Source organism: Anas acuta, chromosome 5 (genome assembly GCF_963932015.1).
Source record: "Anas acuta chromosome 5, bAnaAcu1.1, whole genome shotgun sequence".
Taxonomy (NCBI): Eukaryota; Metazoa; Chordata; class Aves; order Anseriformes; family Anatidae; genus Anas; species Anas acuta.
This window is the reverse complement of record NC_088983.1, coordinates 1,166,649-1,451,611: the sequence shown is the minus strand read 5'-3', so window position 1 is coordinate 1,451,611 and position 284,963 is coordinate 1,166,649. Positions and strand designations below refer to the sequence as shown.

Genomic DNA, 284,963 nt, shown 5'->3' with positions numbered 1-284,963 from the left:
GGACACAGTCCTGGGCTTCTGTCCAGGGGACTGGACGAGATCATCTCGAGAAGCTCCCTCCAGCCTTAATGATTCTGTGATAAAGGAATTAGAAAATAGCCACAAACTCTGATAGCTAATAACGGTGTGTGCCTTTGTCACATATGTGCATGTCTACCAGCATGTATGGACTCTGACATATCTATACAGGATCATAAGAGGGAGGCAAGCATCCTTATCCCTGTACTTATGTTACCTGGATGCCAAGTTCACACAAGATTATTTGTGCCTCTAATTCCTTTTGTACTCACTTCCCAAAATAAAGCCTGCCTGCCAAACTTCAGTTTCCTGCTGACACAAAGCGTGGCAGGACAGGCAGTGCCTCCAGGAAAAAGCCAGATGAGAGCTGTGCCCCTGAGGGTGTCTCTGCAGCACAACCCCTCCAAAATAAAACCTGCTGCAGGTTATGCCCTCCTTGCTCAGGCTGTGCTGCACATCAAACTCTCCTTCGACACATCAGAGGAGGTCTCCCTGTGCTGATCGTACGGCCAGCTCTGTGTTTGTGCCTCGAGTCTTCATTCAGCCACTGACACACGACCTCAAGTGCTCTGTGCAGAGCAGATCGGGCACGCTGTGTGATTATTAACTAGCTACGGCAAGGAAGGCACCCATATCAAACCCAGACTGAATTTAATGATGTTAACAGGCATCTTTAGCTTTCATAATCACTCAAAGAGCTTCTGCCGAATTTTTTTGATCTCAGTTTTTTTGCTCACATTTCAGCAGTATTTTAGAGAGCCTGTAATGTCTGAGAAGCTTCGTGTTCCGAAAAGGGAAGGAATCACAAGACTAATATTACTATTTATTACTTTTTTCAACTCAGTCAAACTTAAATTACATGCACAAAACTTCGGGATGATATAAGGCACATAAACGCCCGTATTTAGTATTTTGATTAGTCACAGAGGAAAGCAAATCATGAGCTTGTCTATAGAAGTTGCCAAGCTGCTGACAAAGTCCTTCAGAAATAACGCTGAAAAATAATGAAGTCTAGTTTATGAATGAAGTTTGTGTCAAGGTAGGACAGCATCCCTTCAGCATGATAAACAGCGCTTTGATGAAAGTTTCATAAATTGTTTAATTTTTCTCTTTTATCTTCTCTCCCCCTCCCCTCTCCCAAGCCTTCAGAGCAGCCCCCGCGGAGGAACAGCTGGGTCGGGAGGTGGGAGCAGCCTCCTGCAGATCACAGGCGGAGGTTTTCACCGCTCTCTTGGAGGAAAGACACCTCGGTTAGAGGGAAGGGAAGGAAAGACACCTCAGTTACGGGTATCAGATAGAAGCAGAGGAGCAGCCAGCCCAGGCCCTCTCACAGGTATGCTCCTAGAGACAAAAGGCAGCTGAAATACAGTCAGCCCCATGGCTCAAGAAGCTGCTTGGGAAGGGAAGTTCACAGTCACTCCTCCTCACTGCCCAGTGCTGGTCTTCATCCCACGTCCCCCTTTCCTGCAGGAACTCAGCTTCAGGCCCATCCCTCTGCCCTATGCCACAGGCCCACCTTCAGCACCTCCTTTTCTCTTCCCATTTTCTGGAAATGCGGGGCCTTGCCTTCACTTTTCGGGCAGAGCCCACCAGGCTCAGCGCTGCAGGGGCAGCTCTCAGGCTGATTCCTCTCGCAGCAAGCCAGCAGGTGATATCAGAATGACACGCAGCGATCACCGGCTTTTATTCAGAGAATGACTGAATTGCTGTAATCTCCAGGTTCTCCCTTATCGTGCAGGTTCAGCCCCTGCCTGCTCCGTGCAGGTGCTGCCTTTGTTCAAATCTGCATTCAGACAGCACGCACAGGAGCGTGCCCCTCACCTCTGCATCTGGTGACGTATTTCTCCGGCAGGCTGGCAGCAGCTCCAGCAGCCCTCCTTGCAGCGAAGGGGAACCACCCAGAGGATCTCTGCGTTCCCGGAGCAATGCTGGATGTTTGTCTTTGTTGTGTCTCGTACCGTGCTGGAACACTGCTGGGTGCACAGCCAATAAATAAATCAGCAGATCCGGACAGAGAAGCCAGATGAAGGCTGCAGAGAAAGGTCCCTGATTTGCACGTTGAGTCTGTTCATTGATCATCCGCGGTAAATCCTGGCTGCAGACAGTAGGAAATACAGGGACTGCTTCCTTGGACGTACCTCTTGGTTTCACTGTTTGCTTCAAAGCCTTCAGGCACGGCCAGCCCGCGGGAAGGCAGGGCAGGGGCTGTCAGCGCGGGCACTGAGCCTTGCAAAGAGCCACCGCAGCAAGACGCAGAGCCCCGTTTGAACCAGGAGAGCAGGAGATGTGTGAGCCCTCCCCCTTCCCACCACAGGCTCCCACTTCCTCTTCCCAGCTAAAGCTAAGGAGGAAAAAATGCACTTTAAGAGAAGGGCTCCTTTGAAATGGGGCTGAACACGGTCACAGGGGGATGAAGACGAAGCCTTGTGAAAATTTCACAGGGGTTAGAGCTGAACTGCACTACAGGCAGCAGGGCGAAAAGGTGCCAAGGCTTTTTGGGGAATTTTTCTTCCCACTATTTTTGTGGTAACGGGGAGAGGGGAGAGACAGCAGAGATAACCAGAAATACCCTGACTGAAACGGGAAAACACAAACGTGCACAACAATCGTACCACCTCTGCTTCCCAAGTTCCAATCCTCATCAGCCGGGCGTTATTCTCTTTAAATGGTCCTTGAATGCCATCTCAGCAGGCACTGCAAGGATATCACAGCTCACTCTTTTTTTTTTTTTTTCCTAAATGTTCTCCAGATGCATTCTGGTCTTTAAAACTATCACCGAGCAAAATGTGCTATTGAGAAAAATGTGCTCGGGACCTGGGCAGGGGCAGAGCCAGCACCGGCCGGGGTGGGAGGGGAGAGGTGGGATGGGGCTGGAGCTGCTGCTCTTCCCTTCCCCTGACAGATTACTCTCATTTGAAAGCTTATTAGAGCAAAACTCATTTGTACTGATGATCCTTTCCAGGAGCTACAGCAGTGTGCTGAGCAGTCCTTTACATAGAGAAGGAGCTGTGCTGAAGATGCTTTTTTGGTTCACATTTGTTTCTTTTCCTAATGGCTAAATGCTGCCAGCTTGAGCAGAGTCACCTCCTTCCCTGAGTACCCCGGTAACCCTGAAGAGTTTCAGGATGGCCGATGTTTCTGAAACACGATCAGAGAGTGTAAGTTCCTGCTCAGTCATATACGGACTGCCAGACCCGCCTGGTTTTTGCCCCGTCCTGATCCCGTGTGAGAGGCTGGGGAGCCAGCACCCGGCAAACTGCAGGCTGGTGCCTGGCTGGGAACGCAGCAAGGTTTCCGTGTTAACATCGCCGTGTTACCTGCTGCCGTGGGGGCAGGAGGCTGTGGTGGCTTCTATAAAACCGCTATTTTGCTATTCATTGGGAGTATAAATAAATGATGCACAGCTGTGTTTCTGTGCTCTTTTTTTTTTTTTTTTTTTTTACTAATTTGGACTTCAAAAGTTGAAAAATTAAAAAGTTCTACACATAAATTTAACTGGATATTTAATCCTCTTTGCAAGCTTGTGTATAGGTTTCATACCTTCAGGCTGTGGCACATAATTAACGTGCCCCACTTCCATCATGGCTTTCTCTTAGAAAAGATTCTGGAAGTTATCAGAAAACACCTTCTCTAATTTTGGTATGCAAAATTCTAATTACAGTATGAATTTTTTATTTCTTAATTCTTTACCGCTTTTGTTCGCCCTCTGGGTACTGAAATATAATTAATTCTGCTTTACTTTTTCTAATAGATTTATGTGTATTATCATATATATTAAATTTTCAGTTCTGTAACTTTTTTCATTTTTATTGCTTCCCACACTGATGGTGTTCACTTCATTAAAAACATGTAATCCCTGAGCTGCGATCAAGACATAATTGCTCATTTTTGTATTATAATAACACGCATGTTCTTCATATTTTATTAGTGAAACTCCCCGTTATGCTTGTACGACTTGGAGTCACCTTCCCGACTGCACGTGGATCCCAAGCCAGGCCCTTACAGCTCTGCCGTGCGCTGTGCCTCATCTGTTAGAGACTTGATCTTGGAAATTGTATTATTCATATCACTGTTAGTTTTATTTCAGTCTTTTCTAAGCACTTAAAAAACAGGAAAAAAATACTGTACAGGTAGAGAACAAAGCCAAAATTATTTTAGCAGTTCACCTAAAGCTGTAGGGTGTGTTGGTACTAAGGGGGGACAAAGGATGCTGTAGATGTTGCTTTTCTCTTAGCCATCTCTTTGGGATGCTAGCAAACATTACGAAGTGGATGGTAGCACCAGCGAGCACGTCTTATCTGTCCCTGCTGCAGAGCCATCATCTGTGCACTAAACAATGAAACCAAATATTGCGTGCAGCCCTGGCTCAATTCAAATCGTTAAGGTATTTGCCTCACCTTGACACAAATGCTGTTCAGGCAGCCTCACAGCTTGCTAAAACACGGCCACAATTCAGAAAATTAAAATGCTTCCTCATATGAAGCTAATCACCTGTATTAACATTACCCACGGTGAATTTCGGTGTTGTGTTAGAAATACCAGGTTCCTGCCCGGCCTTTTAATACCCTGTTTCTTGCTCTGATGTACAACAGAAACTGTTGTTAGCAATTACCTCCTGCTTGTAGCAAGCTGTCAGAAATAACAGGGAAAAAAGCTGGAATAGTCACTGCAAATCCACTGGCAAGATGTCAGCTCCTGTTTATAATCTCAGATCAAACCAGAGGTGCGCCTGCTGACGGAAACAACAAAGCCTGGCAGAGACCCTGGAGAGGGAAACCCACCCGACCTGGCCCTTACTGCTTGCTGCTTCTGGGCACGGCATGACAAAGTATAAAGGTGAAAAATGGCCACGAATGCAGGACGCTGTACAAAAGATGAGTGCTTGTCACCCAGCCCCGTGGTGACAGGAGCTGGTGACAGGCTGCACCTCTGGCATGAACAGGGAGTTGCCTCCTAACCAAAATTTACAAATTTACACACGTATACTTGTATTTATGTAATACCTACACAGAATTTCCACTCCGTTAGAAGCAGTGCCAGTGGGTGGAAGCAGCCTCTGCCCCCAGACAGGGCATCGGGCGCCTCCCTCAGACAGGGGCTGCCGTCGGGCAGAGATGCTGTGTGAAACACAAAGTTATCATGAATCCAACTGCTAAAATAATAAATAATCATTATGAATCCTACACTGCTTATAAATCCTAACTGCTAAGGCCAAGAGGAGAGTCTCCTTATACCTGACTCCAAAACAGATAGGTAGGAACTTGACTTATTCTTCCTCCAGATAGGAACAAGGACCAGAAATCGAAAATCCGTCTGCCTTTCCCGTAGATGATTACAACAGCTTTGGCTTTGCCTGACGTTTTGACCTGCACAGATATTAAGAAAGCTGAACAAACACAAGGATGGCTCTACCCTCTTCAGAGGATAACTTCCTCTCCTACCACCCACAACGTCACATCCAAACATCTCACGGGATCCTCTGCACTATGGAAATCAGCCATTACGCTGAATTTATAAACATCAGCAAAATAAATAGGCCCAGAAAACGAAAAGTATTATTGACGTGACCCTGCAGCTTTACAGAATTACACGTGATTTTGGAAAAGGCTGTGGACTGCTTAATCACATGGCAAAAAAGCGCCATTCAACATCACCTTTACTTTCTTTCAAAAAATAAACAACAAAAAAGGCAAAAAACAGCCCAAGCATGCAAAATATTGGGTTAATCTCTCATTTCAGCTGAAACCTTACTACCTTTGCTTAAGAGGGAGAAAAAGAAAAAAAGAAAAAAGAAAAAAAAAGCCACTGACAGCCTCCTGGATGATATTAAAATGGTCCTGCGGTCAGATAGAGAAAATCTCACTGCGGGGGCTGATTGCCGCTAGGTCCCTCTCCCTGGCGCGGTGTCAAGACCTCTCTCCAAGTCCAAATGCCAGCCCCAACAGTGTCACGGCTCATTGCAGCCTCTTGGGAAACGACAGTGGAGGCAGCCGCCCTCCTGGCCCCAGTTTTAACTTGTCTTTCTTCCCAGCTCACCAAATGAAGACACCCCTTGAGCAGAAGAAATTAGGGAAAAGAAGAACTTTTGCACTGAATAATTGCATCACCACATTATTCCAGCTGGCAGCTGCTCTGCGAGGACACTGCTGGATCCAGGTGTGCAAACCTCTAGTTTGTCAGTGGAGGTTGCAGTATAACTCTTCATTTTTTAAGTTGTTTCTGTTTCTCTCTCTCTTGCTCTCTCTCAGACTACAAGATGCTACACCAAGTGCTGAATGTTCGTCTGCATAGGCAAGCCAACTCGGTCAGCACCGTGTCAGAGACAAGCAGTGGTGAATTCCCTCTGCAAAAGGCACGCAGCAGCAGCAGCAGCAGCAGCAGCAGCGTGTCCTGAGCCAGCAGTGCCACCCATAACACCAACCACACGTGCTGGGGGGATTCGAGGAGATCACACTACTTTATTTAAACTCAGAAATTCTAATCTGTCTTCCTACAAGGCACAGATAAACGCTGATGTCCTGTTAAAACAATATCGATAGTTCAGTTGTTTGCTCTAGAAAATCCCTGAAATCACAAAGTCCATTGTACAAACCCACAACCAGCAAACCAGAGGCAAAACCAGGAGAGTTTTCTTGGCTCCCCTCCAGCTGCAGGAGCCCGTGTTTGGTGGTGCTGCTGAGGGACCCAAAGAGACAGCACAATGCTGTGCCTCACACCCCACACGATTTCTGAACCCAGCAGGACATGTGAAGTGATTCCTCACCTCTGCTTTGCTCCTTTCGAGGAACAAACCGTGCTGAGCACGCGCTGCAGAGGGGCTGCTGCCCACCCCACAGCCCATCGCTGAACAAACTGACCTTCGAACGTAGGCAGCCTAATGGATCGGCCCAGACCCAAGATGAAATATGACAAATATCAGGCTCCTATGTCCCCAACTGAAAACATAAACAAACTAACCCATTAAAATAGAGAATGAAGCCAGACTGGAACAAGGCATTGGGGTTCCTGGGGAATCTGGCACTACCTGAGCCACAGAAGAGGCATTAAATAGGATTCCCGTTGGGAATAGATGGCAATTCTGGTGGAAAACATAAACAGAAAGATGGTTTTCAACATAGTTTGAAAAGAACTTCTGAAGACTTTTCTGTAGGCGACAGAAGATGTGCCTACAGGTGCAGGGGGCAGCACCGCTGCCAAGCCCTGGACAGAGAGCTCCCAGTGGGGGGACAGGGGCTGGGCCCCCAGCAGCAGTGAGCCCTCCTGCCCCCACACAGCCCTCCTGCCCCCACACAGCCCTCCTGCCCCCAAATCCAGTGATGATCTGTGATTTATTCAAATATTAATTTCTCAGAAGACTTGTGAGCCTGTGGTTGCCCTGTTAACTCACTGCTGTGCAGATACAAAGCAGAAAATACGGTTTGCAACTGCAAAGATGCCTCAGGCCCTTGCGTGACATTAGCCCTGCAGATTTTGGTATCTGGCTTCCCAATAACGCGTGGTCCGGGAGTGAACGGAGCTGCAAAATCAAACTGCCTGCAGAGGGGAAGAGAGGGAAACCTCGCTGGAGACTGAGCTCTGGAAACACGGGAGGCATTGGGACATCACAACTCGCCTTGCTTCATGCATGGGGCACAGAAGCACGAGGTAGGGAGGTGGCACACGCTGATGCTTCAGCTTGCAGCAGCCAAGCAGCAGGCAGCTTGCTGGCCTGAGGCACGAGGCAGGGTCTCTCGGTCCTTCTGCACCTCTCCTGCCATCCTGACAGGCTGCAAGTATCTTCTGGGGAGGCACTTTCTAAAAACACGCCACAACAGAAACGTTAATGCATCCAGTAAGATAAACTGTCTGGGCAGCAAGAGCAGAGCGCACAGACCCATGCCAAGCACACAGGCATGGAGCAGAAGAGGAGCAGAACAGTTTGTCCAACTCCACACGGAGCTGGGCTCCCAGGACGCTGGAAGTGCTGCTTCTTGCTTGTTATGTTTATCCCTACGGTCATCTGCAGTGAAATGCTCAGCAATGCTTTCACAGGCACTAACAAGCACTAGGCAAGGAGCTGAAGCTGCACGCTCCTCCAGATCTCCTTCTCCACACCCTGCTGCCTGTCACCCACCTCCAGGAGCACGGGGACATCCTCAGGTCACACCTTCCTACAGACACAGAGCTGTGCTCTCCCAGGCAAGGAGAGATCGATTCGCAAGTGGGACTTCTCCTCTCATCTTCAACCCGGCTGTCCCAAAAGCAAGAGCCTCAGTCCTCATTTCAGCCTGACGGTGACTGCCAAAGCCACGTGCCAAACCCCACATTTCCGTGATGCAGAGGATGGCAGAGGGAAAAGCATTTTCTGTCTTCCCACCTCAGTGAGAGGCGGCGGGGTTGCACCGTCCTGACACCGCTTTAAAACACACTGAGCCTCCCCTTTGCAGCCTCAGCCGGTTGTTTTGGTTGTAGTTCTCAGAAAATTGTGTTCGAAACATTTTGCCTGCAGTACTCTGCTGGCAGATTGATGGTTGTAGCTGTGGCCAACACAGGGCTGTGCTCTCAATAACACTCTGGAGGCAGGTAGCCCTCCGGCTGCCAGCAGCGTCCCTGCTGATACACCGAGGACCAAGAGAGCTATTTCACACACGAAGTGATGCCGGGATCAGGCACGGCAGAGGCTGGAGATATTTACTGTGTGAAAGACAAATCCACGGCGCCTGCAGAACTCTGAAGCAGCAAACTCTGAGTCCTTGAACACCCGAACTGAGCAGGCCACCAGCACGTGAGGTTACTGCAGGAACCAAGGCTTTCTGAGAGATCATCCCTACCCAGAAAGGCTAATGAAAAGCTAAGGATAATTGATAAAAGCTAAGGATAATTGTAATTAACTGCTTAACATTCCAAATATAATTTGGGGGTTAAATGGTCTTACGACTGCAAAAGCAGTGTGCAGGTCCACGTGTCCCTCAGTCACACAGAGAATCCGAATAAAATCCCAACACAAATGTAACTTGTATGTATTCCCTCTGGGCCTGCTTTTAATCTCTTGCTAGATTCAGTGATTTAAGGCTGGCATCACTGTTTTAGAAAGCCTTACGGTGCTAGCAGCACCCTTGCCTGTCTTCACTCGTGTGAACTTCACCGAATAGTGTCTGACCAGGCTGAGCTCCTCCTCTCCGAGCTTTTATTCATTCATGCACTTTACCCATACCAGTATTGCTATTAGCAGTTTCTGAGTAATTTTATATCTATTTTGAAGTGTTATTGCCCAGCATAAGATGCTTTAGGGCAAGATTTGTATACCTAGGCATAGCACCTAGCTATTGCCTCCTGGAAAATCTCAGATTTGCCAAATTGCAGGTCTCAGGGGACAGGAAAAAAATGCTTGCCCTTCAGTCCAGCTGCATGATGTGCTGTCCGAGCCCCTTGCCCAGCGAGCCCCTTGCCCAGCGAGCACTGGGCACAGGGCGAGGGGAGGAGCAGCCGCCTGCAGAGCTGCTTCTGTGTGCCAGGAGTCGTGCAAACTCACAGAAACATCTACAGATTAAATCGGGGGTTTACATGATGGGATTTAATTCTGGCCGTTTATTTCTGTTTATCCTTGCTTGCATTAATTTGATTTAATTCTTGCTCCTCTGAGCTTGAATTTGTCTGTGCCACTAATGCACCTCTGATGTGGTTCTGAGCAGGTCCCGGACGATGCCATAACCCAGTCGAACTGAAAACACTCACACGAGTACCCAAACTCCTCCGGACCCACTGTAAGCAGCCCAGAAACCTAATGAACTTGTGAAAAACTCAGCATAGGTAATTGGTTAATTAACACGCTGTGCGTTTCACACTGCGTGGCAGGATGCTGGCCACAGCAAACACGGCGCTGAGCTCCCGAAATTAATGGAGTTAGCAGGGAGCGATCTATAACGTCTGACTGACAGAGCCAGCTACACCTTATTTATTAACAGGATCTATACTGAAGCGGGGGCCGGCGTGCTGATGGAGAGCTTCATTAAAAAATAGTGTCAGTCTTACATTATCTAAATTACACTTAGATCCATACTTAATTGCATTGGATTAGCCCAAACAGGAGTCCCCTCTCAGGAAGTAATGAGCTTCACACCTGACACCGAAAGAGATGGGGATGGATTCCGGAGTGCTCTGACTCTTAATCAGGCAATTATATTTTCTTCTTGCTCCAAAATTAATTGAAAAAAGAAAACAGCTACAACATTAAGACACTTTTACGATAAAAACAGATTGGTGACCACGTGTAAAAGCAGAGTGAGCCATACAAATAGCTTCCTGAGCCCGGCACAGACGGGTCCCAGACAATTCCTCTTCCCAGAGTGATAAGCAGAGGGCTCCCCTCCAGCAGTGTGGGTCAGCTACGGATGCCTGAGACACATCAGACACACCTGAACTGTTTTTACAAGGCGAGCCAGAAAACCTGGAAAAAATAGAAGTTTTTCCTTGTATTTATTCCAAGAAAAAAACAGTCTTTCAGCCACCGCTGAGTCACCTTGACCGCACAAAGCCAGGCAGGCGCAGGATGGGGGCACCTCTGGTGTCAAGCTGTGGGGTCAGAGCCCGTCACCCCCAGCACATCCTGGGGCACAGAGGGGTTTGAGCGGGGTGCTAACAGCCCTGTCCTCTCTGCACGGGCTCTCACCCTGCAGCAGAAGCATCAGCCAATGGGTAAGCAAGTACCACCTATTTCCAGCCTCCTTGCAGACTTTCTCGCAGGTTGCAGGAACACCCAGGTGAAACCTCAGCTTCCTGGAGGCTTGGTGCCTGGTGAAGGAACCGCTTTGAAGAGCTCCAGCCAAGGGAGGCTTCGCACCACACCTCACAAGTGCCATCCCACCCTTTCTGAGGCTGTTCTGCTGCTCACCCGAAACACAACCCTCTTTTTGGCCAGCACACCCACCCTCTATGTACTTAGTGCTTCCACCAGACCACCACAGCTGCATCCTGACAAAGCTTTCCCCACTCAGGAATTCGTGAAACAAGTCTGAGATGGAAAGCAAAGCACAGCGAAGCTCCTCTGCATCTCCTCACGGGTCAAATGTGTCAGTGCATCTGCCCCTCCAGCATGTCTGTGAATCCCCGACTGAGCCAGGGGATCATAGAAGCTTTATTTTTATTTTGTTAAGACCAAACAGGGTTTTTTTGCTCAATGAAAGACAGGCAAACCCATTGAGAAGACGATATACACCCTGCATCTGCTGATTCATTCCGTATGTGCGCTCATTAATGGCTTCTTAAATCTGCAGAGGCACAGCAAGGTGAATGTGGCACAGAAGTAATTTTTCCCCCAGTTTAATGCCCTCATCTAGCGTGACACCAGAGCCCCATTGATCTCTGCAATCACTGGCAGAAAGCTCAGCAAAGGATAGCCCTCCTCTTTACTTAAATTACACCAAGTGCTTTAATTAAGAAGCATTGTGAGAGCCTTACTGCCTGCTCGCTCTGCGCCGCACAGGATGGTGTGGGGGTAACGGGGCCTCTCCTGGCTCAGGGCTGCACGAAGCAGAGCCAAAACCACGGCACGCTCCCCTTGAGGGGCTGGGCACCTTACCTGGGCTTACACGTGGTATGAAAACGGGGTGAGAACAACAAAACTGGGAAGTCCAAACCAAGTCCCCTGCCTGCAGCCTCCTTGCCAGCAGCACTGCCCCAGGCTCAGCGAGTATCTGGAAGCCCTCATTCACACCCACAAAGTGACAGAAACAAGAAGAAAAGAGAAATGGGAGGTTCTGAGGCATGGAGCTCTCTGGAGCTGGCAGGAACAGCACGCAGTGAGCAGCTGCCTTTCACACCAGGGCACTCCTCAAGTTCTGTCCTGAAACAGCAGCCAGCCGGGCTGTGAGTGACAAAACGCGCCGGGACGGCACTGAATCATACAGGCATCAAAAGAGGACACGAAATCCAGCCCGGTCTGTACCAGAGGTGGGCTCCATGGGGCAGTAGACATGCCAGTGTCTGAGCATGGTTCTTTAGGGCTCTGTTGTTGCTGTTGGTTGTTTTAGGCAGGCTCGTGTGGACTGGCACTGTGTGAGAAGTGGTCAGGTTGCTGGTAGGCAGCTCACAGGATTTAATGACATTGGGATGCTTTGAAGAGCGATATATCCAGGAATTGCTGGTTAAAAGAGAAGAATGATTTACACACACACAAAAGCAATTAAAAATCCTATCCAGGGGTACTCTGAACAGGGCAAGCCACTTTTGGGAAACACCTGGAGCTGCCTCCTGAGCTCCTGGAGCACCCCATGGTTATCACAACCACCCAGCTCCATGGACACCGCTACTGCCCAGCCCTAGTGCAGCCCTGCGGCAGCTCCGAGCCATGCCCTTTAGGCACTCACACAGCACGGATACGGAGCAGGCACAGCCAAAGCAGCACCCGAGCACGAGCTGGGCAGCCTAAAGCACGGCGTGGGTGTCCACAGCCCTGTCAAGAAAGACCACCCAAGGTCTTGCTCTCTAAGGTTTCGGCCACTGCAGCACCAGAGGAACACAGCAACACCCAAAATCCGACGTCTCGGTTGGGAGCAGAGGGCAGCAGCCCCGGCACACAGCGATGGGCACACAGGACCAGCCGAGCCACAGCACTCACCTTCTTCCTCACTCACCTTCTTCCTCACCAGGGCAGTGTGGAGAAGGAGGACGTTACGTTTCCTTCATGGGAAGAGAAGGATCGCAAAGGCCCCGCAGCCAAACACTGCCACCAGGGCACGGCAAAGCCTCGGTGTCCTGCCACGGCACGCAGCACCGAGCTCAGGGCTGCAGGGAAGAGTAAGCCCAGAGACTTGGGGTTTTTCTAATTCTGGACAGAAGAGGGGGTTTGTCCCTTCCTTCCTGGTGCACTCTGTGTGTGCTCGTGCTCTACAGAGCCCAAGGACTTGCACTACAACCTGTCGGGTGCTTTATTTGCCATCTCAGACACCGCTGCGTGGCAGGGGCTGGCAAACACTTCCCTCTGCAAAATGTAGAGCCAGCGGTGCAAAACAGAAATATTCATAGGAACTTTTCTCTGAGTGACAGGCAGAGCTTTGTCTGAAAGATTTGTGTGAATAATAGCAGTTTTGAGTTACATTAATTAAAGGAAACGAGATTGGTTCCCACTTTCAGGTGTGCTGAAACACATGGACAAAACATCCCAACAGCTCCTACTGAAGGAAAACCAGTGGCATGCAAAGGCATCTTACAGACACAGGGCATTGTCATGGTCCCTGACTGACTCATCTTCTAACACAGCCTCTTGAGATGGGTCTCACAAGGGGAACAACCCCACATCTCCACGCTTTGCTCTGGGGACAGCGCTGGCAGGGACTGGCAGCACAGCACTGGGCCCCGCTCCCACGGCAATGTGCAGAGAGCAGCAGCACAGGGAGGCGAGGGGAGCGCGGCGAGGGGGCGGCAGGAGCAGCCCTGCAGGGAGAGGGAAGCTCTGGAGTGCTCCACAAGTCAGGCACACGTCCTGAAAGGCTGCCATAAACCATAAATCTGCAGAGATGCAACGGAAAAGATGACCTATTAGTAAACCTCTCAAATACAGACAGCCTCCCACGAGACAGGGTTGTACGTTACTCACAGAAATAACCCTGACAGCACAAAGATTTGTAGAGCATTTCAATTGCCCTGAGATAATTAAGAATTTGTTCAGTGAAGAAAACTAGAAACCTAAAAATCACAGCGGCTGAACAAATTATTCCAAAATCTGCCTCATTTATTTCATGGTGATGTAGATTTGCAGAAAATTAACATAAGATGCAACTTCAGTAGCTTGTGTTAAGCTGAGAAATGCAATAAACCTGAGAACAGTACCGTGCATCTCCTAGAGCATCTTTTCAAAGGAGACCACAGCACCTCACTTCTGCAGCAAGCCGGCCTTGAATGAACCTTTGCCTGATTTTTGGAACACCTCATGAAAAACTACCTGCTCAGTTCACTGAAATTACAGCACAGCTTTGGTAGTAATTGTACTTGGTGTGTATTCAGGCTTCAGTTTTCATTTCCAGTCTCTCTGACTGGGGACAGGATGGACTACCTTTAATATCACCAAAAGCCTCCTGGTTAAAACGTGGCTTCGGATGACAAGCTCACCCCTCGTAAAGCAGACCCACAAACAGCAGAAGCACATAATGGTTTTCAACTAAATCTAACCCCCTTTTATTAGTACAGCTAAAGTTTACTATTCCCAGACCAGAAAGGGAAACAGCCAGCCCAACACACCTCTAAAGGCTGAGATGTGTAATGGAGCACACGGCTCCGTTACCTACCGGGGGATGGATACGGTGCCAAACAGGAGCGAACAGTAAAAGTGCCGCCGTGGAGAGGAGGTGTGAGCTGAAAGCTAAATGTGGGAGGACAGAAAGCATAAGCAGTTTAGATTTATTTCTTTAATGCACACCACTGAGTTCTTTATCTGCTTCAGTCCTAAACCTCCAACGACTTGCCTGACAGAGTATTACATACAGCCCTCGCTCCTGGTGAAAGAAAAATAACTGCACTGCAACAGGCAGTCACATAACCGGGAATGGAAAGGAACAAAAGTTGTTTAAATCAGGTGGAATTAGCCCACTTGATCACATATCAAGTTGATTGATTACTGATTCCTCTTAGCCCCGTGCCTGTACTAATGTATTCCTTACATTACAAAACTCCCCTCCAAATCCAACAATCCTTTGCCAGGGGATGTCTGACGAGGGCTCAGTCATGCTGAGCAGTCCTGCTGCTGCCTTCCTGAGAGCTCATGCTGCTGGCAGTGGTACCTCCAACGCCTCAGTTCCACACCACTCCTCCTTTCAGCCACACCAGGACTGACGTCTGGCTTCATGCAATTTGTATGGACTGCATGACGGTCCCACAGATCTCTGCTTTATAAATATCTTCCAAGAAAGCAGAGCGTGTACATTTTTTGCTGGAGGTGGTTGTTTTCTTTAACAGAGGAAGCTGATATTTCAGCTTTCTACAACAGCACAGCCTTACCTGTCTGGCGTACGTGCAGCAGATCGTCGAAGGCAATCTGATGTTGTTTCCAGCCACCTCCACCCCGCAGATGGGAGAGGAAGGGAATTAAATTCATATAGCAGCTCAAAATAAAAACAAGCCAAATGTGGGGCATGCCCCTCAGGAACAGCCCAGAGAAGAGCACTGTCATCTTCACACTTGGTGCTTTTCTTTTTTTCTGTATGATTATTTTTTTTCAAAGTAACATTTTCAAACACCCTGTAAACGAGGACAACCTATAAAATTGTTGTGGCATTAAATCAGTAGTACCATGGCTTCTTAGGCTAGGAGACCTAAATAAAGGTGTTTCTGACTTGAAGTAAACTAAGTTTACTTACATGCAATAGTGCTCATTCAGACACTGTCTTGGAATCACACAAAGCGCCCGTCACCTCTGCTGCTGTCCAGGGCAGGGCAAGACAGGAGGACTCCCAGCCCTCCCACAACAGACTCAGGGAACAGCCAAGGTGGGAAGGGACCTCTGAAATCACCCAGTCCAGCCCCCCTGCCCAGCAGGATCACCCAGAGCACCTTGCACAGGATGGCACCCAGGCGGGGTTTGGATATCTCCAGGGAAGGGGACTGCACAGCCTCTCTGGGCAGCCTGTCCCAGTGCTCCATCACCTCCCAGTACAGAAGTGCCCCTCATACTGAGCTGGAACCTCCTGGGCTTCTCTTTGTTGCCTCTCATCCTGTTACTGGGCACAACCGAAAAGAAACCGGCTCCATCCTCTGGACACCCTCCCAGCAGGAAGGGCTGGCTGGCCACGGGGCCATGACGGAGACCCCATTTATTGCCCCTGGCTGGGCTGTGAGGCTGGGAGGTGAGCGATGTGGGGGCACGGGGGGGTCGATGCCGCCACTGCCTGGGTGCAGGCGGCCTGCACCGCTTCGTGCAGCCGTGCCCAGCAGGCCGGGCGTCAGGCTGCCAGAGCTGCCTGAAACAAAAGGTCCCAGCCCCTGATCCTGTGAGCCCCCGGGACCTCTGCCCACGTGTTGCATGAGGATGTCACCCCACCGGGCCCACACAGAGCCTGCAGCTCCCTTGGCCCCAGGACGAGGCCCTGCACTGAGGCTCAGTGCCTCGGCTGTCTCACCGAATTGCTCACAGGCTGTAGGTGAACCTGCTAATTGCCTTGGCCCTGTTCCCACCTGTACACGAGGCGATGTTTCTGCTCCTCAGCAGGCCCTGCAAACCCGAAGTGCCCAGCTCAGAGAAGCAGGCTGCAGGAGGAGAGCACCGGCACCCAGCTGACAGCTGGGGGGAAACAGGCAAACACGAGGTGTCTGTGCTGCTGTTTAAAGCTCCTACAGCAAGGGTGGCTTTGTCATGCCCCCCTCCTAAGGGAACAGACAGGTCTGGCTTAGGGTTACCGTGGTGTTTCCTTCAAAGAAGTAAACACAGCTTGGGGCTGCTTGCTCCACAAGGTGCAAGGGGTCTTCACCCCCATGCAGTCCCCTCCTCGGAGATGTGCTGAGGGTAGTGGGAGGCAAGCTAGGAGAAAGAAACAACTTTGGTGCTTACCAGCGTGTCCCTTCACTGCACCTTACGTGCCCCAATTAAAGTCCAAAATAACACAGAGTTAACTGCCCTGCACAGTACCCAGTAAATTGGGCAACGAGACCCTGTGCTCGTTGGCCAAGGGCTTGGCACAAAACCGTCCCTCACACTGAAGCTTGTGTCGTAGGGCACGGATTGGCAGATATCCCTGGTTAGGCCTTGAATAAATTATTGTGAACTCACCTGCAACAGAAGCATTGCTGTACCGCAGAGGTATAATGCAGCCCAATAACACTCGTTTTCTGCGTGAGTTTTTACGTGGGCACTTCAGCATTGCTGACAGCTCTAAGGCTACATCTGCTACACAAACATGAACAGAGCTGTAAGGTCGAAGCAATGATGTCTGCACGATGTCACTGGTAAAACGACTATTTGTATTGTGTCCAGGTCTTTCAGCTAGAGACTACTCACAGGAGAGGAACAACCAGAGGTTTGCTCCCTGATGGCTGCAGCGCAACAAGCTGGGTGCTGCAGGAACCCAGCAGCACAATAAGGCAGAGGCAGAACCCAGACAAGGCTGCTGGGGTCCCTGCAAAGTAGGGAGGGTGGGGGTAAAGCTCCCTGCTACACCGCATCTCCTTCCAACACCTCTTCCCAAGGGTTCTGATAAACCCTCGGACAATGCAAACAAGGAGCAGGAGGAGGTAACGCTCCTCAAGTGAAATCCCTGCTGGAAAAAAATCGCAGTGCAAAATGGCTGTCGGGGAGACACTTGAGTTTCTTTATTTAATGTAAGTAAATAATTTAATGAATAAATCTAGTTTCACAAAGAAGAATTCCCCGGGGTTCTCAGGCATCAATTAAACACTACAAAGAATCCAAATGACCAATTGAGTTCCTGAAGCAAGTGAATCCCTGGGAAATTCAACACCTCCTGAAAAGAGCCCTTAGCAACTAGCACTTGATATTGGAGAAACTGAAATTAGACATCAAAATTCATAGCAAGTTCCTAAATGAAGCTGAGGTCAGCTCCTTAACTAATTTACTCGTTAACATTCATCCGTCAGGCCCGGTCTGGAGAGCTGAGGCTGCACTCCAGGCCTCTCCCATCCAATTCTGCTGCAGCTTGAGGTGGTTCCCACAGCTGTAGGCAGCTATCAGGAAAGGTGACATGCCTGGATATATCTATCCTCAGTAAGAGCTCTGGGAGAGCCTTCAGGATGTTTTACTAATTCATTAATGGAAAATAAATAAATAAATAAAGTTTTCATTGCAGCCCCTCTGAGGCCCCCTCACAAGTTGGTGGTGGTGCGGGGCAGAGCTGCACGCGGCCAGCATCCTGCCGCCGATAACCAAAGGTGAAGTGCTGCCAGGTATGAAAACGATGAAAGCTAATTTCAGCCCTGTATTTTCAGTATAACAATATAACCTCGGAGCAGTATTCAGAAGTGGAGCAAAAGCTGCAGCCCCTGCTTTTCTGCAGCTCCAGCACGAAGCACGCTGCCTGCAGACAGCTCTTCCCACCCTACACACCAGGCCTCGAACGCAACACGCCGCCTGCCAGCACACACAGCTGGTTGTGCAAATTCCCCTCGTGTCACTGGGTGCTGGGTGTTCATCACCCCGCCGTGGGATCGTGTCACAGCCCCATGTGCCCTGAATTTTCTAAAATTTGTGGCCATTCCCGGACAGCAGCTGGGCAGGAGGTGAAGGCAGACGCGGAGCCGCAGCGCTCGCAGCCAGGGCCGAGCAGAGACCCCGCTGTTCTGCGCTGTTCTCCTCCAATGGGAGGGTTTGTTGCCAGCCATTTTCCAGGATTTAATCTCTTCTTTTTGCTTCCCAGGTTAGACTAGAAACTAATTAATGCTGAACAAAATGGTGAAAGCTATCCCGAGTTTCGCCCTGGTGCCAAAGGACTCAATACAAAGACTAAACCAAGGTGGCTCCGGCTCCCTCGCCTCGCCTCACCTCGAAAGGGCAGGATGGAAGGGAATTAATTATTAATTCCACCTCCTCCTGTTTCCAGCACTTCAGGAGGTTATTCCCAGCACGGGAGCACTCGGTTTTAAATCCACTTCCAAAAAATCTTCAGCTGTCAAATTCCTCAAAAAGACGTGTTAAGAGGGAAAACTTCCCAGGAAAGCAAGTGAAAGCTTTGCAGCGAAGAGACAGAATATATTTATTTTTCAATAATAAAGCCCTAAAACAGTGACAAAGCCACAAGGGTCAGAAGAAAGTTAGCGTTCTCCATTAAAAAGAGCAACGTCCCTTTGAAGTCTCTGCAGATGCAGCCAGGCAGGCGGGCCTCTTGCCAGGCAATTCTATGCAATGAATTTTTAAACCCGTCACTGAGCTCCCAGACAGAAGCAACAAGTAACCTTTTGGATGTACAATGATTTTAAAGCAAAATGCCAAATCCACATGTATTAATATTAACTCGCATCGCAGATCAAACAAGGCTGTACAAGAGCACTAACTGCACGGCTGCTGCTGCAGGTGCTCAAAGGAAGAAAAGAAAAGAAAAGAAAAGAAAAGAAAAGAGAGGTACTCGCAGGGTAAGATACGAGGATGCTGGTTTCCCCAGCAGAAATTATTTCCCTTCATTTAAAGCGTTTCCTACCAGCAGCAGACTCATGAATTAACGTGTTGGTGTATGCCTGCCCTTCAGTTCATCAGCCAAAGGAACCTTGTGCCCAGTCACCTCTGGAGCCTGAGCAGCTCATTAATGTATCACCTGCATAGGACTGAATTTACCTGCTCCTGAAGTGGGAGCTCTTCCATTGTACTCCACTCATTATGGGGAACTCACAGCTCCCCCTGCTCCTCAGGACACCTCTGGGCAGAGACAGCACAAGAACGAGCTCTGTATCACACGGGGGTGAAATTAAAAAAATAACCTGGTCAAAGGCAAGTCCCAGTGGGTTCAATCAGCTTGGGGACTGAGACCTAGCACAAGACCTTGTGCCCCTTCAGTCCTTTTAAATTAAGGACTACTGTGGGACACAGCAGGGTCCCAGTAGGACGCTGAACACCTGAAGGAAGAGAAGGGGGATCAGCCTTCGGGATGGAGACATCAGGGCCAGAGGAGAAGGCAGCACCATGCCAGGAGGATGCCTGCAAGACCCAGTGCAGGAGACGAAGCAGTAGATGAGAACTGACCTGGCTGCAGCTCCAGGAGCCCTCTTCCCACACTCACACCATGGTGTTGTGGCTCACAGCCTCCATCACACCGTGGTGGGACAGTCCTGGTGCCCGCAGCTGACACGTCCAATATTTGCACGTGAAAAGCTGGCAAATGCACAAAGATCTAGCCTGCCCGTGTAAGTGACTTCAATAAGTAATGTACTGTAAGAGAGAAATCCAACAGACTGCGCTGTTTAATTTATGAACCTTGTTTCCACCGGGAGCGGATATGAAGCCAATCCCTGCTTGATTCCTTTTGTCTGTCCTTATCAGCCCAGCAGCACGCGGGGCAGCGTGAGGAGGTGCCACCAATTGGTAGCACCAGCACCAGCTACCAATTGGTGGTCACCTATATTTTTTCCCAAACTATTTTTTTTCCTGAAATTAACTGTTTAATCCTCCCAGGCTTGTACCGGACAGCCTGCCCTGGGCATCGCCCCAGAAGCAGTCCCTGGGAGGAAGCGAGGTGAGACATTTCTCATGAAAACACGATGTCAGGCAAATGGGGGGGAAAGGATGGAGGTCTGAGTGAGGCCAGTGATGTGGGGCAGTGGGACGATGGATGGCTGCGGACAGGTCAGGCTGCAGGTACCAGGCAGGGCACGTCCCCACCACAGCCCCAGGCCCTCCCTGCAGCCTGAGCAGAGCACAGCACGCCGGTCCTGGCGCCAATGAAGTCTGCAGGAGCCTGGCCACAGACTTTACCTTACACAGTCCTGATTTTTCCTGCTTTTTCCAATTTACCTGGCCCTGAGGAGCAGCTCTGAGGCCCTGCTCGCAGCATGCCTGGGCTGAGGGCAGGGCCAGGGTGCAGAGCTGCGCTGCTGTGTGGTGCCCATGCCCATGTCTATGCCCATGCCATGACCATGCAAAGCCAAGGAGATGAGGAAGGCACGGTGCCGAAGGTGTTCTTAAAAATCCTCCTGCAGCCTAAGCAGGGCTTGCTGGATTTCCTTCTGTGAAATCACTGTCCAGTGTGTTTGCTCTCTTACCTGGTCACAACGCACAACATGAATGTGTAATAACAGCAATAGCTATTTCTACTTGTCTTACCGCAGCAGATGCCTATTTATTAGGATAGAAACTCTCAAATCATCTTCTAAAGGTTAAAACTAGCAAAATAACAATCGCTTGAAGTTGCTGGTACCTTCTATAATCTCCTCTCTTCGCTTCAAAAGAAGCCTTCTCCCTTTATGTCAGTTAAGCTCCCCGCGTTTCCAGCTAGCACAAAGCCCTTAACACCGACTCCTTTACAAGCAAGACTCACCAGTAAGCGGGCATTAATACATCACCTTGTACATGAAGCAAAATCAATCTTCTTTTAAAAATTGGCAGGCAAACAAGACCAAATGGCACAGAGCTGAGCATCACACAGAAAGGCAGGGCCTGCACCTGAACCATCAGGAATTGAAGCTGCCTTTCAAACCCCGGCTTCACCACAAAGCTCCGCGAGCAACCACGCGCTCCCCAGTCCTGTCCTGCGGTACCTCCTCTGCTGCTCCAAAACACGAGCGGTGAACGGGAGATGCTGCACACGAGGTGAAGTTGCAGAGCAATGTGGAAATGGAGCAAACCGTCACACCTCATTTTGCAGCACTTGACTACCTCCAAATCCCACTGTTGTACAACAAAATCGCTCGTTTAAGCTCCGGGATGAGCTTAGCAGAGAGGATGCTCTGTTTGCACTCCCCGACTCCTCTGGGAGCATGGGTTACCTTCAAAAATTCCCCTCGTTACCCAGGAAGGCTGGGTGGCTAATTACCCCGCACCTCATGCTGCATGATGTGGATGCAGTAAGTGTGCAGGAGTGTGCCAGGACCTGCTCACGGCTCTCCTGCACACCCAGCCCACTGGGAGCTGAAACATGCGGCACTCCGGATGAAATTCTTTTTCAGAAATGAAGGAAACCACTGGAGGAAGAGGCGTCAGAGCTACCAGGGAGCACTGGCTGCATTAAACGGGACTTGTAGCTTTCTGACAGACTCTGCATTTGATAAAATCTTGTTGGCCAGTAAAAGACCTGTCTTAATAACTTTAAAAAAAAAAAAAAAAAAAAAACACTCCTGAAACGTGTGGTATAACTTTGTACAACAAATAATGAGCAATGTTTGCTTGGGACTTACTCCCAGTTCTATTTTTCTTTTCCTCTGAAAGCATTTGCCAGGTGGAGGAATACAAAAAGAGGGAAGGTGAAAAGGTTTGCCCAGCATGACTCTATTCCTGGTTTGGGATTGTATGCTTGGAAGTAAAGCCATCTCAGGCTACATCAGAAATTATCTGCTCCAGCAATGCACTTGTGGTTTTTTTTTTAAGAAGTTCCCAATATCACAAAGAAACCTACAACTTTACTCTGCTTTCCCCTGGGTCGGCTTTTCCCTGTTGCCTGTCTCCCCTCCCACTCTGCCGCCTGCCCTCCCGCAGGTCATGGGTCGGACACCCCTGAACCGAGGCCAGCAGCAGGCAGCAGCTGTGCCAGGCTGCAGAGGTCATGCAGGGAGCTGGAAACATGTGCTTTGTGTTTATAAAACCATGCAGAGCATTTCACAATTCATCGCTATTTAATATTGCTAATTCATGACTCATGCCATCACTTACTTTTATTGCCCTGTGTGTTGCCACGGTGGTGGCAGGCCCGGCGGATGGATGGACACGAGGGGACAGTGAGGGATGGGGCTGTGAGATCGGGGGCACTCCGACAGGCACGCAAAGAAAGCAGGTTTGCTGGAGTCAAGAAGCCGTGTCAGAGAAGCCAAACTTCAAGACAATCAAGATGAAGCTAATGAGGGTGTCCCCACTGCCAAGAACAGCCCCAAAGGATAGGGCTGTGGCTGTGAGCAGGGTGGCTGAGATCACCCCGTGCTCAGCAGCCGGCATCAAGGAGCCACAGCACTGGGGCACTGGGAGAGGCAGGCGGTGCAGGCTGTGTGCTCAGGACACATTCGGTCCAGCTCACGGCATCCCCGGGGAATGGGCTGGCAGGCTCAGAGCTCCAGCTCCAGCTCCAGCAGTGAAGGTCAGTCCTTGAAGGAGCGTTACCTCCAAGCAACGATATCAAAAAGAGCACAGAGCAGCATGAGATCACTCTGCTGGCTTGAGACAGCTCTGCAGCAGGCACGTTCCTGGCAAGGGGCTTGTCACAGGGCCTTACAGCATGATCTCCCCGACCTGCAAATGGTGTTGTGAAAGTCACCCTAGGGACTCTGCAAGGGGCCCTGAGGGAGTTGAGCTGGAGAGGGCTGCAGGATAGGAAAGGAGACAGGAACCCGGTCAGACAAATGGCTGATCCAAGGCTGAACAGGATTTACATAAAAAGAATTTAAGAAACATTTTCTATTTGATCATCAAGAAATGCTCCCAGGCCCTCACACGCCACCACCACCATCTCCCCTTGGAGCTGGGTCTGCCTGAGTGAGGCTGCCACGGCTCCGAGCCACCAGGATGGGTGGCACTCACCTTTAGCCACCGAGAGCACAGGGTAACTCCCAGCAGGGATGCCTTTAAAGGCTGCTGGAGGTCAGCACAAGCCTCTTCAGTCACAGGTATTTTCTCCCTCAGTAGCCCCCACACCCGATCCATGGGGCTGTCTGCGGGAGACAGCCAGTGCTGCTTTCAGTGGCTGGCTTCTTCATACTGGGAGGACAGAATTTGGCATTGCCAGGAGCAACATCACCTACGTGGTGCTGCTTCTGGTGGCCCATAAAGCGTAGGGGCTGCTGCTCCAGCATGGGCTGGGCTGCAGATGCCATTTATGCTCTGTGCTTAAGTAGGAGCAGCCACCAATGTTGCCAGGGGACAGAGGAGGTTCAAGAGGTTCACGAAAATGGGACATGTATCATGCGCTTGGTTAGAAATCCACTTTTTTATCCTGATCTGTTACCTGCTGGCCACCCGCTCACTCTCAAAGCAGAGCACTGCAGACCGTCCATTCGGCTCACACCCAGGAGCACCCCCAAAATTCAAGTATCGACGCCAAAGCCATGTTACTTGCTCCCCCTCTCGACAACCTGGGACATCCCCGACATGCAGATCAGGTGGGGAAGTTTCAGACTCCTGGTACTTTATTTCCTAAAGTTCAAGGAAAGATCTTCAGAGTTTTTTTCTCATCCATCTGTAATCATAACTTGAATTTTAACTTATACAACTCAATGAAACTATTGAGACATGCAATTATTATGAAATCTAGGTTCTCTTATTCCTCTTTCAAGCTCTCATTAATTTATGGATATTCAGAAGTTTCGGATATAACAGGGAGGCATTTGTCATGGGTTTCTTTTAAGTGCAAGATCAAAACAAACCAAGAAATCTTTAGGTTACAAAAACACCGCACAAGATGGACAGAATCTGGAGTAAGAGAGCCCATCATCACTTCCCGGCCTAAAAGAAGAAGAAACAGCAAGTGATTGGCAGCAAACTACAGTCAACAGAGAAAAAAAAATCGTCATACATTATGATTCATTTTTTCCTTTGTTGACTCCAGTTTCCTGTCAATCACATCCAGCTTTTCTTTATTTGGGGTAGGGAGAAAGGTTGCTGTCTCCTTCTTCGCGAGCAAGCTGTCTGTTTTCCTGCGTGCACTTTCTACCCGAGGTATTTAAATGTTCTCATCTTGTACTTAACAGAAATATATAATAAACCTCCCAATTACCTTCTACCCTTTTAAATGTCAAACCAATCAAAAGGTTGAAAGGGGAAAATTAAGGCCTATTTTCAGAAGAGCACACTCACTAATGTATTGCTGACCTTCAAGGGCAGAGTAAGGTAACGCAGCCCCCGCTCAGTACGTAGCCTGGCTCCAGCCCACAGGACGGATTCAGAAATGCGGGGTGCACTGCCAAAACTGATCTCGGAAAATGTAATCAGATTTACTCTAGGTATCCTCCTAAAAACGGGGTATCTGCTGGGTTCTGCTTTCAGTACTCTCTCTGTCACTGATTAGCTGCAAGGCAATTTTGACTGTGAGAGGCAACGGGTGAACAGAAGCCAGGCTCGTGATTAGAAGAGCTGCTGGTGATGTTTATAAAGACAGCGGCATTTGGAAATCATCTTTTCCTGGTTTGTGACAGGGCCCAAACCCTGACGGCTGTGCTGGAGCAGCCCTGAGCTCAGGGGGCACTGCTGGGGTCTCCCATGGGGGGCTGAGCCTTGCACCATGTGGGGGTACCGGAGCACCTCTCTGGTTAACTGATCACCAGGGTACAAAACGCTCACCAAACTCTTAAATTTTGGCACTCCAATCTGCTGAGAGCAGGGTCCATAATAGATGAATACGGGAACTTTGGTCATTTTGCCTCCAGGCTGGGGGAAGCTTGAGATTTACCTTTTTTTCAGCTGGATTTTTTCAGCTGGATTTCCTCGTTATGCTGAGCAAGGCACACCGGTAGCTTGCTCCTGGTCTGGTAAGAGGGGGATCAGAACCTTCCAGTAATTAACTTTTTAAAGCCTATTTATGCACGTTAGAAAAAGAGAGTAAAAGTAGCTATGGGAAAGCAAACTGCTCAGTGGACACGCTCCCAGCTAAAGCCAAACCAAAGCCAGGGCCTGAGTGTTAACGCACAAATTATTAATCTGTCAGCTCTGTGCAAGAAGCCATCACTCCAAACATGTGCGTGTGCTTTGGCTGTAAGAATCAGCAGTGAATTTTCCCTGCGTGGTGGCTCAGCAGCCTGCAGCCTCCCACGACGCCCCAGCACACACAGCCCCTGGTAGGAGCCTGGTGCCAGCACAGCCTCCCCCTGCCTCCCAGGGACCTCCTGGCCCAGGGACGCGCTGATATTTCAGGACGACAGAGCAGGATCCTGCTCCGGTGGGCCAGAGGGTGCTAGGTACAGCCTGAAATCTGGGGTTCCTGTAAGCTTCTGCCACATTATTCCCCTCCCCACGTGGCACTGAGTACTGGAGATGAATACACTGGTGAGACCTGTGACAGAACCCCATCACCATCACCCAGAACATCTTACAAAAGCCAGCCTGTTCACAGTATACCTCGCATCCATTCCCCACCTTCAGGAGTGCCCTATTAACTCTTGTATTTGCCCTTTTTAACTCTTCAAGCCCAAATCATGTGTTTTCTAATTCATCTTCCATTCGAGCCTGTTTTCCTCAGATACGAACATGCATTAACCCTAAATGTTCATATGCTAAATGTTGTAATTGTTGCTAAGTACAGCATCACTGAGGACACATTAATTCTGGCACCATAAGAGCTGTGTTTACGTGGCTTTTATGGACACACAGAACATAAATGTCACCACAGGGCACTGTGCACACCATCAGGGAGCTCGGACGGAGATAGGAGAGCACAGGTGGCACCTCTGCGTGGGTGATGCCGGCTCTGATGCTGCAACCCTGAGATTTGTGATGCTGTGGCAGCTCCCAGCTCCCTGCCTTGGAGGCTGTGCTGCTCTTCCCAGCGTTTGCTGCTGCCGTTGGAACACATTCGTCCTTCTTCTGGAGACTGGGGATGGATGTTTGGATTTACACGTTCCCAGATTAATCTGAATGTGGAATTTGGATCCAAACTCTCAAACCTAACCTCTAGAGAAACCCTCTCTGCACCGCTCTGAACTTTGATTTCAAGTCCTTTAAAACAACCGAAGTTGAAGCACGGAGGCAGAGCCTGTTCGCACCGCGATGGGTGCAGAAAGGTTAATTGCTGGGGAGAAAAACAAGCTGTCAGAGCCGACTGCAGGAGCCAACGTGGCAGGAAAAGAGAGTGGACAGCAAGAGAGCTCTGTTACACCAGGCTGTGCTGCCACTTAGGATTAGAAGTGTCAATATTGGCATTAGACAAAACCACCTCATTATCCGGGCTTTCAGTTACCTCCCTCCGACCGCTGACAGGTGAGAGCCCTCACCTCGGGATCACAGCCAGGCTGCTCCGAGATCTGCCCCTTGGGCTGGGAGAGGGGCCAAAGCCCTCAGTCCTGTCTTTCTCTCTTGTCTGCTGGGCAGAAGGGCTCTGCTGATGCTGCCTGGTACCGCACAGCCACAGCTGAAGCGAAGATAAAAGCCGAGAGGGCTCCCTGTGTGAATGAACCTCCTGCAGACCACAAGGCGATGAACTTCTCCCAGAACATGATGAAACTGAAACTGAAGAATGAACTCTTTGAATGGCCCATCCCTCACAGCTAGTCAGCTCCTGCAGGATTAAACTCAGGCAGTTGTTTCCTCAGAGTGGCAATTTTAGTTTTACAACGAAAAGGCAGCCTCACTGACTCCTTGCTGGGGCTTTTGTGTGTGATTATGAGCACCTGAGGCAGGGAAGGACATTACCCACCTGGAAGACAAGCACTGTGCTACCCCAGAAGGGCTGTGAGCTCCCTGCAGCCTGGTGAGCACATTTTCTCCACCTTCCTATGGGACTTACAGGTGCCAGCAGCCACAGAGATGATCATGCAGCCCAGTAAATTTACACAAACGTAAAGAGATTGTGTTTTCTTTGCTGCCCTGGCTCCTAGAATTTATTAATATGGCACTAGATGTCCCCAAGAATAGCGCCTGCCAAGTCTGCTCCTACTCTCTAAAACTGCGCTATAAATCACGCACCAGGAGCGCATCCTGAATGCTGATGACTGGAAGATGTGGCAATGATGAGAGTTTCCAGGTAGAATAACGTATTTTTCTCCCTCAGTCCAGGCAGAAGTGTTCGCACACCCCACAGCCGCTGCTCTGCCCGAGCCGCAATACCTTCATAGGAGCAATCCCCAGCTGAGCGCTGTGTTGTTAGCACAATTAACGAAGGGATGGTTCATTGGCTTACAGCCCAAGGTCTAACGGTGTGGTAACAAGGAGGGCCTCGCTTAAGGCCGTTTCTTCCATTAGAGCACAATAAAACTATGATTAGTTCTGTATTCAGATTAATAGAGGAAAATCATGTCCAGTTGCTGGAAACCTTCAGTGCCGTGGTACCCGTGGTTTGTTTGCTGCCGCTGCAGCATTCCTTAAACGGGGCTGTTGTCTGCAATTTAGCCTCTCAGGTCACAATGTAGTTAATTAATCCTGACCCTGGGGAAGCGTTTGGGCTGGGAGCAGACACTAATTGGGGCACCCACCAGCTCTCCCAGCACAGCCTGTGCGGGCCCATCAGGTCCCAGCACCGCAGGCTCCTTCCCGGGGCCATGGGCACCGCTGCTGGAAGCAGCCAGAGACCAGGGCTGCACTGAGAGATCACCTGTGTTACTGGGAGCGCTCTGCCCATCAGTGCTGGGCAGGAAACAGTGGAAAAGCCGCTTGAGGAAAGATTATCCCTCTTTGATGTGTGCCGTCTGATGATATGGCTGGGAAAAATGTAACGCATTTCTGGGAATGAAGGCAGAGTGAGGGAGCGCGTGCCAGGAGAAGTACAATACTGGGACTCGTGTGGGTATAAATTAGTCATGAGTTAATTTAGACTGTGAATGATGAGAAAGCCCCCAGGCCCTGCAGGAAGGGAGCTGGGAGACAGGTGGGCAGGCCCACGCTCACAGCTCCGCAGCAGGGCAGCGGGAATGCCAGGGAGAGAAATGCAAGCTTGGGTCTCAGGTCCTAAGGAGCCCAACACATTTAGGTAAAGGCTGTAAGGTGCCTGAATGGTTATGTCTGTGTTCGGTGTGTTAATCTGATGCTTCAGGGCTTCTACATGCTGCCAAGTGAGGAGTTCATGGGTGTGAGGGACACCAGCACAGGGACAGGCAGGGCCCCAAGCAGGGCCTGGTGCTGGGCACCGCGCAGCGGGAGGGCGAGTACGCCGCAGCCTCGCCAGGCCTCCACAGCATCCATTTCAAACACTTGCTTTGTTTTGTTTTTTTTCAGTGATGCTGTTAGTGTTGGAGCACTCTCAGTGCACAAAACATGAAGAAAAGCCACAAGCCTGCAAAGCAGCGGCTGTGCCCTGTGCTGGGTGCTGCCCCAGCCCCAGCAGGCCGCAGCAGGCCGGGCCCTGGTGGTCAGAGGACCACGAGTGCCACCTGCAGCACAGCCCTCAGCCAGGCAGGGCGAGAGGCAAGGAAAATGCACCCAAAGGCCCGGGTCTTGCCTGGGGTCTGCTTTTCTCTGTGGCGGCTGGGAAGCTCCTCTGCAGCGGCTGTGTCACCTGTGGGAATGAGAACCCAGCAGCACATTGTCTCAGTCCGAGTGAACTGAACAGAAAAACCATCGCCCAAAGTCACGCCAGCTACCCTGGTAAACCAGCGCCTGTCAGGATTCGGTTCAGAGACTGATGTCTCAAAGCTTAACGAGGTTGCCCCCCACCAGCGTTGGAAGCCTCTCAGTGTCTGTGAGTGCATGAGAGGATCCTGGCACCAGTTCCAGTCCAGGAACCCCAGGCTGACAGCAGAGGAGCCTCCATACACAAATACACCGGCCCGGGAAGGGCTCTGGTGCTCACCTGGCCACGCTGCAGCCCAGGACACCCTGATGAAGCACCAGAAAGGGTGGCACAAACTGCTAAGGTCCCCCCAACACTGACCCCAAGGAACTGCGTGCCATAGCCCACCTGCATGGGTGTTCCCTTCCACTGGCATTTCCAAGCCCCGGGTGCTTACTGCAGCACACAAATACACGAAGCTCTGCTACAGGCTGCAGGTGGTTTCTGTGCCTGCAGAACAGCGCTGTGCCGTGCAGCATGGGCTGGCGAGGCGGCCCTAAACCTGTGTCCCCTGCCTCCTGTGAGAGGGGACGGGTCTGTGCCTTCTAGGGACATTCAGAAATGTCTTGGGGTGAGACACAGAGGTCACAGCTGCATATGAAAAGCAGTGCCATGGCCAAGGGACACGCAGCAGGCTGTGGTGGAGGTCCTGCCAGTGTGCCACAGCCCCTCCTGCAGCCCTGCTCTGTGGGAAGACACGAGAAATAATTCTGAGACAATAGACATCCTCCGAAGAGGAGCGTTGTGATGAACCACCATCTGGCAGTGAGTAAAGCAGTTTTCTGAAACCATTTCCAACAGCTCAATTTGAACACACAATAACTGGGGACTCCCAGAGGGGAGGCTGCAAGGTACCTTGGGTAGGAGGCATTACTGCCACTGCAGAATGGAAATGTCAGGTAATTAAACCCTCTACTGCTTAACAAAGAGAGGTACGTGAAGAACCAGCTGCTTGGAGGTAAAGCCAGAAGTGTTCAAATCACACAAGGCAGATATTTTTAACAAGCAGGATGATCAGAATAAACTCTCAGTGGAAAGGTGATTTCTCTGTCTCATGACTTCTTCCAACCACGTCTGGGTGTCTTTCAGGAAGGTGCTTTCCCAACAAAGTTATCAGGCTCCATGAAGGGAGCAAATTCAATTGTCTGTGATTGTGGGGAGATCACATTAAATAACCTAATTTTCCCCTGACTACGGAATATACCGGCCTGGAAACTGTATTAGCTGCAATACAATACGAAGGCAACTTTCAAGTACTTCTAGCTAATAGTAAAAAAGAAGAAAAAACAACAGTTTGTACACTGCAGCTCACCCCAGCAGCCCTTGCAGACATTTGGTGTTACAAAGCTCTCTCTCCTGATCTCGCGGAGCCAGCTTGTGTGTTCTCAGGGACCAAGGAGCTCCCAAGAAGCAGGATCCTGGCACACCAAGAAATCTCCTTGGCACCATGCGTCCTCCCTCTGCCGAGCCCGAAGAGGGAGCGCCCAGCCCAGCCTCTGCACGGCTTCTGCAGCCCCAGACACTGCAGCACCCGCGGCTGCACAGCGCCCGGCCACTCCTCGCGGGGAGGCTGATTCCCAGGAAAGGATTTCAGCGTTGTTACTATTGCATTTTACTGCTTTTTAATGACCCATTAACCACAATAACAACGATACAGAAACATTTACTAAAGAGTTTGTGAACTATTTCATCATTTCCTGGGGCATGCAGCTCTTCACCTGCAGACTGCTTCTCTTTCAGGCTTTGCCTAGGTGTGTGGCAGCGCTCCAACCGCTCTGTGTCACCCCCATAACCCTGAGATTTCCAGCACTTAAAATAAACTCTCCTGACCCAGCAGCTCTGCAACAGCCAAACATCTTTTAAATGGTGGTTCTGGAGGCTGCTTTGCTTCAGTCTCACATTTGTCAGGCTGAAGCAGAACAGCAGTGAGATCCCCTCTCAAGTCCTGGTGAGACCCTGGTCCCTGGCAGTCAGCTCTGTCACCTGGGCGAGGTACAGGTCTTCCAATTTTTGTTCAGGTAGCACGACTGTCTTGGTATTTCTGGTTCACCGCTGCACTGGGTGCTGCGGGCAGCCTGAAGAGCACCTTCTGCTGGTGGGCACGGAAGGCATCGACCGGAGAAGGTCCCGGGGCAGGGGGGATGGCACGGAGATGCCATCGGTCGGGCCATGTCAGGGCAGGACAGGCTCCTGGAACTGGGTTTCCTGAGTGCAGGTACTGGGGAGAAGCTCCTGGCAAGGATGCGGGTGCTGCTGCGTGTGCCTTCCCTGTGGGACAAGGAGCTGCTGGGGGGACACCAACGGGAAAGGCAGAGGGGTCACAGCACACGTCTTAGTTATAAACGCCTCAACACCCAGAAACATGCCGTAAAACACAGGAGAAGGTTGGGGTTTGCTAAAGGACCACTCTTGGCTGTTTAAGCCACTTTTATTTAAATCCATAAATTACCATTTTCACAGAAAAAAATTAATTTCAGAGAAAGCAAAGCTTATTTTAATGGCAGATCCTAAAATCTTTTCAAATCTCTAAAGCAATATTTATCTGGTTGGAATAATAAAATGATAATTACTTAACTTCTGCCATTCCTGGAATTAAAATTTTGTTACGTTTGTCTTCTGAATCAAGTAATTGATCCTCGTATGAATTAGAATTACACCCGCTCACAAAGCCACAGACTAATTGAATAGCTAACCAAGTGTTCAACAAACTTCACACCTTTATATTGTACCTGTTAAAATTACTTAATTAGATTTTGTTCTTTGCTTAAATAGCTGTAAGTGGAGACCGCCTGGTTTCACTTCTCATTTCGCTTTATTCTCCAAACACATTAGCACAGCTCCATTTATCAGATTTCTCTACCCGTGTTCCCTCAGAGGCTGCCTGCAGCAGCAGGAAGGGGTTTGGAGGCGCTTCTGGGCGCGTAGCAGTGAGCTGTGCTGCAGCCACGCAGCCTGCAGAGGCCGGGCCCTGCACACCCGGCTCAGCAAAACACTTCGAGGACTGCACAGCCCCTGCTCCAGCTGCTGGGGTAAAGGCAGAGTGCTGCTGCATCCCAGCGCTGCACGTCTGCACCCTCGAGAGCTGCAGTGCTTTTATTTCCTTGGGCTCTTTCAAGCCTCCTGTCACAGCTGCAGCTTGGATACCCTTGCTCTATTTTATGCAGCTTTCAGCCCCTTATCGTACAATATTCCCCTCTCATGTGCTCTTCAGCCTGGCCAGGGCAGGAGCAGTCCCCGGAGCAGGGACGGCCGGGGCTGGGGCTCGCTCTCCACGCCTCTAGTTATTGCAATGAGTTACCACCCCTCCTCTTTTGCTTTTGTCGCTCAGCCACAGCGTAACTGCAGCAATCACCTCTTTGGTGAGACGATTATAAATCTGCTTCCCCCGTTGCAGCGTGCAGGCGCTGCTCACGGTAGGTGTAAATATTTTACGCCGTGTACTCAAGTTGGTGCACACAGCAGCGATTTTTCAAAAAAAAAAACACTCTGGACACTTTATGGATATTTCTATCCAAAGACTAAGCAGGATTTGGTCACACTGCGAAGCGCATGCCAGGAAAATACACATTTTAATTAAGCTTTAAGAAATAGTCAAGTACACTTTTAAAGTAGTTTTGGAAACTTGACGTGTATTGATGGCTTTAGCCTTTCCACAAGCCCATTGTGCAAACAACCTGCACGCAGGATAATTAATTTTGCATCTCCCAAGCCCAGTGGGTATGGAAAGGGCTGCTTCAGGGGGCGCGTTGGGCACTGCCGGTGTTCAGGGGGCAGGCACTGGGCAGCAGCAGGCAGGAGCAGCTCACAGCAGCATTTAGCACAGCCTGGGATGTGCAGATGCAGCACAGGGCAGCTTGCTGCTGCCTCTCCCTTAGCAGAGGGGGGGTTCAGGGGGGTGCTGCAGGAGGGCAGCAAAGCCCCGTGTCCCGGCTGCTCGGCTGCGCAGGAGCGTGCACGAAAGCTGAGCCCAGCGAAGATGTGGGTTTGGAGGGAATAAATTCAATAAATTCTCAGTAGCTGTGTGGATCTGCTCACGCACGGGTATTTTAGTGCTCTAAGTTCATGTTTAGCGTAATCCTCTGAATCCATATTTCAACCTTTTATCTCCTTACTTTCTCATGCCTCCTTTGCTGTTTATTTTTTCAGGGATTTCGCAAAGGCGCTCAGCCGTGGTCATTACAAAACCTTGTGCTGGGCTCCTCCAAGCTTTGTAACAGCGTCAGCAGAGCTGAATGCCACATTTAGGACAACCCATTGCCCTGGGTAAGGATGCAGGTTGGGCACATCCTGTCCCCTCACCAAGCCCAGCCCTTACTCCCCCTCTGGCACAAAGCAAAGCTTGTTCTATGGGACCAGTAAATTCACTGGTTGCCCAGACAAAGGCTAACAGTAGCCAACATTTTACTAATAATTTTGGACATTGTCAGCCATATTTCAATAAACTTTTCCCTTTCTTTCAATGCAGGCAAGAAAAAATGTTCTGTACTAACCGTGCAACTCATTTTGGAAAAAAAAAATATAATACAGTCTGCTCTGCCAGCTGAGCAGTCCTCAAGCCCAATCTGATCCCATCAGTGGGGCTGCCCTGCTCTCTGCCCTGCTGCCAGGCTTGATCTTTTGTTTCTCATAGAAAAAGGAACGTCTCGATTACCAGTAAACTCACCCTGGCTGTAAACTGACACAACTTTGAAGAACTCCAGCTGTTTGGAGCTGCTGCCTGGGTGCTGCCCCCCAGGAAGTTCAAGAGCAAACCCTGCTGCTCAGCCCAGGTTGGGTGTGGGGGACACTAAGAGCTGTGCCCAGGGATCACGTCCTGGCAGCCAGGGGTGAGGTGCCAGCAGTGGGGAAGTGAGAACCCCACGCTCCTCCAGCACCAGTTGGTCCTGCAATCCTAAATTACCATCAACCTCAATCCTAAATTACCATCAGCCTCAGCAGAGGGGATTGCCAGAGCTGCCACACACCAGCGCTGCAGAGCACCTCCTCCTGGCATGGGAGCACGCAGGCAGTTTCCCAGCTGAAGGCAGAAGAACAATTAGCTCCAGAAGCTTCCTGTTCCCGGGCAGAAGCAGCCTTGGCTTCTCTCACAGCAACGCAGACAAGCAGCTGTACACACAGCAGCTCGTGGTGGTGACAGCAGCAGTCACTAACACAACCTGGGAACACCTGGTCAGAGCCTGCGAGCACCTGAGAGATGAACCAGGTCACGGGGACAGAGAAGCAGAGCCAACGAGCACATCAATTTTCTGATTTTATAACCTCGCCTCAAAGCCCACTAAGCTGATGTCTTCTTCCACTGATTTGCAGCGATTCTTTTTTAAATCACTGCTGGAAACAACATATTTTTGCGAGGTATGATTGTACATCCCAGGTGCCTAAACACAAGCCTCCATAGCATAGGCTTCCTCCTAATATGAGCAATAAAAGAAGTTATGTACAATAAAACAAGACCACTTGGTGCTACCTGTGGTTGCTATTATCCAATGTATTTGCAAATAAAACACTGCCATCAGCTCGGGAATCCATTACTTGGTAACATCCTAGCAGCTTCCCCACACTTCAGAACAACCCCTTTGCGAAAGTCATGAAGAATTCCATTATCCTATAAACCACAGAAAATAACCGTGGATATTCCCAGTGCCTGGATTTGCAGCCCAGGGCTGGGGAACTGCCCGTGCCTCTCTGCTCCTGCAGCCCCAGCCCCAGCAGAAGGGATTAGCCCTGACAATGCACGTAGCATTTTGAAATACAAGTTTCCCAAAAAGCCACACAAAAGGGGCAATAAATCACGCCACCAATTTGTTAGAAGCCTGCTTTACACTCCAGTGCACTGGGTGGATTATTTTTAGAGAAAGCTAAGAGTCAAGACCTGCAACCACTTACAACTTTTTATTGGCTAAACCAATGACCTGCCAACATTAAGCACAAGGTATTTAACAGCATTAACCACCCCATTATCCATTTCTGCACTTATCATGCTCTCTCGTATATAGAATTTTACTGTGCTTTTGCTTCCAGCTCCATTAAATGCAGGTGGAAGCAGTCCTTCAGAAGATGGAAAGTACTGGGCTGCTAAGGACAGAGGCAAAGAGGAACTCAGATTATATTTAACTCACTTCCAAATGTGTCATTTAAACAGCCAAGAACAATATTTTCCAGCCACGATATGCCCATCATTTTAATTTGGGGTTCATTTAAGCTACATGTACATTCCCAAGCTTTCCTTCACACAAACGCGCTGCCGAGCCGGCGCTGCAAGGCCATTAGAGCAGGGCCTTGCTGTAATTTACCGGAGCGATAATTAAACTCAATCTCACAGCATTAACTTGCTCTCCGTGATGCGAACTAAATCCTGAAAATAGAATTTCTCTTTAACAAAATGATTGCAAAAAGCTTGAAAAGGGCTTTACCAGCAAAGCTGGCGTGCCTTTGTCCTCACCCCTCGGACAGCAGCGAGGGGCTCAGGCTCCCCAGCTCCAAAGGACAGGCTGGGGAGCACCCCTGGACTTCTCCCAGATCTGCCCGGAGCTCGGCAGGGCTCACCCCACAGGTACACACGGCATTCATCTCCCTTTGGCACCCAGGGGAAGCTGCCTCTGGAAAGCAGAGCCGGAAAAGGACCTCGGCGTCAGCAATGCCCCGCTCACTGCCTCGTGGGGAACTCCTTCAACAAAAGCACAGCTCCAATTCCAGAGAGATCCCACAAATTTTTGGAAGGACCGGGTGGATGTTGTCACACCGAAGCATTTTCTGATGTCGTGTGCTGCCAACAGCAGATGCACGCATGGCTCGGATAGGTGTCGGAGGCTGCGGGCATCAATCACCACTTCCACCAATGTGCCGGTGGCTTTTATTGAAACGAAGCCTTTGATCGCATTGAAACTTTTCTCCTTATGTGGATCATTTTTTAATTAAATTTAAAATAAGGTAATTGCCCATTTCAGTTGTTAGGATTCTCTGGGGAACACTTACAATTATAACCATGATTATCTAACCTGGGGATCGCCAGATGCAGTGTTCCAGATTGATCCACAATAGGGAACATTAACAAACCAAAATCCAAGGAGAGATTAGTACTCCTTTGCCAATTTAACATCTTAAAATGACTATTTAGAAACTTTTAAAGGGGTAATGAGACATGTGTATTCTGGCTGGTGAAATAAAAACTCGTGGAAACTGTTAGATGGGAGGAGAAAGAAATCCGGCAGAAGCACAGGGACCAGACCCAGCCCGTGGGCAGACCGGATACGAGAGCGCCGCTTTCTGGCTCTCATCTCCAAAAATCTCCGACCAGACACCAGCAGCTGGGTCTTTCTGCATGCCCAGACCATCCAAACCCCGCGTTATCAGGGTGTTGCCCAGGAGAACAACCGGCTCTGCCCCTGCTCCTCTCTCTGACCTGCTTCCCAGAGAGGCACGCCACGAGCTGGCTCAGCTTCATTCCTTGCTATCGGCTGAGATGTCGCACATGCAATCAATCCATGGCACCAGCACTGATGGCACGGAATATTCCAAAAGCAGGACGAACAGTGCCAACACTGAGAGCAACTCCTTAAAAATCAGCAGCACACGTGGCCCCATTTCTCTGCTGAGTCTTGAACACAGCACCGTCAGGCACCTCGCCCTGCTGCGGGGTCAGATCAAAGCACAAAGAGCTGGACACAGCACAAGGCATTAGACAGCACCAGAAACAGAGGATTGTTACAACTAATTACTGGTGTTTATCTTGCAAACAGGAGCACCTTTGCTTTACATACACTTTGTGTATGTACAGAGTGCCTCGGCTGATGTGTGAGTGCCTTTACCTACAGAGCAGGACAGCTGCGCCGCACAGCTCCAAACACACGGGTGTTTAACAGCAGCCCCACTGAAATCTGTGATGCTTCCTGGGGATGTTAAATGACATGTTTGTGGCTGTGCCTTTGGAGCCCAGGCACACGCACTTTACACCACCTAAGAGTTGTATTAACGTGGAGATCGTAGCACTGGGGGATATTACGATTTTATTGTGTCTAACATATGGAAAACATTTTATTATAGGAGACACAGCATAATCATTATAATTGAATACTATCAAATGAAAATTCCCAGATGTGTCTGAAAACTGCACCACTGTAATTACAAGCAGAAGCCAAGAGCACTGAAAATAAGAGGCTGGCAACAATTTGGTTTGCTCCATTTTGTTCGCTTTGCAACTGGGGCAACATTGCCTCAGCAAGGTAAGGGCTCACTGAAAAGGCAGTTCAGTGCTCTGCCAAGGGAGCAGAAAATGCTTTACAGAAGGAGGAATTTGATTTTTTATACTCTGGATATGCAAGACAACAAGTAGCCCATCAAAACCTTGCTCTTGGAACAAAACTTTACTCCGACAGAGGCCTTAATTCCCCTGCAAGGAGCTTACAGGCTCCTCGATCTTTGCTCTGCTCATTCCATCAAAACTCTACAAAAATGAGCTGTGGCAGGTTTGGATCAAAGGCCTATTCTAATAGTAATTTTGTGAAATTATTATGCAGTCCCACATGGCCCCGCAGCAGCTCCTCTCCCTCCTGGGTTCACCAGCAGCAGGGCTGGTACAGCAGTGAGCAAAAAAATAGGGGAATCAGGGGAAATGCAGCTGCGTGAGTGCTCCATGTGAGAGCCAGCAGCCCAGGTCAAGGGAACAGCAAGCTAAGAGGCCCTCAGGCAGCAGCAGTGGCCGCGGCTGCAGTGGGGTGAGGCCAGGGAGGAGCAGAGCTCCCAGGGCACAGACACTGGGAGGGAGGAGGCAGCTGCCCAGACCACACAGCAGCCACCTGAAGCTGCCCGTTTCCTCCGCTCCAGAGGGGTGGCACTCACGGCAGAACAGGACTCCAGGATCCCAAAAGTGGGAGATTCAGGAGTGACCCCACAGTCCTGGGAGCTGGCAGGCAGGAGAGCAGCGGCCGGCGGTGCCCCACTGCCTGGCTGCTGGGACCGGGGGAGCCACGCTAGGCTCCTAAGCATCAGTGGCGATCCGACCTGCATTTCGGTTGTGATGCTCCTATTGCTGCTTGCAGAAAACATGATCAGCTAATTGCAGGAGAGAAGTGCCATTCAGCCTGGCTGCTGCACCTGAAGTTAAAAAAATGACCACTGGAAAGACAAAACATTGGCAGGCACCCAATCTTTATTCTGCACTTCTGTCTCTTCATCTATTTAAAAAAAAAACTGCTTCTTAATGGAACCACGTTGTTGTGTTTGAGGAGTATCACACATCCTGATGAACGGCGACTTATCCATGGCGAGGGGACGCTCCCCAGTGTGACCCTGGAAGAGGAAGGGGATGCCACCGAGTCCCTCGGGAAATGAACAGCAACAAGGTCGGACCCTAGAAGGTCTCAGAACACTGCCAAGGCTGAGCCACTGCCAGAACAACTTCAACATCAGTTTTAAAGAACACAGAAACGCTTTAAAAATAAATAAATAAATAAACTCACAGCAAAATCATCAAGACCTGGAGGGAAACAGGGAGCCTGATTAAAGATCTCTTCTTCATCTCCAACAGCTCTGTGAGCTTGCACAGAGCAGCAGCGATGTGAAGCAGAGCTTCTTCCACCCCTCCCAGCAGAGCAGGCCAGCTCATTACCAAAGAAGAAAGTTCCCCGGCAGCTGGTGAGGGTGCACAGCCACGTTCACCCCTGCTGCGTGCAGTGCTGCACGGACACGGACAAATCACAGCGAGAACCCCACCAGGACGGCACTGCTCCGAACTGCTGTGGGATCCGGCACAGCCGCCAGAAACGCACCCACAGAGCTCCAGAAGCCACACAGCAGTGCCATGGAGCTCGGAGCAGAGCTGTGTGCTGGCACAAGGAGCATTGCCACGAGTTGGGAGTTAATTTGCAGCTTGCTACTCACCGTATCTTCCTTGTAGCCGGCTGTACAAGGAGGCACACTTGGCTTTGGTGTGCCACCCCTGAGGAAGAACGCACTGCTGTGGTTCTGTGCTCAGCCCAACACACAGAAAACTGCCTTTTACACAGCTAAAAAAAAAACAAACTGACTTTTACTCAGCTAAAATAAAAAGCTGGAGGCTCACACGTTGAGCTCCACTGCTGTGACTAACGCTCAAATGCCCGCTTGTCTCAGCGGGAGGTGCCCTGGGGGATGTTTGTCCAAGGGACGAGCTTGGCAGGGGGCTGACTGCTTGCCTGGCTGCCCTCTGGCTGCGAGCACGGCTCAAGGAGGCAGAGGGGTGGCCGTGGGGCTGCTCGGGGCTCCGGGAGCACACCATGTGCAGGGAGACACACCTGCAAGGGGGCAGTAGGTCCAAAGCCGAGGTGCAGCTCTCCAGAAGGCCTCCGAGGAACCCCAAGCCAGTAATGCTCGACCAAAGTAACGCCACAGCTGTATTTTATTTTGGGGGTGGAAGGAAAATCTGCAAACTTAAAAGGAAAGAAAAAGAAAAAGGTTCCGAATGACAACAGCAGAAGCGCTGATGATCTGCCACGAACTGTAAAACATGGGATGGTTGGAGTTAATTTATTCCTTCTTCTACCTCTAACCTGCAGGGAAATTACAGCCTCCGACTATCTGAACTACCACAAATAAATTACACGTTTATTTTAATTCCTTTGAAATTTCCCTCTGACAAATTGTATAGGCATAAATAATCTCGGAAGTGTTTCAGGAAGATAAACAGCCATGTTTTAATAATCGTAATTCACAAACCGAGCTTGACACTTGGGTTTAAATGGAAATGCAGCATCACTCTGCCCCAGGAGGGAAGGCTGGGACACGAGAGCATCGTGCTGATCCTCCCCCAGGCGTGCTGGGCTCAGACAGGTGCCGGGTGTGCAGCACGTCCCCTGAGATGCCTGCACACAACTTACAGGAGAAGTCCCCACATGAGGATCCCCAGGCAGTGCTCCCTCATGCCCATGCCTTGGCAGCTGAGCTCATGGGGAAGAACAGCACGGGGCGGACTGCACCACCTCGTGTCAGAGGCAGCTTGCCAAAAACTAACTCACCAACACGGCTGGAGCGACTCAAGGCACCTCTTGGGAAATGCCACCCCTCCCAGGAACCAGGAACAAGGAACCAGGACCAGGAACAAGGCTCCCAAAACAAGACCACCCTAGCAAACAAGGGACTGAGTGCCTCAAACTCCAGTCCTGCACCCAGGTGGCTGTCCCGGCTGGGTACGTGCCGTCTGCTGCCCGGAGAGAGGAGCTGCAAAGCGATCTGCTCGGTCCTGCCTCCCCCCTGTCCCTCACAAAGCCCTCTCCCAGTTACATACGGGGAGGAAGACCAGAACAGATCTCACCACTGCAGACACGCACAAGCCACGCACCAGGGGCAGTGAGAGCAGGCTGTGGGCAGAGGCACCCGCCCCCTGCCCTACCGAGGCACTGCAGGAGCTGCAAGAGCCACGCAGCCCTACAAGGCCGGGGGCTGACGTTTGTTCCTGGCAGAAATCAGGAGTTTTTAGCATCACTTCTCTCTTGCCTTGGTTTCGTGGCACAGCCAAAAGTTCTCTATCTATCTCCAAACTCCTTCTCAACCGTTCTGTGATTCCTAAGAGCTGAAATCAACCTGATGTTGAGCAAGGAGTAATTACACAGGGTGCCAAAAATCAGGCCTCACCTTCCCAAAAAAAATAAAAGAGAAAAAACAACCACCAGAACCATTCACCTTTCGCTGGCAATGAAGTCAATTTACCCAAAGGTCTGATTTTTACCGGCAGTTTCTAACCCTAAGACAGGCGGTGTTACATAACTCAGCTGCCTTTTCTTTCTGCTTTCTAAGCCATCAAGTGACAGGAGGGGAGATGAAAACAGCAGAAAAGAAAAAACTCCACCAAGGCCATAATGGTCCATTAAGCAAAATTTTAAACCAACTTGTCCTCGGCTCTCCATTGCTGAAACGCGATCCTGCTCCTTCCCTTCAGGCTGTTATTAACACTTTTATAATAAGTAACTAAAATAAAACTCGAGTGAATAAATACGCCCAAGGCGTGTTGCTATTTCTGCGATTAGAGAAAAACTGCCACGGCGAAGCCAAAAGCATTTGGGGATGATACTGAGGGGAACGCTCCCCAGAACCGCGGCGCTCCCCAGGCTCTTGGCACTGCCCCGAGGGTCGGGCTCTGCTCTCCCCCCCTGCAGCAGGGCGCCGTGTCCTGCCCCATGGGGACGTGTGCTAGGGAGGGGGCCTCCAGTCTGTCACATCCCGTCTTGGCAGGGATATTTAATAATTGCCACACTGTTTAAAAAGAAATCAGGAGGCGTTTCTAACCCTCAGAAGACGAGTACTGCTCAGGCGGGGAGAGGTCCCGAGGGGTGGCAGCCCAGCAGCCCCACTGAGCTGCCCCGGGACATCAAACACCCATAAACACCACTCCATAAACACCCCCCCGATAAACCCCATCCCTAAGGGGTCGGCTCCAGTCCTTTCTCCTCTTTCTGTCTCTGGGGAGCCACACGAGGACAGCGAGGACAGCGCAGCTCTGACTCGGTGCCATGATGAGCATGGGACCTCGCACAGCACCACCAGCCCCTGGGCTGCAGGAGCTCTGTGTGGCACACAGCCCAGACGAGCTGGGGCAGCCTGAAACTACCTGGGGCAACCAGGCCGAGAACTCAAAGGAATCACAGCTGGAGGAGAGTTTTGGAGAAGAAAAAGTCCGCACCCTGCCGTAAGGGTGCAGGCTGCAGGCTGACTGCCTCAGGGACCGGGGCCACCCCAAGGAGGATCCCAAACACATCCCTGCAGCTGTAAAACATCCCCTGCCTCCAGCTGCCTGCCTCTGCTTTGACAGCAGTAAAACAGCGGGGTACTGCCCGTCCTTTGGCACTGCCCTGTCACCTGTGAGTAACAACACCTGATCTTCCACCAGGAAATTTGACCGCCTTGTCCCAAACTCTTCCAGAAGCAGACACAGTCCAGTTGTGGTCACTGTGTGTGCCGTGGGTTTGTGCTTCTTTCTGTTTTCACAGCAGCCGAGTCTTCACATTCCCAACATCTGTTGGTGATGGACTCTGATTGCCTCAGTGGTAATTTGCGTTGTTCTTGCATTTTATGGGCTTTGCATAAATTTCCTTACAGCAAAATGCTGCCTGGGACATTAAAGGGCTGCTCCTTCTCTTTTTTTTTTTCAGATTCAGATCTTGAGTTCTTAGGTTTTGTCTTCTTCCTTTGCCCTTAGCAAATTAAACGCATTTCCAATTTCGACAGTAATTTCTCTACAGAGAAGAAAATAATTGATCAGGAGGCCGTTTGCAACGCATCTCAGGGAGGGTGCAATCTGAATGGGAATAGCCATGCGCGTGGAAGCAGAGCTGCACAAGTTTCCTGGCCATAACTTCGGAATAACTGACCCCGGGGCAGCTCGGGTGCGGGTCGGGGCAAGGCAGTGCCCGTGCCGGGTGCCCCGTGGGTGGGTCAGAGTTGGAAAGCTCTGCAGGCTGCAAGCTGCCCCACCTGGCAGCGAGGCTGCGAGCTGCCCCCAGCACCCCAAAAACCCCCAGGAGCCCAGGCTGTCTGTACCGCAAATTAGATAAATCCACGGGAGAAAAATCCCTTAAAGATTGTTAAGCACAAAGCTACCGTGGCTGATTCAGAAGGTCCCGAAGCCACAGCCGGCTGGAGGGGAAAAGCACACACTGCATTTCATGCTGTGGTCCGAGGACACAATCTGCCCACAATCCACACAAATGCTGTTTTATAATTCAGTTTCCAGCGATGAGAGCCGTGTACTGATAACAAATGCATTATTTTTTAGTGTTAATGCACTGCAGCGCTTTGATCCAAAATACATATTTTTTGTCACTTAGAAATGAAATCGTTACCGCTCCTTGCAGGGGTAAAACATCGTTGTAGCACGATGCCTGTGAAATGCTCTCTGCATTTTTCTCCTCACGGTGCTCTGCTGTCAGATAGGTTACTTCCAACACGGCTCCTTCAGCTATTACTGAAAAGTACGCAGGTAATACATGGATTCCTCTTCAATCACTCAAAATATCCCTTCAATACAAAGGGCTAGTCTGACTCCAGGCTTTGAGCCTACGTATATATTATCAGACCATTTGCATGAGTTGTGACTCGATCAGGCTGCAGATATCATGCACAGGGACCGTGCTTGCAGAATGCCAATGGCTGCTTTAACCCTCCCGAACACCAAACTTCTCCTCCTTTCCAGCAGCAGCTCAGAATGACACCAGTGCCTGTCACTTCTGGTTTGAACTAAGTAGGCCCAGGCAAAAACTGATGCAGATAGGCTTAAAAACATCACGTGAGACCAAGTGTGACTTGTCTCTGCCCTCCGTTCCAACCAGCTTTGGTTCGTTGCTTGTTTCAGACCGTCCCATGAGCAGCGGTGCATGAGGCATGAGCAGTGCTCGCACTCAGCACCCAAAAGGTGCCCTGCTGCCTGTGAGGTGCTGCAGGGCAACGCTGAACAGGCTGCCCAGGGAGGCTGCTGAATTTCTGTCTGTGTTCAAGGCTCCCCTGGACCCAGCCCTGAGCGATCAGAAATGTTCTGGGAGGCTGGGCCGGGTGACCCCGGGAGGTGCCCTTCAAGCTGCAGCAGGATGCTGGCCCTGGAAGGCTCCCGGCTCTGCTTCTCCAGCGGATCCCAAGATTACATGCTAATTTAGAAGAGTAAAGGGGCTGCTAATTCTGTGGGACTCATTAAGTGAATGCAATGAGCAGAGCACAGATCGCTGCCTGGCAACAGGCTCACCACGCTTGTCAGCACTCAGCTCACTTCTCTGGTGCCCGTCCTGCCGGGGGATGCTCTGAACCTGCCCGTGGAACAGCCACATCGCTGTAAATGAAGGCAGCTGAGAGGTTCCGATGCCTTTAATAAATCCTTTTCAAACTGTACCCGCCGAGTATGATGTGGTTGCAGATGAAAACCCTGCCCTGTGTTTTCCATTTCAAACACGTGTTCTGGGTAAGAAAAGAAACTCCTGTATATTTTAACAGTGCAACTCCTCCAGAACTCAGGCTGCCGAGTAAATTGCTACTAGGTTGTTCAGCAGCATCAAAAAGAGCCTCAGACAGACTATTTAGCAAATAGCCTCGCCTGTGAGAGCAGAAAGGTTTGGCAATGTTTAATCGGTGTCCTGCTTTTTTAGGGGTGGTAATAATAAACCAAGTAAATCAAAGAAGGTATTTTACCTGGAAAGCGGGAGAGAGAAGGCGCTGTCTGCCCCGCACCTTCATTATTTGCCTTCAGCTTCAAAGCATGCAGCCAGCTGAAAGCTCCGAAAGCGACACCTAATGATGGCCCTTAATCAGCAGAGCAATCATGCTAGGGCTGGGTTACATCACTCCCTCCAGAATATTAATGGAGTGAGGACATTGAAGAGTGATGCGCAACGAGGGTTTAAAATCCCTCCAAAAGGCTTCCCAGAACATTTTGTCTTGTGCTGTGTCACTGTGCTACCCAGGCTGGGCACAGCAGAAGGCAGGCACTTGCAAGGGAGCTGAGGAGCAGAGCAAGGGCAGTATCTGCTCCCTGCTGCACCTTCCTGCTACAGAGAGCCACATGTGCAGAACTAAAACACCGAGTTAAAAAACAAAACAAGGTGCTTTTGAGGAGCTGGACCTGCAGGTGGGCTCAGCCCACACGGCCGTGCAGCTGCAGCAGAGGGGTCAGAGGCTGCTTGCAACTCACCCACCTCTGCCCAGGGCTGCTGCTGCCACGCTGGCTGCAACAAGGACGGGCTTGGTGACACGGACAGGGAAACTGAGACAAGCTCCTGACTGCTTTTTCCTAATGGAAGACTCTGTTCAAAAACAGCTTTCAGGAAAATGATTGAAGCTGAAACTGCTTATTCAACAGCCTCATCACTCCAGCTGAACACGTCATGCACAATTCTGTGATCATACATCTCGTACCCTGGCACAGCCATCCAAATGCACTGATGCCATCCTCCACACACCAAGCCCCAGGGCAGTCTGCGAGCACTGCAGGGTCCCACAGGAAGGGATGCCACGAAATCCCACCCAGAGGATGCACGGAGCATCAGCAGAGATCAGTCCGTCCCAAACCCTGCTCGTCAGCACGACACGACACTCCTGACACCATCTCTAGCCTTGGCCAAATGTTTCCATTTGTCAGTTCTTGCCAGGAAGCTGAGACCATCCATGGACACATCTTTCAAGCCTCAGTTGTGTTGACTTTAAAGCCTCGTCCTTGGTGGGATGACCACAGAGCAGTGTTTCTCTGCCAGATGGCAAAGGCTGCAGGACAGTGCCATGGTACACCCTGCCTGGGGAAAGGAGTGGCACCAGCACCCACAGGAGGAGCTGAGACATCTCCTGCCTTCTTTGTGATGGTGATGCGGGTGGAAGAAGCAACTGCTGTCAGTCCTGTGCCCGGCTGTGTTATCTATCCCTGCTGCTCCTGGCATCGCTGTGCTGGCGGTGCCCATGGCACAGCCTGTGCTCGCCACCTGCTGCTGCCGCTGGGCACTGCACGGGATCGGGGACGGGCCCCCCGCTGCTCCCCTGCCTCGGGGAGGTGCAGCCGGAGCCGGGCTGCTTCATTGCCATCAGGACAACGAGACGGCAAAAAGCCCCGGGGTCCTGCTCAGCGCCGGGCAGGAACAACGGCAGGGCAGCAGTGCGATGGGCGGCCTCCAGAGCAGGCAGGAGGCAGCTGCTGCTCCTTCCACAAGCTGCCCGCAGCTGCCCATGAAACGCAGAAAGGGCCAGGGGGCCAAAAAGCAGCCCTGGGAGCAGCCCTCAGAGGGGCCTTTGTTCCCTGAGGCTGCCAGGAACCAAACAGCAACCACGAGGGCAAAATCAGCTTCTGGAGCAAGTCCATTCGAAATTAATTTCATAAATTATGTAAAGATTAGCTAAATGAGGTTTCCGTGTGAAGTCGGGACGCAGACAGCACGACGCAGCCTGCGCCTTGCCCACGCTCCTGTCTGCGCCTCCATCACGGCACGCAGATCCCACGTGGTGCACTTGGTGACCGAAATACTTCGAGTTTTAAACGACAAACCGAGGCCTGCAGCACCAGCTCTTGCCCTAAGTTAAGCTCCTGCCAGGGTACCCAACAGCAGCTCCTCAGCACCAGCCCCGGCAGAGCCGCAGCGCACCGCGGGGGCAGCGCCGTCCCGAGCTGACCTTGGGCTGCCTCTGAAGAGCACGAATTAGCTTGCAGAGGTAGTCGAGTGGAAAGCCGAAACTATCATTTTCCAAAGATATTCAAGGTAAAAAGCCTCAGGAACAATCTTTTGTCAGTTTCTGAGACTTGATTAACTGCCTTAATTCCACATGATTAATGGCTTTCACATCCCAGGAGACCCAAGACTCTGCACACGTCTTGGTACTGGAGTGTCTCTCAAAGCCCTGCTCCAACAACCCCGTGAACTGCTTGAGAGCCTCAGCCCCCAGCTCCCCAACAGGCCTGGCAACACGGTGCCCTCCTCATGCTCAGCTGGTGTGCCTGCAGAAGGCTTTTCGTCCTCCCATCCCACCCAATTCCCACACGAAGGGGATGCAGAGAGATCACATCAGCAGGAGGAGCTGCTTCCCTACAGGGGCTGTTGCACCTGCCGAAATCCCAAAGGGAAATATGTCTGCTGGAAAAAAATTAGGGATACCTTCTTCTGTTCTGATCTCCAGTGGGAACAACTCCAGAGTGCACGAAAGGTGCTCAGAGCATGCCTCTATCTCTGGGTCCCTCTGAGCATTACCAGGTGGCCTTGGTCAGGGCAGTGCTGGCACCCCCATCCTGCTGGCGTTGCTCCTTAGCACCACAAATGATGCCTTGGGTCTCACCCTCGACGCTTGTTCAAGAGACTTGTGACACGGAGCAGAGGGTGGAAAGAAACCTTAAGAAAATGATCAAAATCCTACTGAAGAGTTAGCAGAACACTGCTGATTAAGGTTGCAGTTCATGTGTGCAATAATAAGGCCAGCCAAAGCCAATTTCGTTCTCTTCTGTGATCACTAGCAGATGATCCCATGGGGTCAGCAGTGATGGAGGCCCAGGGAAGATCTTTCAGTCTTGCAAATGAAAGTGGTGACCAAAATGCAAACAGAAAGAGAAGAACATGAAAAGAAAGAAGGAAAGAAGCGCTGCCTCATCACCTCATACTGCTTGCCACATCAACATGTGTTCCTGCAGTGCACAGTGCTCGTTTCCCAGCTCATGGTACACGTGGCGATGCTGCACACTGTGGCTTATTGCTCCAAACAAAGTCAAATTAATAGATGGAATGGGTATGAAGTGGGTAAGAACATATGAACCACACAAGCCTTATGCAAGATGTCAGTAAAGCACTGGTAGCTGAATCATTAATTATAAGTCAAAGGTTAAAGCAGGAGAGCCTCCAGCAGAAATGCACAGTATTTTATGCAGCACAAGGTCCGTAATGGATAAAAAATTCATCCCATTTCTGCCCTCGTTAATCGAATGCAAGAACTGTGCATCTACAGGATCTATAAATAAAGCACCAAGGCTGACTTGCTTCTACTGTACTTAATGGTAGGAAATGGCATGAAGGAGTTGCTCAGGCAGTCAGTGACCTTGAGAAGTTCATGTGAAGAGAATGCACACGGGGCGACTGCGCCCTCCTGGGGTGGGCTTCTGAGCAAGGCTATGGCATCAAACGTACAGCAGGGCTGCAATTTTCTCATTTGTGTTACGGAAAGCCAGAATGTAGCTCACATGAACTGGACTGAATTATACATGGGTTGGATTATTATTTTTACTTATTTGTATTTATACAGGAAGCAGAAGTGCTGCATGGATCAATAGAGTGAAACACAACCTGGCTCTGTGGAAACAACTATTGACCTTTACTGGGCACCCACTCTTACACTTAGTTATTTGTACCATTTCCCATTAAATGCCTCAGAGCTTTTGCTATTAAGTGAATCACTGCTGACTATGGCAAGGGGCAAATAGTTCTGTTTAACACACAAGCAGCAGCTCCTCTCTGCAGCTCGCTGCTTTTGGGCACTCGCTATGCTTTCCCCCCCAGCCCATACACAAGAGCTAATCACCCTTCTGCTCCTTCTGCTCCTTCTGCTCCTTCTTCTCCTTCTGCTCCCCTCGCTCTGCCCGTGACAGAGCTGTACGTGGATCTCAGTGTCTCGGCTCTGTTGCATGACTCAAGTAAAGGCTGTACCACCACAGACATTGCGTTCCCTGGCTCGTTCAGAGAGCAGTGTTTCGGTGACTGCCATGTGCAGAGAGCAGATCTAATTAAAGCTGTTTGAAGAAGTTGCAGAGATCTGTGCAGGGGCTGAAAAGGGCACAGGGCTGTGCCTGGAGAGGGGACAACTGAATTCATTGTCCCACAAACACAACAACTACTAACGAAACTTCACTAAGGTCACAAACCAGGTGTTTGTGACCTTAGTGAAGGTCACAAACCACCTTCACTAGGCACAGAGGCACAGGAGACCTCGCCGGTAGAGACAGAAGCAAAGAAGGCACTGAGTCCCTCAGCCTCGTTTGTCTGCTGTCACTGCATCACCCGCCCCACTCAGCAGCTGGCTCACATGTTCCTTGCTCTGCCTGTTAGTGCTAGTCTAAAGGTAGAAGCTCTGCTTGTTGCTCTTGACATTCCTTGCAAGTCTCAGCTCCAGTTGCCATTTGGTTTCCTGGTACCATCCCTACGTGCCCAGGCAAGATCTCCAAATTTCTCCTTCATAGCCTCACCCTGCTTCCACCTCCTGCGTACAACCCTTTGCACAGGAGCTGCATCCTGACTTCCCTGCTTAGCCAAGCTTGTCGTTCATCCTGATGCATCTGCTTCTCTTCTTGCTTATGGGGATGGACAGGTCTTGTGCTGTCCTGCAGGGCTGAGCAGAGTGGCTCTGCATTCAGCACTGTCTTCAGTGTTCAATGGCAAAACATCTAGGAGTCTGTGTTGTTGCACTGTGCCCATCTCAAGACCTAGGGATGCAGTTTTGCTAAAATGCAACCCAGAAAATCATAGGAACACAAACCAGAGTTGAAAGAGCGTGGGCTCTGGGAAACACCATTGCCTTGGCAATGCCCAGACATAAAGCTAAAAAGCCCGTGCTCTCTGCTGGCTCTCCAAATGCCTGGGGTTTGCAGGTCAGACTAGATCCTTCTTGACTCACGTATCTGCAGGAAATGCTGACTAAATGCAAGTCAAAATCTGCTCTGCTTCACGAGCAGGTTCTCAGTAGCCTTTGGAGACCGCAGTGGAAGCTGACACTACACCTATTCTCCACTGCCTGCTCCAGAAACACTATTTCCATCTGCCTCCTGCCCAACCGTGTATTAGAAAACAGCAACCATGAGCTCCTTCTGTTGTTCCTGCAAGGGGAACGTTACTCATCAGCAGGGAAATGGCACTCTGTGGACATCCAGAAAAATAAAGCTGCCTTCCCCCGAAGGCTGTTGCTGACTGCAGCAGTGCCTGCAGGCTCTCTGAATTAGTCCCAGCAATAACTCTGGCTCCTGCAAGGAGATGCGGCAATCCCCCGCTGCTACAGAGCACCGTCTGATTTTGGAGTGTCAGCTCCAATGCAACATCTGTCTCCTAGAGCTAGCAAGACACATGCTGACCCTTGGGCTTGCTGAGGCTCATTCCATTTCTTCTGAAGTGAAACTGGACTGCCCGACACGCTTTGCAATAGCCAGGAAAAGAAGCATTTCAATGTTTTCAGGTACAAACTGAAGTTTCCTGAACAAGTGGAAGACAGAGCCATGCCCAAATAATGCATGACAAGAGGCAGACAGCCAGCGTGACTTGGTGGAGACAGGCAGCAGTACGTGCTGCCACTGGTTTGGTAGTTGGCTCTGGGATGGTCACCCCTTTACCCCCGTCTGAGCCTCCACTTCTAAAACACACAGCAAACGAGGGGTAGAGGCACCAGATTCAGTTGCAGCACGCTGTGTGAATTACTGACAGCAAGTACTGCACACACTCTGCTATCTGTATTACAGGGCTCTTCCAGCAACAAATGAGGTACTGTGTCGTGGCACTGCCAAAATCCTTCTTCTTCCAGGCAATGTGTATCTTCCTGAGGAAATGACTGCCCGTTCACAGCTCGCAGTTAGCACAGCTTTCTGTGCTCATTTCGCTTCTTTCTGATCCTTGCACTACTGTGAGTTTTATTGCCAGTTCAAATTAAATTACTTTTACAGTGTGTATTTATCTTCCTGCCTTTTAATATAACAAATTGGAAACCTACTGGATGTGTAGAACAACAATGCTGTTTTTTCTTTATGGCAACAGAACAAGTTCTTTGCCTTTCTTTTCCCAGGGAGAGCAGTGGGCCAGGGCAGCACCGCAGCCTGCAGAGGAATGCATTTTTTGACGTGCTGATTGCTCACAAAACTATCCAGCAGCTGAGCACTTCCAAGCTGTCATTTTGTCACACTGCTGTCTGTTAATTACAGTCAGAAGTCCTTACACCTGGGGGAGCGGGATGGTAGAAACTGAGTATCAGGTGGTATTTACCTTGCCTTCCCTGTAGTTAGCAAAGAGGACACTGCTTATCTCATTGGGATTTCGTGACCTACAGCACGGGTTCATGAAACAATCCTCAGTAATGTTCCTTATCACTAACATGGTGTGACGGGCTCTTCCTTTAATCTTTCTTGTAACCCAAACCATAAACATGCTGCCGAATGCACGTCCAGGAACTCAGTCTTTCTGTCCAGAAGAGCACAAACACTGCTGCCAACACGAAGAGTTTCCACATTGCCCTCTCTTTGCTCTTCTCTCTCCCCACTTGAAGTACAGCCAAGCCTCTTTATTTTCTACTGTTTTTACAGCTGGTTCCCAGTCCTAAGGTACAAACATCCTTCTGATATTCTGATGATTTCCTACAGATATCCCAAACAGTCTGTGAAGAGAGGACACACTGAGATGAGAAGAAGCAACCTCCTTATCTTATGGCACTTATGGCACGCGACACTGAGAATAAAGCCCTTGGAAGGAAAGGTGTCAGCTGTGCAGCTCAGGTGACGCTGCTTTCACTAGCGTGCCAGCATCAGGCGAAGGCGTTGAGATGAAGGTTGGTTCACTTTGCTGAGGAAACAATAAGAAAAGCCGACAGGAGATCCTGGGGAAATTCCAGTCAGTCCCTCCGTGTGTTGTGCCCTCAGGAGAGGTGCACAGAGCGCAGTGGTTCAGGTGTGCAGTTCAAATGAGTCTGAACTCTGGCAGCCTAACAAAATACATAACCAAAAGGGAATAACAGAATAAACAAAAAGGATAAACAAAGAGGAAGGAACTCGTCCCAACATCATTGAGCAAGCACCAAACTCCCTGGCTGCTCTCAGATGAAGTCCTGCCAGTGCAGGGCACTGAGCCCGAGGTTCAGATGTCCCCACACTGCACTCACTGCAGCCCCTGCCTCCCCCTCTGCCTATCTGCAATGCTCCTGGGGACACAGAACCCCTTTAAAGGAAGCATAAATGGGCTGCTTTGACTTTTCTATCTAACAATCCCTCGCAAAGAACAAGTCAGAAAACACTCCCTCCAGGCCCAGGAATTCTGGTGGACAGGGAAATGTTCCTCCAAAGGCCCTTGTGTGACGACACCCGGGGCAGCAGAGCCCAAGGACAGCGAGGACATGGGTCCCAAGCAGCCACCGGGCACTGGAACCCAGCCGGGGCTGCCCCCTGACCTCCCAGCCCCCAGATCTCACCAGCACGTTGCTGTAAGAGAGCCGTCTCTGGCAGCTGCCTTCCTCCGATGGCTCTAAAATAGCAACAGCGTTTAGCAAAGCAAACTTCAGCTTAGAGCATAATTAATGTGAGGCAGCCATGGGGAGATTCTTCGGAGGATTGGTAACATTCACCAGCGTTAAATCCTGCTGGCAGAGCACCGTGAAAGAGGATAAAAATAGAGCAAATCTGGTGGCAGCCAGCACTGCCCGTGCAGGGTGCTTCTGCCTGCAGCCTGGGGGCTGGCAGGGGGACGGGGGCCTTGTTTCTGCCTCCTCAGCTCTGCTTCTGCTGGGTTTTCTGTGTTAAAGGAAGGTTGCAAATGCCAAGCTGAGTGAGGACATGGGAAAAGGAGGTGAAATTGAGATTTCAGGGCTTCTCAAAGCAGTGATTTCAGGGAAAGCCACGCACCATGGAGCTGCAATGCCCTGAAGGATGCTGTTTGCCCAATTTAACTCATAAACCCAGAGGAAAGAGACCTTGCGAGAGACGTTATCCTCTCAGTAGGAAGACACACAGATTTTGATCTGTCAGCATCTGTATCAATCAGCTGATAGTTCATGCCTTCATTTTGCCAGAAGAGATGACTCTGAGTAACTGAGTAACTCTGAGTAACAGTCTACAACTTCCTCGTAAGGGGGTGTCGAGAGGCAGGAGACCTTTTCTCCATTAACACCAGTGACAGGACCTGTCTGAATTTGAGATTGGACTGTGCACTTAGTCACATGGTCTGAACTTTTGGGTAGACCTGTGCGGTGTCAAGAGTTGGACTTGATGATCCTTAAGGGTCCCTTCCAACTCAGGATATTCTATGATTCTATGATTCTATGATTCTAACTGAAAGGGCAGCAACAGGCAAGTTTTAACAAAGCAAATTCGAGACATTATCACTCATCACGTCCCAAAATAGAAACCTCCCGTTCTACAGCATCTAAAAGACTAACATTTCAAAATGTTTTTTATATTTTTGTTAATTCTTAAAAAGAAACCAGAGAATAATTCAATACCTTTCTACAGTTAGTCTAATGCTCGAATTTGCACCTTGTCTTATTTTGATCATTTTCCTACAGACAGAGCTGGCTGTGTCTAGTGAGAGGGTGAGAACCAAGAATACTCAAAAAATAAACAACCAAAAGCAGCAGGTGATGGGATGGAGAGGCCTGGGATGGCATTGCTGGCTGCTCAGCAAGAATCACAGAATCATCTAGGTTGGAAGAGACCTCAAGATCATTGAGTCCAACCTCTGACCTAACACTAACAGTCCCCACTAAACCATATCCCTAAGCTCTACATCTAAACATCTTTTAAAGACCTCCAGGGATGGTGACTCCACCACCTCCCTGGGCAGCCCGTTCCAATGTCTAACAACCCTTTCGGTAAAGAAGTTCTTCATAACATCCAGCCTAAAACTCCCCTGGTGCAACTTTAGCCCATTCCCCCTCGTGGAACTTATCTATGACCGAAAGTGTGTCCCTTGTCCACTCCCCCACACCTGTGCTGTGGCCACCCACACCTACATCTCACTTTCCCTGTCCCAGCCTGCACAGCCTCAGCCTAAAGCTCGGCTTAGACACGTGCTGCTTTGTTCCACCCACTGCCCAGAATAACCCCAAATCAAGCCCCTGCCCAGCACTGCGTTGTTCTGCTCAGCACGGGACAGCCTGACAGCCACCCGTAACGCACCCAGCCCTGCAAGGTGCTCATGGTTAACCACTTGTTCAGAAGGTGTCTTGTTTGTATTTGCAGAGAAAGAGCCAAATGTTGAAAAACCTAATTCCTGCAGAGTATTTCCTTAGTAAATCATCATCATCATAGAAAGGATGCAGCAACAGGAGTCTTATTTGGTATTAATGTCGCTCATGTGGAACCCAAACCAGGCCACAACGGTTCTCTGGTTCCAAACAGCTTTCAGCTGTGCCCCGTTTGCCAACATCCTGCACTTTATTTCACGGAGCAATGAAAGCAGAGCAAAGCGTGCAGGTACCTTGCCCAGTCATCACTCCTGGCGTTAGGCAGAATGTTAGATCAGTACCCTTAGCTGAGGTGGAACACCAAAACCCACGACCAGTGAACTGAGTGCCATGAAAAATTCATGAGTCCTTATTTATTACCAGCTTTATTACCAAATTACTTTATTGCCGTTAGCATTTGGGTGATGTGGAACTTGTCTAGAGGGTGTAAAAATAATACTGAGATATTCAGAAAAACCCAGCCTAGTTCTGAGCCAACTTCTCAACAGAGAAGATTAACCCCAAAAGAGGGCTAACACCAGCCCTCCTCCGCTCCCTGACAGCTAACAGTCCCCAGGGACAGCGGTGGGAAGGTGGCACCTCGCCGTGTGCCGGGGCTCGTCGTGCAAAAGCCGGCCGTGATCCACGGTCCAACAGATTAATTTAGAGCAAAATGAGGGCAAGACAAAGCGGTAACTGCAAGTAAATTTCATCCCAAATGGCCTGATGAACCTCACCTTCACAAACGAAGAGGCAGGCTGTTCCTGTCAGAACTGGCTGCCTCCTGCGGTATCTTAATGACTTATTTAATTGCCATTATTGTTAGGATATGAGGAGAAGGGGGGCAGAGGGGAGAGCAAGAGGAATTCATTTGAAGTTTGCAATAATGCCTACTCCCTGTCATGCCGCATTAATGTTCTGCCAGGCAAGCAAAAAACTGTGATGTTGTACAATCAGAGTTAATTAAATTCGAGGGAAGAAATGTGTCGTTTTCTATCAGAAACAGGAAGATTTTTTACGTTTGTACCTAACACGCAGGAATGCTTTCCCTGGCAAATGGTGTGCCAGCACCACACACATCTAACACGAGCAGAGCGCTGCTATCGCACTGACAGCACCGGCTGGCGGTCCGGAGCCCAGCTCTGCACACAGGGACTTACCTCATTGTCACTAGACCTGTGACAATCATCCTTCTTTTTCTACCCAGAAAAAGGGTAGAAAAGGGTAGAGATTTTTTGCTGGAAATGAAACTTTCCTGCTTCAGAGCAGATCGGGCTACTTAGGTCTTGGCAAAGGGAGTATTGTATCCCTGCAACGGGAGGTTTGAGAGATTGTAAGTTCTAATTCTTTACTACTTTAGGGAAGTAGAAGCTTGAAACTTCTTCACATCGTACCGGGGGGTTACACGGGGCCAGGTTAATGCCCACTGCTACAGAACCGCACTGCTGGCGGCACTGCCAGGACTCACCTCTGCTGCCACTGAACTTGAATCCCCTCAGACACTCCCTTACTGATCGTTTCTCTGTGCTGTATCAGGGGCAAGCTATCTGCATGACTCTGGGACCAAAGCAAATCATAATAATAATAAAAAACATTTACATTTGCTCCACATAGCCGCTTCATGCAAAGCAGCCTGCCAGGGAACACATCAATGCACTCGTTTCAAGTCGGCTTCTTTCTGCTGGTTCCTTGGAGTTTGTTCTTTCTCCCTCTCCTTTCAACGGCACGTTGGAATGAGTGTGCCTTCGTGCAGATCAAGGCCATTTGCACAAATATAAAATATTCAATTAATAAGGCTGGAATATTTAATCATGATATTGAAATACTTAGGATTGCACTAACACTTATTATTCTTCAGGAAGGAAGGATTTCCAGCACTCTGCCTGCAACTGCTCCATAATTGCTCTTTGGAGCTTGATGTGGGTTTTTGGTCTCTTTCCTAAACCAATGTTAAAAGGCACTATTAATGCAGATTAAGCTAAATTTCAGAAGCACTAGAGTAATACTCCAAGAGAGAGTGAAATTACTAGCTCTTGATTTGAAAAACTGGGAGAAACATCTTTTTTCATTTTCCAATTAGCAGAGCAGAGATGTCAGAGAATTATGCAGGAGTCAGCCGAATCCACTCCTGGATGCCAGCGTGGGTAATGCAGAGGGAGATTTATCCACCTCCTCCCCCGTCCCTGCCCCACTCTCCCTCGGTGTGATCCTTGCTTTTCTCACAAAAGCCCAGGATTTTGCCTGGGAGGTTTCTTTGGGCGAGCCAAGGACTCACTGTCAAAGAAGAGGCTCATGAAACTGGACTGGGAGGAGTTTTTGCCAGGCTGCAAGGCAGTGGAACACAATCAGAAGTGAGAGATATTGCAGATAATGTAAAATACCTTTTTTAGAAATAATAATAATAATAATAATAAACAGATCTTGTTAGTAACAGTAGGGCTCAAATAACACACTCAATGTGTATCTTCACCAGAGAGACAACGAAACAAAAACGAGCAATATTTCAGCCTTGGTACTGGAAAAAATAAGAGCAGGTCAAAGGAAAGCTTGAGACAACGAGGAACCACTGGTTTCATCCTAATGAAAAGGTCCCTAAGTATGGCTCTTGATTTCACAGATTTTAGTCAAAGGAAAAAATTTGAGAAAACAGGACTGAGGAGTTCATAGCCAGAGGCGAGATGAAGGTCTGCAGATGCCAGAACTCCTAACACAGCAAGCTGAAAACCAAGTGGGGCTACTTATAAGAATGAGCCTCTTCAGGAAAGGGCAGTGGGAACACAGCATCTGGAATTACCACTTCGAAAACAGGTGGAAAAATATAGACCCCCTGACGTCTTAGAAGGCATATGGAGAAATACAAGGAAATGCCAGAATTGCCAAAAACCAAGTTGGTTTAGAGCTTGCAAATGTCAGAAAACCAACAACGAACACGTCAGAAACCTGGGGCTGGCCTGAGATGGGGCAATTTGCACAGGCAGCAGGAAGGAGCAGCCTGCTGGTCCCGAAGCACACCAAGGTACCAGGCCTGGTGCTTCACACCCAACGCTTCCCGGATTTGTTAGCCTGGGGAGCAGTGACACTCTGCATCTGTCACCAGGCCAGCAACAGCCCTGTTGGGTGAGAGTCCTGCGCCACGCTCACAGCACCACCCAACAATGTCCCCAAATGGGTTTCCTTATTTCAGTCAGATTTATTTATTTTTAATCCTGTACGAGGGCATTTTTGCTCCGTGTACAGAGGGATGCCAACATCAGGGAGGGTTGTTAAAACTAAGAGGGAAAGAAAACTTGCATGAGAGTAAATAGTATGAAACAGTCACGAATCCAGGCTGGGAACCTGAGGATTTACAATCCCAGTAGCAAGGAAATTCTGAGACAGCCTCCCAGCAGCAGTGGATGAGATAAAAACCCTCTCTGCCTTGTTTTTAATATGCAGTTTGTTCAGCCCACAAGGAACCTGTGTGAGGTGGGAGGCAGCTCTGAGAGCTGCCCAGCACCAGCAGCATGCCCCAGGGCAGCAGGAGCTTGCTGAAAAAGTGAGAGATGTGGAAACCTCGGATGTGATTTGGACCTGAAATGGGCTGTATGTGCCCTCCCACCTGAAAAACCTTCTTTCCCAAGCAAACTCAAGTGCAAGGCAACTCATTTGGCAAACATCCAAAGGACTTGTAAAATGATGTGCTAAAAAATGGTAACACTGAGCTCACATTGCTTTAAGTGCTCACCAGTGAATAATGTGGAGGTCGGCAACATCCACTCTGCTAATGGCTTTGTAATTTGTGTTGCTAAGAACGAGCATTAGTGTGCCTAAGGATTCCTGCATAGTGCTAGCTTAAAAAGTCTCCTCCCTCAAGTGACAAAACCAGAAAGCAGCGACGAGGAGCTCATCCCTCTGGCAGAGCAGACACTGCTCTCCCTTCCAGCTCACCATGCAGCCGTGGTTGAACGTTTGCAGTTAACGCTTGTGCCTATCGAAGCCGTTCCTCTTTGCCATTATTTAAGAGGAACACCCAGCCCATTCCTCTGGCCATCAGCTTGCTGTGCGACACGCTGTGAGCTGCAATCACACCAACATGCTTCTGGATTTCTCTTTCTTCTTTCCCCAGATGTACCTCTCAAGGCCACCTTGTCCCCTGGCTCCAAGGGGCTGTGCTGGCCCACACCTCCCAAACCACAGAACTTCCTCTGCTTACACCTTAGCCTTGCTCCCTGCCACGTTCTCTTTCAGCCCGTTTCCTAACCCTCGCTGACTCCCCAGCTATCCCCACCAGGTGTGCATACAGGTACAGAGAGAAGGAGGTGCCTGGTGCCCCGCTGAGGCAGCAGGGGCTGCAATGGCAAGTCCCCCGGGCTGCCACAGCTCCAGGAAGAGTCAGATCGATGACAGAGCCCATCACAGAGCCAGGAGAACCATGAGGGAATGTAGAAGTTTGCCTTAGAGTGAGACACTTCAGGGCTTGATCTTATCAAATAGGATTAAGGAGAAACCTGCTCACAGCCTGTACCAATCAGCACACGAACAAAACTGCCCAGCAAACTCTGCCACGTAGCAGGGCTGGGAGAAGCATCACCTGCACTGCACAGGCAGCGACACTGTGACAAGAACTGCTTCCTTCTGCCCTCACAATAGACGTAAAAATACAGACCGTTTTTTAAAGCCTGAGATGAGACCATTTCAGGACCTCATTAATAAGGAAATTCTCCTCTGGGGGCCAGGCAGCTGCTGGAGCAGCAGGCCCCCAGCTGTGATGGAGCCAAGAACACGAGCCCTGCCCCACAGGTCAGTCTGAAGTCAACTGTGTGCATGGCCACATAGCTCAGTGCAGCTGGTCCTTCCCCAAACACCTCACACCTGCAAGCTTTTAGGGTAGATATTTCTCAGGTGAGAGCCAAAGCTCTGTGTAGCTCAGCCCACAGCTCTGACGCTGGCCAAGGCAGATATCCTGGAAAAAAAGAGGAAAGCAGGACAAGCACTGAGGAGCCTGCCCACAGCAGTGTCCTAGTTTGCATCCTTTTGGGTCAGGGCGTAAGTTTTGACATATTTGGTGCTTCTGGGGTGATTTCCAGCTGTTGCAAAGCAACTGCACCTCGAGGAACAGCACCAGGGACTTGGCTCACTCCTTAAACTCAGGTTTTTCCTAATCCCTTAAAAGCCAATGTTTAGAAAGGCACCGAGTGACAGAGCTGAGCTCTGCACCGTGTCGTTTTGCTCTCACCCTGTTCACACACAGTGCCGTGCCTCACGGGGACAGGATTCAAAGGACAGCAAACACATAGGCCTGAAGCAGGTTGGAAACTGCAACAACCAAGGGAAGCAGACTGAGGAAGACCTCGTCCCTCTGCATTCAAGGCAGGAGGAGCTGCTGCCTGAGGAGCACAGTGAGACCGTCCCAGCCGCTGCCTTGTGGGCTGCCAGACCCCACGACAGCACACATGACAGTCAAATCCCTCTGAACTTGGGAGACCCCAAGGGCTCAAAATAACCAGAAGCCAGGAGAATACACCTGCCAGTTCCCTCTTCCTGTGTATCTGCCTGCTACTAGAGAAAAAATAAAAAAATTAAAAAAAAAATTATGTGGCATCTGTCCGGGTAGAGGGAGCTTTAGCATGTAATGCCAAGAGCAGGAGAGCAGATCCGCTGGGGACAGGGTGGTGACAAAGGCGAGGAAGGCTGTGAACCCCCAAAAGAGAGCAGTGGGTGGATGTTTGCCCAGTGCAAAGACACGGTGTGTAGAGCACAGCTCTGTCACGGGTGTGGGAATAAGCTTCAGTGAAGCAGTGTTAGGGGTTTGGGCAGGGCTCATGGTACTCTACATGAGAGCGCTTGAAAACAAAATGACATCAGGTTATTGCAACATATTTTAGTAGAGTCACAAACCTGCATGACTCCAGAGTCCTCTGAAAAGAGAGTGCCATTAGATAAATGGGAAACTATCGAAATGCAAAAAGTCCTACAAAATAAAATAAAAATAAATGGCAAACAGGAAAATCAATGGGAATTACTCTAAGTGATCACTTATGAAATACACAAGAAAGATAAGGAAATAGCAGACAGTGAAAATAAAGAAACCAATAAGGGAAAGGACAACACGGAGGTTTTAACAGAACAATAATGGGGGAAATTATTGTAATAGCTTACAAGCATTATTGAGAATGGATTCTGTAACTACGAGTGTTAGAGAAAGCGTTCAACAAATATTTATCTTCAGTGCTTGTAGGGACACTGAATGGGGTATTCACTCCCTACAGTAACAGGGAAAGGCTTCCTACTCACCAACGACTGTTTAACTAAGCAGATTATTAAACAACCACAAGCAAAGTTAATTGCAGACAATTTTCTAGAAACTTAAAGCAATTTTTGTGAGAGGTTTAAAAAGAAATTCTTTGACTAACTGCTTATGTGTTTAGCAAGCCTCAGCACCCTCAGAAAATCACAGAGGAGGGGGAGCCTGGAGACGTAGATGGCTGGAAGGGGCCAGCAGGACAGCCCGGGAAGCTCCAGAACAGTGAATCTGGTAGCCCCGGCAGGCTGAGTGGGACAGGCTGAGAGTGATGGAGGTAGGGTTCATTAACAGAACGCTGCGGAGGTCACTGAATTCTATAAAAGTTAGCCCTGAATAAGCTAAATGCCTTATAGAAGCATCTTCCGCCTGAACTGCGATTATTTACCAACCTGGAAACTCTCTGATCAAGCACCTGAGGACACGCAGAGAAGGACCCAGCAAGGACACGAGTTCCTGCTGTGTCGGCACAGGCTGGGGGCTGACCTCGCTCCAGGAGAGCCGAGAGCAGCTCTGCTCATCCGCTCCAGAACAGCAGACAAAGCTGTCCCGAAGCAGCAGCACAGTGACACGGTTACTGCTGCCAGCTGGGACAAACTGCGGCTGCTCCCTAGAGATGCACAAGCAAGAGAATAACACTAAAAGAGAATTTGGTAAGCTAAAGGGCAGGGCCAGTGCAAGAACCAAGAGTTATAAACTAGCTGTGAATAAATTCACATCGGACACAAGAAGGCAGCAGCTAACCGCTACAGAGGGAGCACTGGGGCTGCACTCCATAGCACCAGCAGTAATGAGCAGCTCGTTACCAAATGAGCTCAGCTAATGAAATTAATGGGACTGGGCTGAAAGCACCTCTCCAGCAGTCCTTGCAGCCCACGTTCCTACAGAAAGGTCGAGGCTCATCCCACGTGGAGATATCAACGGGGCAGCTGGAGTGGCTGAGGGGTGGACGCGGGATCCACAGGCAGCAGAACCGGGGTTAGGGGTTAGGGGCACTGCTCCTGCCGCATGCAGCACTGCAGAGCAAGGGGTCAGACTGCGTGGTGACTGAAAAAGCACAGGGAGATGGGGCACCTGGAAAGGCTGCCTTGCGTGGGGAGATGAGAGAAGCTCTTCTTGGTTTATTTTACAGAGGGAAAGGAGGTGACCTATTCACCACCTGCAAAGCTTCTGGTATTCTGGTATTTTGGTATTCTGGTATAAGTTTCAGGCTGCTCTGTATTCCAGCAGAGAAATACCTGACCTAATGCAGGGGCTGGAAACTAAAGCCAAGCGAGTCCATATTGTTGTGTTTCTTTTATTACTATTACTATTACTATTATTATTTGGTTTTGTTTTGTTTTGTTTTTCTGGACCAAGATGGGACCAACGCTGCTTCCTCATTGCTTTCCTCAAATCCATCCCATTTACCTCCTGCCTCACCTTCTGCAGGGTGCCATGCCCTTAAAGCACTTCGATGTGCCAGGAATGCCTGGCTTAACCAGTGCTGATCCAAACTGTGCTTATATGTGGCGTACCAACAGAATTACAGAAATAAAGCAGGTGTGCTCTCATGTTTCTGAGGCAGCGTTCTCTCCTGCCCCTGGTTTGCTGAGCAAACACCTTCAAACAAGAGTATTTACGGGTTTTAGAGCTCTTTAGTGACCTGTGTCGTGGAATCACAGCTATCCTTAGTACTCCTCTAGGGGTCACGTTTGTTCCTCCATCAGAATTCCCGTGATGATGCCCCAGAGGCACAGCGAGGTGATGCACACCCGCAAGTAACGCCAAGGTACAGCCACCTGGTGAAGGCAATTCCAGGGCTACAGCACAAACATGTTTCTGATCTCAGCATGACCTTGCTATGAAATCAGTCCGTGCTATTGCTCACCTCTGAGACTCATGAAATGGATATTCCTCCTGGAGCAAGACAAGGCCAGGCCGGGGCTGTAATGCTGCGGTAGGGCCAGGCTCCCTGCTGGGCACGTGCAGGGGAGAATTCACCTCAGCTCACTTCAGCTGCCAGCAGCATGGACTCCTGCACCTGCACTGCTCACCTCTCCTTGCCCAGTGGAAAGAAACAGGTATGCAGATCCCTGCTTTCACAAGGCTTCATGGATTCTTTTATTGCCTCTCCTGCAGCTGTAAAGGAAACCTAGGGCAAGAAGCTCAGCGGGTGTCTCGCTGGCTTCTGCCTGCAGGGACAGGCACAGCCTGAGGAAGCTCGTGCCTTAGGAGAGAAAAGCTAGGGGTGAACAAAGAGAGGGAAGGTCTGCAAAGGTGGAAAGGGACCAAGGTTTTGTAAAAGCAAGTGTTGGTGGGGAAAGGTGTGAAAGACTGAAACAGCGAAGCAATGCACACAAATTGTCCTCCCAGTGGAGGAAGGAACTTGCTGGGATTGTACCAAACACAGCAACACAGCCCTGATCCTGAAGGGAAAACAGCTGCCTTGGGAGTTGCACCCCACTGGTGGACAGAACGGGAAAAGAAAGTCATCCCATGTAGCACAGGTGCCCTGTGACTCCTAAAAAATAGTCAGCCTGGGATTTCTTGCCTTAGGGAGGAAGCCCTGCCCTGTAGCCAGGAGTGCCCCACACCAGGGAGGTAAGAGTCTCAGTCCCCAGCTGTCAGGGCTGATCTGCAGGCTTACAGCGCTCAGCTATGGCTGAGGAGTCGCCCTGCTTCCTCCGAGTATCACAGAGCTGTCAGTCTTACATCTTTTTATCCCTTTGCTCACAGTTGTTTTGTCAGTCCTGAGAGGTAATTATCACTGGAAACAGAATTAAACAGAACCAACTCCCCTCCCTGCTAGGAATTACTTAATAGATGAAATGCTTTCTGCCAATAACCTTGCTCAGAGGAACGAGCAATTTGGTATATTTGAAAGTTGACTGCGTTTCTGTTCCAGTCCATTTCTGAGGTAGTTGGCCAGTCCTCTCTTTTCTGTATCTCACTCAGCTGCATCCTAGCTCTTCTCCACTGTTTTAGGTCTTTCCTGTGATGACAAAGGACAACACCTCAAAATCCTGAGCCTGTCACTCAGACGCACAGCCTGCGGATGTATGAGACAAAGTGCTCCGTGTGCCACTCGGCTCAGGGTGTCCTCAGCCTGTGGTTTGCCTCTTTCCTTTCTGCTCAGTGGTGTGTACTTCTGTTCCTGGCCAGCCCACTGACCCTGCAGCAGTCCTTCTGGTTCCTTGCCTCGATGCTTACCTTAAATCACAGGTTCTTCAGTCCCCTGACATACAACCCGGGGTCCTGATCATGCTGCCTTTGATCCACCATGCTGTCAGGTCCTCCAGCTTTGTCTTGCTCAGACCCCAGGTCTTAATTTTGCCCTTGGCTATCTTTGGCCTCTGTCTTCAAACCTCTTCCTGCTTGGTCCCTAATCTTTGATTCCCACTGCACACAGCTCGGCTGGGATTCCTCATCAGGCCCCTGTTTCCTGCAGAGATGCGGGATATCTCACTGGCTTTATGAAACCAGTAAGCCAATCCCAGCCTGTCCTCCATGACTAAATCCAAGGCTTCCAGGAAAACATGGTTCAGTTTCAAGTTTTCTTTTGAGCTTCCTGAAAGTGAAGCAAGCTACAACAAAAGAACAGGGGCTATTAGGAGAATCTCATTAAAAAACAGATTGTTCAGTGAAATAACAATGGAAAGTACGTGAATGGTTAGTTACTAAGAGAAACAGACCTGGCACTGCAGCGGGTGTTATGGATAAGCCAAGAATAAACAAGACTACAAATAAAAGCCCTCGAGAAAAGCATATGGCTCTGAGCACTATTGCTAAATCAGCTGAAGAAGAGTTCACAGAAATCCAATTAGCAAGGACAAAAGCAGAATAGGTGGCCAGAATGCCAATCAGTATCTGAAACAGCCAGCATGACGATGGAATGTATTAAACACGTCCAGCCCCAAAGTGGAACACCAGCAAGCAAAAGAAAAGCGTGTGTGGTAAGGACAGGAAGCGCTGGTTACAAGCACAGAGGAAAAAAAATACTCTGCAGTGCTTAAACAAGGAATGCAGGAGCAGGAGCACAGGGCATAAGCCACAGAAGGCACATGGGACTTGCTCACACGGCAGCCTGACTGGTTCTGTGTGCAGCTGTAGTGGTGAGCCTGCAGCAATGCCTCACACACCTCGGGCAGCTCCTTCGCCCCACGCCCAGCCTGGAACAGAGAGACCTTTTTGGTCTCCTCCCAGGCAACAAGCGACAGGACAAGAGGAAATGGCCTCAGGTTGCACCAGGGGAGGTTTAGTTTGGATATTAGAAATAATTTGACTGAGAGGGCTGTGAGGCACTGGGCAGGCTGTGCAGGGAGGTGCCTGTCACCATCCCGGAGGTATTAGAGACGTGCAGCTGGGGTACTTACAGGCATGGTGTGGTGGTAGAGTTGGCACCTGATGATCTTAGACATGTTTTCTAACCTAAGTAATTCTATGATTTTATGATCTGAGGGTGACTTTAACAGGCAACTCCCATGCAGTCTCACAGCTCTCCTCTGAGCCCTTCACATCCCCGTGCCTGAAGGAGCTGGGCCTCCAGGCCTTACAGCAGCCCAGGCCTCTCTTCAAGCTCCCCACGAAGGCAGCTGAGATAACCCTGTGCCAGCCTCCCTGTCCCAAGGGCTGCTCTGACTTGCACCAGTACCCCTGGATTTTTTCCTGTGTTACCAATTCCTTTTGGTGCTCCCACACAGCCTTCCTCCAGAAGCTAATCCTCCTCACCACAGACCAGCCGGGCTGCGACGTGCCTGCACCTCCCAGAATGGGCACTCTTACAGCAGGGCACAGCCGCCGGGGCAGCCCGACCCCACACAGGGGGGAGGCACAGACCTCTGCCCTCAGCACAGACAGACTCCCAGTGGCACAAACTGGTAGCACCTTCACAGCCCTTGCTGACAATCCCTCCAGCAGCTCCAGAACCGGACCAGTAGCTTTAATCCTGATTCTCGATTTTGAAAAATGAGCAAGGTGCCACTTCAATCAGTGCTCCAACAGCTCCATCTGTCTTCCCTGAAGGGCTCGGAATAAAAGCAATTTTCTGAAAATCTTATTTTTTAAAAAAGGTAAACCCCAAAGGTCTGGTGGTATGGCCAAATGATGACAAACATTGCCAACGCTCAGTCTAGAGAGCCTTCTGAGAATGCAATGCAAAACCAGACTCACTTCCTCTTTCTTCTTTTTTTTGTGGTTTATGTGCACCTACCGAAGAATGTTCTAAAGAAGATGCTAGGACACTGGTTAGCTCTGTCTTTGTCATTCAAGTTTTCAGTCCATTATATACCTGAATATCTCTTCAGTCATGAATAAAGCTGGAATAAAGAGTAAATCTTTCACAGCGAAACAATTTAGTTTCACTAATATATTTGCATTCCAACCAGAATTACTAAATAATCATGAACATGATAAATGCAAATGCATTCACTGTTAATAAAAAAAGAGCAAAACCCATGCACAAATAATACATTCCATCCATCCACTGCTGAACAGTAGTCTGCAAAGTCCCCTTATGTGTCTGCCTGGTAATTTACCACAGTCAGAATCTCACAATGAGTTTCACTTACCGTAAGTGGACAAACTGATCTGCAATGCCTGTGATTGCTTTATTAAACCGGTGTTCATGCAGTAACCTCACTTGCTAGTTTATGTGAAACGGAGGGGAACCTTGCACAGATACAGGCTGACAACGCTCAAATCTTACCTAAAGGTAAGTCTGTAAACCAGGATGACATTTCACCAAAGAAATAGCAGGTCCAAAGAAAGTTCCTCCAAAAGATATTCTTCACATCCTCTTCCCACTGCTTTTAATTTCAGAGCTAGGCCCCATTCAACATGACTATGCACACTACTTTTAATTGAAATCTCAAGTAATTACACTTAGGAAGAATACTGATTAAGTGCCGTCCAATTAGTATTCATCACGGAAGCTGTGATACTATGAATATGAGACCGCATTTCTTGAGTCTTTTTCTTAGAAGCTGTTTTCAGGAGCCAGCACAGCGTGGAGTGGAACTGCTGAGGATGTAAATCTCACTTACTATCCAAAAACACCATTAGAAGAAGGAACCATTGTGAAAACATGACAAGAGAGAAACCGTAAGAATTATGGGGCTACTGGAAACTCAGCATTTTAACAACAGATTATTTTTAAGAGTGGGAAAAACACCAGAAAAGCAGTGGAGCTGCAGACCAGGACTGTAGAGGAAGATGCTATGAGGACAAACCTGGCATGGAGAGGTGCTCAGAGGTGTTTTCTGACAGGAAGGTGCTCAGATCATCACGCTGGATTCTGGCCAGCTGGAACAGCTTTGACACATCAAGTTTTGTTTCAGACAAAACCATAGGGAAAACTTGGTGCAAATACTAAAAGATGAAATGGTACAGCCAAAGCCTGCTGGTGGGAAGGGCACAGAGAGGCTTTGGAAAACTCTTCCAAATAAGTACAGGCCCTGCACAGCACATGGAGCCTAAGCCAAGAACTCCTGCATGCGCAGCCTTAAAGACTCACGGGACAGCACAGAGGAGCAGGCACGGGTTGCTCTGGGGCAAGCACAACCGAGTTCACACGCAGTGCCTGAAACACAGAACTGCCTGCACCTACCCTCACCCCGCTCCCCTAACACAGGAGAAGCTGCAATTGGTCCACGGGATACAAGCATGGTTTTAGGAAGCAAATTATTCACAGTGATTTGATGTGCCAGTTTTCAGGAATTGTTTGTGCCTGCTTATAAAGCCACTGCTTTTCCAAACAAACCATATCCAAGCACCTCAAACACCACAGGTATTATATCCCACACGTATGGAAAATCTCAAAGGTACACTGGAAACCACAGACCAACAAACCTCAGTTACCCATTGACTATTTCTCCTTTGTGAGAATAACCCAGCTTATTTCAATAAAAAGGTGCATTACAGCCCCTGCAAACATTACCAACCTTCAGCATGAATAAGAGATGGGAAAGACAGAACTGGTCCAAATGTTTTAGTGTAAATCCCTAAAGGCTTCTGAAAAACTCTTTACAAAAAGCAATTAAGGGGCCATAGTTATTAAACACAGTAATCACTCTCTGGTACTGAAAGGTAGGTCCAGGTTCAAAACACATTAGTTATTTTCCACAATGTCAGATGCTTGAGGAGTGGACGCACGTGTACATACCAGGACTTGTTGCAGCCTCCGACCTTCTAGTTGGTTCTGTACCTCACAACCAGCCGCTGCCTTTTCATTTGCATTTTGCTGAGAATTACAATTCTGCATAGTTTGTCTTTCATGCAATTATGCTGATATCCCCAAATCACAGCCTCCTTTTTCCACTCCCTCTTCCCTCCCTCCGAGCTGTTGGCTGAGAACAGAAATAGTACCAAACCACTCTGAAGAGGAGAGGAAAAAGAATAAAAAAATATGGTCTGCAGTCAGCCACCCACTGTTACCTAAAGAAGTGTGGTTGTGTTTTGTCAGCAACAACCGGTGCTGTCACTCAGAAGTGTTTGTGCAGAAAGTCAATATTTGCTTACTGCTCGAGCTGGCAGGCAGACAGACTCGCAAAAGATGCTTCAGCTTTTTAGGTTCATAAGCCACGTGTTCCTGTAAGAGCTATTCACTTATCAATTATTCCCACGCTCTTGTCCTGGTGGAACATCAGAACTTTTCTAAAAAATCAACATATGTTTTGGAAAACTGGGCAATTCCGCACCGTACTGGATTGAACTTTTCGAAAAAAAAATTTTGAAAAAGTAACTGTTTTAGACATTTTATAAGCAGTTGCACTTTAAAAAACGGATCAGATTGATCTGGTAACAAAGCTTGCAATGGCTTCTTAAATCTGGGTCGCGCTTCCCAAAATGACAAGCAGGCCCTTACAGAAGCCCCATTTTAACCAGGCTAAATGTGATCCTGTCAAAAGTTACACTGCTGCAAAGTGCAGCGTTCAGAGCTCTAGAAGCAAGCAGTTTGTTTATCTGCTGACAAGCCAGCTAGTGGAAACTGTTCTACTTTCTTGTTTTCCCGCAAAGAAACAGTAATGTTATGCAGACCCAGACAAATATATTCACTGTGCTGGGAAGCATTCAGGAGATCACAAACTTGTATGACAGAGTCCTCACAACAGCTTTTAAAAGCCTACTCACACGCACGCTCTTCAGATCTCGTCTAAAGACATCCTCTGAGGCTGATAGGAACTCCGTCAGGCTGTCAGCAGTGGCACTGGTGGGGAAAAAAAGGGAAAGGAAATGCTCTGTCAGCCAGCTATAACCTCACTGCTTCGACTGGCATACAGAGTAGAAGCACTGGGACAGCATGCAACATTGCTGCTGCACTGAAGGGTGGGGGAGAAGAAAACAAAGTTATTTATTGACCTCATTTACCAAAAGGAGCCCACTGGCCAACAGCACGAGGGCCACCAATTTCTTGGGGTTTACACCAGTATATTGCAGTTAGAGGAAGGGCAAGTAAAGAAGCCCACTGGTGCACTTCACTTTATCGATGCCAGATTTCATCTGAAACTTCAAATCTGATGTGATTTACTCAATTTATAACAAGGCCTTCATTTAGGATGTCTGACCAATATGCAAATTAACTGACTGTTAGTACAAGACATAAAGAGGGTCCAGTTATCTCTAAGGGCTCGAGAACCAGAAATGTTTATAACATTATTTTTGAGAGCTTGAAATCAAAATAAATGAAGAAATGATCGAAGAGCATCCCCAGAGAGCCACCTCTAGCTGCAGACTCTCAACAGCATCCCACCTGAGATACTTCACATGTGCCCCGCTCCCAGCAGAAGAGGTCTGCGTCTTCCTGAAAATTCAGGCCAGCAATGGCTCTCAGGTTCTGGTGACCAAGGGCAGGAACAAGTGAAAATCCATCTGGTGCTGTGGCAAATCTTGGTCCGCAATTCTTTCGGCTGTGCAAAATGGGTTGTGGATGCCCCATCCCTGGAGGGGTTCACAGCCAGGTTGGATGAGGCCCTGGGCAACCTGATCCAGTGGGTGGTGTCCCTGCCATGGCAGGGGGTGGCACTGGGTGGTGTTAGGGTCCCTTCCGACCCCAGCCGCTCTGTGGTTCTGCGTTGGGTAGAGGAGCTTCACGCTGTTCTGGCTGGGACTAAGGCTGGGCAGAGCAGGGCCTCACCCTGCCAATCCCACTGTGTGCAAAGTCACACAGACGTTGTGTTTAAAGTGCTCCAGATTGTAGGGACTGTGTAGAGTATCAAAACAGCATGGAAAAGCAGTGCCATGCCACTAAAAGAAACCAGGTTTTGACACGCGTGCCCTACAGGTACCGCAGGGAGCGATTCACCGGCAGGGAGCATTCACCCACAGCCACACAGGACCAATTTGGGTGTTACAGAACCAAATTGTATGTTCCAGAGCCAATGTAGGTGTTACGGAACCAATTTGGCTGTTACAGAACCCATTCGGGAACAGGCCTGTGTGTGCCTCTTCATGATGGCAGCACCCCAAGCGGGAGCAGGGCCCCGCTGCTCGCTGTGGGGAGGGCTCCCTCCTCCAGCCTAGTGCTGCCGGTGGCTGAGCAGGCACGGAGCCACCCTGAGCACCAACCTCTCATGGCTATGAAGCCAACCGGACAGGTTTTTATGGGGCTGGGTGTTAGTTCGGGGTGGTGCTGACAGGGCCAGGCTGCGGTGAGCTCTGAGTTTTGGGCCCCTCGCTACAAGAAGGACATGGAGGTGCTCGAGAGAGCCCAGAGAAGGGAAACGAAGCTGGTGAGGGGCCTGGAGAACAAGTCCTGTGAGGAGCAGCTAAGGGAGCTGGGCTTGTTCAGCCTGGAGGAGGCTCAGGGGCGACCTTATCGCTCTTTATAAACACATTAAAGGAGGCTGTAGCGAGGTGGGGTTGGTCAGTTCTCCCAACAGCCGCCTGACGGGGCTCCACAGCGCTGTGCGGACAGCAGCGAGGCGCCCTGAGGGCATGGGGACAGCTCCTTAGCTCAGCCGCAGCCATTTTATTGTGACCGAGCCCCCGCCTCCCGCCGCTCCCCTCACGGGAGCCCGCCCCGAGCGGCCTCCTCAGCCCCCCCCCGCCTCCCCGCCCCAACCACTGCCTCGGCTCAGGGGGGGGAGCCCCGCAGCCAACCACCGCCCCCCCCTCCCCAGCCCTCACTTCCCGCCGCCCGGTGACGCCACGCGCCCCGCCGCCAATCAGCGCGCGGCGCTCGCAGCTCAAACCTGCCGGGCGCGCGCGGGCGGCCTCAGTGCGGTGGCGGGCGGGGCGGCGGCAGCGGGTGGGGGGGGCGCGCCGCTTAGCGAGGCGCTGAGGGGGCCGTGAGGGGGCCGTGAGGGGCGCGGAGGGGCCGCCATGCTGGCGGCGGCCGCCCCTGGGGGCCGCGGCGCGGAGCCGGCGCCGTTCGGCGCGGTGCTGCCGCGGGCCGTGCCGCTCAGCAGCCTCCCCGCGGGCTCGCTGACGCCGCTGAAGGAGCTCGTGGCGCGGGGCCGCGCCCGCGAGCCGCCCCCCGACCCCCCCCGCCACCTCCACACCTCGCTGAAGCGGCGGGCGGGGGGGCCGCCGGGCCGCGAGACCCCGGCCAAGGTGTTCCAGCGCCTGCAGGACGGGGCCCCGCGGCCGCCCCCCCCCCACGGCCCCGGCCCCGGCCCCGCCGCCGACCCCATCATCACCCCCGCGGCGCTGCGAGGGGGGCGGCGGGGCCCGCACCGGCTGCAGGAGGCGGCGCCGCGGGCAGGTAACGGGACGGGACGGGGTGGGATGGGGGGGGGGGCTCGCTCTGTCACCTAGCTGGAGGCACGGGCAGCCACAGGCCGGTGTTGTCACCAGCAAGTTGTCAGCTCTGTGCCCAGACAACACGCTGTCACAGGGGTGAGGATACCCAAGTTTATGGTTAGACATTAAAAAGTCACAGAAAAAGCTGGGACGTGTCCGTGACATGCGTACATTTGCCTCAGGGATTCCTCCCAGATGCAGCTGAGGCAATGCCTAACCCCAGCACAGAAGGCTCGTGCTGTCCATCCAGCTTGGCAAACAGCCAATTGTCATCTGCTGGTGTATTTTGCTTCCCCTCCATGTGAAAATGCTTTTCTACCCCAAAGTCAAAGATCTTTTTGTGCATTACTTCTAGAACCGCCTCGCGCTTGGATTCCTCAGAACCAAACCGTGCAGATGCTGGCTGTAGACCCTTGTGTGTTGGAATCTCCTCACAAGTTCTTCTTGCGAATGAAGCAGAAATTGCAGCAGCAGCAGCAGAAAGGTACTTGGCATTGCTCTTAAAACACTTAAAAAACTTCCTGGACTTCAGGGTCTCTGGTTTTGGTTGTAATCCCTCTCATGCTTTGGCAGTGTCATAAGGTATCGCTCTCTGTAGCCTGTGCATGGAGGAAAGTGACACAAGAAACCTACAAATTGGTCTTTTCAGGCCTGGAGATGGCATTCCACGTGTAAACTCTGGATTAGGGCACTGGCTTCTGATCCTGAAGCTCAGCATTGTTAGTTGCATGTGTGTGTACTGCTTCATTTTGAGCGCCTGGTGTTGTGGCTAAGAGTCCATTATAGACTAGGTGTGCCACTTTGGCACTTAAGTTTAAATTCCCTTTTATTTTTTCCTGTGTTGGTTCTAATTAGTGCCCCTGAATATACTTCTGTCCTATAGTTCTGTTCCTTAAAAACAGATGAAGAAAATAATGCATGGCAAAGACTTAGTGTTGTTCAACTTCAAAACAGCACTCAATTCTTTTGAAAGCTCAAAAACCAGTGCTGGCAGCTCCCAGTATAACAGCAGCATGGCTAGAAATCAAGGTCCTGAAGTTTGGAAAGAAGGAAATATTTGAGGTTTTTGTGAATAACAGGGGCTTTTGTTTTACAAGGAGGATTCCTTGAAGTAAAGACAGGAAGAATGGTAAATATGAACTGCTAATAGGTGTGTGCTATACGCTAACTTGGTTTTGGGGGAAAGTGGGATGGTTATAAGTTGATCTCATGGTGAGGGAAAGCTAGTCAGAGTCAATTCAAAGCAAGGTTTGCTGTTGTGTTAGCAAGTACAAGCCTAGCTCTGGATCTGTAGTACAAATAATGAGAACCTACTGGCTAAAAATAGAACTAGTGATACAAAGCTTTATTAATTAATCCTCAAATATCACTGATTGCTTTTTTTTTTTTTTTTTAATGGGCAGATACAGCATCTTCAAACCCAATCAAGCAAAGCATTCCTTCTTCCACAACTGCAGAAAAGCCATTGCTAAAACCCACTTTTGGTGAGCCGGTCACGAGTGCTCCTACGGAGAGTGTGGTCCCTGATAAGGATGATCAGGATAATTTCCTCGTGGAATCACTGGATGCTGATGATGAAATGTCTCAAAATACAATAACCAGTTCTGTGAATGTCTGTTCTGCCCCTTCGAAGCCTGGGGACCAGTTAGAAGAACGCTGTGGAGGCAGAGAAGCAAACTGTTGTGAACTTTGGCAAGAAAAAGGGCAGCCGCAGCCAAGTGATCAGCAAGCTGCTCACAGAGCAAAGACACCAGAGACTAATTCTCAAAAGCCCTTGCAGTGCTTATGCAGTATTATGTTCTGTAGTCCCAAAGTCCATGTAACAAAGAATAAGAATTCGAAAGAAAACTCTAAGGGCCCTCAGGATAAGCCTCATTCGGGTCAACTTGCTGCCAAGGCGGGCAATGAGGTGGGAGAGCTTACTGCTTTAGAGCTTCTGACGGGCTAAAACCTCCTGTGGGCTGCTTGTGGTTTGTTGTTGTGCTTCCACTTTTTCTCGTCAAAGCAATGAGCACTCAGATGAAGCTATGGTTTGATTAGATTCTATGCGAGCTGTGGCTGGGATGGGGCTCACCCTCCCCGCAGCAGCCCCCACATGCCCCCAGTGTCCTGACTCTCCCCGGGCAGTGCTGGCACGGCAGCAAGGCTCTGCGAGCCCCTGGGGCTGGGCAGGGGACACAGCCAGGGGGACCTGAACCACCCCAAGGGATGAAACGTACCCTGTGGTGTGGTGCCCAGCAGCGAGAGCTGGGGCAGGGGGCTCTGGTGAAGATGTCTGTCCTCCCAAACAGCGCCTACACTTATCTTACCTCCCAGGATGTAGCTGAACATCGCTCACTGATGGGGAAGTAGAGAATAACTGTTCTCACCTTTTGGTTCTGCATGGCCTTTGCCTGTTTTTTCTATTCCTTTAATTAAACCGCTCCTCTTCTCAATCTGTAAGCCTTCTTTCCCCCTTCTTTTGAGGAGGGGGAGTGAGAGCAGTATGCAGGAGGTTAGCTGTCTGTCAGCGTGAAACCACCACAGGTTGTGTTGGTAAACATTCTTCCCTCAAAAAGACATTGTTTTTTTCCCAGACTTCAAGGTGAAAATGTTCTCTTTGTATAAAAGGCAACCTTTTCTTTTAGTATTTGCAAGACACCCTGCTTGAAGGAGACTTCTGTGTCATCACTTAAATTTGTTCGTTGCCATGCGCTGGTGTGATGGACATGACACAAATCCCTGGCTGGTTCAGCTCCTGGCTGTCTAGGCAAAAACAGGAGGAGGAGGAGAGCTGTTTCCTAGCTGTGGGCGAGGGGAGGTCCTAAAGTTAACCAAACCTCTGTAGGTGCCTGGTGAAAATCTCTGCTTTCTTGCCAGAACATCCAAAGTAACGTTACGTGAAGCAGGGATCTTTTCCTAGCAGACTAGCCTGCAGATACCATTTGCACTTCAGTGAGTGCTTGGTGTAGTACTTGCAGCTTTCTGATTCTATCTCAAGTAACGCAGCGTCTTGTGGTGGGTGCCAGATTCCCCAGGGACTGGCCTAGGAGTGCGTTGGCTTCCAGCTCGGTCATGCTTCTATGTTCATGTCTTTAATGATTGCTTTCATTTTTTTCTTGTCTGGAAGATGGTGCTGAAATAGATTCTCAAGATATACAGGAGTGAATTTCTGTTTTGCTAATGCCTTGGTAATGTTACACGTCTTAGTCTAATTTAAAAATAATGACATATCTAATTTTTTTTTTTTGTGACAGAAAAAAATCTGCCTAACCAGTTGGAGCATTAGAGTGATCAATGGTAACACCGCAATATGCGTTGAAGGAAAACGGAAGTAAGAAAAGATTTTGTGACTTAAATGCAATGTGAAACGTGTCGGTGGGCTTTCAGCACGTGAGCTGAAAAGGCTTATAGCATCCTTTGCTTAACTGGGTAGCTGTAGCTCTGACGCTTGTGCTCTCGAAGTACCTTGGTACCTGTTAAAGTCAGTTCCGCACCCTTGTGTGGCTGTCTTCCCCAGTCCCTGGGAGCACGGCAGCATGGCCCTCAGCTTGTACCCTAACCTGTGCAGTGAGAGCTGGCACTCATGCTTCCTGTCCTTCCTTACTAGCAACGCGTTCAGGTGTTGTGTTGGTGCCGATCCAGTATCCGTTGCTTGCTCACAGGGTACTTGATCTGTTCTACAGCCCCTCTGAATGGACTCCTGCCTGTTCTATTTTGTGACAAGTTATACAGCTAAACATTTGTGCTGTCTTCTTGGGTTTGTCCTTAATCCTGTCTAATAGCTTAACCAGTTGCTCACTGCTAAAAAAGAGTATTTTAAAAAATGTAGATTTTTTTTTTTATGTTAATGCTTGCATCTGTTTTTTTATCTGGTGGAGAAGTCCCTTAAATATTTAACAACTCTAATTTTTGCACATATTGGGGTTCCTTCTTCAGTTCTAGTCATTAAATAGGGTTTATTTAGGGTCTTTAAATCGGTCAGAAATCAGAACAATATTCCTGGAGAGCATGTGCATTTGACCTGTATGGTAGTACTTTGTGAACTTGTGTGACGGTGTTGCTGCAGCAGTGAGCTTGATGGAGCCCTTCAGGCTGTTTTGTTTCTGCAGCCTAATGTCAGACTCATGTTCTGTGACTCACATTGCAGTAGCTGACGTGCTCCTTTTGTCTCCTGTCCGACTCTTACATTAGCCCAGGAAGTCTTCCACGCTAAGCAAGACGCTGGTGGGATGCGCTAGGTTTTCTCTATCACTCATAATGCACCACTCTTAGTCTGATATGGAATATCAATATTCTTGCTTGAAATTCCTCCCTTTTTGAAAACAACGTTTTATATCTGTTCTTCCTGTTATCTGTCTTTTCGCAGGGATATGAAAGACCTCTCTTGGCATAGTAATGCAATTATAGAACGTGTAGCAAACAACCAAGTTAAGACATCATCTGGCAACATCTACCTCCTCCAGGGGCACATAGATTCTGCTTCGATGAGAAAAGAAGGTAAGAAGATGATTTTTAATGCAATGTTACAATCTGAGAAGGTCCTGAGTCTTACGACTGCTTCCTGAGAAGCTGCTGCTGAAGTGAACATTTTGCATTACCCTGCCCACGGGGCTCAGCTGTACTCAGCACATACTGGAAAGTGACTCCAGCTTCGGATTTGCAAATATTATCGGCTGATAATCGTAGCTGGCATCTTTAGGTTGCTGCAGGTATGGAGAGGGCTTTTGGAGTATGAGCTTGACTAATGGGTACATTCTTTTAGAGAAACTGTTTCTTGCCAAGATTGCCTTTTTGTGATTTTGGTCTGTTTTGGCATTTAAATAATGTTAAGACATTGAAATAAGGATTTATTTTTTTTTATGCTGCTGAAATTATTGTGGTGTTCACATTCTATTTGTGGCTTACTGGTCTGTGATGAAGCAGTAGCTCCACAAAGCTGCATGGAATTTTAGTTTGAAGACAGACTAATTACGGAGTCAGTGCTTTAAAATCTACAAAATTGAACCATTTTTAGGGTCTAAGTGGTAGGTTATACCGCATCCAGCAGAACTTCTTGCTTCATATTGTTTTGAAGCACATGGAATTTTAAAAGGAATATAAAGTTGCACACTAAGTGAAGTTGGGCTTGGCTTTCTAGGCTTCACACACATCCTCTCATGTGGCTACTAGTACATGAAACGAGGAAATGAGCTGCTGTGTTAAGCAAGCAAGGGCACCTCTAGGAAGATAAAATGTGTCTGGCATGGATGGAATGCACGCCTGCCTTAGCACAGACGTGCCCCGTCTGCACAATTGTGCCCTTTTTAATAGGGCTGATTGGCACGCTTTGCTTTCCCAGGCCCAGCACAAGACATCCAAAGATATGTCTGTGGCTTTGTTTAATCTTTTTCTTCTTGTTCACAGTACTGGGATGCATTTTGATAAATACCTGACTTGGCTGTTCTGACTTGGATTTTTGTCTAGTTACACTGCTAAATAAATTCTTCTTTAAAAAAAGTTCTGAGAAATAGAAGTGACAGCAGGAGGCCTCTCTTCTGAGCAGGGTGCCTCAAGTAATACAGAGGTTTCCTCAGCCCAAGCGTTAGTGGAATGTGCTGGGTTAATTCCTCTGATCCTATGGACTTAGCACTTATGGCAGAGCATCCTTCTTTCTGTTTCCTCCTCCCCTCCCAACACACGTGGGGGGAAGAAAAGCTAATGTAGGCTTGGTATGGAAAATACCCTGGAAGTACCTTGAACAGATTCAATATTGATACATGAGTCAAAAGAGAACTTAAAGACAAGCTCATGTAAGTAGCAAGGAGAAGAAAGGCTGCAGCTGAAGTCTGACCTGAGGATTTCCTTCAAGCTGGGGCCATGGCAGCTGGGAATGCTGGGCTGCCAGCAGTGGCACGGGCAATCAGGACAGAGCTGCACCAGGACACAGCTACTTGCCCAGGGAACACACCTGGCTGGGTGAACTGCAGCTTACTCCTTCATTAACGGTGTCAGTGCTCTGTCTTTCAGTAAGAGCACTGCCTAAGCATTCACCTATTGACAAAGTTACTTATTTACTGCCTAAGCACCTACCCTAGTGCTCAGTAGCAGTTAACCTGAATGCTAGAAGTGAACAGAACAAAAAAACCTGTTTCTGTCTGTAAACCCCATAGCTTTTGCCCATGAACATCTTAAATACTTAATCCAATTCCATCTCATTTCCTCTCTTCCACCATCCCAATCTCCCTACCCCCCAAAATCTTAACAACCTCTTTTCAAAAACAGTGCAGAATACAGCAGAACATGAAGAAAAATGGGAAAATTATTCAAGTTTTCATAGGGCAAAGGCCAAAACACGTTAAGGGATTTCAGCCTGCAAAACAGAACAGTTTTGGAGGGGTGTGTAAGAGGTTAATGAAAGAACAAAAGGATTGGAGATGGAAAATAGAGATCACTTGTGTGAAGTTTCCTGTTGTAACAGAGTAAAGGAAATTAAAGAAACCTAGTAGAGGGGGAAATTACAAAAAAAAAAAAAAATTTCATACCATGTGCGTCTCAGGTGGGAATCCCTGCACAGGATCTTGTGGATGCTGAAGTTTTACATGAGTTCAGCTGGAGACTGAGCTATTTCCTGGAAGCCAAATTCCCTGGAGGTTTTTCAGTACCCAGATATCAGTGTTGGTTTCTGAGCTGGAGGGTGGGGGACTGCATGGGGAGGTACTCCTGTCTAGTTGCCTGGCTCCTAAGATCTTTGGCCACTACCGTTGGGATCCTTTCCCTGATGGGGGCTAGATGGGCCTTTTGTTGTGCACTAAATAAACTCACAAAAGGCTGCCTGCATCCTTTTCCATCCTAAAGGAGCTCAATTGTAACTCTTTGTTGGCAAAAGCCAACAAACCTCAGTGGTCTTTCAGCTCCCAAGATTAGTAGTCAATGGTTGGGATACTTTATTTATTTTACCCTGGGCCTCTTGAATGCTTTTTAGGACAGATACTGCTTCCAAGAACTTCACATATAGGCTCCTATTTAACCATGTTTTTAATCACATGTTGCAGACTCTGGCTGTGTCACTGCCAGAGGATGAGCGCTGCTGTTTTTGGAGAAGTACCAGCTCAGTGCTGTGCTTCTGCACAGGTGGTGGCCTTTCAGCGAGAAGGCTGTGGGGTAGTCACAGGGTCATAGAGAACCTGAGCTGGAAGGAACCCGCAAGGATCATTGAGTCCAACTCCTGGGTCCGCCAAGGACCAACCAAAAAAAATCAGCCCATGTGTCTGAGAGCAGTGTCCAAACACTTCTTGACCTCCACCAGGCTCGGTGCAGTGCCCACATCCCTGGGCAGCCTGTGCTAGTGCCCGACCACCTCTGGGTGCAGACCCTTTCCCTAACCCCCAGCCTGACCCTCCCCTGTCCCAGCTCCATGCCGTCCCCTCGGGTCCTGTCGCTGTCCCCAGAGAGCAGAGCTCAGCGCCTGCCCCTCCGCTCCCTGTGAGGGAGCTGCAGGCCGCCATGAGGCCTCCCCTCGGCCTGCTCTGCTCAGGGCTGAGCAAACCCGGGGACCTCAGCCGCTCCTCATACGTCTTGTCCTCCAGACCCTTCACCATCTCTGTAGCCCTCCTTTTGGACACTCTAGCAGCTTCATGTCTTTCTTATACTGTGGTGCCCAAAACTGAGCACAGGGCTCGAGCTGAGGCTGCAGCAGAGCAGGACAATCCCTTCCCCGCCCCGCTGGCAGTGCTGTGCCTGACGCACCCCAGGGTACGGTCGATCCTCCCGGCTGCCAAGGCTCACCTCTGGCTCATGTTCAGCTTGCTGTTGACCAAAACCCCCAGATCCCTTTCTGCAGGACAGAATCCAGCACTTGCTCTTCTTGTTAACCCTCACAGTGTTGGTGGTTGCCCAGCCCTCTGATTTGTCAAGTTCTCTCTGCAAGGCCTCTCTGCTCCTGCGTTCAAGTCATTTATGAAAGCATTAAAGAGAACTGGCCCTAAAAAGGAGCCCTACAGAACCCCAGTTGCTGTTACTAACCTAAGATTCTCCTGGGGCCCTAAAGCCTCATGTTCTCTGAGGCACTTGTAGCAGTCACAGGGAAGCCACGTGCCAGTCTGGCGTAGATGAGCAGGGGAAAGCTGACGTTCCTGGTTCCCAGGAAGCCAGAGCGATGTCTCCAGGTACCAATATCTGTATTTAATGACCCCTTGGCTCACTTTGCCATGGAGCACGCAGTTCTCTTACACCAGGGAAATCTGTCTCTAGTGTTTAAAGCTGCAGTGAGCTTCTGAGGTGCTTACAAAACTGTGCTTGTACGGGGTGTTATTTGTTCCTTTTCTGATTAAAAGCATTGCCTGGCTGTTGTTAATGCTACTTTTCTTTCAAACAGGATTTCCTTATCGCTTCATCAAAAGATTTACATATGGGTTTTCCAGCAGATGGAAGGAATACGTTGAGGAGTTACTTGAGGAAAGAAGAAGGTAAGTCCATTTCACTGCAGTGCTCTTAAGCATTACTTGATTTTTAAGAACGTTGCACTAGTGGAGGATAAAAGATTGCAGATGCAGGTATGAAGACTGCGATCCTGGCAAATTCTGGTCAGCAGGTTGGAAAAATACCCTTTTAGTAATCTGCATTATGCTGGTTTGGTTTTGTTCCACCCAGTTACGTAGTCTTAGGATCAACACAGGCGCAGGGCTTCACTAATTTAGTGGCTTGAATGGTGTCAGTATGGATAGAGCTGCACCGTGCTGTTGGGCTTTTGCTGGGGTGGGGAGAAGCTTCAAGTCTACATAAGTTAATGCGTTGTTAAAGGTCAACTGCTTCGGGTGTTTATGATTCTTTTTTCTTAAACTCTAAATCATTAGGAAAGAACGCAAACAAAGTATTGGTGAGAGTGAAAGTGAAGAGAGTGACTCGGTGGTGGGTTTGGATGTGTTGGAAAACGCAAAAGGCCCAGCAAGACATGTAAAGAAATCTGAAGCGAGAAACGCTACTTATGAAGTAACACCAAAGAATGATGAAAACACTTGTGGGTATTTACAACGCTATTCTCTAGAAAAAATAAATAAATTGAAAGCTGTTTCCCCAGCAAAAGATACCTGCTTGTTCTCTTCCTTGTTGATTTGTCTGTAGGTAAGAGGTAACTAATCGGGTGAAGGGTTCTTTTGTTTACGTTCACTTGAACTTCGGTAATCAAGAGCACTGACTGACATTGTTTGGTTTGCTGATGCACAAAGAAGAGGTGCTGGTCAGGTGCTGTTCTGAGGAAGAACCCTGGGAAAAGGCGCGGGAATCTACTTTGGTCTGTAGTAGCTGAAAGGAATGGCTCCAGAACTGTTTATTCTGACAGCAAACTTGAGTTATTTTTTTTCCAGCTGCTATATTGCATATCGTACTCTCTTTTCAGTCCCCTGGGATGTCTTTGGGATATAATCTCTCCATCGAGGCTCTGTCCTTGGGATTCCTCCCCTACAGTGCCATTCCCCCTCTTTTTTGGCTGCCTTAGTTTTAACTCCTCCTTTGAATCTTTTCCTAGAGTGTGTTTATTTTATGGCATCTTTAATGTTTTTGCCTCAGTTGGACAGAATGGATTGTAGAAAAATTCCTTACTTTTTCTTTGTTTCCAAAGGAAATGGTTGTGAAGCCATAACCCGATGATCAACATGTTTTTTCCTTGCCAATCTTGCTTTACCTTGCACACCTAGCTTCATTAAGGACACTAAGAGCTTTGGGTTTTTAACCTTGCCTTCTTTTTTATTATCTTGTCATAGGCTTCAGCAGGGCTTTGGCCAAATCTCATTGGACTATTTGTTAATACTGTAATCAGATTTTCTTGCTAATACTATTAAACCTGTTTTTTTTTCTCTAATTACAATTGGGATTTTTTGTGTGACACCTTTTCTTTGTTGTTCTAATCCCCTGTGTGACTTTTAGATTATTCATAGCCTTGTAAACAAAGTAAAACTAAAAAGTTCACAGCAGTGCAGACTATAAATCACGAAAATTATTGCTTCAGTCTTGTTAAAGTATCCTTACTTCTAACCTGAACCCTTTAACAGAACATCCTTACTTTGTGGTAAGTTTCCTATTTTCTGTGTAGTTGATGCAAATGAACAGGTTTAACTACGTTATTGCTCCTGTGCCTGTGAAGTGTGCAATGGTGAGTTTTCAATACAAAATATTTATGGAAAAAACTGAAATTCCTTGTTTTTCTCGTAGACATAGTGCCAAGACACAGTTCCATATTGAACGACAGAAATGGAATTTACACTCGTAGCGGCCGTCTTGTTAAACCACCGTTAAGTTTCTGGTGTGGGCAGCGTGAGTTTGTCGATCAGAATTTAAACGTTACTATAGAACAAGGAGGAGTAGATTATCTGAGCATAGTAAGTGTCTTTTGCATGTTGTTACTTACACATTGCTTTAAATTGAATTATTATTGAATAACCTTGGATATGTAGTTAACTGATAGGAACAGTCCAGCTCCAGTAAGTACCTGAAGAAGCAGGACATTTTGAAAACATTATAAAAATGTTAAAAAAAAAAAAAAAAAAACAACAGTCTGAATTGTCAGATAGTTGTCATCTGTGAAGTGGGGATAATGGGGAATTACTGCTGAGAAACAGTCTGTCTCGAAAGATCAGGAAATTGGCACAGGTGGGTCACGGAGTTTCCTAGGAAAACACTCGCAGAGTCCCTCTGCCACGTTTAATCACCCAAGGGGTGATTGCTGCAGGCAAGTTTTTGTGTTCTTGCTGCTGTTGTCAGCTTTCCCATTCCTGTGTTTCACGTGTGTTAGGACTAGGTATTTCCTCATTTCTTATATCGTCACCTGTCCAGATGACCCCTCTCTTGATTGGGCTGGGCTGTTTTTATTTATTGTGACACTTCACCAACTCTGATAATATTTTGATAATGGGAGTGAAGTTTGTGTGAGGGAAGGCAGCGTTCTTTGCAGCAGCTGTCTTTTTCTTAAGATCAAGTGGCCATATGGAAGGGGGAGTGAACTAAAACTTGTCATCAGCACCAGCAGTGTAATTTACCACAAACTCAAACAGCTGTAGATCTTGAGATTTTAACCCAATTTTTAGAGTATTTAGAGGGAGTCTGGCTAAGTTGCCTTGGTCACATGCACTTGTGCTCATCAAACAGTACTTACGAGACAGAAGGGACAGTGTAGGTGTCTTAAATCTCCCCACCGTGTAAACATTTGGCTTTTTCAGAGCTGACATCAGTAGGCTTGATCAGTAAACTCTAGCAGAAGTTGAGATTAAATTGTTTTATTTTAAAGTTGTATAGTACTGAAAAATCCAAAAAGAACACCCCTAAGACGGAGAAAGAGGATGCAACGAAGGCAGTGGAAGAAAAAGCAAAAAGCAAAGATAAAGGTAAAAAAAAGATGGGTTTTGTTCCTTTTGTTTAAGTTATTGACTGGAATCAATGGGATTATGTGGTGGGTGTTGGGGCAATGTGGTGATGTCTGGTTAATGCAATAAATTTATTTAAATTTTCTAACGATCATTTGCTTCTTCTATGAAGAATTATCAGAGTAGCATTAATGCCTAGTTTTACAGCTCAAAATGTTTTTAAACTTTTTCTTTAACTACATGACGGGAATGGACAGATTTCTTTCCAGAAGTTAAAATGAAAGGATTATGATGTTTTTTGTTTTTTTTTTTTAAGTACCTGATCTCTCAGCATGGCTATTACGTGCAACTTAAGGTAGCCGACCCGTCCGGCTATCGGTCTGGCTTTGCTTTTCAAGCTGGATGAATTCGATGAAATGAAATGCCTACATAGGTACACACACAAAAAAAGTACTGACGGTTTTAAAGCCTTTATTTTTAATAAAATTTGGGAAGTGATAGCACCCTGAAATCAATCTTAAAAGCAGCAGTAATGTTTTTTACAGAAATTATTTGTAGTGCAGATAAAGCTTTTGGGATGTGAATGTTTGCTTGATCTCAGTTGTAGCATTTCAGTAATGTTTTCTGTTTATTATTTGATTCTCTATCTGCTCAAGACTTTAACATTCTCTTTTGTAGCCTTGATAATCCTAATTCTTCCAGTAGTCTGGAGGCATTCTGTCATGGGAGCGAACTGGGCAGGAACTGGAAGTCTCCTTTGCATGCGGAATCCTACCTGCTGCCGGCTGTACTCCCTCTGAGCAGAGGAAGGGGCATTTGCTCAAAATGAATTCACTGCTTAGAACTGGTTTCATGCTGCATGCTCTTTGTACAAGCTGTGTGTAAAGGTATTTTCACAGCTTCTTGACTGCAGTGCCCGGGAGTGGCCTGCTGCTGGGAGGCAGCGTCCTGCCTTTTTATTGCATAGCCTTGTCTTCCTGCAAACTTTTCATCATGAAGACATAGGAATGCATGCATCAGGGCAGAAGGTCTTTACTTAATCTGCCTGAGAGATGTTTACAGGAAAGGAGGTAGTGAACCCAGGAAGCTTTGCTAAGGTGCTGGTTTTACTCGGTCAGGTTTGGTGAAGTTATGGACACCCCTAAAAAGCAGAAGTGATTTTGCAGCTACCATCGGGCAGGTCTTTGGAAGTGGGTTGCAGAGTACCTGTGCTTATGCCTCTCTTTAATGGTGGAGGGACAGTACAGTGTGGGCTGATGTTTCTTAGCATCATCAATTTCATGCTCCTTAAGAGCATTAAAATTAATAAAAGCATTTGGTGTGTTCCAGAGGGAAGCAGTATTTAAATTATTTTCATGTTCCAACATGATCATTTCATGAAATGTCGCCTTGTCCTGAAGAACTGCAGTGTTCTGGTAGCTGGGGGAAAGGCTTCTGCAGAGCCTGGGGAGCTCAGAATGGAGATGTGCTGCTTGTGCCTTCCTGCAGACTACACTCGGCGTACCAGAAAGGAGTTTGCAGACCATAACGAATGCAGGAAGCTGGTCTTGCTCGTCTGAGAGTATGGGAATGATCTACATTGCAGTGGGTCATCATATACTGATGTCATCTCTTTCAGGGAAAAACAGTCAAAAAGGAGTAAGTTCCAAAAAAGAAGCAAAGTCTACTGGAAGCAAGGAAGCCAGGCGCTTTGTTTCAGATGACGATGAATGCGATCGTGCAATGAAGACTAATAAAATTAAAAGACAGCTTTCTGTTGAGGCAACTTGCTTAAATACTGAAAACAAGAACAAGTACAACAGTAACAGCAGAACCACGAGAAAGGAAGAGACGACAAGTCGGCAGGCTTACGAGTACTCTTTAAGGTCAGCCAAACAACTTCATCAAGACAAGCCTTTAACAGAAGGATCCTCAAGCCAAGATGAGGAAGAATCCAGTGAGGATGTCCCATTGTCTGTCAAAAGGAAAACTAGACCTTCAGTGCAAAAAGAGAGTCAAAACTCCAAATCTTCCTCTCACTGTAAAAACTTACAGGACGGTGCCAATACGGTGCCATGTGAACAAAGGGACGTTAAACGTGCTGCTGCTGCTGCCTCCCATGGTGTGCAGCTGAGGCAAAGGGTGCCTGAGTACGCTGACAGCTCTTCTGAATTGCTTGAAGAAAAAACATCCAGCGAGTCCAGTGCTTCCCATCTGTCTGAGGCAATGAGGACAAGAAGCAGAACCAATGCCCCAAAGCATTTGTTTGGACTTGACACTAAGTTTGACAACAAAGATGGGGAATTTCACATAATGGAGAAGAAATCAAAAGCATCCAATAAGAAACCAAGCCGTGCTGCTTCTCATACTGCCAGGTCTTCAGCAGCAAAATCAAGAGAACCTGAGAAGGAAAAGGTGCAGAAGCCTCTCGGATTTCTTCTAAGGACAACTGATGTCTGGTCTGAAAAGGAATTACAAAAGCTGCACAGGCAAGTGGTTCCCTTGTCCTCAAAGGGCAAAGTTTCCCTCTGGCATCCGGAGGCATAACACACCAGAGTGCTTTGGATGGTCGATGAATTTGCATTTTTCAGATTTTTGGTTTTGAGAGTCAGTTTCTTTCAGATTATTTTAAGGGTTTCCTTTATGCTTTAATTTCCTTTTATAAAATACATTTTGTTATCAAATTGAAAAATAGTAAAATAAAGGAGACCCCATAAGTTTTCTAAAATAACTGTAATGTGTGAGCCTGGAGCTGCCCCTACCGCAGCATTAAGCGAGAGGAACACAGTTAGCAGCTAGGATTTTGTGATTCACTGTTCCTCTACCCGCTTCTCAAATACACCTACTTACTTTTAGCGTGATAGATATTTATTTGAATAAAACTGAAAAGCATGACTTGGTAAATAATATCGTAAAAGAATTTGTATTTATGATTTGGCCAGTAAGGAGAGAGATTCTCTCGCCCAATGGAATAAAATATTAGAGATGTGCTTATGTATTTAAGTTTTGTGGAGGGGAGAATAACCACAAGAATGTTAAATTAATGCACAATCCAATGACTTAAACTGGTTACTGGCTACTGGGCAGTGTTTAATATATAATTGGGTTATAAAATAACCATGTTTCATTTTGTTTTTCTTAGATTAAAAGCCTGAAAAAAGGTTTGAGTTAGTGACCTGGGGCAGGGGGGAAACCTGCTGGAAATAAGGATGAAATATATCTTGTAACTGCTCCATTAGCATAAATTACTGCAATAAAGTTGTGCGTGTTTCAAAGTGTCTGGATGCCATCAGAGACGAGATTCTTTACATCCAGTGCACGGTGCTCCTCCTAGGAAGGGAAGGGCAGGCTCGGGGCAGCTCGCTCGGCAGTTTGGCGCAGACTGTGGGGCATGCAGGAGGTTGTGGTTTTGTTCCCTCGGCAGGGCGGTCGCTTCACTTCCAAAGCACAGGAACGGTTTCTGGGTGGAGGTAGCGATGGCCGTGGGGTCTCGTTCTGCTGAAGAATGCCATCAGAAATACACGGAGGAACAACAGACAAAAGCTTCCAAAAGACGTGCCACAAAGGCCACCACTTCAGGAAAAGCAGAACAGAAAGGTACCGACCTCTTGGTTCTGAGTATAATTTTCTCTTCACCTAATTTTCAAGTCAGTGTTCGTTGTGCAATAGGAGAGGCAGCCACAGCACACACACCTAATATAGGAGCAGTAAGGAGATTCCACCCTTTAGTGTTTGGACCAGAGTCCTGTAGTGAAGGAGGCAAACTTCTCCCGTACAAAGGTTTGTTGTAGAGCTTGAAGGATGTCGTAAATGACTGCGGCAGTGACAAGAAAAAAAGGGCAGTTTAGAGTTTTTGAGTTCCTGCTGTGACAGGAAGGCTTAAACTTTGCCACCTAAGAGCAAACAGCTCTTCACATCTCAACAGGCTGCTGGAGGCCTGGTGGGTGGTAAACTGCTTGGACAACCCTGCCCAGACAGGATAACGGGGTGCTTGAGTGCACCTGGGACAAAGCGCAGCAAGAACCAAACAGTTCTCTTGTGTTTGGCAGCTGCCTGCCTCGCACTGTTTCCTGTCCAGTTCAGAACCAGTAATTTGTGGTTAAGGATAGCAAGTGTGCCCTGGGGTGAAACGCACAAGAAGCTCATAAAATCAGAGAATATCCGGGTGGGAAGGGCCCCACAAGGGTCATGGAGTCCAACTCTTGGGTCCCCAAAGGACCAACCAAAAATTAAAAAAAAAAAAATCAGACCATGTCTGAGAGCCGTGTCCAAACGCTTCCTGACCTCCAGCAGCTCAGCGCAGTGCCCACGTCCCTGGGCAGCCTGTGCCAATGCCCGACCACCTCTGGGTGCTGAACCTTCCCTCAGCACCCAGCCTGACCCCCCCCAAAATGTACGCAATATGCTGATCCAAGCATGTTTCCAAGCTCAATCCTTTCACCAATGAGGTTATAATGATGCATTATTTAGCTGAGGAATGCTCGGTAATAGCTCCTGTAGCCAACAAGAGCATCCATCGCTCGGCCGCTGGAAGCTGAAGCTTTAGGTCTTGCACAGCCATGGGTGAGGTGACCCCAGTGCTGCTTCTCGGTGCTTAAACTTCTGCATTGCTCTGTGTAGGGAATGCACCGACAGTTTTTCTCTGCTTGAATGGGGTGATCCAGGTCACCCAGTCTCTGAAGTTCACGCAGGAGTGCTTGAGGCCACTTGTGCAGCCTCTGTTGTGGAGTCCAGACCGGGGGTGGGCACGGCAGGTTTCCCTGCCCTTAAAGTCAGGGGATCGTGACTTTATTAAGGCTTGAAAAAAGCAGGCCGAGTTCAAGTGCAGAACAATCTGCTTTCTTTTTACTTGACTGTTTCTTTGAAGCATTTGGGGCAGTTGCAGAATTCTTGTGAGAATCTACTGGACATCAGCTTAGTAGTACATTGTATTCAGCTGATGGTGATATTATTTTTCTCAAGCATGTTGGAGCACAGGTAGAAACCACCTCACGTTGACTGACACTGGCTCTGTTCTCCATAATACTTAGCCAAGGATTCTGCTTGGCAGCTAGGAGCTGGTCCTTGGCTTTCTCTCAGAAGGGGAGCATATCCCAGTAAAGATGCATCTCAGCACAGATGACAAAATATTATTTTGTTCTTCTGAAAATCTCAACTAGAGACTTATTTTTATTTTTTACTTGACCATCTGCGTAAGCAGCCATTTTAGCTTTTGAGTGTTTAAAGATCAGGGGATAGGGAAGGTGCTCTCCTAAACTTGCCCAGAGAGTAGCCAGGAATGGAAAGTAGGGGACTGGAATTAGAAGCAGCAGTGACAAAAAATGTATTAGAGAACACATCAGTGAGGAGTTCTGAGTGGTTGAGATTTGCAGAGGCAGAACCGTGAGCACCACGTCTCAGACGAGCACTCCACAAAGCCTCTGTCGAGGATGCCAGCTGGTTCCCACCTGCCTGTGCAGCACAGCCTTTGTGTTTGAGCACTTGATGCTCCTCGATGTGGTGTTAATTTGTAGTGTCTTTTGTCTTCGGAACGCAGGTGCATGGCTAATTCTGTTAAATCATGATAACGACACTTGCAATGGCCGTGTAAGGCTCTAGAGTAAGTTTCTGATTCAGATGTAGGAGAGAAATTGTTTGAAAGTTGTATAGAAATCCAAAGGATCACAAAGAGGCTTTAAGAAATTTCCTCAAGAGGGCTTTATCTCTAGCATTGATTACAGTTAGCTAATTTTAAAACCATGCTGCATAACAAATGGCTTAGAAAAATTACTGCTTTGATTCACGTAGGTAAGAAAGAACCAGTTATGATAACTGCCAAAGTGGGAACCTTCAAAAGAAAACAGCAGATGAGAGATTTCCTGGACCATTTGCCAAAGGACAACCATGATGATATCTTCACTGCAACACCCTTTCAAAACAGAAGGGTGAAGGTAAATCTGGGAGAACTCCATACATACTGATGGTTTCTGGTTCGTGTTTCAAGGTTGTGCTCCAACTCTGCCGGCTCCGTGCCAGCAACAAACCCTTTCCTGTGCTTTTGGGAGAGGAGGTTCCTTTACTGCACTCCGTACTGGAGGACTGTGGGGATGTGTGGGGCATGGCTCGTGCTGCTGAGCGGTGCTGCTGAAGGCAACGAGTGCTGCCAGCCTGCAGCAAGGGGCCTCGCCCTCAGTGCTGCAGTGATGCTGCTTGTCTGGGGGATGCTCCTTAGATCCTTAGGCTGTGGAAATGGGGATACCTGACAGGAAGTTTTGCTTTCCCTCCCCTCAGCACATCTCAGATTTCAAAGCAGTTTCCCCTCAATGCTGTGGGAGCTCTGTCACCCTCTCGCCCTGCCCCTTGCTTTTTGCTGTTGTTTTCTCTCTCCCTCGTTTCCTCAGTTAGACTCATTTTCAGTAACCACAGCACAACAATGCATCCTGTATGTTAAGACTTGCTTCGTTTCTTCATTTAATTCTTCTCATTTTTAAAGAGAAACCACTCACTTATCAAGATAATTTTATTAATTTATTTATACATGCCTCTAGAGAAATTTTCAAGTACATCTCATGATGTGTTTTGCTGTCTGACCAGACTAGCTCCAACTATTAACACTGGGTCCTTGGCTCCAGCAGGGACTCCAAACAGCACCTGAATGTCTTGATACATTTGTTCTTTTCTGGTGTGTTTGTTTGGTTTTTTTTGTAGCAACACTTCATTTCTTATTCTGGCACATACCCAAAAGTAGAGCAACACGGTAGCTCACAGGAAAGTCCTGATTTAAGCACTGGTAACTTCATTGCTTTCTGTAGAGTGCAGTGTGTGGAGATGGCCCCATGACTAACACAGGCAGGTTGGTGTGGAATAATCAGTGCATCCATGGCCAAGCCATCCTCGTTTGCAAAGGGATTCCCCGGGAGACTGCCATTTGGTAGGATACAGTTTCAGCCAGTCATGAAAAGCACTTTCCATCATTTTTTTCTTCTTCTGGATTCAAATAATTTTACTTAGTGTGAGCTGTGCAAACGAAACGAGCCTCCTGTTGTGGTTTGTGGTGAGAGGTGTCCCTGCAGAGGGAAATCCTTATTTAGGAGCCACGAGTGGCGTTCTCTTCTGTGAGCTACTCAACCCCTCCCTGAAGCCATCAGACTTCCCACACCTCCGGTTCCATGGGGCAAGCTCGGGAGCTGAATTTGCTACGTGATGAATTTTCATCATTTGTTCTGCACCTGCTGACTTCATCCCCCTCTCCTCATGGGGAGGAGATGGCGCACAGCTGTGCTCATGCCTGTCCCCTTTCCTAGCACCCACTGCTGTTTCTTGTGTGGAAGTTAGTCTGTGCTTTTGAACGTTTGTGTTGCTCCTCTCTGAACCTTTCCATTGCCCCTCTCTCTCTCTCTTCAAAACGGAAGGACCACAGGTTCACCGAGTATCCTGAAATCTTCCTCCTGAGTAGTGATGGTCAACTCTGAACTAATAGTAATCAGATTTATTTTTTTTGATGTGTAGTAGCAGCCAAAAGAAGGCCAGCAAAATGCTGGGCATCCACAGGAGCATTAAAAGTAAGACCAGGCCAGCACTTGGCTGCTATGTGGGGTCCTTGCATGCCTGTGCTCTGTATGCTGTGTTCAGAGAGAGACGTGGATTCGGGAAAAGCAGCCCAAGGAGCAAGGGGCTGGGGTGGCTGCCTGTGGAGAGAATGAGTCTGGGACTCCTCCCTGTGGGGAAGAGGCACACAGCCGAGGCTCACATCACCAACGGGCTGTCTGCGATGGCCGCGCTGAAAGAACCCCGAGACACCTCTTAGAGGACTGCAGAAAAGGGCAGGTCATTGACTGCTCTGTTGTGGTTTTGTAGTTGCCAATGTTCCCGGGAAGCCACGAGGATGACGATGACGACTTCGCACTTACGGACAACCCAATCACACCTTCCTCAGCGCTCTTCCCTCTGGCAAAAACCCCTGAGTGCGATCACATCAGCCCTGGCATGCTGGGACCTATCAACAGGTAGGAGCTCTTACTGCTGCTCCTCTGCTAGCGCTTTCCTTTCTCATCTTCCCAGGGACAGTTTTGTGTCTTCTGAGAAAGATCGCTTCACTTCCAGTCTTAGAGCGTGTGGATTAAATGCCGCTGTCCCTTAGGTGTTTGTTTGGAGAAAGCTCTTTCATGTGGCAGTGCGTGCACTTTGGGCTACTCAGCTGAGTGTGGACAAGTAAAACGTTGCCCATTGCCTGTCCTTTACTCTTGGAGAAGGCGATGCTTTGGGACTTCAGCCTCGGTACAGGTCTCCCTGCTCATTCTGACTCTTAAATCTGTTAATCCAATTGCTTCAGGCTTTACTGAAACAAATTTGAAATAGGTGGCATATTTATCTAATGGATGAGAAATGAACATCTGTGAGGATGACAAAGGTTTGTTGTCTGATATTTGCATTAAGAGTTTATCGCATGTGCTCTACTTAAACACTTCTGCACTGAGCCATACTCCCAGAGCTTGTTACAATGAACTGACCAACAACTGTTTTTAATGACCGTGCTAATTTTCTGTCTGAATTAGAACTGTGTGTGTAACACAGCTGTGGCTGTGTCCCACTGATGCCCTGAGCAGAGCGCACCAGTGACACTAACTTGCTTGGTGGCCTTCACAGGAACGACTACGACAGGCACGTGTTCAGGATGCAGAACGCGCAGGGCAGGAGAGGCACCTGGGACAAAGTGAAGAAGAAGCCGGTAACGCTGCTTCCCTGTTCCCCTCGAGCAGTGCCAAGCTCTGCTGAGCAGCAGGCAAAGGAATCCCTGGATCACAGAGGAGTCCTTATACTGACACAAAACAGGAGCCCTGCCCTGATTCATGCCCAAATTCTGGTTTGAATCTACACAGATTTTGGAGAAAAGTTACTTTTATTATTATTCAAAATGTCTTTTTTCAGGGCTTGTCACTGCTTTTGAATTCTGGATCTTTCAGATTGGTTAAGTTCCCGTTACTTTCTCCTGTAGAGTGGGAGTGGAAACAAGGCTCCTTACCGTGCACCCTGAATTTCTGTATTTATTCCTTTGGTGTCCTTGGTTTGGTAATTCTCCTGGTTTTTCCATGAACAACTGAGATCCCAGAAGCAGAAACATGTCACTAGTTCAGTGAAACATTTTATGGTAGCTAAGTAGCTTAAATCTTGAGTGAAAATGTAGCACAGCAGTAGGGCAACTTTAATGGCATACTGAGTTTGCCTGTTCCTTCCCCCCCCATAATATTTCACATTCTCCTTGTGCTGATGCCGTGACTGCTGTTTAAGTGGAGACTTTTTCCTTTTTGCCAGGCTGGAGCTGCATTTGGTACACCAGCTTCAAGCAGACCCAAGTTTACTTTCAATAAAAGTAAGTAGTTTTGTTTCTCCTCCTTCACTCGCTCACTTCCACATTGCCATTGGCTCGTGGCTGTGGGCATCTTAGCTTTGGACCTTCTGTAACTGCATTTCCAGCTCAGGCACACACGTTAATGATCCCCTCCCTGTTTTTCTTATTGCAGAGGTGAGAGAGGCATCTGTTGCAGGGAAGCTCTTCATGCCTGATGCAGCAGATTCATCAGATGAAGAGGAGGAAGATTCTTATTTTTCTCTTTAATGAACTTTGGAGGTTTTATTAGTTCAACATTTGTAAACTTCTTGTACAGAAAGTCACAAGGAAGGCCCTTAGCCACCCCTCTGGCATGTTGTTCTTGTGGCCCTGTATTAGAGCCCACTTTGGAAAACTCGACCTGCAGTGTCTCTGTGGGGAAAACACGTTCCTGCTGCCCGGTCAGCAGTGAGGGTGGCAATTTTTCATGTGTACAAAGTGCAACTTTCTTGCCTAGGCTCCTTCCTTCCTTTGTCCTGTTTTTCCTTGCAAAGGGGAAAGGGAGAATGTAGTCTGATACTAATTCTTTACAAGTTTTTATGAGTTCATTTTAAGAAAAAAGCTCTTTTACTGTACAGTAACTTTAAAACAGCACTCTTTATAAATAACGGGAATCACCTTTTACTTTGCTCTCCTGAGAATCTAAATTTTTTACCTTAATGTAATAAAGAAGATACCAAGTGTCTGACAACAGTATTATGAATATGTAGAAAAGCAACTACCTGACATTTTTAGGCACAGTCCTGTAAGCATTCCCCTTTTCTTTTAAAATTACAATTCCTGTCCCCTACAAGGGATTCTAAATATTTTTAGTGGTAGTACAGAAGAAAAATCTTTGAGCATATGTTTCCTCTGAACAGTAGGTAGGGGAAAAAAATCATTTGTTGTCCTTCTGCACACGAACTTCCCCTCCAGGCTCTCACTGGAGTGTTTCTGAGCACTGAAGCATGGGAGACCTGCAGGCTCCATCCTCAGGCTCCACGCCTGGCATGCTGATGCTGGGTGTTACCTTCCTCTTGCTTCTTATTGGGAAAACCCTGACAGCACAGGCAGAGAAACCCTCAAACAGTATGAAATAAGCTCGAAAGACTTCTGGTTGGGTTGAGCCACTCTGAAAACTTACGCTGAGCTCTGTCAGGCTCTTTCCTCTTCCCTTCAGTAGAGGCTGAGAGCCTCGCCCAGGCAGGTGGGGGCCCAGAGCCGGAGCACTCGGGGGGCTGAGCTGGGCACAGGGACACGGCCAAGCTGGGGCCGGGGGGCTTGGCCTCTGCTGGGAAGCTGACTGGTGAGCACGGTAATTTCTGCACAGGTAACTGCAGGTAAGAGAACTTTGCCTGAATCTCTACCCTGATTAGTCGCACAGCCTTAGTCCAAGCAGTGAACACGTTGGCCTGTGGGCCTCGCCCTGACCTACTTCAGGCCTTCGCAGGCATGGGCCCGCATTACAGCGAGGAGGGGCACTGGGAAACTGCTCTGGGGGAGAAAAAAACAAAACAACAACCTGGAGAGGAAAGAAGCTCTGTAAAGGGAAGCAAGGCGGGAGGCTAAGGGGCTGCAGCTTACCTTACTCCTTTTCAGCCTGGAGGAGTTGCAGCACCTTCCTGTGTGTGTGGCCAGGTCCCCTGTGTCTCCTGGCCTCCAAGGCACAGGAGGCTGATGGCAGCTCCGTGTGCTGCGGCGTTTGGCCTTGTCCCAGCTCCTCTTTGGCCCTCCGAAGCAGCGCTGAGTACAGCTGGCTCACCTCTAGGCAGCCGCGCTTTGCCCAGCTGGGCCTCAAGGCTGTGAGGTTGGGTTTTATTTTATTCAGCTCAGCACCGCTGGCTGGCAGCCGGCCCGTTCCTCTGCACAGACCCTGCCTTCTATCCCGGCCCCACACAGCCCAGCATGCATTAAGCACGAGGATTTACTGCTGTTAAAGCAGCTCCTTGATTCCCTGCAGGCTTTGCAAACAAGGATGGCTCCAGGAGGGAACAGGAAGGATTAAAAACTGGTTATTTCCAAGTAGCCACAGCGTGGCAGCAGCAGGCTGCGTGTGCTGCACAGCCTTTGCAGGAGGCTGAACATGGGTGGGTGGCTCCTGGGGGGCTCCCTGTGCCCAGCGCAAGGTGGCCGCCCCAGGGCAGGAGGTGAAGAGGCAGCAGCAGTTACAGGGCAGGGCCAGGAGAGCTGAAGAGGTGGCAGCTGCAAGGCCACCTGGAAGCAGGTGTACTTACTGCGGCTCAGTGTCAGACCTTTGGGAAAGCAGAACCCAGCAGCAGACTGAGGAATGCCTGACGTGCTGATTCATTGGGCACCGCAGCGCATGGGACGTACCCGCAGGTGGGCTCCTTCCCCTCCTCGCCGCCTGTCTGCCTAAGCCAAAGCGTTCTACTTTGCTGAAACACTGCAGCAATTATTTTAGAAGGCGTTTTGTTACGCACCTGAGCAGCAAACACAAATCAGCCCTGCCCCCAGAGCCACGGGCCCCATTCTGCCCCCCAGCCACCATGAGTGGCCCAGCAAGGACGGCGCCTTGTGCTAAGGCACACAGCAACAGGAGTGGTCCTGGCATGCCGAAAGCCCGACATGTCTGTGAGGATTTATTTACAAATTTACAGTGACTCAAAACTCAGTAAAGTGCAAGTGAAATAAAACAGCCTGAGGCTCCCAGACACCCCCGCGTCTCGCTCCTCAGCTCCTGGCGGGCGCGTGGCTTTTCCCCCTGGCGCAGAGGCTGTCGGGCAGCAGCTGCACGTCGCAGCCGTGGTGCAGGTAGCGGAAAATCTCCTCTGCCTTCTGCCGGCTGACCTGGGCGCCCGTGGCGATGTCCAGCGGGGAGCTGTAAGGCAGCACAGCGAGGGCACCTCAGCGGCAGCTCGCCCCACGTCAGGTGTGAGGGCTGCAGCAGGAATGCCAGCACCGCTGCTGTGACCCTTCCTGGGTTTCTGAAGGGTCCCAGGAGACCCCAGCAAGCCCCGAGACAGCTGCAGGGAAACCAGGAAAGGAAAAGGAGCAGCGGTAGGGACAGAGGAAGCAGAGTCTGTGTCATAGCCCCCGTGTGCTCAGCTTGGAGAGACAGAAGTGCATCAAGGACAGGGCAGGGCTGATGCAGAGACAGGACAGCTGGGGGGAGCTCTGGGAGTGAGGTGCAGGGAGGCTCGCCCAGCCCAGCACGAGGCACAGAGAAGGGAAGGGAAAGGCAGGCCATGAACTTGCCCCACATTTCTGCTGTTACCTGTTGATCATCTTCTTCACAGAGCCAAAGCGGTGGCACATGTTGAGAGCAGCCAAATAGCTGATGTTGGGAATGCTCAAGTAGAAGTTGAGCTGCTCCTGTTTGCGACCCTCCACCTCCACTGGCACGCTGATAGCGGCGTTTTTGCGTTGCTCCACCAGAGCCAGGTCTTTCAGCAGACTGGCAGTTTCCTCCTGGCAAGAACTAAAAAGAATTCGGACCCCAGCCTGGACCAAGGCTGAGAGCACGCCATCATAGTACTGCGTCCTCTGGAAAAACCTCGACGTTTCTCCTGCAGTCACAACAAAGATCAATCTCACTGAGTTGTCTCTAAGTCCTGAATTACCGTGAGGAAATGCAATGTGAATCATTTACAAGGAAATCAGCTCAAAGAACCCTGCTAGGAGAATTCACAAAAAACAAGGTGGTGGAAAACTTGTCAAGGAAAGGAGGTTGGAGGAGCTGTGGGAGCAGGGTTTCCCTGGTTATCTGAGAGGCGGAGTTTAGGAATTAACAGTGAAAATGTAAGTTAGATACGGAGATCCTTAGGCCGGAGGACTGAGAGGAACACGTACATGGCATGTGATGAGCAACAGGACAGGCCAAAGAAAGCAGAAGGGACTTTGTAAAGCTACAAAAAAAAAAAGAAAAACTTGAGGTCTGTCAGCTGAGAAATGAGCAGCATTCTAGAAACAGTGTAATGAGAAAAACTGGAGAAAACTGATGAAAATAAATGACAGTGGTGGTGTAAAAAGGCAACCCAAACCCAAACCGCTTATCTACAGCCACCGCACACAAACACCCTCCCTGAGGACCAACAATTTCAGGTCCAGTTCTATCCTTGCTTTCATATCTGAACTACCAATAATTTAGTTTCTGTCACAAAACCAAAGCTCCATCTGCAGCAGTTCCATTTCAGTCCCGACATTTTACCTTCTGGCACACCTGCAATTTAATCGAAGCTGCGAGCAGCAGATTCATCATCTGTGGAGCAGGTGCAGGAGCTCACACTTTTTTCAAATGGCACCGAGAACAGACAGCATTAGTAAAATACTTCAACTGCCTAATTTGGATGTTATGTGTAAAACAAACTGCTGATCAAACTGTAGAGACTAATTAAAGAAGTAAGTCTTGAATTCTCCATGAGCATTCAATCAAGTCAGGAAGGATTAAAAAAGGTGTCTTTGAGACTCGACCCTGTGCTCTGTGACAGAGGGAACAGCTCAGACTTCCTGAAGGAACTCTTTATAGAGGTGCTCTCTTGTCTTTTTCTAAAAACTGATTTCATTCAGCCGCTTATCTTCTGCTTAGTCCAGCAGCAGCCATGGCAGCTTTCAGTCCTTACATTTGGAGGCAGATTTAACACGGAGCGTGGTGCGTTCAGGCCAGGCACTGTTCTCGCTGGCTCTACAATGGGAGAATTTTTCTCTACGACTTACAGACACCACTCACTAAGGCACTGCTACAAGAAGTATTTTTCTTGACTTCTCCACTATTTTATTGCCAAGCGTACACAAGATTACGCTGCTTCCTTCATTCTGCTCTTCTTACCTGCTTCACAGAAATCTGTCTTGGAGTTGTTGTTTTTTTTGCACATTATTAAGGTCAGTTATTAAGGTTTGAGTTAATAAGCTTTTCCCTGTTTCAGTAATTAGTAATGTATCCCTATGGATTCAGTTCTGCATCTCTGCCTATATTAAGTGTCTAAAGCAAAACAAATTGTAACATTCAGCTTGTGACCTCATTAATATAATACTCTACAGAGGCTGAAAAAAGGGTTTTTGATCTAATTTCGGTCCTGTGTTACACAAAGCCAGAGTGGCCACACACACCTTGAACGGAGAGCAGCGTGCCCCCTGTCACTGCCCTGGGAACACCTACCTGCCTTAACCCTGTCCTTCTCCACAATCACACATATCCTCTCAAACATGCCCTGCAAGCGCTGGATCCGCTGGGTGACTTTACTCCTGTTGACCGAGTTGAGCAGTTCTGACTGAAATTTCCTTTCCACTGCCATGCGGTTGCTCACGATGTAATCGCTGCTGCTCAGGGGGCAAACCTGCACCTTCACCCCGTGAACTGCCTTCAGGGAAGAAATGACATCTGCTCCGGAGGAGATCTCCCGGCTGTCTACCAGAACGCACAGTGCAGCTTTTTTCTCCACAGTGTCATGTGGAAACAGAGCCGTGGCTGAGGAGGGTTTTGTGGAAGCAGCAGAGGATGCAACTGAAGTGTTCCTGCAGGGATTCTTCAAAGAATTCTCCGCCTGTAAATGCTGAAAATCACACAGTAATTCTGAGATTGTGCAGAAGCATAGTGCCAGAGAATGACATGCCACTAAAAGATATGCTTCCCAACACTGGATGCTTAACGGATACACTTTGTACCATGGATTTTTGAAATAGCCAACGAATAAAATCTGTAAAAAATATTTTTGATGTTGCAAAACATAAATAAGTTCAGACTAAGACTTTAATCCCCTACCAAAAAATCTCCCCAATTAGTTCAGCATCAAAATATTTAGGAGTTTGTATGACAAAAGCACGCAGCCTTCACTAGCACAAGTTCAACAAAAGACAGATAATGTAGATGACAGAAGTCAGGCAGAAAAGCACAAGAGACCGGGAATCCAACCTCAGACTGTCTTAATTTCAGACAGTGAACACTATTCTGTTACTGCTATTTGAAATAGATCCATGTTCCTTCATGACCGTCAGACTCAAGACCGCATCCAATCCCCCGTTTTCATTTATCGACTGCTAAGACCCCCTCCAAGTTACCTGTGGGTACAAAAGCTCCCGATACCAGAGGGAGGTAATGTAAAGCAGGACCAGTGGGATGGACCTGCCCCTTCATACCAGCAGCACACTCACTTTTGGTGTTGTGTTGCTGACAGCCCTCAAAATAACACTACAACAGGACAGGTTCCCCCCATGTCAGACTCTTGAGCAAAAGGTGAGGTGAGAGGAAGGTCCTTGCTTTGAATCACCACCCACCTCAGCAGGAGCCTGCAGATCCTCCTTCCCTGAGTCAGAACTGGCAGCAGCTGGTGAGGGGCGCCTGGTCCTTGGTTCATGTCCTGGCTGAAAATCCAGCATTTCAGATACTGAAGCCTTCAAGCCCAGCAGTATCTCACTCTTTTTCTCCACAGGCTGAGGAACACTGTTTTCCCCGGTGACATTTTTATGCTGCACAGAAGAGACTGAAGGCAATGACTTGGGCAGCTTAGCATTTTCCTGTTCTGTCCTGAAACAATCTGTTTTCACGGGCTTTTCATTACTGACACTTGTTTCTTCCCCGCTGGAATCACTGAGAACAATAATCCGGGATGACTTCCTCTTTTGCCCTGGGACAGAGCAGTTCTGTTCCTTCTTGGCCAGGTTTAATTTTTTCCTGCAGCGAGTGAGGTATTGCTGTCTCCCACTAGTAAAACTCTCATTGTTTAAGAGATCAAAATTAACGCATATTTCCTCCTCACTGGATTCAGTTTTCCTGCAAGGCTCCTCTTCCTCCTCTCCAACACAGAAACTATCTTCTGCGTAAGTTTCATCTTGCTCAGGAATCTGGGGAGTGGAAACAAATCTGTAAGTTCAGAAACAAATGTAATGACTTTGCTCTTCCTCTCAATAGATGTTTCTTATTTATCCAGCCCATCCCATGCAGAGGCACTGCAGGGCCCCGGGCTTCTGACACCTCCCCAGCCCTGCCCAGCTGAAGATGCTCTGCAGTTCTGAGCTACTCCCTTGGAGGGCCTGGCTCTGGGGCCCTCCATACTCATCAGATGTGTCTGGCAATGCGCACACACTGAGATTTCAGTCAGGCCAATGTTTTATCACCATAAAGCTTGTAAAAGGAATATTAATTGTAATAGCACAATGGAAGCAAGACTCACTAGCTAATAACCCTACCAAAGAGATTCGTGTTACAGTCAGGAAGATCTCCTTCAGGTGTCTCTGCACAAGGTTGAAGGAACCTGAAACCCCATGCTTGCACACTCAGGACATGTTGTAGTTGTGCACAAAAAACAGGCAGATTCGGCAAACCAATTATAGTACCACCTATATAACATGAACTCTACAGCATACATACAAGGCTTGCTGACGGAAGCTCTTCATGGTGGTGCCTTTATGATTTTTAAAAGGAAATGTAAGTTCAAACTTTGTGTTTTCAGCAACCCCCTGTCTCAGAAGAAACAGTAGAACTGACATAAAAAGGCCATGCTGCTTGGAAACTGGACTGCGTGTGTTCTTATCTGTTTGTAAATAATCAGTGTGCACATTTGTGCATTAACAACAAAGAAAAAGTAATTTATCCTTTTCATCAAATGCACTATAAAAACAGGAATACAGGATACAGAAAGAAAACTCGAGGCAGCGGGGTGATGGTGATAAGGAAGCATCCTGAGATTCTGTTTTTCCAGTTCATTGATTTATTTGGTCACTATAAAATAGAGGGAAAATTAAAGACTAAATAATTTAAAAATACTGTACAAATTATTTGTGTTGCGTGATGCATGAAGAGCGCAGAGTAAAACATAACCAAAAAGACAGATCTTGTAGGGAACATCTCATCTGAGTGCTGCGCAGAGTTCGTATGGAGGGTGAGCACAGCCAACTGTGAAAGAAACTAAGCTGGGAGCAGCCAGAATGAGTTCACAGTTTGAAAGAAGTCGTTATGATAACCCAGCAATGATTCACTGGCACTTCTATGAATACGCTAACGTTTATGCACAAATTCTCTGTATGCCAGAGGGCAAGAGTTTAGGTAAAGCCTGCTCTGGAGTCATTTGTGCTCAGTGGTTACCCCATGGGGCAGTGGCACAACTTGGTGCCCGGGGACCACATGAAGGCTCAGGCTCACTGAGGGCATCGGACTGCAAGAGGCACCCTGGCAGAGAGCTCAGGAGCAGCAAGAAGCACAGATGTGAGAACAGAGCCAAATACTTGGCCTGACTGAAACCTTAGTGCATGTGCACTAAGACACCTCGTACGCTCCCAAAATTCCAGTTTGGAACCAGCTGTGAGGGAACGAAGCAGCACGCTTTACTGCCACACACAAGCAGAATTTCCTAAGGACAGCCGTCGTTTCGCCTCATACCTGTGAGAAGATCGCCGTGTTGTTGAAGGCACGATGAACCATTTTGAATCTATTCCCAAGAGCTGGACTGCGCACAGATTTCAGGTAAACTCCCCTCATCTCAGAGTCTGAATTAAAAACAGAAAATAGAATAAGAAAATACAGTACTGTTAAGGATACATTTATCTTTATTATTAAATCATGTTTTCCATGAACAATTCCTTTACAGTCTTCCAAATTTGAAGTTCTCTATACACCTCTGAATATCTCAAAGCAAAGGAGTAACTCTACCCAGCTTGCAATTAGGAAGAGCTGACACAAAGGGTTTCTCAGCTCTGGCTGCTCATAGCAGCGAGAAGGGCTATGGTAGCCACAGCAAACTCAAATCAATCCGTTATCCACATAGCAAGGCTTTCCCAAAACAGACACAACTGATGTCAGAGTCTGTATGAGACAGGTGTGGCGATTTCAGACTTTTAGCAGAGAAGGAAAATCCTCAGCAACACCTGGGAAGCTCTTAAATGGTACTAAGATGATTCCATCATTCAAATATCCCAGGAAAATCAAGGTTTATAAGCACAGGAATAAGAAAATCTTGGCCAAAAAAGAGCTTTACCTTCTCAGCTCTGTCAGTGTCAACACTGTAATCTATCTTTAAAATTCATATTGATATTTCACATCTAATTTTAGGTCTCTTTGTATGAAAAGACCTGAAAGCTTCAGAAATTTCTAAGTGAAATGGAAAATTCTGTTTGCCTTCAGTCACACTGGTGTATGCGGGGTTGGCTGATTTGTAGTCAGAGGGGAACTCTGGCCTCCATGGTCCCCAGAGAACTCAATCCAGCTTGCACAAAGCTATGGCATGGCAGAGACTCCAGTGAAGATTTGCTACATAAGAAAACCAGGGGAATACAAATAGAAAAGGTACAACAGATGGAAAGCACCTGATTTACTAGAGCTGAGATTGCTACTAATTGGCTGACACAGAGCAACTGACCGAATGGCTGTGCCTCTCACACACCGCTTGCTAAGCAGCACCTTACCTTAAAATCAAAAAACCTCCATCACTCACCATTTAACACCTGTGTGACCTCTGCATCATCATTCAGGAACTGACAAAGTGAAGAGTTCAGCTCGTTCTCTGTATCTTCACCCTCATCAGACGAAACACAATCTGCATCTTGCTGGGACAGCTCAGCTTCATCATCTAAAAACTGCCTTGCTGCATTCTAAAAAGGGAAATCCAAAATGCATCCAAATGAATTTTAGCTAGACTCATTAATTAATGTCATGATTAACTATTGTTACATATGAAAACTCTGATTAAATCAGTTCACCCAGCTGCTCAGATCAGCTCTGGGGCTCCCAGCACAAGAAGGACAGGGACATGTTAGATCGAGTCCAGAGGAGGCCACGAGGATGCTCAGAGGCTGAAGCCCCTCTGCTGCAGGGACAGGCTGAGGGAGCCAGGGGTGTTCAGCCTGGAGAGGGGAAGGCTCCGGGGAGACCTCCCAGTGGCCTTTCAGTGCCTGAGGGGCTGCAGGAAACATGGGGAGAGACTTTGTCAGGGGATGTGGTGACAGGACAATGGCTTTAAACTAAAAAACTGTTGATTTAGAATAGGTATTAGGAAGAAATCCTTCCCTCAGAGGGTGGCGAGGCCCTGCCCAGGCTGCCCCAGGAGCTGTGGCTGCCCCATCCCTGGCAGTGCCCAAGGCCAGGCTGGATGGGGCTGGGGGCAGCCGGGGCTGGGGGCAGGGGGCCCTGCCCATGGCAGGGGCTGGGATTAGATGGGCTGTGAGGTCTCTTCCAGCCCAAACCAGCCTGTGGTTCTGTGACCACTGCTACTAGGCTTCTGTCTGGAGTAAGAATCCATCACACGGGAAGGTGATGTACAGAGCACGATGTGTAGGGAACTGCACAGCACGCGAAGATCTGTCCCACCAATGCTGCCGGTGAGGCTGGCTCCATCCCGCAGTGCTGCCGGAGGTCTGCACGCTGCGTGATGCTGTTAGCACCAACGAGGGCTGCAGGCAGAGCTTACTGACTGACCTACCCCAAACCATCAGGTTATTGGTGACTTATAAATCTTGTTTCACTCCTGTCAGCTAGGAGTTCTTCACAAAAAGCTCTTTTGATTTAGAAGTGCCGGATTACTCTGAACTAAAGTCTTGGAAACTGCAGGTGCAGACTTCATGCTGCTTTGAACTTCTCTGATTTCAGATTGTTTGGTAAATTCGTTAGACAATGAAACTCATCCTTAAAAAAATGCTCATTCATGGATGATGAGGCACTTCACACTTGAACTTCAGCATAGAGGTGTGCTATAAACATAGATGCTGTGTTTCATAGTAACAGGCAACAGAACATTTAAAAAAATGTAGAGAACAAAAGGAAACCAGGGCAATGTTTTGTCAGAGATGCTTTTTTTAAGCTTACTTTTTCTCTTAAAATTTCAGCTAAAGCTGCTATCATAAAACCTGGAAAAAATCAGCATTTATCTCATTTTCCCCAGAAGAACGATTGTTTGCCTTCAGAATATTTCAGATGAATACTGTACATTTTGTTTTAGCACACAGATGTGCTACAATAAGAGATCTCTCAGGTATTTTTTTTCAATTCCTTGCTGTTAACTTACTTCTTTACACCAAGTAATAAGCCTGACTGACAGGCATTATTAGCAGTTCCTTTTCTAGAAGAGTTTTGATTATTATAAAATGCATCGGAGGTCACCCGCTTACAGGAAAGATCTCTCAGTGCTACTGCCAATTAGGCTTAATCCCTCTTACTGGGGGAAGACTACGCAGAAGACAAACCCTGCAGCACAAATAGCTCTATGACACCAGAAACCAACAGCCAGGAGTCTTGTCACACTTCGGAAAGGAATAGTTACCAGGTTTTTAGATTGCCTATTGACCAATATTGACCTCAGTGCCAGCTGGCTATTTGGGTCACCCTGGACTTCCTAGGATCTCAGTTAATTGCAGATCACTGCTGCACTTACAGCTCCATTATCTGCAGCTGCGACACGACACCTAACTGGGGGTGGATTGATCACAGTGACTGTGATGTCCTGGATCTTCTGTGAATCTAGAAATCTGACATGCTCATCACCACAAATGTTTATCTAAGATAATATGTGAAGGCAGGGTAGAATTTCTTAAGTATACAGGTAATGTACTCTCTTTTAATGAACCTTTTGATCCCACATCAATAAAACATTTAAATAAAATAGAGAAATAGATTTTTCATCTACCTAATTCTTTTTCTTTCCAAAATATAAAGTATTGATACTATAGGAAAGCCTCCATAATGAGGGTTATCTTTAAAACAAAGCTGCACCAGGGGAATTTCAGACTAGGTATTACAAAAAATTTCTTTACCATGAGATTGGTCAAACCCTGGAAGAGGCTTTCTGGAGAGGTGGCTGATGCCCCAGGGCTGTCAGTGTTCAGGAGACATCTGGACAATGCCCTCATTAACATGCTTTAACTTCTAATCAGCACTGAAGAGGTCAGGCAGGTGGACTTGATCTTTGTAGGTCCCTTCCAACTGAACTACTCTAATTTTAATTCTAATTCTAGTATTAAAAATATGCAACATAATGTGGCCTGGAGTCTGGATTACTGTAGTTGTGGAGACATATCTATGCATATTTAAGAGCTTTTCTACTTAATATGAGTGTATGATTCTGGCCCAGCATCTTCTCCACAAGTTCCCAATGCAGTGACAGATTAAGAGTAAAACACTACCTTAATACTTAAGCTTTGGGGTAGGGGGAGTATTGCTGTCATTGGTCATTCAAAACTGAAAGCATTAGAGCAGGTGATATATGCATATGATATAAAGTCCTAACAGTGTAAATTCTGGAAAAGTGCCAGAGCCAGGCTGCCTAATCTTTGAGTATCTCCTTACTTGTAATGTAAATTCTTGTTTAGCTTCAAAACATGATTACACAGGGACCTACAGACTACTCTGAAGGTCATATAATGCATGTGAGAATTAAATCATTAGCCAGTGTTTCAAGAGTTATTCCCTTAAGTTTGCTACAAACCTGCATGAAATAGCTATGACCCTCAATACTCCTAAACAATGACTTAAAAATAAACAACTGCTCCACTGCATACCTACCACAAAATAGTTGTACCATGAGATCCTGTGTAAGCCTGTAAAATACATGAACACACAAGCTCTAGAACGAATGTCTCTGACACAGTCTACTTTTGTCTTTTGGTTGTGAAATCATTGCTATAATTTTTCACATTAATTTCTGTAATTTTCATGTTTCTTTAATAATTTAAATACAGACAAGTTATGAAATATTTTGTTCACTCTTGCAGTTTGGACACAAAATAGACTCTTACTAATTCTATGTCTCTTTTAGTTCAGTTTGGTGCTGCTCATGTTCAAAGAAGCATTTTTGGAGGTGTTCAAGGCCAGGCTGGACAAGTCCCTGGGCAACCTGATCTAGTGGGTAGCATCCCTGCCCATGGCAGGGGGCGTGGGACTACATGGTCTTTAAGGTCCCTGCCAACCCAAACCGTTCTATGATTCTATGCCTATTCTGAACTTGATTTTGTTGTGTTGCAAACATGAACACTTATATAGGTACATACATAAAACAATACAACTTCAGTTCAAACTGCTGTACATGTAAGCTTCAAAGCATTAAGAGATGTGAAATTCCATACCTTGCATGTAAAATCACTCTTGACCTTCTGACGTTTTGCACTTCTTCGTTGTTTCTTGTTATGTGCTGCTGAACTGCTGTTTGTGGTCCTACTTGAGTTCTTGTGAAAATCCAAGCTGTCATCACTGGACACATCTGACTAGAGGAACATTTCACAAACTCTTCAATAAATACAGCTAAAGCAAGCAGCATTATAATTACACAGTCATCCTTCAACATCTGTTTTTTTCTTAAGCAACACACAATTTATGTGATTGATTCGATATGGCAAAATGATGGAATAATGCTAAGTCCAAAGTTGCACCTCTTCAGAAAAGAACAGAAAAACACATTATTGGGAAGAAAAATGGGCTAAATGTGGCATGAACATTTTTTGATTCAAAGCTTTGAGGAAGAAAAGTTATTTTACTGCCTTTCACAGAGAGAGAGGCTCTGCTCTCTTCCCTATGACAATAATTCACTCCCAAACAACACCTACAGACACATTTTAGGAGACTTTGGGGATAAACTGAAGGAAGGAAAAAAAATTACATTCTAATACATCTTTGGTCAGATGCCATAAAGTATTTTTAATAAGAACACTTGCCTACGAACTGAAAGAATAGTGAATGTTTACAAATATCCTCCATAACCAAGTTTATGTTATTTTCCTTCTTCGCTACCAAAGCTCTTACTAACCATGTTAAGCGGGTGTCGGCGTTTTCTGATGGCGTGAATCGGTGATTCAAAATCACTATCATTCATAACCTATGTGAACAGAAATAAGAATAAATGCAAAGAGGATTTTTGCTTTGATGTTTGACTTTCTTGCTTTTTGCTTCTCTTGTCTTTTATTTTCTCTATTAAGACTCACCTCAGGAGACTTCAAAACATTTATTTTTCTGTTTTTCCTCTGGAAAACAATCTCTTCTTCACTTTCACTGCTGGTTCCTACAGAAAAATAATAAGCAACATTCACAAGGATGTGTGTTGTTCACAGTACAATATTGCTATAACTGAACAATCAAAACCTCTCTCTCTTATAAAAGTACCTACAAAGGAGATTACTTATTGATCTTTGTGGCAAATACTGCTGTCTTTAGCCTTGTTAATCAAAATAAATAATCTCCAGTTGAGATGTACAATAAATCCTACTTTCCTGGAGGTTCTCTGAGCGGAAATGATTACCCCAGGCAGTACAGACACAGAAAAAGAGAGGTGAAAAATGAAGAATGAAACCTAGAGAAGAAGCCCTTAAAATCTGAGTAACTATTACACTTCTGGAAACATTTTGTAGCACATATGCCTTTGGGTGCCTGAAACAAAACCAGAACTCATCAAAAAGTCCTCTTCTTGATTCGATTTTTCAAACAACTGCAGCCTTTTCTGTTTTTCCAAAGGACTGCCTTTGCTGAAGTATAACATATGAATACGACAACGGGAGGCAACGTGATCTGGAAGTGACATATGAGGGGAGAACGATGTGCATTTACTGACTACAAATTATGAAAAACACATTTTTTAATAATATACTGTTCCTAAAACAGAAAAGGACGGAAAGGGAGATGGAAGGGCATAGAGTGGTGGTACAGAGGAGAGCACAGCACCTTCCAGGCACTTGGCCCGTGTTTGCTCCCCGGCCAACAAAGGCTGTTACTACTCAGTGCTGGCGAACAGGGTGAGATCCAGCTGGTGACCAGTCACCAGTGCTGTTCCCCAGGGGTCGGTGCTGGGGCCCATCCTCTTTGGTATCTTTATTGATGACTTGAACAAGGAGATTGGGTGCACACTCAGTCTGTTTGCAGATGGCACCAAGCTGGGGGGAAGTGTCAATCCACCAGAGGGTAGGAAGGCCCTGCAGAGGGACCTGGACAGGATGGGTTAATGGGCAGAGGCCAAGGGATGAGGTTCAACATGGCTCAGTGCCGGGTACTGAACTTTGGCCACAACAACCCCATGCAGTGCTACACGCTTGGGGCAGAGTGGCTGGAAAGCTGTGCAGAGGAAAAGGATCTGGGGGTGCTGATTGATGCTCTCCTGAACATGAGCCAGCAGTGTGCCCAGGTGGCCAAGGGGGCCAATGGCATCCTGGTTGTGTCAGGAGCAGTGCAGCCAGCAGGGCCAGGGAGGTGATTGTCCCCCTGTGCTCTGCTGTGGTGAGGCTGCACCTCGAGTGCTGGGTTCAGCTTTGGGCCCCTCAGTACCAGAAGGACATCAAGGCCCTGGAGCATGTCCAGAGCAGGGCTACGAAGCTGGTGAGGGGCCTGGGACACAAGTCCTGTGAGGAGAGGCTGAGGGAACTGGGGGGGTTTGGGCTGGAGAAGCGGAGGCTCAGGGGAGACCTCGTTGCTCTCTACGACTACCTGAAAGGAAGGGGTGGGGAGCTGGGGGTCGGCCTCTGCTCACAGATAACTAGTGATAGGACTAGAGGGAACAGCCTCGAGTTGTGCCGGGGAGGTTCAGGTTGGGAATGAGGAGACATTTCTGCTCAGCAAGAGCAGGCAGGTGTTGGGACGGGTTGCCCAGGGAGGTGGTGGAGTCACCGTCCCTGGGGTGTTCAAGGAAAGGTTGGACGTGGTGCTTGGGGTGCTGGGTGCTTAGCCTCAGATGGCTAAGCTAGAATGCATGGTTCACTGCAGGAAGCTGAGATTCTGGGAAGCCTCCTCGTTGAGCTACCTTCTAGTATTAAAACCACTGTTCTCTTTTCCTCATATCATAGCCACCTAAGTCAAAATACCTAGCTGAATATGCAAAAGATACTGAATTCAAGATTATTTACATAAACATGAAGGTATTAACTAACAGTACCACTGCATCCCCTACCTTCAGCAGGACACACACGGGAAGCACGAATATTGCTATCTTCCAGGTTTGCAGATCTTCCTAAAGGGGAATCAAGTGCATCCAAGGCTGAACTCTCAAAGTTCTGTCCATGTGAGCTTTTATCTACTTTATCTGTAGGATGAACACCTGTAATTTCCTCCACGACACGTGAGAAAACCTTCACAGGATTTCTTCTGATAGCTTCAATATTCCTAACCCTTCTACACGGGGTAGAAAAGGGAGAAGCCAAGGCTTCATGTGATCCACTTCTCCTTCTGTTCCCTGACTTTGAGACAGGCCCTGCAGGGGTTGCATCCCCAGCCACTTCTGCAGGACTCACATTACTACTCCGCAATGGCAGTGGTGTGGAAATGTTTCTTCTCTCAAGGCTTTTGCAATCCCATTTTGGCAATGTTTGAAATCTGCAGCTATCATTTAGTATTTTTTCTCTATCTTCAGTGACACCTGTGTGACTCTGTGAGGCACCATTTAATTCTGGCGTATTGTTCGTATTCACTTCATCTTCCAAGATTTCATCCTCACATTCTTCAATGGAAAATCCCAGATCAAAGTTAACAGAAAACAGTTCTTGAGAAGCGTCATAAAGATCGTTATTATCCATACTCTGCTCAGTCACACTAATATCATCCACTGTTTCCACGGTTGTGATTTTACTGCTTACTTGCTGTTCCTTGCAGGTTTTGTCATCTCGTGAGGGAAGCCACTCAGAGCCTTGCACTGTAGCCGACGTGCTAACATTCCCACCTGAAGCTGACGTGGCAGAAGGCTCATTATTCACAGATGAAATTTCAGTATTTGTTTCATAAATGTGTTCATCTTCAAATAAATGTATACTCTTCTCTTCATCAATAATCGCACTTCTCTTGTTTGTTTCAAGGCATTCTTTATCTTCTTGAACCAAACGTTTACTTGAAGAGTTATTTGCTGGAGTGTAATCTATTGTCAGAGTTTTCTTTTCAATTTCTGTCAATTCTTCATTGTCAAACAGGCTATCAAAGCTGTCACTCCAGTGAAGCCCCTCGACTTTGTCATCAGCAGTCTGCAAAGATGATGCAGGTTTTGAAAAACAGGTATTTACAGAAGCACACAAGTCACTGGTGGCTTTCTCTTCGGGATTTTCAGAAGGCAGGAGTGAATGATCAACTTCTGACGAAGCAGGAAAGTCTTTGTCCTGCAGTCTCTCTGAATGACTATTGGAAATAGCTTTTTGAGAAGGGCTTATTGTTTCTTCACTTCTCTCCATTTTTTCAAAATCACAAAGTTTATTCAAAGGGGGAGGAGAGTGTGATAAAAGCCTTTCCACACAGGAAAATACGCCTTCCAACCAAGAAGACTCTTCAGATGACCTCACAGGCACAAACAAATCCAAGTATGATTCAGGAAGATAAAATAAGTCAGAGGACACAGGTGATTTCTCAGCTGTGAAGCTGCTACAGCCCAAATCCGCATGGTTCCTCCCCGGTGAACAACAGGCTTTACCTACAGTTTCGTATTCCTTTATTGCTGCACTTTCATGAACCTTCTTCTGAACTGTACTTTCACTGTTGTCACATATGTCAATAAATTCATTTAAGTCAAACGTCACCTTCTCTATTTCCTCATCCTTTTGATTGTCCTGGTCAGTGCATTCAGCCAGAGTGAGCCTCCTTGCTGAGTAAGACTCTGAAGCATTTAAATCTGTAGACACCACAGGCACTTCTGAATTCAGCCCCGAAGTTCTTTTGGGAATCTTTGTGGTTATTTTAAATATGGAAAATAATTCACTCTCATTATCCTTTACATCAGGTAGAAATGGTTTTACTTTTGATCTGTGTGCCGTGTCTTTTCTGGATGAATGTGCTTTCTGATCAAATGTGGACTTGGTCATGGGAAGAAGACTTTTATTCCTTTGAACATTAACATCTTCAATACGTAAGTGAGGCTGAAGCTCCAGCTCATAGCTGCAATCTCCCTGGTGAAAAACACAGCATAATAATGATTATAAATACATAAACATTTTCAAGGACTTGCCATGAGGATATTTAAAACAAGTGGCAAAGGTTTTTTTACTCCCCAGCATTATGAGAAAGAAAAAAAAAAGAAAAAAGAAAAAAAAAAAAGGAAGTGTTTTGCATTTAAGGTCACAGCTTTCAAACAAAGTGTTTCCTGGCAGCTTAGCTGCAAATCCATGCTTGGGTAGTCGCACCTCAGTGTTTCATGCATAACTATCAATTGCATTTAACAGAGCTGCAATGCACAGCATTCACCACTGTGTGTCTGTGCCTTTCTCAGAACATTAACAAACAATTCTTTGCTAACTAACTGTGCAAGGTATTGTCCCTTCAGCCTAATACGAACAGGCTCTAGTTCTGGGAGGACTAGGAAATTCAGAACGGTGGTGGGAGCAGAAGAAAACCTTATTCAAGGCACATGAGAGCCTGGAGTTCTCTGTTCTCTTCGTACTACTGTTCACAATTTGGCTATTGCCATTGATGCCTTTGCACATGAAGAACTTCTTACTTACATACTCTGAACTTCATTTTTTCCATGGATGCTTACTGATCTTCTTTTTTAAAATTCACTGACCTAGGCAACCAACTCTTTAAAAAAACTGGCTGTAAAAGGAACAGTAGGCTCTGACATCATTCACAGCTAAGGGAGCTAAGAGAGTCCTTCCCACTCTGTCTTTTAAATTAAGTTTGCAAAATTAAGGCTTGCAATCTCAAAAAGAAACAGTAAAGCCCAAATGAAGCTCTGATAGCAGTGGTTTGAAATGCTCTTTCGAAGTTCCAATCTGCTTCACAAATTTAAAACAAAACGAAACAAAAACAAAACAACTACAAATGGAGAAATAAGATCAAAACAGAAAGTACAATTATTTTCTGACTGTTCAGTCAGATGAATCTCCAGATGCCTTAATCCCTGCAATAAAACAAGGTACCTTCACACTGGATGACAAAGCTGACAATTACAATAAGAGGTAACAAGTAACATTCTCCAAAGTCTTCCCAGATATAAGCTGTAAATGAACAAGGTCCTTGCAATCCAAGCTCCTAAACCCTCCTCATTGTCCCAAGAGAATATTATTAGAGAAGGTCTACTTCAGCTTGTGCAGCTCGTGATGTTCACTCCCACATCTCTGTCTTCCAGCCATTAAAGCAATGCTAATTGCTCTTCTCCCATGGACTCAAACCCTGGTCTTCATTCGCAGAGATCGTGACTTTCCCTTTCTCCAACAGCCAGGCTCTGCCCACTTGAGCAGTTAGGGAAGTGTCCAGGGCTGTTTAAGAGATGACGCTGACACACCAACTTCTTGGGACCCCTGGGACCACTCGGGCAGCTCTTCCAAAACAGACTGTGAAGAAATTGGACTTGCTGATCTCGAAGGCCTTTTCCAACCCAACGGATTTGATGATTCTACAAAATCACACCGTCAGAGCCACCACAGACGGCACACCTGGAGCTGCTGTTAAACCGACTTCTACTGCCTGACTCCTTACAGCAGCCAGAGAAGTCAATCGTGGAAAGCAAGGTTTGAGCAGTACTCTGTAGGCACTCTGCCTATCCTACTGCACAAGGGAGAAAGATCAACACCTACAGGTACTGCTGGTTGGTTTACCCAGCAGGACTCCCGAAAATAGCCCCGACTGAGGTTCTAAGCTGCCTTCCCTGCATTTGAAAACTGATCCCATCCTAACAAGCTTTGGATGCTCTCTGGACGCAGTAGATAAAGCATACTGTCTGGGACTAAGAGTATTTTTTTTACTTTCGAGCATTTAATAATAAATCAGTATTTATTATTTTAAATGTTAACACTAACTTCACAAAGAGGCCACAGAAGGGATCGTATGCAGAATAAATAAGGACAAATCAGTGTACAGCTGTTTTGGGGTCGGGGCACAGCTGGTTACAAATCCCGTTAACAGCAATGACAGCTGTGTCTCAGTGACATAGTGCGCAATTTCTGTAAGGTCAGCACAGGAGAATGAGTGGAGCAGGGGGAAGAAGTCAATTGCTGGAGTTTCATTTGTAAAGAGCCACAGAACAGGCAGTCCATTTGTCACTACAAAAGATGTTACTCAGCTGCTGCACACCTGCTGCCTGTGCTTAGGCCATCGGTTCATAAACGAGGATATCCGAAGGAACTAAACGTTAGGATTTCTCACAAAGAGCAGAAGAGGAGATCCCCAGACTACAGATGCTGACTTATAAGAAGTCTTGCTGTCAAAACAGTGAAGAAACAATTAATATGAAAGGGTTTGAGGATGATTTTGATATTGTAGGTCCAAAATGATTATTTTCCCTCAAGTTCAGCCAAAACAAAGAATCAAGATATGGAGGTCTCCAGATAAAATCAAAGAAGAGCAGCAACAAACAACAAGCAACAAGACCTGGTCCAATTAACTTTCCATACATCCTCCGAGGAGTTTACGTATTTGGTTGACAGGGTAACGGTGCTGATAGTGATATGTTTTAGATTTATGTAAGTCATGACTGAATGCTGCACAATATTTTGATTAAAGTATCCAAGCCCTGTAAAACCACAATATATATTAAATGGATTGAAGATTGATAAGCTGCCAAACCACTAAGCTATATTGAAACAGAAGTAGGTGATGCTCTTTTCCGCCCAACACACTTCTAAGCGATGCAGCTCAGACCACTGTAGGACTACTTTGTTTCACATTTTTTTAATTAACCCAAAGTAAAACAACCTAAACAGTAATTAAACCTGCAGGAAAAGGTGAGGGTTCTAAGTAGGCAAAATGGTAATTCAGAGCACAACTGGACCAGAGGTAAACCAGTTAAGAGCAAATCATTTAACTGTTAACACAATGAAACAAAGAGTTACATGTTTAGGAGTAGCAACAAGTAAAAGGACAGTATCAGGTCATGCAAAGGACCTAAAGAAATTCATAAACAAAATTCCTGATTGATAATGGTTGGTATGCAATCTCTTGCTTACATATGTGGGGATCTAGAAGGTGGCAAATGTGATGCCATTTTTTTAATGGACAGGGATAGATTTGGGAAGCTATAGGTTGCTAACTGTATACTGAATAAATTAGTAGAAGCTCTAACATATAATTTCTGGACGAGTCTTCCACAGAGGAGTCAATACTACTTTTGAAAACAAAATCAAACCAACAAAACAACCAACCTTATAAACCCATACAAACCATTAGATTTCTTTGAAGTGACCAACAAACAAAAGAGTTGGGAAGCTCTCATGCATACAGTCTTCCTGTTTTCCAAGAGGTTTCCAAAAAAGTCCCTGCTGAAATCTTTAAAACCACCAGCAGAGACCAAAACAGGAAATTTTCTTGCATGGATAAGTAATTGTGTACAAGACAGAGAGGTGGAGTGAGGAGCTGTTGCAGTGAAGAACTTTATTAGTCCACTGCTTATCCTCATGCTTCCACTATAACATGAACACTACACATAAGTCTAGTCCCCCTCCTCAAAATGATTTCATAGAACTGGCAAAGTTCAGAGAACAGAAGCAAGAATAAACAGTCATATCCACATAAGCTGCTAGAAAGGCCTCTGTCTTCAGGACTCAGACCCCACCTCATCTATTCTTGATAGGCTGAAAAAATACTCAAGATACAGAAAAAAAACATTTTTGTACTTAAATTTGTATGTTACAAGAGTTCTATCCTTTACTAGAAGCCCGATGTATGTTCTATATATGAACTACACCAACAAGAAAACAACCAGCCATATCTAAAAATTGTATCTAGCTGCATTCACATTTCTGCAGATTTATTCTCTAAAATTTCCTGGCTAGCAAATGTATGTAAGCACAGCAATTAAAGGAAAAAACAAAGAGAGAGAAAACAAACATCTAGCAGAACTGCTGTGTGTCAGGACAGCCCAGAAGATGAATTTCGCATCTAGGACAAACGTTGGTAACCTAATTCCAGGCTTACACGGAGTTATATAACTGGTCTGCTTCAACCTAGTTCAACTTAGTCATCCAAAATACTTTCTCCCAGCAAGTCTAGTTAATACTGATGGAGTGAGGGGACAAAGCTGTAATTACCACACTGCAGCTGGGATATGTACAACTTGTAGAATCTTAAATTTGCTGTTCAGCTCTTTCACAGACTGGTGAGCTCCAGTGTGTAGCAGCGAGCCAGCAAGTAGGTCACGGGCGAGCAGAAACAGGCACCTCACTGATCTTGTCATACTAAACCAATAACCCTGCTCAGAGGACTGATTCAGTACAAAAAGCAATAGGTTTCTTAATACAGAACATAAAAAGGAAAAAGGAAACAAGATATTAGAATCTTCATTCTTACATATATTATCATGTATATCTGTATGTTATCCAGCACTTAAATTTAAATGTATTGCTAATGTCAACGTTAAAATTAACCTCTCCCTCCTCATAAACTACTTTGGATATGCGTTTTCTAGTAAGGCTGATGTCTGCCCAAACCATAGTGATATTCACTTTGATATTTTAAAATGAAAAGACAAGTCAATAAGCAGACACGATACAGATGTTAACAATTACAACTTCTCTAACTGAGCCCTGTGTTAGAACTGAAGCAAAAGCAGCAGGAACTGGCAGTGAAGTCTGCTCTGACACCAGAGAGAAAAAACTATTTTCAGAACTGCTTTTAGTTAGACCTAGGGAAGAAAGGCTTTGGGATTTTTAACTTTCATACTGAGTGTTAAATCCTGATGAGTAAACACTGCCAATGTAGTCACACGGGTGTCTTCTCTGGTTAGCTCATGGTTTCGCATGAGTACCAGTAACAATTACGACAAGAAGGCTGGTGGCTTTCCCACAGTGTTTTTCACAAGCAGGTAGAGCAGATATCAGAGAGCAGATCGCAATCTACTTGAATGACAAGAGGTTACACATTTATCCTCACAGGTGATCGTTTGATCCCTTAATACTCAAGCGAAAACCCCTTCCTCCTCATGTGGAAGACCCTTTCATGTATTCTGAAACAAAACCATGCCTCAAATGCTCGCAGCCACGACCGTTCTCCCCTCACTTCTTTGCAAGGTTTACAAAAATTTATTAGGATATAATTATTGCTTTGAATTTAATAGATATTTTAACACACTCACTGAGGAAGATAAAGCACACCTCCAAGACATGCAGTCAGTTGTAATGGCAGACTCCTGGAGGGCAGAAGAATCAGTGCGCAGTTCTCCTCCATCTCCTTTCATTCCCACAAAAAGGGCTTCTGCCTTTCGGGAATCCTGCACAAATGCTTGGCAAACTGGGCTGTACATAATAAAATACTGTGCTCCTCTCCCTTTTTAGGCCATTTTCAGATAGGTTAAACAACTTTGATGCCTATGTGATTTCACTGATAACGTCTGCCATCTGAGTGCTGGGCAGACCTTTTAGGAACTGGTTAATCAATCCCTCCTATTCCGTGAGTGCGTAGTCTCTGACAGAGGCTGCAGGGAGAAATGCTGTCAAAAACTATTTTTGGAAGTTCCGATTTATTATATACACCAAATGGCCCTTAAAAACATCCTTAGATGATTCATCAGAGGAGCCCAATGGACACAGAAACCACGACTACAGAAGCTGTGATGTTTCTCCTCCTGACGATAACGTTACGGATGCACCTAGCGGTGCTGCTGCTGTTCAAGCTGCTCCTGCCTGCAGCTTTTAGCTGACTGCCATGTGTCTCTCACAGGCTTTACATTTAATTGCTTTCCCTGAGCTGCAGCATTATGCCATGTCTTACAGAAAACTGAGACCATGTATGTTAGGAGGAAGGAGTATTTCTGGCTGGCGTGCCCGGACCTGAGGAGACTTTCAGGCAGCAGTGAGAGCACGAGCAAGTCGCCCCCAAACACAGCGGGTGCGTTCCCTCAGATTAACCCAGCTAAGCCCCTCCAGGTGCCACACAACCTGCTCGGTCCCCTTGTCCCTTTCACACGGGTGACAGCCCCGCATCCTTGGCCAAATCGCTCCGCTGGGTTCTCGCTGCGCACACAAAACCCTACAGGACCATTAACAACAGAACACCTGCAATTAAAGGTTTGAACCATCTAAACAAGGGCTTAATTACAGTTCAGGCTCAAACCATTTGGCAACAAGATCAGAGGAATCAATATGGCACAAGGAAAACTCATTTAATTAGGGAGTGGAGATGTCCTGCTGCCTGCCAGCACAGCACAGCACAGCATGCACCCGCCCCTGGGCACCTTCCCCTGGGGTCTCTGCGGTGCAGGACACGCGGGGACCCCTCTGCAGAACTCCTTGTTGGGAATCCCGGGACAAGGTGCTTGCTTCACCTGTTCTCTGGGGTGTAAAACAGATTTGGCACCCCAATAGCGAAGAGACACCCACAGCTTAAACCAAGAGCTCCAGAAACGCCTGCGGGTGCACTGTGAACCCCGTAACCAAACGTCACCTGCGGTCTGGTTTTGTTGCTGGCTGGCAAGAAGTGCTGCACATCTCAGACCAGGTTCTTAACCAGACATAGGATTGCCAACAAGGGCCTACAAAGTTATCCTTTTCATTGCCCTTATTTGAATATTTTTAACTTTGATTCAGTATCTCCTGGTAAAAAGTCAGTGGAAGCACTGTATTCCCCCAAACATGTTTGATTTAACCTCACAATCAGGAAAGTATCTTCAGGTTCTTTGGAAATCCAGGGCATTCCAGGAGAATTTTCCCTTGGTCCAGCACTTCACCTCACGAATCTCAGGCGGGTGTGGGCTAGAAGGGACCTTAGCTTAAAGACCCCCTCTCAATCCCCTGTCCCTGTCACCGACAGCGCTGATAATCAGCGCTACCAGGTGTTAAATTGCTCTGACTGGACTTCTGATTGCCAGGTTTGCAGCAGGAAATGAATGCTCATGTAATAGTTCCACACATTATGGCATTGTGACTTTTAAAAGTCATTATCAATTGCCTACCTCCCAGAAAAAAGTGCACTTGCACCTCAGTATTTCTTGTTACAAATCCTCAGGATCTTGGTCAGACACAATTTCAATAAAAGCGATTACTTTGCCCTGACCTTGTTTCCAAAGAGTACAGTTTAATTTTCAAAAATGCTTAAAAGCTATTGAATTATTTTGCATAAGGACAACTTGATTTGTTACCGTGTTACACAAAAATCCATGCTTGTAGTTAGGAGAAAATCCAATCCCATCTGCCCGGTCCTCGTTGCTGTAGCGATAAAGCCACGCAAGCATTAAGGGCTTTTCTGCAGGGGGGTGCCTTTGCAGGGCTCCTCTCTGGGATTTCTTTTTTTATTTGCTTTCCAATATGCCATTTTTTTCCCCAAGTTATTAAAAGCATATAAATGCAATACAAATAGAATTATTCCAAACATTTTCACTTCTATTTAAAAATATCTAAGCCTTTTAATCAAATTTTTAAATCTTACGCAAAACACAACTGCATAGATTTCTTGGAAACGTTAACTGAATGAATAAATGGAAAAGAAAACTACAGTGCTGAATTCCTGAGCAGTCTTCCACAACAGCAGATACCCACAAAGAACACACAGCCTCCTGAGCTGGCTGGTGTTACTACTAATCTCTGAATGAGATCCTTCCCAAGAAATAATTAGTGCATCAGAAATTTCCAGATCATTGGGTTATTCATATTAAAATAACTGGCTGGTTTTATGCTTTATACCTAAGTAAGAAAATAATCAATAAAACGGTGGTTTGAAGTTCAATATCCTGGTTATTTAAGGAAATAGCTTTGACTTGTATCTGTCTTTATCCCTCTGCTATTAAGAACCGCAAATGAACGTCAGAGAGATTAGCAGTGATAAATTTGGCTACAGAATATTTATAGTAGGAACTTGGATGCACATTACACACAGAGCCTGCAGAAACCTGTGAATCACTGCTAAAACATCATTGTTTCTATCCTCATTTTCATACCAGACAAACATTTTAGGTAGGTTTTTTACAAGCTTAACTTCTGCTACAGGTCAGCTTCCCAGAGGCTGATGTAATATCCCTTTATCCTCTCCTCATGCTTATTAATAGCAGCTGCTACAATTTCAAAACACACCCAAATACTAAAGTAAGGTGAAACTTAGGAAATTTTCTATTTGCTACAGCAAAAATCTTCACCAAGAATGCCTAGGGCCAAGTGGTGTAGAAATCAGCAAGCTGGAATTAAGACTATCCAGAAGATGTTACCAGGCTGCATGGGCAGGAAAAGTGCAGCAGCTGCTGTTTTTACCTTGACTTTAGTGAGGCTTTTGACACAATCTCACAGCAAACTGTGTGAGATACAGTTTGATCACAGGACGAAGACTGGTATGAAGTCCAACCAGTGGCTAGTTGCTGGGAGTCCTTCTCAGAGGTCTTTGCTATTTAACATTTCTATTACTGACCTTGACTGCAGGTGCCGAGTGCACCTTCAGTAGGTCTGCAGACGATGCCAGGAGAGGGGAAGCAGGTGACACACTTTAGGACAGGGTCAGCGGGATGACAGAAACCTCAAGACAGAAAAATGAGACAGCAGTGTGCCCTTGTGGCAACAAAGACGAACACATCCAGTCTCCATTGGTAAGACTGCTGCCAGCAGGGCAAGGGAAGTGATTATTCTCCTGTGCTGAGCACCTGGGGAACCTGATCTGGAGCATCTGATCCAGTTTTAGTCCCCCAGTACAAGAAATGTCTCATCAGATTGCAGCAAGTCCAGCCATACCACCAAGACTGTCAGAGGCTGGACCACATCAGGTACAAGGCAACAAGTTCCTTGTGCCAAAGGAACTCAACCTTGAGAAGAGAAGAATCCTAACACTGCCTTCAATTATCTAATGCAAGAAGTATACAGCAAGGCTCTTTGGTCTGATTTGCTGTGGAGTTGTACCCTCTTTCCTCTGTGTGCATTTTCTGAGGCACCAGAACTGAAGCTGTAGGAAGAGTGAACTAGGACAAGACTGGTACTGAGGAAAACAAAACAACGTCCTGCAAACTCACACATCCTCTCATGTTAGCAGTACGGAAGATTGTTCTCTTTCAAATTGCAGGGCAGTAAGTTTGTTCTGGTGTAATCCTGATGAGCAAGGACTGCCACAACTCAGTGACTGGTCCAAGGCGACTCCACTGTAAACAGAGCATACAGCATGCAATTCCCTTCTCTTTGGCGAAGGCCAGTGGGAACATAGCCTGTCTTGGGAAGACTACTACTGCTTCTCAGAGAAGTCAAAGCTGACTTAAGAAAATTAAGAGAATATTAATAAAACTTTAATGCAAGAAATCACTGTCAATAATGACAAAATAAATTAAAACATTCCATCTTTGTTTTTGTGAAGAAAAATATGATGAAGCTTTGAAGTCCTTGAACCTTGACAATTTGGTGTAGGTATAACAAACAGACCAAGAACCACTTATGTTTGAAAACTGGGTGCCAGTGGTGATTACAGCTTCTGCCTTGTGAACCTTGCCAGATATAGTCAGAGTTACTGCAAGTGCTTTGTTTTTCTGTATAAGAATTCAACAGGGTGGAGCAATGTCTCATGTTGTAACCTCTCATATTCAGCAGAGTCACTAGAAGGTGTTTCCAGCCTGCCGATGGCATCCAGTTATGCACTTCTCCTCTAACTGATGAGAAAGTTCAGCATCTCCACCTATGACTAGTTAAGACAGATCAGAGAAAGCTGGCTGAAAATCAATCCAGATCATGCCTGAAATGCTGAGCTAGGAAGAAGGTGAATGAGATAAAAGGCAATCCCACTCTTTTGGAAGCAAGAACATTATTTACAAGACACCACGATTAGGCTAACATTTAGCTGTTAAATTAGAAACAGTGAAAGCCAACTGTTTCTCACTGGTTATCAATGAACAGCAGTACCCCTTCCTTTCTGACACAGATCTTCCAGCATTTTCCAGGAATGTGAAAAGGCTCTATTCACAGATTCTCTGCTGCACTGCCATGTCTTGTACACGGGACTGATCTGAAATACTTGGGAGAGAGAGCTTGTGTGCCATGAGGGCAGTGTGACTTCTGAGCACAGTGCCTCGTGCCCATACCGTGCCCATGCCTATGTCTATGCTATGCCATCATCACGCTACGCAAAATCTAAGGTGATGGCCATAAAGCTATCATGTTGGGCCCTCCTTGATGAGGGACCGTCCTCTCTGTTGACTGTTCAGTAGACAGCAGAGGCGGTTGTGCCTTGCTCCAGTGAGGGACAACAGGCAGACAGATCTCTAGTAAAAGTTTTCTAAAAGCAAGTGTTAGATACTCTGCTTTGCTTACAATTTTCTGCATCTATTTTGACAGAATACTGATGACTCACCTGGCAACTAACCAATTTGCTCTGTAGATTATTTTATAGGTGCCAGGCGTTAGCATCTACCACAACTCTGAAGACACTTGGGAACCTGAGCAGCCTTCTGGTAGCAGGACACTTTCAGCAAGGGAACTTAAGTCACAAATGCTTCAAATGTCTGATTTGGTGGTGGGGAGTGAAGTCCTCCATCAGAAAAAGAATTCTAAAATTTTTAACTGTTCCTTTGTCTATTGAATTCCTTCAGCCCTCTACACCTGAACACCCCTCTGAAATCCTCTCTCTCTGGCAATATATTTATTATTGACCCAAGCCAGAGAACACAGACTCTCAAAGGAGTCAAGAATGCCACTGTCCTGTGATGGAGAAGCTTATCTTAGCTCTAAAAGTCTATTTACAACCTTCTATTAATACACTTTCTGAGTAAGGAGTACAACTACAACGTCTCTATTCTCTTCCTTGGTTAGTAGAGTTATTCAGGAAACTCTGGCAGCTTAGCAACAGATTCTGATGACCTAGAAAACTTCAACACAAGAAAAAGCAGTACGTATAGAACTGGAGGGAAAACACTGAGTGTTTATAAACAACTTCTGTGGAGAAGAGTAAGAATTACAGAACACCAGTGGGATACATTTTTTAAACAAAATTAAATGCACATTACCCATTTCTTAATGAATAACATATCCCCACACAAACATTTCCCTATTTTTTATTTCAACTAACCAGACAAAATTAGAGCACTCGTTATTTTTTAAGTATTCTAACTGTGCATTAAATACACGTGCATGCTTACACACAGACAAATATAAATACCTCACCTGTTCATGTCTCATCAGTTCTATCATTTCCATAACACTAATAAAATGGTAACAGCGATCCGAGTGGTCAACCATACTTGTAGGAAAAGGACGATTCTGCCAGATTCTCCACTCAGACAAGGAAAGTTTATGAGTTCCCTCCTCTTCAGGCTTCTGTAGTTTAAAATTAAGATTGGCAAGGAGATTTTAGTTAAGAAATTGTTCAGCAAAACCAATTCCTACCTCTCTGTCAGGGACAATAAACACTCTGAATGTATCCAAACAGTATTTGAACATTACAGTATCTGAACATTATCACAAATGTTCAGTCTAAAACAAACAATAAAAAATACAGGCTGTGTGTTGTCAGAGCTGTTCATGAGACACAGGTTGTTTTAAGTAGTAAAATGGCATAAAAACTCAATTTTTTTCCCCTCAGGGTCAGAAAAGAGCTTGTAAAACTTGAATTTTCTATCAGTAACACTTCTATAGTTATATAAACAAGGTAAAGAAAAGCTGTGCTACAATACCATCATGAATACAGTGTCCTGCCTGAAATTCTTAGAAGCAGGAGCAGAACTTATTGGATACTGGGAGATTTTTTCTTTCTATTTTTAATAGACAGATCTAACCTCAGAAACTCATTTCAAACATCTAATTCCTAAATTCTTAACTTCAAAAACCTGCATGTCATTCTCCAAATTGCATTTTTAAGATAGACATCCTTCGAATTCATAGTTAACTTTGTTACCCAGAGTTCCCATTAAACTACATGTCAAAGAAAACATTACATTTAGGTTAAACTCACTGATGTTTCTTCCAGGTTTTCTAAGGTTTCAAACTGAATTTGAGGCAGTATCGGTTCCTTTACTCCATCGCTTTCTTTAAGCCTGTAAAGTCTGTCCCATATTTCAAATTCCTCAGCTGACAAAGACCAACTCTCATGACTGTGCGTTTGCTTTGGGCCTGTTGGAGAGGAGAGAAGGGGAAAATATTATCTACTTCAAGAAAAAGGACATACAGAAAAAGAAGAAAAAAAAACAACTTTGTGTAGTATCAGTCAGAAGAAACGTATTTTCTTTCTGCCACAACCAGAACCAGATATAGAAAATCTGCTGTCAGAAACAAAATATCAAAACAAAGTTGCACGTGCTAGACTTTGGACACATCTATTTATTAAGTTATTGCTTTGGGGAAGGCCTCACATAAAGAAGCATTGACAGATATTAATAGAGATTTTGATTCAACCTATCAGACACCAACAGGCCCTGAAGACAGCTCAGCAAACAGGGAAAGCACAGGGCTTGGACTTGTAAATGTAATCCTCAGGGGGACACCAGGGGGAACAAACTACAAATAAATTGCATGTTTTTTTGGTTGGTTGGCAGTTTGTTGTTTGTTTGCTTGTTTGTTTTTATTTTTAAGTTACTTTTTAAGTTACTCTTTAAGTACTGGAAAGTAACATCATTTTGTTATGTCAAAAATATTTCTTATTCATTTCTTGAATCAATCTCTTTTCCATTTTAAACTGCTCAGAACATGTAGATGAATAGGAGGACAGAAACAAAAGCATTATGAAAATTTTGAAGGAGCAGGGAAAAGAAAAGGAGAGCCCATTAGTTTTATTTAGACTCGTAACACCAAATGGTGAGTATGGGGAATCCGTGAGCATCAGTGCTAGATAGAAACAAAATATGTGCTCATATGGCAGGTCACTGAAGAGAAGGCCCTGGTGCTGCACGGCCCTGTGTGAGCAAGCTCCAGTGACACTGAGGAAATTGAGTAACTTTGTCAGTCTGACAGCAAGCCCTGGCACAACCACCACATACTGTGCCAGCTGTGTGCAGCAACAATGCCAGATCCCCCAAAACTGCCATCAGTGCAAATAGCAAAGGGACAGCCAAAGCATCGCTGTTAGGAGCAGTTAATGTGTGATTGCCTTCAGCCTGGATGTGTGAAGCTTGGAGAAAAATAATTAAGTTAATTTGAAAATCGCTCTGAGATAGGATTTGTGATGAATATGCAGCCAACACCCTATTCTGATTTAATGACGTGTTAGAGGAATCAGCCTGTATCTCTCAGTCCTCTCACATTGCAGTTTCCAAACGCTGCATCTCCAGGGACGATGTGACAATGTCTGCAGGAGACTCAAACCCAGATCCCTGAATGTTCTGAGTACAAGGTTCAATTCCTGCTAACTCTTTCACAGCTGGAAAAGTCTAACCAACACTGAAGTTTTTTTTAAGACCATGAACAAAAAGAAGATATTATTGCTACTGGAATATGTTTGAACTGAGTCTAGGAGGTGTTACACTTATTTACAGCTAACACACAGGTCAGGGACTCAGTAGAAGAGGAAGAGAGACTTGAAGAAAATTGAAAATTAAAAACATCTATAAGAAAAGTGTATCTCATGGCCTTTCTTCTTGTTTATAAGAAAGTTGCTTACTGTTAAGTTGGCTCTAGCAGGAACTACCCGCACCCATACACCAAGACAGAATATTTCAGTCTTGAATTAGCGTGGAGCTCTCGAGATTGCTACCTGGACAGGGCACAAAGGAAAGGCCAGGAAGGGCACTCCGTTGTAGTCAAAACCTAATGCCCTTGGCCAGTCTGAAGAGACTTCTACTGCCTCACTTAAGACATACTTTCATACCCAACAAGAAAGAAAGACAGTGTGCCAAGGAACCAAGATGGCATTTTCAAAGAGCAAGTTGCTAGACAGGAAAAAGCAGACACCAGCAAAAAACTTCAGAGGCAAACAGATCCAATTTGAGATCTCTCTTGCTCTTGAAGATGGTTATCAAGGCAGCGTACCAGAACTCTCCCTGACAGTCCAGGTGATGAACATGCCATCCAGACACGCCAAGGGAAACTGAGAACAACAGATGACTTCAGTTCTCCATGTTACAGATCCAGAGGAAAACTTGTATTTGGTTTCTGTGGCAAGGTTTTGTAGCAGGGGCTGCAGGGGTGGCCTCTGTGAGCAGAGCCCAGCAGCTGCCCCATGGCAGAGCAGGGCCAGCTCCAGCCGGCTCCAAAAGGGACCTGATGCTGAGCCCTGAGTGAAGTTGGTTGGGCCTCTGGGAGAGCAGATTTAAGAAAGGGGGAAAAAAAAATGCTGGGCAACAGAAGCTCAGAAAGTGAGGAGTGAGAAGCAGCCCCGCAGCCCCCAAGGTGGGTGGTAGTTCTCACTGCTCTGTTTTGATATCAGCAGCCTCACAGAATAGCCAGGATGGGAAGGGACCTCTGATATCATCTAGTCCAACTCCTGCCCAGTGGGACCAGACAACAAGTTACATTACTCTCCCTACTCTGAGTCCGTTTTGCCAGTGACAGTAACTGGTGAGTGATCTCCCTGTCCTTATCTCTACCCTGGAGCCCTTCCCACCCTATTTTCTCCCCTTTTCCTTTGAGGAGGGAAGTGAGAGAGTGGCTGTGGTGGAGCTCAGCTCCCCAGCAGGGTAAAACCACCACACAGCTCCTCCTAACAAAGGCAAGAGGATCCTCTGATACCATCAGGTGGTTGTACTGTCCAACATTACACAGGCGTGAAGGCATCCAACAGCTTGCAAAATGCAGTAACACTTCCCGAAGCTCTGGGCTCAATAACTGAGCTATGAAGTTTCTGTTCCTGAGTAGAACAAATATTGTGGGCTGTCAAGACAATGGCCTCCATACCTGACAAAACACAACAGATCTCCTCAAGAGGGAATGGAAGGGAGTCCCTTGGCTTGTAAAGAAGAGCGATGTGGTCCAGCAGGTGACAGGTTAATGCCTAACTTAGAGGTTGCTCAACTCTTCCCTTCTCCAGAAACAACGATTCCGTGCAATATGGGGAAAGGCCTGACCATCTGCCCCAAATACTTTGATGCGTCAGGGTAAAGGAGGAAAGCAGGAGCTGAAGCCTACTTTCAAACTATTTTTCTTCTATAAAGCCTGGTTGCTGTTAAACAGAGGGAAAGTGAAGCAGACCAAAGGCAATTGTCTTAAAGCAAACTATTGCACAAGTTATCACTTCTGCTTTTTACTACTGGAACCCTCTCCATGCTTGTTCTACTCATCTTAGACGAGCACACATTTCTAAGCCGTGACAGACTGACATGCAATGAAGCCTGACTAAAATGGAGAGAAAGAGGGATGCAGACAAACAGGACTCTGTCAGCATGTGTGTAAAATACCATTTCAGACTTAAGGGCTGGCAAAAAAACAAAGGGACAAACAAAAACCTTGTTTCTAATGTTTACGAATTCTAAATTCATTAACCCATTCTTCACAAAAGGCAAAAGCTTGTCACTACAAGTTCTGCAGAGCACTCTGAAATAATAGCTTGCTGCAGCCAAGGGCGAGCTGCCCCAGGAAATGGGCGTCTATTTGCACTAATGGGGAACCCTCACGGCGGAGCAGAACGGCATCAATTCTGCAGATCATGAGGTGCTTCACTTCTCACACAGAGCCGCAATTCAGAGATTACCAGAACTCTCTGTGTGGATGAAGAAGAATTCCCAAAACTAAAAGCGAATTTAATAATAGTGCTGCTGCTGAGGTCCCTCTTGGGCAGGTTATAGCTGATACTCACGCTCCCACCAACAGCACGAGCAGCTGTTCTGGGCATGCATTCAAGGATGCAACCAGTATTTTGGAGAGGCCATGTCACTGGCTGAAAAAAATAATGCATCTTAGGTGTAACTGAAAGATGTTTAAACAAACAAACAAACAGAGAACTTATTAGGTGTAGGTAACCTTATTAGGCAAAGTCAAAACACTTTAAAAATAGTATATACATAGTAGAAAGCAATCGAATTTTCAAAAGCAAAATACCAGCTGTTGTCTGAATCAGATGGAGACAGCTCTCTACTGAGAAAAGCAGAGCAAGACATAGCTGATGTAAGACACATGCCAAGTGTTACATTCTTGGTGCAGGACACAAAACGGTGACTTTCAGCTAACCCAGTACTGTCAGGGTGAGAAATCTGAACTTAGGGAACTGGAGCACCCATGCATAAACACCTCCTTGACTCACTGCATTTTTCAAAGACAACAAACATTGAAAACAGCAGTTTTTCTGCAGTATTTCCACTGAAAGCAGTGTAAATAATTATGCACATTTGATTCAAACAGGAGATGAGCTGAGAAAATTTATCAGGCATCCAAAAGGCCCTTCCACAACTGTACTGAAAAGCATGGGCAACTGGAATGGCATCAAAAACCTGATGATCTTTCGAGGTCCCTTCCAACCCCTTCAATTCTGTGATTCTGTGAAAAATCCACAGAGAGACTAAAGAAGGCATATTTTAGGTATATTTTAGAAAGACGGTAAAAGAAGATTGCATGGTTATGATAAAAATGGCAATTAAGGAAATAATGTGATATTCTAAAATCAAACAAAAAGCACAGCTAGATACAACTCAGTGACTGATACCATCCAGAAGCAGGGAAAGGCAGACTAATTGAGAAGAATCAGGGGAAGAAGTCATCACAAAGTGAGATTTTACCTGGACAAATACAACATAAAAAGAAAAGCAAAAGAAATTATTGATACCTTAAAATTACATTCAGCTACTAGGAAAAACAAGGTACAGAAAGAGCAAATTTTAAGGCATGTTAGCTATTATGTGCCATGACTATTGTGGCTTTGTATCTCTCGCAGAATGGGGATATTGGCAGAGAACCTGGAAATATCACATTAAAGATGATTATCTGGATCTTTCATCACTTTCATCTTCTCAATTATCTTGTGGGATAAACAGTAATTTGAAAACAAAAGACGAGCAAAACAAAAACCTTGAGCTATCTCCAAAGATACCTGTTCAGAAATGCTACCCCCAATGATTAAGATTAAGAAAAGGAAATATTTAAATTTAGCTAGGAAAGGAGGAGATTGCTGGGAATTACTACAATACTTCTGCCTGGGATAATTCAGTTTCTGTTCACACATCCTGTCATGGACAAATCTGAAGATCAACCGAACCTCAAGAACAAATGAAAAGCAAGAAAGGATAAATAAGAACACACAAAGCTTATTCATTACAGCTACCTTTTTCAATTTTATAACATGGAAGGGAGCACTGAAATTAGTACAAGAAAATGCAAAAATTAAAGAACTTTTTCTTCTTTTTGGGTCTTATCTTGAATATCAGGCACTTGCTTCATACAGTAACGAAGGGGACCTTAGCACATAAGCCTGGTGCTCAGTATGAAAAAAGCGTCAGCAATTTGCACTGATGTAACACCGGTTTCCAAGATAGGCAGTCAATCCCATTCAGCCTCAGCAACTGATAGATCACCACATACGCCATGTACTTCAGTGTGGCAGCTGCTAACCTATTTCACACAAAAGGAACCTGGTAATTACAGCCTCTGAAGTGCTATTCCCTCAGCAGGAAATGCGTTCAAGTGTATTATCTGCTTTGTGCACTTCAAGCCTCTCATTTCTATTTTCCAGGACAGAGTTACAAACATTCTAAAATGATTTTTTTAATTCCATGTTTTGCCCCACTTTTATTTTTCTCACAAGTTGTGTCTTTTTACACCACCCTTGCTTCTCCTTATTCGGCACCTCCTGGGTTGTGTGCAGAACCCAGATAAGCAAGCCTTGGAGAGGTGTGCTGGAAAAGCATTGTGATCAGGGGCACCATCACAACCGTACCACGGTTATGGCTGCAGCACATGCTACTTGGCAAGAAGTTAGGCTGAGGGTGGCAGGTACAGACTGATCTACTGATACTAATCCTTCTCCAGTACATTTCTACCCTGCAAAATGGGAAATAGCAAGAACTGAATTGCAGCTTAAGGAAAGGGATCTTTTCTGCATGATTTTGTGGCTTGCTTCCCCTCTTCTCTGTTCAGGCTTTAGTTTGCCCTGGATGGTGTTCAGAAGGGGATCAGAGGTAGATTGTGACAGTAAGAACTTCTGTGGTCAGAAGAGTTTAAAAACACTAACCTTTAAGTCTAACTACTCAGACACTGGAATATGAAGCTTCTGATTTTTTTTTTTGGAGTTTTCTTCCTTCCAAGCAGTTGCTATTGGTTTTTAAAGTACTGAAAGCACTTAACAAAAGAGATTGTGATTGATTTCCTAGTATTTGTAAAACTTAGCCTTTTCTTCCTCTTTTATAAGCTCATTCCAGGGCTATCTAAGTGCACGAGCTAAGGAGCCATTTCTCTTTTTTAAGATTTATTTTTCTCCAAAAGCGTGTGCAATAAATCAAAGCATCACAGAACATTTGAGGCTGGAAGGGACCTCTGCAGGTCATCTGGTCCCAGTATCCTACTTTTGCTTTCTCCATTTTTCCCCTCAAAATCCTTCAGTTTTCAAGCATTTCTGTTTTATTTTAACTTCCAACAGTACGAAAGACACATTTCTTGCATTAATACAAGAATCAAGCCTAGGTGTTTTAGCTAAAAAACAAATCTAGTATAGAATTAACACTAAAGATTTAGTGACAAGTATGCCAGCTGACAGGCATATCAGAAGTCTTCAGAAGGCATTAACATTGGCCTCTTCTGTTTGTTGCTGGAGTTTCTGGCCCTCAGTCATTGACTCTATGGGAAGCTCTATGGGGAAAGATGAAACAAACGTCTGATATGAAGTACAGATACTGAAGGACAGAACTGTGATTTCAGGATGTTAAAGGAAAAGAATGCAGAATCAAAGCAGCAGACAGCTCAATTTCACAGTTTAAAAGTTAGAGCTGTCGGAAGGACGCTTTTGCTAGAGACCCAAACTCATGTGGGAGCGCAGTTTTGATATGCTGTAATATAACGACATGAGATAGCAGCTTACAGAGCACTTACAGAAACACCATAATCCTCTTACCAGTGACACAGGAAAAGAGAGCAGATTTATTTTGGAGGGAAGTAGATCTTCTCCCTCTGGAAACCATTCCTGAATTGTTTGGTTCATATTTTTCAGCAGTAATAAACATTTTATGCAACTCTGGATTTATGCCTTCTGGAATCATACGCGGGCTATGCTGGTAAAAATGAAGCACTTTGTTTCCTGAAATAGCTTTCTGGATGCTCCTTTTGTTACACTGGCTTTGATTGTAAGTCTGTAAAAGAAAGGAAAAGTCATATGTTGCTGAACTGCTTTTTCCACATGACTTAATGATAAGCAAAAGAACGCCTGAGTGTCTGTGGGGTTTTCATTATGTTTTGTTCTGTCATGCACTTTTTTTTTCTTCCCAAACACAAATAAAACAAAATATGATGCAAGGGCCAGAAAACTACGCACATGCCCTGTTCTGTGGACATGGTCGGTAAGATCAACACAACAGCATGTTCAAGTTCCTGAACTGCAAGTCCAAGACTTGCAGTATGCCCCCACATCATGCTAACCAATTACAGAGAAGAAAGGAGCAAAAGGATATAGAGGAAAACAATAAAGTACTGAAGTTGCACTGAAAATTTGATTATGATTACATTAAAAATAGCTTCTAAGTTCTTTTTTTCCCATTTTACGAAGCTTCCAAACTAACATATCTAAGTCAATTGAAATTTGAATGCTCATTTTGTGCCTATGTAAAACATTCAAAGCAAATGTAATAAAAAGCAAAGAGGTACTAAAGAACAGCGATTGTCCTTTAAGTTGCAAACATGCCTTAAAAATCCTTAAAATAAATAACACAAAATATAAACTTAATATACAGATTTTTCTATTCCATAAGTAAATCAGAAGGAGGCATGACACTTAGGAGAAAAAGAAACACGGCCCTTGCCTGGAGGACTTCACAATCTGCAATAGATATAGGGATGATGTAAATCACATTACATCAGGAAGAAAGGAGGTCAAACAAATTAAGGTATAAGGTTATTTGTTAATATCACGCGTGCCTCAAGTCCTTTTAATTACATCTCATTTTTATTGTGCAACAGAGAAACCAAGATGATAGAGAAACTACAGAAAGAAACTAGTCCCCGCTCTGCACACTTCTTGTCTTAATACATTTCCCTGAGTCTCTGTCGCAGGTCACTGATGGAGACAGCACACCAAGTTGAGCAGACTGAGTGCTCTGAGTATGCCCAGCGTGGCAGCTAAGTTCTTGTGACAGATGATCTTTGGAAACAAGGACTTGAAGAGGCAGACACAAGAAGACACTCTGAATAAAACTGGAAGAGGTTAAGGGAGAACTTTATTAAACTGCCTTCCAGACATTCCAATAAAGTTTTGTTTTTTCTTAATCCTAGCACAGGTAAAAAGTCTTTTTATAGAACAAATTTTCTATTAACAATTTAATTGCCTTACAGAATTGTTACTTTACTGTTGCTAATCAGTACGGTTCCTTTTGCTGCGTTTCACAGGCAGTGTCAGCTTGGCCTGGCAAGAGTCTGAGAGGCCTTGAGCTCCTCAGGAACTCCTGAGCCCTCACCTTTGTATCGGTTTAAATCTGCAGCTAGGAGCTCCCTTCCAGGCTAATGCACGTTGAGCTGAGCTGTCACAAGACGTTAAAAACAAACAAGCAAAACACGACATGCCTGGGAACACAAGGGAAAAGGCAGAAAGTTCGAGGGGGGAACCCAGGGGACTGACACAGCACAAGCAGTCAGGTGGCACGAGCCAGCCTGCTGGATGGCAGCGAGCTTCCACGGGGAACCCAACCTGGGGGGCAACGTGTGGGGAGATGGGGGCAGGAGCAAGTCACGACAGCTTCTGTGACAAAAATTCTTGTCAAACTCAACATTTCCAGACCTATGTTTTCCAATTTCTCCCAACAAAACTTCTTGATGAAAATCATGAAAATGTAAAGATGCAGTAGCAAATTATACTGCAAGGCATCTAATCAAAGAAGGATGTCAAAGGGACTGCCGTGCCTCCTCCCACCTAGCACTACCCTGTCATCTTCTTTGGATCTCATCCAGAGAAGCTGGTCAGTGTGCTGGTACAGCTGAAGATCAGTTCCCCCACCTCACGACTCACAGCTTAGCTTTCCCCTGGTACATTTGTTTCCCAAGGGGCAGCCTGCGCTCAGAGAAGATTAATTATACTCTGAGTTGAGTGCTGAGGTTCAGGAATTTAGCAAAAGTAGATTTCCACTTAAGCTGATCTCTTCAGACCTCACACGCAAGCCTGCTACCACTAAGTACTTGTCTGAAAGCGCAGTGTCGTCAGCAGTTCAGAGAGAGACACTTACAGCCCTCCAGCTCGCAGAGCTTCATTCTTATCTCTGCCACAGATTGTTCCATAACCTTGGTAAAAGATGTTTTTTTCTGCATCTGAGTTTATCGTTTACAAAATAAGCACTATCAACAGCAAAGCTTGAAGTTCTCAACATGGAAGAAAAAGACATTTTCCTTTGGTCATAGTGGGCTATTATACTTTCCTGTGGACAGTTAAGATGTTGCTAAGAGCACTCACGATTGCCATGACTTTTAATGCACACTACATAGTTTTCTGGAACACAGTAAACAAGTCCCTCTGGTTTCCCAGCAAGAAGAAAGCTTCACACTCACCCGCTCCTCCCGCCCCTCGGCGAGGATAACAACAATCCTGCCTTGCCGCCTGCGCCCCGTTCTGCCCATTCTCTGCACGAGGCGAATTGGGCTTTTCTGAGCATCGAAGCAGATGATGAGGTCAACTTCACCAATGTCTAAGCCCTCTTCTCCAACACACGTAGAGACGAGGGTGTTATACCCACCTTCACGAAAGCGTTTTACCACCTGATTAAGAATAGATTCAACAAGTTAGCTAGAAAGCTTTACATACACACTTTGCATTTTTTTCTAGGTGTATCCAGAAGTTGAAAAATAAATAAATTTGTATTTTATACCTACAAAACACAGCCAGTCTTTCTAAATTTGTCAACTACTTCATCACGATCAACTAGCATGCACTAATGTTATCAATATGACTCTTCAATTCTAAAAGAAAGTGGAAAAAGCACGTCTCATTCTGACTCTAACTATCATACTTCTAAAAGTCATCTTCCCAACTTTACAATATTTTTTTATATTGCTAAATCATGATTTAAGGATATATCTTATCTTTTCTACGTACAAGAAAAAAAAAATCCCCAAAGCAAGTAAGTATTTAAATATTTCCATAGATTTTCAAATATATAAAAGTCAGCATGTCTTAATATAATGTAAATGGATAAACTATTCCTATTTATACATTCTGTTTAGTGAGTATAACTTTGGATACTCTGAAAGCAACTGAACTACGTCTTTACTAACTACACTTGAAATTTCAGTCACTGCCATACAACCTATATTAATACCCATATAATTATTTATACTATTAATATTCCTTGTAACTATCCTTAATACAAGTTTTATCTTCTCTTTACCTCAAGCTGTTCCTTTTGTGTGAAGCCTTTTGTGCTCTTTCCCGTGGAGTGGCCAACAAACATCATAACTCTAACCATTGGGTTGAAGCGGGAAAGCATTTCTGCAATTTCTTGCACACTATCCCGAAATGATGAGAAGATCATCACTCTGGTATCCACATTGTTCACAGATGTACTTTCAGTCGTGGTTTGATCTGTTTAGGTTAAAAAAAGTCAGAAAATACATGATTTTAAAACAGTTGCCACAGAAATGTGAGGACCAGTCATCCCACACGTTACACATTCACAGCTCTCACCTGACTTAACAATTAGCAGATTTTACCCAAGTATATGGCTTTTTTTTTTTTTAAGAATTTTTCTTTAAAATGTATTAAAAAAATCTAAACATATATATGTATAAATAGTAGAGAAAACTGGTAATTATGAGCCCCTCAGCCTATTTAGGCAAACCTTTTCACCCCCAGAAAATGCTCCTAGATATACCTGCTCAAACAATTCCTCTCTGGAATCAACGCAGCATTCAGATTTTGGAGAATTGACACCAGCTGTAGTGAGAATGTCTTATACCTAAGGTACTATTATTCATGTTACTTTGAAAAGCTCAGGTTTGATGGCATGTGTCCTGAAATAATGTGTAAGATGACTTCTTTCAAAGAGGGTTTGAGGTGAATTTTGAATGTTACTGAAGTGGCCAGAGTAAGACAAAGGCAGTGATATTGCAGGTGATATGGGGGCCATCTGTCAGGTACAGCAACCTGTCCCAGTGAAGGCCTGGACATGACATGGTGCACATGATGCAGTATTTTTAACTAGAAACCAGACCACTGCAACACTGATGGAATGTGTTCTGTATAGTGTGCCATCCTGAGCAATTGACAGGCTACACATTCTAGAGTAAGTGCAGGTTGGATATACCCTACTTACATGAGTCCCTATTCTTCTCTTCCACTAGCTTTATTACCAACACCATTGTTCTGTATCTGTTTTTAGCACAATCCCATGACTTGAACAGTGACAACACTCAATAGTATCTGTCCTTGTACTGCAATACAATTTATGTGCTGCCACTGCCTCCTTGACTTATCCAAAACCAGACAGAGAAAATTCAAGATACTAGCAGCCCATAATCAACCTAATAGGTAATCTAGGTATGGAAGATTAGCTGGGAGAAGCTCATTATGCTGAGCCAACGCTTCTTTAGAGCTGGCCAGAATGGCTTCTTGAACTTACCTGAACTGCGTGCATCTCACAAGGCAGGGGTATAACAGTAACATGAACGAGAAGCTCAGACTAAGCCTGGTTGCTTCATTACTCAGAAACAGATCAGAGAATTTGCACAGGCAACTTGGCACTCCTCCTCTGAGTCCTCATAGGAGAGATTGCATTTCAAAGGGAGGAATAAGAGCTAGTGTTGTTCCTTTCCTTTCCAATCCTTTCCTTCTCAAATGCAAGACATCTCAATGGAAATGTTTTGCTGAAGCAGTGACTGGTTTTAAAAATTAAACAGGCATGACCACAGCGATTTATGAAACTGAGTAGTTCAGTAATGCTTAATTGGAATGAAGCAGTTGGGTTCAGAAGTTTTGCTTGCTCCTATTGTCTCCCTAGAGATATTATGCACTTGAACAAGCTTCCTGAAACAAATGCTGAATGTATCTTCCACTGCTCACATAATGATTTAGGCTTATATTTCAGAGCCTTCTGACGGAGCAAAGATACATGCAATTATGTTTGGAATCGTGATACTCAAATTTATCTGTTTTATTGACAGACTCATGACAAATTCTTGTCTGGAGGCGGGAGAAATCAGGACACAGGTGTGTACCCTATTCAATTAGAGTCCAGAATTTAGGGTGTAGCTACTTGTGTACATGTGGATTTAGAGTTTATTTCCAAGAAAAGTAAGGGTAGAAATACAGGTTTGGAGTTACTGCTCAGAATGTATGATCAAAGATGCTATGACACAGTGAACAACATGGCAAATAAATAAAATCACAGTGTCAGCTCCTCAGTGGATTTGGGTTGGAGATGTGTAAGATTGTGATCAGACTGTGAACTGTAAAGGGCTTTCTGGCCTTGCATTAGAAACATGCCTACTAAATTCTGAGGTTCAGGCACATACACACAAAGCACAGAATCAAAGCAGCTGAACACTGATTACCTGTTAGCAATAATTACCTGTTAGCAATATTAAGACATACATCTGACCAACACTGCAAGGAAAAATATATATGATGGGATTCATATGACAGTAAAATCCAAGCTAACGAAAGAAGATGGAAGAGTATTAAACACAAAACTTTGTGAAAGTAACTCCAGTGCAGAATACAGAACCTGAAAAGAAAAGGCAATAGCAAATAGCAAAAGATGTTACAAGAAGCCATATAGAGGCACTGAGGGAAGCAGGGAGAACGGACAGGAGTATGGAAAGGACAACAACAAAATCACATAAAAAGAAAGCAATTTGATAAAATGAATTTGGAGCAATTTGATAAAATAAATTTGGATGTATTACGAACAAACAGAAAGAGAAATAAGGAAGATTAATGTTGCCTACTATAAAGTAAATGTAATTTCCAGTGTATTCTGAGAACCAGCTATCTAAGACAGAAAATAAAAATAAAAATAATAATAACAAAAAAAAAATTTAAAAGCTGGTCAGAAATTATTGGGGCTTCCCAGAGGAAAAAGACACAAACAAATGTGGAAAAAGTAAAGAAGCAGCAAAACAAATTATTGTTATTGATGTCATTATTCCCCAAACAACAATTGAATCAAGAAGCCAAAATTTCCTAAAACCAGAGAGGTTCAAATGATTCAGAGTATTTTGCTTCACAATCTCATGCTACAGTATGGCATATTTTTGTTTCCCCTTTCAGTCAAGACGAAAAAGAATGAGGAAGAGATCAATGTAGTAGAAGGTTTTCCATTTCAGATTGATGCCTCTGTGTTTGTCATTCTTAGCAACAGGCTGGATACTCGACTTGTCTATACAGTCTTCATGTATTTTAAAAGAGAGAAGGAAGTTAATTTAACAATAAAACTGCCCACCATATAGAAGAGATGGAACATAGGGAGTAGTGAAAACATTTGTTTTGAACATCATTAAAAAAAATTCCACATTTATGTGAAAAAAACAAACAAACAAAAAAAAACAACTTGTAGCTCATAGAAAATTGTAATATTTTCCCCCCATGCCTATATGCATATACAAAAATGAAAAAAAAGTATGGAATAAAATAACCATTAGTGGCAGCGAACTTACAAATTTTCTCCATTATCAAAAACTGATTGTAGAATTGATTCTACACTTCTCCCTGCAGTTGTTTTGCTATCCTGTTAGGCAAAATCCTAGACAAACTGCATTATTTTTATATAAAGAATAAAAGGAAAATTGATGCTTTGTTGACAGAAACTCTGGCAAAAAGAACTGCAAAGACCACCATGTATGAAACAGTGAAACAATATTAAGCTTAGGGAAAAAATGAAACACTTTAGAGAAATTTCTTTTAAAGGTCTTTTTGCCCCCAAATAATACATTCTGATTTCAGATAAGCATAAATACTAGCAGTAGTAATACATATTTTTTGTAGTGGTCAAAGTGTTGGTTGTTTCGGGTATTTCAAGTGAGAAATGAGACAAAAATGATGTCTTTGTGTGACACAGCCTACTGTGACACAGTCGAAGCTGCCTCCCTTCAAGAATTTAAATGGCATTTCAACTCTGTTACAGGGTTTTTCGAATTCCTTATGGACATCCATGAACTGAACAGGTAATTCTCACTGAAACTCAGTCTCGTGTACTATGTCATAGCCAGTTCATTTACTTAGGCGCCATATTAATCTGTGTGCTCTGCCTGCAACAGCCATGCTCACATCCAAGTCAGCGGCATGCAATCAGCTGCACCATTCCCAGAGAAACTTAAAGATTAGGAAAGTTTCAGTATTTCTGCCTTAGGTAAAAAATGCATCTTAAGCATAGTTACTGAATTACTGGCAGTATCCTTGTATTTATATACCATGTACAATACATTCAGTCTGTAGAAGCAACACTTGTATGCAAAGTCCATATGACTACACGAATTAAACACTCTCACTGCAAATTATAGCTATAAACCAATCTGTATGAAATTCCTTATAAATGTCAATTTCAAGACTTCTCCAAAGACAAGTTGTATGAGAGACAGAAATAATAAGAACTGAGGGGTTTTTTTGTTTTGTTCTTGTTTTCTTTTTTAAATATTCAATTTATTTATTTTTTTTAAAGTTTCAGGACAAGACTGAAAGAGAAGAGGGACTGCTTTTCTATTATAATTTTTCAACACTGTAAGAGTAATTAGTGTCCTTTTGTTCATCTACAGTCATTTTAGAACTTAATTTCACTAAATACAATTTTGTAATTTAAAATGATCAAAAAGCATATTTTCCTTTAACAAATATTTTATATTTGTGCCTTGAGAAATTATACTTTAATGTTAGCTGACTTATGTCCTTTCACAAACTCTTAAGTGTTTTATCCTTAAGCTCCATAAATACTTGGCATCTAACCCTGCAAGAGAGAACGGTTCATGGTAGCACTGCACTGAGAGCTGACCTCCAGAACAAATTCTGTTGCTAGGAAAATCAGGGGACACAGCACCAGTAGAAGCACTGTCATTACTGTGCAGGTGCTGGAGCCCTGGCACAGGTTGTCCAGAGAGAGAAGTCTCCTCCTTGGAGGTCTCCAGCAGCCACCTGGAGGGCCAGAGGCACCCAGGGCTGCCTCCAGCCTCAGCCATTCTTTGATTCTATGAAAATAGTTTGCTATCTTTCTGTGTGTGATCATGGCTTTACCAAGCAGTTAGAACAGTTTATATCAATAATAGCAACTTACAAACTATTTTTCTTAAAGAAAATGTTATTGTATAGTTTTTCTAAAGAGGACTTTTGCACACAGAAGATATACAAACATTCAAGACAGTAAAGAAGCACTTGAACAAATTAGGGCATAAATCAGCAGGCTCTTTTACTCATTTTCATTAACACTTCCAACTGGTCACTACTTTTTCTTTGAATTGTTGGTACTTACCAGAACATTTCATCTTCCAAGATTTGAAGTGTTCTACTACTATTTCCTCCAATTTCCTTAATTTTGGATGACTGTAAATAAATTCCTTTTTATTTTCAAACACTGAAAAAGACGTAAAGCAATTAAAGATACAAGTCATGTTGCAACAAGTATAAAGATTCACTGAATTTTGTTTTCTCCCATCATAATTCTCCGAGTTATGCATACAAACTCCTGACAGTAGATTTAATTACACTCACCTAAACAAAAACCTCAGTGAAATACTTACAGAAGCATGTTTGTTAAAGCCAGTTTGTGAAAACATGCTGTTACTTTTGTGAGTCACATTGTTAAAAGTATGCAGTCAAATAATACTATTTTAACCTTTCATTTTAAATCAAATTAAAAACTTCAAAGATACAAAACTCATTTGAAGGTAGCTAAAATCACTGAAAGGTGATAAATACAAAAAAATAGAGAGTCTGAGGAAAACAATCTTGTATAAAGAATATTAGCCAGGTGCATCAAAATGCATGACTTCTCCATCTCCAAGTTATGCAGAGCTATTTGCTGTTTCATTTAAATAGAAAGTGAATATTCTGTCCCTAAAGGGGAAATACTGACCTGTTCTACTCTCACAAAGATTTCCATTTGCTGAAGTCTGATGTGTGTCTGCAAACATGTCTCTAAGCTGCTGGTACAGCTTCATGAAGTCCTCATTGCGACCAAGTTCATTCTTCGTACGAGTAAACCCTTTGTAAAAAGTTTAAATACCTTAGCATTCAATCTCCATAGTGAATCTCATTTTTGCTATCCAAAAGATCAGCTTCTCAAAATTAGTAAGCTTGTTTTAAGAGCTAAAAGGTACATGGTAGCTTTAGAAAATGTAACAAACATTGTTTAAATCAATATTTTCTCAAAGAAGATTCTTTTACAGATTTTAAAGATGAAAACTAGTTGCATAAACATAAGCCTGGGTCCCATAGGTAAACTGAAATGTTCTACATCAACCATTTAAGCAATAGAAAAGCCATCCAATGCAGGAATTCTGCCAATTACTCAAAGAAAAGGGAACCTAATCAAAAAGCTAAAATTAACAAGGTTCCTGAATGATTTTATGACAGTACAGAAAAACTATTTATTCATCTGTCACCTTACAACAGCAAATGTGAATTTAAAGAATCTGAGAAACCAGGGAATACAGGAAGGTGCTCAGGTCTAACGAGAGCTCTGTACCATCAGAAGTGTAAAAATCTGTGCAAGCACAAGTAGTAAACTGTAGCAATGCCAGATGCATAAAATTCACAAGAAACTATTAGGACATGCAAACTATAAATATATATTCTATAGATATTCTAGAATATGCAGCATGTATGGTACACTTTTGGTTCTGACATTGGACAAAACAGTGACATTTTAATTAAGCAGTGCTTTAGGCAACGTTGTTTTTGAAGCCACCCTCAGTCACACAGCCAAGTGACATACATGCAAACCAAAATGAAGCAAGAAACCTCAGAGCCACACCACAGCATATTCTGAACAGCTGAAATGTTCCCCTCCCACATCCAGTGTTCAGAAGAAACCTGCAGTTCGACTGACATTGCCGAGTGGAAATTTCCCCCCTCAGAAAGCTGTCAGTACCAAACCAGCTCTACAAGACAGCCGTGACGATCCAACATGTCTAAAAATGACTGGAGAATTACAGGACTCAAAATATTCAGTGGCAGAATTAAGAAAATTAAAGTGAGGCCAGAAAAGAAAATATTATTGCATCACTGTTTGAGGTCATTATGTACCCACATCTGGAACAGTGCACGAAGTTCCCATCATCTCATTCACGAAAATAAAAAAAAGTACAGAAAGAGACAATAACAGCTTCCTTAGTGAGAAGTCACACAGCTGGGATAGAAATTCTAGTGTGATGTATCTAAATTTGCGATAATCTGGCAAAGATGCTTAAATCTCATGCATACATTTACACTATTTTTGCTATAGGGGGGAGCTCAATAACGGAGGAATTGTTTTGCAAGACCAAACAATTGCTCCAGAAGACCAAACAGTTTCTTGGATTAATTGCTTAATTGTTTTTCCCTGTCTCTTCTAAGATATTACTGCCACTTGCTCTGTGTTCTGTTCATTCCACACACACATTTGCTTTCCCAAATACACTCTATCTGTAACACTGAGTTAATGTTATTTCCAATAGGAATGAAGGGAAACCAAGTATCAAATATGTTTGCAATCTGTATTAGCTGTTTTGTGCAAAACTAGCCAGACAGATAAAGTAAATTGAATGAGGAGGAGTGGGGACAAAAGGAAGGATGTTTCTGACATTTCACCTTTTGTTCCATCCATAATTCCACAAAGGTAGATAAATAATGACCGCAATCCCATTTGCTGCAGCAGCTCATAACCATGATATAAACTGATACAAAGTGCAAAATCTCCTTCAATTACGCCTTGCTGTATCCCCTGTGGAAACAAAACAGACTCATCAGTAAATTAGGGAGATGATAAGCAGCAGGAACCACGCTGCAATTCTCATGACCAAATCAAGGTTAACATCTAAGACACGGAGCCAAAGAACAAACTGATGTGCATCACGTAGTCTGCCTATCAAATCAGGTTACAGAATTCTTAATCATCAGTGAAGGGAATCTTTTTCCACCTTTCAAGCTACCTCAGAAATACTTGTTTTATCTTCTAAGATTAGCTCGCTACTGTCCGATACAGCAGCATTCAGAATTTGCCAGCTGGCCCATCCCTCAGTATTTGGCAAAGAGAGAGATTTCTGCCACATCTCCACAGGTGACAGAATTTAAGTCAGGAAAATTGGCTTGCCTGCCGTGAAGTGCATTCTCCAGTGTCTTCTTTAAGGTACACTGATGTGTTTTTTTAAGGCAATATTCATTTTTAAGTTTAAAAGTTTGAACACTCCACGACAAATAAAACTCCAAGACCCTCCGAGAGAAATTGGTCCACTAATATAATTTTGAGGGGAAAGTGTAATTCTGACCATTGTTAAGTACACTGTAAATTCTCAAAACATTTTCAGTTTGGAAAAGAAGTTCTTCACTTTTTTGTTACCTCTCCTATATCAGCATCAAGAAGTGTAGAACAAGGAGGCTTATTTTATTCCAAGGCTTAAACATAGAATGTTACAATGAAAACCTAACTTAACATATATAAAAAAAATTGTAAATTATGATGTATTACTATTTATTCACTCCTTTAATAACATGAAATACGACATTTACCTTGTTTTGTGAGGAAGGGTTTTTTCTATACTGATCTCTTGCTAGAATTATCTGGTACTTTGTGAGGCTGGGAATATCTCGCCTTGCCAAAACTCCCATTCTAATCAGGCGTCCAGCAAATGCTTCTAGCACCTGTGAACAGAACACAGAATATGTAAGAGATGTCAAGGTCAGAACATTTAGCCCCTTAAAATAACTTTGTTTTTACATGTCTTGCACAATGGAACACAAGTTGCTCATTTATTTTACTTGAAATATAGATTTTTTCAAAACGGGCAGTAATGATTTGTGACTAATTGGTTACTGTACCAGATGATGAGCTGGTACACTGCCTCACCATCGGGTTCTCTGCTACCAGCACAGAGCACCAGCTAATTTGCAGATTTTTTTTTCTCAGAGCAGAGCCATTTCAACTTGGTTCCCGATGGATTTGTGCCCCCCATGCCATATATAGACAAACACCAAGGTAACCCTACATCCATCAAATGACTGAGAAGTGGAAACACACACGGTGCTTGTGGAATGGCACATGTACTGACGTGGTCAAAGGGAAAATAAACAGGACAGGTAATGAGCTCTCGTGTTCATGCTGCAGCTCCCTCGCGTACTAGTAACTGACTTCCATGTCTCCTCAGCCTCCAGCACACTTGTAGGCATACATGCATCTCCTGATGTCCAAATTAGCACAGCGAATGACCAGCCAGGCTTAGAGGCATGCGTATGGAAGGGGTGGGAGTGGGGAAAGTGAGCAGCGAGGGATGAGCACCATGCAGCCGGGCCCCATCTGGCTCAGCCACCATGCCAGGAGACAATTTGTTTTCATACATCACATGTACCTGCTTTCCACAGCAGTGAAACAAGGGAACTGACCTGCACTAATTCATCTTAATCCTGTTTTTCCTCTTTGTTTCTCAGCCTCAGGTGGTCGGGATTTTTTTTCACAGACTTAGTTTTGCTTGAGCGCTAACTCTGGAATAATTGGAGTAATCAGATTTGTTCTACAGAAACGACTTACAATCTGTTGGCCCACTTGGCGAGCAGTACCAAACCCACCACCACAGCACAATAACAAGCCTCTCCAAAGGTAGTCCTGACATGGTTTGACAGCAGAGAGCTCCCGATAGCTGCTCACATGCATACGGTGCTTCCCAAGGTCTCCAGGCGTTGTCCCCAGCCCAGCTGAGCTGCGGTGTAACAAGCCCCTTACCCCGCACTGCTGTGATTCAGCCTACTGAAAATCAAGTCCAAGTGAGCCCATAAAAACAGGTCTAAGTTTCAGACTTCACACAATATGATATATCTTCATCTGCTGAAGACAAAATGCCCTAGCTGGAAAAGAAAAGCAATTTTTTAAAATGCAATGCATGTTTAAACACTAAGCAATAATACTGTGACAACCTCCTCATGCAGTCAGTGTGCAGGCACTCAGGCTGGGTTTTAGAGCTCGTTTAGATGCACAAATATTACTAAAGCCCACAGTCTGTTCATATCCCATTGGTGCTGTGGGAGCTTAGTTTAACTCCTTCTCTCTGCTTGCTTTGATTGTTTTTATAGTTTTGTACCACTTCAGCTTCTTACTCTGTGTATGGTGCCTACAAGGCACGAAGCAGTAAATCCTGAGCAAAGGGGTGGGAACGGTTGCCACCATCAGCTACAGTTGTATTAATCCCCAAGAGAATCAAAAAATGCACGGAGAACTTTGAAAGGGTGAAGAAAAAACCATGAAAGCACCAGCTAAATTGAGAAACCAATGCAGCGGGGAATTTCCACACTGCGGGCTCCACGCCTGCAGACCTTTCAAAAACAACCCGCTGGAGTCGGCCTGCTAAGCAGATTATAACAGATAAAGGCTGCTGAGAAATAATAGAAATGAAGCCTAAATTCTGCATACTCTGGTGCACCCTGGGTTGCCCTGGGCCTTCGGACGGGGTACCAAGTCTCACACAGAGTGCCACGTGCTGCCGAGGAGAACGCGGCCCAGGCGGGAGGCAGCAGGAGATGCCGCGAGCGTGCAGCGAGGGCCCCAAGGCCGAAGGGTGCCGTGGGGGCACAAGAGGTGCTGAGGGGTGCCAAGGAGTGCTGAGGGGTGCCGAGGGGTGCTTCTGGAGGCTTGGTGTGGCCTCCTGTGGTGGTGCCATAGCCTGCCTCCAGGCTGACTTCACCTCCAGGCCGGCTTCGGCTGCGCGCTGCCTGCTTCATGGTGTCTCCGAGAAGCGCAGTCAGGAGATTCTGCCCCAGAGCGTGCCTTCTAATTAACATCAGAGGATAATTTGACCAACTAAACCACTACTGCAGACACGTCTGCAGGGACCCATAGTGTGAAAAAGAAAACAGTATGGGGAAAAGAGACATCTTACTGCTTATTTTTCCCCAGGGTTTCTTAATTTCCATATGACACCCAGATGAGAGGTTCTGCTCATCCTTTCTGGGTTGGTTCATGGGTTACACCCACCATATCCATCTCTAAAGGATTTCTGTATTGAACTGACAAGCTAAGACCAACTGTAAAACTACAATGTTGTCAAGAATTTCTGGAGGAAAGGAAAAAAATCAACTGTTTTTTCTTTAAATATGGTCAAAACCATACATCAACCCAAATCCAAACACACAAGAAACTATCTTCTCTGACTTGATTTAGTCTTAAGAGTTTAAAATTCAAAACATTGTCTTTTATCAGATTGTTGTTACTGTTTTTAAATCTGGCCTGTATTTGATAAGCCACTTTACAAGGAGAAAGGTAGAAATGCCTGTGCCAGCTCATAAGAAAATGTACTTAAACCAAAAAATGTTTACCCAGCAAGGGATAACTGTGGTTTTTATTTTAACGGGATACCACTGAAACAGAACTTTTCCTTCCCATCAAATCCTACACAGTTCAGTGATGAGGACACTTGAGGAGCTTAAGATCAAGCCTAAACTATGTCTCAAATAGTGGAAATGGGGTCAGTCTCTGAACAAAAAATGTTTCTTTATAAAACAAAATTAATGCTTTCATTAAAAAGTAAAGCCCACGTAAGTGTAGTATCTCAGCACTGGTTCATTACTCCCTACTTTTGTTGCGTAACTTTTTTTTTTTTTTTTAATTTCCATAACTTGTATTTTTGTGTTTCATCTCTTGACCTAGTTTATAACATGTAAGAAAATTATATTGTCACTGTTTGCTCGGTGTACACCCCTGTCTGATTTAATCATCTTCTGCAAAACAAACCAAGGAAGACTATTATGAAAGACAGCAGGATCCAGTCACCTGGAGCTTGAAAACTAATAGGGAACAGTAAACATAACCTACTTAGAAGGGATACAGAAACAAGCACTACTCAGAGTGATTACATTTATCTTGTCTCCATACCTTTATTTTAATTAAAAAGAAAATACTTTTAATTAAAAAGAAAATACTCCTGGGAAGTCTCCTCAACCTTTCCAAAACATTCACGTTACATTACCTGTTTAAAAACACAACTGTAGGATTCATTTAAATCATTTTTTACTAGGACTAATGACTTCTTCTAGCTTGCTAAATGCAGTTTAAAGAGCTGGCAGATTTACTACCAATCTATTAAAGACAGCTGGTAAAGCTGTCCCACTAAACTTGCCAAGAAGATAAAGGTTTTTGCTGAACAGGTTACCTACCCCAGCAAATCACACTGCTTTCTGAATCTTATACCTGCAGTTGGCATAAGACCTCCAGTTTGGGGCTACAGCATGCACTGGGGACCACACCGTGCACTGTAAATTGAACGGAGAAGGCAAAGAGCTGTTCACTGTTTCAGTGACATCTCAATAAAAACTGCTATTAATTTCTTTTCTCCTTGCACAATAAAAAACAAAGACTCTTAGCAAACAATCTTGCCTCACTATTTCACTGCAGATTTGCAAACATTCTTTGCCACACAGGAAAAAATGAATTTCATCGCCTGTGCATAAATAACATTTGTATTGCGTTTCTTACAAAGAAGAGAATGGGTGACTTGAGAGAAACCAGACTAAGCAATCTACGTCTTCACAGAACAGATCGAAAAGGTCTACTTGTACTTATGCCCTCACATCTGCAGGCATCTCCGAGTGCCACAAAGTTCTCCACAGCTCTCCAGGCCTCGACAGAGAAACCTCACCAGTTTTATACAGTCGCGTTGTACCTGAGATGCCTTTTTGCTTCCTCTCCTTCCCCTGCTTTCCCACCTCGCCCAGCTCCAGCACGTTCCATACCCAATATGCCACACACCAGTTCCAAACATGCTGTGGCAAACGCTGAATTGATGTACAAGGACACGAGACTGCATTGTGTGACGGAGTTAACATCACGCCTACGGCTGTGCGGGGCCGTTAGCATGGCCCACACCAAAACGCTGGTTTCATTTAACACACAACCACTGAAACCAGGAGCAGCTCCAGAACACAAATCCAGGCTTTTGTTGTAGCTGTGCACCACATGGACGTCATATTGTTCCCACTCTCTGCTCCGGATTAACGATTTTTCAACACAGAGAGTGAAGAAAGGAAGAAGGAAAAGACGAGACTTGTCCTTACAGTCTGTAGCTGGAAACCAGCTTCAAGAAGTGCTTCAGAAAAGTGTTGTGATTGTACTGTCTTGGAGGAGAACAAAATGACTTGGCAGGAAGGCATGAAGGCAAAAAGGGCCTTCTGCAACTTTAGGAAAGAGCAGCCTCCGTGAACGTTAGCTGAAGATCTAGAACATTCATTGCTTCAGTTTAGGAATGAAACTAAAAAGGGCTGTGGTTCAACATAGTGTGTTACCTCAGGAAGTGTAAGCACGGTACCCTAACATTCCCCCAAAATACCTTCCAGGAGGAAGGCCCAGGAATGAGCTGTGTTCAATCTGCCTGCCGTACCTCACGTTTGAGTGAAGGAGTCCTGAGGCTCCACCAAAGCAGAAAGGCCCCAGAGCCCCACAGAGGCCAGGTGCAGTCCCGCAGCTGCAGCAGCATCTCCCGAAGCACCAGGGCAGCTCACATGGACCCTTTCTGCTGACTGTAAAGAAACTTTAGGTACACAGAGTACATAAGCTCTGTGTACAGAGTGAGAACAGGTCATTGTAACATTCAATGAAACCTCTCAAAACAGTACAGAGCATGCAAGGAAAGAAGATAGAGGACAATGACTAGCACACACATAAAAAAACAAGTGGATTTATGACAGAGAACATGGGTGAGAAAGGCATCAGGAGCTACTACAAGTGCTCAATTTGGGTTATTATCTCTGTACAGCTTCAGAGTTGCAATTACAGACAAATGAGCTCTAAATGCAAGGGAGAAAAGCACTATTTTGTGTAAGCTTTGCACTGACATATTCTTATCTTCCCAATAATGAAAATACAACAGTGATGACACAGAGGGGTACAGTGTTTTTAAGAGAAACATTTAAGTCTCTAAAAATAATATTGATCTACACAGTAATCATCTTGGCTCCTCTGGAAATTTCCTTGTCAATTTAATATTGATCCATTCAAACACTTTGTGGTCTTGCCGTTCTCCAGGACTATGTTACACATCTAACATATACTATTTTTCCTTGGAAGCTGGTATTATTCACAAAAAAAGATACAATATTTTGTTGTCTTTTAATGTCTTGTTATTCTATGACAGCATTTCTCACTTCTTAAAAGTTACAAAAAAGGCCTACAGACTTTACTTGTCAGTTCATTTCACTGAGAACATTTTTCCTCTGTTACTTGAGAATTTATAAAAAGAAATGGCATTTCTATACAAATCTGCAGTTCAGTAAGAGTCAATGTCATCACTGCGCCACATGACAGAATGAAGCATCTGACTACAGATGCTTTGTATCCTAAATTTGCAAGGCTGAATATTTGTTTCTTTTTTCTATTCAGAGATACAACCTGCCAGGAAAGCACCAAGAACACAGCACAAACTAAATCATATTCTGCCACGAGTGACTGCTTATTAGCCAGCAGTTACACAGAAACTTAACAAGTTGAGGGAAAAAAACAAATACAAAAAAATCAGCCTTGTTCAACTCCAGGAATAGTCAAGTGCTCTAGCAGTGTCCAGACACAGAGCATCATATATTTTCAGTGCTTTGTCAAAGGCAGCACTTTTTACATAATTACTACGCATATCTCAAAACAAAAACCACAAGCAGTTACATGTGATGGGTGATCTTTAAAACAGGATCTTAAACTCCTACCAGCCTCTTTCTTACAGCTGTTATTTATTCTCTAAATAATACTTGACCAAAAGAGTTGGAATTGTTAAATTTTTGCAATCGTTAATTCTGTTAAAAAGTGTCAGAATCATTTTTGCACTGCAGGATAGGCAGAGGAGGTCTCTATGCACTGACTCCAAAAGTCAGTTCTTAAGAATAACGTTACCCAGAAGAAATCACCAAGAGCCAGGATGCCGTCATGTAGCAGTAGCAAACCAACTTCCCAAATTATGTGGAAAGTTCTTTGCCCAAACAACTGCAGTTAGTGTTTGCACTGTACTTAAGCCTCATCTGAAACATCACCTGTGATGTGACCATTTCATACCGTGACTTTTTTTACGGTGCCTACCCACAGCCATGTCGCTGCCCCATGAAGGAAGTTCAGCAGCACCTTTGTGAGGGAATTTCTGATAGCTGCCATAAAATGCAGGCCACTTCAGCATGCTCTTGATGAGGCTTGCACTTCTGCATACTAGGTAGTTGACATGAAATCAAATCATCAATCAAAATACTTAAGCAGGCATCATCTCCAAGCATTTGTCAAGGACGTAGGTGAATTTCAGACCAGCAAGCAGTGTGTGATGCCAACGTGCTGCCTACAAACAAGAGGCCAAACAACCTCACGGTGGAACCAGCTGCCTCATTTACTGCAACCAATGCATTCCGCTTTACTTAACCTGAGGCAATTAATACTTTGTTGGCACACCACGATGAGCCCTTGGGATTATAAAAGTGAGCCTGGGAGACACTGATCAGACACGGTGGTTTGTGTGGGGGGAATTAGGTGCCGCATCACAGAGTCAGCACTTACATCCCTAATCCTTGTTCTCCTCCTCCTGCAGGCATCTCAGCCGTGTATAGGTGCAATCTATTTTCCTACTGAAAATTCTGAATCCTGCAGACTTTCCTCTGCTGCCTTGTGAAAAATGGACCAGCACTCTTTATTTCTCATAAAGACAGCTAGAAACAGAGCCGCATGCTCTGGGGACAGCCCAGATTCAGTCAGATCCTGCCCCACAACAGCCTTCCACAGACAGGGCTGCTCACAAACCCTTCTCCCACAGGCTTTCCTCAGCAATGCCAGAATTACACAGCTGCCACCCTCCAGAACGAAACGACCCAGGGGATCTGCTCTGAGACACCTTGCAGCCGGTCCTGAACAACGTGAAAGCTCTGCCTTGGGGCATGGCTTACGAGATACTGTCACAAGAAAGGACTGACAGGAGATGAAGAGCAGCAGGGAGTAAAAAAAAGAAGAAGAATTAGAAGAAAGCCACTGCTCAGGGACCGAGTGTGTCCCCACACACACCTGGGGCCCGCCCCCGCCCCGCCCCGCCCAGCTCAGCCCTCATAAAGCGCCTCGCCGCCAACAGCACCCACAGCCCGGCTCGGCTCGGCTCCTCAGCCCGGTTCGGCCCAGCACAGCCCAGTTTGGCCCGGTTTGGCACGATGGAGACGGGCGGGTGCCGGATGAGCGGCGCGGAGCCGGGCGGCCCGGCCGTGATCACGCTGGAGGAGCTGGACGGCATGGCGGAGGAGAGCCCCGACTCGGCGTACCACAGCCACGGCAGCAGCCTGGAGGAGGAGGCGGCCGAGCGGATGGAGGACGAGGAGCAGGAGCGGCTGCTCAGCTACTGGCAGAGCGTGGGCAGGGGGCACCAGGTGGACGTGCCCCGCGGTAAGAGCCGGCCGGGGGCAGGGGGGCGGCTCGGAAGCCCCCCGGTGCCGTCCCACAGATGGGGGTGGTTAGGGGCATGGCGGTGGCAGGTTGAGGGGAGTAGGAGAATACAGGACTGACCTTGCCTTTTGACGGTAAGCCTCCGCGGCTTATCTTATTAAGAAGTGGCTTGTTCTCAATTTTGAGAGAGACGGGAGGGTCCCCAGGGGTGAGGGCAGGCGCACTGCAGCCAGAACCACAACACCTCGGTGCTGCCCTGTCCTGAGCTCTGCAGGTGCTGAGGGGCTCTGCCCCTCCCAAATCCTCTTCGCAGAGGATGGGGAGCACAGAAGCCTTGCACAGACTGCCTCAGACACTCTAAACGAATCCCCTGATCCTTAAACTCCTCCTGGATTCCAACACAGCAGGGGGAACAGCCTCACTTTCTGCCTCCTTTTCTAGCCTCATCTGGAAGTCCCATCCCAGCTTTCTAATGCCTTAGCAAGAAAAACCAACAACCCTTTGGGTACTAAAATGGGCTAAACTTTATGGGCTAAAGTTGCGCCAGGGGAGGTTTAGGTTGGATGTTAGGAAGAACTTCTTTACCAAAAGGGTTGTGAGGCATTGGAATGGGCTGCCCAGGGAAGTGGTGGAGTCACCATCCCTGGAGGTCTTTAAAAGACGTTTAGATGTAGAGCTTAGGGATATGGTTTAGTGGGGACTGTTAGTGTTAGGTCAGAGGTTGGACTCGATGATCTTGAGGTCTCTTCCAACCTAGAAATTCTGTGATTCTGTAAAAGGAGGCCCAGCAAGCTCAGTCTGAACAGCATTTGCTGCTCCAGCACTCAGTCCTGGTCACACCGATCTGATCGGCAGCCTCCTGCCTGGGGGCACAAAGGGAGAGGGCAACGAGAGAGGGTCCTTGTCTCAGGCATTAAGCAAGGCCTGGACACATGGATGTGAAATGGCCCCTTCTGAGGAGCTCTGCATAGAAGGAACAAGACTCCTTCCCACAGAATGATGTGGAAGTGTCAATGCATTCTTTCACTAAGATTTATTATGCAGGAGATCAGGTTTGGTAAATATATCAGAAGTAGTATTTTACCACGTTGTGGTTGCAATATAATAAAAGGCTTCCTTTGTAGTGTCAGGGCAGGCATTACGGAAATCGAAATGCAAGACTTCCTTCAGTGAAGTCAAGATACGTCAAGAGAGGATTATACCTCAGCTAGAAGAGCTCATCAGCTCTGTATACACAATCTATTTACAGTGCAAGTTAACTTAATATCCACATTCAGTATTCAGTCAGCCTCAGACATCCACAGAGGAAATGCAGATGACATCCTGGGAGGAGAATCCCTTCATTTCACTAGGGCACACGCAGGCTCTCATGACTAGTGTGCCCCATCCAAGCAGCTGCTGGCACTGGAGCCCTGGTGCAGGAAAGCACAAGAGCTGTCCTTTGGCTGTCTGCTGCCACAGTGCTAGCTGTGCACACAGCATCTGAGATCCCAACAACAGCTCATGTATTTCCTGTAGTCTAGTGGACAAGTCTGTGAAATCAGGGCAACAGTTCTGGGCTGCCACAAGCTTTGACAGCTGTCTTGCTCTGTGGGGACAATATGCCTCTCAAAAAGATACCTTGCTAGTAGGTTTTGTTAGTACCTTTCCTGGGTAACAGGAACAAGTCTTCTAAAAACAACAGATTTTGTGAGATTTGAACATCTGTATGATTGGCATATTGATTTATCACGATTAACCAGACTGTAATCCTGTAAGCTGACTGTCTGGCCAACAGCAAGCCTTGCAACCAAAAGGTAAAAGAAAAAGCATAGGATGGTAAAATCTAACCTTGGCTTGAGAACTCCATGTTATCTACCTATGCTCAGTAGAAGCAGAAGGCATGCTTCAGCAGCTACTTTAAATTTCTCATTAATAATTTCAATACATGATTAACAAGCAAGCTTGGGAAGGTCGCTACTCATCAAAATCATCCACTTGCTAGAGCATAGTGTTCTAAAGGTGCCCAGTGTACAAAGCAGCATGCTCTGAGGTCAAGTACCCTGGCCCCAGATCAAAATCCAGATCTTGAATTGCACCCAATTTTGCCATTGGTTCCAATATGCTTCCCTTGCTGAGGTTGCAGCACGTGAGGGGTAGCACGGCTCTGTTGGTACAGAGGCTGCAGCACAGAGCCAGAACAGGACTACGCTGTGGCCCGGCTGTCCCAGCCATGCAGCCTCCTCCACCTCATGCGTAGCCTCACGAGCCTGCTTGTGAGCAGCTCCAAGGTGTGTGGCACAGGTCTCGTGGTTCTCCTCAGCATGAAGACTGCTTCCTTGTGGTACAAAGCTGCCTCCTAAACTCAGCAGCCTGGTGTGTGTGCACACTGTTTGAGGGCACAGCTGCAAGTACATCCCAGTCCAGTGACACAGCAGGTCTGATCAGACACCAATTAAGTTGTGCAACACTTCAAATACTGTTCCATCTTGTCACTGTGTACAAGTCTTGTCAAGTGTGCATTATCTATACGTTTCTTTGTAAAGATTTGCCTCTTTCATAATACCTACCCATAGGCAGGTATACAATTATTTCAAGACTGAAATTTACGATTAGTAGTTTTTAAAACTTAATTGAAGTAAGCCTTTACCTAGGCTTACTTAACCTTGCTAGTTTTAGCAGTATATCTATACTGCTACAACTCATTATCATCTTGCCTGATTTTTTTTTCACACCAGTATGTAAGTTTGCAAGTTTGGACTGGCAGAGGGTATGTACATCAAGCAACTCCCTTGCTTTGTGCTGTATAATCTAGATGTTGTGCAGGCTAAAACATTTATTACCCATGGTATACTGCCGTGGCTGACTGGCAGAGATTCATGAACTGAAGAATAAAACCCCTAAATGGACTTATTAGTTGTAAATCCTATCCTGTGCATTAACACAGGAAAAAAAATCTGATCACATTTATCAGCTAAGAAATGAAAATAGAGCTAACGTTCCTAGAGCCTTGAAATGTTTCCTAACTCCTTGGTACTCTGGAAGTCTCATTTACTGTTCTTCTCTCGGCATCTGAAGAAATCAATTTTAAATGTCACTACTTATATTTTAAATTTAGTTCCCAGTGACATTTTTAAAAAAGTTTAAAATTAACTGAAGTGTATCTTTCTACCCTTTATTAAAAGGATCTTTACTATTCCAAATGGTCTTAAAACTAAACCCCCTGCACTGGATGCCAGGAGATGTAGGTTTGATTCCCAGCTCAGCTACAGATTTACGAGTGACCTAGGCTAAGTTAATTCTTCTGCATCTTAATTCTCTTCTCTCAGGGATGAATAATACTCTTCCTCCCTCCCCCCATCATCCTGTCTTTTCTGTCTTTAAGACTCTGAGGCACTCAAAACACAGAAGAGAGGGGATCTTACTTCAGCTGGAATATACAGTCCTTTGGAACATGTCTGATATACAGCATAAAGTAGCATAGCAGAAATTCACAAACATTTTCAAACACTGTACAGAAAAATCAAGTTCCTAAGCCTCTATCACAGTGCACAAATGCATTACTTCGAGTTTGACGTGCAAGGGACCAGCTGTTTTGGAAAAGAGGTTCTCCATTGCTAGACATTGCTCCTAGCATTGGAGAACCAGCCTTATAACCAGAGCTTCTAAGCCATTCTGCTAGGAGCTAACTTTTAGGCAGAGTTTTTTAGGAACTACAGTTAGAGCTGTTGTTGAGGCAACCATAGTTGCATCTACACCTAATCCAACCGTATGTAAACTACAAAAGCATGGGGGAGCAGGAGTACAGGAATATGCTAGTATTGAATACGCAAGCACTTGCTCCTTTTATCCCCCTGAGCTCGGCTGGGAAGCGTGATGATTGCTGCAGACTGGACCATTATTTATGTCTGCAGCTGGAACTCAAGAACAGGTTCACTACAGAATCCCTTACAAAATGTGAGAATCACTCAAAGAGCTGCGGCACATTTCAGTTGCATCTCTGTACTAAGCATGCTTAGAGCTCTTCAACAATGTTTTCTATTAACACTCTCCTTCACATCACCTGCTGCCAGAACACCAGAGCTCAGACCAGAAGCGATGGCACTAGACCGTACTTTGGGTCCTTCTTGGTCCAAAGGGCAAGAAGAAAGAAAAAGGCAGACATGAAGAGCATGCAAAACGCAGTGTCCCTGTAAGTCAAATATACTTGGTGTGTTCTGTTTAACTTTTACAGTGCTTTATGGTAAGGACTAATTTGAGAACACTGAACCCCAGTGTTTCTTTCAGTCAGGTGTAATCCTCTGATGAACAGAACACAAATCATGAAGCTAGCTTTGCTCTACTCCCACCTTGTGAAGTTGTTGCATTTTTGCAGGAATGTTCACTGCAAGCCAACAGCCTTCTGCCCCTCCCAGCCTTGAACATAAACTTGCATCTAATCAGACAGCCCATATGGATAAAAATTCTGCACCAAACAGAAATGGTGTCAAGATAGCACACAAGAAAGATCTTTTCTATTTGCTTTGTTAAAATCACATCCTCTCAAGACACACTTCTTCACTGAAGTACGCATTGAGGAATTGTTTACTCACCTTATACTTCTTTACCTTAACAGAACACTTTTCTTCTTCCTCATCTATAGTTTCAGCATTTTTAATGGAAATATAAAATCTACTTATGCTAATACACAACTACACGATAATTTAGGGTGTAAGCAGCTTCTGGAGCTCTGCAGTCTAGCTCCTTGTTAAAAGCAGAGCTGGTTTCCAAGTTAGGCTTCTATCTGTCGGCTTTGAAGTTGCTCGGGGCCTCATCAAACTGATGTTTTCCCAAGGACAGAGGCCCCTCAACATCTCAGGCCCCTGTCCTGGCGTTTGATCACTGGCACTGTGTTTTTCTTGATGTACCTCATGAGAATTTTCCACGGCAACTTAGGTCGCAACTCAGTCCATTTTCTGTGGCAACTCAGCCTTCTCTGTACGCCTCTGTGAGGTGGTGGGGAGCACTCTTCTTAACAAAATTGGTTGTTTGGCTTCTGTTTTTAAAGTTGTTCTGCCCTGTGAGGCCTTACTAGCAGGGCTTGCATTTAAAAAGAAAAGATATCGCTGGGTAAATCACTGAAGACACAGAGCTTCAGTGTGCACACAGAGGCTGGAGCATGCACGAGCAGCATGGCAACGCGCGTAGCACCAAAGGCTGGGGCTAGCTATCAGACAAAATGTCCTTTGGAAGTGACAGCTCCCACAGCAGCACTTCCTTGAACTGTGAGCAAGAGCAGCAGAAGCAATTTACTTCTTCATGTGGATACACGTGAATCCAGTGCTGGAAGAGATGCCAGAATTGGCAGTACACCTGTGGGCACTGACAAAAACCCTTTAAGAGACACACGCGTAATTGGAATATCTCTATATCTATGGGGTGGGAGGGCAAGACCTGTTCTGAACAGCACAGAGACCAAAGCCAGCCAGCCATTCCTGCTAGCACTGAAAAGCAAACGAAACTTGTTAAAGGCACACAGTCCACAGAAGTTTAACTCAGAGAAAGCAGAATGAAACATTTCCTTCCTGTTTCTGCAGCTTCACAGCTAACTTGGAAATGCGTTATTTTATTGTAGACATGGCGGAGCCGATTCAGCAGCTGACCAGAAACAACAGCCCCCAGGAGAGGCAGACCATCCCTTTTACTCTGATCCAGCGCAAAGAAAAGGTACCCATTTCCTTCCCATTTGAGCTTCTAACAGTCTTTTCAGTATTCATACCTAGATTTCAAAGCTGCGTTCCTTTATACAAGTAACTCATCCACTTATAGCACTAAAAATCCTAAGTGGACATACCCCTTATATCTGGATAACTGCATTTCTTTTTTAACATCTCACTGTTTTTTCATGCATGTGTGGCGTTTTCTGTTTTTGTAAGCTAGAAACTAGCAGGAATGTCAAAAGGCAGTCAAGAATGGCAGTCTTGGTGACATTTTTGAATTAATCTAACAAAACCCCTTCATATTTTGACATTTAAAATAAAACCCCATTTTCTTCATCTAAATCATTGCTTCTTTACAGTCATGTTCATTAAACCTTAGGAAACAGTACTTGGAGGAGATTATCTGAATTTAAAACCAAAGTTGTAGCTTTGTATCATGGGTCGTTACAAAGAGAACATCAATTTGTAAATCCATCTCATAGAAACCATCTCATAGAAACCTTCACTAAAACCTTAAATGTCCAGCAATTTTTTTTACAGTTCAGGAAGTTTGCAAACAGGTGTCTAACCTTAAATGACAAATAAAGAAATCTTTACTAACCGCGGAGGAAGATTTCCCATCCCATTTATTTTAAACAAATCCATATCATTCAAGTTTATAAATCTCACTATTTGAGTGTGTTTCATCTGAACGGTTTGGGACTCAACTCTTCATGTTGTAATTAAATGCTCAAAAGCAGTTTCTCTGTAGTAGTGTAGTAACTAAATATTAGATATTGCAAGGTCAAAAGTTATCAGTTCCTTATTTTGAAGAAGAAGGACCTGTAAGTCTGCTGAAATAGATTTTGGTCCAAGATCATTAGAATATCCCTCCTGGATTTATATGAGAAAGGATTGACACTTACATGTTCCTTTCAAAATCATTTCACTGACAGTCGAAAAAAGATGCAATTTTTCTTTTATTCGTGTAATTCATTGCACTGGTTTTGTTTATCTACTTATTATATGCCAACTTGGACCTTGAAACAAACTGCACATGAACTGAGTAGCAAACAAAACACTTAAGGTATAGCTGACACTGAGAGTTAAAATAACTTCTCGTGCTTGCTATTCTCCTGTTCATAAAGAAATCAACTTCTGTAGGCACATGTTATAATCAAAGTACTGAATATTGTATGACTCTTGTTTGCTTGTGATTTTTTTTTTTATTTTTATTGAACTTAAAACACAAAATTATGATCTGACTCTGTTTGCAGCTTGGAGACCTGCTTTATGAAAAACGTCAGTATGGAAAAGCCAAGTGGGCTTGTATAAAAATGAAAGAAAAACAGTATGAACAGAGCATTTGTCTGGGATTCATGAAGCTTATGAGGTACATTTGTGAGCAGAATTCCTCAGGTAATTAGTACCACAATTCTTCATTACAGTGAAAACGTATTTATGGACTAGTCCCTCCTAATTAGGAGGATATTTTTATTAGCTGTTTCTGTCTGTATCACCATCCTCCTGTAATACGGCCTTTCCAGTATAATCTAAACTGGATGCTGGTCCCTCTACGTACATGCTAAAGGGAACCTCTGAAGGTACGTGATCGCTGAACTGACTTCTAAGGACATCCTGATCAGTACAACTGTTTGGGAACTGGCTCTGGCTATTTTTGTAGACTGTCGGCTATAAACGAGGCTTTTGCTACAGCATTCAGTGGTTTCGTTGTCACACAAGTACTGCAACCACAGTGTAACGCCGAGAGCCTGTAGCATTACACTTGCCTTGTGTTAGCTCATGATACTCAACTTTGTGCATGTCTGAATGGACACCAAAAATTGGTGTGGTCAGAGAGTATTTTCCACAAACATAATCCCATTTTAACTCAAGAACACTAAAAGGATAGCAAATCCACCATGTCCTTGATAGCTTTTCATTTTTACCATTCTCCAGATGATTAAGAAGTACTACAATAGCCAGTGTTTTGTTCTTTAATACCACATGCTGTGATCAAGCCAAGTCTTAATTTCTTAATTTTCCCACTCTCCCTCCACCCCCCGAATTCTGTTAACATTTTAAATATTGTTTAAAAGTTATTTTGGCTGCAGAACAGCAGTTTTGTTTTCAAGCCATGTACAGAAGCAGATTTCTCACCCCCTAATAATCACTGCTATCTGCACAGTCAAAACCACAAGCTTTATTTACTGCACAAATAAAGCAACATGTTTGTTAACAGTAAATCCTAAATGAATTCACAATGCAGCCCCCTTGTCCTGCCTACATTCTTTGTTCCCAAATATTTGAAACACGAGACAAGGGCAGTTCACAAAAACACATCCCTCTGAAGGTGGAGGTAAGAAGTTACGTCAAACCATCTGCCATACGTAGAGACAGGAGAGCTTGCCAACTACCACGTTTTAGACACACGTGCAAACATTTGCACACAGAGGTTTTATATATGTATATATGCACATACAGACATGCAGACACATACATATGAATTACAAGGCACAATTGAATGTTACTTCCTACTTGGAATACAGAAATCCAATTTCTGAGGTATGCTGAATTCCTTCTAATAACAACAAACCTTTCTTCTCAGTGGTACTCTATATAATTCAGTAGGAGTTCAGAAATCAAGTAGGGTACGAAGACCTCCTTTTGTATTTTCTAAAAGTCGTGTTTGTCTCCTCAGGGCTGTACCTGGGGATAACAATCCCCATCGTCACCATAGTACACACGAATGAATCTCAGTCGGAGATGACGCAGTCGGTGACGGTAGCGTACTACCTGCCCGAAGTGCTGCAGGACCAGCCACCTCATCCCTTTGACTCTGACATAATCATTGAAGAATGGCCTTCTACTATTGTTTATAGCAGGTAAGAAACATTTTCATTTTGTTCTAGAAAAATGCAAAAAGACGCAGTTCTCAATGTACATGTAGGCATGCTGCACGTGTTAAACCAACCTCTAAAACCTAGCAAACTTAAGACATGATTTTCAGGACCTGTTGAAAGCTGCCTGCTTTATTAAACTTGGGTATTCAGAAAATAATGCATGTGTAAATGTGAGATATAAAGCATCTCAAAACACACAGTATTCTCTATTGCTGGCAACTATCTAACACATCACTGAAAATGATGAGTTAAGAACAAACTGTTACCTGCTTGAGACCAACCAGAGTCAGGTAGTGCCATTTGTGAATCATGGCTGAGCTTAGAACAGAAGGCACATCTAGGCTCGGGAAAAACTGGATTTTAAAAAGAACTTGATATGAAGTTGATTGTTACAGGAGCTTCAGAGGAATCACCAATGAAGACTCTATAATGAGAGAAATAAACCTGCTGGCGGAAATTCTGGAGAGCCCAGAGTTATGTTTGCAGGATACGTTCATCATTGCAGGATACACAAACCCAGCTGCTGCTAATCGACACAATGAGATCTGGTTCCTCCAAAGACCGTAGCTGCCCGTTTCTGATGCCTGTCTGTTACAAGAATCAGCTCTGATTTACTGGCAGAATTTTACAAGTGAATTGTGTGAGACTAGATGTCAAACCCTTGAGGAAATCTAAAAACGTGGCTTTAGCCAGCTTAGCAAGGCAATCACTCCAACTTACTAAGCAAACAGAGCTAACATATGAAACCAGTTCTAAATAATTCTTATGGAAATTTTAGCACTGTAAAAATGAGAAAAAATATTTCACCTTTTCTTCCCCACTTCCCCCTAAGATAAGGGAGGCAGAGTCCTCTCCCCTCACCCACTTATTAGCATCTCTGATCTGCTGGGGCTTGGCACTGTCCTAACAGAGCTCCTGGAGCCCCTGTCCTGGCTTGCTCTGGGCACTTAGTGCTGCACCACCTACAGAAAGGCACTGCTGGGGCTTTCGATGGGACACGCATTAAAACCAATTCACACATGCAGACTATGCTTGAGAAAAAAGAATTTCTGGGTCTTTATTTCTGAAGACAATTACCAGAGTTAGACCACCAGGATTAAACCAAGGAACAAGACTAGGCCAATGCTGACCAGCTTTGTTCTTATCTCTGGTGGAGCAGAGATTCTCAATGCTTAATGCATTACCTCACCAAGCATTCAACCAAAGTACTTTAGACCCTGAGAAGAGACCAAGGCAGCAGAACAGTGCTTAGACTTGCTGACATTTTGGTAGGAAGCTCACCTTAATCACCCACTTGCAGTAACCCCATGACTAAATGTGTCATTCCCAAACAGAAAGCGGTTCATTTCAGCTCCAGCTTTCTGAACACTTTATCTTAAATCTTGACTCCGGCAGCAGTGTTTGTAACATTCAGCAATCTGTTCACTTTTTATGTTCTTATGGCAGTGCTACACTGCTGAAGTTAGAAATGCTGCCAGTATTTCTCTTAGCACAGAACCACGTAAACTAACTACACAGCCCCGATGCTCACCTGGCCCAGCCCTATGCTGAAAGGGCCAGTGCCCACGGCGCTGCTCAGGGCCTCGTGCAGCCCGGCGTTCAGCACCTCCCGGGACGAGGCTCCCCCAGCCCCTCTGGGCCCTGTTCCAGTATTTGACCACCCTCACTGTGAGCGTTTCTCTTCCTAATTCCTAATTTTCCATGCTGCAGCTCATTTCCTTTGCCTTCACCCACATGGCGAGTCTCAAAGCAGCGCCCAGTGCACTGGGACTCGAAGCCCAGCCCGCACAGCTCCAATGCCCTGGTCTGAGCAGCACGCAGGCTTTGCTACGCACCAGTTAGGGAGCACCCAAGGCACTTTAGAATCGAGTTAGCAAACAGGTTTACTCTCAGAAATTCCTTCCATGTCTCCCCTTAGAGATATGATAATAGAGTGTAATCTTAATCTAAGTAAATGACTTTTCATATAAAATTTAACGGAGTATATCCCCAGGGTCACGTATCAACTACTTGAGCTTTTGTGTTCTCCAGTTGCAACACACAACACAACCAGAGCCTCTGCCTGAGCACTCATGGCAGTGGTTGTTAATTGGCAGAGGGGATTGATGCGGTACTTCTGAATAAACGAACAGGTCCCAAGACCTTTAAGCCTGCTGTTTCTGCAGGGCTCTGTGCTGCACAACACTGACTTTATGTTAACCTGAAACATGCAGCAGGTCCTGGGCGGGTGGCTGGGAGCTGCTGATGGCACTTCAGTGTGAGCACGGTGCCCTCGGGTGGCTGCTGCCTGCAGAGACCAGGGAGATGCAAGTGGGGGAAATAAATAACGAGAGAAAAGCCTTACTTTGAACCGACAGTGCTGGGGGCCCCGTCCTCACCCCCTTCTCCTCAGTCTCCTATTTCCCCAGCTGTTCAGCCTGCCCTAGCCCAGCACAGACTGGTGTGATTACAGACAGGCTGTGATTAGAGTGATTGGGAGGCTGGGGGCAGTTGGCAGGGCAAAACCTCAGAAAAGGCTGTGGGTTTGGGGTCCTCCTTCCAGCCAGAGACCTACCGAGCCTGGTTTGCCCGGTGTGCACCCCAAGCTGCCAGGTGACAGCACCAGTGCTTGCGCCAGCGGTGGTCCAGCTGGGAGCAGCTTGATGCACCAGGTTAATGCACATCCAAGCACCTCTTACCCAGCAGGATGAGGTGCTGAAAGTGCCTCTCATATCTCTTACTGCTCTCAGCTTGTTCAAGGTACAGGGTCATAAACAGGGAAAAAAAACAAAAAAACTTGCTTTTCCATATGTGGAACCATGCCCTGTTTGAGTACCCCTAACGTTAGGGACTAGCTAGAGAAGGCATCTTATCTCTGACTTTTATTTATTGTCAACATCTCGCATTGCTGGAACTGCCAGCCACTATTTAAAGTGGAAGTTAACAAACTAACGCAAAATAAGAAAAACTTTTCTAAAGCTGACTTGCATAGAAGGTCCAGAGCAGCATTAATGACAGGTTTTGTTTTGCCCACTTCTCCCTATGCCCTCACCCCACCAACAATTTTTATATAGGGGCAAGTAAAAACAGATTTTCTACTCTTACAAGATTTTACATCAAAGAAAAGAGGCTTCTGCAATTTGATTGCTTTTGCTGATTATAGAAATTATTTTACTACAAACATAAAACATCTGCTGGAAGCAGTTCAATTCTCTCACCAGAAATATCAGTTTTTAAATGTAAAATTATGTACAAAGTCTATTGAAAAAGTGTTTGCTACATGGTATGTCTATTTCCATAGAGAATCTTCACCTAAATACTTCTGCAGCTCAGTTACCTGTGAGTACGTAATAGAAACCCGCCTGTTACTAAAGCATAAACCCAAGATACTTCTCGGAACATGCTGATATCCAAACAGCAAGCGCTCAGTGTTTTATGTAAAACTGTGAATTCCAGATAGCACCTATTTTGACTTGTGTTAGGCTGCTTCTGCTGCTGAGAAAGAACCAATTAATCTTTAGTTTGAAGATACACTTTATGGCCATGGAACACGACCAGCTTCTGCAACCAGCCCCTCACAAAGTACAGCAGGTTTCCATTCACACAATAAAGTTTGCCTGATAGTTACACCCATGAATGCCAAGGAAGTGTTAATTACTGAAATAGATCATTTTAGAAAGTTTGAAAACCTGATGTCAAACATAATTACCTAACTCCTGCTATTGGCATAGGTATTTTCTTACCCACCTGTGGCTCTGCTTTGTAAGCCATTAAAGGATTTCCATTTTTAATTTGAATTATTTGATTTCTACTATTCAAAAAAGATAATAGAACAGAACTCAAACGTATTTTTGAAGATTAAATGCTGTAGCCTTAACAGATAAACGTTGTCCTGCATACTGTGTATTTTTCAAACAAGCATTAGTGCCTAAAAAGTTTATTCCAGCTATTGTGATACTCAGGACCTTGCTTATTGTATGTATGCAAATATAAGCATAAATATAATTTCTCTGGCATTGCTGAGTTGTGCAGCTTTACACTGCCCTTTATTTTCACTTAAATGTTGTCTTGTTTACTGTTACTGTTTGTCAAAATTAAAGATAATGATTTTATTGTGCAAAGAGTATACTTGGGTTTCACTTTTTGTATCATATAAAGAATTATTTTTATTTGTTAACATCTCCTTCAGAATTCTGTGTTTCGTGATCATTTCTATTTTTCCTCTGAATGGAAACAACTGAAGTCAGCAGGTACTGTTCTGATTTTACAGAAGACATTTAAGCCCTCAATTTGACATGGTTGCTGTAAGACCCAAAATACTTAAATAACTCTCACAAAGCATACGTCTTTGAGCCAACCAAACAAAAAACCTGTGTGCTGGGAGCTATGCATCTATATGCTGTAGTCAGCAGTCTGCTGGTGAGCTCATTCCCCGTTGCAGAAGCCACCTGCAGCCGCCTTTGGGAAATACCCTTGGCTTCCCGCAGCCTACTGGAGCTGCCCAAGGCCTGGACCCTGTGCTGCTCTGGAAGGAGGCTGCAGAAATGCCACCACCATCCTGCTGCCGCCTGGGCCAGCGCTGTGCGTGCCAGAGGTCCCTTCTGGTTAGGGCACCAGTGCAAAGGCAAACAACAGATCGAAGAAAGGAAATGGAAACCACCGAAGCCACACTGACAGCCCTCGACTGATTGAAGTTAGCGAAGGTCTGTCAGTACTCCTCGGTTACCCCGGATCAGCCAAACCCATGTTTATTTCTGCTTACATCTGAAGCCAAACACCTCAAATTAAATCACCAAGACCAACACGAGCATCCATATTCATTCCCAAATCTATCTTAAAGTTCCTTCCAGCCTGTCACTGGAACTTCAGTTAAACACAATCCCATGTCATTTGTTTGAAAACAGCAGATCTAAAAAAGCCAACTTAATTTAGGAAACAAACGTGCAAATTTGCCTTTCATGGTCTTCACCTACATCATTCAACTTTAACCAAAAGCATACTCGACAGCCAACAGCTAGATAGCAACTAACTCCATTTATTTTTACGTCTCTTACTAAAAAACAAACATACATTTTGAACTTACCAAAATGGTACCTTACATACTACTATTTGCCTACTACTGCCCTGTATTTGGATATTACCTACTGGTTAAGAACAAACAAGCAAATGTTCTACATTTCCCACTGCCAGCTTCTCTCCCCCCAAACTCCCCCACCAAAACAAACAAACAAAAAACCACAACCAAGCCCACACAAGGGGAACGAAGCACACTCACGGATGGGTTAAAGCTCTAAAGGCCATTGTTAATCAGATGAAATATTTGAGTCAATATACAATTTTCACCAGGCTGGCAATAACCTAGACAACACAAGCATGGCTCTTCTCATCCTCCCAATAAACACTAAATTCCAGCCAAAGTAAGAAGCCCTCAGTTCATGTCTCATGCCAATTTGCACGGACTCCTGAAGGAGGGTGAGAAAACTAACTCAATGGTAAGCTTTGCATCAGAGCTGCTTAGGGTACTGCAAGCTAACAGGTGTCCGCGGTGCAAAGCGAAGCAGCAGCTACTGTAGTTGACACCACTGGCAAAATTACCTCCATAGGAAGGTGTTACTGTCACAAGCTACTGCTGGTCTAGGCAGCGATATTCAGATCGGAAGGTGGGTGTGTATACACACACACACACAAACGGACAGGGTCACTAAATGTATATGTTGTGATAAATAAATGAAACAACTCACCTGGATGTAGGCATTCTGAACTTCAGTCAGTTCTTCACCGAGTGGAACAACAATTTTTTCCACTTGTCGCTCATGAGAATAAGGCTGAATTTCCGGAGAATCTTCAGTACATAGCTCTATCTGAGCAATGAGCAAGTTGGAGATAACCTGCTGCACGGCCTGTTCGGAAACCCACAAAAAAGGCTTGTTAACACACCAATGATGAAATGAACGTTACAAGAAAGTGACCATTTTAACACGTTTTATGTAACATATTTTAACAGCCCTTGAATATAATACAAAGGCAAACATACTTGGTATCTATAAATGAAAAACTGAAGACTCTCCACTTAAAGATCTTAAGTAGCACATAAAGAGCCAACACAGTGAGCTCACGGATGCAAAACTGCAGGAGGGCTGCAGCGACAGAAGTCTCCCTTCAGGCCTGGGCACAGCCAGGCAGCCAACATGCTAACTGCTGCAGCAGCGGGGACCTCCAGCAGCTACGGGACACAGCAGGGTGGCACTGGCACCAAATCTACACCACGGGCACTGTGACAGAGCCACAGCCCCTGCCACACACCACCGCAAGAGGAACACGCACTTTAGGCCATGCTGATTAGCACAAAGAGAGGCTTAGAAAACTTGAGTTTAACAAAGTTTTCTCCATTTACCTCCTCTTTAATAATAAGCTTTACGAGCACTACACAACTCTCTTGACAAAAGGCCTAACATCTTGAAAAGCTCCATAAAATAATTAAACATAGCTTTTCCTTAAAACGAACTTGGATGTCCTCCTGCCTTAGACTGAAAACCTCAGCTGCACTTATGCCTACCCAATAAACCACCCTGAATAGAATACAAAAGCCATTTTGCATTAAAAGTATGCTCTTTTTGGTTCAAGTAGGTCTGTATGCTCGAAGAAAATCCTTTGAGAAAGGACAGGAAATAAATAGTATAGAGTCTATAGCGACACGAAGGCAAACACTGAAAAAACAGACTGTAAAGTGATTCAGTTTTTACCTGGAATTCTCCTAGACTTCAATATCCTGCACAGTATTCCAACTGTTATCAACCACAGCTTCTACCGAAACTGTATTATCCAAGCCATGAAAGTAATTTCACTTGCCTTTGTGTCACTGCCTGGCGTAGCACTGAGGGCCAAGATCCGAAACTGATTCGTGTACTTGCTTAGTTCCTTTACAACCTAGGAATTGGAAAGTTTCATGTTAACATTCTTAAAGGAGATTATTTGCTTTTACAAACTATGCTGACAAAAATACCTACAAGGTAGAAAAAGCTCAACAAAGCATCCTAAAAAGAATATATCTAAACTCACATGGGAGCCAGGAAGTGTTCAGTTTATAAAGATTTCATCCATGAACATGTAATCTCCATTAAGTGCATTACACTAATCCCACTCAGCGGAGTAACCTTGGTAAATTATTAAATGATTTTTCAGTTGATTTCACAAAAAGATAAACAGTGGAGTAACCCAAGTGAGCTGCCCCACGTTTCTCTGACACAGCACATCCCTCCACTTCGCATCTATTCAAACCTGGCACAGAGGCAGCAGAGGGCACCTGCGAACAGGAACACTCCTGGAAAGCAGGCTGATGTTTTTATGGCTTCAGTTCAGAAAATATTTGGAAACAAAAAAGTTACAGTTTTGTTCAGACGGTACTAATGCTCCATCTCACCCTGTCAAGTTCTAATATAGGTTGAATTGATTGCACAGAACACTGCTTGATTTCTGCTCATCTTTCAAAGCGAAGGAGCCAGAGGAAAGCCTCCCAGCAGCAACAGCCACACTTCACGGAGCACTTTGGTGACTTTGGGGGTGTTTCGATCAGGAGCAGGGCTGTGGCCTGCAGCGTTACCTGGCAGTAGGCGTGATTCCCGAGCGCTTTGTGGGCTTCGTCGATGACCAAGCACTTGATGTCGGCATAAGGACAGCTCCCGCGGGAGAGGTCGTTCACCATCACCTGCGGCGTGAGGAAGAAGACCCTCTTGGTGGCCCACAGGTCCCGCCGGCTCAGGGCCTGGGTGCCCCCTGCAAGGGAAGGCGGTGGCGTTAGGGACCCCAGCCAGCCCCTGACCCAGCCACCCGCAGCCCAGCAGCACCCACCCGTCATCTCGGCCATGTGGCGGGCCGGGATGCCCATCAGGCGGGCGCAGGCCTCCATCTGCTGGGTCACCAGCGGCTTGGTGGGGGCGAGGAACAGCACCTTGCCCGAGGGGAACCAGCGGTAGAAGTTGTACATGACGACGGCGGCCACGAAGGTCTTGCCCAGCCCGGTGGGCAGGCAGAGCAGCGTGTTGGCCAGCAGCGCGGCGCGGGCCATGCGGAGCTGGTAGCCGCGCACCGGCAGGTTCGTGGGGTAGATCCACAGCGAGCCCGCGGCCAGGCAGAACCCGGCGGCCGGTGGGGACGGAGAAGGGGCCGGGGATGGGGCTGGAAATGGGGCTGGGGACGGGTCCGCCGCCGCAGCGGCCGCCGCCAGCAACAGGTCGTCGGCTTCCTCCTCATCCTCCTCAGCCTCCGCCTCAGCCTCCCCGCCCGCCGCCGCCGCCGCCACACCGGGCTCGGGCTCGGGCTCTGCCGCCTTGGCGCGGGGCAGGCGCCATGCCCGGGGCAGCTGGGCCTGCCGCCCGCCGCTCATCGCCGCCTCCTCCCCGCTGCCTCCCCGCCGCCTCCCCGGCCCGGCCCCGGGGCGGTGCCGCAGCCGCAGCCGGAGGAGCCGGAGCCGGAGGAGCCGGAGCGGGGCGGGGGCTTCACGGGGCGGGCGCTGCGGGAAGATGGCGGCGGCGGCGGCGGCGCCGGCGCAGCCCTGGAGCGCGGAGGAGCTGCGGAGCGAGGCGCTGCCCAAGAAGGACATCATCAAGTTCCTGCAGCAGCACGCGGCGCAGGCGGTGCGGCAGCGAGCGGCTCCCCCTTCCCCTTCCCCTTCTCCCCTTCTTCTCCCTTCTCCCGGCCCCGCCGCTCACGGCCGTGTCTTTGCAGTTCCTGGCCGAGCACCGGCTGCTGGGGCAGGTGAAGAACGTGGCCAAGACGGCGAACAAGGAGCAGCTGATCGCGGCCTACACGCAGCTCTTCCACACGCAGGTGGGGCCGGGAGCGGGGCTGGGGCTGTGTGGGGCCATGTGGGGCTGTGTGGGGCCATATGGTACCGTACCGGGCCATGTGGGGCCGTGTGGGGCTATTTGGGGCCCTGACGCCGCCGCCCCCCGCAGCGCTTTCGGGGCACGGAGGGCGCGGAGCCGGCGGTGGAGCCGTCGAAGCCGGGCAAGGTTGAGGAGGCCAAGGAGCGAGCGGCCAAGCCCGAGGAGGCCCGGGATGAGGTGGGTGCCAGGGGGGGAGGTGGGGGCCGGGCCGGGGCCCTGCTGCAGCCCTGGCCCTGTGTCCGTGATCCCAGGGGCCGCCGAAGTACACCAAGTCCGTGCTGAAGAAGGGCGACAAAACCAACTTCCCGAAGAAGGGAGACACCGTGCACTGCTGGTACACGGGCAAGCTGCAGGACGGGACGGTCTTCGACACCAACGTGCAGACGGGTGAGGCCGGGCGTGCGGAGCGCTGGGGTTTTGCTCCAGACACAGAGGGGAAAGCAGCTGGGTCCGTCCAGCAGCCGTGGTGGGCCTGGCCCGGCTCCAGAGGCACGGTTTGTGCTGTCGCCTCGCTGCCAGGCCGGCCCTGCACCCGCTGCGCTCAGATTTTCCATGAGGGGGGAGGCCGGGCGGTATTTTAGGGCTGGTGGCTGTAACGTGACACTGCTGCAGCTCGCCAGGCCTCGAGTTTCGCATTCTCCAGGCCACAAATCATGTGAAATGCGAGGACTCAATAAGCCCAGAAATTACTCCTGAGGAAGGACGGGTCCTGCTCAGGGAGATGTCCTTATCTACGGAACTCAGCAATGAGTTAGCTTCCCTAAATATCCACGAATTGGTGTATTTCTGTAATAAGCCCCCAAGTGTGGAGGCCCTGGAGCGACAGTGGTTTGAAGTAGTCTCTTCTACAATATTTACTGCAGAGATATTATTAATTATCTGACCTTTCGATCAGAGGATTCATGCGTATGAAGTCTGAACTGCTAGAAACTGTCTTCCAGCAGCGGTGTTCAACAGCGAGAGGAACAGCAGGGCTGTCATTCACATACCATCTGTCATTCATCCTACCTGTTTTAAAATCTTTCTACAGCATTGAAAGCAAAATTGGTTCCCTAATGACTTTCATTTGTTTGTTTGATTCAGTAATCCATTTGTGACATCTGCAATCTTGTCATTCAGAAATTGCTCTTACAGGTTCTGTGGATCCATATCTGAAAGGTGCTTGTCAGCTTTAGCTCCTGGTGCACTTTGATCATTTGATAATGTTTTTAGTGCACAGCACTAAATTTTTCCCCTAAAAATCTGTCAGTGTGCTAGAAATAACATCATAAGAATAGGTGGCTACGTAAAGCGTGATCATAACAGCAAGTTTCAATGGAAGTGTTGTATGTGTTGGAGCGGTGTTAAAGCAAATGAAATTACTACTTTCTTTCAGGTTCAAAGAAGAAAAAAGCTGCCAAGCCTTTAAGTTTCAAAGTTGGCGTAGGAAAAGTTATCAGAGGCGTAAGTAAATCGTTACTGACTCCCTCAGAATCCAGAAAGAGTTTTCACACTGCAGGGTTTATGGCTGCGATGCGGGTTTCGAGCTGTTGGCTCTTGACGAGGTAAAAAGGCACCTTGGAAGCTTTTACATCAGCAGGATGTAATATTTATTCATTATGGATGCATCCATCCATCTGCAGTGTCACTGCTCTCGTTAAGTGGCGTGTGGTCTGACAGCTGCATGTTCCCAGGACACGTACAGCCTCTTGCTGTCTGTGTCGTGCTCTGCACAATAGGCAAGATTATCGGGTTCCCGGGGCTCTGTGCTGGGTGCATTGTGTGCTTCAGTCAGTCAGAAGATGGGGTTTTGTCAGCATCTCTTTTTATTTGTCTCAGTGCTTCCTCACGTATAGTTCAGCTCATCCATTAAGTGAACTGTATGCTGAAACCCCAAATTGTAGTTCCATCGTGTGCCAAACCGAGCTGCAGTTTTGGTGCTGTCATTCCTCTGCTGTATCCAGCACTGGCTGCTGGGGTAGCAAAGGCAGAATCTGCGTGAGAGGAATACCCAGACAGACTAAAAGCACCAGGAGTTCAGTGTTCTGTGTATCCGCCTGCTTGTGGAAATCTTAAGTCACAGAAACTGGTGTAAACCTGCTGTGTCAGGGAGGTGCCAGCGTATGCACAAAGCAAATGGGGTGCTTGACTCCATCACGCTGCTGCTGCTGAGCTCGTGGTGATACTTATTGGTGGCTGCCTGCACAAGATAAGAATACAAGAAGGATCTTGTGCCTACACGACTTTTTTCTATGTAGTCATGCACATGCCCCTCCGTGCTGCCGCTACATAGAAAGGCAGCCTTGTGGGCACCACTGGGAAGGGGAGAATGGCCTTGGGCACATGGCCAGTACTGCAGGAGTTGCCTGGGTTCTGCTTTAGTATCGTGGCTTAACATTCCTGTGTTTTGTGTGGGTGCCAGACACTGCTCAGGCAGTCACAAGAAATGCGTAGCAGCTGTTTGTTGTGAAGCTTTGATACGATGCTGAACTGATCAGCAGCTTGGGGCAGAGTGGGTGAGTCGTGGAGAGGCACAAGCACTGAAAATACAAGTAGGCATTAAGAGTCAGCCTTAAATAAGCACTAATCCACTTCGTGGTAAATGTGCTCTGAAACTGGATGCTTACATTGAAGCAAGCACGTTGATTTCATTGGCTCAGTAGGAGTTGTACAATGTAAAAGCGTGAACCCGAGCTGTGGTGTCCAGGGTAAATGTTTCCTCACATGGAAAGAATGGAACTGCCCCAGTGTACACTTTGGGGTGGACAAACCTGCCCAAACATATTATGTGATATTGCACAGGTCTTCATAGGAACAAGGTGAAAAAAGCATCTAAAATGTATTTTTTTAAGTGCTTTAGGACTTTGGTTTTATGTTTGTCTTTGTTTTGTTTTCAGTGGGATGAAGCTCTCTTGACGATGAGTAAAGGAGAGAAGGCTCAACTGGAAATTGAACCTGAGTGGGCGTACGGCAAGAAAGGGCAGCCTGATGCAAAGTATCCTTTCACAATCCACTACTGGCTGCTGTCTTAAGTAACTTGGAAACCCTCGCAGAATGATGTGCTTTGCAGACAGGCATAAAATGGGGAAGCAGTCACTTGCTGCTTATAGCAGGCTGTGTTAAGGAATACAGTAAGTCCAGTGAGCTGATGGAGCCAACTGCCCCTTTCTTTGGAAGCAAACCTCCTGTGCAGGGGACTGCGTACCAGTTGGTAACTTGCTAGTGTCTCCTGCCTTGGTTTTATTCTAGCTGCTTCTGAATGCTTACCCCTGCAGCACAAAGGGAGATGCTGGCAAGTGTAGTTGTGGGGTGAGAGGCAAAGCATCTGCTGCTACTGAATAAAAAGCAGTCAAAGCTTGTCTGGAAGCAGCAGTTCTGGGAAACAACTGAAGGAGGGGTCCTACAGAACACTTTTTTACCAACCCTTCCTGGTGTTTATTAGCAATAAAGAAAAGGATTATTCTCTCTTCCCCTAACCTTATGTCCTGATAATTTGAAGTGTTGTCTAAATGGCTAAAACAACCCCCACCTTTCTCCCCACTGCAGTACGCCTTCAGACAATCTAACCTCTCAGAGGGAGATGCGTGAGTGTCCCAAAACCAGAGCCAGTGCTCGGGCAGTTAAGGTGAAACTCAGCTGTTCATCATAAGAGGAACTAGAATAATAAGCAGTATGTTTTAATACAGGTGTATCTGCAGAGCTGGTTCTGAACATCTTGTGAGCACTCATATTAAACAGCATCAGTGGCTACATACTAAATCCAGTACGGTAACATAGGCCAGGGAAATGTAAAACTGGCAAGGAGCAGGTGGTAAATCACTCAGCAAAGCTTTGTAAACATAACTGTGTAGTGTTTGTCTTTTTTAAAGCTTCCTTAACTTGTGTCAACAGGATTCCACCAAATGCAAAACTTTTCTTTGAAGTGGAATTGGTGGATATTGAATGAAGATTTTCTTTGCTGCTGGGAATCCATCTGAGCAAGAAAGCTTCTGACAGCTGCAGTTTTGCTCTTGTAACTTCAGGGTATAACTACAACTGTGGCCTTGTATCGAAACCAAGTTTGTTCCCCCCAACTGCTGTACAGTAACATACCACTAAAGAAAACATTGTTTATACTTGCAACTGATTTTACTTTCGTGTACGCTTACCTTAAAACTATTTAGCTGGGGGGAACGGGGATGCATGAGACTAAATTAAAACTGCTGAAGGAGAAGTAGCGCCATCCTGACCTGCCGTGACTGGTTTTATCGATCCTTCTTGTACTGGGTCATGTTTTACTAGAGTGTATTTACCTCAACACCACACACTCAAGTTAACGCAATGTGTTTCTCTTTCAGCTTTATCTTTTGTGCAGCTGTTAGGTTTTACAACAGCACTCACCAACAGTATTAGTTCATCTAAAACATTAGAGGGGAAGAGGAAGGTGATGCTTTGTAATGCCATACATAATTCTTAAACACACATATATATTAGATTTCACCTTTAAATATATTTTGAAGTGTCAGGCATGATACTAACCCATTCCTGAAAGAGAATTATGTCTGCCTCAAAGTTCCTGAGGTGATTCTATACTAAAGGTACAGATTTTTTTTTAAACAAGACAGCAGTAGAACCTGTAGAGGCTGGAATTCTTAGTGTGAATGAGGAAACCCAAGAAAGCTCCAAGAACTACTGAATTCCTTGCTTTTATTACGAAAATGAGAATGATCACTTTGATCAAATGAAAAAAGTTTGCTCACATTGTGTACATGAAAAACTCTAGATACAAAAATCATCCCAAACACAGTTTGTGCTTCTTAAAAAAGAACGCAACATCATTTTGCACTGCATTTTAATTTTTGACCCCCCACACAGAATAGAAAATACATATCACAGCTTTCAAAGGCTGCCATATTAAGCTGAAGAGTTTGTTATAACACTACAAACAAAGTAGTCTCAGATTTGCTCACTGGGGCATAGAAAAAGATCTCACGGTGAAAGCAGGTTATGATTTGCCTGGGAAGGGGAGCAGAACAGGTCAAAGGAGAGCCTTGGCCCTGAACTGGCAGCCAGCCGAGACCGGCTTGTTTCCTATAGCAGCCACTGGGGCTAACAGAAATCACAACTGCTTTTAGAAAAGAAAAAGTTTGGATTTATTGATTTAATCTGTAGCATTGTATTGGGCTTAGGTGGCAGGATTTTGCTAGCAGGCAGCTGCAGGGGTTGCTCCGAGTCAGATGAAAGCCAGTTCCAGCCAAAATTGAGTCAAGGAGTGCCAGCTGCACTGCTGTGACAACACATTTAAGGAAGGCTAAAACACCGCACAGCAGCTGCAGGAGGAACAAGAGAAAAATGCGTGCAACATCTCTGCAGGCCCCACAGTTACTGACAGAGAGGGCAGGAGGTGCTCCAGGTGCCCCAGCAGCCCAGGGGGTGCCCTGACAAAGCAGACGCTGCTGCAGCCTGCAGAGGACCCCATGGCAGAGCAGCTGGATGTGCCTCAGAACCGCAGCCCCTGGGGGACCCATGCTGGAGCAGCCTGTTCCTGAAGGACTGCACCCCATGGTACAGGCGCGTGCTGGAGAAGCTCTTGGTGAGCTGCAACCCCGAGGGATCACGGTGCAGCACTTGGTGAAGGACCATGCCCCATGGGAAGGACCCCCACTTGAGCAGGGGAAGGTTGCAAGGAGGAAGGAACAGCAGAGAAGCAGCACAGCAGAGAAGCAGCATTATGCCTGCAAGCCCTATTCACCATCCCCCTGTGCCACTTAGCACAGGAGGAGAAGGCAGAAGAATGGAGATTGAAGCTGAACCTGGGAAGAAGGGGGATCAGGACAGTGTTTTTAGTTTGCTTTGAGTTCTCATTGCCCTACTCTGTTATGAATTAGCAATTCATTAATTAATTTTTGGCGAGCAAGCTCCCTGTCCTTACCTCAACCCACACCTTATTAAATCATATCTTCTCCCCCGGCCCACTGAGGAAGGAGAATGAAAACACAGCTGGGTGGGCACCTAGCAGTCAGCGCAGGTCAACCCACCCCAGGAATCAGTATGAGACTGAAAAACATTCTCCAGATAGCTCCATAAGTTAGTGCAGGGAATTAAAAAAAAAATGCATTTATAGTAAACTAGAATTGTACAGAGATACCATTTATCAGTTATCAGCACACAAATCTTGCTTCACACATACCCTGTGAACATCAGCTCATTTTACATGCAAAAGAACAAAAAGCAAGTATTACAACAGTTCTTTAACATCCCTAATTTAGAAAAATATATTTTACTCTTTCTTCGTTGAAACTGCACAGTGAGCTTCATTCATTCTTCTGATCAAGTTGAAGGAGAATAATACTGTCCGTAATTCCACGCGTTCTGGTAATTGTACTAGAAAAAGATGCACAACAATGCAAGTCAGAACAGCCATGTTCCTGGAAGGAGATCTGATTAAGCTATCTATCATTCCCGAAAGACACATCTAAGTTCACCCCTTTGTAATTTTAATTGTTCTGAACAAACCAGCTGCTACGGTGATACAAGTGTGTGATACAAGTGTCAACATGCTCCATGTCACACCCAGAACAATCCTGTCTCAATGCTTTTTGTTTGAGGCTTTACATCAGATTGAGATGCAGGATGCATGCAAAGTGTGGAACAACTCAGGGTGTTCCTCTTCAATATAAGGCCCACAAGCTCTGAACCACCTTACAAAATCTACTGGAAATCAGTTTTGTTACTGAGGTAAAACTGAAGTGTGGTTTAGATGCAAAGTCAATGATCAGATTTTTAGCAAAGGCCAGTGCAGAAGCAGATACTGTTGCCTGCAGTGTTTTTAATTGCTTAAGAAGCATGCATTAAGCAGCATGCACTTAGAAAGTCTTCAAATACAGGACAGGTCAAAGTGAACCTCTTGTGCCTCAAATCCCCTCTTTGGTAACTGCCCTACAGCTCTTCCTGATTTCCATTTCAACAGAAGGGAAGTAGCAGAAGATTATGAAAGTGTCCACTCTTACAGCAAACTCCACAAACAAGGAGAGCCAAGTGTCATCACTCTATTCCCTATAAGTTTGCAGCTAGCAGAAGCTGTCACTGAGATAGTTGCCATGGTCTCACTGCAACCAGCTGCACTCATCTCAGCTGAGCTTAGGTATTTAGCAGCACAACCCATACTGAGATATAACAACAACAACTAGCTGGAAAAAGTTGGTAACCCAAGGTCATCTTCCTGGGCAAAAGGCTGCAGCACAGAACATGTCTATTGCCCTCTGGCAGCAATATCCTTCACCTACACTTCCCTTCACATGAAGAGTTAGCCACCAAGCTGCTAGCACTGCTCCATGCTAAGAGAGAAGTATTTTACACTTCTATAACAGAAAGAAAAGAGAGCAACTAAAATGAGCTAGGGTTGTATTCTAACCTTTCCCTGCCAGCTGGCACTTGGCCACAAAGAACAGTGACTGGGAAAACAACAATTTGCATATATTCAGAACATGTGTTAAAAGAAGTAACCAAAGCATACACCTACCTGATACCAGGCGTTATAGTTATATGCTGCCTGATTGACCTGCATGTCCCCATCCATCATCTGTGCTGATGCCATAGTTGGGTCATCTGTGAGCATCTTTTTTTCATCTGGCTCTTCTGACCTGCAAAGTTATTATACACTTGTAAATGGTATCTTGGATTTTGAAAAATGTCTGTGTAGGAAATACTAGAATGGATAAGGGTAAGGAATCTTTTCCAAGCTGGCATCCTGTCCAAACAGAGCAATGGAATACGATTCAAAAAAAGATGGTAGTATGTGGTGCTCAGCACAACAGTCTGCTTTTGAAATTAAACTGATGCTCAAACTGAGACACCTACAGCATGTATCTCCTTAGAGATTTAGTTATTTTTAACAGTATTTAGTTATTCCTGCGATACATAATTAAAAGTTAACTTCCAATAAATGTTTCCAAATGTAAGCCAATAGCATAGCCCTGGCATATACTTTTAAGTGATTAAAAAGTTATTTTGTTCTAACAGTAGGTTTTAAGTTAGTATAGACTAAACAAAACAAAAAGCCTCTGAGATTGTTCTCCAAAATATTTCCAAAGCATTTACATGCTTTGTATCAGACATTTCAGTGGAGTACATGTTGCAGCTACCAGAATTGCATAAGCTATCGTCGGTGTATAACCTCAGGTGAACACACTCCCTACCCGTTCTCTGCTCTTCTTTTCAAAGAATCCTGCTCCTTTAGAAGTGCTTGATGTTCATCGTAAGCATCCAAAAGCCTGAAGAAGACAAAAGAAAAAAACAGCACTTTGTTCACCACTTCCATGTTAATGTTTTAAATATAAGCAACCATTTTAAGAAGTCTAGTTCAAAATGTAAAAATACTAAAACATTCTAAAGCAAATTCAATCATAATCCGTATTTTTTTCCAGTGATTCAACAATGGAGATAGGAAAACAAAACAAAGTAATTTGAAAGGGGGATTCCACAAGGCAGAGTAAAAAAATTTTTCAGAAGTGTTACCTCAAAAATTCCCAACATGTTGCTCAACTTTTAGCGTGCTTCACACAGTTCTTTATAAACAAACATTATAGAGAGATTTTAGACAACTTGTCTGTGATACAGCTACTCCTTCCAGTAATTAAATTACTTCACTTAAGTGTTGATGCTATCCATAGGAGTATTGATATTTAGGAAGCTGCACTTCTTTGACTATTGTAAATGAGTATTACACAGAATTAAAACAATTCTGAAGTTGTACCCACTGCCTTTTCCCAAAGGGTACAGAAAGAACAAATGTATTTAACACAGAACAAGAGTTACAGTATTCATGTACTAAGTATAACCACCTATTGATGAGTGAAAGCTTAAGACTTTTATTTCCTAACTGAAATTCACATGAATAGCTAAATATAAAGTTCATTTGCTGCATAAAACAGTTTACAAGATATCAGTTGAAAAATACTTCTTCTATCAATATTGCTCTTAGTGAAAAGTTTCTTGTACAGATTCTGCCCTCTCATATTATTTGAGAGCTTAAAATTTAATTTTGTTTGGACTGTTTAGGACTCCAAAGTTGCAATGCTCAGCTGCCACGCAAGTTTGAGTGTTCAGAGTCAATGTAAGTTGAAACTATTTTTCAAAAAACATACAAAGCATAAAAACTAACTCATGGTTAAACTTTCCAAGTTAATTAGCTGAAAAACATAAATAAAAACAAAAACTTATTTTACATTAGAGAATATTAAGATGAAAAAAGGCTATTAGCAATAGAAGTGCAAATTTCACTTAAATATCTGATCCTCCCATGTAAGCATACAGCACTGTTAACAATTCTAAATGTAGAGAAATACCAAAAAAATGCAGCTTTGGAACATGAAGCAGTGACTCAGGGTACAGAAGTATATTACACCTGTGTCGCAGAACACTTCACTTTCTCTTTGAGAGGCATCCCCCTTTAAAGTAAGAAGTGACAGGCAACAGGATTTTGCACTATAAGGCATTAGGTATTTCAGGGAAAAAAAAGGGTAACTTTCTGAAAAGAAATTTCTACTTCAAGATAGTCAAAATAGGACTTTGGTTTAGAAAAACACCTACACCTCAGAGAGCTGATGACAAAAAAAAAAAACAACACCTTATGGACGCAGTTAATGCTACCCCTTTCCTACTATTTTTACAACCCCTCTTTTGGTGACCTTAGTTTGTCCACTGCACAGATTATATCTTACTTGTTTACATCAGAACCAAAGTCTTCAAGAAATTCCACTTTTCTCTGAGAAAATGTAATCCTCATTTTTATAGACAATTCACCATTAACAGCTTTATCAAAACAGCTCAAGATGTTTTCTTCATTTTGCTTGAGATCACCGCTGTACTCCATTTCAAGTAAGTTGAGATAAAGTTTTGTATTTTCCTGTAGGAAAAAATAAAGTATCGGAAGCTGCAGATCTGTCATATCATATTTAACACTGAATGCATGTCTACAATGTGTTCTGAAACATAAGCATATGCTAAGACAGCCAATACAAACATCTTGTTCTTAAACTAGGTCAGAGATGACCAATATGTTTCACAAATAGAACAGAAGTTAGCCAACACTACAAAAACAGATGTGATGTTGAGCTAACAGTTAGGGCTGGAGAGTTACACAAAATGCTTCAAGAATACTGCCTACATGGTCACTTTTGTTTGCCTTGAGATACAAACACCCCCATAACTGTTTTATGATTCTAAAGAGGGAACATGAAGGTATGAAGCAAGTTATGCATATGATTAAAGACCTTGCAAATTTCCAGAGTTGAAAGCTGTAAATACGGCAACATCAGTTTAGAGGGACTGGTGTCTCCATGCAGCAATGGAACATTACATACAGTCAAAATGCCTGTCATCATTGTTGCCGTATTTATAAAAGGGGTTCAGAAAGAAAAAAAAACAGTTTGCTGTATTAAAAACAAAAACAAAGAGGAAACACATACTTTGTCAATTTCTATGGCTTCTGACAGCACTTTTCTTGCCTTTGGAAGATTCTTCTGTACTTTGAAGAGGTGCCGAGCTAATTTGATGGAATAAAATGACGATTCACTAACTGACTTGGCGTTCCTAATGGCTTCTTCAAGCAGGTGTTCAGCTTCTTCCATGTTTCCATGTCTGCGCTCTAAGCTTACTCTTCGCAAGCGAACCATAGCTAGACCTAGAATACATTCTTCAAATGTTTTCAAGATTCTTCTTGCTTCGTCGATGTTGCCTAAAACACCAGTGAAAATGCCTTAAAATTATACATTCAACAGCTTCTTCAAAACAGAATCCCTCCCAGTAAAAACCTTGTTCTTACCCTGCTGTTCCTCAAAGGCAGCCCACAGCATGTGAACCATCGGTTTCTTGGGAAGATGTATTGTGCAAGCCCTGCTGTAGACATGCCTCACTCCTTCAATACTATGATTCTCCATGTATTTGGCATACTATAGTTGAAAACAGAGCAGAGATTGAACAATATTACAGCTTATATTTGTCTTTAAATACCTGACAGAACGATAAAATTCTTGTTTAAACCCATTCAGCACCTTTATTGAACCACTAGACTAGTTTCTGTAAGGAAGGACGTAGAGAGGCAACGAAGTTGGCATATGCAGCAGTCAAATCTGGTTGCAAGCAGACCATCTCCTAATGCAACAGATATAGTTATATATGAACAACGTTCAACAAGAGTACAAAAGGTTAGTCACTAGATCAATGTATGCAGTCGGTAGGAGATCAGTGGTAAACCACTTCCCTTACCTTAATCCAGAAGTCCTCATAGAGGGCACATGAAATAACACATCTTTCAAAGAGGACCACAACTCGCTCATGAGTTCCATTTTCTATCTCAAATTCTAAGTACTCTTTCCAGTTTTTCAGCTGAGCTTTCTCCAGAGGTTTTACGTGAAAGTAAGGCCTCTTTATCTGCAAGAGTGATAGGTTGGCAACGTATGACTAACAAGCATACAACCAAATGGGTTAGAAAACAACCCCAAGCCATTCAAGTAATGCCACTGAAATAAGCAGGACTTCGGAGTGTTTCTTCATCACCTATTCGAGTCAGTCAAGTGGGATAATCCCACTTGATTGGGAAACTGCTGACAGTTACATTACACCAATGCTTTGTTTGCCTGTAAAGCTTTTTGAATGCAAGTGTTCAAAGAACTTGAAGAACAAGACAATTACTCCCTTGCAAACCTACTGTTACAACATAACAAGGACATTATAAATAACAATTATTGTCCACATACAAATATACAAAGTACTTACCATTGTACCAGTGCACATCCTACAAATTAAGTTCCAAATTTAGTTGAGAAACATGGCAAGGAAATACAGAGCATTGGATTGAACTTCAGATGAAATATTTACATTAAGCTGATTATTTAGTAGCTAGCAAGATCGCATTTTTACTCCTGACAAGAGGAGTTCTGATGGACAGAGTTCAGAAGGGAAAATTTAAACACTGCTTTGAACTCAACGTAGCAAAACATCCTTCCAGAGATCTTTTGCTTTTCTTCTCTTCAGTTTTAATTTCACCTCATAATTTCTCTCCTGTACATTTCTACCCCAGAGACATCCATCTAAGTCTCCAGAGAAATTTTATAATAAAGCAGAAACATTCAATCCTTCAAGGCCACACAAAACTTAAAGCCCATCATCACCCTCCACGCTCCTTACTGAGCTCTACTATGGAATCCAGTAAGGTCCTTGTCTTGATAAATTCACAGATGCATTGGTGCCACTGAAGTAATAGTAAAGAAGGTCTAAGTGGCCTCCATCACTGCTACCTGACATCAACTGTGTATCAACCTCACTTCTGTCTCTTGTAAAGACTTACATAATTTTGTTTTCCACTCTTTATAGACCCAACATGTTAGTATCTATAGAGAAGAAATACTTTTAGTAGAGCAGGTATAGATTCTGGCCAAGAGCAATATAGAAAACCCATCAGAAACATGTTATTCTACGGCATGTCTGCAGTTGTAGCATTCTTCAAACCTTCAACAATCTGTAGCTTACTGCTTCCTGATCCTGTGAGTATAACAGCTACACTCACACAACACATCAGCATATTTGACCCTCACCTCCTCTAGGAACAAGTTTGGTATCCTTTGCTTCCTTCTAGGACAGGTATCTCGTACAAAAGTGTTCCTGCAACACGCAGAACTGGTAACAACAGCACTTTAGGCTGTTGTGTAACAAGAAAGGGGAGATCGCTTTAGTCTGACTTCGTGCTAGGAACGATTACAGTGCTGTATTTTTGAGTTCCTTTGGCTTATAAGGTACCTTGCCTACTCTAACAGAGCATGGTGAGTAATGTAAGAACAGGTCTGAGATCGCGCAGACTATTAAAGAACCTCTGAGATCTGTCCCAGCTGTTCAATATCATCTTTTCAAAGAGTGTTATGTAAATTTAAGACAAGAACAAAATGTTATACAATAACATGTTTGCCAAACTGAGAATTAAAAACTCAGGCTGCTTTTAAAAAGTAATTAAGCTTAATTCTATATAGAAAGTATTTTGATAAATAAACGATTGGCTTAATTACTTCTAACATGTTATATATGGAAGCTGCAGGTTATGATGGCTACTTCTGGAAAACAAAACTAACTGATTTCAGACTTGAGTGCAACCAAAAAATACACATGCAAACACAAACATCACTCTGCTTTTAGGACATGCCTACCTTTTCAATTAAAGAAGGGAGGAAGGTAGCAACTCCAGTGATTTTGTAATACTCCAGGTGCATACTGATTGGCATAGCATTTCATACATGTAAATTTAAAGACTACTCAGAAAAGTAACATTACACCATCTTGCCTCTCTCCAAATACTGTTTGAAGACTGTTACATCCTCAGATGACAGAGTTGACCTCACAAGCTGCTTTTTGATAAGAAGAATGGCACAGAAGTAAAGCTAGATCTTTGTTCAAAACACCACAGTTTAAACTGTAAGGCCTGCCTAACTGTTAATCAAAATTCTTAATTCCCAGTTTGTTCAAAACTGACACATGCTGCCTCACATAGAAAAAAGAAATGAACTTACCCCTTCCTCAAATGTCCACCTCTTACTGACTTCATGTTCATTGTGATTGAACATTTCTTGATGAATCTCAATGATTCTGTGCCTCATGTTTTCTATTTCAGTGATTAGCTAAAACACAATTGTTAAAAAAAATGTAACAGGTAGATACCACAGTGCACTTTAAGATAACAGTAATATAGGCAAAGTAGCACAGATGCACTAAATGCTATACGAAACAGCTTGGGAAGGGAGGGGGGCATTGCCCCGATGATACCTTGGCTCTTAGCGCAACCCAATTGAATTTGTTTTCTGTGTGAAGTTTTGGTCTCATCTTAACGATGATGAACTCCATTTCTTTGATACCTATGAAAATGCTGGAAGCGTATGCTCTACAGACAAAGAGCAGTGATATGCAAAAAACTATGTGAACAGATCTGCTACAAACATACTAGATTGTCTGCAAATATATACTTCTCTTAGCCACAGATTAGGGCAAGGAATCCAACAAACTCTCTCTGCAAGTGTACCTTGGCAGGGTCAGTTATATCTTCAGTACCGGAGGGCAGATCATCTCCAGGTGACACATCCTCCCCACTGTGGCCATTCGCAGATGCCAGTTCTCTGCGCAGCTGAATAAACTGCTCCGTAGTTAGAAGTTCTCGTGGCAAATTGTTTTGCACATGGTCTTTAAACCTAAGAGAGTTAGAAACAAGTCAACACACATTTGACGTTTTCTGTTTTAATACTCTGCGTAACCAGAAAACACAATAAACCCTACTGGGATTCTTTATTACTTCATCAACCTAGAGCAAAAATGAGCGTGCAACTTGTGACAACATGTGCACAAAACAAACCTCGCACTATTTTTCAGATATTCAGAAGCTTTACATTTTAAAGCGAAATTAAAGGACAAGAAAATTCAGTGGTGAAAACAGAGCACTTAGGTCTGCGAAAATTACAAGGATGACCGCTGTATAATTTAACTAGAGCTTCCGGATCCCTCTTAACCTCTCTGTACTAACACAGAATTCTGCTACCTAACACTTATCCAAGTACTTCTATTTGGGTTTCAACAAAATTAATGTTTAACCACAAACAAGCACTGCACAAGGAAGTAAGTTTTAAAAATTGCTCTTCCGCTTTTTTTTCAAAGACATCCCCACTTCTCACTGACACTTCCAGTGCCTTCCTTTATTCCACAGCAGAATTTGTGTTTTAATGTAAAACCATATTCTGAAAATGTGTATCAGTACTTAAAAGTTAGTCAAAGCATGAGTAAATAAACAAATACATAAAGCTAAGCAACTATTTTAAGCTGCTCTTAATAAATATTTTCACATTTACAGAAATAGGTTTGCATGCGCTTGACAAATTCATGGCATTAGCTACTCCTTTGTTTTCTCTTTACCTTTGGAAGTGATGACTGTAGAGCTGTGTTGGAATTCCAAGGATACGATCATATATGGATGTAACTTCCCTCAGGTTTCCCTGCTCATTTTCCCAGTTTATATACATCTCCCATAGTCTGTCAGAACGAAAATCTGTCCCAGCGGCTAAAACCGCGTGTTCGTAGGCTCTGAAAAGTAATTTACAGTTGATTCTGGATGCGGTGACAGAGCAACAAATAGTTCTGGTTTTTATTTATTTAGAGATTTTGCTTAGAGATTCTAGATGTCCTCATTTACTTGCAATCCCACAAATTCATTACTTAAATTCTTCAAAGTATCTTCTAGATATCTGTCACAAGATCTCTAGAGATTCAGAGTTCACACTTACCCTGTTTTCTCCAGTACTATTATAACAGAGCAAAAAAAGTTAACAGAAAAAAGCCAAAATACAAGACACTAAGAAAACACACAGTCTTTAGCACTTAGATCCTATTTACTCAACCAGGACCGTTACCAGCAGATGAGCTGAGATATTCTAGAATCACCAAGAAATTAAATTAAAAATCTTCTATGGAGAACCTGTTCCAGCACTGCATACCACTCTAGAGCTTCACAAAGCATTTCTCAGGTGCAGTCTGAAGTTCACAACTTGTACCACGTTGTAATGTCTACCACTACTCCGTTTAGCTCCATAAACTCCTAGAACTCCCTGTAATAGGTTGTTATTACGTAGCCCCTTAGTGTAGCTGGATTACGGTGTTTAAGTTATGTAACTATCTGCACGTGCTTCTTGTACCACTTAGGCTGCTTTCAACTTACCCTCGAATCGTATTGTTAGTTTCAGGATCATCGGGGTCCAAGGTGTCTTTTAAGAAGTTTATATAATGTATCCAAAGGTCAACACTAAGAGGAATTGCCTGAAGCCCTCTGCGATAAACCTATGAAGAGAACATGAACTGTACTTCAAATACTCACTGGTGTCCTACGAGAGAGGCAACACTGTGTTGTCCGGTGAACCTTAGAAATACTAAGTACTGGAATTTTGTTTAAATAATCTACCATTACCATTCGGGTGGAGGTTGGATAGAACATGGCAATGTTCTGATCTCCACGTGCAGAGTCTTGATCTTCAAAGCGCAGCGGTCCCTGCATTCTGACCAGGTTGTGTGGGCAGGCTTTGGGGTACAGACCATAGGGCACAGACCCATTAGAGCATCATTGACAGCGTCTGACCAAAAATGCAATAAGATGTAGCAATTGTGACCAGCAAACCAACTATATCGCTTTGAAAATGAGTAATAAATGTAAGTGACAGAAAAGCCCTGCCCTACTTGTTAAGCTGCAGTGTAATACAGAGGCTTGCACTGCAAAGCTTGACAAACTGTAGAGGTTTAACGCACCTGCCAACAAAGAGAGAAAACATTAGCTACAAATGCCACAGAAGTGACAAGTGCAAACAAAATCCCTACAGACCTGACCACGTGTGGCAGGTACTGGCAGCCAAATGACTTGCAGCGCGTTAGTCATTATTTGGCCAACGGGACCAACGGCAACTGCTTTGCCCAGCTACCTACGTACCTCATCGGACTGTTTAATGTTGTCGTGTCGCTTTTCGAGGTCTGCATACTTTTTCCAATATCCATAGCAATATGGATAATGTGTGAAAAACTTGTCAAACGCTTTCCTGGCAGCCGGTATGTGGTTCTGCAAGAAACACACAGTGAAAGGTAATATGTTATCTCCAACATGCAGCCTGAGGAACAGAACAAGCATCTAGCTGGCATCTTGTCCAGGAACAACAGCTGCAGGCAGAGCACACAGCCATGCAGCGCAGTACAACATCTCCATCTCACAGACAGATCAGGAGAAGCATAAAAACAGGACAAAAATGATGAAGTGTCCTCAATAGCCTTTTCCTAGCCATAAAGTCCACAGCTTGGAGACTTCCTTAGACAGAGTCATTTTCCTGTTACAGCCCTGTGCAATTTTTGTTTTTCATGAATTTACATGGGCTCAAGAAGCAACAAAACTTCTGTATTCAAGTATCCTGCAGTTAAGTCCCACAAGTCAGTCCAATGTTGTGCTAAAATCCATTCGTGCTTTTGGGCACGTGGTTAAGAATCAAATGAAAGCAACAGATGGGAGGTCACATTGAGCTTATTCTCACCAAAAGCTGAGAAGGGTGATATAAAACTCAAGTGGGATCAACATGTTTTTAGTAATAGTGAATGTGCCCAAGTGCCTCGCTTTCAAAAAGCTAGCAAGAATTTTCTGTTTGCATTATAGGTGATTATTTACTACCAAAATCTAATTGCAGAGAGTTATCTCTAGTAAAGAACAAGTTCTAGCAGGCAGGTTCACCTTTAGAATCTGGAACAAAGTTCTTGTAAGTGTAAAAAAACTCACATTATTAACATTTTCAAAACAATTACTGTTTTAACACTGCCTTAAAAATTGTTGCTCTTGTTTTGTGATCTCTGCTGACAACACCGATAACAGTGACTGTCTTGAAACTGTATGAAAGCCTGACACACAGATCTAGATTCCTTACTGGAATAACTGCTGTCTTAAAACAGTATGTATCAAGGCCTGATGGACTGTTCTAGGTTTGTTACTGGAATACGTTAGCTAATTTGGTTTTGTTTCATTATTTCTGGAAGACTAAGGAAAAAGGGGGCACATACTAACCTCTTGCTCTACGTACTGCAGTAGATATACCCATCCTGTGAAATCCTGGTGATTGTCCTCTACTACTTTCCAGAACTTGTCAAAATCTGGAGGGAAGCCAGCCTCAATATCTGTCGTCTGTAAGCTTTCGATATTTGGAATTTCACCCTCTTCTTGTGCGTTCTCTTCATTCAAATCAGGGGAACTATCAGGTGATTGTTCCATCTCAGTTACACTCATAATTTCTGTACTGAAGTCCATATGCTGTTCTTCTGTTGCTGTTTCGGTGCCATTGCCTGTGCTGTCATTGCTTACAGTCGTCGTTGTCGTCTTCTCCTCTTCTGTATTATCCGAGTTCTCCATGGCTGAGGTTAAAGGTGTCCTGCAGTACTATCCTATGGAAATAAAAATATTCAACGTTCCAGCAGTGAAGATCCACGTAGAACTGGGCTGTGAAATATCAGCCCATGCAGTCACTAATTCAGCTGCAACACTAGCAGAAAAAGGCTTTGAGAGCTGTAGCTGTTCCTACTTATAGGGAGGGGATGAGGGAAGCTTTTATTCCTAATAGCCATTACTTTAATCAGAAAGCTGCCCACCCTCTCTCATGGCTGCAAAGAGTAGATTGGTTAAGCTACAAATAAAGAGCTGAGGGTACTAAGATGTATCCCATTGTGTTACTTTAAAAACAGCTAATTAATATTGATCTTTCTCTTGCTCTAATATAAGAGTGCGGAAGATTCAGAAAAACCTAAAACATTCAAAAAATAGGGATTTTACCTAAACAACCAGAGGCAAGTTTCTAGTTAAACTAGGAACATGAGCGTGAATGGATTATTCCTACATTAGATTGCAAAAGGTAACACTCGAGCAGTTTCCTAATTCTCAACCATTCAAGAGTCTCCCACGTGCCTCACGCGCTCCTGTGTTTCATCACATCTGCTTCACTCGTGAGTCTCATCCACAGCTAAAACAGAAGCTCGTACCCATCGTATGTTTTGACATACACACACAAATCTTTGTGGGTTTTTCCAAAAAACTACAACAAATAACTAATAAGGTATAAAAGCAAGCCAATACAGTTTTCCTGGGTGATTCTGTTCGTAGTTCTAAAACTGAGAAGGCTAGCAAACCTGTCCTTACACGTACAAGAGTTTTAAGACCTAAACTTATTCTGAGATGTGATGGATATTCTCCACTTCTGGCTGATTCGGGCAATGTGTTCCATCTCAAGAAACACCTCCCCCAGCTCCAGCTACGTCCTCGGATTAGGAGAAGGAAAACGGGAATAGAAAAAAAAAAAAAAAAAAAAGGGAAACACACACACACACACACTCCGCGTTTCAAGCACAACCTCCCGGTCTCTCCAGCAGTTTGCTTCCAACCGAGCGTCTTCCGGAACGCCCCGAGGGAAGGGCAGCACGGCGGGGCCCCCCCTAACGGCGGGCCTGCCCCGGGAGAGGCCGAGGCACGCAGCGCAGGAGCAGCCCCGTGCGCCAGGCCCCGAACCGCCGCCATCTGCCGGGGCCAGCAGCCGCGCCTGGCGCTACCCGCAGGCCCCCGCTGCCCCCCGCAGGCCGGGCCGGGCCCCGCACGCGGCCCCGCCCCCCCCTCCCCCCGCACCGCGCGGCCCTCAGGGCGCTGGGCCGGGGCTGAGGCAGGGCCAGGCCGGGCCGTGCCGCCCGCCTCGCTCCGTACGGCCTTAACCCGGCCCCGCGGCGCAATGCCCGCGCTGCCCGCCCCCTCCCCACGCTCCCGGCCCCGTCCCCACACCCCCGTTCCCGGCCCCGGTCCCCGGCCCCGTCCCGCACCTCCCGCGGTGCCCCCGCGCTGCGGCCTCCTCGCGCTCCGCCGGCCACTGGACGAGCGCGCGGCCCGCGCCTGCGCATTAGAGCCCGCGCCCGCCGCTGCGCCGGCGCTCCGGGAACCTGGCGCCTGCGCGCGGAGCCCCCGCTCCCTCCGGCCCCGCGCCTGCGCACTGCGCGCCGCCTCCCGCCCGCCAAATGGCGGCTCCCCCCTCACCCCCCCCCCCCCCCCATCCCCGTCCCCTCAGGGCGCCACGCTCAGCGCTGTGTCCGCCACGGGCCCTTTATTGCCACAGCGCCCGCCCCGCGCCCAGTCAAAGCCGCCGGCCCCGCGCGGGCAGCTCCGCCTGTCCCTCCTGGTGCCCTGTCCGTGCCCGGTCCCGTCATGCCGGCAGCTCCAGGACCTCCTCCAGGCTCCTCCTGACGTGCGGGGGCTGCCCGGCGGCGCGTGCCAGGAGCCCGGGCCCCATCTGCGCGAACAGGGCCCGGGACAGCTTGGCCGTGGCCGCCCGGATGCTGCCCCCGGCCCCCGGTGCGGGGCCGCCGCTGCTCGCCGTGCCCAGCAGGTGCCAGAGCACGGCCAGGACCTTCTGCTCCACGGCCTGCGGCTTCCGCGGGTACAGCTCGGCCACCAGATCTGTGTGACAGGAACAGTGTGTCAGCAGCCGCTGGAAATTGGTGTAAAACACAGTTCAGAAGCGACCCCCCTGCTCTAAGGGAGGTTTAAAAGCACCGAGTGACACAGCAGCGTCTCCTCAGAGCCGCTGGCACAAAAACCTGTCTGTTTTCCAGCAGAACGAGTGGCCCTCACTGGGCTGGCCTTCCCTACCAACACCTCTTTAATCTTCCCTCAAAAATTCACACAACTGTTGATGAGTTTAACTCTCTACTAAAAATAAACACGCCATGCACTCGCACAGCATTTGGTATTTTACGGTTCTCCTCCATCTCAGAAATACCCAGTAGGTGTTTGAATGTAAGGAACAAAGTAACCTCACACTAGAAACATATGTGTATTCGATGAAGCGTTTTCTCTGCTTGGACAATTACATCATGAATCCACTATTTAATTGGCAACTACTTGCCTTTGTGCTAGAAATTGTGTGTGGACTCTTCCGATATACATAATGCAAGCTACTCAGAAAAATCCCACCAAGAGAATTTAAAGGTTTGGTGATTAATACTTTCTGAAAGTATGCATTTAGGATCATTTCAAGAATAGACTGTCCACTGTGATGTTTAGTTCAATGTTATGGCTACTACACAGCAAACTACTCTCAAAGTAAGCCAAGTTCAAGCTTACCTCCCATGAAGACATCCCTTGTTCACTTAAAACGTCAAAGGGAAATCCAACACTACTGCTAGTAATAATCCCCAATATTAAAATATGTATGTACATTCTAAAAAAATTGTCTTTGAACTTCTGACACCTGCTTAGGAAGCAGACCATCACGAAGTCTGCCATCTTTGTGGTGCCTCTAGCTCAGCTTGCACCTTGTCTCCTTTACAACTGAACACCAAGAAGTATTACCAAGCCCCTGGGGCAATGAAAACAAAACCAACTATGAAAAGTAAAACGGCACGGCAGTAAAATTGTGGAACTGGTAGGAGACAGCCTTAGGGAAGAGAAAAAAGCAGTCACTCTTCCTGGCAGGAGTACAGGGGAATGAGTGCTGAGAGGGAACAGGACTTGCAGCAAGTAAGTGAAGGAGGCCCTGGGCCCCTGGCTCTACCTGGACACAAATGGTGGCTCACAGGGCAGAGGGAGGCATGAGGGGACCCGACTCACAGCACAATTTAATTTAAAGCTGCTCAGTTTCCAAGAGAATGAAATGCACCACAAAACAACCCTTTTCCTCTTTGGTTTGATAAGCCTAAGATGTTTACACCTCTTCTGGGGAAGTATCTAAATATAATCTTTTATTTTGTCAGTAATATCTTCAATTTGCATTAGAAGGGGGTGAAATTTGAAAATTATTGCATTGTTAACACTCACAATCTACTGTGGCAGATATGCAGCCACCACCATCCTACAATGGATTTGCATAATTAGGATGGTAGAAAAACAAGCAAACATGCAGAGCAAAACTTCACCTTACCAGCAAGCTTTTCTGTGATGTCTTGTTTTGCTTTTCCATGCAGAAACTGGGCTTTTGTGCAGAATGGCTGGAGAAGCAAATAGTTGTCTAAATTCAAAGAACAAAACACATTAAGAATTGGAAACAGAAAATTAAACACACTGGAAGCTAATACAATATAGAAAAATGTAAATAAGAACCTTACTTGTGATGTATTAACTACAAAAATCACAACATATTATTTAAGGGGATAAAAGCCTAAAAGATACTCTTAACAAGCCCTAGCTCCTCCTAGTCTGGTAAAACATAGCATTTTCATTTACTGAAAGTACTAACAAAAGAGATGAAGATGGAAAATAGCTGTGGCATACACACATCTCTGAGAGTCTAGTCCTTTGACCTGCTCAAGAGATTCAGCAGTCTGACATGCTTCTGGATGACAAGACATCTGCTATGCAAATATAACAAACCCACCTATACACTTGAGACAAGTCCAGCTAGCTCTTGAAATATGAAGATGACTTGTGTGCTTTAAAATGTGTGAGAATAAACCAATGATGCATTACACAATGTAACGATTTGATGAAAATTATTGGAAAGAACAACTCTTTAAATTAAAAATGTAATTAATGCCATTAAAAATCTTCAAAATTAAGAGGGAGGAAATTACCTAAGTGTTGACAGAGAGCCTGAATAACATTTGTGGCAGCTGCATAAATCCCTGGATTTTTGGAGTTTAGGTTGTTGTCTACCATTGCAGGAACCAACATGTTGATCACCGGAGATAAATTGTCTTTCAGCAGTGGAATCATCTTGTACATTGTCTCCAAAGCAACCTGATTTACTTTACTGTTTGAGTCATGTAAGCGAGGCTTGAAAGCATCAAAGATCTGAAAAAGCATCCAAACAATGGTAGTCTGAATTAATTAATACTTGAGGTGGATATTACGTTTCCTGCTTTTTTGTTACACTTCAGTTGTCCATCTTAGCAAAAGATGGCTCTGATATGCAAATACTTGGGATTATTTTTTGAGCAAGAAAGCCAGCACTCACTATTTTTATATTGTGTACGACTGAAGTGTATCCAATGTTCCCTGTAATTCAGTCGTTTCTGTGCAATGTAAGAGGCATACTCACTATCCGTAACTTTCAGTGTGACTGATATTTTGTGCAAGCAAGTATTTTTAACAAGACATAGTTCTATTTAGCAAAAAGAATGCCCAGTAGTATCTTTGAAATATGTTTAATTTCTGTCTTCTATAGCACGCAGTGACAGTTATCATAATTATTATATAAACTCTATATTATTAACCCTAAGTGTTACCACAACATATGCAATAACATGCTAAAGTGTGTTTGTTTTTTCCCCTTCGGAGGCATTAGGAGTAGATATCCTTCACACAGAAGATCTAGTCTGAACCTCCTAAAATTTGTTCATGCTGTGTCTATCTCCTGTTAATTGCTAGATCAAGCTCACAGTTTTAAACTTCACCTCTTATCAAAAGGAATTTGATCTTCAAGATTTCAGTAACATTCGCAGTTAAAATACTGCAAAGTTTCACAGCAGTATTTCGTATTCATAGAAAACTGCATTGTTAAGAGACAATCTTGTTTTCGCTTTCATTCTGCCTATCCTCAATTTACAACTGTTGGACCTCACCCTAGTATTTTTCTCTGAAAGAATGTCTTTAAAGGCAGGCTCTTTTTACAGATACTTAAACTGTTGTATCTCATTAAAGACCCTTCCCCACCTTCTGGATACATGAAGCAGACAGAACTTGCAACTGTCTGTGATTTGGTTACAGTTTCTCAGATCTTGGGATCCTGCTCTCTTTGTAACCTGTTCCAGTATTTTGACATTTCCTCCACAGAGGCATGAAAAACTGCGCACAATATGCAGAAAATACCTCCATGTGCGCTGCCTCTAATGAACCTCTTTCACCTTCTTCCTATTTTCTTCCTTTACTACCTTTGTAGCTCTGAGATATGCTTACTGCATATCTCCTCTTTAAGCATGCCTGACCCTTTCCTCGAGGTTTTCCTGTTCATCAGATATTCTGATTGAAAGAGGAAACCATGATTTTTAGCAGAAAACTGTGACAGAACTTTAAAAACCTTTGAAATGAAAGGTTTTTGTACAGTTACCTTCACAATGTTTGCAACAACGAAGTCTTGATTGTTCTCTGTATCTGATAACAGCTGATTAATTCCATTTATTCGATCACGGAAGTCTTTTGCATTCAATAAACCTATAATGTCTTTAACATACTCTTCACTTTCTATTGAATTACGAGGAGCTGCTTTTCTTGTAACTTCACGGGCTTCCGTAGTCTCTCTAAAGAAAAGGAACAGGTTGCTCAATGAACACATAACCAAGCTGAAAGAGGAGTCTTTAATCTCAGACATTCTCTTTCCACATAAGTGCAAATATCAACAGGAAACAAAAAATCTTCTGATGAACAGGGTTTACTTTACACATAATTTGTTTCTTGTTGTTGTCATTTCAAAAAAAAACTCTGCTAGCAATTGTTGTTCCTGAAGTCTTAGTATAGGTGCCACTCTAAATGCATGGAAGTGTATCACCCAGGAAATGCAGCAGCCCTGTGCTTCCTCATGGCTCTGTACCACAGCAGCAGGGCTTGACCTTCCCTTACACATCAATACGTAAAAAAAAAAAAGTTAATATAGTTCAATTCTTTCTTCTCAAGTACTTCAAACACTGACCCCAGTCTGAGGGGCAGCTAAGCATCATGCTATGCTGTGGTGGAAATTTAAGAACTCCTCACAGATGATTCTGAGACAAACTTTCTGTAGCACCTGGTCTTATTAGACAGTCATGAAAAGGATTATGAAATCTGTGGAATCACTTTCCTGCCTAAGTAAGCACCCATAAAGAAAGTATCTTCAGTAGAAGGCTGAAATTCAATGGAAGTGCAATGATGAGGTTTCAGATCTAAGCAGGAACAAATTACTTAACCAGTAATTGATGCTGGAGGAATTTCATCGCTGCTGGAAGTTCTTCAGAAAGACTGTAATGTGGAAGAGAAGTACTGTTGTGTGTCGCTGAATAAATTAAGCAGGAGTTCAAATGTTTCAGAAGTTAAATGATGAAGAATTTAAAGTGTTGCAGCTTGACCAAATGGACAGAAAAATTCTCCCATTCTGTTAAATGAGCTTTTCTGACTAAGGAAAGCTTGATTAATCCAATCTATGTGAGTTTCAGAGAAGTAACCACAAGTATTCACACGTGTCTATCTGTATTCACAGACCAGTCTGGGTAGATTCACTACCTCATTCTTAACTCACTAGGAGAAGTCTTTGTTGGAAAAGGCAATAAGAATCCTTCTTGCATTTTCAAGTTCAAACCAATTAGCTCTGTGAGCAGGCCAGATGGCATCAATTCTTGTCCTGCCAGTGTATCACAGGCCACTAAACACACCCAAATTAAAGAGTCTTTGACAGAATGCAGCAAGTAGGACATCTAAGAAAACGGGCGTGTAGTTTTACATGCCAAAGCATAAGTATACTATCAAGCCTGGAACTGATTAATATTTTGAATAGCAGATGGTGTGTGAAAGAACTCTGCTTGTGACAGATACACCTTCTTAAACCTGGAGGCAGTTTCAGACCCTATGAACTCTAGATTCTCGAGTACAGACTCTCTGGCCTGGTTTCATTTTTTTTCCGTTTCTTTGATCACTTCAATAGAAAACCTATCAGAAGGCAAAACAGAAAACAAAAGATGGAGAGAGTATGCTCTGAAGTCTTCATCATCCACAGTTAGGATTTAACTAAATCCTTACTTTCCAGGCAAGTGCACAAACAGACCATTTTTACTGCAGCTGGTACTAGGCATGTTGTTTGTATAGAGTTTGGATGGCAACACCCTGAGCTGATGGTGACACGGATCTACCATGAATCCCAAGTGTTTTTCTGTATTGTGTGCATTTTCAGAGGCAGTCAGTAAACAAATTAACTTCCAAATGTGCAAAGCCATTTTAATATTAGCAATTATCCTATTTAAAAGAGTTTATTGGGACATGTTATTTTTTCCATTTTCTTCGGGAATGTTTAACCCTGTTGTGAGTGTTTGTAGACTCTCTTCTCGTTGTGGGACTGTTCTCCTGGCGGTCAGTTACTAACAGGATACAACACTCAGGGAGATCATTACCTGTCAGTGATGCTGAGAGCATCTCTGGAAGTAGATGATGACCTTGAATGCCCAACAATACTAGTATGAGAACGTCTTCCTTTCGCTGAGGGGGTGTCTAATGGCATCTCCCCCAAACCCTGCACAAAGATGAAACCATTCATTAACATGGCTGGCATATTCTGCAGCACTGGAGGCTCTTTAGAGTCAAGTCTGAGGCATGCAAAGTATAGCAGCAAAGTGCAGTTGATGGAGTGTATCTGTAAGGGTTAATGATTCTATGATTCTATGATTCTGCAATTAAAGGCATGCATAGGTCAGGTAATAAGCACCACCTTGCTGCATTGTATTCACGTGTTACGTGTCTCCCTCTGAACACACTCCTCCCATTCCCTGTAGGTTCAATGTCCATGCGTAACAATCACTAGCACAAGTTTACGTTTCTCACCTGTTAAACGAGAGTTTTCCACATACCTTTTGACGTAGATTGCTAACAAATTCCTTAATGTAAGGTAAATCCTTGGCTGGCACATATTTTTCAAGTGTTTTATCAAAATCAGGATGATTCATCATACTGAAAAGCATCTTTCGACCATAATACCTGCAGGGCAACAGACCGTGACGTATACATCTGTAAACACTGATCTGTTCTGTAAGCCTCTTGGACAATTAGACACATGCAGTTTCAAAATACAGAAGCACAGGAGGATTGTTGGGTTTGTAACCAGACACCCCTTTCATCCTCCCAGTAAGAAACTATGGTCAACAATCATTACTTGATCAACGACTGAGCAAATTAAAGACCGAGAACAGCCTCCTATCCCAGTGCTGAGGTATCGGCTGTCTTTAAGCCCTGCCAGTCAGCGCGGATCCTAGTGCTGGAATTCCCTGCATAGCCTACAAAGTGCGTGGTGCCAGAACGAGAATGTCCTTTGATCCCTTCTTCCTACTGCCAAGATGGGCAGGGCTGCAGGAGGCATCCGGGTGGTTCCCATCACACATTATCCTAACAGCCACTCTCTGCCGCTGCTGAATGGCCCCCACTGGGCTATGCAGAAGTTTCAGCCACCTCAAGCGTGCTTATCTTAATTATTAACTGTACTAACCTTGTTTGCTGGGAACTATCCAGTGTAAACCTGGCTATTGCAGGGAAAATCCTATCAGTGACAACTTTGGTTCCAGCCAGCATCCACTCCGGTCCCATACGTTCTACAATATCCGACATGTGCTGGGCTGTGCATCTCCTCACCGCCGCGTGCAGATGGCTGAAGAGAACACAACTGCTTAGTAAAAGCTCCTCACAGTAGGTCAGTAACAGTATTTAGGTGCTCTACCAAATATTGTCTACAAGTATTCTTTTTTATTCTTTAGCATAACCTACGACTAGTGGAATGCTGCAGAATACTGCAGCCTTTGAATTAATAAACTGGTCGTTTTCTGCTTTTAGAACTTTTTTTCTAATTTTCTTAAAAATAATTGTGAAATACTCTAGAAAGCTCACCACAAGTCCTTTCCATCAACTTTACAAAAAACAAATCCCCGTGCTCAGAAGCAAACCCCATATCTTTTATATCAAGTTAGAATTAAATAAAGCAGCATTCTACTGACTTCAAAAAACCTTGCAGAAGTCTGTCGAATTAAGTCATTAAATACCTATGTTGGTGAAAATCAGAGAAGCCCTGGAATTAATTTTCAAACTCATTCAGCAAACTAATGGTGTATACAACTCTGCAGTACCTGCTGATCCCACATGTTTTCAGAGCATGCAGTTCTGCAGATCCAGAGATTTCCAATTTTATTTTCATGTTTGGAATTTAGGGGCAGTTTTACTGCACAGTGAATGAGGCATCTGTATGGCTCATCATTCACAAGGAAAAACAAGTTTAAAGGAGGGAGCTAAGGAAAAGAACTGACTTGGTAAGCCACACTAGTGCCTCCCCAGCTTTTCAGATTGACACGAACACCCAGCATTCCTCCTGAATGGCTGTGTTCTGTTTTGGCAAGATTTTATTTTTCTGTGGTTCCATAGATTATCATGGCCTCATTAGACATAAAGATATCTCTAGATTAGGTTGCACAAAGTAGCTTCAATTTGCACAAAGACTAACTGGGTCTATTAAAACTGCAAAATGTGACAACTCAGAATACAGTTGAGGCTGCAAAAGCTCCCCAGTCGCTTGGCAGCTAGCACACTAAGCTCTGTGCTACGCTCGGAGCTGCTACGGAGCTACCTAGTTTCAGACTAGCTTTGGCTGGAGTTCAGTACCTGCTGTTCTGTCTGTGTGGCAGCCACAGGTCTCATGAGCTTGGGAGAAGGGAAATGGTACCAGACTACCTCCTACTGTGTGTACTGGCAGGAAAACAACAACTTTGAGGTTTAAAGACTTGACTGAACAAAACCATGCAAGTCCCCATTCCCCACAACTGCCTGCTGCTCATGCAAAATAGGAAATTTTGTTGTATGCACGTCAGACCCTGAATTAAGCACAATTTATACATAGAAACATGATGTTAAAAATTCTTGTCCTGGAATCATGATCATGAGTCAAGAATCTATTCCTTGAGGTGAGTTCACAGCAGTTGTCCAGTATCTTTAGAACAGTATCTCATAAAAGCAAATGTTTTTAATTATTCTTGTTGGTAATGACAAAAACAACTTGTAGGTGATGAAGACTCAGTATATAGACCTACTCAGGGTTGCAAGCATAATACTTATGATCACAGTAGGTTTGAAATGTATTTAGGAGAAAACATGTAAATTTTAAAAGGTCTTTTGAACCATATGAACCATAAAAAACAGGTAATGCATACCTGCTAACTTGAATGCTGAAGTTGTAGTGAATAGAAGAAAAGTGTAAGACAAATTTAGAACATATATCTCTTCTGTAGTTATGCAGCTGTATCAATCACAACCTGTCCATTCTGTCCTGAGGACACGTATCACTTTTCTCCCAAATTTCCACTTTGCAAGATAATTGTCATATTCATTGCTACAGTCTCTAGAGATGATAGCTCCATATATGCCACGTGGGCTTTGCTGCTAATATGGCCAGAGTTTCCTGAAGCCAGTATTAGAGAATTTGTAACTCACAGTGCTATTTAGGCCATCCACTGATGTCATGCATTAAAAACACACTGTACTCCATGATTCAGTCACTGTTTTCACCGAAGGCTTCTTAGCTGTGAAGAAATTAATCCCTGCTTCAAATGCTATATTCAGACTCAGAGTTCAGATCATTCTGATGCCTTATGTATCTGAAAATGTATCTGAGTACACAAAGTGGAGGGTTCAAATTTGTATAGGTCTCATAAGGATAGTCAGTGTGTTTGCATCTGCCACTGAAAATACAGAGATCAGATTTCACCAATTATGATCATGAGTATTGCTTAGCCAAGGATTTATGAAAAAGTGATGGGAGTGCCTAAACAAGTAATGGCTGGACTATTTTGTATGGCTTCTGAGATAAAGCAACGCACAATTACTGTCTGCTGCTCTTAAATTCCCAGAAATAACTACATGCAGGCACGTTTCTTAAATAATTTAAATCTCAAGGCTGGTAGTATTTGCCTTTCAGTTTAAAGTTCACATAACTGAAGTATGGTTTTCATTGGCTTTCAGGAGACAGAACCAATACATTGAACAACCAGCTTCCCAGGAAACAAAATAGGAAACAAACTATGTTTTGGATAGCAGTTCTGAATTCAGACTCACTCTCAGGATTTCTAGCTATACAGTAAATCTAAGAATTGATTTATAATGCAGAATCTAAAATATGTAATGGAAAGGATAGGTTACAAGAAATTCTTACCTATCTAAGCGATGACAGATACAAAAGAGATCAGATACAAGTAGGTATACAGCTAGTACACTGAAATGCCCAGTGGCTTGATTAAGTATTTCTGTTACAAGCAATGAGGATATAAAAAGAACAAAGCAACACACTTAACAGGTAAAGTGAAAGACAAGAATTTAACTTCTAACATAGCATGAAGTCAGCTAGAGGTTAGAATCAAACCATGAAACCAGAAATGGAAGCTTGTCGTGTTTGAAGCAGACAAGAAAATAAACGGTCACCGCCACTGCAAAGGAAACCGAGATGCAGACAAAAAAAAGACTTATTAACCAGCCAAGTCTAGAGAAGAACATGAAATCAGCCAGGATGGTTGCAGCTTGAGAATTTTAAGCTGTAGATCAGGTTTCTAAAGAAAAATTAGTGCTGAAGGACTGAAGACAGGCATTTGATCGCAGAACAAATGGCAAATGAGAATGCTAGGTGAGCTTTATTAGAAAGACAAACAGCATTTCTTAATTCTATTTCTTAATAATATTATATTAACATTGAATAAAGACTTGCAAAACCATTGGAAAACATAGTTCCAAAACTGACAGCCAACTTCTTAGTTAATGTAGAGAAACAAACATGGGGATTATATTTTACTTTTATGATAACAAACATTGTCCTGGGCAGAAGCTTTGCACAGCTGACTTACTACATTTTCTGTTATATTTGGATTTTTTAATGACTATAATTGATATATTTAATCTATTCACAAGTTATTTCTTTATAAAGTCTTTGTAATTATTACCTTTGCCCTCCATTTATAAGAGAACAAAGTGCACGTGCTGGAGTCACATTATTAACCATAGCCTTCAGTGCTTTGTCTACCTCTTCCCTTATAAATGTGTTGGATTCACCAGCTTTGTGCAAAAGGACTTTTACTGTATTATCTAGTTCTTGATCCATGCTCTTTTTCAGGTGGGTGAACAAATCCCCTAAACAGACCACAGCAGCTCGAGAAACACCTGAGCGTAAATTCTTGACCTGCACACAGGAAAAACCCAAACAAACAATGAATAATGTTTATAAAATATATTTAGAAATAAGTAAAGCTTAATGTTTCCCTTTCTAAGTATTAAATAACTTTACAAGCAACTGAGCAATACATTTCTAATGTGATTTACAATGTGCAAGAATAAAAATACGTACAAAAATATTTGAAAATTATGATGTAAATTTTTACAGTCTCTTAGCAAATCAAATAAACTGTCGGAATCTGAAGTATGAGAGCTGCTTTGCTGAACTACAAAGTCATCCCTTTGAGACTGTCCAACAGAGTAAAACTAATCACAGATGGACATACCATTTCACTTTAGTGTATCTCAGAGCTATAAAATACATATAAACACATATAAGCCAGTAAATGTTCTGCTAGTAAAATTTAACCTCTTGAGCCACAGCCAGACTTGTTTCATGAAGCTTTACAGTCAGAATAGCTGCATGGTAGGCAGACAAACATCTAACAAAGTTCAGACCTTCAATCTTCTTCTCCCTATGTAAAGAAAACATTTAAAATCAAAACACTTTCAAATTTCTCATTAAAACAAACAAAAAAAAACAACGAACAGAATTCTAAGGAACCAAATAGTAAATGAGATTGTAAAATAAAGCAGTAACATAACATGGGAAATTCTTTCAAAGTCAGTCTACCTTCTAATGTATTTGTAGGACTATTTTAAGATAATATTCTCTAAATTCTTCCCATTAATTCTGTCCACAGCTTGCAGTATGGCAGTTAAAGGATTACTTTCCTTCCCAAAGTACAAAAGGCAATGGCATTGTTACCCCATTCTGTCTGTTTGAGAAGTAGTGAAGCCTTATATTTCACAAAAAATGACAAGAAGGTATTCCAAAAGTTTCTGAAAGCTTAGATATTAGGCCTCAATTTATAGCATTGACAGCTTAATTTAGATTTGGACTAAAAAAAACACTTTATTTTCTTTTCTCATATATCACTTGCGACCCTTCTTCGTTTTTGATGTTCTCTTCATTTTGCTATATTTTTAAAAGGAAGATATGAAAATAAATGCCTTACTCATTACGTTCAGGTTGTAGATAGATGTTTGTACTTACCAGTCATCATCAGCTAAAAGTACCAGGGCTTCTGTCAGTGCTGTTTCTGGTTTTGAAAAGGGCTGCAGTTCTGACGGATCCATTATTTCTGGACTATGAGTGACTGATGGGGTCCGCTCTTTATAGCGTCCTCGTGGCCCAAGAGAAATTTCATCTGCAAAGCCACAAAACGTTTCAAATAATTGTATAATCTCTAGAAAACAATTCATTCAAAGGAAGGAAATAAAAAAAAAAGTTTGAGGTGTATTTAGATTGCTGTTATCAGTGACCAGGTTTTCAAAAAGACAGTTTTCCCAGTTACATCCTCAATCATTCGGTACATACGAATATTTTTTTTATACAACTACCGCTTCACAAAGTCATAAAGACAAATTAGTAGTGATTTTTTTAAAATGTAAAAACAGATGTACAACTTGCTGAAGTACAGCGCAGTAAGACATAGTGTAGTAAAACTTAAAGAGCCACTTGAGAAATTCTGAAGAATTTTCTGACCATCATCAGTACAAATGTCTATTTTGAAAAGATTTCTACGGCGTTATTTTAAAGGCAGCTGAGTGACAAAATGTACCCAGAAATGTTTTTCTTGGAGAGAGAAGATGTTGGAAGAGAATCAATTTGTCATTAATACATTACATCATTTAAATTTCTAAGCAAAGAAAAAAAAAGCCCCTCGTGTTGCAAACATCTTCCTAACAGATTTTAGATGAAAAATATTTCAAGGGGGCAGTGATGAATTCAAATCCTCTTCACATCCACCCCCACAGCAGTAATTTTCCAGATCATCTCAGGAAAATCAATCATACAAATAAGTCATATTAAACCTGATTGTATTTTGGAACTGTCTTACTCTGCGTATCCAAATATTTTAACAGTCTTTACATTTAATTTAATGTAACAGCTTACCAGAATCTAGCAAGGGTGAACATTTAGTTTTCTTCAAACTGGATGTTCTTTTTAATGAAGGATTCAAGGCAACATTTTCTAATGATGACGACACATTTCTTGATGACGCTAGTACATCCCCATAGAGATCTAACTCTAAAAAATAAAAGGAAATGTCCAAATTACAACAACAAATCAGAAAATAGGAAAATAACCCTAGTGTTTTCAATCCGAGTTTGTTTTTTGAAATTTTTATTAATTACAAGGTTTCCAATGTTTCCTACAAGTACTTTACTCTCCACCATTTACTACAATGCAAATGACCAAAAATAAACTTCTGTGTAAAATTAATTCTAGCAATACCTTACGTCACAGTAAACAGTCATAATTTTTAGTAACTATCATAGAATTTCACTTTCAACTTCAGCAGCATTTAATAGCATTTTATTTAAGTTTATTTATTAAACTTATGCTCACTTTCTATTGTTGTTTTCTCTGGTTCATTTAGTTTAAGTCTTTCCCAAGAATTTTCTTCCTTTTCTTCAAGGTCTTTGACTTCCTGATGTTCTTTGTGATTTTGTTCTTTTCCTTCTTTTTTCTTCTGCCGCATCTTATCCTGGACAGATTTTGACAAGGCCACTTTTATCTGCAGAAAATAATGCACCCATTATGATATGCAATATAATGTAATGCATAAACTACCCAATAGCTTATTGCCCAGTTCTTGGTATTCTCTAAGGTAGGCACGGACAACTTCTATTTTTGCCATCATTTTACAGAGTCAAAGAAAATTGTTCACATGAATACTAAAAGCAGTCCTGAAAAGAGCTGAATGTGCTTTCTGCATGATAAGTAGCCCTATTGGCAAAGACAAGCAACATTCCATGTTTAAAGATTTAAGGGAAATAATCTTTTTTCTCTAAAATATCTGAATAATTAGAGAATTAAGGTCTACAAGAAAAGGTCTTCCATTTCTCTGGCAGCCTGGTGTAGTTTTATAAAAATTTAAGTAACAAATATACATTCTGGGCTAGCTCACATTTAAGCATACAGGCTTTTTAAAGCAACGGTCTTTAGCAGTGCTACCTGATCCTTTTCTCTTGCATGTTTAAGATGCCCATAGTTTCCCATTAAATCTTTGCAACATTTAATACATTCAAATTCGATCTCTCCAAGTATTCCTATATTAAGTGGCAAATAGAAAACGTAAATATTTTCTCATCGACTTAAAGCTTTAGTCATGTTAAAATGTTATTTTAAATGCTTTCAGACTTGTGATTGTCATTTCATTTTTTTAATTTATGTCACTACTTCATTAGACAAATCTTGTTCCATGTTATAACAAATGAAACCGTACTATGGGACAGATATCCCAGACACTGCGTTTTACAAGTCCTATTAAGGAACTAGATTAACACTACAAATGCTCATCCAGAAAACAAGACACGAGAAAACTCAGCCAGGTCCTCCTGCTACATTTCTGTGAACTTTGGGAGTGAGAGCACAGGAAATTTTCCATCTCCACTCCATCCTGCAGCCCTTCTTCCAGAGACTTCAAGTTAGGTGGGAAGCTTCTGGCACAGCAATTTGCCACTAGAGAATTTCCAAGTTGAACCAAAAGAAAGAGCAGGGAGAAGCACATTGGTGGCTACAGCCTCATTTCATACACATGGGGAGCCTTACTGCCTACCACTGTGCACTGAAATAGATTTAGCTCAGACCGTTAGCCTACAGAATTAGGCAGGAAGTGATTTTTTTTCAGTCATTGCATCCCCAGCGGATACAGAGGTACCTACACAAAGAAGAACAGCTTCCATAAGTGAGACAAAACATTTTAAAGTCTAATTTTTAATCATTCATCCAGAATACCAAAACACAGTTAAGTGCCCTGCTCCAATCCCTTGAAAATGGGCCTTGAGCAATTACTGAGCTGCTAGAAAATATTAGTGGATCTGTACAGTGTTTAAAGAGATCCTTTAAAAAAAATAGTCTAAAATATCACTGAATTACAGAAACGCTTTATGCAGTTCACTTGACTTGGTATCAACAGTATTGGTAGTTGGTGTCATTTGTAATAGCCCGTTTGAGAGGTGAACACAAGTTCCCTAGTGACTATGCCAGCCAAGAAGCTCAGATTTATTTCCGATGGCGTTACCAATCAACAGATGGCATCACACTGCACGGACATGCTGCAAGAAGTCATGTTACAGTTTTTATTTAAAATTCAATAGAAAAATAACTCTGAATGACAAGAAACGTTTTAGGTTTAATATAAAATTCTGCAAATGTCAGAAAAAGCAAACGTGCTTTCATTGCTGTTCGCAAAATGGTTAAATAGGCAGTCAGAGCAAAAATTTGCACACAGTCAACCAGATGTTCACGAATGTGTTCTCACTGTAATCCAGATTTAGTCTTCACCACATAACGGAACTCAATCAGTAACAGGATAAAAGGATTTAGGCTGGACTAGATGATCTTAGATGTCTTTCCCAACCCGATAGATTCTATGATTTGTATTCTGCTGCACGTCACCTGAGCTATGAATTAATGCATTTTAACTGAACTCATTTACCATACCATAGAGACTGCAAAATTATATTCACCTTTATTCATACATATTAAAAGAGGAAGTGAGACAGTAAACAGTCCTGAAATCTTACCTCTTTTTCATTTTCAGCGTAGAAATGAGAAGCACTGCTCTGCTGGATGCTTCTCCTACAGATCCCTGAGGGTGGCTCGGTCTCCTGTTTGGCAGACTGGTCATCTCCATTCTCTGCACATGCTATGGACTGGCTATGTGTTTGAGCAGAAGGACTTCCAAAAACACCTGAAAAGCATACTGTGTTGTGCCCTTACCAAAGTAATTATTTTTTCATCCTAACTGAGCAAAAACTAAAGCAAAACAAAATTAATTCCATTAAATAAAAACATTGCTGTTGTCCTAATAGTGCCAATTTTTCCCCAAAGGTAATCTTACCTTATTCTGCCATGTAGGATGGATGCATGTACATGAGTGCACACTAGGCTAGAAGTGAAAACTAACCTTCATGATCTGCTTCCATTCTCTCTTGTTGGAATGGAATTGCATAACCCAGTAAAGGCAAACCTTTCAAGCATTACCCTTTTACTTCCATTTAAACTGAAGACAGTTCACAATCTCAAATGTTTTAGGGAACCTATTTCTTTTTTTCCTCTTCAGAAAGTGTATTTTCCCTCATTTTAATAATATGAGATATGGGAGATTTTTTTTCTTTTTTTTTTTTTTTTTTACCAAGGATTTTACCAACCTTTACCAACGACTACAACCGCATCTTCAGACAAGACACTTGGCGAAATGAAATCTAGGTTATTCATCTGTTGAAAACCAGATGTTGACCCTGCAAAAACTAAAAAAAAAAAAGGAAAAAAAATCACCCACTGTACATCCAGCAGTTCACCCTTTGGTACATGTTTCATTCTTCTAAAATGTCATCATTCACTGATACCTGAATTTATCATTTTTAAGAATCAGGTTGTTCTCAAGTTACGGAAGTTAACAGGATTCACTAAACATCAGTAACCGCAAAATCTTGAAAAGCATACAGTAAAAAAGATTTCTGCCAATGACAAAAAGAAAACCAAAGTTTCTAAAAGGAGGTTAAACCCTTTAAATCAACTGGTTCCACTGGGGAAAACAAACAAACAAAAAGTTTGAACTCACTTATTGCTTATTGGAAGTATAGAACTGTTTCTTAATTAATTCAGCAACACTTAATCAAAACAGAATTTGCTAAAATATTTTTTTCCAAGCAGCACTTAGTGTTGTTTCCCATATAACTATCGGTTCCTCAGATTCTTCACTGAAGTGGATGGGATATTATATATACATATTTATTGGCCTTGAAATGCATTTTCTATAAAAGCTGTTTTGTGAAAAAGCTACACATGACCTCAGTTTTTTGCCATAAACAAGAGCTCTGATGAACAGTAATATAGCAAACTCACAAACCTTTTGAATGCTTAAAATTTCTTTGTTGTTCCATATTTTGACTTTTAAAAATACTTCGTGACCCTTCTTTTTGCTTCTTGTCCTCATAATCTCCACATCCATTGCCACAGTTCAGACGTTGGCCAACTATGCTAACATTAGAAGTCCCTTTATCATCAAATACTAGCCATGCAAAAAGAAAAAAATCACGTATTAAAAAAAAAACAAACTTGAAGTATTAAAAATTTAATACTTGAAGTATTAAAAAAACAAACTTGAAGTATACTTCTGGTATATTACAGGATTCTCAAAAAGTTACATTTTCAGAAACTCTCAGACTTTATACATACAGAATGAACATTTTGACAAAGATGCTCAGGCTCTGTTCATCTTTTACATGCAAAGTTTTTCAATTGCAGCTAAACCCAAGTTCCAAACCGAACTCAAAGACTGAAAAATTGTTTTTAAGTCTTTAAATATGAACAATGAATATTAGTTAATTCATTACTGAAAGCAAAACTAAGTCATAAGTGAACTAAGTGAAAATACTAAAACACTAACTAAAACCACAAGAAATCCTTCCATTTACATATGCTAGAAGTCATGAAACACATTTTAATGTTGCAGTCATTATCAGTTGAAACTGAGCATGACTGATGCAGCTCGGTAATCCCAGCATCTGGAGTGCTCCAGGCCCCTTCCTTCACAAGGAACAGCCAGCCTGTTCCTGCGGTCCTGCTCTCTATGGCCAGTCGCTGTGGCTGGCATGGAGGCATTGATGCATTTTCCTGCTTATGCCCATCTGTCCTGAAGTCTTACCCTGGTGGCTGTCAGTGTCAACCTGACCGTGCCCATGTGAGACCAAGAGCCCTACTGAAATCCTTAGAAAGCTTTCCTCTGTTCCCTTCTTCAGCTAAGAACTTGGATTGGAACAGAGTGCTGTGTTCTGCTAGGAGATGGAAACCAAAGGGAATGTTATGTTGTGGGATCCTTGGCAGTATGGCTCTTCCAGCAAGGAGAACTATGGACTGTGCCCTAAGACCTAGGTTTGAACTAAGAAGGAAAGCTAGAAAAAAAAAAAAAAAGAGAGAGCTAGTCTAGATGACAGAAAACAAAAAGGGAGGAATAAAAAAGGAATAATCTTCTGATACATAAAAGGTAGTTGCTTGAATTAAGAAAATATTCCAATTCTTGAAATAAAATCAAGAAGTTAAGAGATTAAATTACAGCAAGGTAGGTTTAGGTTCAGTATTAGGAAAAAAAAAATCTTTCATCTGATGAGAACAGTTAAATGCCAAACTGATTTTTAGAAATTTTCCAAGTTCCAGTGTAAAAAATTGAGCTTTTTGAGATTTGTCCTGTGAGATGGACCAAGCCCATCTATCTTCCAGTAGTGGAAGCAGAGGACTCTTCTTCACTAGTTAGCTGTACACGCATTATGATGTTGACCTTATCAGTAAAGCATGCTGTCAGCTCTTCACAAGTGGTCCAGTGCTGTCTATTCCAGCTGATTAACTGGTTCAGTACGCAAAATAACTGTGTTGCTCATTATTTTGCATCAAATGTCAATTTCTCACGGAAGCCCTTTCATATGATGAATATCATTAACCACAATATGTATTGCTGTGTACATGCAGTGTTTGCTTTCTGGTGTAAGCTGTTACCTGACAAACCTATTTTCTAATTTATCCCGAGAAAAAGGAGTGACTTTATTTAAAATGAGGAGCAATTACTTAAATTAATGAAAAAGGATCATCAATATCAGTCATGACTATTATTCATTGATTATGATGTTTTGTGAATTCAGATGCCCTCCTGTCTCAATCAAACAAAACTTTGTAAGCTTCCTGGAAAAAATCACGGCTGCTGAGGCTGAAGGAGGGTGTATCAGAGTAGTCACAGAATCACAGAATTGTAGGGGTTGGAAGGGACCTCAAGAGATCATCAGGTCCAACCCTCCTGCCAAAGCAGGTTCCCTAGAGCACGTTGCCCAGGTAGTCACTGTGAAGAACCGTCAGAAAAGAACTTTGTGGAGATGGCTCCCACCATTCCTTTTCTCTAAGGAAATATCTCCTTCTAGTTGAACCCAAATTGATTAAACATACATAATCATGAACAATTGATTTCTGCCCATGACAGGAATCTGCAGTCACCTGTTGTTCACCATGAGCATGCAATTGAACAGCATCACTTAACTTCAATTTCCTACCAGGAAATTAACTGCTTGCCTTTTACCTTTTGACCCTCCCCACTCTTATCTGTTGGTGTCCAAGGAATTTTCAGGCAATACAATTTTGAATTTTGAAGTGCATGTACTCACAGGCAGCGTTTGCATTAACACATTTTATCTTGACGTAGTAAAGAATAAACCTTGAGCTCCTCCTTTCCTTCTATACCACAATATAATCTCATATTGACCAGACAGTGTCTAGTAATTACCTTTTCTTAAGTGCTTAAGGGACGCGAGCTCATTGAACAAATAAGAACACTCAAAATCAAATCAACTGACTATTCAGTCACATCACTGAAGCAGGATATATACATTCATAAGCACAGTGAAATACCTGTGCTTGAGTTATGTTCTGCCACATTTGCATCTCTATTTCTTGCTGAAGATACTCTTGCAGGCTGTGATTTACTGCCAAGCAGTGGAAAGGTGTCTGACCTGTTACAATACAAAACACATTTTGTAAATACAATTCTACACACTAGTCAGAGCCCAACTAAGAAATACTTTCTAGCAAAGACATCAATAGATTTCAGTTTTTCCTCCCCAGTGTACTTGGAAGACAAATATTTCCAGAATACCTCTACAAGTGCTCACACTGAGTAGAAAAAGAAAATGAAATCAGTAGAAATAATTTGATGAGCAGGTCCGTTATGAAGAACAGCATAAAGACAACCCTTAAAAGTAAACTTTACACTAGGACTACAATGAGCATAAATTCAAAAAGCTAAGGAATCATTTGGCCTAGGGGACTGATACTGCTGGTTCCAATCTGGCAAAGAACGGCAGTGACCAAAGCCACTGGCCTTTGGCTATCAGAAATGAGCAGTTTTCAGCTCAGTTTCTAGCAGACAGATACTCACCAAGAAAATGCTGTTACCTACAGCATTATCTTCACACATTTTTCTTAAAATGATGCATTTGAATATTAAAAGTGATTCATCCGAGTACTCTGAACTGCTAAGTACTGTGCTTACCTACACAATAGTCACAGGCAAACAGCAGCCCCTCCACTTCCTGCTAGTACCAAAACGCACACAACCAGAAGCCTGGCATACTTGTGAAATACCACTAATACAAGTGTCATGCTCCCATTGCTCATAGTAGTTTACCAGTGGCTAAACTGATACTTCTAAAAGCAAATACATAGAAGAAGCTTATATTTGTGCTGCCCAGCTACCCCGACTTTGTGGACAGACTATGACAATTTCCAACACTGGAAAACTAGCAGCTGAAACAAACTGTCTGAACATTTTCTGAACAGTCCAAGGCTTTTAAAGTCTTCTGGGATATATTTTGTCACATCTACAAAATAATTCTTCCTGCCAGACATCACCTTTGTTACTACTTCAGAAATCCCATTTCTGTGAATCCTGTAAAACATTAAGCTTATGACTGAAAAATGAGAATGGTATGTTGTACAGAACGTGTACTTAGAGGTGTTCTAGCTAAAACCTTGCCTGGAAGAACATCACATACAGAATTTTATAGTCTTGACTTTTTATGTATTCTAGCATTATCATGTGCTATTTTAAATTAAAACTGTGTTTTGGCAGTAATGCGTATAGGGAAGTTAAGTATATATAGTTTAGTTCCGAGACTTCACAGCTGTAAAAACCCTCTGATTCTGAATCATTCCAGTCTGTCTCCATCTCAATAATCTTTCTGGTTTATATACTTTTTTTTTTTTTAATTTCTGTTTTATATATCCTCCTTTTCCTATCCTATTCACAAAAATAAAACGTATCTTAAGATCAGAGCTAGAAGTAGCTTTATCATGGGATCCTAGAGCAGAAAAGGGGGATCTGTACTGCAGACTTTGGGAAGTTTCTCAGACTTTTTTATTTCATTGTAAAATAGTTTATAAAATGGAAACAGTTCGTGATTTGAAATAGCAACAAAAACCTATACTGTTTTCCTTTTACTGAAAAACAAAACCAAAAAAACAACAACAAAAATGTTCCTGCTTCAATGTTCAGGCTGCAACAAGCAAACTTTATCCGTCCTCTTAACTCATTCTCCTTCTTACTCATTTGTTTAGGCTACGGTTCACATAACTTCTATGACAGGCTGAAGTCTTAATAAAATATTTACTACCACTGCCAGGACTTCACCAACTGCACTGTGTTACTGTGACTGCACCATGGAACTCTTTAAAATGAAACCCAGTATGAACCAGAATAATATAATTAACCGGTTATTGGATAGGACAACGTATTTTTAGGTAGAAAAGTAATTTGCAGATAAAAATCAAGCTATTAAGCAAAGCAGTCTCATATAAAAAATGAATTACAGATTTCACCCCTGTTAATATTTAACTAACACCAGCAGAGACTGTGCGAGAATTTCAAAGCAGAGCTAACGTACAAGTTCCACTCACATTATTCTCTTTCTCTGAGGAACCGTGGATATAGGAGACGTCAGAGACTCCTGGCTGTAGACTCCGCTTTCGCTACAGGAGCCCACACTTGGCGAGGAAGCATGGGAAGAGGAATCTCCAGACAGATCCAGTTTAAGAGCAGAATCGGGACTTTCAAGATCTGAAATGTTGCTGGTTAGCTTTGCCCTCTTCTTAGCTGCACTATTTCGTAGAGATCTAAGTGAACTTTGCATCTAAATGAGATTAAAAAAAGGGTTTTTAATCACTGCATAGGGAAAGATCTTTTTTAAGCAAAAAAGAAGCATGGTTCTGAATGTCAATTCAAGTCTACAGTAGTTCATTGCACATGAACCCTAGTGGGCAATGTGACTGAAGATTCAGATATGTTATATGGCGTTGTAAAGATCCCTTTCATTGTTTTACTTCCCAAGATTTGGTATTTTTCAACCATCAGACACCCGAGCAGCAGAGGGAGCTACAGGATGCCTTAGCAGTACTGGGCACAGCGGCAGGGATCAGCACCAGCTCCCTGCATACACGAGGGGGTCACTGGGGATCACTGGACAGCCCACGGGGCTGGGAACGGCGGTGTGGGACACACAGCTCTGCTCACTGCAGACTATTTAACAGACCAGTACAGGGAAATGCGGGGGTGAGCCTCTTTAACAAGTCTCATGGGTCATGTAAGGAAAAGGTTTTTGAAGGTATTAAATATCTCAGGTATTTACTAAGTCACCACTTGACTGGCACACTCGGAACACTGCCACTGAATACGAGTTGGGCACAAATTATTACCAGCAGGTTTCCTCTTACAGGAGGACCTTTTGAGCCTAATGCCAAATGTGTCTGTGCTGTGCAACACAGAGGCAGGTGGCATCACGTTCATCCAGCTTCACATCAGTTTTTCTCATTTTACACCAGGAAAAAGTAACTGAATTCTAAGAGAGCTGAGACATGCTGTATATCAAAGACAGCCCCCTTAACCAACTCGGGAGGCTGACGAAACTCCAAGTCCAAAGAACCCTTCAGCAATGAAGTTATTAGTTCTAACAGGTGAAAGGATTATTATTTAAAGCTGAGGTTAAATTTAAAATTAACTCAAGGTAATGAGAATAAAAGCCGTGCAAAGGCCTGCAGTTCTGTCTCAGTACTGCAATAACTGAAAGCGTTATGATCTGGCTCGGAGGAAAACAAGTGAAATTAAGATGCCTGGAACCAAGACAGGACTTGGGCTTCAGCAGGTACTTTAAAGTACCATGGGCTTTAGTTAGTGGGCTGTAGGTGTTGGGCTTTAGTTAGTGTCTGTTGAGAACTCAACAGTATCTCTCTAAAGACCTGCTGCACTGATCACAGTGTCAAAAATTTAATTCAGAAATGTGTATTATTTTCTGGCACTTGTTTAAAAAAAAAAAAAAAAAAGAGTTTATAATCTATCAGTTGGAAAAGTGTGTCAAAACACATTTAAACAAACCTCTTCTTGGTCCACTTCCTCGCCATCAAGAGTTAGCTCTGAAAGATCAGCTGCAAGCTTCCTGCCCACTCCGTTCACCCACGTGTCCTCACACTCCTCGTTTTTCCACTTTGTCACATTTAACTCGATCTTATCAGGCAGCGGGCTGGCAAGCCGCAGTATGGGGGGCACGGGTCTGGTCCCATTCAGGCCTCTGCGGGAAGCTGGGTGTCTCACCAAGGCGGGCTTCAGCTGCAGAGGGGAGTGTTTCTCCTGCGAATCGTGCCCTGAATAAGACAGAAGCAGGCGTCAGTCCTCTGGAGAGACGGCAGGAGCACAGCACTGACCACAATAAACTTCGTGCCTCATTTCTTTGTGGGACAGGGAAACACCTTTGAAAACGAGGTGAGCTATGTTAAAAAACAGACTAATGCACTTAATTGAATTTACTACTATAAATACATTTCAAGAACATTCAGTTCAGCTGAGCGTGTGTGAATTTTTACAACAGAAACACAAAACCAGCCATATGAGTCAGACAACAAACTTGTCCCCTAACGAGGTGAGAAATGGACACTTAGGAGCATTTGGACAGAATGTGGGGACATGCAGAGGCTGGACATGAGCTGACATGCTGTCCCGGTCCATACATCCACTTCCTTTACCAAGAAATTCTTAGTTTTGGCTTCTACTGCAGCCTGCAGTCATCAGTTCCACAATGAGCATTAAAAAAGTACTTTCTTTTATTTAAAACCTGATGTCACTGAACCCCCTTTACGTATGCATCTATACCTGTATTCACGTGTATGAATAAATACACACATACACACACAAAAATATATTTCTCAGACAAACTAAATATTGATTCCCTGCCAACTTTATTTTTATAACATTCATAATTTGAAAAACTGTCAACATTGCTCTAATCAGCTAAATTATTTAAGTACTTGTAACTAAATGAGCTTAAAACTATTTCAGTAACTGATGTGTACGTGAGGTCTTCAAAGACGGAAGAAATCAGACCACAAACAGCAGCCTCTGCCATTAGCTGTCAGTGTAAATTGGGATGAAACCAGCACAGACTCCACTAGCTGGAGATGTAGCTGCTTGTAGCCAGAATTTAAAGAGCTATTCCAAGTACTAGAAATTTGAGACATCAGTTCCCAAGTGCATAGAAAAAGGTAAAACGGCAAAATGCAATGAGCAGTATTTTCTTGTACACGTATTATTCTGAGCATTAAAAGTAGCAGGCCTTCCTGCGTGGGTTTTCCTTAAAAGTGCTAGATTTTGGGATCTGTTTTTCTTTTAGTTTGATGGTAAGCTTTTCACTGATGATGTCAGTGAATAGGAATATTCCTGTTTTCCTAATAGGAAAAGCAGAGCTGTTGCATATTTTTTATCCCACAGACTTAAAAGACAAAAGGAATGAAACATTTCAGTACTTCAAACTACCAATATGCAAAGATGCTGCTTTTAAAAAGAAGCCTCCAGTGATATGACTAGACTAGAGCAGGTAGAAAACGTTTCTAATTACATTTGGGGTGTTGCATGAGTCCCAATTTACCTGTAAGCTTTCTGACTACTGCTAGAAGTCACTCACCATGCAAACCTGCAATCCATTCTCAACATATTGGCAGCATTCCTACCTGTATTGTCTCCGGACTTTTGACTATGAAGGTGCTTCTGAGAACGAGGCTTCGGCAGTCCTTCAAAGCTTTTGAGAGGCCAGGAGTTTGAGAAGTTCATGGTATTATCTTGTGACTTCTTTGGAGAGTCAGCTGGCGAGGAGACGTGCTTGGGGCTGGTCCTGGGAGATGACAGAGGGTAGGACGGCAGAAGGAAGGCCCCCTGGCTCACATTAGGACCTTGGAAGGACAACGTGTGTTCTGCTTGATTGCAAAAGCTTCTCTGGGTCTTGCTGGAAAAATTTAGGCTGGCACAGACTGAGCAAAGAAAAAGAGAGTGGTATTTGAGGTAATTGCTCTCTTTGACAGATGTTACAATAACAATTTATAATGCAATAATACACTCTGCACAATCAGAATTGAACGTCAGCATTTTACCCAAGCAGTCATGTACAAATCAGCCAACTTAATGCTGCAATTTGCATCCTCCCTCAAAATATCAATTTCCTTCTCTCTGCATTTGATCAACCAAGTTTGAGCCTAAGCTGCTTTGCAGGCATGTTTTACTAATTATATTTTTAAAAAAGAAACATTCAAGAAGATAGAACACAGCCCTGCTGCTTGCTGCTCTGTATCGCAAGTCTGCATTGCATAAAATTTACAAACACAGCTTTCAAAATCCAGTGATACAAGAGCACAAATAAACACAGATGTTATAAATGGTACTTCCTTTAAAATAAAACCCCAAAATTACATTTCCTGGAAATCAGTAGATCAAAATGGAAAGATTAAGGTAGATTTAGAACTAGGCTGTTTTCATTCTTTTCCATAAAATGCAAATACTGACCTCAAAAATACCAGGAACAGAACCGTTCCCACATACACTCATGCTTTTACCCATGGCAAGTGAATAAGAACAAGTTTTAACAATGCTCCTGACAGCTTCTGAAAGGCTCATTTTAAGCTGGATAATTCCAGCAACCTCACCAAGAATACAGCCCCACAAACAAGAATGGGAAAGAACAGCCCAAGAGCGAGAGCAAGTGATGGTGAGTTTGGTTTGGGGAACCTACTAATGATCTGCGCCACTCCACAGACCATTCAGTTATGCCTTTAGTTATTGTTACAGCACAAAGATGTCATTTACAAATCAGACAGCTCCAAGGTCTCTTCCTTCTGCGCCTGCTGCTTCCCCAGGCTGCGGCATCCCAGCACTCCCTGGCTGTCCCAGGGCAGTGACACCAAGAAAACCAAGCCCGGTGTGGGTGGAGAAAGGCTCGGGTAACAATAACTGCTGGCACAGGATCTGTTTGCAGAGAATAAATCAGCAAGTACGTCGGAGTACTTGACAGCCTTGTGAGGACCGAGGGGAAGAGAACAGAAGATCGGCCCTGTAGTTAGAGGCAAGCAGCACACAGAAATTTTCTCCTGTCTTTCCATAGGCATTGGAAGAACACAGCATGCAGAGGCTGTAAGCAGTGAGAAGTAACCTCAGCGAATGAAGCTCCTGCACAGCCTGCAGGAAGGCTGCCAGCCTGTCGCTCGTCCAGCAGCCGGAGCCAGACAGCTGGACCCCTCTGAGCAGCTTTGTCCACAGTTTGGTACCTCTGCCACCCATCCCTCCGGACAGTGAGGCTATTCCTTCACTAAGCACTCACCTGGTCTTTTTACTGTTGTTACTACTTATGAACAGCCGATTTTCTGCATGTTGCAGGTCCTGACTCACCCCAGCCTACACCTGCAGGCTTACGGCACACTCCTGAAACTAGCAGCAAGAAAGGCCTGACGTGGCAGTGCCCTGCAAACCTGCCCAGTAACACTGCCCAGAGCCCACCAGGCAGGTGCCAGCTAACTGTGGGCTTCGGGGGCAATCAGAGCAATGACGGTGAGAATTTATATATTGAGAAATTTTCCAAAAAAGTTCAGTTTCTGTTACAGTACCACATTTTATCTAGCACAGTGACACCGTCAGATATCAAAGGGTTGCAAATGACCACAAATGAAATCCACCTAACAGGAGCAAGGCACAAACGTGTTTGCGTAGGGACAGAACAACATTTTGATAATTGTTTTTATTTCTTAAGGCAGCACAGAAGAGACATTTCCCAAGTGACATGCACTGACTTATGACAGTTAAAATCCATATACCTTTGTCCTGCTGACCGTTATTTAATCCTAAAAACTGTAAATCAGAGTCCACACTACCACTCTTCCCACGTGTCTGTGTGCATCCAAGTGTTCCACATTTCCCTGAAATATGCGGCTGGTGAGAGCCCATAGCACCTTTCAAAAGAAAAACACAAAAAACTAGATAAATACTTTACATGCAGTGTTTAACAAAACACGTACAGCAATATGTAACAGGGAAGGAAGACACTGTCTAACTTGCAGTGTAAAACCTAACTAGTCACTGAGTTCTGAACTGAGAAGTTCCTAAGCAACCCCGTAATGCTGCTCGGAGGCACAAACGAGAAGAATGGCTGGCTGTCCTTCAGGGCACTCCTCCAACTCGGAAAGCTGGAGGGGCTTGCAAACAAACAAACAGACAAACAAACACAGAACAATCACCTCTTTAAATATGTGACAACAGAGGGAGGACAATACCTTAAACCCCCAAAACACAGTGAATTTCTTTAGTGTGATACCACCCCTTGCAGAACACGTGAGTGAACTTTGCATTCCACACACGTCAGCGCTCCTCAAACAACGCTGGGCATATAACCTACTGCCAAGGGAAGGGAATAAATCAGGTCTGGTCTTGCCCAGCCTCTTCATATGCCTTCAGCTATCAAAATACAAATCACTGCTAAGCATGAATTAAGTGTAGCACTACACCTACAATCTTCTACAGAGCTGTGTTTCAATACCATGACACTTTACATCCTTTAAAACCACCTTCAAAGCTCACTCCTCAGACAGCTCTCTACCTTAGCTGTTTACACAATCAAAAACAAAACAAAACAATAACAACAGAAAAGTAAATCTATGTTAGATATGAACTGCTCAGGTCTTCTGAAGAGCCTACCACACACACAAGTATGACCTTCTGAACATGTTGTCTGGTTTGTGGTTTGGTGTTTAATATCCTGCACTCACTGTCAACTGATTCTTGATCAGTGCTACTCTAGCCAACAGTGCATTCTTGATGAAAAGTTGGTAAAATTCTCTGTCTCTGTGATTTCTTCTTTATCTGTGATTCAAATTGTATTTTACAGTGTGAAAAAAAAAACAAAAACAGACTGAATTACTGTGTTGCTGACGTAAATGACACTTTTTCCTCATTTCACAAGAGCAGCGGGAAGCTCTCTGTTCCAGGGATCTCCCAAGCCCTCTTGTTCAGCACGTCTGGTCACAAAACCACACTACTGCTGTCTGGTCTCACTGTGAAATAACGCAGTGCCACCTGCAAAAGAGGCTGGCCCATGAACTCTGCCGGAGGCACCTACCCTAGCACTCTGTGCACAGCAGGCCTGCTGTCAGGGGCAGGTTCTTCATGAGCACGAGCAGGGCTTCTGCAGCTTGCTGCAGCTGGAGGCAGAGCCCTGTGCCTGCTACTCAATTCTTCAGAGTAAATGAAAATAAATAACGAACCCACTAACCGGCAGATGATTAACCATATCATGAAGCTATAAATTTGTGCTCAGGTTCTTACAGATCCGTTTTGTAAGTGGCAGACCAAGCATGCATCTCTGTCAGTACTTACCGGCACAAACAGAAGAATGCTCAGAGTTAAAATCTACGCTATTCTGAAACAAATTCCTCGGCGGCCTTTTTCTACTAAAAAATAACTCCTCACTGCCTGGCGTTCCTTGAGAGGGCCTCAGCTTTGGAGAATGAAGGAAGTCACCGGATGGAGGGAACTGCAGGAGAAAGAAAAATAAAGAAACAAAGCTGTGTGAACAGGTGTCCGGCTCTGCCCTCCACAGACAGAACTGCTCCCACCGCCCCCCAGCCGAGCCCCCCGCTCGCTCTGCCTGTGCTGGGGGCTGTGGCCCCACCAGGGGCTGAACCGAGAGCCCCCGGGCAGAAGGGGCCTCGGGTGCCTGCCTGGCCCCACTGCCCCGTACACGTGTGCCGAAGGCCACCCCAATGCCCTGTGCCCACCTTGGGCAGCCCCAGTGTTCAGGCTGGGCACCCCGAGGCCAAACACACGGCTCTGGAGCCTCAGCTGCTGGCTAAATGTGGCTTGAGGCCCCGTTTCAGAGCCAAAGCAGGTCAGTGACACACATAGCTCAGACAGCAGAAGACTTTCTGAGCTACAGCTGTGTACACTGCCCTGCACCTGAATACTGCAAGCTGGAACCAGCTGGAAGCGTCCACCCAGACCTGCTGGATTTACAAAAATAAGAATATACAAAAAATGTATGATACGCACACAGGAACAATGACAGCATAATAAAATGGAAAATAAAATGGAAAAAAAAAAAAGAGTGAGAAATAATCACCTAAATCCAAAATGTTACCTAAGTTTAAAAAAAAAGTGCCCAATTCCGTCTTCACACATTAAACAGCCCCACCTAACCCTTTATTAAAAGATAAAAATATAAGATGCGAAGCCTCTCACTGTCACAGAACCAAACACGAAGCTTTGTTGCAGCATGGCCAAGCCAACAGCTCAAAAATTCAGGCCACTCACAAAGCCTGGCAGAACTGTTTATAAAACTCCGAAGTTGGCCTTGAGCCCAGGGCCCAGCCATACGAACCACCAGGGCTCCTCTGCTAACACAAGGCGGCTCATTTTTAAATGCAAAGCATTGGGATGAACATTTTCTTTCCCCAGTACTTGAAGTGTTTGAAAGCCTTTAGTCAGCTTCCAGCTCTCACTCCAATACAGGTTGACACTTCACACTCAAGAAAAAAAGGGGAAAAAAAGAGTTAACAAATATAAAGTTTCTGGTTTACTTTAAGCTATGTAACTTTTTAAATAGGCAAGGGCTGTCTGAGCTGTGCAAGAAGCACGCTGCAGGTTCAGTCTGAAGGCTGCACTGAGTGGTATCAGGACTCTGCAATCAGAACCAGTTATAGTTAAAGGAAAACTGAGTAATGTACTTAGGAAAGGAAAGATCAAGCTTTGAAGGCTTCTTGTTCTCTGCTTTAATTATTAAAATCGGTAATTAAAATCATCTCCGGGCTATATTAACTCCGTTCTCCCCTTTCGCAGCCAAGGCTCCAGAGGTCAGACCAGAAATCTGAACCAAAAGGAAATATTTATCCAGGATCAGCCAGCACAGCGTCACGGAAAGCCTGACGCCCCGCTCAATATTCCCTCTGTGCGAGCGGAGACGCTGCAGTCTGACACGGACGTGATGCATTCACTTAAAAAAAAAAAAAAAAAAAGTGTTCTTTTTAGAATTTACTGAAGGTCTCAGTTCACCCTAAAGATGGTTTCTGAGACTGGGGACTCAACACAAGATCTCTCCCTAGGAAGCTGTGACTGCCGACCAGCCCCTGAACGCTCGGCTGAGTGAAATGGCTCCGTCAGCTCCGCAGCAGCCAGCTGTTCCAATTTCAGCTTAAAAATTAATTTAATAATGTGTTTAATATTGCCATGGGGTTTCACAAAAGCATGGCAAAGTAAAACAGGGCCAGGCACAGCACTTGAGGAGTCAGGGTGATGACACGAGCAGAGTGGCTGTGAGCGTGCTCTAAATGTTTTTACATAATTACAGCATTTGCTGTGTCACACAATATCCTAAAAATAGATTTTTTATGGAGATGGAACATAGACAAAAATCTCTGAATTTCAACAAAATCACATAAAAGCCAAAAGAAATCAATTCTCCACCCACTACCGATGAGACTCCTCTTGAAAACAGGACTCCACAACCCAAACTTTTAGGTTACTTTTTCTAATTCTGCTCCCTCTCGTAGTGCCTCCTCCCTTACAAACAGAAAAAGTAACTCACACACGGTACCTGTTAGCAGTGAATAAATAAGCAAAGCAGCAATTTGGCTGTATTTCCAGCCTGCTCTTTAAATCCCCGACCAGCTCACAAAGCCCAGCTGTTCATCTCCGTGCTGGCTGCCAAGGCGCACGGCCACAGGGACACCACTCCCCAGCTCAAGCAGCGGCGCTGTTCCTGGGAGGTCTTTGTGGTTAAAAAATAGGCAAAAATCCGGTGTTGGTGACAAAACGGCATGCCCTGACCTATTGTAATGCACTGCTCCGCATGCACTGCAGGGCCATCGGCACAGCGACTCGGTGTCTCTGGTCCCTTGCTTGGCAGCCCCACCGAAACGCTCAGAAGCTGAAAACTTTTGATCTCACCGCCCTCCCTCAAACACGGTGCTCACACAGGCCTGAGCGTTCCAGTTGGGTTTCTGAGGTTGGACTCGCACGTGAAATGCTGAGGGAAATAAAAGCTCAGCTGGAAGCTCGCAGTGAGGGAAGGCTCCAGCAGCTGAGACACAGAAGGGGTTGGCCTGGGCCCTGCTTGCAATGGGAGAGCACAGCAGGATCCCAGCCGGAGGGACGAGCCTCAGTCAGACCTCGACCAGAAACGCGAACAGGAACCAAGTCCTGATGGCTGGACGCACACCAAGGGCAATCACAGCAAGAGGATGCACTAACAGGAGCACGAGTGTACAGCAGTGCTTCTCCAAAACGCTCCCCCAGCCCCCAGAAAAACCACGGCTCACCTCCCAGAGGCTGACACCTCCGGCAAAACCCCACGTGGACAGCCAAACCCTGCAGCTACACGAGAAGAGCTCACGGATGGTTCACACCATGGCGTAAAACCTCAGCAAAGTGTTCAGATGCTGTTGGTGCCGCACCCAAGGGCACTGCTGTCAGCTGCGGGTGCAGTGACCCACAGCAGATATTTTTTTAGGAATCTTACATATTATTTAGATATATTATTGAGATAGCAGGTAGCTTTTACAGGGAAAAACTGCAAGGGAGCTTTTCTCCTGTGGTAATTCCGCATTACACGCAGCACACTCAGTCTGCAGGGCAAGCAGGAGCAGGCAGCGACCAGACACTGCCGAGGACCCCGCAGCACAGCGTTCGCTCCCTTGGGGCAGCAAGTGTCATTCCTGCTGTCAGCAGGGCTGTCACTTTTAGTTTATAAATAGCACTTTGTACCTTAATCCTAAAGACTGTTTCTGTTCTGATAATTTGCTTAAACTGGAATTATAAAAGATTCGAGTTTAAAAGGGAATAGAGGGCTTGCCAACGCCACCCAGACCTCACGTGTGTGACCTCCCAGGAATGGCATGAGGAGCTGGGAAACGCTCTGTGAATGTATCACGTTTGGTTACAGCGGGTTCATTTCAATTTCTTAAAGCCAGCACCCAGAAGCCCAGTTAGTAGATCATGTTGAGTCCCACAGAAAACAACCTGAACGTTTCCCTCAGAGTAGGCTCTGGCTTGCCGCAGCCTGGAATTGTTTACAGCTCCCGGAGACCATGGAATTGCAGCAGACATAATGCATCGGCGTCTCCAGAGAGAGAACGTTCACTTGGACAGACCCAGAGACCGTTACCCACGGGATTTACAGATCACATCCATCCTCCCGAGCCTGGCTCTGCCTGTTCGCAATTCGAAATGAACAGGACCCTTCTGAAGTAAAAAGGAAACAATCCATGGGGCTAGGCTCTTTGTTACCGCCCTGTTTTGCCAAACATTTCCCATCTCTAGCAAACAAAAAGTGCTCCACTGCTGCTGTCACAGGGCTCCTGGAGGTGTATGCTGCAGAAGCTAAAATCAGAGATGCTAAAAACAAAACCAAAACAGATAGAGCTTTATTGATTTAGCTGGAACCAGAGAGGCTTCAGCCTGCTGACGTGAGCTGTGTGGTGCCAGCAGTGAGCTCTGCCCAACGTGAGCACCAGGAGCTCAGGGGCCGCCCAAAATCTGGGCTGAGAAGCGGGTAGAGTTGTAGGGCCCGGTTTGGGCCACAGCTGTGACAGATGTGTGCAGCTGCCAGGAATGAGAAACAGAAACACAGGTAATTATGCTTCAATTGATGAACGTGGGTTTTGCTCTCGGAGAGAAAGGAAAACAAAAAGCTGGGGTTGCAGGAGCAGCGATTCGGCTGTCAGCCTGACATCCAACACACGAAGCACCAAGGCACGCAGCCAGGCTGTGCAGCCACAGGGCAGCAGCTGTCACGGCACAGGGCTCACAGACTGAACAGACTGGTACAAACGCTTTATTCAATGCCCTTTTTACCAGCGGGGTGGCGTGTCCCCCGGCAGCGTCACCTTCTGTAAGTGTGTCCCACGGCCAGGCACCGAGCAGCACAGCTCCCAGCAGGGCTCCCAGGAAGGCCCCATGGCACTGAGCTATCACATTTTGCTGTGCTGTTCTGCCGCAGGCCAGGAGCAGGCTCACCTCTCACCGCCCAGCGCAGAACCAGGGCATTCCCCGAAGCTGAGGCAGCTGAAGCATCTGTGGCTCTTGAGCTGCTCACTACCAGGCTCATAATGCTGCACAGACCTGCAGCCTCGTGCAAATTCATCAGAGAGAAGCCCTGCTCAAGCACCTCTGGTGTTAAATAACCCCTGCCAGCTCATGGTGCCTCAGCTGGCGATCCCGACAGGCCGTGTCACTGCGCTCACACCTCAGCCCCGCACAGTACAGACCCGTGCAGCAGAGCTGCAAGCCCTGAGGGGCTGTGTGGGCAGCACACCGCGGTCAGACTGGCCGTGTGAATCCTTCTAGCATCACTGACCCCCGAAGTTCACAGCGGGCATGAAACAAATACACTGCCAGAGCACTTCCGAGGTTGCCGGGCAGTGTTTCACCCATCGAGCCAGTTAACATCACCCACGGAAGCCGTGTGTAGACAGCAGCAGAGGCAGTGTGCTTTATCTACCTCACATTCCCAGTACACATTAACCTACACATTTAACTCCCTATCTTATCTGATCAGCAAAGTCTAGACGTGGCCTTGGACAATCACAGAGTCACCTGACTTTAAAAATACAAGTAGAAAAAGAGCTTTAAAGATTAAGCTAGTTTCATGCATTCTTTCAGCCACAGAATGACTCCAAAAGTTAATTTTTAAACAAATTCATCTCAAAGGAATGTCCGAATTAATAATTAATTTTTTTTTTACATTTACTTGAACAAGTACACACATTTTATGCATGACATACCATGCTAAAAGCAGGCAGTAACAAAGAGACACGGGGCTGCCTTTCTATCTCTTCGCTCATTAAATGCCCTGGGGTAAAGGACTTTATTTATACAGCTTTTGCAATCTCTCTCAGTTAATGAGGAAAATCTTCAAGTACAGGAAACACCGTCCAAGTTCTCTGGTCCCAGTGTGCTTAGGGGAAAGCACAGCCCACCTATTTGTACGCAGACACATGCCGTGGGATAAACGTCATTTTGTGGCACGGGCGTACATAAACAAGCACTGTCAAGAAGCCAGCAAATACTGCAGGAAAATATCAGAAAGCCAGATAAGGTGATGGTCCCCTGCCCTGGAGAGTTTCATAATCCATTCAGACAGATTAACAGCAGGGTAAGATTGGTAAATGATTGGGATGCGAAGAAGGGGAAACAAAGCCGTCAACCTGCAGTGATCAGAGAAGTATCGCAGTGCTTACACCACGGTGTTCTTTAAGCTCCCATTAGAGGAAATGCAGATTGAGCCACTCAGTAAGATTTAGGACGTGAAAAAGTTTTGAAAAGAGTTCGTGTCATATTAAATTACGTCCTTGGCCACCAAGACGGTCCCTCCAGATTCTCCAGATTGCACTTTCTTCATTCACAATGGGGCTGCTTAAGCAATTACTGTGTAGGTAACTACAGTGAATCCCCACTCTGTTTTTCTCCCTTACACATGATGAAGAACAGCATCTGGTTAACCTCCTCATCAAGCCTCCCTCACAGAACTCTTCAGCAAACAAGGCCGCTCACTTCTTCAACGCAGAGGGGAAGATGCAGCAGCTACATCAAATCACGCCTGTCCCTTTCACCAGCACATCCCTGCAGCCAGCGCTTCCCTGCACAGCTGTCCAGGTACGAGGCAATCCTAGCAGCTGACAATCTGAGCGCCGCCAGGATTTCTGAGAGGCAGTGGGTGCTGCCAGCACCCGCTAAACACCTGGTGCTGGAGAGAGAGCTGCACGACAGGTGAAGGGATTTACATCCATGAGCTGCATGATGGTTAACACAGCCCCCGCAGTCCTGGTACAGGACTGTACAGAGAGGCAAAGCCACCCCTTGAGCCACGTTCCACTCACATTTGTCTCAGTATGTCTTGAAAGAGCTTTGCAGGTGGGCAGCTGTTAATCCGCTGCAAAGTTTTTAACATCACAGCTCGCACAAGCCCATTGAAGGGTAACTGCCAAACTGTAAGCCTGCCAGCACGGCGCTCCTCTAACTGCCTGCTGGGGAAGAAGCAGTTTGCATTTTCACATGGACTGAACCAAATCTTTCAATTTTTCCACTGAATGAGAACATTAGCTGCGGCACTGCATCGCTTTCCAGACCTGCAGGAACAACACTCCTGACGTTTTGGCACCAGGTGAATCACCACCTCGAGAGCACTCTGGTAAGGCCACCGGCATTTCGGCAGCACCTTCCTTTATGCACAAGTGAAAAGTGGCAACTTCCAAATGCTATCAGACATGACATCAAACGTTATTCTCGTCAGTACTTACCTGCAGGCAAGCACAAAGCTACGTGCAGAGGAGTTACACCTCAGTGTAAAAGGAATTCTGGATAACTGGAGGGTTCTGGTTATTCAGGCGTCTTTCAAGTGAGTGCCAGAGCAGCACTAACGTGTTTCCTCTGGCAGAGGGCAACAGATGAAGTCTTCAAATTCTGACACCTCACAGCTATCGATCTGCCTTCTACCAACTTAAATATGTGAGAAAACAACATAAAATGGAAGTGAGAGGCAAACAGAACAAGTCAGAAAGCAGAGGGAAGAGACAAGAACAAACAGCATCTGTAAGAGGCACGGGATGTCTTCGAAAAAGCCGCTAGATGCAAACCCACCTCACTAAAAAGGAATAAACACAGCACATGATAAACAGAATTTGCTCCCTGCAGAAGAACTTTTGTGTCCTCCTACTACGTGGCAGCAGTGAAAGCAAAGTGAGAATCGGTAATCTCATGGTTTAAGGCCCCCACACGCAGCAGAGGAAAACAGGCTGGGGCCAGCAACCTGCACAGTTCACCAGCAGTTCCTTCGTTTGAGTTTAGAAGGATGTGGTCACCAGAGAAAGGCTGAAACCGATTCAGGTCTAACTCTGCAAAACAAGCTGGCACCACGTCAAGTTCTACATCTAGTCATAAGGATGGACAAGGCGAGATATTCGGCACTGCACACAAGGATGGAAGAATAAAGATGATCCCAACAGGAAGGCGTAAACTTTACACTGAGGTATTTGCATGATGCTACACAACTGTACAAAGTTTTCCAAGGAGGAAAGAAAAGAAACGCCGGCTCCCTGCAGCGGGACTGGTTTCCACCCCAGTAGTACGAGGTGGGGTTTACGTCCATGAAGACCCCACTACAGCTACAAACATTCACAGGGTCTAAGTGCTCCTGCAGCAGCGTTGAGGCTGTCACCCCACAGACAGCCCACCTCGCTGTCCCTGGCCTGAAGCCTCAAACACGCAGCTACTTCCCCGCTCAAACTCGAGCCCACACCGTTCCTAACGACTTCACGTATGCAACAAAACTCAAACCAAACATTAATCGCCTTCTCTCCCTCCCTTCCTCCCTCCAGGGGTGAAATGTTGGGCAGTCCACCCAGTTCACATGGATAAACACAAGCACATGTGCAAAAAGATTTAAAAAAAGGTCAGACCTGTTCCCCAGGAGCCTCCCGGCCCTGTGAGCTGCTACCAGGGGAGGTGCTGCCTGGCGGCCTTGCCTTTGGTACCGGTGTACCCCAGGAAATGCACAAACTCCTTCCAGGTTGTCACAGTGCAATGCTGTCAGCTCACATCCCGGCGCTGTGAGGCTTCAGGAAAGCCTGCCCTTCACGCAGGAACACTGTTTGTCACTGCTCGTGATCTCAGCCATGACAGCAGCAAGTTACTAAGCAACTGAGAATTAAATTCTGAATATGTAAACATGGCAGCGAGGAAATCTACTCGAGCCAACTTCCAATTTTCTTTAAAGAGCCTCTTGCTCAGTGACGGAGTTTGAGTAATTCTAGAGTAACTCCTTCGCTGCAGACCAAGTGATGCTGAGTTAAACCCGTGCAGCTAAAGGAAACCGCACCCGCCCCAGCTCTTATGTGCGGGGATATGGAAACCAGATGTCACAGAGCAGAACCATGCCCAACTGGAAGGGGCTTAACAATTTCTCAACGGTTCCTTCCAGGTGTGGATGCCAACAGGGTCAGTGTTAAAACCAAAACTTGGGCCAGTCAGGATCACTGTTTCTGTCTCACCGAGGTTTTTCCTAGCTGAATCAGCCTGAGAGCTGCACGCACACCTGGCAGACCACGAGCTGTACCAGAGGTACACTGCCAAGCTGCACCAGCTTCGGTCACAGTCCGGCTAAATTAGCAGGATCAGCCCTAGCTCAGAAATACGCCAGTCAGTGCACCTTTGAGAACTGTCAAACCCTCCTGCGGACACCCCTGAGAGCGGAGCTGCCCGGGGGCTGTCGGTACGCACCTGCTGCACGCCCTTTGCGGAGGGCATCGTGCCTCCCGAGCCGCCCTCCTTGCCCGCAGCGTGCTGGCTCTCCCACGGCAGCTTGTTCTTCCCTTTGCTGGCGCTCAGCACCCTCCTCGGGCTCCCTCCCCGCTCAGCGGCGGGGCGGGCGGCCCGCAGGGTGTCCGTGTGGCGATTCCCGCAGCAGCTGTGCGCGCTCCGAGCCCTGCTGCCCGCCAGCAGCCGGCCCGTGTCGGTCCCCGCGCTGTGCCCGGCCGGGGGCAGGGGCAGGGGCCGGGGCAGGGGCAGGGCCAGGCCGCGCTCCCCGCAGCCCCGCTCCTCCAGCCCGGGCCCTGCCCCCCCGCCCAGCCGCGCCTCCAGCTCCTCCCCGGGCCGTCCGAGCAGCGCCGCGGTGCCGGCTCCCGGCTCCCCCGGCCGCTCCCCGCTGCCGCCGCGCCTCAGGGGCCGTTCCCTCAGCAGCAGCCCCAGCAGGGGCCGGGGCCCGGCGGCCCGCAGCAGCCCCAGCAGGAGGCGGCGCCGCTCCCGCCTCAGCGCCCGGCCCAGCGCCGCCGGCTCGGCCGCCGCCAGCAGCCGCTGCAGCTCCTGCAGGGCCCGAGCCCGCCCCAGCCCGGAGCCGTCACCCGCGGGCCCTGGCGGCCGCTGCATGGCGCGGGCGGGCGGCGGCGGCCATGGGGGAGCGGCGGGGGGGGAGCCCCCGGCAACGCCCCGCCCGCCCGCCGCCGTCGCCAGGGGCTGCTGAGGGGACGCGCATGCGCGGAGCCGACCATGGTGCTGCGGGGGGGGCGAGTACACACACACACATAGACACAGCACACACACACAGGGAGCGCTTCTTCGTCCTCACCGCTGCGGACATGGCGGGGAGATGGGCCTCAGTTCGAAGTAACGGACACGTCGCGGTGGCAACCGGGACCGGGACCGGGATCAGGAACCGGTCTCCCCCCCCCGCCATGCCACGGGTGGTGCCGCCCGGGCGCGGGGCGCTGTGGGAGCTCCCCTCCACAGGGCTGGCGGCGCGCGGAAGTGACGTAGCGGGGCCGAGCCGCGACGGGGCGCCAGAGGCCGCGGGCACCCGCAGCGCCCGCAGGTAACGGGGGGGGGGGCGGGGACGGGGCTGGCACCGGGGGGTCCCGGGGGGGTCCCGGGGGCTCGGCTCAGCCCCGGCGCTGCCCCGGGCCCGCGGTGTTGCCGCCTCAGTGCGGGGGAGCCGTGAGCTGAGCCCGAGCGCAGAGCGCGGCCCCGGCTGCAGGGCGGCTCTGGGCACGGCCTGAGGCGGCGCCGTGCGGGGAACGCCGGTACCGGGACGGCGCCTCTCGGAGACACAGCCCCGAGGCTGCCCCTCAGGTGTGCGTCTGGTTCCTGCAGCGCGGGGCTGGGGCTGCAGGAGGCTCTCAGCGGGGCCAGGATCTCCCCTCCCAGAGGAGCCCTCACTCCTTTGGGTGGTGGCAGCCGCTTCTGTGCCTCCAGGTGAAGCGCTTTGCAAGGGGGCTCGGTGCAAACGAGGTGGCGTTTAAGGAGCTGTAAAAACACTAAACTTCTTAACAGTGAGATAAAGGAAGCGAGATCTGGCTGTGCAGTCAGCATGAAACCAGCTGCTGCGCTCAGGGGTGGTGGCAGGGCTCCCCACCACACAGCAGCTCTGCCCCCCGAGGTGCCGGCACCCCACACACCCCCCCGCCGTGGGGCAGCGCGCTGTAGGAGGCGCTGAGCAGGACCTGAGGCGCTGCTGCAGCTGCTGGGGGCGAACTCATTTCTGGGAGAAGTGCTGGGCTGAGGGTGGCAACGTGTGCCCCTCTTCTGCCCCTACAAACACCGCGCAGCTCGGAGGGGAGGTGGTGGTACCAGGGCACCCACCCTGCCCTCTGCGGGCACCACTGGGCAGCTCTTGTCTTGACAGAAGCCACCCGTGGGGGGAGGCAAGGATCCCGCTTCTCTGCGCTCCTCTCCAGAGTGCAGTAACCTCTGTCCCTCCCCTCCTGCAGCCCGTGGGCTCAGAGCGAGGCACCTGCTAGGGGAAGGGGAAGGGGACAATGGGGAACAGTGGCTGGGAGGGAGGCAGGGCCTGGCTGTGCCACAGCAGCACGGCGTGGGGCTCGAGGAGGAGCACAGCCAGGTTCACAAGTGGGGAAACTTTGCCTCAGATAAGCCTGCTCTTTATTTGTCTCTGCTTTTCTTGCGGTCTCTGCACAGTTCTCTTGAGTAGCCGATGTAGAACTCTGGCAGGCACTCTGTGCGCCAGGTAGTACACGTTTTGTTCCAGATGGGGGAAAAAAGTTTGTGTATTTTGCAGTAAGAGATAAATATAGTATCCGCTATGAATAAACATGTGATTGCCTTGGATTTAAAGCCTATAAAAAAGCGTAGAGCATAAGGACTTGAGAAATAAATTGGAGAGCAATATACTAATTTAGATAAAGCATAGAAGGAAAAATATTATTTAAATGTTATGTGCAGCATGTCTAAGTACCATGAGTAATGAAAGTGCTGAAAGCGAAACCCTGAGTAATGCTGTAAAAATCCTGTTTGTCACAGATGGACCAGTCGTCTCCAACCTACATGCTTGCCAACTTAACCCACTTGCATTCTGAGCAGCTTCTGCAAGGCTTGAACCTCCTTCGCCAGCATCACGAGCTGTGTGACATTATCCTTCGAGTCGGCGATGTCAAGATCCATGCCCACAAAGTGGTGCTCGCCAGCATCAGCCCGTATTTCAAAGCCATGTTCACGGGGAACCTCTCCGAGAAGGAGAATTCAGAGGTAGAGTTCCAGTGCATCGACGAGGCAGCCCTGCAGGCCATCGTGGAGTACGCCTACACGGGAACCGTCTTCATCTCCCAGGACACCGTGGAGTCACTCCTTCCAGCCGCAAACCTCCTCCAAATCAAGCTGGTGGTGAAGGAGTGCTGCGCCTTCCTCGAGAGCCAGCTCGACCCCGGCAACTGCATCGGGATTTCCCGGTTCGCAGAGACCTACGGCTGCCACGACCTCTACCTGGCTGCCAACAAGTACATCTGTCAGAACTTCGAAGAAGTTTGTCAGACTGAAGAATTCCTTGAGCTTTCGCATTCTGAACTGGACGAAATCGTTTCCAATGACTGCTTGAACGTTGTGACGGAGGAGACGGTTTTTTATGCACTGGAGTCCTGGATCAAGTACGACGTTCAGGAGCGGCAGAAGTACCTGGCGCAGCTGCTGCACTGCGTCCGCCTGCCGCTGCTCAGCGTCAAGTTCCTGACGCGGCTGTACGAAGCCAACCACCTCATCCGCGACGACCACACCTGCAAGCACCTGCTGAACGAGGCCCTCAAGTACCACTTCATGCCCGAGCACAGGCTCTCCCACCAGACCATGCTGATGACGCGGCCCCGCTGTGCTCCCAAAGTCCTCTGTGCCGTGGGAGGGAAGGCCGGGCTCTTTGCCTGCCTGGAGAGGTAAGGAAGGGTAAAGCTGCCGCAGAGCCTGAGCGTTGTGCTGCTCACACATGTTTGTCATCTCCCTGGTCAGGATTAAGGCGCACTGGAGGGCTGTAGTTTGCAGGGCTGTGGTCACTGCTTGCCTTATGGGAACTCAAGGAGGTTTTTCTTGAACAAGGACAAGTGATGACTTTAACACACTTCTTGATTTTGTGAGTAGTCTGCAGAGGTAGGGGGTGTGGTCAGTGCTGACAGGTAGAAAATCTCACCTTTTTCATTCTGGTGGTTGAGAATTTCATAGTAAGCGTGCCTGTTTTCAGTTTGTATGCTACTTCTAACTCGAAAGCCCTTGGAAGTAAAACAGACTCAATCATAAAAAAAGCTAAGAAGTAACTCTTAGCAACGTTAAGTTCCTGGTCATAATGCAATCCTGTTTTTAGTCTCTGCTGAGCGAATATCTGTGTTTGTGCTAGCAGAAAAGGTAAGTGCTCATCTTTGCTCTTCATCCGCTTCTCAAAATGAGCATCCCCTTCAGTTCGCCGCTTTGTTGCACTGCTGAAGCTGATCACGTGGGCGGAAGGAAGGTAACAGATGAAAGCAGCTTTCTTGCTTAGGCTTTCTTGTAGTGTTGTATTCCTGGAATGCGTTCAGAAATGGTGAACTGCGAGGGGTCCCGCACTTGTGCACATGCTCACACACACAGTGCTCCGATGCTCAAGGCAGAGAACGCTTGCTGCATTAAGGCAGCCTCCTGGGGCTGGGCTGGGGCCCAATGCTGGGCTGGCACTGTACTTGAGGTGCTCTCTGGGACGGCTTTGTGCCTGGACATCTGTATGTGCACACTTAAAAATGTGGGAAAGCGTCTCTGGGGTTTTCCTCCTGCGTTCTAATACTTTAGAAACACTGTCTAAGTTACGTAAAGTTCATTTCTCTGGTCAGTGGGGGTCAATAGCAAACTGGCCGTTGGGACTGGGAATTGTTAGGTGTATATTTTTAAGAACTAAGGGGTGGGCTGACTGTTTAATAACAAATTGTTTGAGTGAATAAAGTCGGTCCTCTGCTATTCCTCAGCTGTTTCTTGCACAGGTTCTTAAATGGTGGTGTCAATATTACGTGCTGATGTGGACTGGAATACTTTGTTGGTCTGGTTTTAACAAAAGTGCTCCTTCCTATTGTTAACCACGTGTTAATGCATACAAAAATTTCTCTTTAATTTATGTATTACTTGTATTGGTCTCTCCGACTGATGCTTCAGCTCATGCTTCAGGTTGCAGTTGTTCTTGACGTACAGAAAAAAAGTCACAGACTGGCTAAAAATAGTTCCTAATAATTTAGGACCCTGAGCTTCCCACAGCTAAAATCGGGAGTGGGAAAGTGTAATTCCACTACCCTGATTTTGATTTTCATTTGTACTTGCAAGAAGGCTGATTTTTTTGCTCACGGTTGGCCACTGCTTCATGATAAGGGTACTAAATGCACTGTAAGTAGTTCTGTTCTTTTTTAACGGGGCCACTGCTTTCAAAAGCCAGCCTGGTTTTGTTCGGTCCCTGCTTCTGGGTTCTTAGTCAGTGGTTTTCACTTCTCCAGTGGCTTTATTTTCCTGTGTGTTGTTAAAGATTTTGGTAGATGGGCTAGATTCTGTCTGTGCTAGCCCAGAGCCACTGTATTTTAGAACTGAGTCTAATCATCGGAAAGTGGAAACACACAGGATTTTGATAACAGATATTTCTGCACGTGTAAGAAGTGTATTTACCGATCTTAAAACTTTCTAAATGTGTTTGTGATCAGACATGATTATCCCTCTCTTGTTCTCCTTTTCTGTCTCCCTTCTCTGTGTCTGCACGGAGTTGCTGGGTGTTTCTTGTTTCCAGTTTATCCCCTATAACCCTTTTGTTTGTATTTTTAGCTTGCCCTCCCCACAGCCTGTCTCCAAAAGCCGCTGGGGCATCAGCACTCCATTGTCTTCCCTCACGTTGTCTGTGCTGCTGGCATGCCTTCTCAGTCCACTTGTTCTGTACTTTCAAAATTCACCTTCTCAGGTCTTGCGCTTGGTGCCGTGGCTACCCACCACTTGGCTGCGCAGCATTCACTCAGCAAGGCCCTCGGTTTTTGCTCTCTAGAGCAGTGATCAGCATTTGATTCAGCTTACATTCAGGCTGTTGGAAGAAACGGCAAACTTTGGATGAGAAATACGGAGCACACACTTCAGACTGCCTTCCTTGTTGCTTATTTGCACATAACAGAGCTTCATGGAGTTAGGTTTGCTCATGCAATCTTTCTTCTTTCTATTTCAGTGTTGAAATGTACTTTCCCCAGAATGACTCCTGGATAGGCCTGGCACCTCTCAGCATTCCCCGCTACGAGTTTGGAATTTGTGTCCTAGACCAGAAGATCTACGTTGTAGGAGGGATCGCCACCCACGTGTGTCAAGGCATCAGCTATCGGAAGCACGAGAACTCGGTGGAGTGCTGGGACCCCGACACGAACACTTGGACATCCCTGGAGAGGATGTTTGAGAGCCGCAGCACTCTGGGAGTGGTCGTCCTGGCGGGAGAGCTCTATGCCCTCGGGGGCTACGACGGGCAGTCCTACCTGCGGACTGTGGAGAAATACATTCCCAAGGTGAAGGAGTGGCAGCTCGTGGCCCCCATGAACAAGACGCGGAGCTGCTTCGCTGCGGCTGTCCTGGATGGGATGATATACGCCATCGGGGGCTATGGGCCTGCCCACATGAACAGGTACGTGCCTCTCACGTGTAGCCTGATGCTGTAAGCTGGTAAGCAGCAGCAGCCACTCTTTAAGCACGTGTTCAGCAGCCAGCTAGAACTATTCTGAGAGAAATCAGCGTGAGTCCACAGCGGGCCTCATTAAGCCTCCTGTAGCACCAGCCTGGTAACTCAGCTGGGAAATCTCTGCTGAAGTGTATCCGTGTGCCCCAGCTCAGCGCTGTAACTACTCAGGAATCCCTGAGAAGGGCGAATTACGAGGCAGGAGTTGTAGGTGCGTGCTGCTGGGCAGGCAGAGCCAGCTCCTGAGCGTGTGGGTGCCCCAGCTGGGCAGCGCAGCAGACCCGGGGGTGCTGTGCTTGTGCCTTTGTGCCCTCAGGGGCAGCTCGGGGGCTGCTGTGTGACAGCACCGTGCTGCTGCTTGCCAGCACCTCGGCCTCCATCCAGCACCGCAGCACACGGGCTGTTGCCCCTCACATCGGAAGCGCTGCGTAGAAACGGGTGGGATTTTCTGCATGCTTGGTGTCCCCTGTATTCACAGGGACGCTTCCTGGTGCCGGCGTGTTCTTTAATCAGCCTGTTCCACGTTGCTTTGTATGGGTAGGCCGGGGTATTCAGTTATGCCAAGTGACTGGTACTCTTCGTTACAAACGGGAACAGATCAGCCATATGCTCCTCCGGGAAGCAAACGGGCACACTGCGGGCCTGGAGAGCTGAACAAAGAGCAAAAATGAAAATCTTGTTGTAAGGCTGGATTATTCAATAGGATAGGATAACAATGTTGCACTAATCTTTAATTGCACTCATTCTTCATATTTTATATCCTTTATGTAAACAGCTTGGAAATCAAAGAATTGCTTCCAGAATGGTAAAGTCTAGCCAAACAGTTTTCACTTGGAAAATGAAAAGTGTTGTAAATTACTGAAATGCACAGTGTCAACAGGTTAAATTGTTCGGTACAATTGTGGCAAGATCTTAAGCAGCTTAGTATGTCTTGGTTCTGGTTTCTTGTATCACTGACTGGCTGGGGCTGGAGGCAGCTCCGGGTGCCTCTGGCTGAGCCCCATGGCCAGGTGGCTGCTGGAGATGTCCCCGAGGAGCCCCCAGCCCCTCCAGGCAGCCTGTGCCAGGGCTCTGGCACCTGGATACAGCTCATATTTTAAATTACAGGCTGTAATAGCAGTTTAAATACTCAGTAGAGAAGGAAACTGGTGTTTTTACCCTGCTGGGCAGCTAAACTCCACCACAAGCGCACTCTCAGTTCCCTACACCCCCCCCCAGAAGAGAGGGAGAAGAAAGTATGCTGGAAAGACAAAGGCTCACGGGCTGAGATACGGCTAGTTCAATTAAAGAGAAAAGAAGGAAGAGAAGGCAGGGGGAACAAGCAAAGGCTGTGCAGAAGCAGAGAAGAGAAAAACTGATTATTCTCTTCTTCCCATCACCGAGTGATGCTCAGCCACGTGTTGGGAAGCAGGGTGCGTGCAGTGGTTGTTCAGGAGGCCAGGTGTTAGTGAGAGCCTCCTGCCTCAGCTCTCACTGCTGGGCACCACGCCACAGGGTACGTTTCATCCCTCGGGGTGGTTCAGGTCCCCCTGGCTGTGTCCCCTGCCCAGCCCTGGGGGCTCGCAGAGCCTTGCTGCCGTGCCAGCACCACCGGGGGAGAGCTGGGACACCGGGGGCACGTGGGGGCTGCTGCAGGGAGGGTGAGCCCCATCCCAGCCACAGCCTGCACAGAAACCATCTCAAAAACATTTTCTGTTGACTCGGGATTTCTTCACATGGAAGATGACCTGGAGCAAGCTGCCCCTTAGGCGTGTGCCCTCCTGGTGCTGTGCAGAGCTATGGATGTGCTAGCAAGGGTAAACAGAGTCAGCAGCAGCAAGGAGCAGGTGTGCCAGGAGTTCCCGTGGGACCTCCGGGGTGTGATGCTCGAAGGAAGGTAATCAAGCCCTTGCTCAGGACAGGGCTTCCCAAAAGATGAATGCCCAGTGTGTACGCAGGCCTGTGAAGGTGAGCTCAGCAGCCTCCTTCGGGAAATGCAGAACTGAGCAGTGGGGTAACGGGAAAGGTCTGGGTCGGGTTGGTGCCTTCAGAGGGGAAGGTTCCTTCCAGCACTAGGGTTCTGCAGTAGCCTTGCTCTGTGCTGCATCTTCTCTCCCTCAGTTAAAAAAAGGAACTGCCAAGAGCTCCTGCAGAGTTATTAAATTAATGGATATTTCATTAATTGCCTCTTTACATGTAATTTACTGTTTATTCAATAATTTTGTTTTTATCGACTGTTCAGTGATGCAAGTAATGTGGCGTGCTGCACAGTCTCAAGGCTCACACAAGCTCTAGCGTTGGAAGAAAGCTGGTTGCTGTGTAACTGAGCGCCTTTTCTTCTTCTCTTTAGCACTTCTGACTTTCTGTTCTCCCCTTTTCCACCTCCGTTGTCCCACTGAAGCTGCGCCATGGGCAGGGGATAGCTATGGGCAGGGAGCGCTCAGTGACTGACCCGTACAGCTGCAGCGATGAACAAAGCGATGCCCATAGCTTCCGTTTTATCCCGAAGGTCCCTTCTGTCCTTGGTGTTTGAGCAGCAGCCTCTTTACTGCTTTTGCTGAGGGATTTGCTCTCCACATTTTTTTCCTGTTACTTTCCAGGCGTGCCTCAAGGAAGGGTTTGATGTGTTGTGATAGCCAAACATACGCTTCAGATCTGCGTTCTGTTCGGTTTCCATGAGTTTCCTTGTACATGGCAGCAGTCCTCTTCTGAAAGAGCTTTCTGTTCTGAGCCCAGTGTTGAAAAATCTTTCTTTCTTTCAATTTGTAACCTGAAGGTGCATGGTTGGGGTGTGACAACATGGGAGGAGTGGCTGAGCTGCAGTTGCTGGGTCAGGATGTTGAAGTGATTTTTGGCACCACTTTCTGGGGAGTCTCCAGCTGCACGAGCTCCGTTGTGGAGGCACTCGAGGTGTTACCGCCGGGTTCAGTGTTTTACCTGCTAGCCTCGGGCAGTACAAGGTGACAGAGCTGCAAGTTTTTCTGCCAGCTCAAGCACTTTTTCTGTGTGTTACATTGTTCTGGTCTGTAACAGTAGTGGGTGAATCTGACAGATGTACATTTCTCGTGCAGTAAAACTGATGTCACTGAAGTCCAAGCCTCACAAGTTGTTTTTGTATCCGCAGCATGGAGCGCTACGACCCAAGTAAGAACTCCTGGGAAACGGTCGCCTCGATGGCTGATAAGCGAATAAACTTTGGTGTCGGTGTCATGCTGGGCTTCATCTTCGTGGTGGGCGGGCACAACGGGGTGTCTCACCTCTCGAGCATCGAGCGATACGATCCGCACCAGAACCAGTGGACGGTGTGCCGGCCCATGAAGGAGCCCAGGACAGGTAGGGGCACGCGGCGCTCAGCAGGTAGCGGGGTGCCCCTGGGGGTGAGCTTCTGGGTGACCTGGGAGAAGCTGCAGGAAGTTAGGGTTGCAGAGACTTGTCTGCAGAGCCTTGTTCTTCATCTTCGGGTTGGGCCAAAGGTCACGCCATCAGTTCTGTGAAAGAATAAGTATTTAGTAGTAAAACATAATGTAAGCATGAAGTCCAGTCTCCTTTTGTTAACACTGAGCTGTACCAGGAGCATCGTGAAATGTTTCTGCTCTGTCCTCTTTTTTCCATTGAGTGAATTTCAGCAGTCCTGTGGCTGCTGTTTTATTGTCTCTGCTTTGATGTTGAGACTCAATAGAGCATCTTCTCCGCTGCCTGCCTGAGGAGTACTGCTTTGCCTTCTGGAAAGGCTGTGAGAAGAGTCGGAAGGGAGGTTAACATCTGAGCACAGAGGGGCTCTTCATTTTCTTTAGAGACAGCCCAAAGAATGAGAGGCTGGGAGAACTTGGCTGCTGTGCCTTGAGAAGAGGTGGCAGGGGGGTTCAGTCAGGAACAAAAATGCCATTCCCTTATGCACCCGACGGTCACCTTACTCTTTTTTTTCCAATAGGAGTTGGCGCCGCCGTGATCGACAACTACCTGTACGTAGTGGGAGGTCATTCGGGGTCGTCCTACCTGAACACTGTGCAGAAGTACGACCCCATCTCGGACACCTGGCTGGACTCCGCGGGCATGATGTATTGTCGGTGCAATTTCGGGTTGACTGCACTTTGATGGGGAGCGGGACTTCACACGGACCTGAGGCAAAGGTGGAACTTGATCTGCTTGAAAATAAACCCTGCTGCTGGAGACAGTGCGCTGCGTTTTCAGAAGCTGGAAAATGGGAGGAATGTGGTGAAGTTGCGATTGAAACGAGGAATGATTTGTTTTATTCCGGTTTTTGGCCTCTGTTACTCCAGTGACGCGGGCAGAAGGAACTGAAAGCTTATAGCCAGCTGGGTTTAGATAGCGTCTTGTTGATGGCAGTGAATTTTAGAGAGTGTACTGTACATGCCTAGGATATGGTTAGAAAACTTACTGTATATCTAACCCTTTCACTTTCTAGAGCTTTTCTCTCTTCCTCCTGCCTACTGAGAAACATGAAGTTTACTGTGCTTGGAGTGAGAGGCGTGTGAGTGTGGTGTGTGACTGGGTGTTTGCTGATAGCTGTCTGGTTGTGTCTTCATATTAAGAAAATGCCAGTGCTTCATAATTTTTTAATGAACAGTAACTAAAGGGCTGCCTTGTTTCTGTATCTCAAGGTTTATAAATAATAAATGCCATAGTATGTTGCCTGTACACTCTCCTCTGTTACCCATGTACTGATAGGAGGGCTGGGATGATAAATTAGAAACTACTTAAATTTAGAAGGCAAATTTATATTGCCTCTTCCCAAAATGTTGGGATCTGATAAAGAAATCTTTCGTTTTCAAACTTTCCCTTTTTTGTGGATAAATGAGTACTGAATTCAGCAACTTAATCTTGCTGATCTGCTGTGTGTTTTCAATTGTTATGCAAGGAAAAATTGCGGCAGTAATGCATCGGAAAATGTCACAGCAGCATTGACAGCATGATGTAAAGTAACTGCTCAGAAACGGATCTGTCCCATCCTTCTCCAAAGTGCACCTGCACCCGTGTCCATGCTCCGTGTAACTTCCTTTTCTAACAGAATGTATGATTGCTTTCTCAGCGTGTTCAGATATAAAAATGGTGCTAAATGTAGGACTTAACGGTAAGGCTGTTATTCACCGTAGTGCAGTATGCATAAAGCATGCTCATTTCGATTCTCCTAGTGTTTTTGTTTATTTGCTTGATCCATTTGTGCCTATGAAATCTGTCAAGAATAACACAGTGTACTGAACGAGCTCTACATTTGTTATTTTTTTTTCAGAAGATCTCTGTGTATTGTTCCTGTTCTCCCAAATGCACAGCTATGGAAGGAACAGTGAGATCCCCCCTCGGGTTCTTCGGCCTTGCCTTTCCCGCAGGTTGCAGTGGGGTGGCACAGGGCATGGTTACTCGCCCTGAGCACGTGTCCGTGTGGTGGGGCTTCCCAGGGGGGTTCCTGAGGTTACCCAGAGCCTCCAGAAGTGATAACTTTGTGATAGCCCTAACCTTTGTGAAAGCGTGGGTGGGTCAATAGGAAGTGATGCTGTGGGTTATTACCATTATTTAAAGGACTGAGTAAAGATTAATTTTAGCTAATTTAGCATGTTTTAGTTTGTCTTCTGATTTTAACTAGGAATCATAATTATCTTAAGTTTTTGTTTTGATGTCTTTGTGTGTATGCCAGACCTGGTACTTAAGAAATTGTTTGCCTTGAGTTCCTTCTTTGCCCTTGTTTTAACGTGTTAAATTAATGTTTGTTTCCCCTTGTTTTCCAAGCCCGTATAGTATTATTTTTGAAGGTGCAATAATATTTGAAATAGTTGCTTTAAAAGCCATTTCTTTATAAGTATGCTAAGTGGACGTTTTCTGAGTATACCTAATTTATTTTTAAGTTCCTGCGAAGCTAATTGTAGCCGGTCAGATAGCAGTGTTCTTTGTTCTTCCATAAGCTGACGTTCAGACCTTACACAGCTGAGGAGACGAGGGCGTTTCCCCACAGAACATTACTCACGGATAACAGGTGTTTGCACAAATGAGAAAATCCTGCACGTGGTCTTCAAGTTTGGTGGCGTTAAGCAGGACTTCAAAAGCAAATAAAATGAACAGCTTCAGAGTTTTCAATGCAGTTTGCCTGACCCACTGAGGATTCTAGCCGCATAGCAATAATAGCGTGATGTAATTATTGCAGTGAATCTCCTCGTAGGACACAAGGAACTGCACTGTCTGTTGCATGTCGCGGGGGTGAGGAGGCAGGGGAGCGGTTTGGGGGTTGGTGGTTGATGGAAATGTTTCTGCCTGCAGAGATTGCCTCTTCCTTTCTGTCAGGTAAATGCAGAAGCTGAATGTTTACGTGTGCTGTTTTACTCCTCACTGACAGTGTCACAGATGCCATTGCTTACCATATTTTCCAATATACACCAAAAGATAAAGATAAATTAAGTATGGAAATTCTCTTTAATGTTAAAAGTCAGGCATAAGCCCTGAAGTGCTGTGAGGCTTCCCACTGGTACGTGCTGTGCCAGTAGAGTCGGACTGCAGCATGATGCCATGAACGAAGATGTCCATGCGTCTTCGGCAGTGTTGGTCAGGGAGGTTTCCAGTCAGCAGGAAGTGGTGCAAGATGGAGAAATTATTTTGACATCATCAGAACAAAAGCAGCAGGGTGATGTTACTGGCTGTTCACTGTTTACGTGCCCATCTTTCATTTTGGGAAATCGGAACGCTTCCTGACAAAATGGTTTGTTAGGTTTACCCAGGCAGTAGCAATATGAAGTTAGGTCACAGCGACTGGCCCTGAGCTGTGCAATGGGCTTCTGCTAAATTCTAACACAGCAGGCAGAAACAACTTTTGTTCTTACGCAGCCTTGGGATTAAGCATGGGAAGAATACCCGGTGAAATACACTGCTGTTATTAGGCGAGCTGTTTAGCTAGAAATGGATCGAACAGTGTATGAAAGTAGGGGTAGCATCAGTTCAAGCCATGCCATCTTCCTTTTCTGTTCTGGGTGCTTGTTGTCCTGTTCACTGAAGTGCTTGGTTATGGGAAGATCAGACACAACTTGTTCAAATCTGCATCTCCAGTACAGTACTCTTATTGCAATGTCTGTCTTGCAGTTTAAAAACTAAGGACCTTCAAATAAGATGTCATACAACTACAAATTATCATCCAGTTCTATTTCTTAATCACTCAAAACGATCTGTAAAGCACTTTAAAACAGGCATGAGTTTGTGTGTGCACATAGTTCCTGAATTTCTGCTTTCTTAATTCAGACAGCCATCCGAAGCTTCCTGACTGCTTGGCCCAGTAGGCTCCCCTCCCAGGAACGCTGTTCTTTCAGGAAGCCTGGCTGGAATCTTCTGAAGGGGCAGCTTTGTCCAAACACATTGCAGACGGTTAACTCTTACTGGGAGGCAGCGTGTTACTTTTGTGAAGTCACCATCTGTAAGTCCCCATTCATTGTATGAAACAATGCAAAATGTCCAAGCTTGCCTTAAATTCTTGATATTTAACTGAAACGCAAAGAACTGGATGATAATTCCTATTTTTTTGCCTTATGCGCTGTGCTGTATTTTAAACCCAAGGATAAGTATAATTTTTAGCAGGATTTAATAATTGTACAGAGAATACCAAATTGTACTCGGACTTACCGGAGTGCTTTGGTCGGGAGTACACCCTGATGTACGTAGTCTCGTGTATGTGGAGTGTTTTTATGTGCACACCTTTTTTAGCAGCGATGTTCTGGGTTTGTTACTGTTTACACAGGTGGTATTTGAGTTCTACAGGGAAATGTGTGACTTGCATCCTTGTTCCTCACTGGTGTTGCTATCGTGACAATGCTCTGTAACTGTTGTAACTACTTCATTGAATGTGAAACGATTTAGTAAATAAACCTGGAGAAAAGCTTGCTTTTACACTTTTTGTTGGGGGCATTACGGATGCATTGCAGCTTTTATCCTTTCTGATGTGGTCTCTTTGAGCAGCGAGGACACCTGGGCATAAGGGGCAGCAGCTCCCCAGGGGCTGGCGCCCTGCGGGCTGGGCTCTGGGCTGCTGGGGCCCGGCCCCTGGCTGGCAGAAACTCTGGGAAGAGGGTTTTAGGGTGGGCCTTGCTGCTTCCCATCTGTCCCTGCAGCCGGAGGCACAGTGCCCCTGCTGGATCAGGAACACCAGAAGAACACAACCTGCCTGTCCCCCCTCCTTTGGCAGGGGGTCGCGCTCCAGAAAGCTCCTGTGCAAACCCCAGGACCCAGCATCAGAAGGACTGTGCAGGGATGTCTGCGTGGGCTCAGGGGGCTGCAGGTCAGTAACTTCGGTGTGCCCTGGACAGCTCCTCGTGTGTGCTGTAGTGGGCATCTCACGGCAGGAGGTGGTTTATGTGGAGTACCACCGAGCACCCCTCTCTCTTAGAAGCGTAAAATGGGGTGGCTGAAGCTAAATCGCATCCTTGCTGGCTTTACCTAAATACAGCAGGGACCAGCTCGCGGTGGGGCGAAGGTGCACGGCAGCTGGGTCAAGGAGGGGGGACAAGGAGAATGGGAAGTCCTGCATTTCCAGGGCTTAGGTCCTCAGAAGAGGTGGAACAGGATTTGACCAGGGTGGAAACAGACAGTGCCCGCTGGTTCTGTCCAGGAAGGAAAAGATGTGGTGTTTCGTTTTTTTTTTTAAACTCCTCACCCAGGCACACAGCAGGCTGTGTTCGAAGGCTGTGCTCATAGAAATTCAAGTCCTGTGCGTTCTGAAGTAGAAAAATGATATTGCTCTGCTGAAGGACGGTGATGTTACTTGAGAGTTGGAGTTAAGTGCATGCTTGAGTGCTCTATTTAATTGGAGATGAAATTCAAATACCAATAGCTTTGAGCTGCAAATTTGGATACATATTTGAGTCCTAAAACCTCCAGGCTCCAGAGCAGTTGTTGAGCCCATTATGAACGTCGGGATGCACCAGGTATTTAGCTCTGATGCGGACCTGGGTTTGCGTTGCCGAATTTCCCCACACTTGTTGAACAGCGCAGGGCGAAGAGCCCCAGTTCTGCACCATTAACTTGTACACGAAAATTCCTGGGCATGCAAACTGAACCCAGCAGCCTGTGCCTATCGACTGCAGGAAGCAAGGGGCCGGGCAGAGGTCTGGAAGCCTTGTTTAATTTCCCTCCCTGTCTCCGGAGGGCTGCGCGGTGCTGGCCCTGCAGTCAGCCCATGAGCGAGGGGTGCGCTGAGGCGCCAGGCTGGGCTGGCTGCTGGCATCACCACGGGCAAGTGTCACTGTGGAACACAAAAGAAAACCAAAAAGCAATTTGCAGTTGAGGAAAAGGATTCAGAGAACGTTGGAAATACAGATGCTGCTTTCAGGGCGGGGAAAAAAAAAAAAAAAAAAGCAAACATCTTTTTGGTTTGTTTGTTTTTATTCATGAGCTGTTTGCTGCTGCGTGGCCATGGGGCAAGGCAGAGGTACGGCTTCCACTCCTCTGTGCTTTCCAAACCCCACCTGCTATCTGTGACCACTTTGACATAAGCATTTTAAGAAACCCCAAACACAGCCGGCCCGCAGGCAGAGTGCGTGGCAAGATGTCTCTGAAGGTGCTGTCCCCTGCTAAACCCGGAGTCCGGCCACTCTCCAGGGCCCGTTGGCACCAGCAGTGTGCCCTTCAGCATCATCTCATCTCTGCTGGTCCACAGCACGGAGGCTGCAAACAAGGATCTCCTAAATATGTCATCCCTGCTGTTAATTCATTCCCAGGGGATACTGTAAATCCAAGCTAATACCTGGAGATATGCAGGCGCGCACACAATGTATGTGTCAAACTCTCTCTGCTGTACTGTTTATTTTAAATCCCGAATTGTCCTAAATGAAAAAGCACTTTACTTACTTGTGCAGATTAATTTAGAGAGCTGGAGATGATAATATTTTATAAATTTAGTGTGAATTTCCCAAAGGGCTTGCAGTTATTCAAATTAAACTAATTCCATTCAGGAATAGTACCCAAATAGGAAACGCATTTTTTTTTTTTTTCCATCAAAGTGCCGGCCGAGCTCCGCACGAAAGAGGTAACACGATGAAGGGAAGGAAATGGTGCTGAGATCCCAGTGGAGGGGGAGGCTTCATGCACTGATGGCACCCAGCCTGCGGGGAGAAGCCAGGGTCCTGCTCCCCAGCCCTATGGGAAGGGTTGGGATGTGTCCGTCTCTACTTTTCAGCCCCTGCCAGGTTTGTGCTGAAGGAAACCCCCTTATTTCAGCTCTTCCTGAAAGCAGAGCTGGGAGTACCCAGAAGCAAAGCCCCAGGTTTGCTGTGAGCTCCGCTGCTTGGGTTTTTGCACCCCAGTGGTGGTGGGGAGGGCAAGGCAGGGCTGGTGCTGCACCGCTGGGAGCACACTGTGCACAGGCAGGGCTGGGGTTTGCCAGATTCACGTGGAGGTCACGCAGGCACTGGAGCAAACACCGATGCCTCTCCAGGGGCAGCAGCAGCAGTGTCTGTGCCAGTGCTGGGCCTTTAGGGTGCGCCTTCTGCTCACGAGGCTCTGTAGGGCACCCCTGGGTGAGTGCCGGGCTGCTGGCAGCACTGCTCCATGTGCACCGCCACGTGAGTGTGGGGAGGATGGAGGAAGAGGAGAAGAGAATGAGTATTTGCAAGAGGCTTTTATTTACCGTGAATCACTGCAGCATTTAAAACACTTGTCCTGCCTTTGATAAGACAACTAATGTGCCATGGTCAGATATTAGCATCTGAGCTGGGTAGCGAGACAGCAGGGCTCTGGCAGTGGGAACGAAGCAGGGAACAAAGGGCTGGATTTGTCCCCAACAAATTTGTCTCCAATGTTTCCATTCCTTGGGATTTCTTCTCCCAGCCCTGCTGGGGAGCTATAGCTGTAACACGATGTGAGGCCCAAAGTCAATGCCATCGCTGCTGTTTGTCTCTGCTCCTGGGTAGGACAGGACCTCTCCCCAGTGAGAGGAGGCCCATGGCAAAGTGGGAGAAAGAACAGAGCCAGATGAAAATGCATTTACCCCTGTGCCCTCCATCCCATGTCTCACTCAGGGCAGCGTGCGGGCACGGGTGGGTGCAGCTCAACCACCAGGAGCTCAGTGCCGGATGGGCCCGCGGCTCCTGCAGGACTGAAGTGACTGAAAATGGGGTCAGGGGGCCAAGATGCGTCTTCTTTTTGGTGAGGGTAGGGGTGAGCCTGGAGAAAGCCGTGCCTGGGCCGTGCTGTGGCACTGGGCACTGAGCAGCAAGGCGGTTCCACAGGCCCCGTGTGAGGGACGTGGGGCTGTGACGGGGCCTGTGGTGGCGGCAGGACAGCCCCAAAGGGGAGACCATAGAATCATGGAAACATTTGGGTTGGAAAAGGCCTCTGAGACCACATCCAGCCTTTAACCCAGCAGTGACAAGTCCAGCACTGAACTCAGTTGCACACCCCAGTTTTCTGCAGGCCTGGCGGGTTCCTGGTGGAGCACAGCGTGTGCGAGGGGCACCAGGCCCTGCGCCTGGGAACGCAACATGCCCAGAGGCTTCAGACCTGGTTTTGTTGCTTGCTGCAATCATTTCAGCCCCGGAGGGCTTTGGATTGCTCGTGGCACTGCATGCTCACCAAGCTGGCGTCCCAGGTGATGGATCAGAGAGGATGGCTGGGGCAGCCAGAGGCAGCGCTTCTGGAGGCAGAGACTGGGATTAATGGGAAGCAGTTCCTGGGACAGGCTGAAATGGGCTGCTGACTTTGCATTCCTTTGAGTTTTTTGCTCTCTTAACAGAGTTTTGTAAGATTCCAGCTGCTTGCTGCTGTCCCCCCTGAGAGATCCCCAGCCTCAGGAATGGGACTCCCACCGCAGGCAGGTACCAGATCCCAAGGCCTGCACTGCAGTCCCAGGGCCCCGTTCCCGATGTCCCTGCCCTGTCTGGCTGTGCTGGCCCGTGGTGGTGTTTGTCCCAGTGCCTCTGGATCCTCTGCAGTCCAGCACAGGACTGCAGGGGTTAAACCACTCAGCAGCAGGTTTCCCCCCCAAACTGTGCCGCTGATTTCATCGCTGGGATTTTTACTGACCAAAAGCTGCTTTCCATGGCCATGCAAGCACCCTGGATGTGCAGCGAGCAGGGCTGGCTGCAGATGCACCCTACAGGTCACATCATTTCCATGGGGCCTGGTGCCCCAGGCACCCCATGGAGCACAAAGCTGGAGTCACCACGAATACCTGGGGATGATAAAGTCTGGTTAGTGCTGTGCTAATGAAAAGCTGTCAGGATGCTGTGGAGTCAAAAAGCCCACAGTTCCCCCGAGAGGTGCCAGGGTGTCTGGTTTTCTGTCTCTTTCTTGCTCCTGATGGCTTCTTTCCTCCTAGGGACGCCCCATGTTATCTGCATTCAGATTACTGTGGGATAAAAAAAGATCTCGTTGGCTTAATTTCAAGTGACAGACCTTATCCCATGGTGTCACCCTGCATTTCCGAGAGGAAAAAGAGAAATAGAGTGAGAAAATGAAAAAAGAATTATATACATACTTTTGTGCTCCCCGGGGATGCAGCAGCCAGAGCTGGGACGTGGGGTGATGTGTGGGATGTGGGGTGATGTGTGGGATGTAGGGCAATGTGTGAGACACAGGGTGATGTGTGGGATGTGGGGAGATGTGTGGGACGTGCGGCAGGCACTGGGCTCAGTGCCTGCTTCTGGCCCCGTGCTCAGTTCAGACCAGGAGAGCCCAGGAGGGGTCTGATGATGCTGGGGAGGGGGAAGAGCAGAACTCCTCTCCCCTGTGCTGGTCCCCAGGGATGCCGTGGGGGAACAAGGCCGGCGTCCCCCTGCTCTGGAGCCTGCTGCCTTCCTGGACCCAGCAGTGGGGCTCAGCACAGCATTGCAGCAGCTTTTGGGTCACTGGCCCAGGCCATGCATGTGGTATGGGATGCAGGAGAGAGGACTTTGGGATAGTGCGGGATTTGTTGTGGGGAACAAGGGTAGGGAAAGGGGCGGCGAGGTGGGGAGGAACAAGTGTGGGAGCGGGGCTGTGGGTGTGAGCAGCGATCCAGCCCCAGCAGCAGTGAGCAGGAGCAGAGATGGGGGTGTCCGTGCCTGTGCTTGCATCTCCATGCAGGCGTATTTTGAAGGTGTTTCTGTAGAGGTAAGACAATTCAACGACTTTTGCAAAGTCACCTCGGTGAGCAAGTTTGGGATTTGAACCCAGTTTTCTGCTCAGAGGACAGCCGCAGCGCGTGGCAGTCTCCTCTGGCAGCCCCGCTGTCCCGTGGGTGCCAAGGGATATCGACTCTGAAGAGGCGAGATGCCATAAAATAGTTTTATTGACAATCCCAACTCCGTCAGCACAGGGGAACATTTCCCCCAGCAAATTACTTCTGTGCTTACTTTTGATGTGAATCTGATGATAGAAAACATGTTATTCTGCAGCAAGAAAGGTAAAAAAAAAAAATAATCTAACTTGGAGAGTGTGTTTTCTTATTTGCTTAAAGAGAACGAGCCTCACTCAGCAGAGAACTGAACTAAAGGTGAAACCGTTAGACAGAGAAGAAGGTCACACAGCAAACAGGAGCCTTCCCCTCCTGCAGGAGCCCACAAGCTCAGAAGAAAGCTGTCCTTGTGGGGCGGCCCCGTGTTGCTGCCAGCCCCCAAACCCTGTGGGCTGTGACATTCGGGTCCTGCTGTGGTGGTGGTGGAAGCCCCAGCAGCAGCCCCCAGCTGTGTGAGGAGCACCCAAAGAGAGCTGGGGGGCTTTGGGGTGCTTTCTGACCCCCCTGGGGGAACAGAGGGCATTACATAAAGGTGTCCTGTGCTGGAATCATGCTGGGATTTTCCTTCTGGGTATGGAGGAGTCTGAACGCGGTGTGTCCATGTGGGAGAAAGCCCAGACAGATCCCTCCAGCTCTTCTGCCGTTACTTCTCTGCTGTTTTCAAAGGGTGCAGCGGTGCGGATGGGGTGGTGGCAGTGATGGCTCCTCCAGGAGCTGTCCCGCTGTTGGGCCCCGCAGGGCTGTTCGCTCACTGGTGGGGCTGTCACGGCTTTAATGCAATTCGGACAAAAGGATTTTAAGCTCTGAAGGGATCTTACATGTATCCCTGTGACATTTGACATGCTAATCTTATGGAAATAGATTAATTACAAATGCTATTTCTGTAGGCTTAACTTGCTATCATAAGGTCATTGCTAGAGGATAAAAGCTGCTGAGATTGTGCAGAATAATAATGCACGCCGCAGGATTCCTCTGCGCGAGGGAGCAGCGAATTACAGGTCGTGCCAGAGGGACGGGGCAGGCTTCGGGGGGAGCGGCAGCTGTCCCAGGCCCCAGTGTGTTGGACAATTTCTAGCAGCAGGGAAGCAGCAGCCAGCCCGCGTGGGGGCTCGCCCGGCAAACGATGCAGCAGCGTGGGGAGCGGGACCCAGCCTGGGCACTGCTGGGGGGCCTCGGCACCCCCCCGGTGCCCGGTGTGCAGGGGCTGCCGGCTGCACGTTAGCAAAACGCCATGGCCGAGAGCTGCCACATCGCGAGGCCTCGATGGCCATGTGGTGCCGTGCAGGCTGAGAAGGGCTGATGGCCCCTTGGGAAATGAGGCTATGAAACACTCCCAGCCCCTACAGTGCTCAGGGCACAGGGCTGGAAGGGGACGGTTCCTGAACCCCCACACAGACCCGGCCGAGTGGCTATGAGGGGCGAGCGGGGGGGGGGCTCCCCACGGCCACCCACAGCCCCAGCGGGGCCCCGAGGTGTGCTTCGTGCTGGGACACGGCCCCCAGGGGGGCTCTGTGTTGGGACACGGCCCCCAGGGGGGCTTTGGGCTGGGACAGGGTCCCCAGGGGGGCTTCGTGCCCAGGTGGCCCCGGCCCGGATCCCGCAGGCCGCTGGAGGCGGTGTGTGAGGCCGGCGGGTGGCAGCAGAGCTCCACAGCAGCGCCACGGCCGCGCTGGGGCCGGGCAGGAGGGGCTGCCACACACCGGGGGGGGGCGGCCCTGGGCCGGGGGACCGGGGCTGGGGGTCCCCGGGGGTCCCCGGGGGTCGCACCTCAACCCCCGGGCCCTGCGCCCAGCGGGCAGGCTGCAGTGCCCGCCCCGTGTCTGAGCACCCCGGGGGCTTCCACAGCAAGCACCGGGGATGAGATTTTCAACATTTGCAGCTCCGTGTCGGTGTGGATAGCACCGGGGGAAGGCTGGGGGCCTCCTGCCCTTCCCTCACCCCACTGGGTGCTGCAGGAACCGGGCTGCAGCCCCAGCCCCAGGGCTCGCTGCTGCTGGCGCCAGGAGCGAGGGCACCGGTTCGGGGCTGAAAACCAGAAGCATTACCAAGGCACGCTTGTTTGTGTAGCTAAAAAGCTAGCGTAATGGAGGAGGACCTCATTTGGCAGGAAGGATGCTATTAATTTCAAAGAAGGTTGTAACAAGAGCAGGAAAAATAACAATTTCCAGCAGTAATAATTACAGATGCTGGAGTTTTCTCCATCTGAAGATTTTAATGACTTTTAAAACACAATTGATTTTATTTTATATATTTTTTTTTCCCCAGAAATCTGAAGCCTGGAAAGGTCTTTTTCCCTAGCCTTCTTTTTCCTTAGTAAAAACCTGTAGGACACAAAGTGAGATGTTTGTGGGGGACCCACCGTGCCTGGGGACCCAGCTGCGTGTGCCCAGGACGGGTGGCTCTGTGTCGCCGTGCCTTTGTTTCAGGGACCAGCACTGCATGGATAACGTCACCTCTTCGGGCATGGGACGTGCACGGAGCTGTCGGGGGACGTGCCCACCGCTGGGCAGAGCTGTGGCATGCGGTGCTGCTGGGTGCCAACGTACAGCACCAAGCGTCGTGCTGGGGAGGGCTTTGGCCAGGTTCCTCCTGAGTTAAACCCTGTCCCTGCCCATCCGAGGCCGGCCGCGCTCTCTCACTGCCCTGACGCCCCGGGCTGCAGTGCAGCGATGGGCACTGGGGAGTTATGGTGCATTGGACCAAATTTTATCATGTTTGCAAGTCAAGAAAAACGAGGCCACGCATCCTCCCAGAAGCGCTGAAAGCATGACTCACGGTCCTCCGCAGCGCTTGGTTGTTAGCAATTTAAAAGCAGATGATTAATCAGGAATGTTTTCCATATCCCTGCTCTCAGGAGCCACCCCCCCGGAGGGAAGGCTGTGCCCTGCTGGGCAGCCCAGGCGTGATGTGGGAAGGTGTGGGGACACACTGGGCTCCCCCATTACTGTGGGGTGCCCGGGGAGCTGGGGCTGGGGGCTGCGGTGGCTGCAGGGTGCCTGGGGAGGTCTGAGGGGCAGGAGGTGGGAAGGGAGCACCGAGATGCCCAGAGATGCCCAGAGCTGGGAAGTGATGGGCCCTGACACCGGGAGCATCCTGTGCGCAGGGGAAATCCCATTGTTTATCCCTGGGAAGCTGAGGTTTGGTTCAAGGAAAAGCACGTAGTGCGTGAGGAGCTCAGTATTTCCAGGTGCCTGCTAATGAAGGACTGGTTGATAGCAGAAAACCACAAGGCAGAGGCATTGCTGTCAGTGTGACATGTCAGCCCCATTAGCCAGATTAAAAACGAGGCACACAGTGCAGCCCAATGCGTCTGTGCCAGAAGCTCGGGGCATAGCTTCACCTGGGAGCGGGGGTAAGCGGTGGGTGGCGGGGAGGATGCGGGGAGGATGCTGATGCCTGCTGTGCTCGTGTCTTCAGGTGGCAAGGTACTTCCCACCCCACTTGTGCTTAGGATGGACTTCTTAAAAACAGGGCTAATGATGATCAGCCAGGACAAGTGCTTCAAAAGCAGCTGCTGCACAGGGCCCACGAGCTGTGCCAGCCCTTCCGACTGTCTGCCTCCTCGCTGGGGAGGGTTCCTTCCTGCTTTCCCTCTCCAAGGGCATCAGTCACTGCAGGCACTGTGCACCCAGGCTGGGGCACCGGCCTAGCCAAAAGCCCCCGAGCCATGGGCTGGCAGGGCACAGGTAGCTCTGACTCGGTCTGGAATTAGGATTTGATCACAAACAAATCGGTTCCTTCATTGCTTTTCCATGGGAGCCAGATTTACAAGATCATGTATATTAATAAACTCAGATCTCTCTAAAATGTAATTACGAAACCTCGCTTGCGATTCATTTTGTGCAATGTAATTTGACATTCTCAGAGCAGAAGCATCGTTAAGAATAGCGCATTTCAGGAACAAGGTTTGGGTGAAAAACTTCCACTGTCCTCTGACAGCTGACAGCGTCTCCAGCAGGCCACACTCCGGTGCCACCCAAATTGAGGGTGGTGAGGGCAGCCTTCTGCCCCAGCAAGGTGCACGATCATATTTCAAGTCACGATGCAGGCAAGGCTCGGCCAGCTCCAAGGCACATTTATTTCTGGGCATCCAGACTTTCCTCCATCCCTCCAGCCTGTCAAAATGGCTCAGTAAAATGTCCCGAGATTGTGCCAGAAAACTGGCACTTTCTCCCCAAAAGCTCCTGCCCAGCCCCAGGCTTTGCCGTAGTTGTGCAAAGAGGAGCATTGCTCACATGAAGATGCTCTCGTGACTTACCTAAATCATCAGAGATATTTGTTTCCTCAACTGAGAAACAAATAGCTCACAGGGGATCAAACTGAAGAGAGAGGTTTTTTTTTCTAATTTTCTGCATATTTTCTACAGAAAAGACAGAAACAGTGACACTGATTACTTGTTACATCATTAATATTTAACAGCTTGCCATAATAAAATATTTAAACTCAAATATATTGATTTTAGCACTTTAATACAGTTGCAGCACAAACAGGATTAGCAAGGTCTCATATGCAGCACTTTAATTAAATCCATAAAGCACACTTTTTAATAAACTTGCACACGAAGCTTAATTTCAAACAAATGCCTGCAGGCAGGAGGCTGTGCAGGACCGTGGGTGCGGAGTGACCCTGGCGTGTCCCAGGGTCCTGCTTTCCTGTTCGCAGTGCTCTCCTCCATCCATCTCCTGCTCCGCTCCTGTTTCTGAAATATTTAAGGAGCTCTTGTTTGCCATGTCAGGCCCTCTCTCTGGAGGCTCCTCAGGTAACTGGTTTGATTGGCACAGGATTTGAAGCCGATTACAGGTTTTTGAAGGTTTCATGGGGAATGTCTGGTTTCTGTGGGAAGGGAAGGTGAAAACAGCAGCTGCTGAGTCCCAAGGGCTGAGATGAGAAATGGGTGATGGTGACACTTACCGGGGGAACCAACCACAGAAAATAATTAAATGGTGTTTCTGGAGGAGGGGCCCTGTTGTGGTCCTTGACCAAAAGGCTTGATAGTGACCCGTCTGCTTCAAACTTGTTGAAAGAAGAATTAAATGTTGAAACCAGACCCCAGCAGCTCAGCCCCAGTGCGCTGTGCCCTGTCTGTGGGTGCCCTGCTGCGTGCCAGGGTGCCCAGGGGTGGTCCCTCAGCAGCCAGCCTGCAGTCTGGGCAACTTGTCTTTTTTTGTGAGCTATCGGTAAGAGAAGACCAAAATATTGTTTCTGTATTGCTGTGCTGTCATGTAAGCATTGCACACGTATGTTCATGTACACGTGTAGCTGCAGAGACACGTCACGGCTTGGCAGGAGACGCAGCAGCTCCGTGCCCCGGCTGCTGCCAGGTGGCACCGTGGCTGTACCCACACAGTGCAGATCGGGGCAGCACCGCTGGCACTTCACCTTGGGAACTGCTCGTGCACACACAGAGCTGGGGAACCTCGCCCAGAGCTTTTCCAGGCTGACTAACGGGAAGAGCAGCACTGCAGCCCAACGTGGGCAGCGCATGGGGCAGGTGGTGCTCGCAGCATGTAGGACTGGCCCCGGGTCTGGAGGTGCTCCTGGGAAGGGCTGGGCACTGTCTGGCTGCGGGACCGGAGGAGTTTCCCTCCTTGAGCGTGACCTAAAAACCAGCTTGTGCCCTTGGCTGGAGCTCCCTGGATGCTGGGTTTTATTTTAGCATTTTCTGTTCTAACCACGGGAGGACATCGCTAGCCAGCCCTTCTGAATGCCACTAATCTCTTCCCATATTGCATCTTCATATCATTAGAAAAATTACCTTCTGGCATAACTAAGTGGATTGGCCTCTACATGGAGGCCCCTGCCGAGTCCCTAGGCCATTTGAGATAAGTTAGCACATTTGATTTCTGCTTCATTTTGCAGTGCTTAGCTTTGTGCAACAGCCAGCTGGGAGAAAAATAATAAAGGGAAACAGAGAGAGGAACCAGAACCTTATTGTCACTGTTCATTGAGTTGCTACAACTTATTTTTACTATCAGAATTATGTTTCTGTTGGTTTCCTTCTCTTCTGCCTCCAGCCAGCCGTATGGGGGCCTGCTTGCACGGATTGCTCACGGCATTTATCACGGTGAACCAGTGACCTGCCCAAAGCCTGTTTTCCAAAGGGGCTCAGGTCACACATGCTGGAGGGACCTGTCCCAATGCATGGGGCTGTGCCCATCGTGCAGGCTCAGTGCTGGCAGAGCCAGCCCACATCCTTGTGTCTACTGCAAAAATGAGCCTAAAAGCCAAGCCCTTGAAAGAGTGTGCCCAGCCTGCATGGGCCTGGAGCTCCACGCATCCAGCCTGGGCGGGCAGGGGGTGGCACTGCCTGCAAAATGCAGGTTGGAGCCGCTGGGCAGGGAGCTTACTGCAGAAATCGGACCCGCTCTGAGCTAGCAATCTGTACTTAGAGAAGTGTGCAAACAGCTTTATTTGGGAATATACAAAGATGTCTGTTAAAAAAAAAAAAAAAAAGGAAGAAAAGAATAGCAACTGTACAAATTCACATTTTTAGACTTGCTCTTGCCAAGAGCATCTTCTGGTTTAATGTGATCATTTATAATCTGAAGGCAGAAGTCTCATACAATTTGATTTACAAGAAACAAGTCAGAAATAAATTTTATGAAGCTGGAGAGCTGTGAAATGTCAAACGCAAATGAATTGACTGGAATGAAGAGTGGCCTGGGACTTGTGACCAGTACCTGTGTGTCCCTGGGGCTGGTCCCAAAGGCTGCTCAAGGCTGAATCGATTAGTGGTGCCGAGCCGTGCAGGTACCAGACAGTGCTACTGGCACGTAGTAGCTCCTTTGTTATCATCTGCTGAATCAGGACAAGTGAAACGGAGATGGATGAACCAGGAGGATCCTTCTCATCTGATATCTGTGGGATTAGTTTAAAGATAATTAAGTGTTTCACATGAAGTGCAGCTTTTGAGATGCACAAACCCTCTCCCTATGCAACTGAGAAAAGCAAACTGCGACCTATTTACCACAAGCCAGCTTTAAATTAAGTGCAGGGAAGAGCACAAGAAGGGTTCGATGAATGTTTCCCTTTCATATTTTAAGCTTTTATTTCTGCAGGTCCTTTCAGTATCAAATTTTGATGAAGTACTGGGCCATCTTCTGCATATGTCTTTAGGCAAGTAATGCTCACCATGGCCATGCTCCGCGGAGGGTCTGAGGAAATATGCAAAATAAACGCTATGAAAGGAACATGATTAAATTTTCTGACAGTGGTTGCCATGATGTTCAGAAGTGCATGAAATGAATGAGAATTGTTCATTGTTTTGTTATCTATGCCAGGTTGCCACGGAGGAAGAAAAAAAAACTTTCCTGAAAATTAAAATAATTTTTCAATAGGCTAGATAGATATCAGTACTCTTGAAGAGGTGTTTGACCAGGCAGGAGCAATATATCACTTATAACACCAGAAAGCTTACCAGCATGGGGCACGGGGCTGGGCTGGCTGTCCTCATGCCTCAAGAGGGAGGCCCGAAATGTCCCGAGTGCTGGCTGGGTGCGTGTGTGGGACCAGCACGAGGGGCACCGGCTGTGGGCACGTCCAGGAGGGGGCCGGCCCCGTCTGTGGGGTGCTGTGGCCCTGCAGGCTCCTGGCCCTGCCTGCAGGTCTCTGGTGGCCTCCTCATTTTCCACCACTCAACAGAACCCGGCACTGGGCAGTGTGTGCCTGTTCCCTGTGCAGGTTTTAGTGGTTACCCAACGCTTGCTGGCTAGGGTGTGGATAAACCTCACCCAGCCCCTCTCTGACTCTGTTAGGGTGATTCCCACAAGCCCAGTGAGAGAACCAAACGCCAGCAGGCCTGGCATGGGGCAAAGAGGCTCATAGCCTCTTCTCAAAACACTTCTTGAACTGATCCACATCTCTATTGTGTGTGATTCTGGACAGGCTGAGGAGCAGGCCCCGCTGCGGCTGGGAGCAGTTTGTTTTGCACGGACCTCGACGTGTCTGTACAGCCTCCTGCTGGGCTGCAGGCTGCTTTATGGGCATGTTTGTGCCTTACGTGACAGTGCTCAACATTTTGTAAAGCTCCTATAAAAGGTTTAAGGAAAATGGAGAAAGGGAACGTGTATTGGACCCAGACGCAAATATCAAGCCTTGAAGATTTCCAATATTGTTTTTCTTTCAGAAGGGAAGTTGTGGTTAAGCTTCCTCTCTTGTTCACTGTGGTTTGCAAGGAGTCTGAATCCACTCCTTTCTCCTCTGTTTCTTGGCTCACAGATTCACCTCACAGCCACAATCCAATGCCATTTGCCTTTTCCTTTCTCTGCCCTCTGCTTCGCAGCAGCCCGGGGCCAGGTGGGGCTCACTGCTAATAAATCTTTAATTCCCACTCCCCTGTGACCTAGGGATCTACCTTCCTCCGCTGTCACTAGGATGCTGCTCCACCTATGCAGATTTGCAGTGAGCTCTTGTTCTCATTTGTAGCTTGCCAATAGCAAGGGGATTTGTGTAAATAGGTCATATATCACAAATAGATCTGTGCTGGGAAGCAGAAGCTTTTAAGGTTATGGAAATTTTTGCTGATGCCTCTCCATGTAATTGTGCGTGGTGGTTTTCTTTGTGCTGCAGCAGGAGAGGGAGGTGAGCAGGACCTCTGAGGTCCAGGGAAATCACCGGGCCGGTTGTCCACCAGCATCTTTGTGTGTCTGGGTTTTGGGAACTTTGCTGCTCTGGGGTTGTCACTGCGGGTGTCCCACACACTGCACGGTCACACCGGTCCTGCCCCGAGCCCATGCACACCATCTCTGTCTGTCCGCAGCCGTGGAGCATCCCCGGCCTCGCTCCCCCTGCCTCTGGGGCAGAGCACCCGGCGCTGGGTATGACAGATCCATGGCTGGGCTCCCACAGCACCGGCACACCAGGTACCCACCTCGTGTGAGCCTGCAGAAGAGGTGTCTGGGAACACGCCGGGTGCTGTTGTTTCTGACACTGCACATCTGTGGGCTCAGTTCACAACCGGCACGTTTGCAGAGCTCCCCAAGCAGCAGTGCCTGAGACCCCTGTGGGATTTCACAAGCAGGGGCTCGCTGAGCACCACAGGATCCCCAGGAGCTGCAGACGGGTGCCTGTGTTGTAGCTGCAGGAAGGGAGAGGTTGTGTTCAGAAAATTGCCAGAATTTATTGCAGGCGGACACATCCCTTTCAAGAGATGAATGGTTTGTTTTCACTGGAGTGATGTTGTTTTTAAAGTGGAGTATCCAGGTAACAAGTTCTGAGAAACTTGAGCTAGCTCCTGTCTTCCAGCGTGATACTTGAGCATTTGTGAAAAAAGCTTAACTTGCAAAGTTACCCTGACATTGTAATGCTTGCATATCTAATAAACCATGGCTTCTTTAAGTGAAAAGTGGAGATTTTCATGGAATGCTACCCTTTTCATTACTGCATACATCTTAGATTTAATTTGGCATGGGACGCATCAACCTTGGCTTTTGGAGACAAGGTTAGAATCTGCAGAGCATGAAAATGAGTTCCTCTAAACACTTTTTTTTTGTCATTTGCTACTCTACTGGGTGCAGGCTTTGAAAGAACGCAGGAACAGGAGTTACATTTTACATAGTATGGCATGAAATTATTACAGGAGATGCATTTCCTTTTCTTCAACTGAAACCTCTTTTTTTTTTTTTTTTTTTCTCCAAGAAGAAAGAGCAATTGGGGCCATAGAGGAAAGCTACAGCCAGTGCACATACATTTTACTGAACACATTTTGAAATATTCTCTTGTTCTGGAGAGCCTACAACAGCCTTCTGCTCCTCTTCGGAAAATTTGATTTCCTTATTGTTGCCAGATTATTGTTAAAATGAGACATTAAAAAAATTTCAAGGCTTTTGGGTTAAATTACCTCTTTGGTTGAGTCTGTTTTGGGCATTTTGCTGCTCCCTGTCCTGTTGGGGCCGGGGGGGAGCACAGGGTCCTCTGAAAGCCCCTGCGGCAGCACGGGCAGAGGGAAAGGCAGAGATGGCAAAAAAAGGAAAACAAATAGAGGTGGATATGAAACAAAAGGCTTTGGTCTGTGGAAAGAAAATAAAGCATCAGTGCTGGCACACTGCTCCCACCCCTCCATCTGGCGCCGGGAGCTGCTGAGCAGTACCAAGGGGTGGGAAGGCGCTGCTGCTGCTGCTGCTGCTGCTCCTGCGGAGGTGGCACCGGCAGGCCAGGGCCGGGCTTCTCCTCGCCACGGCCCTAAGTGATCAGGAGAGAGCTGTGAGGCTGCTGGACCCCACACGGCCCCGTTCCTAATGCAGCACCACGCCTCCGGCCTGCAGCTCCCGCAGCTGCTGACACCAGGGGGGCAGTGGGGAAACTTCTGGAGGTGGGGGGTGGGAAAACTGGGGTAAACTGGATGCTTTTTTACATGCTGATTTTACTCCATTAGCTTTTAATGAAGAGTTTTAATGAATGCTTTGTGCCCATCTCATCATTAAATTCAACTTTGACTGAAATTGCTGGCATCCCCTTCTGGCAGGGAGTGACCAGGCTATGAGGCTCCGCTTTCAGACCTCAGAAGCTCAGGGCAGAGGAACTCAGACCCGATACGGAGCTGATTTCTTCTGGAGACCACCAGCTTTTGCACCCCTTCTCCCTGAGCATCTTGGGGCTGCTGAACCTGCTCCAGTGCTGCCGGAGGTCTTTATGGTGACTCCAGTGGCCCTTTGAATCAGAATGAAAAGACAGATTGTCTCAGTTTTCCAAATGGCAAACCTCAAAACAGCGGTTTGCCCTACTCATGGAAAAAAACAGGGAGCTGTGTTTTTCAAACCAAAGCACGGCAATCCCAGAAAAGTGTTAAATGCTCTCTTGTGGACATAACCGTTCATGTATCGTGGTGCTCAGGCTGCCTGGGAAGCCACATCTCCTTCCCCAGCACTCCCCAGGGTACAGCCAGGCGGAGCGTGAAGCCACCACCTTCCTCACCCTGTCCCCATCCCTGTCCCCCCAGGGCTGCAGGAGACCAGCAGCCGCTGCTGACGGATGGCTGCTACGCCACTCCAGCATGAGCACACAGCAGCATGAAATGCAGCATCTCAGCTACAATTTTCCTCCAAAAAGCCGTTTTCTAGGGGCGTGCAGAGGCCATTGCATTTCTAGGGTGAGCTCCTGAGCTGCTTCATGGGTTTGGTGACAAAGTGTGTCACCAGGTTGGGCATGGATCACCAGTGATTACAGAGAGCGCGCTCACACTGCGCTGCTTTACTAGGGCTAATGAACTAAAGTGTTTATTTCATGCTCCATTTCCACAACTAAATGGCTGTAATATATAATGTGATTATTCCAGCCTTTCTTCAGCTGCACTCTTATGGCCGTAAGAAACGTGAAAAGTATCATTATTGGGAGAAAAGTGTTGCTCGTGTATTTTTGTATGCAGATCATTACGTGTTAAATCAGAACATTTACATGCTGTGAAAACAAGTAAACTGAGCTAAAAAATATCTAAAATTACTAATACTTTATGCTGACATCTTAGTAATTTGCAGCAATCTTTTGGGCCTATAATTAATGGATGTTCTACCCGCTCTTGAAAGTCTTAATGCAATTTAGCCCTCATTTTGTCATGTCGCACCTTTCAAAGGTTGATATGTTCCTGTATGATTTGTGGCCATGTTGCAGACTCTAAATATTGATGCTGTAGATGTGTACCTGCCAAATTGCTTGTGTTCGCCATAACAGATTTATTGCAAGACCACCCAGAAAGCCAACAGGTTCTACACCAGCAACGGCAGCAGTTTTTTCTGCATTATAACTCAAGTTTTGGGGCAAAATTTTGGGATTTCTGTTATTTTCATCCTAGTATCAAAATGCCGGATCTTTTCACTCTGAATTTAATTTTTGTTTCAACATTTCTTGCACTTGTATTTTAATAATCCTCTCCTGTCACAAAGTGATTAGATTTTGCCTAAAAGGGGAATCGGATTACTCAGAAACAAAATTCAAGTTGTTCACTTGCCCAGTGCTGACAACTCCGTTTCCCCCCAAGCAGATGCTGAGGCTTGTCCATCGCCTGGGGGTGCTGCCTGGTGAGAGGGCTTACACAGCCACCCTGTGCCTCACGGGAACAGGATGAAAACTGATGGATGCAATTATGTCAGGCTAAAAAGCCCCCTACAAAGAAATCTTGCCTAGAGATTGCAAAGCCAGGCGTTGCATGCCAAAGCCCAGACGGGGCTTGAAGAGATGCAACGAAATGCACATTCATCTCCCAGACAATTATCATTGTACTATTATTTCAATACAGTAATCTGGAAAATAATGCAAATTTCATTTTCCACAGAAATGGCTCAGAATGGATACAGCTTCCTAAATGCCAGAGCCAAGATGCTGGCAAGGGGTCTACCAGGTGTCCACCCGTGGCTGCTTGCAAGAACAAGTTAGAAAATGTCTGGCAGTGGTGATCTTTCCTCAGTGCCATGGGTTGGATTAAATAATCTCTTGATTTTTATTATTTTTTTAAAGATTTATATTTCTAGACTCTTAATTGCACAAAATGTCTGAAAGCGAACAAAATTTCATAGAAAATGGTTTTCCACTTCTACCCATCAGTAATCATTACACTCAGAGGAACGTGTTGTCAAATGGCAGATGGTATATTATTCTAGAAATAATTGATCGACATATGCTTACTTTATACATAAAGACTATGTTTGAAATATTTAGGAATTAATTCATGTATGTATAAAGAAATGCTATTTTCAAAAGACTCAGCTCCCAGAGGGCACAATTAGCAGATTCAGATATATAGGTGCAAATCAAAGTTCTGTGTCTCTACCTGATTTCCACTCCTTTGAGTTGTGACTGTGTTGAGAAAGAATTTCCTTTTGTACTGAGCAATTATTTTGGGTTAGAAAAAAAAAATCCTGATCTTTGTATGTTATTTGTATTCCGTCTGCTCCTAAAATTCGGGTACTGTACAGCTGCGGGAGGATTGAAGCCCAGGCAGGGCGGATGGTCAGAAGATGGTGGACCTGGGCTGCCTAAAACAACGTCGGTGTCCCCAGGTGGACACAGGAGGACGATGCAGGTCAGCACCACGAGGAGAGGCATCAGCCGAGGGGCCGCTTCTCCAAATTTCTGCCTACATTTGAATTGCGGCTGTGAATTCCTGACCCTTGTCTGTCAGCTTCTGAAATAGACAGTACTGAATGCATTTGAAAGGTCATACATCAGGAACACGGAGATCTGAACAACCTCCCCCGGGGGTGTATGTAAGTCCCAGTTTAGGGCTAGGCACGGCTTTCCCCTGTGTGGCCCAGGGCAGTGACCCCCGGGGTGGGAGTGGGGACATGGCCCTGGGTGCACTGTGGTGCTGACCCCATGGGGCCCTGGTGGCTCCGTGCTGGGGGCTGCTTGCTTCTGCTGGCTCAGTGGTGAGCATCAGGAGGGGCACAGCCACAGACAGATTCCTTGCTGCAGCAAGTTTCTGCTCCGTGTCAGAGATGCACAGCTAAAGGGTGACCTGTCCTTCTGCCCACCCTGCCTGCGGGTGCTGGAGCTGGCAGCCACGCGCTGCCCCTGCCTTCTTTACATCTGAGTATCTGAGCTGCTCTCACTTACAACATGCGTCAGGCAAAAGCCATTTGTCAGCGACAGGAACCCAAACCTCCTGGTTTCATGCAGTGCACCCACAGGAGCACCCCCGGTGCTGTGCAGACCCCGCGGGAGGCAGCAGAGCTGTGTATGTGCACTAGGCTCAAGACACGGCTGGTTCGGAGTAGCTCTGCCTTGCCACCCTTCGTACAGGTTAAAGTCTGTCAGTGCCTTGGAAGAGGTCTGTTGATGTGTCCTAACACCTCTGCCAAAGAATGTCTGGATAAACGCAATCCCCCTCAACCACCAGCTCTTCTGCTCTGGGCAGCTCTCTCACATGGCTCCAACACACTTCTTTGTTTTGGTGGGACCGAGCGTACGTCCCCAGCATCAACGTCCTTTTTTCTGCTGTAGCCATCAGCTACAGGTTTGCAGCTGGAGGGAGTGAAGTGTCTGTCTTCTGCTGTGCATCTCTTCAAACACATTGCAATTTTCCTTGGGCCCCACATAATCCCCTACGTGTATTGGCAATACAAATAACGCCTGCAGAAAGTGACTTTCTTTGCTCTAGGTTATATAGCCAAATGTTTCCTTCTAATTACAATACATCGAGGAATATATAAACTACACGCTCTATATCAGGTACCATAAAACCCTCTGCGTTTTACAGTTTTCTCTCTGAAGTGCTTTTCCTACCAGGCATTTAAGCAGGTACCTCCCCTGCACAGGAGCGATGGTCTTTGCACGCAGGAGCCTCCCCCTGCGCAGCAATCTTTGGGGGAGCAGACTGACTGCAGGCTCTGCTTACAAACACGGCGGAGTTTCCTGCAGGTCCTGCAGGGAGCCTCGTCCCACTGTAACGCTTTTGCTTATCTCCTGGGTCTCAGGTGGTTTAAGTTTAGAGAAAGCTCCCGTTGTGTCTGCCATGACCTGGCCAGTTGTGGAAGCACCTGATTTCTGGGAGGAAGGCCAGAAGTCCAAGCCCAGCTCAGGCAGAATCTATTTTTGCATACGGAAACAAATCATTAAATCTCATATTTTTTGCATGTCACATTTTTCACTCAAAAACCTGGTAATTGCTCATGTTGGAAAACTAGGATTCTCTATAGACTTGAAAGCAAATGTGTTGAATACACTAAAAATCATCAAAGTTCAGGCAAATAAGTTATTTCCATTTCTAATGGGTACGTGCAGTTGACACAGCCTGAATTTCAGAGAGAAGGATAACCATATGGACAGCAGCAGTGGTTTCTGTAGGAAACATGTATGGGAACAACCATTCCGCAGATAATATCCTTTGTGGGATATTTTCTAGCAAGGAAAGTGTAGGAAAAGACTACAACAGCTAGAATGGAATTAGGAGATCTTTCCTCCAGCATTTCTTCGCAGCTGCTTGGAGTTTAAGAGTGGTTATATCATGTTTAATATCCGTCGGTGGATCTATTCTTCATGGATTTGTCTAGGCCTTTTGAAATTACCTATAATTTGCTTTCTGCAGTGTTCTGTGGGGGAGTGGATTCCACAACTTAATTACGTACTATGTGATTAACTCCTCCTGACGCTTTATTTTAGGCTTAATGCCTAATAACTGAACGAGATAACCTATACCCCATCTAACGAAGAACTGCTCCTGCTCTGTGCCTCCCCAGGCCCAGAGCTGTCCCTCTGCTCTGCCATATCCAAACCCCACAGCGTTTCTTTTCCAGGCTGCAAAGCAGGACTGCCCAGAGCCTCGCCGGGGAGCACAGCGAGGGGAGCACTCTGCACCTCTGCGCTTCCTTCCTGGAGCACTGCAGGCAGCACCCAAGGGCTCGCCCCCCTGCAGGAGACCCCCGCAGGCTGTTCCCGTGTAGCATTCACCTCTCTGCCCCTCACCTGGTGTCCCCCGGTAGGTGCCCACCCCACAGAGCCCTTCCTCTTGCCCTAACACAGGCCCAGAGCCCTCCGAGGAAAATGTTGGTGTGCCCCCTGCACCACGCTGCACCGCCCACCCTCCTGCACAGGGACATCGGCTCCTTGAAAGGACCCCAACAGGCCCTCGGGGCATGACCTGGCTCTAGAAAAGCTGTGCTGACTGCTTTACCATAGCAACACGAACCTACTCATTGTAGTCCTTTTTTAACCATGTATTTCACCGTGTTTGTTCACTTTTCCTATCTTCCTTCTTTGGCCAGCGGTTCATCCAGTGCCCCCGTATAATTTGTCTTACGTCACCTATTGCAGCAGTGAAATTTTGTAACTCGGTTGAATTCCCTTCTCTAATTATAAACGCCTTTTGAGCATTGGGCTGGTTCCTTTGCAACGTGAGACGTGCAATTGCTCTAACAGAGAACTCGCTCTTATTTAAAGCCCAGCTCGATACCTGTTGGGGATTTCTAATTGAAGAGCCTCAGGCCCTCGCTGAGGTTAGAATTAGGTCAGAAGGTATTTTCTCAAACTGTTCCAAGGTAAAAGCAGTCAGCTTATTTCTGCCCACTTTTTTCATGCGCAAGTGCACAGCTTCACGAGCGTAATGCGCAGCTCCAGCGTGGCCTTCTACACTCCAGTTGTAATTGGATTTGCAAATCCAATTACAGTGGTTTATGGGAAGCACAACTTGAGCGCAGATTCCTCTTTTTCATCATTTTTCCACTTTTCATCCCCCACATCCCAGAGCCCGAGCCGGCTGGATGACAGATCCAAGCAGAAGGAGTGGGCGTGTGGCGCCGCGCTGCAGCGGGATGTGAACTCGTGCGGGAGCGGGGAGGTTGCTGCACGCAGGCTGCAGCAGGCAGCCACTGCACTGAAGCCAGAGCAAACTGGAAGTGGGGTAGCAAAGCATGTATCGGGCTTCTGCCCACAAAGGCAGGTGGTGACACTTTGCAGGCACAGACACCCAAAGACCTGGGTGTGCCTGCGGCACCCTGCTCAAGGGAGCACTGCCGTGAGCACAGCATGGCACTGCCTCTGTGCCCGTGAGCAGATCCTGCAGCACAGAAACCTGTCTTCAGGGGTCACTTCCATCCTGGGCTGGCCACAGAAACAGGGGCTGCAGATTTTTCTCACTCCAAGGTGATGGTTCCATCAGCTCCACTGGAGATGCTCTCCATGGCCAAAGTCCAGAAATGTCAGAAGCACGGCCCCGAGATGGGTGCGGGCACCCACCCATGGATATCTTTCAACTGCACGAGCCCATTCCATTGCAGTAAGGCTGAAATTCCTTGGTGGTTTTGTTACAAACTGCTGGAAACAGCATGCCTGTGAATGATGGAAACGTGAAACCTCCTGCTAAAATCCATTTTTTGTGTGCTCTGAGCAATGGATGGGTTGGAACAAACCCCTGTGGCAGTCACTGGCCTCGGGCAGTAAGCAGATGTTTGGCTACATTTTTGTGTCAGTACAAATATCGGTGTCTTCCTGCTGCAGAGTGTTACGGGGGTGCCTGCTGTGGCCCTGGGCTGCGCTGAGGTTTGTGCTGAGCCTGTGCCTGGGGCTCAGCGGCTCCTTGAGCAGAGTTAACACCGCGGTGTTATGCCAAGAATTAAGTTCCTATCATATTGAGGAATCTGTTTTGCTCATCGGGGTTGGTACAGCTTATTGTAAAGATCTGAAGGACTGATTTACAAGTTCTCTTGCAGGTTTTCGTATTGTTCAATTGAAATTAAAATAATGATCAAAATCTTGGCATGGTATGATACGATACAATACGATATGTGATATGATATGATGTGATATGATGTACTATAATGAATATGTAATATAATGAAGACACTCCACATGCAAATCTAAGGCTGTTTTCAGATACTTTATAGAGTGTGTTAGGTAAAAATCCCAAACGTAACCAAACCAAAACATCCCAACACCCTCAAAAAGGCCCTGCCTAATCCCTGCAGGTGTGTGCTTCTCCTGTGCTTATTGGAGAGAGAACCCAAGTGGCTACTTCAAGCATTAGATTTTATTTTCTTGGCATAACTTGAAAGCAGGAAATTAATTTTGAGAACTTTTACCTTGGAGTTATTTTGTAAGTAGTTCAGAAAAAATGATATTGTGGTTGGCCTGCTTTTGTAGAACAAAATCTCAAAGTGATTATTTATTTTTTATGCATATGTATCCATATATATGTATATATACACATATCTAGCTCTAATCTGAGACAGCCAATAGTAGTAACTCAAACAGAAGAGGAGGATGGACCAATTCCAGGTTTAATCCATTACCTGCAGGGAGCAAACACAAGCCCAGGGCTGCAGTCCCCAGCAAAAGCACTTCCCAGAACTCCCTCGCCGAGGAGCAGAGATTTAGTGCTCTGCAAACACAAACTCATTCCCACAAAATGTCAAACAAGGAGATGATCTCTGTCCCCAAAGGACTGCTTCTGAAATCTGAAACAAGAGACAAAGGATAAATACCTGAGAAGACAGCGCAAACCCAGAGTTCAGCACGGCACACCGCGAGCTGCAGAGCTGGGCGCAGCAGGAGGGAAGGGCAGCCTTGCTTTGGCTCTGGCTTTGCCATCTGCATACGTAGATGGTCTTTAGTTGTGTTATCACCCAATCTTTTTGTCTTACCCTGATTCCTTCATTGCATCACCTGGATAACAACTCAGCGTTCCCGTTCTCCCAGGCTTTTCTGAAAGCAGGAAAAAAATTGGCTATGACCAGTCCTCCACAGCAGTTTGAGCCCCTCATGGAGTACTAGAGGCTTGCAAAATAGAGAGAAAACTGCACATTTTTCTCCAAAAGCCTTTTTGGAAGCATTTAATCTTCCATATGCTCCCATTCAAGCTGTAAACCCATGGTGTAGGTACTGATTTACCAGAAGAGGCGAGGTGCCCCTGTGGTGTTTCTCAGATGACGCCTGCATGAGCACACATAACTAAATCTTGATTCTAAAGCATCGGAAAGGAAAACAATTTGTTGCAAGAAAATTCAAATAGCAAAAGAAATAATTTTGTGAGATTAAGAAGAGAAATATTGACTATGACCCTTTTCCTCTCCTAATGACAGGTTCTTCCTGACCTTCTTGGGTATAGGGGTGGTCCACAGCCTTGGTGGCTTACAGCAAACTGTCAGATGGGAAACTGTGGTGCTTTGGGCTTTTTTTTTTTTTTTTTTTTTTTTTTTCCTGCATGGTGCTTTGGGCTTTTTATAGATCCACAGGAAAGAGCAAGGCTGCGGTGCTGCTTGCACCGTGGTACTTGGTGTGTCTGGGAGCACTGCCACGGGTGCTCTTTCCCCAGGCCAGGGCCGGTCACTGTGGGCAGAGCTGTGGGTTTTCCAGGTTCCTGCCGGGCACACATCACAGCAGCTACAGCCCAGAGTTTTTGCTTCTGCACCTTAGAACAAGTTTTCATTTGCTTCCTTGGGCGTTTTTCTTTTCAGTGATTCAGTTTTGCTTTGTTTATTCACTAAAAATCTTTTTTTAACCAGTGACTGTTGCACCTCTATGTGTACGTGCTGACTTGGAACCAATAAAAGCTTGGTTGTGTGCTGCAGCCCAGGAGTGTGGGTTTGTTTGTGCTGAGATTTGGGTGGAAATCTGTTTCTGTACTTCTTTTATCCACATTACTTTATTTCTTGTCTCGCTGCCACAGAAGACATTATATGCTGCACGAGCAGTAACGTTTAACAGCTACGGAGCAAGTTCAGAGGGAATTTTGGCAATATGTGCAGCACAAATGAGGCACCCGGTTCACCTACATCTCTGCGGGCAGCCACAGCGTGCTTTTTTTTGTCGTCTCATGTTGTGTGTGTAAGAGTGCCAGCTGTTAAGCAGCTGTACCAGCTTACAGGCTTAACCCTAACCCTAACCCCAGCCCAGTTACAGGCTTACACTGCTAAGGAGCGGTGCCGGGTGCGAAGCCATCCCTGCCCTGCCCAAACTCTGCGAGCAGGCTTTCTCTGCAACGAGACGAGCAAAGCAAACAAGCCAAGCGATGAGCTGGCGGGTTTTAACACCTGAATTAATTTTGCAACTAAATGTAAAGGAGAAAACCTTCCATCCCCAGCCGCTCCCAGTGCTGTCCTGGGGGTCTGTCCCCGCTGCCGTGGGGCCGCTTGGTGACCTCACAGCGGGTGCCCCCGGAACCCTCCCGCCCCACACCACCAGCGGCCACCACGGGCGCCATGGGGCTGCCCCGCGCCCCCCACCGCGCCTGAGGGACCCCCAGCCCCGGGGGGACCTCAGGAGGGGCTGCCCCACGCCATCACCCCGGGCCCCAGCCCCGGAGAGGGGGGACAGCGGCAGTGCTGGGGTAGATGAGGTGCGCTGCTGACCCCGAGGGCCATCGTCACCGCCGAGCGAGGACGCGCCAAGGCAGCGGGGCCAGAGGACAGCCGGGCTCGGCGGGCCTGCGTTGGGCTTCGAGGGGATGCTGGAGGCGGAGGAAGAGCAGGAGGTGCCGGGGGGCGAGGCGGGGAGCAGCCAGGACCCCCCGGCCCCACCGGTGGCAGCAGGGGACCCCCAGGAGGGCCTGGCCTCTGCCGGCCCTGGGGCGGACGAGGAGGAGGCCCGCGAGAACCCGCAGGCAGGGCTAGAGCCGAGCACCACGGCACCATCAGAAAGCCTGGAGCCCCTCGGTGAAAAATCGGACAGCGACATCGATACTGGGAACCAGCCGGTAAATGGGGCTGAACAGGAAATCTCCGAAAACCATCCTGAAACATCTGCAGCAGAGGGGCAGGCACCTCAGGGTGAGAGCGAGCAGGCGCAGGGCCAGGAGCAGCAGCACACCCAGGGCCCAGCGCCCACGGGGGACAGCCCGGAGCCAGGGACACCAGAAACTCAGGAGAGGCGAAGCTCACAGGGCAGCACGGACAATGGGGTTCAGCCGGCCGGCAGCAGCAGCAGTGGCACCAAGGAGAAGGAACTCGGGGACGCTGCCCAGCCGGAGGCGCCTGGGGCTGAGGAGCAGAGTGGAGCCGGCCTGGAGGCCAGCAGCCCTCAAGGGCAGGAGTCCCAGCACAGCACCCAGAGGGTCTCCAGAGAGCCCAGCTGGGAGTCCCTGGGGGCAGCCTCCTGCCTCAGCGCCCAGGAGGGGCTGGAGGGGGACCAAGCTTCCTGGCAGCAGCGGTGCCCATCGCCGCTCAGCGCCGACTCCAACGAGCGGCTGGAGCAAGTGCGGAGCGCGACGTACCAGGCCGAGGAGGGAGCCATCTGGATAAGCAAGCGAACGAAAAGACAAGTGACAAACAAGAGCCAGCAGACGAGCGCTGTGTGGAGCAGGAAGTCTCTGGCTGAGATCCTGAAGAAGTCCCCCCCCCACAAATCCAAGAGCACCAAGAGCATCGTCAGCGTAGAGAAGCAGTCGTTAAAGCAGGCTGAAAATGAAAGTTGCGATAAAAGTGTCGAAACGGCTGCAGCCCAGGGGCAGCCCACGCAGCAGGCACTGCAGCAGGCACCGCCCGACTCCCAGCCCCCGGTACCAAAGGGATCACAGCAAGCTGAGCAACACAGACAGGGGGCTGCACTGGTCTCGGAGGGCAGGCTGTTCCTGGAGCTTGAGCTGCCGACTGGCAATCTGAAGGGAGTAGAGCTTATGGTGGAGGAAAATGAACAGAGCCACATGTTCGTTATAGGCTTGACTGATACAGCTGAGCAGAGATTCAATATTCTTTCACCGAGCGGAGAGAATTTGTTGTGCAGCATAGCAAGTAAAATAAGGAGTCATGGCGAGCAAACAAGTGACAACTGGATGAAAAAAGATCTAGAAACAGCAGAAAAAGTGCTGTTCCAGTGTTCCACATCTGCTCTGGAGGACGCTCAGGTGACTTACAACCACATGTCTGTTGAGGGAGACATGGGGACGAGCAAAATGGGGAAAATTGTGGTCATCTCTGATGAGCAAACAGGCGACACCATAATTCAGGCATTTCATGGAACAGCTCAGCCGCCTGGAAGTCAGCAGCCCCAGCACAGCCTTGAGGCAGGCAGGGAAGTGTTGGCCAGCGTCGCCGAGATGTGTGCTGGAGCAGGTGCAGAAATGCTGCAGGTGGTGGAGTTCCAGTCCTGGGACAGTGGCCAGGAGAGCAGAGACGCAGAGATGGCCTCGGGGCTCGTGGTCGCCTATGACATCCCCAGCGACATGCAGGGCATGGCCTTGCCCACAGAGATGGTCACTGAGGCTCAGCAGACACACAGCGTTATTTCTCTAGACGAAGGTTCCTGGATCAAGAGGAGGACAGGCAAATTGCTGAAGAACAAAAGCCAACAGACAAACGTCGCTGCTCCTCAGGAAAGCAGTGCCAATGCGCAGGAGTGAAGGGGACCGGGGTCCTCCTGCGGCGGGGTGGGAGCTGGAAGCTGATGGCAGCGGAACGAGAGGGCACTGACACCAGCCTGACCCGGCCGCTGGGACCCCAGGAACACCAGGGGCAACCTCCCCCTGCAGGCAGTGCTGGAGGAAATCCCAGAGCCAGCCACTCCTGCAGGGTGGCAGGGCCCGAAGAGCGGCACCTTCTGCACCGCACTGCGGGGACCCAGCACTAGGGCACCCAGCACCATAACCTGACACCTGCTTGGCCAGCGAGGAGCTGGAACAACGATCTGTAGCCTGAAAAGAAAGGACAACGTGAATAACTCCCTCCAGCATGCAGCTGCTCCCTCTCCCGTGCCCTGCCGGGGCAGCCGACCCACGCGTGTGCCTCTGGTTTTGTAGCAGTGCTGCCCGCAGGGCGATGCAGCGGCGTAGCTCTGGCTGCCGTGCTGGTACAAAGAGCAGCAGCATGTCAGCGCGCTTCTTCCCGGTTAACAGCTTTCTTTTGGTATGCCTTAGGAAGAGAGGAGACTTGCACCTTCTGGCTTAAAGCACTCGTGAGAGGCTTCAAGCACTGCCTGTTGCTGTGCACATCTGAACGCACTGGAGCCATCGTCTGGAACATGAAAAGCGAGGGGAGAGAGGTGGGAGCAGGAAATAACAGCAAAGGAAATATTGAGCTGAAAGGTGTCAAAAGGAATACAAAACGCATAAAAGAGAAAAGCAGTAAGAAAAAGAAAACCAGTCCTGTGTAGTCACTGAAGTTTTGCTCATTACCTCTGTCTGCGAGCCCAAGGCCTCAGGGCACGGTGCGCGTTTGCCCTGCGGTGGCAGCCGGGTTTGCAGCGAGCAGCCCCGTGCCCGCGGGGTTTGTGCTGCAGAAAAGCACCCGAGCTGCAGGCTGCTTGGCTCCTGAAATGGCCCCACTTGGGAGAACTTCTCAACTTCTCCTTTTTAATTTTTCCACCTATAAACGGGGACAACAGTGCTTCCCTTCCTGGGTTTGCAGGGCAGGACCTAGAGGGAAGGGAAGGTCAGCACAGCCCGCAATTGGTAATGTGCCCCGAAGCAAAGCCCTGCTGGCTACATCTCCTGCCAAAACCAGAGCAGAAGGGCAGTAGTGAGCTCTAATAGTGAGCAGGCAATGTGAAAGGTCTCTGGCTGCTGCTCACCCCCTCGCTGCCTGCCCCGCTCATGCTGGCTGGGAGACGCTGGCGGGTTTCCTCCTGCTTGCTCCGGTTTCCCCAGCACATCTTTACATCTTTATCTGCAGGCTTGCAGCATTAAGCATCTTCCCAAAGCACCAGCCCCCAAATTCTTATGATGATGTGAGCTTTTCACCTTGAAACACTTATTTTAAAAGGTTGTTCTAAATGTAGAATAATCCCTTGGCTTGTAGCATCAAGCTTTAAAATACAAATCCTAAAGACTTGGATTCCAGGAAGAAAACAGAAAGTCCCAAGAGTTGCTGTTGCTTTTTCAGACCCATGCCTTCAAGCCAATTTCGTGAGTATTGGCAGCCTTTTGACTTCACTCCATACACTTAGGTATGGCAGAGCTACATCTGACTTTATTTCTAAAGGGCGACATAGAGCTTTTGGCTCCTTCACTGAACTTGTATTTTTTATGTTTTATGGATTTTAAAGGAAATTTACAGCAACACTGAGCTATTACTTTTTGAAGTGGGGGATTCAGGGAGAAGCGAGCATAAAAGTATAGTTTATGTTGGAAATCTGAATCCTACCTTAAAATGCAACTCCACGATGGGGCTGTTCACCCTGGAGAAGAGAAGGCTCCGGGGTGACCTCACTGCAGCTTTTCAGTGCTTACAGGGGGCTTCTAAAAATGATGGAGAGCAGCTTTTTGCTCAGCCAGATCATGACAGGACAAGGGGGAATGGTTTCAACTTAAAACAGGGGGGAAGCACTGCAAGCAGCTGGCTGAAGGGGCAGGAGGTGCAGCTCCACCTGGAGCTGGACAAATTTCTGCCAGCCTAGCTGCAAAGGTGCAAAGGGAGGAAGCCCCTGGCTGGCTGCCTGCCTGTGCAGCCAAGTGTTGGGGGCAGAAATCCAGGCTGTCCCGTCACACCCGTCTCATGCCACTGAAGCTGATGTGACCGGAATGGCAGGGGAGCTGTGCTCATGCTCAGCCCTTCGTTGGCTGGGGCTCTCCACGTTCATCACCTCCAGCGTTAGGCTCTCCGGACAGCTCCCTGCAGACAGATTTCTTCAGGAAGGAAACACCGTCTGCTCGCTTTCGTTGTGGTCACTGGAAAACATATTTTAATAAGACTACTTAGTTGTTATCAGCTTACTGCTCGGTGCCTTATCTCGTACGCACAATGACTTTGATCAGTCTTTAGGAAGGCTTTTATCTGGGTATGTCGCCAGAACTCTAGGTCAGTCTCCCACACAGTTTCAGGTAGAGTTAGGAAAATGCAGGCTAACGGCAATTTGATATCAAAGCAGCTCGGGGAGTTTATCAATGAAGTGTTGCAAAGGTTGCTGCGGATCAATTTGCTTTGGACTTCCGTCAGGTTTTGTGCTGTGAAAATGGGATCTGGGGGAACAGCTTGCTGCTGGCAGGGGAGGCTGAAATGCCTGAGGCACGAGGAGCTCCTGCAGCAGCTGCAGGTGAGGAAAGGGCCAGGGAGCCAGGGGCACTGAGCTCTGCTGCCCAGGGGCTGTGCTGCCCACCCGCCTCATGCCCTCGGAGGAGCAGGCAGGGGGCAGGTGGCATTGGCTTCCTGGGCGGCTATGGAGAGGTTTGGCACACAGTGACTCTGGGAGGCACACAGTGTCCTGTGGGGGAGCAAACAGCTCTGTGGGCTCTTTCTAGACTCATAATTAGAGGAAATAATCTGACCAGCTGTCGCTGAGAGCGATGAGCATGCGGTGTTGCTGGAAGGGAGCTGGAGGCAGCAGCCTGCCCTCCGCGGCCTCCCCAGCGCCGGGTCACCCCCGGCCCCGCTAAACTCTGACCTCAAACCAGGGCTGAGTTGCAAAGTGTCTTGAAATGGGGAGCCGGAAAGGATGAGAGGTTTGTTTGTTATTGTGTGAAGTCTGCTCCTAGCTAGGAGACAAACAAAAGGTGGCTTAGCTTTATGTTGCTGAGGACGTGAAGTGGTTGGTGTGGCTGTCACTGCAACGCGCTTTGAAACGCTCGAGTGGGTGATGCTGGGGAAGAGCTTCTGCTCCTCTTCAGCTGCTGGAGCAATGCGGTACGCATGCTGAGGCCTGTGTTACCTGGAATTCATACCTTTATTATGTACATCCAGCTTTATTTCTGTGCCGTGGCTCGCAAAGCAGATTGAGGAAGGTTTCCAGGGGCACGGTGATGAGGCAGCTGCTGGTTCTGCTCCCCCAGCCCCTCCTGATGGCAGCGCTATCTCTGTGCTTTGGCACGCTCAGCCCCTTCGCCTTCTGCCGCCATGTGAAGTTGCCTTTGGATGGGGACGTTCTGCTCTGCACAGGCACATTTGTGCAGATGTGACAACCCCACAGCCTAGACACTGAGAGGTAACAGCCTCGGAATATATCAGGAGGGCTGCAGCTTTAGGTAAGAGCAGCACTGGCTGCCGTCTGTTTACTGACAGATCTCTCATTTTATAAATAACTGGAAAAAATTAAAACTAAACTTCTTTGAAAACATCGTTCTTAAGTAAGCTCTCCATTTCATAGGTTTCAGCTCTCAAGTTGCTGTGGAACAGAGGCACCAGCTGCCCTCGGGTGGCACGGCAGGGTGACAGCCAGCATGGCACAGCTCGACGTGCCCCGTGCCCTCCTGCAGGCAGCTGCGCGAGCAGGGGAGCTGCGAGCGCTCAGACAAACTCCTGCTCGGTTGGCCACATACATGAAATAAAAAGTTGCTTCTAAACAGCAAAGGGAACCATGAGCTGGCTCTGTCCCTGAATAATGTCCTACATTTGTCTGGGACAAGGAGGGGACGCAGCCTGTGCTGGCAGGGGACTGATCGGTGGCGGCTGAGCGGCCGCACGCTGCAGAGAGCCCCTGCTCCCTGGCTGGGATGTCTCCTGCTGGGAGCTAAAGCAAGAAGCTCCGGCTCAACCAAGTACGGAGGGATGGATTAAAGTATCCATGGAATTACTGCTTTGTACCTGGCAGCTGAAATGTGTTATTTGGCAGTGCGGCAGCCTTTGCTTGGAGGGCCCTCTTGCAGCTGAAATCGAGGCACACTCCAGCTTCTGTTGACATGGCACTGGGAGTCAGGTACTGGGATTTTTACAAAAGTAAGAAAGCTGCATCGTGTCAGCTGGGTATCACAGGGACAAAACACACGGGATGGCAGACCCTACTCCTCTCTATGCCTACAAGCATCATTTGAAAACGCCCTGCCTTTTCTGAGCACCTCTGCAGACCTGAGCCAGGCTTCTAACACAGGTGGGGAGAGGTGCCTGCTGGAGCATGCTCCAGTTCTCCAGTATCGGGTTGTTTCTCAGCTGCTCCTCCTGCTGAGAGCGAGAGCTGTGTGCCTGATGAGCCCCAAACTGAGTCCTAACACTGGCATAGGTGGAGTGCACGGGCACTCGGGCTTCAGAACAGTGCACCTGGTAATCCTGCTGGTAAGCTCCCAGGTTACTGTGAAGGGTGGTGTTTAAGTGGTTTATATGGTTAGAAGGGCATGATGTTAGCCCTGCGGAATGGCTTTTTGAAAGTTCCCTTTTTATTTCCTGAAATTGCAATGGTTAAATGTTTCTGGAGAGCTGCTCATTTTATTAAGTACAACTGCCGTAATAGCCAATGGTCTCGTACCAAACAACGCGAACAAAAACAGCAACCTACGTGCTAGTGATTAGAGGAGAAATCCTGCGCTTGTTCCTCTCCTTGCTGGTGCTCAGGAGAATGTTCCTTGACGAGAGGTAACAAGCTGTGTGTGAAAGCAGGCGTGACGGCCCTCTGGAAGCGTGTGCTGCGGGGAGGTGCCTTGGAGCCCTGCCCTGCTGAACGGGGACTCGGTGCCCTGCAGGGAAATGAGTGCAGAAAGCGCTCCTGCGGCAGGTGAAGGGGCTGCTTGGGGGGGCAGGGGCAAAACCTGAAGCAAGGGGCTGCAGCCTGGAGGAGGATGTGGGTAAGGGAGAGCAGGGGGGCGAAATCTCTCTCCCTTCAGGTCTCAAGCTGTAATTTCTATTTTGGAAAGGAATAGAGACTGGGGCATAGGGAAAGGTGGGAACACCTGCATGTGGCTGCTGTGGCTCATGGAAAATGTGTGCCCTTGGAGGGGAAGAGCCACAGGAGGGTGGTTTGAGTCTGTAGCTCTTGCATTTGTCCGTGTAAATCCACCTGGGGATCTAACTCGCAGGATGCCAAGGAGGTGAAATAGATATTTTACTGGTCTGCTGCAGTTACTTAAATTAGAGAATAAGAATTCAGTGCTATTTTGGTGGGGCAACTTTTTTTCTTTTTTTTCTTTTTCTCCACCATACGTTCGCCGGATATTCAAAGGGGTGGGAGCAATCTCTTCATGTTTCCTTGCTCAATGTGGCTCATTTCACTGCTAGGCAGAGCTTCCCATATTTGTAGGGAAATGACAAACAATTTGTTTTGCAGAGCAAGGTTTTGTAGTTGTTTGTGGTAATTGGCACGTGAAGAAGTGACAGAAAGGCATCCAACTTTGGCCAATTTGTCTGGCTCCAGCGATTTCTCCTGTGAACTGATTGCTAGCAAAGTGCAGCGTTGCTTTCATTAGCTACCTTTGAACTTTTCTGGATGGAAGTGAGAAAGCAATCACTGTGTGCTGGGGGCAGGGCAAGGCAGGAGTTTTGTTTTCTTTTCATAACATTTCAGGTGATAGCCCAGAAGTGAGGGTGGGAATTACTTTTTTCCCCCCCTAACACAGGCTGAATGCAGGATCCCAGAGGCACTGCGGCCCCTAAACCAGCACAGCCAATTGTACTGGCCAATTGTACTGGCACGGGGTTGGGGAAAGGCCTCAGCACCTGGGGATGCTTGGGCAAGGCTCTGATGCAGTGAGAGGAAGGACTGTGAGCTCCAAGGAGCTGTCCAGCCATGCCAAGAAGGGCTGTGTGCTGGGCACAGGAGGTGCCGCAGCATGAGCCCCCTGAGGAGCAGCATGCGAAGCCCCGGGAGCTGCGTGTCCCCCAGCTGGAGCCCTCTGTCCCTGTCGTGTCCCCCACACTTGTAAGACCTGGCTTTGGGGCGTGCATGCAAAATGCTCTGCGGAGAGGTGAAAGGATGTGTGCCATGGTGAGGTTCATGGAGCTGTGCCCGTGGCCAGGGGCTGGCGGTGCAGCTGGACCTGCACTCCAAGGATCTCCTGCAGGGGCAGCTGCTGCTGGGCTCTTCCCAGCCCTGCTATTGATCCTCCACCTCTAGAAGATGTCAGCCTGCATTAATAAAAAGCACAGCCTGAAGCCGAGGTGGGAGCCCTCTCCTTGGTTTACAGTAGCTCTTCCAGACTGTATTTTTCCTACACTGATTCCAGTTCCCAGACTGCAGATTGCTGCCTGCCATCAGCATGTGCTCGATGCCTGCCTGCCCCCTTCCTGCCCTCGCCCTCTTCCCCCTGTGCCCTCCAGCACAGCCTCTGTTTTTGGGCCAGGTTGGGCCTTCTGCACGGCAGGCGTTGAGGAAAGGGGACAGGAGAGGTCTGGAGCTCCGTGCTGATGGCTGCAGGCTGCCGGGAGCGCTCCCGCTCCTTGTGCAGTAATTAGTTCAGCATTTCCTTATGCTCACAACTGCGAACCATATGCTCAGCACTGCTGTATAATGAGCAGCATTCCCAGCTCAGCAAACTGCTGCAGAGCTTCAGAAGGATGGATGGATGGATGGATGGATGGATGGATGGATGGATGGATGGATGGATGGATGGACGGATGGATGGATGGATGGATGGATGGATGGATGGAGTGCCTGACCCAGTGCTGCCTGCGTGGGCCCTGCAGCGAGTGCCCCCCTCTGTCCCTCTGTCCCAGCCTCTGGGGCCATCCCAGCAGGGCTCTGCCCTGGCTGCTGCTCCTCCCGGGGTGCTGTACAGCCCCAAATGCCTCAGGCACAGCTGCTCAGGTGCTGAGTGAGGGGCAGAGCTCGAGGACTTGCAGCAGGGGCTGGGAAGAAAAGCTGCACCTGAATCCCGTGACCAGGAACCCAGAAATCTGCTGCCAGACTTCAACAACGCGATGCTTACAGCCTTCCTACTGCTGTGCCAGCGAAAACCTTGCTGTTTCCAGCTTGCTGCTCTGCAGATGGTGCTGCCTTGCTCAGGAGCCCCTGCTCTCACAGGTGGCAGTGCTGTGTGAGTGGTGCCCAGCAAGCGGCCGGGCACAGGCTCTGCTCTGCTCCCGGTGCTGGTGGCAGCTGGGGGCTTGTAGGCAAAGCGCTGCCCCTGGGCTGGGGGCCTTGCCAAAGGCACCCGCCTCTTGCTTTCAGCTGCCCAAATGATGTTTTTTTGCAGCATTCAGTGCCTCACCCTGTGCCGTGTGACAGCCAGCACACAAATGCAGCCACGTGCTGTTCCGTGGCAGAAAGCTGGGCTGCCCCGGCCCCCTGTCCCTGAGAGGCTGGGGACGGCTTTCAAAGGGAAAAAACATCCTTTTGAAATCACATTTTGGGTCCAGAAAGAGCTGGGGAGCTGAAAAGCACGAGCTGGAAGCTGCTTTGCCCTGGCTGCCGTGTGGGTGCAGATAACCCAGCTGTGCCTGCCGCCAGCATCAGGGAGGACGTCGTGGCGTGGGGACGAGGCGCTGCGGCGGCTTTGCTGGAGTATCAGGCACAAACACACTGCCCGGCACACAGCGCGAGTGCTTTTGAATATGTTTTGGTCTTGAAAAGATGACTGGTTGTGGTTTCTGCTGTAAGAATCTCTGAGCTCCTTAAAAATAAAAGGCCATTACACAATGTTTTATTAAGAGCGCATCAAAGTGTTTGGCAAGTAATAAATTACATGTCACGGTGCTGCCGTGATGCAGTCACTGAGATAAAGGCTCACAGATAGCTTCAGCTGCCTTCAAAGCTTTATTTCCATCAGCCCCTTGGAGCTGCAGGTCCCCTGGCTCTGCTGCGCAGCATTTTGCTAGCAGCAGAGGGTGAGCGAGTAAGAGGCAGGATGAAATTCACTGTTAGTGCAGACTGGGGGGCACCTCACTGAAGGTTTTGCAGAAAAGTGATGGTTTCAGGAAAGGTCTTGTTGCTTTTTAGAGGCTGGACAGGGTCGTGCTTGCTAGTTCATGCTGGTCATCCTCACCAGGGCTGTATTCTTTTGTAATAAATTTTATTCCTAACACAGGCACCTGATGAGGGGACTCTGCTCCCCTAAGCGAGTGTGGATGGTGGGAAAGCAGCGGCTGCTCCTGCAGGGGGCCTGGCAGACACAGCCCGTATCTCTTCCACTTGGGAGGCTCTTTAGGGAAAGCATTGCTTAGCTGGGTTATAACTGACTGTAACTATATTTGTGTACAAGAATTAGACAATAAATGCCCATTAACCTCCTCCCTGGGAAGATACAAATGCAGCTGGCAGGCAGGGGCGGGCTGAAAGGCAGCGGTCTCCCCAAAGTCTCGAGGTGGGACCCAAACTGGTGGGATCGCTGCTTCAGTGCTGCTCTGACAAACTGGCCTTCCCCCAGGCTTTCTTCCCAGATAGCAAAGCTAACAAAAATCCCCAAAGCTTACAAGGGACAGATATGTAAATACCTTTATCAGACGTTTCCAACCCCATATTCCTAGGGGTGCGGACGAGCAGGGCTGTGCCCGCTGCCCCCGCCCTGCGCCGTGGCTGCCCGTTTGTTATCATCGTGGCAAATTCAGCTGCAGCCTCGTCTGCAATAACTGGCTGAATGCTGAAGGGAAAAGGAAGCTGAGTGTCTTTGGCATTTTAGAATAATGTGCCTTTTTTCATCTTGCCTAATTTAATGTGTGGTTCAGATGTTCCTGTCTGAGGGCTGTGATGGATCTTGCCTGTAGTGTGGAAGTGCTATACGGGCTGCGTTGCTCAGAGAGTAGCTTGTAGCTATTCATGCCTCGAAATAAAATATGAGGATGTTTAAATTCTCCCCTTTACATTTTGCACAGCAGTTATTAGTGAAACCAATGTATTTTTTGGCAGTCTTTGCTATTACTTTGTGACTATTTGTGTTTAACTAATAGCCTTTCTTTCCCCCCAAATTTCTCCTCGTATTCTGAGGCTTCAACAATACTCAAAACAGCAGTTTGCTGTAATGGCATGGCCTCATTAGGCTGATACATTTGAACATACATACTAATAAGGCTGTCATAAGGAGAAGGATACTTTATTTTGTTCCTCCCTGGGGTTGCCACTTGAAATAAGACCAATTGCCAATGGTGTGCGGTGCATTTCACCACAAGGAAGGAGGAGGCAAAGGCACCGAGGGCTTCATCGGGCTCCGGAGAAGCTGTGTGCCTGCATGAGCAACACTTCTCCCCCATCTACCTATCTCACCATTTGCTCGGCATAGAAATGAATTTCACAGGTAGCACTTCTAAATTCATAATTAACTCCAGGTCCATAATTTCCAAGTGTGGGTAGATGAACTGCTGCTCAGCTCAGTGAGCACTAAAAATAGAGCTGCAGAGAAACCCGATGCCAGCTCACGAGCTTGGTTACATTAAATGTTTAATTAACAAAATTTTACTGCATTACTTATGGCTGTTTCTTCAATATATTGCTGTGTTTCATGAATGATACTGAGAAGTCTGCACTTGTTTTGTCATGTTTGTCATAAAGCTTAAATGAGATTTTTTTTTTCTTTTTGTAGAACAGACGACATTGAGGGTTTTCTTTTCCTTTATTTTAGTAATGGGCTCTGGAGAAGGTTTTTCTTTCTTTCTCATTATAATGGAGCCTTCTATTTCTTTTGAGGCATTGGCTGTATAAATCTAAAAGCTCTCATAATGCCTCATTTCAGCTTTAATAGTCATCCTGATTTTTTTGTTTAGGAAATACAAGCAATGTAGAATTGCAATTACAGTACAGGCGCGTGAGCAGCGTACCAAGCCGCCCGTCCCTTGGGAAGCTGCATGGCACAGAGCCTGGCTGGGGGCACTGGCCTGGGTCCCAGCTCCTCGCCCTGTCCCCGCGGAGCCCCACACGGTGCTGGCTCGGACATCAGCTGCAGCCCTCTTCCTTCCCAAGGCAGGCTTTGGGTTGCTCTTTTGGATATGAGCAGAGTCAAACGAGAGGAAAAAACATGGTTTGGTTGTGTTTGGATGGAATTTAGAACTCTGTCTGTGTGAGCCTTTTGAAGTCTTGTCCTCTGATTTTTTATTTTTTATTTTTTTCCCCTGAAGCTTTAGAGGACTCCTGCTTATAGCTGAAGGACAAATCTTCATTAACGATGGATATGCCCTCAAGAAAGGCTAACTCTAGTAAATAAGAAGCGTTCTGCAGCAGGTCTGGCAGTTTTGGCTTCTCCATTTGTTTCCCAAGCTTTTAGGTGCTGCCTGCTCCCTGCCGACAGCCCCAGCTACGAGGCTGGCAACCAAGCAGGGCGTTTTGTACAAAAATAAAGTTCTGCTACTGCTGTTGATCCTTCCTCTAATGGGCTTTCATTTGCAGGTAAGAGCTTGAAATTCCCTGCATGACAGGCTAAGAGCTGTGTTCATCGTTGAAGACAGAGCTGCATTTCTGCCTTCTCTATGCATTCCCCATGTACGGGAATTTTTCTCCCTATGGCAACACCTTCAGCTCAACACACTCGCTGGGTGGCTGGGGGCACTGCGAAGCACCCATTCCACTACTCATTCTGCAGAATTCAATTCAAAACAGTTGTTTTAATTAGATCTTTTTTACTTTTTTTTTTTTTTTTTAATATATATTTTATTAGATCGATTGGCATAACTGGAAGAAATAGAACATTTTCAGCATCAGTGAAATAGATGACCTCCCTCTCTTGTATGATAAAACAATTATGTGCTGTGCTTTCCATGGGACTTGGACCTCAAACGCAGTGCAGCTTCAGCGGGGACTTACCTTGACACACAGCAATCAATGTGTATATATTTTAGTTACATAATTTCTGGCAGCATTATGTACCGTTAAAAACCTGCTTTGACCACATTATTTTCCTTCTGATGGGTGTTATGATATTGATCTTCACCCCGAGCTGAAGCCGCTCTTCGCTCGGCCATGAGGCTGGCTGCTCCTGTGATGGGGCAGGCTGGGCAGTGGTGCTCAGGGGGCACCCCGTGCTCCTGCCCCTGCCGTGCTGCAGGCCTGCGTGCCCCACACTGCTCCTGCAGTGCCTGGGGGACGTGGCTGGGACTGGGCTCGTCAGTGCCCGCCGGGACCCCCCTGGGGGCACTCAGATGCTGTGTAGGTGAAATGCAGAGCCTGCTTTTTGGCGAGCCTTCAAGCAGCTGTTAGCTTTAACGGGGCTGAAACCTGCTGCTGTTTGGGGCCGTCTCTCCCTGCCAGAGGGGCAGTGAGCAGCGGGGAGCCGGGCTGCTGGCTTCTGCTGCGGCGGGCAGGTAAGCTCAGGGCCAGGAGGAATCGCATCGAGCTCATTAATCACTGCTCTGAGTGGTGAACCTGGTTCTGATGTGCTGTTCAGTCCTGCTGCTGTTTAGGAATACAAATCATGATGGCTAGCAGTTTCCATCTGCAAAACCCCAGGCGGACACGAACAAATCCATCCTCACGCCATGTCCTGAGCAGTGTCCGGAGCACCCCTGGGTGCTGGTGAGGTGGTGGCAGCCACGCTCCCCTTCCCATTAGGAAACCAGCCCTGGTCTCTAAATTAACTGCAGGTGGCAGGAGTGTGACAAACTCGGTTTTAGGGTGAGTTTCTGATTGCTTTGTGTGGCCAAGGAGGCAGATATTACTGAAGCAGTTGTGCGCGGAAATGCCAGATGCAATGTTTCACCTCAAACCACGAGGACTGCAGGGGCAGCAGTGCTTGGCCTCTAAAGATGTGCTGCTTTTCCCCTCGATACTGCCAAATACGTGATGTGCTGTGCTGTCTGCCTGTGCCAGGATGCCTGTCTGACTGCCCAACACACAGCATGGGGCAGCTGCGGGGCGCTGAGACCCCCAGTCCCCATTGCCCCTTTGGCTGGGCACCAAGCAGGGCACAGGGGGAGAATCACCACCTGCAGCCCCCCGTGCCTGAAGGAGCCCTCCCGGCACAGGGGCACAGCAGCTCCTATGTGAGAGGCACTCGGGTGTTGATGAAGAACATCTCCTATTATCTCACGTTGCTCAATTTAAGGTAGATGTTGCCTTACGCCAGCACGTCGCGTTTAATGTGTGGCAGGTGTTGCAAGTTGTGTGACAGATGCATTTTGCAATAGGGCTGATTCCTACACGCTCACAAAACCATTAATCCATCATCGCTACAAGGGAGCTGAGATATGCTCTCCTTTCTCTGTGCTCAGAGGATCAGAGGATGCTGATTTATTTATTTTTGGCCTTTTTCCAACTGCTTTAAATCCCTGTGGTATGAAGAGAAAATCTACTTCATTCTCTTCCTGGCTGTGCAGCATGTTCGGAAGGCAGCGGCACGCAGGGGTCTCATTTCCCAGGGCTGAGGCCATCACACATGAGTGTCCCTGTCCTGGTGGCTCTTTGGGAGTTTGGAAAGCTTTCTGCCCCAAGGACCAGCAAAACCCTTGGTTGGGCCAGGAACCCATGGAGATGGGTGAGTGCCTGATCACAGGCAGAAACACCCCAGTCCCCTCAGGACTGTGGGATTCATGTCATCGGGCCCCACAGACTTGTACCTGTTCGGTTTCATCAGGAGGTCCCGAACCTGCTCCTCAATTACTGTGGGAAGGGCTCTGCCCCCCAAGCCCCTACCTGGAGGTTTGGGGACCTGAGAGATGAGGCAAACCTAACAGGCAGTGAAGAACTTGTTGAGTACCTCAGCCCTCTCCGTGTCTGTTTTATTTACTGCCCTGCTCTGCACCCTCTCGGTCCAGCAGGCACAAGGACCAGCACCTCCAGTCCCCGCTGCCTCCCTCCTGGACCTCCCAGCATGGGGGCAGCCTTGGTGCCGGGTCCCTTTTCCCGGGGCTGGCAGTGGGGGCTTTCAGCCTGGGGCAGCTTCTTTTCTATGATAGTATTTTTTTTTTTTTCTGTGATTTGGTGTGGGTTTTATTCAAGGCTTGCTTCAGTAATATGTTTACAGATTACTATTTTAAAGACTCTCAGCTTGGCTCCTTGTACTTATTTTGTTTTATACACACATGTATTCCGCAGATAACACAGAGGAATTCAGCTCGTTTCATTAAAAGTGAAGGGAAGGAGCCTCGGAGAGGCACAATCTGCACTCAGAAGTAATGAACTTGCTGCGAGCGAGGACAGCTTGTTCTCTCCCCAGTTATTTATTTACTTGCTTGTTTGCACGACGGCAGATGGATATCGGTGTGTGCTGGGCTTGCTTTGCAGTGGAGGTGCAGAAGCTAAACCACTGCTAAACTATCTGAAACCAGTTCAAATGAAGAACTTCTCCCCTGATAAGAGGCTGAAAGTATGGCTTAATTAGATGAGAAAAGTAGGAACCGGAGGAGGATGTGACTGCCTCAGAGAAATGCACTGAGGGCTAAACCCCGGGGAGAGAAAAGCAATATTTAACCTAAAGGACAGTGCTGGCACAAGGACAAGGGGATTTAAAATTTCCATGAATAAGTTTAGGCTGGAAAGCAGAAGAAAGTTTCTGCCATTCAGAAGAATAAATTATAGAATAGTTCCCTATAGAAGAAGAGGAAAAAAAAAAGTGTTTTCTTTAAGATAAATTTTACTTCTTTATGAAAATTAGCACGTGGTATGATCCAATGGAAATATTAAATGTTCTAGATAAGTCTTTGCACAGGAGATTGACCAAGTATTTGCTATCAAGGATTGGGGGTCCTAAGGAAAGATAACACATCACAGTTACCCCATATACTCTAGGTTAACAACATTTTCCCAATATGTTATTTTAGCATGAAATTATTTTCAAAAGTATCTTGGAGTACAGCTAAAGTATGTTCAGTACTCTTTCTCCTATCTGTGCTTACTTTCATCTACATGTACTTTATTCTTTGATTAATAAACAGACTTTGCTATCCATACACTGTGAAAGTGCCCTATGAAAAAGACAGAATATTTAACTGAAGTTTAAACTTGTCACTCAATGATCTGATAAAAAATGTCATAAGTTATTCAAATTCCAAATTAAATCCCTGAGCAAATATTTCAAAAGAAGTTGCTGATTTGTCGGTGTGTACTGCTTTATTTGTAGGAAATTTTCAATGACTAAATCACAGTGCTTCTGCAAAAAACACTAAATCAAGATTTTCCATCGACAAGTTGATAAGGACGGTCTGATGTCCTGAGTATTGAGTTATTTCCCAGTGTTCTATTTTTGTTGGTCTGAAATTGTCTCTACCTACCTTCTAAAAAGCCATTTTTATTGTGATGGGATTTTATGTTCATATAATTTTGCAGGTTATTTACTGTGAATGAGAAAAGAATGGGTTTTAAAGAGATGTGATGGATAAATGATGCCTACCTCTCCAGCTTGCTGTTTTTCTTTTAGTTATAAGTAATATATTCATTCCTTCTTAGAAGGCAAAGAAAATTACACAGCAAGAGACAAACCCCAAGAGCACCTCTCTGGGAACCCCTCCGTGCAGCAGCAGCTACAGGCAGGAGGAACACCGGGGCTTCATGCCCTGTCCACGCTCATGTCTCCTGCTTGCAATTTCACAGTGGTAAAATATTTGCTTTCCAGCTTAGAGGAAGGGAACAGAGATCCACTGCTGTTAACTGCAGAAGTTAAATAAGGATCTCCTTTTAAGTCAGAGCCAAGCTTTAAAATGCTGCAGAAGCCCAGTAAATGGTGGTGGATTGGCTTTTCTGACCCACCGCTCACCAGCTCCTTTTATCTGCTCAGGCTCACACGTCCTAGATCAAGGAGGCAATTTCCTTTACAACAGCCTGGGATGCACAAGCCTCAATACACCAGCAGTCATCTTAGTTTTCAGGATCAGTGGACTACAAAGAGAAAAGAAAGAGAACAATTTAATAACATTTCTTTTCCATAGGCGGCTAAGCCTGGGCACGCAGCCTCTCCCTCTGCTTTCTTTCCTTAGCACGCACTGCTTATCCTGCCAGATGCAGGGAAGCTTCTGAGCTAAAACCTAAGTCCAAATAGGAAAGAAGTGAGAGAAAGTCTAAAAAGAGAAAACCCCCTTTCAGCCCCTCTAAAATTCTTAAGAAACGTGTTCAAAGCAATCCACTGTCATCTAGGTTGCCGTATTGTTAGGAGGCTGCGTGCCACCCCGGAGTCCCTCTTATTTCTAGTCTGTATGTTACAGAGTTAAAAAGGCTCTCCGTGACAAAAAAGGGAGTGTGAAAAAGACAGCTTTCAGGCTTTAAAAAACTTGTTTTCTATTCAGCTTGCTATGGCACTGAACAGTTTTGTAGTTTTTTTTTTTTTTTCCCCTCCTTTTTTTGCTGTGACAGCAGAACCCACCTTGTCGGTACTTTTTCTCCCTGGGAGTTAATATTCCAGTGCTGCAGCTCCCTGCAGCAGGCAAGCCTCATGCATTCCCCATGCCCCGTGGAAGGACGTATCCAGGCGGGGAAGCCACGTGCTGCTGGCCAGCCGTTGCCCCCAGCCCGTGCTGTCAGCTTTCCGCCCCCCATTTCCCTGCTGTGTCCCGCCAGGTGCTGATGGCAGGCACATCTGCAGAGCACATCTGCAGAGCACAGCTGGAGCTGCCCGTCCCCAGGGCTCGCAGCCGAGCTGCTCGTGCAGGCTCTCCTGAGCCTGCTGCCACTGCACGGCTGCGCCCTGGGTGCTGCAGCTGCAGCCGGGCCCGGGGGAGCACCCCCACATCACTGCTCCGGGCATGCAGGATGGCAAGTGCTGAGCAAAGCTCTGGCGGTGTCCCAGCGGTGTTATTCTTACTGTGCCTGACATTTATGCACTTTTCCTCTTTTGATGTTGCTTCTGTACATGAGATGCTGCTTTGGGCAACATGAGAGCTTAAGGAAACCTCGTCGGCCTTCCACAGAAGTGGATTGAGAGCACCAGTTTGTGCCTCTTCTCAATACAGGAGGTGCTTGAACAGACATTTATTTTCCTCTCTCATCAAATAACTTGTGTTTTCCCGGTGTTTGCAGAGGGGTGGCTTAGGAAGGGGACATGGTGAGGACTGCAGCCACCTGGCTGCAGGCTCCGGCGGTGGCGTGGCGCTGCCGTGTGCCGCCGCTGCTGAGCTGCCCCGTGACTCCCACCGACCCTTCCCAACGTGCAGAAACCCTCCGGTTCTCAATTGCCTCAGCAAAGTACAAATCAAAGCAATCAAGACAGCAGTAAATAGAAAATTGATTTCAGATTTGCCTGCTTTGGGGCTGCTGGGCTTCACTTCCCGCAGGTGGGAGCAGGAGCCCCTGAGGGCTGGATGGCACGGGACAGCGGGGGGAGGCAGGACCCCGGCCACCTCCCGGCCAGGCTGCTGGGAGAGGGCAGCCACCCCCCAAAACAGCGCCGTGAAGGGAAATTCGGTGACTTGATGCTTCGAGTATTTCTCACAGCAAATAGCCCCAAAGCAGTTCCAGCAGCGTTGTGCCTGCAGAGTGACGGGGCAGAGCACAGCCCCTCGGGTGCCCATGGTCACAAAATCTGCCCAGCACGGGGATGGGCGCAGTCCCTTGCAGGCTGCCACCCCCAGCGCCGTGCTGCACCTTGTGCTCTGCACTGCTCTCCTAAGGACCTGCCCAGCAGACTGAGCACAAGGAGAAATGTTTTAAGCAAGGTGCTGCACTGCTCACAGCGTGTGGCATGAACAAGGGCCGGGGCGCTGAGTAGATGCAGGCAGTTAAGGGAGAGACGTATTTTCGTTTTAATATGCACTCTTCTCGAGGTGAGTTAATAGAGGCTTTTTGTAATGACCTAAATAAAACCTCGATTTCTCATGCCTGTAAGCACTCTGTATTCTTTCTAATTCATTCAGGTTTGTTGCGGGGAAATCAGCCGAAGCACGCACCAGACACTTTGCAATGCATTCTCCTGTAATTTCCCCGCAAACAAGGGGATGCTTGTACAGTGTGAAACGCAGCAAACTGCGATGGCAGTAAGGGCTTGATAAGAATTTCCTAAGTATTCGCTGCCTTATCTCTGCTATTAGCTAATTTCAGACTGGGCGGTTGCCATGGCGATGTGGAAGCAGGCGGCAGGATCGATGCTGGCTGGGACGCTGATGGGGGGAGGACAGAGCAGGGGGGTACGGGGCTCCTCTGCCCGCTGCCAGCCCACGGCCACGCACACAGCTGGGTTCGTGCCCCTCTAACCGAGGCTGGGTGCCTCCTGCCCCCGGTCCGGCTGGGGCTGCGGGGATGGATGCAGAGCATCCTCGGCACCGCTTCGTGCCTCCCAGCTGCCTGGCGGAGGCCTCGTGCTCCGTGGCAGAAACCCGACAGCCGACAGCTGCACGTCTTCTAATTGCTCCTTGAGTAAACGCCCGGAGCCCAGGGGCTCGCTCCCAATAAGTCCAGATTTTCTCCATTTAGTGAATCTCATCCCAGTGGTCTCTTCTAAAGCTCACGGTTTCCACCCGTGGAGCCACAGGTAAGTGCATCTGTTGTCTTAATGAAAGTACAAACCAGAGAAACGATCCCTTCTGGATGAAGAAGAGCCTCTGAGCAGCAGAGCATGCTCTGCTGGCGGAAATATCCAGAATATTGTTTGTAACAGGCAAAGAAATGGAAAGAAGTGAGGAAGAGACAGCACAGCAAAGAGTAAATTTGCAGTGTGGAGGGCAGGCTGGCTGAGCCCTGGCAGAGCCTGCGGGCTTATCTCACCCAGGGATGCAGCCCGAAAGCCTCTCCGAGAGCTCACAGGAAGGAGACGGCTTTATTTTGTGTGAGGGAGGCTGCGGTCTGCAGGAGGTGCTGCTGGTGTTGGTCTGCCAGGGATTCAGTAACAAGCTGTCTTCATCAAGTGCAAACGTCTGCCAGGTCACAGGAGAAGTTTTCATCCAGCATCATAAAATAGAAATGTTTCTAGGTACGGACGATGAGCTAAGCTTCTCGCTTTGAGAGCCAACAAGAAGTGTTGGCTTTGACCTGGGAAGCATCCTGTGAGTCTCTACTGACGTATTCCCAGTTCTAACAGGCAGGAAAGCTGCATCCTTCAGAGGATGTCCAGTTCAACAGAGCCGAGAAATAACCTCGTCCTTGTCCCAAGTACCCACACGAGTGTGGGAGCGCTACCAGCACAGAGTGTTTCCACCGAGCAGATAAGAGTCTAATGAGATCTGGTGCCTGAAGCTGAAATGAGACAAACTGAGCTCAGAAACAAGAAATCACTGCAGGTCATGAAGTACTGGGACATCTTAACAAGAGCTGAAATGGATTGTCCAGCACTGGAAATGAATAAAATCAAGATTGGATGCTTTCTCAAAAGCTACATGAGAATTAATTGAGGGGAGCTGTATGGTTTGAGTTATTTGTGTTCCTCTGGGCACTGTAAGTCAGGCGTTTTTACCCCACTACACAATAGCCTGCACGAGCTCCAGAGACCCATGGAGAGCCTCTGGTGCTGGGTCAGGGTGAGGGAGGAGGTGCAAACAGTGGGGTAGGGACTGGGGGGCTGGATGTGGTCTGCTGGGTGCCTCAGTGCTCCTGTGTGAGCAGGATGTGGTGGGGGACAGGGGGTGGCCAGGGCAGTGATGTGAGCAGGCGGTGGGGCAGCAGTGGTGCTGAGCAGCCCCAGGAGGGGTGCAGATGGGGCAGAGGAGGCAGAGAGGAGGGGCAGGCATCACCTTCACTGCTCTGCTGTGTCCTGGGTCAAGCAGAGCGGTTTCTTATGCACTGATATGGCTCAAAGAAAGATGCAGGAGAAAGGAAAGAAAGGATGGAAAAGGCAGGCTAGGAGGCGTGAAACCCCGTGGTGCCTGGGCACCTAGCTGGGGCTGTGGCATCCTCACCATCTCCCCCATCACTTTTCTAGTGAAAAGGTGTGCTTTTTCTCATTATCAGTGCAGCATGAAATGATGCAATGAAGCAGGGCTGGACGTTCAGCTGGAAGGAGCACACCTCGCTCCTGTGCCCGCTGCAGGCACCGTGGGAGAGGGGCAGGGCTCGGGGCTGGCTCCTGAGCAGCACCCAGATGTCATTACCTGCAGTTATCACGGCAGCTTTTCACAGAATCAAAGGCTTCTCCTGGTAAGTACACTGCTGTTGATTTGGTGTCATTAGGCTGTGTTTCAGATGAACTCATTTTAAAGCAGCCCAGGAAGGTTTTGATATTCTTCCTGAGGAGGCACCGAGGTAGTGAAGGGGCTTGCTGACTCAGCGAATTTCTGCTCTCTGCTTTAATCCAGCACACAGATAAATTATAGAAGGCCTTTGAAATATCTCTCGTCCCTGCTAATTGATATGCCTCTCAGATGGCTCTGTGCTTGAGTTTAGCTAACAAGCTGCTACAACCAAGCTCCCCCGCACGAAGGCAGGGCCCCTGCCCGGCAGATGCTGAGGGGAGCACGGCCGAGGGGCACAGGGATGGGACCGCAGCCGAGGCTCTGCTGGGCTGGGGCTGCAGCACCTCGGGGCAGCGTCCACTCCAAAACCATCGGCTCAAAAGTGTATTTTTTTGTCCCCCCTAAAATATTTCTGCAATTGTTTAAAAAGGGAGCTGGAAGACTGGGTGGAACATCGTGGCTGAAGTGTCCGTCCTCCCCCACGGCATCCCTGGGACGCGTGGGTCCTGCCCTCCCTTGGGGCTGGGGCTCAGAGCAAAGCCCGTCCCCACCACTCCTGCCCGACCGCTTCCAGCGAGACGTTGCTTCTTCCAACTGGACATTTTTGCATCGCTTGAGAGCACCAGGAGATTACAGAATGTCCTTTCCTCTTCAAGGTTTTTTAATTAACATTTCTATTATCGAGCTTAATTAGAACATCTCTGGCTTCCATCTGCTTTTCTCTGTTACAGCCTGCTGAAGACACTTTGGTATGACACGATGCATCATATCATGAGGAATAATAAATGAACAGCATTGTGCTCAGATTACACAGCTTGAGCTGAAAGATCAGGCCGTGAGGTCGAGAGGTGACCGCTCATTCTTTTAGCTCCTGGCTTATTTCTGGGTTAGAGTAAAGCTGTGATTGTGTCTGATACTGAAATTATGTGTGCTGTGAGTATTGAGCCAACCAGGCGCTGTGAGGAGAGATGTGAGAGGCGCTCAGTTGTCCTCTCACTGCTTGTCTGGACTTCAGACGTGCATGAATCTCATCGATTTCGGAATGTTTTTGCTAGCAACATCCATGGGTTGCATTTACACTGGGAAATCTGGTGTTTTCTTCTGCAGCAGCATGGTCTGCTGGTGCAGGAATTTATATTTATGTTCTTGTAAAATGTGATGGTTAGATAATGTGGCCTTCCTTTGTTGGAGATGGATTTCTGTGTTTGTTTACAGCACGTGAGCGTGCCTGTATGTAAGCACTGACTCTAATGGCCCCTAAGTAAGCATTTCCTAATTCCTTGCAGCTTGCTGCCAGGGCCCATTATTTGATACATTGGGTTTAATTGATGATCTCTCACACAAAGTGGTTTTTCTCCCTTGCAAGCCATAAGTTGTGTATCTCTGTTCACTTGCAGAATCTCTCAGCCAAGACAAACGACCCGAGGCGAGGAGGGCAGGCTGTGGTTTTACTGCCCGATGCCTCCTGCCTGGAGGGGGATTGGGGTCCCGCTGCTCCCCTTGGTGACACCGGGGACATCCCCCTGGGACATTGAGCTGACCGTGGCTGGCATGGCAGCTACTCAAACCACCGCTTCTCCTGCTCTGAATATTGTGCTGTCAAACATCTACATGTTGAGATTGTCTCCCGATAATTCCCTTTGTTTGTATCTTCAGCAGTTGTGTATCTTTTGCATAATTTGTTATAGCAGTAGCAATAATCTATACGGGTAAGGAGTTCTCCTATCATTAGGGATCATCCTGCAAGGCAAATGAAACGACACCCCACGGAGGTGAGCTGAAACCCAAGCTGCAGATGAAGGATTTACTGTGGGCTGCCAGAACTTCCCGGAACGAACCAAACCCACGCTTCCTGGGCACGAGGGAGAGCTAGGGTTGGGGTCTGGGTTTCACATCTGCATCTAATAACTGATTTTTATCATGAGCTGTGAAATAGCCAGCTGGGGAGGTAGGCAGCGTCTGCCTGGAGCTGCTGGTGGGATCTTTGGCCTGAAACACATCTCCTGCAGGTTATCCCACTGGGTTATCCCTGCCATGCCTGTAATTCACACCAGGATTTCTGAGCCCAACACTGCGCTGCCCGCCCGCTGGGTGCATGCGTCCTCTCCCGTGGTACATGGAGCTGGGCAAGAGGAGAGGAGGATTTTGGTTGCGAGGTCTTTGCCTCTGCAAAACCACTTGTGTGACAACGAGGCAAAGGGCAGGGCTGGGCAGTCAAGCCGCCCAGTAGTTTGGGGGGAGCGGGTGGGAGGCTGGTGCTCTGCTCTGCGCCGTGCTCCACACACGTGTTTCAGCCCTCTGCCTGTGCTCTGGCACCAGGAGAAACCTAGGGAGGTATTTCTGTTCTCTGTGGCAGAAATTAATGCGCTTAGCAGCGACATCGAGTATTCCGTACAGCAAGACAAGGGAAGCACCTTTACACAAGATAAAGCTGTAGCAATAGATGACAAAGATAAGCACAGCGCAGAAGATATTTCTTATTAAGCAGTTGGCCCGCATGATTTGTTTCCTGCATTAGTGATGACGCATGGCTCCTATTCACATTAATAGGCAACCATAAAGTATTTTTGTCAGCTGAGTTTTACCCGGAGTTAAATAAAATATTATAGTTTATGACAGATTTAACAACAGGCTTCAACTTTACAGCATCCTGTTGCTCTTCCATAGCAGACTGAACATATGCTTTTTTTAAACCGCCTCTAACATATTGCATAAGCAATCACATTGTTGTGATAGCGTGACTTTTTAGCTTGATTACACTACAAGATGAGCTTTTAAGCTTTTATGAGAATGCCATAAAAGTCAGCGGCGAGATGAAACGCCGACACAGAAAGCGAATGCCGGTCCTTGCTGGATGTTACCGGGGACCAGCTGTGTGCTGCTAAGCTCACCACGGCCGTGTTGGATGCGGGGCATGGGGCCCGGCGTGGAGCATCGCTGCCGTGCTGCTGGTGGGTGCAGGGGCTAGGAGGAGAGCTGCACGATGCTCACACCACGGGGTCACGCTGCTGGCAGGCTGGCTTTTGCTCGGCCTCTCGCAGGGCTTGGTAGGAAAGAAAAATTACAGCCCCTGGATGAGGCTGTCAGGGGAGCGGGGATAAATTAGCCAGCGTTCGCTTCTGGACTTGAATCTGTAAGGTGAACGAATATTCTTCAGTTCTGTGTTTGAACTGCCTACAAAGGGCTCAATGTGTCATCTAAAGAGGCCACAGGTGTGAGCCCTGTGCCACGGGGGCACAGCTCTCCCCTGGGAGCTCTCGGGGCAAGGCACCGTCCCCAGGTGGCATTGTAGTGTCAGGATTTCCCTAACGATGTCTGTAGCTGCACGAAGTACCCAGGACATAATTAAAGCACAGATAAATAGCGTGCAAGGAGAGAAACATTGCCATGTGCTGTTTGCTGTGCCGTTGTTTTCCCAAATTTCAGAAACATGCCCTACAGACTGTTTTGATGGGAGCCCCGAACCGCTC

The 284,963-nt window shown here is 46.6% G+C and overlaps 7 protein-coding genes and 1 non-coding gene across 18 annotated transcripts; 4 read left to right on the top strand and 4 right to left on the bottom strand.

Annotated features, from left to right (window-relative positions):
* Positions 1-69,649: 69,649 nt before the first annotated feature.
* Positions 69,650-91,540, top strand: MIS18BP1 (MIS18 binding protein 1). The gene is made up of 16 exons (XM_068682192.1): positions 69,650-70,150; positions 70,544-70,672; positions 71,592-72,097; positions 73,425-73,501; positions 74,537-74,667; positions 78,524-78,614; positions 79,002-79,165; positions 80,356-80,522; positions 81,428-81,524; positions 83,122-83,971; positions 84,907-85,079; positions 87,270-87,412; positions 89,319-89,467; positions 90,108-90,189; positions 90,774-90,831; positions 90,983-91,540. Exons 1-16 carry the CDS (start codon positions 69,769-69,771, stop codon positions 91,075-91,077), a joined length of 3,294 nt encoding a protein of 1,097 aa, XP_068538293.1. The 5' UTR covers positions 69,650-69,768; the 3' UTR covers positions 91,078-91,540.
* A 1,848-nt stretch (positions 91,541-93,388) lies between these two features.
* FANCM (FA complementation group M) lies at positions 93,389-164,112 on the bottom strand. Its single transcript, XM_068682188.1, has 23 exons — positions 163,519-164,112; positions 163,271-163,443; positions 162,520-162,597; positions 161,412-161,570; positions 139,271-139,402; positions 138,353-138,485; positions 136,638-136,766; positions 136,035-136,136; positions 130,968-131,161; positions 130,132-130,338; positions 127,499-127,733; positions 120,488-120,645; positions 119,701-119,853; positions 106,632-108,603; positions 104,683-104,759; positions 104,508-104,576; positions 103,831-103,968; positions 100,212-100,368; positions 99,161-99,267; positions 97,060-97,626; positions 95,945-96,338; positions 94,064-94,355; positions 93,389-93,667 (listed from the first exon to the last, which is right to left on the bottom strand). The coding sequence occupies exons 1-23, from the start codon at positions 164,051-164,053 to the stop codon at positions 93,520-93,522; spliced, it is 6,309 nt and encodes a 2,102-aa protein (XP_068538289.1). The 5' UTR covers positions 164,054-164,112; the 3' UTR covers positions 93,389-93,519.
* On the top strand, positions 146,323-157,257 carry LOC137856638 (heme-binding protein 2-like). The gene is made up of 5 exons (XM_068682204.1): positions 146,323-147,131; positions 152,725-152,816; positions 154,066-154,207; positions 155,490-155,673; positions 156,087-157,257. The coding sequence occupies exons 1-5, from the start codon at positions 146,903-146,905 to the stop codon at positions 156,256-156,258; spliced, it is 819 nt and encodes a 272-aa protein (XP_068538305.1). The 5' UTR covers positions 146,323-146,902; the 3' UTR covers positions 156,259-157,257.
* A 20-nt stretch (positions 164,113-164,132) lies between the features above and the next one.
* Positions 164,133-168,660, top strand: FKBP3 (FKBP prolyl isomerase 3). Its single transcript, XM_068682206.1, has 7 exons — positions 164,133-164,303; positions 164,395-164,496; positions 164,625-164,732; positions 164,807-164,942; positions 165,931-165,998; positions 167,432-167,529; positions 168,426-168,660. The coding sequence occupies exons 1-7, from the start codon at positions 164,190-164,192 to the stop codon at positions 168,478-168,480; spliced, it is 681 nt and encodes a 226-aa protein (XP_068538307.1). The 5' UTR covers positions 164,133-164,189; the 3' UTR covers positions 168,481-168,660.
* Positions 168,661-169,203: 543 nt separating this feature from the next.
* Positions 169,204-184,065, bottom strand: PRPF39 (pre-mRNA processing factor 39). Of its 7 annotated transcripts, none has more exons than XM_068682193.1 (14): positions 183,918-184,065; positions 182,128-182,501; positions 181,018-181,143; positions 180,259-180,377; positions 179,460-179,627; positions 178,579-178,744; positions 178,073-178,180; positions 175,782-175,946; positions 175,339-175,465; positions 174,983-175,251; positions 174,236-174,420; positions 172,712-172,786; positions 172,036-172,156; positions 169,204-170,897 (listed from the first exon to the last, which is right to left on the bottom strand). In XM_068682193.1, the coding sequence occupies exons 2-14, from the start codon at positions 182,467-182,469 to the stop codon at positions 170,844-170,846; spliced, it is 2,025 nt and encodes a 674-aa protein (XP_068538294.1). In that variant the 5' UTR covers positions 182,470-182,501; positions 183,918-184,065; the 3' UTR covers positions 169,204-170,843. The 7 variants fall into 7 exon arrangements, with proteins under 7 accessions (XP_068538294.1, XP_068538295.1, XP_068538298.1 ...); XM_068682194.1 differs by lacking the exon at positions 183,918-184,065 and adding an exon at positions 183,461-183,618; XM_068682197.1 differs by lacking the exon at positions 183,918-184,065 and adding an exon at positions 180,505-180,667 and having other exon boundaries at positions 180,771-181,143; positions 182,128-182,151.
* On the bottom strand, positions 174,821-174,906 carry LOC137858196 (small nucleolar RNA SNORD127). The gene has a single exon (XR_011097565.1). It is a non-coding gene; the product is annotated as a small nucleolar RNA SNORD127 (small nucleolar RNA).
* A 110-nt stretch (positions 184,066-184,175) lies between the features above and the next one.
* On the bottom strand, positions 184,176-221,906 carry TOGARAM1 (TOG array regulator of axonemal microtubules 1). 3 transcript variants are annotated; one of them, XM_068682190.1, is made up of 22 exons: positions 221,178-221,906; positions 212,286-212,442; positions 210,731-210,865; positions 208,604-208,900; positions 206,979-207,244; positions 205,508-205,740; positions 203,465-203,565; positions 200,922-201,083; positions 200,221-200,310; positions 199,594-199,760; positions 197,411-197,579; positions 196,955-197,089; positions 196,052-196,205; positions 195,365-195,470; positions 194,727-194,962; positions 191,246-191,404; positions 190,614-190,740; positions 190,161-190,279; positions 188,135-188,324; positions 186,660-186,879; positions 186,011-186,097; positions 184,176-184,548 (listed from the first exon to the last, which is right to left on the bottom strand). In XM_068682190.1, the coding sequence occupies exons 1-22, from the start codon at positions 221,820-221,822 to the stop codon at positions 184,295-184,297; spliced, it is 4,209 nt and encodes a 1,402-aa protein (XP_068538291.1). In that variant the 5' UTR covers positions 221,823-221,906; the 3' UTR covers positions 184,176-184,294. The 3 variants fall into 3 exon arrangements, with proteins under 3 accessions (XP_068538291.1, XP_068538290.1, XP_068538292.1); XM_068682189.1 differs by having other exon boundaries at positions 200,221-200,319; positions 221,178-221,905; XM_068682191.1 differs by lacking the exon at positions 210,731-210,865 and having other exon boundaries at positions 200,221-200,319.
* Positions 221,907-222,022: 116 nt separating this feature from the next.
* KLHL28 (kelch like family member 28) lies at positions 222,023-235,239 on the top strand. Of its 3 annotated transcripts, XM_068682202.1 has the most exons (6): positions 222,023-222,264; positions 223,368-223,416; positions 223,710-224,608; positions 226,885-227,328; positions 230,483-230,691; positions 231,290-235,239. In XM_068682202.1, exons 3-6 carry the CDS (start codon positions 223,710-223,712, stop codon positions 231,451-231,453), a joined length of 1,716 nt encoding a protein of 571 aa, XP_068538303.1. In that variant the 5' UTR covers positions 222,023-222,264; positions 223,368-223,416; the 3' UTR covers positions 231,454-235,239. The 3 variants fall into 3 exon arrangements, with proteins under 3 accessions (XP_068538303.1, XP_068538302.1, XP_068538304.1); XM_068682201.1 differs by lacking the exon at positions 223,368-223,416 and having other exon boundaries at positions 222,025-222,264; XM_068682203.1 differs by lacking the exons at positions 222,023-222,264; positions 223,368-223,416 and adding an exon at positions 222,320-222,644.
* Positions 235,240-284,963: the final 49,724 nt, after the last annotated feature.

Excerpts from the sequence above, each read along its gene's own strand:
- MIS18BP1 (XM_068682192.1), top strand. The coding sequence starts at position 69,769 with ATGCTGGCGGCGGCCGCCCCTGGGGGCCGCGGCGCGGAGCCGGCGCCG. Across the intron at positions 85,080-87,269 it reads AGGAAAAGCAGAACAGAAAG|GTAAGAAAGAACCAGTTATG; the intron begins GTACCGACCTCT and ends TGATTCACGTAG. Across the intron at positions 87,413-89,318 it reads TTCAAAACAGAAGGGTGAAG|TTGCCAATGTTCCCGGGAAG; the intron begins GTAAATCTGGGA and ends GTGGTTTTGTAG.
- TOGARAM1 (XM_068682189.1), bottom strand. The coding sequence starts at position 221,822 with ATGCAGCGGCCGCCAGGGCCCGCGGGTGACGGCTCCGGGCTGGGGCGG. Across the intron at positions 194,963-195,364 it reads GTCTGGCTGTGGCTCAAGAG|GTCAAGAATTTACGCTCAGG; the intron begins GTTAAATTTTAC and ends TCCTGTGTGCAG. Across the intron at positions 186,880-188,134 it reads TTGTTGCAAACATTGTGAAG|ATCTTTGATGCTTTCAAGCC; the intron begins GTAACTGTACAA and ends ATGCTTTTTCAG.
- FANCM (XM_068682188.1), bottom strand. The coding sequence starts at position 164,053 with ATGAGCGGCGGGCGGCAGGCCCAGCTGCCCCGGGCATGGCGCCTGCCC. Across the intron at positions 130,339-130,967 it reads CACAAAAGGAACAGCTTGAG|GTGGTAAAACGCTTTCGTGA; the intron begins GTAAAGAGAAGA and ends ATTCTTAATCAG. Across the intron at positions 119,854-120,487 it reads AAAACCTGGAAGAAACATCA|AAGCCTGAAGAGGAGGGAAC; the intron begins GTGAGTTTAACC and ends TTTAAACTACAG.
- KLHL28 (XM_068682202.1), top strand. The coding sequence starts at position 223,710 with ATGGACCAGTCGTCTCCAACCTACATGCTTGCCAACTTAACCCACTTG. Across the intron at positions 224,609-226,884 it reads CTCTTTGCCTGCCTGGAGAG|TGTTGAAATGTACTTTCCCC; the intron begins GTAAGGAAGGGT and ends TTTCTATTTCAG. Across the intron at positions 227,329-230,482 it reads GGGCCTGCCCACATGAACAG|CATGGAGCGCTACGACCCAA; the intron begins GTACGTGCCTCT and ends TTGTATCCGCAG.
- FKBP3 (XM_068682206.1), top strand. The coding sequence starts at position 164,190 with ATGGCGGCGGCGGCGGCGGCGCCGGCGCAGCCCTGGAGCGCGGAGGAG. Across the intron at positions 164,497-164,624 it reads CGCAGCTCTTCCACACGCAG|CGCTTTCGGGGCACGGAGGG; the intron begins GTGGGGCCGGGA and ends CGCCCCCCGCAG. Across the intron at positions 164,733-164,806 it reads CCGAGGAGGCCCGGGATGAG|GGGCCGCCGAAGTACACCAA; the intron begins GTGGGTGCCAGG and ends CCGTGATCCCAG.
- PRPF39 (XM_068682193.1), bottom strand. The coding sequence starts at position 182,469 with ATGGAGAACTCGGATAATACAGAAGAGGAGAAGACGACAACGACGACT. Across the intron at positions 174,421-174,982 it reads AAGCCATAGAAATTGACAAA|GAAAATACAAAACTTTATCT; the intron begins GTATGTGTTTCC and ends TTTTTCCTACAG. Across the intron at positions 170,898-172,035 it reads ACTATAACGCCTGGTATCAG|TACAATTACCAGAACGCGTG; the intron begins GTAGGTGTATGC and ends ATCTTTTTCTAG.
- LOC137856638 (XM_068682204.1), top strand. The coding sequence starts at position 146,903 with ATGGAGACGGGCGGGTGCCGGATGAGCGGCGCGGAGCCGGGCGGCCCG. Across the intron at positions 154,208-155,489 it reads TTGTGAGCAGAATTCCTCAG|GGCTGTACCTGGGGATAACA; the intron begins GTAATTAGTACC and ends TTGTCTCCTCAG. Across the intron at positions 155,674-156,086 it reads TCTACTATTGTTTATAGCAG|GAGCTTCAGAGGAATCACCA; the intron begins GTAAGAAACATT and ends TGATTGTTACAG.